The sequence below is a fragment of the Myxocyprinus asiaticus genome, chromosome 35 (assembly GCF_019703515.2).
Source record: "Myxocyprinus asiaticus isolate MX2 ecotype Aquarium Trade chromosome 35, UBuf_Myxa_2, whole genome shotgun sequence".
Lineage (NCBI taxonomy): Eukaryota > Metazoa > Chordata > Actinopteri > Cypriniformes > Catostomidae > Myxocyprinus > Myxocyprinus asiaticus.
The window spans coordinates 8,930,061-9,140,998 of record NC_059378.1 but is presented as its reverse complement, the minus strand read 5'-3'; the positions used below and the strand labels follow the sequence as shown (position 1 = coordinate 9,140,998).

At 37.6% G+C, this 210,938-nt stretch overlaps 2 protein-coding genes across 5 annotated transcripts; both read right to left on the bottom strand.

The window, feature by feature from the left end:
* Window positions 1-85,922: 85,922 nt before the first annotated feature.
* Window positions 85,923-118,923, bottom strand: LOC127426375 (matrix remodeling-associated protein 8-like). Of its 2 annotated transcripts, none has more exons than XM_051673159.1 (10): window positions 118,684-118,923; window positions 111,150-111,176; window positions 110,553-110,855; window positions 110,272-110,373; window positions 107,818-108,276; window positions 90,308-90,469; window positions 89,995-90,046; window positions 87,289-87,371; window positions 87,131-87,205; window positions 85,923-87,016 (listed from the first exon to the last, which is right to left on the bottom strand). In XM_051673159.1, exons 1-10 carry the CDS (start codon window positions 118,718-118,720, stop codon window positions 86,991-86,993), a joined length of 1,326 nt encoding a protein of 441 aa, XP_051529119.1. In that variant the 5' UTR covers window positions 118,721-118,923; the 3' UTR covers window positions 85,923-86,990. The 2 variants fall into 2 exon arrangements, with proteins under 2 accessions (XP_051529119.1, XP_051529118.1); XM_051673158.1 differs by having other exon boundaries at window positions 89,989-90,046; window positions 118,684-118,920.
* Window positions 118,924-124,956: 6,033 nt separating this feature from the next.
* LOC127426362 (pleckstrin homology domain-containing family G member 5-like) lies at window positions 124,957-202,424 on the bottom strand. 3 transcript variants are annotated; one of them, XM_051673129.1, is made up of 20 exons: window positions 202,282-202,424; window positions 188,398-188,477; window positions 167,334-167,475; window positions 166,739-166,838; window positions 162,451-162,511; window positions 160,295-160,386; window positions 160,012-160,148; window positions 158,352-158,533; window positions 143,229-143,420; window positions 139,781-139,942; window positions 136,828-136,923; window positions 136,213-136,413; window positions 135,114-135,224; window positions 134,704-134,853; window positions 133,323-133,460; window positions 132,994-133,113; window positions 132,088-132,336; window positions 131,310-131,434; window positions 128,874-129,866; window positions 124,957-126,961 (listed from the first exon to the last, which is right to left on the bottom strand). In XM_051673129.1, exons 1-20 carry the CDS (start codon window positions 202,334-202,336, stop codon window positions 126,952-126,954), a joined length of 3,396 nt encoding a protein of 1,131 aa, XP_051529089.1. In that variant the 5' UTR covers window positions 202,337-202,424; the 3' UTR covers window positions 124,957-126,951. The 3 variants fall into 3 exon arrangements, with proteins under 3 accessions (XP_051529089.1, XP_051529090.1, XP_051529087.1); XM_051673130.1 differs by lacking the exons at window positions 188,398-188,477; window positions 202,282-202,424 and adding an exon at window positions 170,251-170,383; XM_051673127.1 differs by lacking the exons at window positions 124,957-126,961; window positions 202,282-202,424 and adding an exon at window positions 194,978-195,172 and having other exon boundaries at window positions 128,870-129,866; window positions 158,352-158,512.
* Between the last annotated feature and the right edge of the window lie 8,514 nt (window positions 202,425-210,938).

Below are 210,938 nucleotides of genomic sequence, written 5' to 3'. Positions count from 1 at the left end.
TACCCCACGTGACTCTACCCTCCCTAGCAACCGGACCAATTTGGTTGCTTAGGAGACCTGGCTGGAGTCACTCAGCATGCCCTGGATTTGAACTCGCGACTCCAGGGGTGGTAGTCAGCGTCTTTACTCGCTGAGCTACCCAGGTCCCATGAAACTGTTCTTTTAATTATTTCAAATAAATCTCATAAAATAATATAAATTATTTATGAACTGGCCAAAGAATTTAAGGGGGCAGCGTTAACCCTCTGGGGTCGACGGACGTGCCGGCGGGTCCTGCAGGATGTTTTCCGCATAACAGCGGAAACAACTTAAAATACTTCGTCATTTTTGGGCATACAGATAAGTGTAAGACATCATTAGAAACTATAAAGTGTCTACTTTTATTTGTGTACACACAATAACAAACACTCACTTTATGTTATGTTGTCATCTGAAACATTGTCATCCGCATTCCCTATTTTTCCTTTTATGTGCAGTTTGAACCTGATACCATTCCTCTCCATCTACGTTTGAAGATTCATCTTCTCCATCCAAACTTCCCATCTCCATCCTCTTCAGTCAAAGCACAGGCGTCACCAACCCACCAAACCACCCAAAAAAAAAAAAAAGGCAGCCTTGCCTGTGTAACTGAAACAGAAAGAAAAGGTTCACATCCTTGATAGAGAATCAGACTGGAATTTTCAAGCTATTTCCCTGCGTAGTGCTGCTATCATGTGGAAGGAAGAAGTCATCCAATCTGCTTTTCACAATACAGTTCGTTTCAAAGCAGCTTTACAGACAATCAGTAACAGTAAGGTCTGTAATGTCTTAAGTGTCTTTAAGTCCCCCATTGAACAGAAGTCCTACATTGTTCCATTCTCTGCATACGTTCTGACTTACAAAAGTACGTACATTTTTATTATTTTTTTCAAATATCAAAAGGAATGAAAGAAAGAAAGAAAGAAAGATAATAAAAAGTAGGGTACAACCAAAGACCTTCCAGGGCCTCCATTCAACTGTTGAATGCAGAATGTGACTGTAATTAATCAGAAAATGGTTAACTCTTTTCTGAAGTGGTTATATTATGTCTTAATTTGTTACTCAAAAAAGCATCTTGCTTTCTCAAAAGTATTTGCCTTAATTGACAAATTTTACCCTATAAGTATTGTCCCCATTCCAGGATATCACTATAACCCCCCTGGGAGCATTTTTTTTTTTTCAATATTTATATACTTTGTGACCAGAAAAATAGCAAATTATTCTTAAGGTGTGCCTTTATCCCTGTTGTACCTTACTGCTTTGCAGCAGCAATGTTAAAGGAACAAACAGTTTAACCAAAAATAATTTTTAAAAAAAGATTTACATTCTAAACCTGTATGACTTTCTTTTCATCCATGGAACGTAAGGATGAGAGACGAGAGGGTTGTGATTGTGACTGTCCAATAGCATAAAGACATTAAAGTAGTCCATATCAATTGTGGGCTATACATCAAATTAGGATAGTTTTGTGTGAAAAAGAGATCTAAATTTGAGTCTTAATTCACTGACTATGATCCCCATTTAAAATTTGAATCCAGTTTACACACAAGTGCACCTGACACCATGAGAAAGCGGCAAGGAGAAATGATTGATTCTCGTGTGTATTGTCAATGTGGAAAATTTCTGCCAAAATACATGAGTAGATTAGTATAGGTCAGTCCCCTTACAGCACCTCCTCACTTTGAGAACCAATGCGCTTACAAAGTGTAAATACTGTGTTGATCTTTTGCACTTTCAAAACATTGCTCTCTGTTTGTTTGGGTGATGATAGTCAAACTCTAACTACATATTAACAAACCAAAATAGGCAGCTGTAAATGGAATCAAGAATAGGATGGACAATGTTTAAGAATACAATGTCACATGTAACTGTAAGACACTTAAAGTTTTAAAGTGTAACAAAATAACTATTTCCCCATAGTTTTTTAATAGCATGCAAATAAGTTGCAAGCGTGGACATTGAAAACACAACTGTATTCAGTTTGAAAAAGAATTTGGATTTGTGGGGCTCTAGGCAAGATCATAACAATGGGTCCCACTGGTATAAAAACTGTCATAATATTAAGACATTCATAGAACCACTGCAAAATATATTTGTGGTTTTGTTTTGTTTTTTTACACACCGGGTAATTGATAAAATAACGTGCCCATTCACTTTTTTTCCAACATCTAGATATTGGGCTCTATTTTCGTGAGTGCGCAATGTCTTATCCAGTTTTTGTGAGCACTAATTCTAAGTGCAATTTTCATGCCAGCGCAAAGTGCAAATGGGCATGGGTGGGAGTGTTTGAGCTACTGTGGGTGTATTGTATGTACAGTAAGTGAAGTGGCGCAAAGCGCAATTTGCTATTTTCCTAAGAATTTGGTTGATGCGCTAAGACGTTTCAATACCACGTCTTAACTCAGCGCAAAGTCCAAATTCAGTTCCTGCATTTGCAGTTTGGACATTCCTCCAGCAGGTGGTAATAAAGTTCATGTCCAAACTCTTATAGTGTCATAAGCTACACTATGCAACTTTTGGCCCTCTAGCGGTTAAAAAATAAAACTGCATGCGTCTTACAGAAGAACATTGTTTTTGTTGTGCTTCGGCTCTGCTCCTTTGCACAGATGAATGTAGTTTGAGGCACCGGTGTAAACATGGATACAGGACATCTTATCAGAGCAATGCACAAATAAATAACGGAAGAAAAGAAAAGATGGATATCCGAAAACATGTCATCTGAGCAGGTAAGTGCCATATCTTATGTTGTTTTGACTTATTAAAAATAAATGACATTAAACAAGTTAGGCAACGTGCGTTAATAGACATAATGATTGCTAGTATGATAAGGTCAAATGTTGTAAAGTTTTTATAACTGCAGGATATTCTGGCCAAATAGACCACAGTAGTAACTAATTTATATATTGTCTTTGTTACCAACCAGTGGTGAACTGTCAGGGTTCCGGCATCTGTGCTGGCTCATTCTGTTGTTTGTTTTTCTCCCTCTCTTGTGTTTCACAGATGGAGCCGGCACGCATGATCGTTCCCGGGGAGGCACTGATCATGCCAATGTTTTACCTGCTTGCTTCACCTGCTTCACTCTGATTGCACTCCCTACTTATTCCTTGTGTTTATCTCTTTCTTTGCCAGTTTATTGCTTGCACTGTCAAGTGTTAACCGTGCTCTCTTGTCTAGTTGGAGAACTCTCGTGTATCTGTTTGTTGCCTGTCTCTGCTTGCATATCGGGAAGTGTGATTACCTTCTAGTTCGCCTTCGCCTGTCTTCACCGCCCAGTATCCTTGGAGGAGGATTCCTCATCTCTGCCCGCATGTCGGGGGAAACATAAGCCTGGGCTTTGCTTTGCACCACACCAGCTTCAATGGACATCCTTTGGATTGCTCCTGATTTCCACAACCCATGCACTCATCCTACGAACACACTCCTTCCTTAGCCCACTGCGTGGCTTCTGCTCACTCATCTCACCACTGCAGCCGGTGCCAGATTCGCCAGTCATTGCTTGCTGAAAACCCTTTCTGTTGTTAATAATCTCACTGACTGTTTTCCTCTGCATTTGGGTCCCTTTGTCTCCCCTCACCCTCTTCACAGTCAACATCATTTCGTTTCCTTTGTGTGATTTGAATTTAGAAATATATTTGGTTTAATTTGTTGCTGTGTTCTGTATTTCTTCCCACAGGCTGTCAGACTCGGCCTGACTGCTCACACAAACATCCATACAGACCCATTGCACAATTTACCTTGTCATTGTACAGCATTTTGCACTAGCGGTTGTATAACTGCTTGTCTGTTGTTTGCATTTATATTGTCTGTTGCTTGTATTTAAATTGTCTATAGTCTGTATATACTGTCTCTCATGTCTGGACATACTGTCTCTCATGTCTATTTATTGTCTGTCTGTAACGTGGTGCTACTGTACTGCTGTAATTCTGCTAAATGTTGAATGTTTGCACCAAGGTTTCCTGGAGAACTGTATTTCATTTTTTTCTCTGCCCTGCAAAGTAAAAAATGAAATTAAACCTGACTTTGAATTTGACTTTAATTTGAAAATGTATTTATTTTTTCAAAAACGGTAGAAGTGCATTCCAATACAATCACTGTTAATACTAGCCATAATTTGTGTGTCAGTAGATGAAAATGATTAATAATACATACATACATTCTCTATAATTTACAGGAGCGTACATCCAAATTCGGACAACAAGTCGCATTTTCCATGCATAAAAAAGGAGCGTGTCACTGTCATGAATGTGCTGTCTTTGTTTAAATGTTGGTGCTGGAGGGAATGGACTATATAATAGGGCACAGATGCTGGAAGAAACGAAGAACCACAGAATTAAAATTACACTTGGTCCAGCCTTTTGTGCGTTGCACGCATGATTTTGCCAAACCCACGTGCGCTTAGACTTAGCGCATGCTTGCATGGAAATAACAAAAATTCACGGCCATGCCCATTGACTTTGTGCTTATGACTTAAGGCATTGCATTGCGCGTAATGCTTGCGATCTTAAAATAGGGCCCTTAATATTAAAATGTTTATGCATGTACAGTTGAAGTCAGAAGTTTACAAACACTTGAATTCATTAAAACCAATTTTTTAACCACTCCACAGATTTCATATTAGCAAACTATAGTTTTGGCAAGTTGCTTAGGACATCTACTTTGTGCATGACATGAGTTATTTTTCCAACAATTGTTTACAGACAGGTTGTTTCACTTTTAATTGACTATATCACAATTCTAGTGGGTCAGAACTTTACATACGCTAAGTTAACTGTGCCTTTAAGCAGCTTGGAAAATTCCAGAAAATGATGTCAAGCCTTTAGACAATTAACTTCTGATAGGCTAACTGGCTAATTGGAGTCAATTAGAGGTGTACCTGTGGATGTATTTTAAGGCCTACCTTCAAACTCAGTGCCTCTTAGCTTGACATCATGGGAAAATCAAAAGAAACCAGCCAAGACCTCATAAAAAAAACATTTGTGGACCTCCACAAGTCTGGATCATCCAGAGTTGGTAAAAGCATCACCATAGAACATGTTAAAAACAAAGTGACTTTGAAAAGTTCATCAAAAACACCCAGATGACCAACCGCTTGACAATGGATAAGCTTATCCTTGGTGATGGAGTAGTAGTTGTCCGCTACCACTCGCTTAGAGGTGCATCATCAAAACGATCATAGGCTATATGGAAAAGCACACACACTCTTTGTACTCCTCACTACTTGGTTTTTCTTTTAAAGCTGCATTAACCATCTTCATAACAACAGTAAGCAGCCAAATGTTATGATGCAAACTGTGTAATAGTAATGAGAGGTTTTAGTCAGTACACCTCCTTTGTTGATGTTGCTCCAAATTCATTCTTTTGTCATCTCGATTTGGTCTCATGATAAGGTCATAATAACTTTATGACTTTTCAGTAACTCTTTATCTGTGCAGGAGCTGACTGCATCATCCTCTGACACAAAATCTTATTGACAATATAGTGCATAAATCAAATCTGCTTTGCACAGGAAAAAAAAAAGCACAATAACAAATCTGATAAATTTAATTTTTCTGCAGCTTTATACATTTTTGGAGCCATGAACTACATAATAATACAATTTTATCTAATAGTCAGGTTTTCCTCAAATAAACTTTTTTACACATAGCCTTTAAATTTGTATATTGTAAGACTGAAAGTCTTGATAAGATTAAAATGGTAAAACAATAAAAATCTATACATTAGTGCTTTTAAAAATAACAAAAATGCCTGTGAATAATGAAGGCTTGGTTAAGAAAGTGGTTTTCATTCAAAAAGAAAAATGTTAGTTATCTGTAAGTTATAATAAAAATCCACCCTGACATTAAAGTGGCATGTAGTCTAAACGTAAAATACATTTTGACATTAGAGAGCTTTTTTATTTACCATTACAATTAAACAGCATTGGTGCTATGAATTTTAATCGGCCTTCGTGAACTTGTAGTTTTATTATGTTCCAAATTTAATTTACACGGGTATTACAGTTGACATAAAACATGTTTTAATTAAACTGTTAAAGCTTTAAACATTTTCTGAATTAATTAGCATAAACCAAAAAGTATTACGACTATCCCTAATCTCCCATGATTTAGAAGATGATTAAACAAATGTATTTTATTTTTGTTTTTGTTTTTTGTAGGAAAATCAGAATAAGATGAATTAGTGATGAGATCAGTCACAGACACATTATTCTTTATTCCACATACAGTACACGACTGTGACTGCGTCAACACAACCAAGATAGCGCCTTCTTAAATTACATTAGGGCATGACAGGACCATAGGCCTACACCACAAACAATAAATAAATATATAAATAAATAAACATGATAGCCTAGTTCGCATTGCTTATGACCTACTATTTCACACAGCTAATCGTCATGTATGTATTTTAATTTTTATTTGAACAGACAAGTCTAATAATAATAATAATAATAATAATAATAACGAAATGCATAAAATAATCTATATAAATGGATGAATAGATTAATTAGTAAACTAATAACGTTATTCGTGATTAGTTGGATTAGTTGGTAACAGAAAGTGGTGGCATGATTAATGCAGACAACTGTGTAAATTAAATTCAGAGAGAGAAGAAAAAAGTCAATAAAAAAAGTCAATATCCGCTGGTCATTGTCTCCTCTTCCTATCTGACACCCAAAGGCGCTCTCGCCAGCACTACAAGGTGTGTAGCACCGCACATGCAGCACTGCTTACTTCTTTTGGACTTCAGTTCGAATTCGATGCCAATGACGCACCTGCCTGAGTCATAAAGCTTTGTTACGTCACGCGGCGAAAGGGTATAAATAGCGCGTTTTCAGACCCACATCCACAAATTACACTTGGTTTGTGAACAGTTAAGGCATTATGAGTAACTCTACAAGCGAATCGTTCCTGTCCACTGGTTCGCTGATTCGGTGGCTGGCGGCCGAATGGGCAGGGGAGCGGAGTGCCTGGGAGCAGGTAAGTAATAATATTATAATAATTATATTAATTATAAATATAAATAAGTGCTTTCTGTCAATCGATTAAAATTGAATCAGTTAACATTTTAATCAAATGATATGCCGATTAATAAATACAATTAATCGCATATATGAATATTTGCTGAGAAAGGCCCTCAAATAACAATAATTCAATATATAATGATTAAATAATATAAATAATGATATTAAAATGGTTACACACACACACACACACACACACACACACACACACACACACACACACACACACACACACACACACACTGGTGGCCAAAAGTTTGGAATAATATACAGATTTTGCTCTTATGGAAAGTAATTGGTACTTTTATTCACCAAAGTGGCATTCAACTGATCACAATGTATAGTCAGGACATTAATAACGTGAAAAATTACTATTACAATTAGAATTATTTTTCAGAACTGTATTAAATTGAGGTCCAGTTGAATATGTTTGTACTACCATCTAGTGGCGATGTAACAGTATAAGATCCTTATAAGAATTTTTGATTAGGCAGTCAGGTGCTTACCTATAACTAGGACCTATCATATGCTAAGGACCCAATGGTGATGAGGCAGTTCTGTTGTACCTCATGTGCCATTGTTCTCGATACTGTTGATAATCCCAGTTCATCAAAGATGTTCTTTGCAAATATTGTTAATTGGTATCATGTGTGCGTGCATCAAATAAACCACACACCTACGTACCTTGAAACTACTCCACTGAATATCTACATTTAACTATCAACCTGTGAAGAATAAAGAAGGTTCATTTTTCTATAAAGAGTGGTCTGTGAGTGGTGCACTAAGGCCTTGTCCACACTAATACGTTTTCGTTTGAAAACACATATTTTTCTCTCCGGTTTGGCCTTCTGTCCACACTGAGACAGCGTTTTTGTCCACGAAAACTGAGCTTTTTGAAAACGCACTCCAAAGTGGATAAATTTGAAAACGCCGTTTTCGCGTTGTAGAGTGGAATGTGAAAATGGATGCTTTTGAAAACGATGATGCATTTTTAGTCATGTGACCCATTCAGTCCAAAACAAGATGGTGGACGACATTGTATCGCAGTTGTTTTGGCTACTCTCCAGTTTGATTGCGTTGTTAAAGATTATTGTCAGTTTGTACATACTTCAGCTTACGCTTCTTCAAAGGAGACGGGATGTTTACTCGCAGTTGTTGTTCAGCAGTGGATTGCGAGGACAGTTGCGTTTCAGACCGTACATTGCCGCAATGTTTCAAAGAGGCGGAAAGTAAATAAACGCCTGACGGAAATGACGCATGTCGAAGCATCTTACGTTTTACTCATGCGCAGTACAGGGACATAAGCGTTTTCAGACGTTTCAGTGTGGATGACCAACTTTTGGAAAACGCTTGAAAATGCTAGTGTGGACGGAGAGCGTTTTGAAACGAAAATGCCGTTTTCAAATGTATCCGGATTAATGTAGACGTAGTCTAATATATCTCCTCTTCAATCGGACATAAATAATTTGTTCTAACCGGACATTCTGGTGGTTGCATACTGATAGTAAGCACCTAAGTGCCTTTATAATATAGCTCAAACGCTACACTCTTTAACAAGAACTTCTTAAACTACTTCAAAGAGTTCTCATCAAAACATCCTCCACGTGCAGCAATGACAGCTTTGCAGATCCTTGACATTCTAGCTGTCAGTTTGTCCAGATTCTCGCTTCCTGTAGCACTTGCTATAAATGTGGCTGTCTTGTCGGGCACTTCTCATGCACCTTACAGTCTAGCTGATCCCACGAAAGTTCAATGGGGTTAAGATCCATAACACTCTTTTCCAATTATCTGTTGTCCAACGTCTGCATTTCTTTGTCTGTTTCTTTCCCCACTCTTAACATTTCCTTTTTGTTTTTCTGTTTCAAAATTGGCTTTTTCTTTGCAATTCTTCCCATAAGGCCTGCACCCCTGAGTCTTCTCTTTACTGTTTTACATGAAACTGGTGTTGAGCGGGTAGAATTCAATGAAGCTGTCAGCTGAGGATATGTGAGGCGTCTATTTTTCAAACTAGAGACTCTGGTGTACTTATCCTCTTGTTCAGTTGTACATCTGGCCTTCCACATCTCTTTCTGTCCTTGTTAGAGCCAGTTGTCCTTTCTCTTTGAAGGCTGTAGTGTACACCTTTGTATGAAATCTTCAAGCATTTTATAGCCTTCATTGATTGACTGACGAGTTTCTAGAGAAAGCTGTTTCTTTTTTGCCATTTTTGACCTAATATTGACCTTAAGATATGCCAGTCTATTGCATACTGTGGCAACAAAAACAAACACAAAGACAATGTTAAGCTTATTTAACAAACCAAATAGTTTTCAGCAGTGTTTGATTTAATGGCAAGTGATTTTCTAGCACCAAATTAGCAATTCAGCGTGATTACTCAAATTACTTCATGTGTTGGAGTGATGGCTGCTGGAAATGGGGCCTGTCTAGATTTGATCAAAAATGACTTTTTTTCAACTAGTGTTGGTGCTGTTTTTTACATCAATAATGTCCTGACTATACATTGTGATCAGTTGAATGCCAATTTGGTGAATTAAAGTACCAATTTCCTTCTGAAACAGCAAAATCTGTACATTATTCCAAACTTTTGGCCTCCAGTGTATGTATGTGTGTGTATATATATATATATATATATATATATATATATATATATATATATATATATATATATATATATATATATATATATATTTTTTTTTTTTTTTTTTTTCTTCACATTTTAGAATAATAGTAAAGCCATCAAAACTATGGAATAACATAAATGGAACTATGGGAATTATGTTGTGACTAAACAAAATCCAAAATAAATCAAAAGTGTGTTATATTTTAGCATCTTCAAAGTAGTCACACTTTGCCTAGAATTTGCAGAAATTTACTCCTGACATTTTCTCAACCAACTTCTTGAGTTATCATCCTGGGATGCTTTTTAAACAGTATTGAAGAAGTTCCCATCTATGTTTGGGCACTTATTGGCTGCTTTTCTTTATTATTTGGTCCAAGTCATCAATTTCAAAAACTTTTTTATATTTTAATTTTTTTATTAAATGTTAGTTTTATAATGAAATAAATTAATATGGTGGCACAATTATATTTTTGTCTACAAAACTAATTTCAAACATTTAAGCATATGCCTTCAGATCAAAAGATTTTAAGATCATGAGAAACATTTCAGTCAAGTGTTTCAAAACTTTTGACCGGCAGTGTATATATATATAATTCCAAAAAAGTTGGGACCGAATGAAAAATGCTAATAAAAACAAAAAGGAGTGATTTGTAAATTATATTTACCCTTTGCTATATTGAAAGCACTACAACTAAACATTATATGATGTTTTACCTTGTGAATTTCATTGTTTTTTTAATGTAAAGTAATTTAAAATCAGATGATTGCAACACGCTCCAAAAATGTTAAGACAGGGGCAATTTAAGATTAATAACAAGGAAATGTTAAACAGGAGATGTTAAACAGGTGAGGCAATCATGTCATAGTATATAAAAAGCCTCCAAAAACAGCCTAGTCCTTCAAGAGCAAGGATCATTTGAGACTTGTCAGTTTGGCAACAGATGCTTCAGCAAATAATCCAGCACTTTGAGAACAATGTTCCCCAAAGACAAATTGGAAGGATTTTGGGCTTTTCACCCTCTACAGTGCACAATATAGTTAAAAGATTCAGGGAATATGGTCAAATCTCGGTGCGTAAAGGGCAAGATGAAAACCACTTCTGAATGAACGTGATCTCTGATCCCTCAGACATCACGGTCTTAAAAAACATTGTTCATCTGTGATGGATATGAACATGGGCTTGGGATAACTTTAGTAAACCTTTGACAGTCAACACCATTTTCCGCTGTATCCACAGATGCAAGTTAAGACTTTGATATGCAAAGCAGAAGCCATACATCAACACTGTCCAGAAGTGCTGCCGACTTCTCTGGTCGCGGTCTCATCTTAGATGGAAAGTAGAACAGTGGAACCGTGTTTTTTGGTTCTATGAGTCCACATTTCAAATAGGTTTTGAAAAACACAGCCGTCGTGTTCTCTGGGCCAAAGAGGAAAAGGACCATCCAAGCTGTTATTAACGTCAGGTCCAAAAGCCAGTGTCTGTATGGGCCAGGGGTGTGTCAGTGCCCATGGCATGGGTAACTCGCACATCTGTGAGGGCACCATTAATGCAGACAGATATGTTCAAATTTTGGAGCAACATTTACTGCCATCCAGCACCATCTTTTCCAGGGACGTCCCGGAATTTTCAGCAGGACAACTTCAAACCACATACTGGCCGAATAAGCAGAGAGTGCAGGTGCTAGATTGGCCTGTCTGCAGTCCTGACCATCTCCAATTGAGAATATGTGGTGCATTATGAAGTGCACAATACGGCAACGAAGACCCCATACAATTGTGTAGCTGAAGAACTGCATAAAGGATGAATGGGGGCAAATTCCAGTTTTTTAACTTAACAAACTTGTGTCTTCAGTGCCTAAATGCTTAATAAGTGTTAGAAGAATTGGTGATGTTTCACAGTGGTAAACACTCGACTGTCCCCGCTTTTTTGGAGTGTGTTGCAATCATCTGATTTGAAATGACTGAACATAAAAAATAAAAAAATAAAAAATGAAATTCACAAGGTAAAACATCATATAATGTTTAGTTTTAGTGCTTTCAATATAGCAAAGGGTGAATATAATTTACAAATCACTCCATTTTTCATACTGTCACAACTTGAGGGGCAAAAATGAACAAAAATGAGGGGCATTTTGACCAAGAAAGTCAGTGCCGGTCCTCTCTATAGGCAAACTAAGCAAGTTCCAATCTGCCAGGGGGCCCCCAACACTGTCAAAGACATTATAATTAGTTTTACGAACATACTAACAGGGGTCCCCACACACATTTTTGCTTAGGGCCCCCAAAAGGCTAGGACTGGCACTGGGCTCAATTCACTCGCTCGTCGCTGCCTTCGCATGTGCGACAACCAAATGAAAGAGAGTTAAATCATTTGGATTAAAATAAAATAAATATCTGTAATTCAAGTAACAACAGAACAGAAACTATAACTGGACTGGTAATAAATGAAGTGTCATCCATTGCATTACTTCATAACAGGGAAAAGTAATCTGATTCTGATTATTGTGCTGCATTAGACCAACACTGCTCAGCAGCAGCATCTATACATATAGGGTACAATGGGGTTAAAGACACACCTTAAGGAAAATGTGCTTTTTCTGGTCACAAAGTGTATCAAGAATTAATTGAATATTGATGGAGCAACATAATTTGTGTGAAAATAAATAATAACGGAAGGTGGCGAGGGAGCCTTTTAGCCCACACTTTAGACATAACAAGCAATGATCTCATGGATCAAGAGCATTTCGCAGTGTATAGTGACACACAGGTTGTTTCTGTTTAGTGTTTTGGGAAAAAATACAATCAAAAGTGCCTTTTACCCTGAATGGCCTTTAGCCCCATTGTACCCTATGTGCTTTTCAGTGACAATGAATGGACATCAAAGATAAAGCTAAAATTTTATCACATAACCCAAGGGCAGAAGTGTATAAAACAAAGTGTTTTTATACAAAGTGTGTATAAAACTAACACATTAAGCATATAAAGGTGATGTTATGGTGGCAATCTAATAGCATTTAGGCCTTTTTTTAAATTAAAGTTATTACAACAATGTGGCCCGTGACTCCTAATTATTTTTCTGCATCTGGCCTCCAATAGAAAAAGTTTGGACATCCCTGCATTACAAAATCCTTCTATAAACCTGCCTCAATGGCCTTGCACCTCATTATCTATCAGCTACTGCAGCCTTACACACCAGTGCGTTCTCTCAGGCCCTCAGATTCTAAACTTTTTGCCGTCCCTAGATTCAGTCTTTACTCTAAGGCTGTAGATCATTAAGTGTCATGGCACCAAAATTATGTAGCAATTCATTTCTGCTTTCAAGTCCCAATAAAAATATATTTTTTCAAAGTACTTTTTCCCTATCTCTTAATGTGTGTGTGTTTTTTTTTTTTTTTTTTCTGAGATTAACTCTGTGTGGCTTTTCTGTTTTTTTCTATTGTTATGTTTCCCTTCTCATGTAAAGCAACCTTGATCTGTGGGAAAGGCACTTAATAAATAAAACTTATTATTATTTAATCTTTCTGTTCAAAACCAGGCTGACACTGCTATCAAAGATGAGATAAAGCAGCTGAAAGAACAGATCAGCGAGAGGGATTACACGATCTTGGCTTTGGAGGACCGTGTGAAGAAACTGGAAAGTGTTGTGAGGGAGTGTGCAGAAGTTTTGGCGGAGCAAAATGTCTTCATTAAAGAGTTGAAGATGCCACCAAAGAAAAGCAAAGCTGATCAAGATGCACAGGACCAGAGAGTCAAAGCTGAGCAAGAGGCAGACCACAAGAGAGTCAAAGCTGAGTTAAAGGCAGAGGACAAGAGAGTCAAAGCTGAGCTTAAGGCAGACATAAAGAGAGCGATGTCTGAGCGAAAGATAGAGGAAAAAATAGCTAAAGCCCAGCAAAAATTTGAGGAAATGAGAGCGAAAGCCGAGCAAAAGGGTGAGACAGAGAGAGCCAAAGCCTGGAAAAATGCAGAGAAAGAGAAAGCCAAAGCTCTGCAAAAGGAAGAGAAAGAGAGAGACGAAGCTCAGCTAATGCAAGAGAAAGAAAAAGCCAAAGCTCAGCTAAAGGCTGAAAAGAGGGCTAAAGCCCAAAAGGAAGGGGACAAGAGGGCCAAAGCCCAGAAAGAGGAAAAAGGTTGAGGAAAAGGGGCCAAGCCCGAGCAACAGTGTAAGAGAGCCAGTGGTTCAGAAGTTTTTAAATTCCAAGGCCGCTTTGAATCATGTGGAGATATCTCAAATTAAGTTGAATGTAAAATACAACAAAAACAGGAGCATTCAACTTCATTCAAAAAGAAGCTCGGCTCATTCAAAAAGCATACATATTATGCATCAAAATGACAATAGTGTGCTCAAACACATGTGCCAATTAATTTGAATGTAAAATACCACAAAAATTGGAGCATTCAACTTTGTCCAAAAAGAAGCTCATCTCATTTACAAAGAAAATATATTGTGCAATAAAAAGACAATAGTGTTCACTTGGACTGTATTTCATTGAACAAAAGAAAAACAGCATTTCTTTATTGGACATGCAGGGCCGGCCCTGCATACACATGCGTGGACGTTGTATTTGACTTCGCTATACGCAACCCATGATTCAAATTAATTTTTACCGACTAATCTCAGTTCAGGAGACTCTAAGCTGTCAGTAAAGGGTTAAACTTTCGACGCAGGGAGAAACGCCAACAAAACTACATCTGGTAAGAAACCTAATTAAGTTTTATATTGAAACCTGTTTAAGTCATCAGAGTCTCTAGTTTCATCTGATATGCCATTTTAAAAATTGAGTGATTTATCGATGTATACTAATGTGTACTTTTTCCTGAGAAATCCTATATGTACTGTGCATTATCACATTGAGAATCAATGCCTTCATTCGAAGGCTGAAATCATTTGCTTTCAAATGCTTTTTGTGGATTTAGTAAAATAAAGAGCATTTCGAATTGTTCTGAGACCAGTGCAGACAGACAGCACACTGGAGGTTAAGTCATTCACTAAATAGGGAGCAAGGAAGCATCATATCGCTCTCTATGCAGCTGAGTGCATTCAATCCAAACTTCCTATCAAAAGTTCAGATTCGGGCTGCAGATGATGTTTGAACAACTCAACATGTTTGGCAGATATGGGACAATGGTAATCAGTACACAGATTAAGAATTTATAATCTATCATTTTATTTGAACATGTTAGCCAGTGATTAGAAAATGCTGGCCAGTACTTTGAATCAGTATTAATTATGCTAACTTCTAATGTCTGTAACGTCTCAAAAACATGAATAACCAACACTCCTTGAAACATAATAAAATGTGATTTTAAAAAATCTGACTTTTTATAGCTTGTTATTATAAACATTTCACAACATAGACCCACTGTCCACCTACTGTATGTTGCCATACATTTTTAGGGAAACTATATGCTATGTTAATTAGGGGCTGCTAGTTACAAATAAAAAAGGCACAAAGCAGTCACGCTCGGGTCTAATATATTTGACGGGACTTATATTTTAATGAATAATACATTTAACTTAATTAGTTATTTAAAATGAAAATGTATGGGCCTACATTACAAGTGGACATGTCTCATTTTCACAACAGTCTTGCTCTCAATGGACAGCAAAGCCAGAGCTGGCAATCTCTCCTGAGACACAGAAGATCTTAAATAGGTTTAGATTAATTTCAGTTTGCTGAAAGAGCACACTGCACTGGCGCTGTGTTTGGGAAAGCAGACTTCATGTCTTTGTTGACCAAATACTGCAGTATTTCATATGGGGTATTGACTTCATTTGGCAACAAACAAGACATAAATCTACTTGCCAAGTCTTGCCAAGTCTTCTAGGTCTCCAACAAATTGTGCAAGTTCATCACAGGCTTCAGACAGTATACAGTATTTTTTTAAGTTCCACATAATGGCAAAAAGATAAAAGGAAAAATGTTCTTCTACCTCTCCTATGACAGTGCAGAGTAAAGCAACTTAATGCATGGGCATTATACATGCCCTGTTGCCCCCAAAACAGACCATTTTCACAGACTGTGATGACACGTTTCCGTCTTTATCAGCGTATATTTCGCACATTTTTTTTATATTATAAATGTTAAAATATTGAGTGTAAATTTATAACATTATGCTTTGTGTTATATTACCCTGGAATTGGTTTCAAAAAATGAATTACCACAGCTGTGAGGGGGTTTCTATTACTGCTGAGAGAGTGACAGTAAATTTGGCATCTTCTCCCATTTTACTGTCTTAATCCACTGCTCTCTATTTTTTCCTCTTCTGTCATTCAAATGTAATAGTGGATTTTTTATTTTGCTCTTGGAGCAAATAGGCAAGTTAAAATAAGGTTTGCTGTGGTCTCCCATTCACTCCCATTCACCACTGTCGAAGTTCATCCTGCAAACGTTTACTTCCGTGTTCCAAAACCCAGAGTGTACAATCATTGTCCAGTTCAGCCTGAGCATGGTTGTTGATTGAGTGTTAGTCAATATTAACTTTATCACATTATAAAGCATTATCTTCATGTGTTGAAGCGCTTATGACAGACGTCATTGCTTTCAGCTCAAAGTGACTGGCTGCTATCTGGCGTTTTTCGTTCCACATTTACATAAAGCTGAGGAATTTCAACATATTTGATGCTCTTGACTGCCCTCAACGCTTTCTCAGCACCGCTGTCAATCCCACAATCCACCTCGAGAGCGTGGTGCTAGACTTCCGTATGAATGAATTGAAAATGCTCACTCACCGTTGCTCACAACGCACCAGTGGAAACATACGGAGAGTGACAGTTACCACCGCTGATTTCTACCCGCATTTGACGGGTGGGCGGGTGTTCATGTCAAGCCCTGATTGCTAGCGAATATATTTTAAGGAATAGTTTACCCAAAAATGAAAATACACTCATCATTTACTCAACCTTATGCCATCCCAGATGTGGGTGACAAACAGATACATTTTTAGTCCATTTTTACTATAAATTCTACTCCTTGCTCAGTCACTCTCCACTTTTACTTTCACTTTCACTTTCTTCTTCTTGTGTTTTTGGTGATTCACATTCTTCAAACATACGCACCCTACTGGACAGGGGGAAGAATTTCTTACAAAAATGGACTTCAGTTTTGATCTGTTTCTCATCCACACCTCTTATATCACTTCTGAAGACATGGATTTAACCACTAGAGTCATATGGATTACTTTTATGCTGACCTATGTGATTTTTGCATCTTCAAAATTTTGTCACTTCTTGACTTGCATTGTACAGAGCTGAGATATTCTTCTAGTAATCTTCATTTGTGTTCTGCTGAAGAAAGAAAGGCATACACATCTGGGATGGCATGAGGGTGAGTAAATAATGAGAGAATTTTCATTTTTGGGTGAACTGTTCCTTTAACTCATCATTAGGCCAAAGTGGAAGGGGTAAATCCACCCCTTCAATTTAAATTTCTACCAGTGGTGTGACTACTGGCAGTGCAGGTGGATCTGCCGCATTGGAACCCGTGGTCCGGTGTGACTGTTGCGACCAAAATAAATATAAAAGCAAGCCATGATAATAAATATGTTGAAAGAATACACACTTTTCATTTTATACAAAGGTACTTACTATATATATACACAGTAGCTCTACCATATACTATACATTTTTTTAATGGACTGGTCCAGGGTGGTCCCTGCCTTTGGCCCGAGACAGCTGGGATAGGCTCCAGCACTACTCGTGACCCTGTTCAAGATAAGAGGCTAAAGAACTAAGCAGCTAACAGAACAAAACAACAACAACAACAAAATAATAATAAATAAAATATTATATTTACATGTATTTTAAGTTCATGGATAGATGGTGGTGACAGGGCCGCATAAAGTGTTTTTGCACTTGGGTCCATAAGTTATGCCACTGAATACTACCATTTTTTTTGTCTCATTTGTTTCCAGAAGGCAGCAAAACAAACTCTTTCTTTCTCTCTCTCAAACTGATGCACTGGTGCAGCTTTTAAGTCTTCCTCCGCCATCACTATAACAAGAGACAGGTGTTAGAGATAATTACAACCCAGGTGACGAGCCTTGCCACTCTCTCTCTCCCACAGACAGACACACGACAATGCCCCCATCACCACACACATATTTTTCGCTCTGTTACTCACACTAACGCATTGTTTGAAATAGGATACATTTTAAAGCATGTATTACAGAGCCACATAGATTTACACTCTTATTCCAGCACAATTAGCTTCTGCTGTAGCTCATCTGATAGAGTGTTGGACTTTGGAGACTGAGCCTCGTGCCCAGCCAAGAACACTCAAAACAAAAGTGTCATAGAAGTGCCTGTCATAGAAGCAACACAAAATGATGTGGTTGTTCCAGTAAATGTGCTTTTCATGTCGAATTTGCTTTTAAAGCACTAACGGTTAAGTTTGCACTTAGGTTAAGGGTAAGCATGTCTGTTTTGTTTCACATCTCATTTATCTTTATGAACACTATCGGTTAGGTTAAGGTGTTGGTTTAGGGTAAGGATGTCTGTTTGTTTCACCCCTCATTTATCATTTAAGACACTATTGGTTAGGTTTAGGTTAAAGTTTTAGGTTAGGGAGGTACATTTTACTTGTTAAAACATAATTTCACTCGATTTTGGCACCCCCCACTGGACATTTCACTGGGAAACTGCTGCCAAACGTGTAATGAAGCACGTAATTTTGGTTTGCAAAAGTGTTGCCATTGTTACATAAATTTCATGAGATCAGGCTGACAAAAACTGCTTCTGCAATTGCAGGACCAACACTGCAAAGGTGGTGGCAACATATGAGGAAAATAATAGCCAACAGGATAAGGGCCAAAATGAGAAGATTGGTCAGGATGTAGCCCAGCTGCTGCAGGAAGTGACTACTGTGCTCAGGCAAGATGACGTTTGACTCTCACCATGTTAAGCTCTACAGGAAAAGATGATCAAGAATATGTATTGAGGAGATTTGCCCTTGAACTTGGTCCTTTTCTTCTATCATTGTCAGTCACCACCAGAGGGAGCTTCAGGCTAATACAGAATCTGTTTTGAAATTATTCTGTCAGAAAAAACAACAACAACAAAAAAAAAACTATTGTTTATAGTCTTTATTATTAATTACCGGGTGTATCTGTAGGTAGTGAAGTAGCCTACAATTGCAGGAGAGATACAGATTTAGATTTAGTCTGAAACTGCAATATTTATTTTATTTATTTAAACTCACTGAACACTTTATTAGGAACACTGTGGTCCTAATAAAGTGTCCGATGTGGTCTTCTGCTGTTGTGGCTTATCCGCCTCAAGGTTCAATGTTTTGTGCATTCTGAGATGGTATTGTGCTCACTACAATTGTATAGAGTGGTTATCTGAGTTACTGCAGCCTTTCTGTCAGCTCGAAACAGTCTGGCCATTCTCTGTTGACCTCTCTCATCAACAAGGCATTTCCATCCACAGAACTGCCACTTACTGGATGTTTTTTGTTTTTGGCACCATTCTGAGTAAACTCTAGAGACTGTTGTGCGTGAAAATCCCAGGAGATCAGCAGTTACAGAAATACTCAACCCAGCCCATCTGGCACCAGCAATCATGCCACGGTTGAAATCACTGAGATCAGATTTTTTTCCTCATTCTGATGGTTGATGTGAACATTAACTGAAGCTCCTGGCCCAGATCTGCATGATTTTATACATTGCACTGCTGCCACAAGATTGGCTGACTAGATTATAGCATGAATAAATAGGTGTACAGGTGTTCCTAATAAAGTGCTAAGTGAGTGTATTTCACCATTACGCAATTTGATTTCCTTTTTTCTGTATTTTTTACATTGACTTAATAAACAATTTAGTTAGGGGGACTGGGTAGCTCAGCAAGGAAAGACACTGACTACCATACCTGGAGTCGCAAGTTCAAATCCAGGGCGTGCTGAGTGATTCCAGTCAGGCTTCCTTAGCAACCAATTGGCCCAGTTGCTAGGGTGGGTAGAGTCACGTTGGGATAACCTCCTCATGGTCACTATAATGTGGTTCCCACTCATGGGGCACGTGGTGAGTTGCGCTTGGATGCCATGGAGAATAGCGTGAGCCTCCACATGCACTAAGTCTAACAAGCCATGTGATAAGATGCACAGATTGACTGTCTCAGACGTGGAGGCAACTGAGATTTGTCTATGATTTTCTTTCTTCTATGGAATAAAAAGTCATGTTGGACAGAATGACAGCCCAGTCACCATTCGCTTTCATTGCATCTTTTTTCAATACAATGAAAGAGGATGGGGAGTGATTCTGTCCTTCTGCCCAAAATGACTTTTGTGCTCTGTCAGGATTTAGAACAACATGAAGGGGAGTAAATTATGACAGAATTTAGTAGTAAACAATGGAGTTAAATGATAAGAGTGGAATCAAAATATAAAAAATCATCCTAACATCCTCACTCTAGAATCCTCTCTTATCTGTTTAGTAATGATGGTTCACTTAGGAATTCAACATGACAAAAGCCTTAAGATAGGACATTTCTGTAATATGGAAGCTGATATGGTGACAGACCATTGCGATAAATGCAATGAGAAAAGTAAAACAGTGGACAGTGGAGAAAGATTGATTTTACAGTGCTCTCAAGGCAGAAATGTATATTCGTCAAGAGTTCTGGTTAGGGCTTTTTTTTTTCTGCTCTCTCTCCTTTTTTTTTTTAAAGCCTAAACTAAGTATTACATTTCTCCAACACACCACATAACAGACTCCATTCAAACATTATTTTGTTGATAATTCAGCCTTAGGTGTGTTTCTCTTTCTAGAAATTTAAGATAACACATTTTTAAATCTCCCATTGATTTATATGGAATGCATTCTTGATTCTGATTGAGTCTTTCGTTTAGTGTGAGAATGCGTGGCATCGCTTTGTTTGCCATTGCTATGTATTTTCTCGTCTTGCTTGTCGGTTGGCATGGGTGTATATTGGCCTCATTGTCTTGGCGATGTGTGCTCATGCTATTCGGATGTTTTGATGTCTTATGCAAGCACCTGGCTTTGTTTTGTTTCTGTATCGCCGCGTGTCTCTCTGTCTTACATCATACCCTGCATCCTTGTTTGCCCATTATTAGTTTATTAGTCACACTTGCCCTGTCTTGTTAACCTGATGATTTCTCTCCCTATTTTAGTCTCCTTGTGTTTGCTGTCCAGTGCCAGTTCATCTTGTTTTCCAGTTGGTCTTCTCTCTTCAAAAAAAAAATTTTTTTTCCTCTCTTCAAAAATATGCATGCGGTACCAATCTTGGCCCCCAGATGACACTATCAGTAAACATGTAATCTTATGCTTTTAATGCTTTCTCTGTTGCTATATAGCTGAATAATACATTATTTATTTAAGGGTTTGCAAACCTTAATCAAGACAAAATCAGGTTTAATATGTTTGATATGGCATTTGTTGTCTGTAAGAACTGGAGTTATTTTTTTTTGTTTGAAATTGCTGGTCTTTCTAAACCATCTATGCCGTTTGCTCAGTGTTACATGGTGGAAGCGAAGGAATGTATTGAGGGAAACATGGGGACATTATTATTATTGTCACCCCTTTTTGAAGTGTTAGGGGTACATCTGGTAATGTTAATATTGTTGTAAGTAATCTCATTTCTAAATGAAAAGATCATTTATAAATTAAATCCTCACGACTGAACGGGGATGTCATGTGCAGACTTTCATGGTGGAATTTAATTATAATAATATATTTTAATATAACAAGTTGTCTATGCTTTTTGAAACACACTGTCTACTGCAGAAGTCAATGTCAAATATCCAAATATTGTTGGTCTGTCTAAACATAAGCTAGACAGTTACGCTGATGTAAAATGCTCATCCCAAACAAATTGGTATCGCTCCCCGGGTTCCGCTGGGGGGATGAATAGTAGGCTACACACACCTCTTTTGTATTAGCAGTATGGGCGTGAAGCTATAAAAGTATAATGATTTCTATTGTTGGGGGCGTTTGGTACTGCTAATTGTTTTTTTTTTTTGTTTTTTTTTTTGCCGGAGCTGCCGTGCCGGGACGTGGGCTGGCTGTTATTTCGAAAACGCAGTGAGTAAATATGGAGGGGTTATTTGCGACTTCGGGGTAATCTTGAACTCGAGGTTTAGGCGGCCGCTGTTGATGTGTTCTACGAATGCTGTATCCCACGTCCGGTAGCGGGTGGCCAAGGTTGGTACCGCATGCATTTTTTTGAAGAGAGAATATATATATATATAATATATATATATAAAAATTTTTTATTTTATTTTTATTTTTTTTTTTTGAAGAGTGCGAGAGAGGGAAAAAAAAATTTAAAGAGAGGAAAAAAAAAAAATTCGGAAGAGAGAAAAAAATTTAAGACTTAGGCTCAGGAAGTAACTGAGACACTATTTTTTTTTTTTTTTTTAATTTTTTTTTTTAACTCTTATTTTTTTTTCCCCCCACCGTGCGGTTCAGAGCTTCCGTATGTCTGTATGTTGGTGGTGTTTAATTGGTCCTGTTTCATCCTTGTTCCTGTTCTTGGTCCGGTCGGTCCCGTTCCTGTTTCCATCTGCCCCAGCCCTGGATTGTTAGTTTTCCGCTATGGGGTTGTTTGTATTTTCCCCCCTTGTGGGAGTTTTATGTTGGATTTTGTGTTTTATTTTTGTATTAAATAAACCTTTATTTTTCACTCTGCGTTTGGGTCCTGAGCCTCTCTGAACCATGACAATATAAAACATTTATGACTATGACATTTTTCAGTACATAAGATGTGTTGAATATAATTAAAAATGCATCTTTTAATTGCAAAACAAAGTATATTTAATATGTAATGTTCTACAATGCAGAAACTACTGTATCTATTTTGCAAACACAGAAATATAAAACAGAGAAAATTTTACACAAAACTACAATGTTTCAGGATTATATACTTTTAAAGACTACACAAAGTCAACAAAAACATCATAAAAGTAATTAAAATTCCAAGTGTCTTTTCATTTTAGGATTTTCTAAATGTGTTACAGAAATGAAAGAGCATTAGACATTTCTTTTACAAGAATTCTTTCTTGAATGTTTATCAATTACTTTGAAATTCGGTTGCTATTAAACTATTCTTATGTGTGTATTTCCAGCTTTTTCACTAGCAACTGTTCTAATAGACAGATCCCAACTTTAAAAGTCCTACAAAGTCTACAGCTACTGTAAATATAAAGCATACATTTTAGCTAAGCATTTACCTAACTTTACAGTTTCAGCCATCTTTGGAATGATGCTATCAAAATAAGAAAAACTATGCAACTAAAGATGAAACTACATTCCATAAAATTTTAATTAAACTCTCCTGCAGGGTTGTGAGGGTTACTTTTGAAATGTATTCCACTACAGATTACAGAATACATGCTGTAAAATGTCATTTGTAATGTATTCTGTTAGATTACTCAAGGTCAGTAATGTATTCTAAATACTTTGGATTACTTCTTCAGCACTGGTAGATTTTTTCACTTGTTTTGACTATAAAAACTCTGCCAGTACAGTAAGACAAAATACACATGTTAAAAATACATTCTCTGAAAAACCTAAATATCTTATGCAGTTGTTTCTAAAACAAGATAAATCAAATTTATCTTGTTCTAAGGATTTTTAGATATTTTTACAGGAAAACAAATACAAAAATTATCAAGAATAAGATTTTTACCCTAATATCAAAGGTCTTACTAGAAAAAAGAAATTATGATCCAATGTGAATTTTCTTGATAAAAAAATATGATCGTGTCTGGTAACATGTGCATGTAAAATGGCTAGAAATAACATTTTAGCTTAGCGTAAAGCTGACAATTTACACAAGGTTTATTTCTATTTCTTGTGCTCCAAGCTTACTTCAAACGTACTTCTCTGTCTGCTCGTATGAATGTAACACATATAAGAAAGTGTTTCACCGCTGTTCAAATGCACTTTGGATCGCATCATTTATATGTATAAATGTTTTCCATCTGAAAGGACTAAATATTAAAAGAAACAAATGACAATAAAATACAAAGTAATCTCTTCAGTAATCAGAATACTTTTTGAATGTAGCTGTATTGTAATTACCAATGATTTAAATTGTAACTGTAGTGGAATACAGTTACTTATATTTTGTATTTTAAATACGTAATCCCGTTACATGTATTTCATTACTCCCCAACCCTGCTCTCCTGTTACTGTACTTAAGCAACTTTGGTGGTTTTCTTTAGCTCAATCATGGTTCCCATGCCTTTTTGACCAATTAATTTACTATGACATTTTAAGACCTTTCGGATTACATGATAATGATTTTTAAAATGATTTTTTTTTTTTTTATTGTACTCCGTGCGATTTCTAGCAAATGAAATGATTTAGAACTGCGAATAACTAGAAAAGTAATATTCACTAAAGAAATTTCCATTACATTCACATAACCTTTTAGAATTGAAGAATAATTTCCATGATTCTTCCCGGCCTGGAAATTTTAAAAATGGACCTAGGTATTTCCAAGTTTTTTCTGCATTTTTTCCAGTCACATCTGGAAACAGAGAAAGTCCCATTTTTCCTCACATGGCCTGGCCTCCCACTTCCCATTTGCTACAGAAAGAGCACCACAACGATAAGGAATGGGGCACTGCGGCTGTCCACCATCTGTCCAGTTCTCATACTCTAAACTATCCCCATACACCCAGAACCAACTGCCTGCTAGAAAGCGCAGCCCAATCCATACATAATCATTCTGGACATGTAGAATTTTCCTCTGGGCCACCTGCTGTTCATCAGATGACACCAAACTTGCCAAGTCCACATATGTGTCTCTGCAGTGCTCCAAGGCCTCCTCCCATGATTTGGGTTCAGATACCAGGATCATGGAGCGCACTGTGGCCAAACAAAAGAAAGGAAGTGGCTCTGTACAGGCCTCATCGAACCACACACCATCCATTGATGCTGCACAACTTCGGTAATCTTGTATGGGGTTGTTCCTGAAATCTTTATGATCAGGCTGCATGCTGTCCCAATTTTTTATTTTTGAGTTGCCATTTACCCAATACCAAGGGTCATTATACAACCCAATCCAAAAGTAAAGATCATCCACAAAGGATCCGTAGATTCCATGGATATACCCTACCAGTTCAGTTATTTCTTCTTGGGTTTTCACCATGACTAAGGTCATGTTCAACAGCTTGCAGTGGGTGTGAGCATCAGTCCAGTTTTCATTCTCATTGACCAGCTTAAATTCAGGGCTACTGCTTATTTTTCTGAAGCAAACAAACGGGTGCTTCTCAAAACAAACACGGTCATACCAGAAGCCTCTCCAATCCATCACAGCGCAAAAGAAGTGGGTGACCCAGTTAGAGTATGTGAGGGGCTCACCATTCACCCAACGCCAGGTATCTTTAAAAGGGTCTGCTGTAACTTTAGCTAGTCCAATCCAAACAAACCCACCTGGTATAACATCACTGACCATGGCATTGTCATTTACATTATGTATAATTTCAAGACCATCATGACTATCTCGACAGTGACTTTTAGCATTAAGCCAATTCTCACCATTTTCATGAACATTCCATCCTCCTGAATCTCGACATATAAAGGTTAATATATTGTCACATGACATGCTATACCACAATCCATACTTGTTTATTGAGACACAGTCCCCAGATGGATACAGGTTAAAATAAGAGGCTCTGGTGTCATCTACCCAATTCCACAATGAATCCGTCCTATAAAGTCCGATCCAAGACAGCTGTTTGGCAGAACCATAGAGACCCTTCAGATCATTCTTATCTGAAACGCTAAAGAGTTCATCATAATGATTGTTGCAATATGTCCATGCTTCATACCAAGACAAATTCTTCTCCACATGGATGAAGTCCTTCACTAATCCTGGTATATGTTCATCGGCAGATGTACAGAGCACCAGCAGAAGGAAACTAAGAAGCCCAAACTTCTCCATGTTAAGACAGTCTAGGTGTGTTACAAGATCATGTCATTTAAACTAGTCTTGAGATTCATTTGCATAGTATCCTAACGAGACCATGTCTAAACACATTCAAATGACTGTCATGCAATGAAGGTAGGTCTGCATCTTCAATCGGAACACCTGGTGATTTCTAATTTTACTACAATTGGCTAATTGAAGTGGTAAATAATGAAAAAAACTGCATGCGCAATTAGACCCCTGCAAATGATCCAGAATGCAGCAGCATGTCTGGTCTTTAATGAGCTAAAGAGAGCGCATGTTACACCACTGCTTGTCTATCTTCACTGGCTGTCGGTTGATGTATGCATATCAAATTCAAGGCTCTAATGCTGGCATACAGAACAGTCACTGGGTCTGCTCCATCACACCTATAATCATTTCTGCAGAGCTATGTTCCCACCAGAAGCCTGCGATCGGCTATGGAACGGCGCCTTGTTGTACAAACACAAAGAGGCACCAAAACACTTTCCCGGACTTTCAGTTTCATCGTACCACGTTGGTGGAATGACATTCCCAACTCCATCCGTGAAGTAGACTCACTCGCTGTCTTCAAAAAACGGCTAAAAACACATCTTTTCCATGAGCACTTAACCAGTCACTAAAAAAAATAAAAAAATATTTGTTGCACTTTAATTTGTCTTGAATACTACTATTCTGACGCTAGTGAAACTTTGTAATACAGCACAATAAGTACCACTGTCTCCTTAAGATGATTCACTTATAATATATTCCTCTTTTGTAAGTCACTTTGGATAAAAGCATCTGCCAAATGAATAAATGTAAATGTAAGTAAAATGAACTAAAATGAAAGCAAAATTATAAACAATGAAAAGAATTTAACACTCTTCAGGGGAAATATAAACTATTGCCTTGTTGGCTACACTGCAGCTAGAGTGTTTGAATAGAAAAGTGTGACCTTGGTAATGACAACAAGGTTATTCAACTTTCTGCCAAAGCAAATGGTATTCAAATGCATTCGTTCCTACCACACCAAACCAAATCATACCATACCAAAAAGACCTACAAGGTTTAAAAAACAATCACACAGTACATGCTTTATCATTTATGTTTTTATTCATAGACACTGCTATTTTCATAAGACAAAATTAGACATCTAACATTGGATGTTTTAACGCAAGAGCTAAGACCTTTCCTGAGTATCAAAACAAAACACAAAATAAAACATATTTAATTTCACACAATTTAAGATCTCAAATATCTATTCAGTAAACAGTTACCAGATAATACAAATCAAACATGTGTTTATGATTTTGCCAAATTTAAGTAATCTATTACACTATCATGTTTAAAAAAGAGGGTTTCAGAAAGAAGAAAAATATTAACCCCAGTCTGATGCACTGATAGTGAAGACATAATGAATAACAGAATCGGCCTACCACTTATAAAACAGTTTGTGAACTAATTAGGATCTAATGGTGCGTTGTGTTATGAATAGTCTAAGGCCACAGTCCTTGCAATTAATCTTTATCAAGATTTGAGTATATTGGTTTTAAGTGGTTAAATTCAAAGGTAATTAGGAGACTTCATTTGAGGAAACTCAAGTGGAGCTAAAATAAGATCAAAATAGCTCTTTTGAACTGGTGTTTAGACCACACTCAAATTATACAGCAAAAAGTATTACAAGGACAATGTCAGGATAACCTTAGTGAACAGACCAGCATGCGCATTTGCATAACAAATTTTCCGTAACAAATAAATGATTTACATCACAGATGTTGTCATTCTGAATGACAAGTGTTGAGGTGAAAAATGTCATTAATGTATTACAAGACCTTGACACATGTAATCCTTGAGGTTTGTGAAACAACATTTTGTAAACTAACAAAAGATAAAGTCAGAATATGGAATATTTTAGATATGAATGACATCTTTTGGCAATGTTAATGCATCTCTATTAGGGAGCACCAGCCAATGCAAAATATTCTTTATTCTTTATGCAACACTGGAGCTGAAATATCAATGGCAGCTTTAGATTAAATAGTCTTTTGGTTCATTCTATATTTTATTATTGCATGAATAGAATGGCAATGCACGAGAATATTCCATCAACAAAGCAGAAGTTTTGCTTTCTTCCGTTATACACAAAGGGCTTTGTTCTTACAGTACAATTATGTTTCTGTTTAAAGGAAAAGTTCACCCAATAATGAAACTTCTCTCATCATTTACTCACCATTACGCCATCCCGGATGCATATGACTTTCTTTCTTCAGCAGAACACAAATTAAGATTTTTAGAAGAATATCTCAGCTGTTTTGATCCATATAAGTGAATGGGTGCCAAAAATGTGAAGCTCTTAAAATCAAATCGAAGTCTGCATAAAAGTAATCCATATTACTCCAGTGGTTAAATCAATGTCTTCAGAGGTGATATGACAGGTGTGGCTGAGAAACAGAACAATATTTGAGTCAATTTTTACTATAAATTCTCCTCCCTGCTCAGTCTATCTCCACTTTAACTTTCACATTCTTCTTCTTGTGTTTTTGGTGATTCACATTCTTGATGCATATGCCCCCTACTGGGCAGGGAGAAGAATTTCTATCACAAATGGACTTAAATATTGATCTGTTTCTCACCCACACCTATCAAATCACTTCAGAAGATATGGATTTAACCACTGGAGTCTTATGGATTATTTTTATGCTGCCTTTACGTGCTTTTTGGAGCATCAAAATTTTGGCACCAATTCACTTGCATTGTATGGACCTACAGAGCTGAGATATTCTTCTAAAAATCTTAATTTGTGTTCTGCAGAACAAAGAAAGTCATACAAATCTGGGATGGCATGAGGGTGAATAAATGATACTCAATTTTGGGTGAACTATCCCTTTAATGTCTGGTTAACTTTTACACTTATTTGTAACATTTACCTTTTAGGTGGACACACATTCCTTGCATCCGAAATTGCATAATGTCAGAGTATGTACTGTAATTGATGAAGAACGCACTTCTTGGCCGGTAAAACAGTACGTTCTTTGGGTATGCATGCAAGTGTTATTTTAGAGCTCCTTGGTAGTATTAATAGATTTGTAGACCCGTCGTTCTGACATCTGTGGTCATGAAGTCATTTGAGAGACTGGATCCCCTTAAATTTGCTTATAAAGCAAACAGATCTGTGGATGATGCAGTTAACATGGATTTGCATCATATCCTGTAACATCTGGACAGACCAGAGACATATGCAAGGATCCTTTTTGTAGACTTCAGTTTGGCTTTAAACACTATCATCCCAGCTCTCTGTTCCCACATCTATCTGTCATTGGATCACCAGCTTTCTGATAGATAGACAGCAGCTAGTGAGACTGGGGAAATTCACCTCCAGCACATGTACGATCAGCACTGGTGCCCCTCAGGGATGTGTGCTCTCCCCACTACTCTTCTCCCTGTACACCAACAACTGCACTGCTAAGGACCCCTCTGTCAAGCTCCTCCAAGATGACGATGAGTCTGCATAAAGAAGGGAGTTTGAACAGCTGGCTCACTGGTGCAGTCATAAAAACCTGGAGCTAAACACACATTTAAAACAGTGGAGATGATTGTGGACTTTAGGAGGAACACCCCAGCATTGACCCCTCTCACCATTCTGAACAGCACTGTGGCAGCAGTGGAGTCATTCAGGTCCTTGGGCACTACCATCTCACAACACCTGAAGTAGGAGACCCACATTGACTCCATTGTGAAAAAGGCTCAGCAGTGGTTGTACTTCCTTCGCCAGCTAAGGAACTTCAACTTGACACAGGCGCTGCAAATCCAGTTCTACTCAGCAGTCACTGAGTCTGTCCTCTGCACTTCAATAACTGTCTGGTTTGGTTCAGCCACGAAATCAGACATCAGAAGACTACAAAGGACAGTTCGGACTGCTGAGCGATCATTGGTTGCACTCTGCCCTCCCCTTCAAGAACTATACACTTCCAGAGTGAGGAAAAGGGCTGGAAAAATCACTCTGGACCACACTTACCCTGCCCACTACCTTTTTGAACTGTTGCCTTCTGGCCAGCACTACAGATCACTAAACACCAGAACCGGCAGGCACAAGAACAGTTTTTACCCTCAGGTTATCCATCTCATGAACAGTTAAAACTGCCCCATTGAGCAATAATTATGTGCAATACACAGCTTAGTCAATTATATTTATTTAACATATCCTACCTCTTCTGCATTACATTCCCTTGCATCTGTATATAACAGATTTGTATTTGTACATACGTATATATATATATATATATATATATATATATATATATATATATATATATATATATACAGGTGCATCTCAATAAATTAGAATGTCGTGGAAAAGTTCATTTATTTCAGTAATTCAACTCAAATTGTGAAACTTGTGTATTAAATAAATTCAATGAACACAGACTGAAGTAGTTTAAGTCTTTGGTTCTTTTAATTGTGATGATTTTGGCTCACATTTAACAAAAACCCACCAATTCACTATCTCATAAAATTAGAATATGGTGACATGCCAATCAGCTAATCAACTCAAAACACCTGCAAAAGTTTCCTGAGCCTTCAAAATGGTCTCTCAGTTTGGTTCACTAGGCTACACAATCATGGGGAAGACTGCTGATCTGACAGTTGTCCAGAAGACAATCACTGACACCCTTCACAAGGAGGGTAAGCCACAAACATTCATTGCCAAAGAAGCTGGCTGTTCACAGAGTGCTGTATCCAAGCATGTTAACAGAAAGTTGAGTGGAAGGAAAAAGTGTGGAAGAAAAAGATGCACAACCAACCGAGAGAACCGCAGCCTTATGAGGATTGTCAAGCAAAATCGATTCAAGAATTTGGGTGAACTTCACAAGGAATGGACTGAGGCTGGGGTCAAGGCATCAAGAGCCACCACACACAGACGTGTCAAGGAATTTAGCTACAGTTGTTGTATTCCTCTTGTTAAGCCACTTCTGAACCACAGACAATGTCAGAGGCGTCTTACCTGGGCTAAGGAGAAGAACTGGACTGTTGCCCAGTGGTCCAAAGTCCTCTTTTCAGATGAGAGCAGGTTTTGTATTTCATTTGGAAACCAAGGTCCTAGAGTCTGGAGGAAGGGTGGAGAAGCTCATAGCCCAAGTTGCTTGAAGTCCAGTGTTAAGTTTCCACAGTCTGTGATGATTTGGGGTGCAATGTCATCTGCTGGTGTTGGTCCATTGTGTTTTTTGAAAACCAAAGTCACTGCACCCGTTTACCAAGAAATTTTGGAGCACTTCATGCTTCCTTCTGCTGACCAGCTTTTTAAAGATGCTGATTTCATTTTCCAGCAGGATTTGGCACTTGCCCACACTGCCCAAAAGCACCAAAAGTTGGTTAAATGACCATGGTGTTGGTGTGCTTGACTGGCCAGCAAACTCACCAGACCTGAACCCCATAGAGAATCTATGGGATATTGTCAAGAGGAAAATGAGAAACAAGAGACCAAAAAATGCAGATGAGCTGAAGGCCACTGTCAAAGAAACCTGGGCTTCCATACCACCTCAGCAGTGCCACAAACTGATCACCTCCATGCCACGCCGAATTGAGGCAGTAATTAAAGCAAAAGGAGCCCCTACCAAGTATTGAGTACATATACAGTAAATGAACATACTTTCCAGAAGACCAACAATTCACTAAAAATGTTTTTTTTATTGGTCTTATGATGTATTCTAATTTTTTGAGATAGTGAATTGGTGGGTTTTTGTTAAATGTGAGCCAAAATCATCACGATTAAAAGAACCAAAGACTTAAACTACTTCAGTCTGTGTGCACTGAATTTATTTAATACATGAGTTTCACAATTTGAGTTGAATTACTGAAATAAATGAACTTTTCCACGACATTCTAATTTATTGAGATGCACCTGTGTGTATATATATAATATTTTTTTTTTTTGTCTTATTGTGTATTTCTATAAACTTTTTTTTTTTCTATTTGCTTTTTTTAAAATCATTATTATTCTCTCTTGTCTTGTTGCTGTATTGTTTGTGCACTGGAAGCTTCTATCACCCAGAAAAATTCCTTGTATGTGTAAGCAAACTTGACAATAAAGCTCACTATGATTCTGATTCTGAATCTGAACATACTTCAACCGGGGACGTGGGTAATGCCCTGTGATCCGAATATATGACGAAATAACAACAACCGTGAAAATAAATGTACTTTGGTTTTGTTAAACAAGCACTATTTAAGCACAAGGAACAACTTTCTTTGTAAATATACCACGTAGAGTTGAAAAGAGCCATCCGAATCGTGGTTCACCACCATTCTATTAAATCCAGAGTTTTGAATGTGACGTCTCCTCAGCTCCCGATGGATTATGGGATCGTAAAGTTGAATCTAGCAGAATCTCTCAGAAAGTCAGCAGACTTTGCATTTCCATTTTGCAAAACAATGTGTAACATCAAGCAAGTCATTGTTACTATAAATAAGCCTCACCGAGCAAGTGTAAACCAAACGAAGTGCAACATAAGGGACCACCATCATTTTGACCATTTAATTGAAATCTTACATGTAACACAAGAATAATAACAAAAACGGATTATAACAAATTGTTTTATTGTTAAATCTGTGATGTACCTAAATTGTCATGCTGCAATAAAAATGGTCAAATGGTTGTTTGTTTTGATAATGTGAAAAGCAATATTACATTTATATTGCAACATTAATTTACACACACACACACACACACACTTTCTGAGAAATAATAATTAATTACATTTGAATCTGTTTATTTTGCTTAATTGAAGAGAATGTGCAGCTGTTTGAGCAGTCTAAAATGAAGCCTTTAAGATCCAGGGGAAGCCTCTGCCAGCTGGTTGCTTCTGCAGTGGGTGGAACTAACTCAAAAGCGGTAATCCCATTGGCTAACATTTACAGTCCACATTTTGATTCAGCAAATCAGTTCGAGTAAACGCAGACAACTTGATTAATATTACTGAGCCCAACAGTGCCAGTGGCAACAGATGCGATCTACCTGGGACAAGATGTGAGCAAACAGAGAAGTCATCTTTGACTAATGTAAGTTAATGTTGTTTAACAGATGAAAACATCTGACATTTTGGTAACATTCAGCAAGTTTTAAATCTCTGATATCTTTATTATTAGTCTTTTTTACTGAAACACTGAATGACTAATAATGTCTCATGCACAACCACCAGACAAAAAACTGAAGAGGACAGACATCTGGACATTTTCTTTCATAGAGTCATGTGTGTGACAACAATAATCTAATGTCACAGTATACATCTAAACAATGATAGGCTATTGTTCTTTTACTTTTCCATGTTTTTTGCTTGCCTATTATATTGAATTTAGAGTAATGGTGATGTTTGTTCTTTTAGAGAGACACTTTTGAGCAAATGCAGTTAGGACAGAAACTTTCAAAAGAAAAATATATAACTGCACACTCTCTTACAAATGTATTTTTATTACCAACGTTTCAGCAACAAGCCTTTGTCAAGGTACAATTTCCTCACAATGGAGAGTAGTATAAATAGAGTCAGTCATTACACACAGGTGAAAGCAGTGACATCACAATGGGCATTTAGTAATTAGCTAACAAGCCTGTCTTAACCAATTAAGACAATTGAGATATTAGGCTGATGTGTATGAAGAAACATTACTTAAGCACATTTAAAACCATGAGATACAATTAAATCCTAAAGAGCCAGCACATCATATCATAAGAGAGCCCTATACACAAACCTTATATATATACACACACACTTTACATAACATATACACATACACTCAGAGATAGATATATACACACACAACCACAAATTGATTTAGAGAACTCCCAACCTTCAATTCAGGATATGTACAAAACAGATTTCCTTTCCTCATTTATAAAACACAATTCAAAATCAACATTCAAACCATATGGCACCAAAGTTTTTAACCTGTGTATCCAAAAGGCTTCTTGTTTTAGTAAGAGTTGATCCAAATCTCCACCTCTTCTTGGTAGTGACACCTTCTCAGTTCCTATATAACGTAATGATGCAACTGTATGTTCTATAAAATGTGCTGCTAATGGGTAATTTATATATTCACATCTTATAGTACTACGATGTTCTGCAAATTCGTATTTTTAATTCCCTGCTTGTTTTTCCTACATATGATTTACCGCAAGGACACGTTATTAAGTAAATCACAGCTTTTGTTTTGCAGCTTATTATACCTTTTATTGGAACAGACTTTCCAGTGTGAGGATGTTTGACTGCCGTACAACGATATGTGTAGTTACATTGGTTACATGCACCACAATGACGGTAACCTTCTGGGAAAGGTGTCAACATTTCTTGTAATTTCACAGGTAGAGAAGGGATCAAGTCAGATTTAACCAAGCAGTCTCTTAAATGACACTCTTTTGAACAGTGCAAGTGGTGGGTCCTGAAAAACACCAAGTCTCTCATCTGATAGTAAAATATGCCAATGTTGATTTAAGATTTTCTTGATTTACTCTGAACATTTAGTATATTTCATGGTAAATACAACCAAGAAATGATTGTCATTTCTCTTTTTTTCTTGAATAGGTCTAAACGGGATTGCTTTTACAACCTGCAGAAGAACAAATTGAACTGTTTGGTATTAAAGCCTCTGCAATAAAAACATTTCTTCATACCATTCAAATTCCTATTAAAATCTTCTGGTCTACAACAATTGTTCAGGTAAGATCATATATACAATTTAGTTCTAATGATTAAAGTTCTATCCAACACACTCTCACAGCAAAATCATAAGGATTCCTACGACTTTTTTAAATTTGGCTAATTTGTATATGATTGTACGACTGACTTTCACTACAGCCAGTGACGGCGCTTATCATGAGATCAGGTTGGTTCTATAATAAAATATGCTTATGTGTCTTTCCACAGCTCGGGTGAATTCTGCACAAATCTTTACATTAAAGATCTGGACTATAGCTGCTGAGAAGTTTTCCAAGTATATTGCACATAACAATGACCAGGACTCTACCACCTTATCTTTTTTTTTTTTATTATTCCTGTAATTTATGTTTCATAATTCCTGTGACCCTGTTTGTTTCTGTGATATTATCTACCTAGTATGTATCTCATTGTAAAGAGACCGCAGGGTTAGGGAGGGAGGGAGGGAGGGTGGGTGGGTGAGGGAGGGTTGGGTTATTGAATTATCACATGTATTCATGTTCACAATCTGGCTTGTTTATTGTTAATTAATAATAATAAAAAATAATAATAATAATAAAAAAATGCTTATGTTTCTTAAAGGTGCACTCAGTAACTTTTGACACCTAGCGGCTTGGATGCAGCATCATTTAAAATGATGTCAGTTTCAGATGCCATTGTATAAATGCAGTAATCACAGTCAGCCATGATTACTTTAATCAGTGAGTAAAAGTTCCAAATAACAGGATGGTTACTGAGATTAAGCAAGTAGTATTTGGCTGGTCATGTGATTCTGACATGGCAGCCCTCATGTGTGGACCCTCTCCATGTAAAATAAAACAGTTTTTATAAGGTTACTGATGTGACTGGAGTCTTCATTTTAATGTGAGTGGTCATGATTTCCTACATATATTGCAATATTACAATTCATGTCTCCAGGAGTTAAACTTTGTTAATGAGGAAAAACTTACTGAGTGCACCTTTAAAAGTTTGTAAAAGGGGTAAAAAAACAAACTATTTGTTCCCTTGTTGGATTCCAATAGAATGGCCCCTTTTGAAGCTCTCTGCGTTGTTCTGTCTTTTCTGAGCGCTGAAGTAAAGCTATTATTGTTAATTTACACTTTACAAATTGATTCTGTTATTAATTTTTATCTGACTCCAATTTAAATTGAGCTCTAATTTAGATTACAGCTCTAATTAACTTCTAATCATTCTTTTAATTTGATCTTTTTAAGTTATTGATTACTCTAAATCCTCTTCTATTCATTGTCCTTTTGATCTTTGGAGTCTTACACCGGCCGTTATTAAATTACATAAACCTCCTGAAAAGATAGCCAGGTCTGCTCTTAGTCAGCGGTTGTAGGGTTAACTAATATCGTCTGGTTTGGCTTGTCTCATAACCAGACAATATTGACGCTTAGTCACGTACATATAACTTGCTAAGATGGGCGGTGAGCAGTGACAGAGTCTTTATATGGCTTTCTCCTACCTGGTTGTCCTGGGTGGTTTCTCCTATATTAAAGCTCCAGTATGGTCAACCCTGGTCTAATGAAATTCAGATCCTACCTGGTTGTCTTGGGTGGTATGATTCTAGAGAAATTGAGAATAAATCAAATAATAACAATTTATTTGCCAGATAGGATATAAAACATTGTTACAAGAATTCAATCAATCCCAGTTTCACATATGATCAGAATAAACAAACATTCCTAAATACATACTTGGCAAATAGAAACTACATACAGCGACAGTATGGGAGATCTGAATACAGACTCCCCGAGCTTCTTGCCAACTTTCCTTAAATACCCAGACAGAATAAACATTGGAATAATCAGATCTCCCAAATGGTATTATCCTTTGAACAATGAGAATTTGGGGGTGAATGGGTTCTTGACTTCCTGGGGTTTAACCTTGTTAACATACAGGAGATCATTTAAATTCTAGGTCAAGGAGGGGGATAGACCTCCAGAATTATGCAGTATTTGGCAAAGACCTTATAATTTTGTTACCATTAGTTTTATCAACATGGGAAAAAGACCATTATACCAGTCACACAGAGACCTCTTAAATGATATCAAACACATACAGTTGCATTCTTTGTTTTCATGGTATTTGTTATATTTTTACATAAAAATCTTGTGTCTTTGTATTGGTCTTGAGCTGTTGAAGGGGAGAGGGGGGAGAGAGAAGAAGGGGCAGCAAGGTGATTTGCAATTTATCACACTGGTGATATTCAGGTGAAGATTTCAGCTTTGTAAAACAATGCAAAGGCGATTTGCAATTTATCACACGTTGTGATATTCAGGTGTAGATTTCAGCTATTGTGAGAGAGTTCTATGACATTGATTCTCGCAGAGGTCTTTGACTTTTACTGGAAATGGCGTCTTTTGGGTGTAGACATCCTGGTGCCAGCCTTACAAGTTCATTTGATATGCTTTCCTTTAAATGATATCACATATCCACCCCATCAGGGATGACATAAGCTCGTTGGTAAGGTTACGCGTCATGTGGAGGAGTCAGGAAGCACGTCATTGCTTACATTGTTTTAATTATTATTATTTGGAAATGTTTTTATATATTATATTGTTTTGAAATTGTTTTGGACTGTTTTGGTTTGTGAACAGCACAAGTTTCTCTTGTAAACAATGATGCACTTCCTGACTCCCCCTCCACGTGACCTTAACGAGCTTATGTCATCCCTCTCATGAGCGCATGTCACAGAGATGTACGGAAGCGAACATTTGTAAAAAGTTAAAAAGTATATAAGTATTGTTTTGTTTCTAAAAATAATCAATCGTTTGTGTTCAGAAGAACTTTATTTGTCGAGTGGATTATTTTGATGCACCCTAAATATGCATTTTGGACCGTCAAAAAATGTAGAGCATTCACTTGCATTGTTTAGAGGAGGAGGCCTGAAATGAAATCCTAAAAGTCTTAAAGTCTGTTTTGATGAAGAAAGAAACTCAGATACATCTTGGATGGCCTGAGGGAGAGTAAATAATCAGCAAATTTTCATTTTTGGTTGAACTATTCCTTTAAGTCAAAGCTATTCTTAATAGTATTTCTGAGAAGTTTCAGAAGGCCCCAAGGCCAGGTCTATCCCAAGTCTAGAATTTCCATGTAATTTCCCTGCATTGTGCTTCCATCTTGTGGTAGAAAGAACTCATTCACTCTCACAAAAAATATAAGCTCGGTATTGCTACTACACATTGACTGATGTACATATTGTACAGAAACAATGTGAAATTAACACACTCTTATTTGGAAACTTTAAGGAATTTACAAGGGCAGTTATATAGCACATTTTTGTTTGAATTGGCACAACATTACTACTTACACTGCCTAGCCAAAAAAAAAAAAAAAAAAAAAAGAAAGTTGCATGCTCTAATATTTAATTGGACCGTCTTTAGCTTTGATTATGCTGCACATTTGTCGTGGCACTGTTTCAACAAAGGTCACAGCATTTATTTCCATCCAGAGCTGCATTAATGTTTGGCCGAGATCTTGTATTGATGACGGGAGAGTCGAACCACTCTGTAAAGTCTTCTCCAGCACATCCAAAAGACTTTCAATGGGGTTAAGGTCAGGACTCTGTGGTGGCCAATTCATGTGTGAAAATTAATCCTCGTGCTCCCTGAACCAGCCTTTCACAATTTGAGCCCGATGAATCTTGGCATTGTCGTCCTGAAATATGCCCGTGCCATCAGGGCAGAAAAAATCTATTGATGGGATAACCTGGTCACTCAGTACATTCAGATAGTCAGCTGAGTTCATTTTATTGCCGCATAACGTTGCTGAGCCTAGACCCGACCAACTGAAGCAACCCCAGATCATAACACTGCTTCCAGAGGCTTGTACAGTTGGCACTATGCATGATGGGTGCATCGCTTCATGCACTTCCCTTCTTACCCTGACGTGCCCATCGCTTTGGAGTAGGGTAAATCTGGACTCTTCAGACCACATGACCTTTTTCCATTGCTCCACAGTCCAATTTGTATGCTCCCTAGCATATTGAAGTCGTTTGTTTTAGCCTTACTAACAAGTGGCATTCTTGTGGCCACACATCTGTTTATTCCCAATCCTGTAAGTTCTTGTCGCATTGTGCATGTGTAAATGCTCTTACTTTCACTATTAAACACAGCCACGAGTTCTACTGTTGATTTTTTACGATGTGACTTCAAGCGTTTTAGTGATCTCAGATCACGACCATTCAAGATTTTTTTCTGACCACATTTCTTCCGCAAAGCTGACGGTTCACCACTATCCTTCCAGGTTTTAATAATGCGTTGGACAGTTCTTCACCCAATTCCAGTGATTTCAGCAATCTCCTTAGTTGTTTTCTTTGCTTGATGCAGGCCAATAATTTGCCCCTTCTGAAACACAGTAACATCTTTTCCATGACCACGGGATACATCTTCCAACATGGTTGTTTAAGAAATGAGAAGGTAAACACTGCATCAGTTAGGGTTATAAGAATTGTTGGCAGCTGAAACATATTAATCACTGCAATAATGATCCAATCATAAGCTCTTAAGTGTCTCCTTATTTAAAGCCAAATGGTGCCTTTTGTGGCCAGGCAATGTACCTTAATATGCCAATAAGATATTGCTGTACAAATTACAAAATAACAACAACGATTTAAAGCAAGCTACAGAAACAACATATGCTCACAGCTTTCATGTATGAAAACCATACACACCTGCATTATTTGGTCAATTAAAATAATTAGCATATTTTATATGTAGCTACCATATTTTCCGTGATGCACTTGGACTTTATTATTTGCAAATAGACTCAAAGCTGCTGACCTGCCTGTTAGCATAGAGCTATACTTCAAATACATTAAACTACTGAAATATTCAAATAAACAGTGACCAAGGCAATTAGTACAGTTTGTAAGGAAAGTAAACATGAAAATATTAACAAATAATAACATAAAATGTCCCAACACAGAGGATAATCCTTGATGGTAGGATAGAGAAGGTTAGGAAATGTAATGTATTATGGGAAATGTAGCCTTTTAGTGGTAATACGACCATTTAGTAATCGGGAACCATATGGACAGATATAACAATATCAGCATAATATCAAATCACTTTATTGTCCCTCAACCATATACACAAGTGGAACAGTGGGTGAAAATCTTGGGTGCAGTTCCAAGAAACATAGCAGTATGACAGTGATGAGACATATACCAATTTACAGTAAACATCAGATTTACACAACACAATTTACATATCTATTATACACATAATTACACAATACAATAATATTATACAATGTACAGTATACAATACACACAATATAGAATACACATACACACAACATAGAATACACAGTATACAATAAATATAGTATATATAAAATATGCAGTAAGGTTGTATTGTGCTGTATTGACATTCAGGCTGTCGGTTGATGGTCAGTTGCCAGTGTGTTGTTAAGAGAGAATATAATTTATGACAGTCTGGTGTGAGATAATAAGATTAATAAAGTGCAGTGCTGATGTATATTGATCGTTCAAAAGTCTGACTGCTTGGGGGAAGAAGCTGTCATGAAGTCGGCTGGTGCGGGTCCTGATGCTGCAATACCGCCTGCCTGATGGTAGCAGTGAGAGCAGCCCGTGGATCGGGTGGCTGGAGTCTCTGATGATCCTCCGAGCTTTTTTCACGCACCGCCTGGTATAGATATAATATACTTGAATTGGTATGATTTCATGAAGAACAAAAAAAGCACCATATAACTCTGCTCATATATTACAGTAAAGGTTATCAGGTGACTGCATAAGAGAACATGTATAACTGTATACAGTTTTACTAACTGAAGGAGAAAATAAAACAAATTAAAACACCAGAGGGTGTTACAACTCTGTAAACTGTTTCTTGCCTTTGTTAAACACTAGAAATGTATTAAGTAATTAAGTATTGTAGGAGAGATACAGATTTAGATTTAGTCAGAAACTTTTATTTGTATGTTATGTATTTGACATTATTATGAGTAGTATTTTTACTTATTTTTTTCTGTATTTTACTTTGAGTTAATGAAAAATTGAGTTTTTGATGTTTATAATTTTAAAGGAATAGTTAACCCAAAAATGAAAATCCCAGACAGAATAAAATCCACTGCACTGTTTTTTTTTACTTCTTGCACTAAATGGAGATAATCAAAAAGAGTAGGTGGAAAACAGCTTGAGGAATGGAGGAAAACGAGGCATTACTATGTGGTTTACTGTGTGTGACTTTGTCTTTTTATTTTAAAATGAAAAAGTAATCCTAAAATTAAAAGAAATAAACTAAAGCTGTATGTGAAAGCATAAAAATATAACTTTCGGGTATATGCATTTCTTTGTCCAGCCTTATGTTTTTGTAAAGTTTTTGGAGTTACCCGCGTGATGCCGAAAATAAAAAAACAAGCGATTGATAGAATGTACCATTGCTAATCACTGCTGGTTAGGACAAAAACTCTGATTACCATAGAAAATATACTTTAATCATGTGTTGTTTGCCATCAGGTTAGGACATGGTGTGACTGTGGCTGTCTTTAGCATCCTCTATGTTTCTGTTTGATTTCCGAGTACTACGTTAAAAAAATAAAGGCAGGGCATAGAAATGCATCAATTCTTTGACTACAAACTCTTCAGACATGTTTAGTAAGTTCTGTTCTCTGTTTTGTGTGCAGATGTGTTGTGTTCTGTTGTCACTTGAACGCCCCAATATCACGAGCAGGCAGCGTGAATTGTTGCTCTCGTGCCATGTCATGGCGTGCACAGGAGAACAACAGTCAGTGAACATTTACACAAAATAATACATTAGATGTCAGTTTGTTTCTTTTATTGTATGCTTTCATAACAATCATGAGTCTCATGGAATAATTTATTAGACTTCTGAATTATATTTTGCATTCTTTTGAAGCTTGAAGAGGTGGTCACCATAAACTGCCATTGTATGACATCACTGAGCACAATATTTTTTTAACATTTTCTCCCTTTGTGTTAAGAAAAATATAGAAAGTCATATAGGGTTATAACAACACAGGGGTGAGTAAACAATGACTGAATTTTCATTTTTGGGTGAACAAATCCTTTAAGTATTACATTTCTGCAACAAATCGCATAACAGGCTCCATTTATAAATTTCAGACTTATATATGTAGTAGGTCTGTTTATTTTTGGTTTTTGTAAACTTTATACTTGGGCTACAAGAAATTTAAAATTAAAAGTTTGAGTCTTACACTGAGATATTGTTTGCATACTTGACTCTGATTGAGTATTAAATTCTTATTATTGAGAATTTAATCATAAACACATTGCTTGTATAGATATGAATGGTGATGACATGGCAAAAAATTCACAACCACAAAGCATGGTAAACGAGATGGAGTTTAACGCAGTTCATAAATGGACAAAACACAAAATCGACTAGAGCAAATGTTTGAGCCAGGGCTCGACATTAAGCATTGTTATGTGCTTGTTGTCCGGACAAGTAAATTGGTCATTCACTTGTCCGAGTAAAAAAGTTACTTGTCCGGAGAGAATAAAGGACATTTAAGTTACATGCTCAAGTAACATGTCAAAGTTTATGTTGTATATATTTCTAAAATTATGACCGATGCCCAACCTAATAGTGTACCTGTGCAATCAACTCAGTTCTCTGTAACAGAAATTGCACTGGGTAGGGGAGGAGGCTATTGTCATATTTTAATTATTTTGTTACGTATGGTAGTCAAATAAAGAAAAACCTCCATCACCACCATTAACAGCAGGGATGGTCATAGTTCTATGGAAAGAGATCTATTTTTTCATCATATTATTGCAGCAAGGTCTGCCATGTACAGTAAAGGCTATACATGATCACAATACCACAATTTCAGTAGTCGGCCGTGAAATTTGACGATTCTCAATATCACAACAAATAATAACACTAACTAATATGTTAATTATGGAAGAATGGTTTGAAGTTCTTATGTAATTATTCAAGACTAATAAACAGTCAGTAATAAAATAACAATAAAAAACAGCAATGAATAGAAATAGATTAAAAGTAATAAAACAAAAGATACAAATTAAGAAAATTCTGTGCTTTTTTAACAGCTTTAAAAGTTTTTAACAGCAGTATTCAAGTAAACATTTAGAATGAAATGCAACTTAAAACTACTGGTCTTTACTGTATGATTACAATACATTAATAATTTAATTAAAGCTATTAAAGTTACTCAGTCAAGAGCAGTGAGTGTTATCTCGTTATGGTTGTTTGATTATTATAATGACACACTACACTAGACGGCAGCAGGTCTATTAGCTTACATTTATACTTACAAGTCCGACATTTTAATACAAATCCACCTTTTCCTCCGCTGTTTATGTTCACTTTAGACATCACTCTCTGTGTTTACATGAATACCTCACCAAGACGGATATTTTGGCGGAATTTTGAAATGTATTTGACTGACTGTGAGTGAGAGATGCTTTGCCAAAGCAACAGCACAAAACACAACGTTAGAGATCTTTTATGTTATTATAAGTGTAAAAAATATTTTTGGTTCATTATGAACCCACAGTCAAGGTCAGTAGTTCCCAACCTGGTGTCCGCGCCCTGAATCTCACATGCTTTGAGGCTCTCAAAGAGTCATAAATGCGTGATACCAGTAAGACAGCATGTCAGCATCCTTGCATAACGAAAGGACACAAAGGAGCAAAATCTCAACATAAAAAAACTGTCCAAAGACCTTGCCACCCTGGTAATGGTAGCAAAACTTCATGAAATGTCACTCTACCAACCAGAGCCTCTTTGCACAACTGCGTGAGATTGAAGCGCACCAAAAACTATTCTGCTTCTCAATGGAGGTGCGGCACGTCTGACTGTCACGTAGCCAAGTGCGTGTGAGTTTATTTTTCTTGGATCTAAAAAATTTATGGATTTCTGCGTCATTACTACGCACTGAAATAATGAAAAAACCTCTTTAAACAACATAACTTGTTGGTATGTTAACACTTTATTATGAGACCGTCAAGCAGCTACAGGGGGGCCCTTAAACCGCTAGAAATTTTAAACTGTTGTATCTATCGTGGTTATGCAAAATCCAACCACATGGCAGGGAATGTGCATTCCAAAAAATATTATATTATAATCATATTATTTTTATCAGTCTTTAAACTTCTGCATAATTGTAGCATTTCTCATGACCTTTGCGCTCTATCTCGCACGCACATGTGCACATGGTGAGAGAGAGACTGAACACACCTTTAGTTACTGTTGCTAACACCGTCGTCAAGCTTTCCTTTTAGCATTTGTTCTGCCACAAAGCACAGAGGGAGAAGCTATGGAGTAAATTACCTCAGAAATGATTAAATAACACATCTGTTAACCATTGTATTATATATAAATATAATATATGGGTCATTGACAAATAAGGTTGCCAGAGGTGATAAAAAAAAAAAAAAAAAAGAAGAAGAAAAAAAAGAAAAATCTGGTTTAAAACACGCTGACCGACCCAGTACGTGCACTAATGAGCACCTGTACTGAGGTAGGTGCTCCACATGTGCTGGTTCCCCATGTGATATCTTCCCGCAAAATTGTTTCCCTGACGGCAAACTGCATCTTCCTTGGGCAGAGGCCTCTCTGCCCCCGGTCGCCATGCTCTGTAGAAACTCCTTCCCCTTTGGGTAGGATGTACCATGGGACCTCTCCACATGACATACTTCCGACAAGACTCGGTAACACCCCCCGATGTAGGCACTTATGGCTCCCAGTCAATTAACAAATTCCACTCTTTTTGGGGAGAAAAGAGAGGGAAAAGAGGCCTCTGCTGGGCTAGCCTGTCCATTCGACACTCCTAAGAGCATTGGGGGAGGTTACGTGACGGCCTGGTGCGCTGGCTACGAGGCACACAGCAGTCTGCCCATCACACACCGCCAGTTCACACAACACAGTTCAGATAGTTGTGGTGTTTTGTATAGGGACCCCTAGTGTCACTACATTGACACAACATCGAGTGAGTGACAGATAGGGAACGTCCTGGTTACTTTCGTAACCTCCGTTCCCTGATGGAGGGAACGAGACTTTGTGCCCTCTTGCCACAGCGCTGAACAACCCGCTGAAATGGCCGGGACCTGGTCTCAGTTCCTCAGCACAAAACCTGAATGAGTGGTTGCATACCGGCTCCTTTTATACCCATATGTCCGGGGGAGTGGCATGCAAATTCCACTCACCGATTCTCATTGGCTTTTTTTAAAAAAAGCAGAGGTGTTTGGGGCTCCCAAGAGTGACCTCTAGTGTCACTACATCGACACAATGTCTCATTCCCTCCATCAGGGAACAGAGGTTACGAAAGTAACCAGGACGTTTTATTCCCTCCTTCACGATATATATAGGGTTGAGGAATCTATGAATATTCTTGCTTTAGTGATTTTGCATTGAAAATTAAAGTTATATAAAAAATGAAAAAACTTTAATCAAATTGCACTCCAAACGAAATGAAAAAGCAATTAAAATAAGGAAGTAATCAAAAAAATAATATTTATATAAGTAACCACATTTCCATTTACTGTCAGGCAAGTATCCATCTAAACATGCAGGCAGAAAATTACTTTATAAATTACATTATAAATGTAAAAATAAGAATTATTATGATGATAATAATCATTGAAATATAAATCAGAGTTGTGGTCCAACAAACTGCTCAGTGGAAATAAAGCGAACTGAACTCAAAGCACCTCCTGAGCTGAGATGTCTGAGGTCATTTGCAGCACTCATAGATGATACTGTTCTTGCAAAAAAAAAAAAAAATTATAATAATAATAAAATTCAGAACACAGAAACAAAGAAAGAGTGAAAACCTTTTACATGCGCGTTCCAAGAGACCGCACGCCTCCGTACAAATAGCGTTTCATACATACGCATAGATGGCTTTTTTGTCATCTGTTCTTAATAATATAATAAAATGTGTTTCTTCAAGCATGTGTCTGTGTGCCACAGGGCAAATTATTGTAATATTAATTTGATAATAATAATAATAATAATAATAATAATTTTAATACATTAATGGAAAACGAGCCAAATATGGTCTTGACATCATTAAAGGTATCAGCTATTGCCGATCACTCTGACCATCATCGATCCCCGAGATCATCATCTGTCAGCACAACCCTAAAGTGCATTTCTCTCTATAAATTAACAAAATGTTCAGACAGTCTTCTTGCTGATTTTTCAGACACATTTGGAAACATTACCGCTTTCGCCGGTGTTGCTGCGGCTCGCTTCGTGCGTGGGCTTGTAAACTTTATTTATTATTATGGTTTAGTGTTTCTCTGTAAAGTAGAACAGTGTTAGCAATGTTACTTATAACATTCTTTCTCAGCCCTGGAACTCAAACCATTTTCTGATGCCCACCAAAAAATATATATTAAAGTAATTAAATTAATACCATAAACGTGCAACAACTAGTCGACTAATGGTTTAAACTAACGACTACTAGTCGACTAGGAAAATCTTTATTCGGGGGCAGCCCTACTTAGGAGCAATTTCCAAATGCCTGAAGGTACCACGTTCATCTGTACAAACAATAGTATGCAAGTATAAACACCATGGGAACACCATGAGACGCATTCTGTCACCTAGAGATGAAGGTAGTTTGCTGCGAAAAGTGCAGCTCAATCCCAGAACAACAGCAAAGGACCTTGTGAAGATGCTGGAGGAAACAGGTAGACAAGTATCTATATCCACAGTAAAATGAGTCCTATATCGTCATAACCTGAAAGGCTGCTCAGCAAGGAAGAAGCCACTGCTCCAAAACCGCCATAAAAAAGCCAGACTACAGTCTGCAAGTGCACATGGGGACAAAGATCTTACTTTCTGGAGAAATGTCCTCTGGTCTGATGAAACAAAAATGTAACTGCCATAATGACCATCATTATGTTTGGAGGAAAAAGGGTGAGGCTTGCAACTGTGAAACATGGAGGAGGCAGCATCATGCTGTGGGGGTGCTTTGCTGCAGGAGGGACTGGTGCACTTCACAAAATAGATGGCATCATGAGGAACGAAAATTATGTGGATATACTGAAGCAACATCTCAAGACATCAGCCAGGAAGTTAAAGCTCGGTCGCAAATGGGTCTTCCAAATAGACAGTGACCCCAAATATACCTCCAAAGTTGTGGCAAAATGCTTAAGGACAACAAAGGCAAGGTACTGGAGTGGCCATCAGGAAGCCTTGACCTCAATTCGATAGAAAATTTGTGGGCAGAACTGAAAAAGCATGTGTGAGCAATAGGCCTGGGTAATAAAACGGTCTCGATATTTATTGCGATAAAAAAAAATTACGATATCGATGATAAGCTTTTGAGAAATGTTCGATATTTTGCCCATGTTCTACATCTAGACATTCAGGTGCATGTCGCTAAAAATGCAAGCAGTTCGGCTTTCTCAGACTGCATGAAGTTGCTAACGTTAGCTGCCTTGCTAATGATTAAGCTACACGCCGGTCACCGCGGTCGAGTGTATGCCCTGTCCCGCTCCGCATGTGTTACCTCTTTTCCACGCATGTGAGTAGACATGAGGCGCTGCTTAAGTTAACTTGGTACCAAATCGCCTATAGACCATAATGTTTTTTCCTTCTAAATTTAGCTTTATTAATCAGCATGTTATGAGCCTTTAATAATAAACAAATACATTTCTGTTCTAATTTTGTAAAAATTAATCACATATCATCATCTTTCTCACTTGAATGAAAATATAAAAACGGTTAATTCAGAATTTTTTTTGCAGGGGATACCCATGAACCCCCCTACAGTATAATTCCTCAGTCACAAGGGCTTCTATGCCCCCATACTTGGGTATTTGAATGTAAAGAAATATAAAAAAATATATAAATTGAAATGTACAAATATTCAAACAAATACTGGACTGCTGTCATTATGCTTCAAAATGAACAGATGATCTTTTAACATTCATATCCAACTGCACTCGATTGGTAAACACTATAAAAAATTGTCATATTTTGGTAGAAGATCCCTCAGACCCCGCTGATTTGGCTGTCTCTGGGCTCACAATGCAGTTTAGTAGAGACTATTTTGACTGTTTAGGATTTAACTTTTTTCTTTTCTTCTGCCAACTATTCAAAAAATTTGCAATATACAAATATGAATGTATATCATGATAAATATCGATATCGAACTATATGAAAAATAATATCATAAGAATATTTTTGGCCATGTCACCCAGCCCTAGCAAGCAAGGAGTCCTAAAAACCTGACTCAGTTACACCAGTTCTGTCTGGAGAAATGGGCCAAAATTCCAGCAACTTATTGTGAAAAACTTGTGAAAGGCTACCCAAAATGTTTGACCCAAGTTAAACAATTTAAAGGCAATGCTACCAAATACAAAGAAAGTGTATGTAAACTTCTTAACCACTGGGAGTGTGATGAAAGTTCCTAACTGACCTAAGACAGGGAATGTTTTCTACAAATAAATGTCAGGAATTGTGAAAAACTGAGTTTAAAATATATTTGGCTAAGGTGTATGTAAACTTCTGACTCATATATATATACATATACATACATTTCTAATAGTAATGGGGACTTTAAGGAAAAAAGGTTGGGAACCACTGGACTAGGTAATTAATGGGAAACACTAATTTACAGCTGCATTAACACTGAACAGTATATATGTGTTAATTCTTATGTGCAGCTGACAGAAAACTGTACCGAATGTCATGAAAACGGCAAAGTGGATCTGATGCAGCATTTCATTAATGCTGAACCAAAGATTAAAACCTAAGCTTACAGTTCCTAAACATTGTTCTATTGCTGCCTTGCAAGCTGCTGTCAGGCAAGGAAATACCAGCAATGAAAATGCAAATCTAGTTGCAATTTAAGTGTAAAAAGGCTGAATTAATTAAGTGTTCCCTGAAGTGCCTTGCTAAATGATTATAAAATTGTAACATTTTTGAATGTGAAACTGTGCAGAATATAAGATTTCCTGAATATAGTTCAAAGCATCTTGTAGAGAGTCGCGTGGCGCCATGCAAAGTTCGGACGTGTGAACGGCGAGCTCTGCACACTTTGCTAGTTTTAATACTTTTTATAAACCGGTGAGATTCGATACACCCTGATTCTTAACTGTTCTAGGAAGATAACATGTCAAAGAATTCAAAATCCTCAGGCTCTGGAGATATTAAAAGACACTTACGTGTTCAAGCTGAAGACCCTGAGCAGCAGGCCGCAAGCCCGGGAGTCGATTTGGACGGTGAAGTGCGGGAAATTTGGCGACAATTGATGAACGTGTCGGCAGTGCTGACGAAGGTTGTTGCTGACTTGGAGGATCTTGCTGTAATACGTTGATCGATCACTGCCATGGAGACGAAATTCACTGAGATGGTTATAAGAGTGTCTGGAGACATCGGAGCGGGAATTAGCTGCTAACGCGCTAGCATCCAAGGCGGACTTGTGACGCGTTTGGGAAAAGTTGGAAGACTTGGAGAATTGTAACTGGCAAACAACGTCCAAATTGTTGGAATTCCTGAGGACGAAGAAGGCCAAGATATGGAAAATTCCTAGAGGGGCTCTTCTCGAGTCTGCTCGACATAACAGGCCATAAGCTGGAAATCGAGCAAGCTCACAGAGTTCCGGCTCTGAGATCCACGGAGGGAGACAGGCCCCGATCAATTCTGGACAAATTTCTGAGATCATCCGATAAAGATCTCGTGTTACGCAAGGCAAGTAGTAAAGGAAGGCTTTCTTGGAAGAACCACAGCATTTTCTTGTTCCCAGACTTTGCGAATTCGATGAGAGGAACGTGATCGATTCAAGGAATGCAAGAAACTCTTACATCAACAGAAGGTTGCTTTTGCACTGATGTTCCCGGCCGAATTGAGAATAGATGCTAAGGATGGCCGTAAAACATTCACATGCCCACAGCAAGCGATGTCCTTCATAAACTCAATGACTTAATGTAATTTGTGGTTCTCATGTTGCAGCCAAGTGGGCCTGGCTCACTGAACAGTCACTTGACTGTCCGAGGAAGCTGAGCGCCCTTTTTGTTTCTTTTTGTGTTTGTTTTGTGGAATAACACTCCTTCTGGACAGTTTGTGGATGAATTTGCATGTTCTTTGTGCTTATGTCTCCTATTGGCTGGAGTTTGTATTGTGGAATATTTCTTGCAGGACATTGGAGTGATTAGGTCAGTTGCTGCACTCATGTAACAGCCGAGTGGGCCTGACTCACTGAACGTTCACTTGACTGTCCGAGGAAGCTGGGCACCATTTTTGTTTCTTTTTGAGCTGGTTCCGCCTAGCGGCTGGAGTTTGTTTTGTGGAATAACACTCCTACGGGACAGTTTGTGGATGAATCTACATGCTCTTGTGCTAATGCCTCCTATTGACTGGAGTTTGTTTTAGAGATTATTTTCTGTTGTGTAATTCTGCCTCACAAATTGTGTATAGAAGCACCAGACTTGAGCAATCCGATGGCAAGTTGTCATGGGGGCTCTCGTAGGTGTACATGGACTGTTTAAGTTTAGAGGGATGGGCGCCAGTTGGCGCTGTCGTGCGTAGGGTTAATGCACACGTTTTGTTTTTTTCTGTTTTTTTGTTCTGGAGAAAGTTCGGGGTTTGATTGTTGCACTAATGTTGGAATGTGGTTGTTATAATTTTATTTTTGACACACAATCTATTTTTTCTTATGTCAAAATGTCAACTATTAATATGAGCGGATTGTCTCTCTCCACGTGGAATGTGAATGGGTTGGGGCATCCCATAAAAAGAAGGAAGGTTATTTATTTTCTTAAACGTAAGAAATATGATCTAGTGTTTCTTCAAGAAACGCATCTTTCCCCGTGGGAAGCTGAAAAATTTGGGAAGATATGGGTTGGACATGTTTTCTTTAGTGCTGGCTCAAGTAAGAGCAGGGGAGTCATTACATTAATAAGTAAACATACAATTCAGATGTCTCAAACAGATTAAAGATAAATTACGAAGAGTCATTATTGTTTTAGCAGAAATTCAGGGGCAAAAGTTGATTTTGGCTAATATTTACGCACCTAACGCTGATGATCAGGGCTTTTTAATAGATCTTGAAGGGATGTTGCAAGCCACTGGCACCCCTCATGATATAATATTGGGAGGAGACTTTAATCTTTTGATGGACTCAGTCCTTGATCATAGTGAAGCAAAAGTGTGTAAGCCCCCTAGAGCAACAGTGACACTACACAGAATGTTTAAAAATCTTGGTCTGACATATATTTGGAGACCTCTGAACCCATATGGTAGAGACTATAAATTTTTTTCATCAGTCCATAAGATTTCTTCTAGAATAGATTTTTTTTTAAAAATTTTATATGCAAGTTTCATCTGTTGTTGTTTCATCTGAGCTGAAGCACTGAATGTTGTCTGATGGCCTCAGAGAATTGACCGAATTCAAATACAGATATAATACTATTTTGTCGTGGAAGGTGGAGTTTTGGCTATTCAGGGTAAGACATATTTTGAGATGGGAGACAAAGCAGGGAAGCTTTTGGCTAGATATAAAAAAGCAGAGAGAGTCTTTTTCCACCATTCCCTCAGTGAAATCTGCTGGTGGTGAAATATTTACCTCATTCACTGATATTAATAATGCTCAAAAAGAATTATTTCTTGATCTCTATAGTTCCATGTCTTTGTCTACTGATGAAGACATTAGAAACTTTGTGGAACCACAAAGAGAATGTGGCATGGGGGGTGTGGTCATGTGTCCGTCTGCGGGAGAGGGAGAGCGGTAAGGCTCGTCACCTGGCTCATAATTATTTCTAACACCTGTCTCTCATTATAGTGATAGCGGAGGAAGGCTTAAAAGGACGCCGAAGCATCAGAGAGGGTGTTCGTCAAGCACAACAGCCCGTACCCAGAGAGAGAGACATTATTTTTATGTTTAAAGTGTTTTCATTTATTTACGTTTTCTCTATTCTCTATTATTTGGAACCATCGATTGTGTGGTTCCAAATAAAAGGACTGACCTTGAACCTGCTTTGTTGTTTCCTGACTCCTCCATTGCCCCGAACTAAGAACTTGTTACAGAGATCTCCCTAAACTGACGAATGAGCATAGAAATTCTCTTTATTCTGAGATAACCTTGGAGGAGCTTGGCGAGGTAATTAAAGCCTTGCCTACAGGCAAGGCTCCAGGGCCAGATGGTTTTGCTGCTGAATTTTTTTAGATCTTATGCTACAGAAGTGGCTCCACCTTTGTTAGAAGTTTATACAAAATCATTAAAGAATGAAAAGCTTCCACCAACCATGACACAAGCCCGGATCAGTCTGATACTTAAAAAGGACAAAGATCCAAGCGAGTTAAGAGTTACCGTACAATTTCCCTGATCCAGCTAGATGTAAAAATATTGTCAAAAATTCTGGCTAACCGATTAAGTAAAGTTATGACATCTCTTATACATATAGATCAGGTGGGGTTTATTCGGGGCTGCAGCTCTTCTGATAACATTAGGCATTTCATCAATATTATGTGGTTAATGGCAAATGATCAGACTCCGGTCGCGGCCATCTCACTTGACACCGAAAAGGCGTTTGATATGGTAGAATGGGATTATCTTTTTAAGATTTTGGAAATGTACGGGTTCGGGAATACTTTTATTGGTTGGCTTAAATTACTTTATAGACACCCGGTAGCGGCAGTATAAACAAATGGATTAATTTTAGATTATTTTACTCTGGATAGGGTCACCAGGCAGGGTTGCCCTCTTTCCCCATTATTGTTCTGTCTTGCCCTGGAATCATTAGCAGCCACGATAAGAAGGGAAGATGATTTTCCAGGAGTGGTGGCGGGAGGTGTGGCACATAAGCTTTTGCTGTGCGCAGATGATATTTTATTATTCGTCACCGACCCCATTAGATCTACGCCTTGCCTTGCCTCCACAGAATTATTAATTCCTTTTCTAAGTTCTCAGGGTACAGAGTCAATTGGTCAAAATCTGAAGCTTTGGCTCTGACAGCGTACTGCCCAGTAACGGCTTTCCAGCTGGGCACCTTCCAGTGGCCCAAACAGGGCATTAAGTATTTGAGCATTTCATTCCCAGCAAATTTGTCTGATTTAGTTAGAGTTAATTTTGACCCCTTAAATAAAAAGGTTTTCAAGCTATGTAGGCAGGTGGGCTTCATTACATTTGTCTGTGATTGGGAAGGTTAATGTTATTAAAATTAATTGTTTTCCAAAATTTAACTACCTGCTACAATCTCTCCCTGTAGATGTCCCCCTCTCTTATTTCAAGCAATTTGATAGCATAGCGAAGTCCTTCATTTGGAATGGTAAGCGTCCTAGATTACATTTCAATAAATTACATAGGCCGATTGACAAAGGTGGGCTAGGCCTACCCAAGATTTTGTTTTATTATTATGCATTCAGACGCTCGAGGAGGGGCTGTGGAGAGAGTTGTTTAGTTTTAATTATACATGATTATTATATTTTGTTTTTTGTTTTCCTTTTTTTGTGTGTGTGTGTGTGTGTGTGTATTCCTAATTGTGGCCATAGGGATGTGCGTTGGGGGTCAGGGTGGGTTGGGTGATTGGGGAGGGGGAGGGGTAATAGTGGGGGTTAAATGTTAAATGTGATTCAATGTATATATGTTGTGTTTTTTCTTTTTGATATGTAATTTAATTGAAAAAGAAAATGCATCTTGTAATTGCATACATGATAATCTACAAATGTATTTATTATTAAATGTTTTACACTGAATCTACTGTATCTATTTTACAAACACAGAAATACTAAACAGCGAATAGTGTACACAAAACTACGTTTCAGGACTATACATTTTTAAAGACTAAACACCAGTCTACAATTTTTTTTAAATTAAATGCAAAGTGTGTTTTCATTTTAGGAATCATACAAATGTTTTTAGGAAAATTAAATGGTATTAGACATTTCTTCATTTCTTTTACAAGATATTCTTTCTTGGATGTTTATCTATGACTTTGAAATTCTCAGTCCATTATCCATTAGCGGCTGTAGAATAGTTTATTTCCTGATTTTCATTGGCAACTGTTCTTATTGACAGATCCCAAAAGGTCCGTGAAGGTCCAACAGAGCCTACAGCTATACATTTTAGTCAACCTTTAAATTTAACTTTACAGAGTTTCAGCCATCTTTGGAATGATGCTATCAAAATGATGCTATTTTCTTTACATCTGTCATGGTTCCAATACCCTTTGACCGGTTAATATTCCATGACTTTTTAAGTCCTTTATGATTGCTGCATAAGGATTTTAAAATTCATTTTATAGAGATTGCACTCACAAATTGTGATTTCTATCCAATTAAATAGTTTAGAGCTGTGCATAACTAGAAAATATTGACTAAAAACAATTCCATTACATTTCCATGACTTTTCCCAGCCTGGAAATCACCATTTTAAAATTGACCCTTTTCACGAAATGTAACGACACATTTCCACCTTTATTAGCAGCGTAAGTCTTGAAATGTTTTTTTTAAAACAACTTTTTTATATTGTAAATTATTTAGTGTACATTTATAACATTATTTTTTCATGTCATAAAAAAAGTTACCACTGCTGCAATGGGATTTCTTTTGCTGTTGGGGCAAATGGGAATGCAAAAATAATATTTGCTGTGCTCTCTTATTCACTGATATTGTTTTTTTCCCCACTATAGTGAATTAATGTGAAAAGGGTCCATTCCCTGGTTTTTGGGAACCCTGCATCTTTTCCATAACAGTCATTTCTGGAAGCAGAGAAAGTCCAGACTTTCCTCACATGGCCTGGCCTCCCAGTTCCCATTTGTTACATTAAGGGCACCACAACGATAATGAATGGGGCACTGTGGCTGTCCACCATCTGACCAGTTCTCATACTCTAAACTATCCCCATACACCCAGAACCAACTACCTGCAAGAAAGCGCAGTCCAATCCATACATAATCATTCTGGACATGTTCAATTTTCCTCTGGGCCACCTGCTGTTCTTCATCTGATACCAGACTTGCCAAGTCCACATATGTTTCTCTGCAGTGCTCCACGGCCTCCTCCCATGATTTGGGTTCTGATACCAGGATCATGGAGCGCACTGTGGCCAAACAAAAAAAAGGAAGTGGCTCTGTACAGTCCTCATCAAACCATTCACCATCCATTGATGCTACACAACTTTGGTAAGCTTGAATGGGGTTGTTCCTGAAATCTTTATGATCAGGCTGCATGCTGTCCCAATTTCGAATTTTTGAATTGCCGTTAACCCAATACCAAGGGTCATTATACAACCCAATCCAAAAGTAAAGATCATCCACAAAGGATCTGTAGATTCCATGGATATACACCACCAGTGCAGTGATTTCTTCTTGGGTTTTCACCATGACTAGTGTCATGTTATACAGCTTGCAGTGTATCTGAGATTCACTCCAGTTTTTATTCTCATTGACCAGCATGAATTCAAGGTTATTGTTGATTTTTCTGAAGCACACAAATGGCTGTTTCTCAAAACAGTTGTGGTCATACCAGAAGCCTCTCCAATCCATCACTGCACAAAATAAGGGTTTGTACCAGTTGGAGTATGTGAGGGGCTCACCATTCACCCATGTCCAGGTATTATTCAGAGGGCCTTCTGTAACTTTAGTCAGCCCAATCCAGGTAAAATCTTGTATCGAAGCACTTATGTTGGTGTTGTCATTTACATTTCGTATAATTGCAAAATCAGCATGAACTTGTTGACAGTGTGTTCTAGCATTAAGCCAGTTCTGATTAAGATAATGAAAATACCATCCTCCCCAAACTTCCAGACACACAAAGTTTAATAAATTGTCACACGAGCTGCTATACCACAATCCATTCGTGTTAATTGAAACACAGTCCCCAGATGTATACGAGTTTAAATAAGAGGCTCTGGTGTCATCTACCCAACTCCATAATGAATCCCCCTTATAAAGTCCAATCCAAGACAGCTGTCTGGCAGGACCGGAGAGATTCTTCAGGTCGTTTTCAACTGAAAAGCTAAAGAGTTTATCATAATGAATATTGCAATATGCCCTTGCTTCATACCAAGGCAAATTCTTCTTCACATAGATGAAGTCCTTCACTAATCCAGGTTTATCGGCAGATGCATGGAGCACCAGCAGCAGGAAGCTAAGAAATCCAAACTTCTCCATGGTTAGACTGTCTGGGTGACTGTTACAAGAACTGATGTCATGTTCAACTACCCTTGAGATTCATTTGCATGGCTTCTGAGAAGGAACCAGCCTAAACACCCAGCCGTCTATTCAAATGAGTGTCATGCAATGAAGGTACATCTTCAATTGGGCACCAGGTGATTTCAGTTTAGCACTTTATGAGCAAATATTTGCACTAATTAAAACAAACTCATTAAAATGAAAGCAAAATTATAACACACTGAAAAGAATTAAACATCTTTTGGGAGGAATGATGAAATTGTGGACTACTGTCTTGATGGCTACGCTTGGCAGCAAGTGTTTGAATAAAAAAATGTGACCTCCTTGGTAATGACAGCAAGGTTTTTCAACATTCTGCCAAAGCAAATTATATTCAAATGCACTTAGTCTTAGTTTTCCTACCAAACCAAATAAAAAAGCCCTACCAGGTATATATATAAACAAAACAAAACACACACACACACACACACATTACATTGCAATGTTTATCTTTCTTTTCGTTTGTTTGTTTTATCGTTTATTTTGTGTTTTTTTTATTTTTTATTTTTTTTATCATTTTCATTTTCCAGTGCTATTTTCACAAGACAAAATGAGACATCTAATATTCATTGGATGCTTTAATGCGAGATGCAAGTAAGATGGCTTACATGAGTATCATTATGAAATGCAATGCAACAGATTTAATTTTTTAAGATTTATGCAATTTCATACAATTTAACATCTGAAATATCTATTCATTTAACTATTACCATAACCAAACCAAATAATATCAATCAACCAGGTTTTTTAGATTTGGCCAAATTTGCCAATTCTTCTATCATCTTATCATGAATCTTTATCAAGATTGGAGTATGTTGGTTTTAAGTGGCTACATTCAAACGTAATTAAGGACTTAATTTTAGGAGACTCAAATGGAGCCCCAAAAAGATCAAAATAGGTGATGGTAAGACAATTTCAGGATAAACTACAGGCTAAACTCAGTGAACAGACCTACATGTGTATTTTCGTAACACGTTTTCCATAACAAATGAATGATTTACATCACAAATTTCTTTATTTTGAATGGCACAATGGTTGAGCAAAAAAGAAAAAAAAAAAAAAAATTCATTAGTAATCCCTGATGTTTGTAAAACAGCATTTAATAAACTAACAGAAGATAAAATCAGAAAATGGAGTCATTTTTCGGCAATGTTTATGTATAGGAGCAACAGCCAATGCAACAATATCCTTTATTCTTTATGCAACACTGTAGCTGAAATTTCAACAGCAGCTGGGCCGTGCATAGCCATTTTAAGTGGCAGTGGCCGAAACAATGAAAAGGGCACAAACGTGTGGCCATAATAAATGATGCAACTAGAACTGAATTGAATTGAACTAGAATTGTTTTATTTAGTTTTAGTTTTGTTCTTATACTAAAAGTTTTAGGTGTCATATTTCAGCTTATTTATTTCTTGCATTTTATTACATTGTTAAAAAAAAATTTTTATCAGTCATTTATTTGTCACATATCTTTTCCATAAGTATCAATCTGGTAATAAGAGTTAGATAATACTATAACCTCCTGAGACCAGAGCATGACTGCTGTGTGAATTTTGCATTTCCCTTTTTGATTTGTAACTAGTAGCACCTAAACATGCAAAAAAAAAAAAAATGTTTCTAGAGCAAATAGTTTTCCTAAAAATTGATGGCAACATATGTGGACAGCAGGACAAGGTTGTGAAATTTTAAATAATACCAAACTATAGAATATTTTTAATAAAATGTTTTATGTTTTCATAAGTTTTGGTTATTGATGTATTTGAGACAGTACAGACATTACACCAGAAATGAGCATAGATTATTCTAATTTAAGTAATGGCCAGCATCATCCCGTCACTGCCAATCAGGGACTAAAAACGGTTCAAGGAACGAAAATGAGAAATGAATACGAATTACATTTTTAGCAGAATGTAACCGAAAACCGGAACAGAGGATTTTCAATTATTCCGGAGTGAAAACCTTTTTTAAATGCTGGTAACATCCTGGTTGGAGGGAACGAGACATTGTGTCGATGTAGTGATACTAGGGGTCACTCTTGGGAGCCCGAAACACCTCTGGTCTTTGGTAAAAGGCCAATGAAAACTGGCAAGTGGTATTTGCATGCCACAACCCGGACATATGGGTATAAAAGGAGCTGGTATGCAACCACTCATTCAGGTTTTATGCTGAGGAGCCGAGACAAGGTCCGGCCATTTCAGCGGGTAGTTCAGCGTTGTGGCAGGAGGGACACAATGTCTCGTTCCCTCCATCAGGGACTGGAGGTTCCGCAAGTAACCAGGACGTTCCCTATCTGTCACTCACTCGATGTTGTGTCGATGTAGTGACACTAGGGGTTCCTTTACAAAACGCCGCAACTGGCTGAACTGTGTTACGTGAACTGGCGGTGTGTGACGGGCAGACCACTGTGTGCCTCGTAGCCAGCGCACCAGGCCGACACGTAACCTCCCCCAACATAGTTATGAGTGTCGAACGGCCCTTTGGGGACTAGTCAACTACCCAAGAGATAGAGACAGGCTAACCCAGTTGTGGCCTCTTTTCTCCTTCTTTTTTTACACTCCCTAAAAAAGAAGGGGGATTATCTGACTGGGCCGCCAGGTCTAGTCAGGGGGTGTCCCTCCCAAGGGGAGGACACCGCGGAGACCACACCTCACCCAAAGAGAGGGGGGGGATTTTTAAATGGAAAATACGTCACATGGTCTTGCCGACCACGTGGAGAGTCTCATGGTAGATCCTACCCAACGGGGGAGTTGCTACATGGAGACTGTGGCAGAGGGGGCTCTGCCCAAGGAAGACGCAGTTTTCCAAAAGGGAAACGAATCAGCAGAAGATATACATCGCATGGGGTTACCTTACAGGGAACCGCTACATGCAGAGCACCTACCCCAGAACAGGGCTCTTAGTTAGCACATGTACTGGGCTGGCAGCGAGTCTCTCTGAAAACTCGACTGCCACAGGGCTCGGAGGAAGTCAACCAGGGAACATAGTTTGTGAACACTACTGGGAATTAATGGCGCATGTCTTCAGCTCAGAGGAGGTGAAGGGCGCTATGTGCAAGCAATACACCCGGCCGGCTCTCCCGGGCTTAGCCGCTTGTATTGCGTGCCACTACCTGGGACGAAACCGGTTCCACCTGGAGGCTGTAGAGCCTTGCAAAGGTGTTGGGTGTTGCCCAGCCTGCTGCTCTGCAAATGTCTGTTAGGAGGCTGCTACACCCCTGGTAGAATGGGCTCGTAGCCCTACCGGGGGTGGCACATCCTGGGAGTGATATGCCATAGCTATGGCGTCAATGAGCCAGTAGGCGATCCTCTGCTTGGAGACAGCGCTTCCTTCCCGCTGTGCACCAAAGCAGACAAAGAGCTGCTCAGAGATCCTAAAGCTCTGCGTGCGATCCAAATAGATGTGTAAAGCACGCACCGGACACAGCAACGACAGGGCTGGGTCTGCCTCCTCCTGGGGCAGCGCTCCCAGGTTCACCACTTGGTCCCTAAAAGGGGTCATGGGAACCTTGGGCACATAGCCTGGTCGGGGTCTCAAGGTCACGTGAGAGTAGCCCGGACCGAACTCCAGGCACGTTTTGCTGACAGAGAATGCTTGCAGGTCTCCTACCCTCTTGATGGAAGTGAGCGCAGTCAGGAGGGCAGTCTTCAAGGAGAGTGCCTTAAGCTCAGCTGACTGCAAAGGCTCAGAGGGGGCTCTCTGTAGACCCTGAAGAACTACAGAGAGGTCTCATGATGGAACGAGGCGCGGTCTGGAGGGGTTCAGCCTCCTGGCACCTCTCAGGAACCTGATGATCAGGTCATGCTTCCCTAAGGACTTACCGTCCACTGTGTCATGGTGTGCTGCTATAGAAGCAACGTACACCTTCAAGGTGGAAGGGGACAGCCACCCTGTCGCGAGGGTGTGAGGTCTGAGAACCACCTCTGGGTGGGCCAGTAGGGTGCTACCAGGACGACCTGCTCCTCATCCTCCCTGACCTTGCACAGAGTCTGTGCAAGTAGGCTCACTGGGGAAACGCATATTTGCATAGGCCAGGAGGCCAGCTGTGTGCCAGCGCATCTATGCTGAGGGGTGCCTCGGTCAGGGCGTACCAGAGCGGGCAGTCAGAGGATTCTTGGGAGGCGAACAGGTCTACCTGCGCCTGTCCGAATCGACTCCAAATCAGCTGGACCACTTGAGGGTGGAGTCTCCACTCTCCCCTGAGGGTAACCTACCGTGACAGCGCGTCCGCTGTAGTGTTGAGGTCGCCCGGGATGTGAGTGGCTCGCAGCGACTTGAAGTGCTGCTGACTTCAGAGGAGGAGACGGCGGGCGAGTTGTGACATACAACGAGAGCGCAGACCGCCTTGGCGGTTGACATATGCTACCGTTGCCGTGTTGTCTGTCCGAATTAACATGTGCTTGCCCTGGATCAACAGCCAGAACCTCCGCAGGGCGAGCAGAATTGCAAACAACTCGAGGCAGTTGATGTGCCAATGCAGTCGCGGGCCCGTCCATAAGCCAGCGGCTGCGTGCCTGATGAAAATAGCCAATCATCGAGATAGTTGAGAATGCGAATGCCCACTTCCCTTAACGGGGCAAGGGCTACCTCTGCAACCTTCATGAGGGGACAAGGACAGGCCGAAAGGGAGGACCTTGTACTGATACGCCTGACCCTCGAATGCAAACCGCAGGAAGGGACTGTGTCGAGGTAGAATTGAGACGTGAAAGTACGCGTCTTGATGGCGGATGCTCACCAGAATGCGTTTTTACGTCAGCATCTTAAACGGGAGTCTGTGTAAAGCCCGGTTCAGTACTCGCAGGTCCAAGATTGGCCGCAACCCACCGCCTTATTTCGGTACGATGAAGTAGGGGCTGTAAAACCCCTTCTTCATCTCGGCCGGAGGAACAGGTTCTATCGCACCCTTCCGTAGGAGTGTAGCGATCTCCGTGCGCAAGGTAGCAGCATTTTCGTTCTTCACCAAGGTGAAATGGATACCGCTGAACCTGGGCGGACGTCTGGCGAACTGAATCATCTAGCCGAGTCGGACGGTCCGGACCAGCCATCGCGACGGATTGGAAAGCGCAAGCCATGCATCCAAGTTCCACGCAAGGGGGACCAAAGGGACAACGTCGTTGGACGTACCGGCAGGTGGGGCCTCGCAGCGGGGCAGAACTCGAGGTGCCACACCATGTCATGGCCGTTCTGAGTCTAGGGACTTACCTGGCTCCTTGTGACCACCCCCGGAACAGCCTGGGATGGGGAGGAAGAGGCATGTCCTTGCAACCCATGGAGACTGTCACATTGGGGGCAGATGTGTGCCACAGCTCGGCACGCAGGGGCGGGGAGACCGCCGCTGGAGCGCCAATCCTGCAAGGAAAAACCCATGGACGGTGGTCATGATGACGACCGTGCACACTGAGTATGTGACGCAGGGAAGGAGGAAACTGCTCTTTTGCTGAACTGCTGGGTACCGCAGCCACTTGGGCATGCGCCGAAATCAAATAAAAAGGCAACAAAAGATTTTCCACCCGGCCCTCCACCGGGGGATGGAGTGGTCTTACTACCAGCTCCAATGCAGTGGGTTTCGTCGACCCTGGGTTGCCCGTCTCAGGGGTGCTTTGACGACCTTCGTGGGTTCATAGCGGACGGCTGTGAGACGGGTGGCATCTGCTTCCTGCGGTGGGCTCCACGGCAGGGCCGGGCCGAAGGGGCGGGCTACGGCAGAGCCGGTGCAGTCACCGCAGGGGGACGCCCTTGGCGACGAGCAGACGGAGTGCGGGATCTTGAGCCGCGCCGGGGCAGGATATGCCGGATAGCCTCCGTCTGCTGCTTCACCATCGAAAACTGCTGGGCAAAGTTCTCGACGGTGTCGCAGAATAGGCCAGCTCGGGAGATGGGGGCAGCAAGGAACCGTGTCTTGTCGGCCTCACCCATCTCGACCAGGTTGAGCCACAGGTGGCGCTCCTGGACCACTAATGTGGACATTGTCCGCCCAAGAGTCTGCGCCGTGACATTCGTCACTCGGAGAGCGAGGTCGGTCACCGAGCACAGTTCCTGCATCAAATCTGGGGCAGAACTACCCTCGTGCAGTTCTTTTAGCGCCTTGGCTTGGTAGACCTGCAGGAGAGCCATGGCGTGCAGGGCAGAGGCGGCTTGTCCAGCAGTGCTGTAGGCTTTGGCCGTCATGGACGACGTGAACATACAGGGCTTGGACGGGAGCTTTGGGCGTCCACGCCAGGTGGCGGCGCTCTGCCGGCAGAAGTGCACCTCGAGCGCCTTATCCACCAGGGGAATCGTCGTATAGCCCCTGGCCACCCTGCCATCGAGGGTAGTGAGGGCGGGGGAACTGAGAAATCGGGACCGGGCAGTAAAAGGTGCCTCCCATGATTTCGTCAGCTCCTCATGCACTTCCGGGAAGAAAGGCACTGGAGCGGGGTGTGGCTGCTTTGAGCGGCGCCGCGAGCCCAGGAACCAATCATTGAGCCGCAAGGGTTTAGTGGAGAGCGGAGGGTTCCACTCTATCCCGACGCTTGCTGCTGCCCGGGAAAGCATGTCCGTCATCTCTGCATCAGCCTGTGACTGGGCAATCGACCCTGAAGGGAGGAGCCCAGCTGAGGCTTCTGCATCTGAATGGACAAGCCCGCTCTCCGATGCTGCGCTCGAGAGCTCATCAGCTTCGCGGACTCCGAACAAGAGGTCGAACTCACCATGAGACGAGCCGGCGGACTCATCCGGAAGCCCGATCAGGGCAGACGAGCGTGCTGGGGAATGGGAGGTCCGCGGGGGGATACCTGGCCAAGGCGATCCCATTGGAGTCCCCAAATCGCCCCCAGTGCTAGCCGCGCTGGCCTCAAACCCGTAGGTAGAAGGACCGATGCGGGGAGCCGCTGGGGTGGCTTGCTTTCTTACAAAACCGCAACGTTGCCATGGTCATGTTCTCGCAGTGAGAACATGAACCATCCACGAACGCTGCCTCCGTGTGGGTCATGCCCAGACACGAAAGACAGCGATTGTGACCATCTGAAGTTGAGAGGTAACGAACGCAACCAGGAATAACACACAAACGGAAAGGCATCTTTAAAAAGACACGTCTTTAAAAAGACGTTCCGTGTGTGCCGCTCTTTTAGAGAAATATACTCTTTCAGAAAAATATACTCTCTTTTTTCTGCCGAAGCACCCAGGGGCGTTCTCTGTAGTGCACAAGTGCAGAGGAGGGAGAAGCTGCTGAAATGCGCCGTCAGTTCCAGCAGAGGTGAATGAACAGTCGTGAGAATTCAGCTCAATGAGCATGACCGTTCGGCTCCGAAGATAAAATCTAAATGAGTGGTTGCATCCCAGCTCCTTTTATACCCATATGTCCGGGGGAGTGGCATGCAAATACCACTCGCCAATTTTCATTGGCCTTTTATCAAAGACCAGAGAAGTTTCGGGCTCCCAAGAGTGACCCCTAAAGTCACTACATTGACACAACGTCGAGTGAGTGACAGATAGGGAACTACTTTTATAAGGTTACTGATATGACTGGAGTCATCATCTCATGTGAGTGGTCATGAATTTATACACATTCATTTCTTTAGGAGTAAAACTTTTTTATTGAGGAAAAAATTACTGAGTGCACCTTTAAATTGTATTTGATGGATCAGTACATGTTAACTAAGGCAAGGTCTCTCCCATGCCTGGAAGTCATTGTCCAGCGTAGTGATGCCATCATTTGGTAGAAATAACTTGTGCACTCTCTCTCACACAGGATATATATACAGTACTGTAAGCTATCAGCCTACTATAAGATTGGTGCTGCTACTACTAGAATCACAATAATGAAGAGATGTATTTAAAACGGGTTGACTGACATACATTAGGATGTGCATTATCGAGAATCTATTTATGCAGCATCATGCATCATGATGAATTATTGCTGTCTACCCAGTAGATTCATCTTGCAATCACAGAATCAATGTAATATTAACACATTCTTATTTAAAGCCTTTGAGGAAATCACAAATGGATGGCACATTTTTATCATGATGGCCACAACATTACTTCTTAAATTAATAATCCAATAAGATATAGCAGTACAAATTAGAAAATATCAACAAACTTACTGCAGTTTGTAACACGAGAAAAGTAAACTTGAAAATATTAACAAATAATAACATAAAATGTTTATAACAAAGACGATAATCCTTGATGGTAGGACATAGGTTCTGATAGGAAATGTTATGTATTTTGGGAAATGTAGCTTTTAAGTGGCAATACCACCTGTTAGTAATCAGAAGCCATATGGACAGATATAAGAATATATAAACATAATATACTTCAATTGATTTCATGAAGGACAAAAGAAGCACCATATAATGCTGCTCATATAATACAGCATCATCAGGTGCCTGCATAAGAGAATATACATAACTGTATATACAGTAGTTTACCAATAGGAGGACAGAATAAAAAAAATAAAAAAACACCAGAGAAAATTTCAGCGTTATCCAGAACCTGCTTTGAATTTATACAATGTAAAACAACTGTGTAGTCAACTGCTGTTTGCCTTTATTAAACACTGGAAATATCTATATAAGTGAAGTAGTGCAGGAGAGATACAGATGTAGTCAGTAGAACCTGTTATTAACATTTTATTTCAACATCATTAAGCATATGTAATTTTATTTCCCTTTTTTACTATATTTTGATAATTTACTGTATATTTTGAGTTGATATAAAAGGGAGTCTTTGATGTTTATAACTTTGAAGGGATTGTTCACCCAATTGTTTTTTTGTTTTTTTGCCCCTAAACAATAAAAGTGACTGGCGCTGTAATTTTGCCTGACATCTCCGTTTGTGTTGAACTGAAGAAAGTAAGTCATAGGAGTTTGGAACAACATAACGGTGAGTAAACGATGATATAATTATAAATTTTTTGGTCAACTATCCCTTTAAAATGTCTTGAAACTAACTTGAAATCTTGCTCTTTCAATAAAAAATTTAACTTTAACAACTTTAAACTTAGGACACTAAAGAGACCTTTCTACTGACTCTGAAAAAAACAAAACAAAAGAAAGATGCCCAAGGTCCCTGCTCATCTGTGTGAACGTGCCTTAGGAATGCTGCATGGAGGCATGAGGACTACAGATGTGGCCAGTGCAATACTTGCAATGTCTGTACTGTGAGACGCCTAAGACAGCACTACAGGGAGACAGGAAGGACAGCTGATCGTCCTCGCAGTGGCAGACCACGTATAACAACACCTGCACAGGATCAGTACATCCGAATCACACACCTGTGTGACAGGAACAGGATGGCAACAACAACTGCCCGAGTTACACCAGGAACGCCCAATCCCTCCATCAGTGTTCAAACTGTCTGCAATAGGCTGAGAGAGGCTGGACTGAGGGCTTGTAGGCCTGTTGTAAGGCAGGTCCTTACTAGACATCACCGATGTCGTCTATGGGCACAAACCCACCTTCGCTGGACCAGACAGGACTGGCAAAAAGTGCTCTTCACTGACAAGTCACGGTTTTGTCTCACCAGGGGTGATGGTCGGACTTGCATTTATTGTCGAAGGAATGAACGTTATACCGAGGCCTGTAATCTGGAGTGGGATTGATTTGGAGGTGGAGGGTCCGTCATGGTCCGGGGCGGTGTCACAGCATCATCGGTGTCACAGCATCATCGGACTGAGCTTATTGTCACTGCAGGCAGTCTCAATGCTGTGCGTTACAGGGAAGACATCCTCCTCCCTCATGTGGTACCCTTCCTGCAGGCTCATCCTGACATGACTCTCCAGCATGACAATGCCACCGGCCATACTGCTCATTCTGTGCGTGATTTCCTGCAAGACAGGAATGTCAGTGTTCTGCCATGGCCAGCAAAGAGCCCAAATCTCAATCTCATTGAGCACGTCTGGGACCTGTTGGATCAAAGGGTGAGAGCTAGGGCCATTCCCCCAAGAAATATCCGGGAACTTGCAAGTGCCTTGGTGGAAGAGTGGGGTAACATCTCACAGCAAGAACTGGCAAATCTGGTGCAGTCCATGAGGAGGAGATGCACTGCAGCACTTAATGAAGCTGGTGGTCACACCAGATACTGACTGTTACTTTGGATTTTGACCCCCTCTCCTTTGTTCAGGGACACATTATTCCATTTATGTTAGTCACATGTCTGTGAAACTTTCAGAAACCATTTATGTCTTAGTTGTTGAATCTTTTTATGTTCATACAAATATTTACACATGTTAAGTTTGCTGAAAATAAAAGCAGTTGAAAGTGAGAGGACGTTTCTTTTTTTGCTGAGTTTATATATACAGGTATATATATATATATATACAGTTGTGCTCAAAAGTTTGCATACCCTGTCAAAAATTGTGGAATTTTGGCATTGATTTTGAAAATATGACTGATCATGCAAAAAAACTGTCTTTTATTTAAGGATAGTGATCATATGAATCCATTTATTATCACATAGTTGTTTGGCTCCTTTTTAAATCATAGTGATAACAGAAATCACCCAAATGGCCTTGATCAAAAGTTTACATACCCTTGAATGTTTGGCCTTGTTACAGACACACAAGGTGACACACACGTTTAAATGGTGGTTAATTTCCCACACCTGTGGCTTTTTAAATGACAATTAGTGTCTGTGTATAATTAGTCAATGAGTTTGTTAGCTCTCACGTGGATGCACTGAGCAGGCTAGATACTGAGCCATGGGGAGCAGAAAAGAACTGTCAAAAGACCTGCGTAACAAGGTAATGGAACTTTATAAAGATGGAAAAGGATATAAAAAGATCTCCAAAGCCTTGAAAATGCCAGTCAGTACAGTTCAATCACTTATTAAGAAGTGGAAAATTCGGGGATCTCTTGATACCAAGCCAAGGTCAGGTAGACCAAGAAAGATTTCAGCCACAACTGCCAGAAGAATTGTTTGGGATTCAAAGAAAAACCCACAGGTAGCCTCAGGAGAAATACAGGCTGCTCTGGAAAAAGACGGTGTGGTTGTTTCAAGGAGCACAATACAATGATACTTGAACAAAAATGAGCTGCGTGGTCGAGTTGCCAGAAAGAAGCCTTTACTGCGCCAATGCCGGTTACAATATGCCCGACAACACCTTGACACGCCTCACAGCTTTTGGCACACTGTAATTTGGAGTGACGAGACCAAAATAGATCTTTATTGTCACAACCATAAGCGCTATGTTTGGAGAGGGGTCAACAAGGCCTATAGTGAAAAGAATACCATCCCCACTGTGAAGCAGGTGAAGCACTGATGTTTTGGGGGGGTGTGAGCTCTAAAGCCACGGGGAATTTTGTGAAAACTGATGACAAGATGAATGCAGCATGTTATCAGAAAATACTGGCAGACAATTTGCATTCTTCTGCACGAAAGCTGCGCATGGAACACCCTTGGACTTTCCAGCATGACAATGACCCTAATCACAAGACCAAATTGACCCTCCAGTGGTTACAGCAGAAAAAGGTGAAGGTTCTGGAGTGGCCATCACAGTCTCCTGACCTTAACATCATCGAGCCACTCTGGGGAGATCTCAAACGTGGGGTTCATGCAAGACGACCAAAGACTTTGCATGACCTGGAGGCATTTTGCCAAGACAAATGGGCAGCTATACCAGCTGCAAGAATTTGGGGCCTCATAGACAACTATTACAAAAGACTGCACACTGTCATTGATGCTAAAGGGGGCAATACACAGTATTAAGAACTAAGGGTATGCAGACTTTTGAACAGGGGTCATTTCATTTTTTCTTTGTTGCCATGTTTTGTTTTATGATTGTGCCATTCTGTTATAACCTACAGTTGAATATGAATCCCATAAGAAATAAAATAAATGTGTTTTGCCTTCTCACTCAAGTTTTCTTTAAAAATGGTACATATATTACTAATTCTCCAAGGGTATGCAAACTTTTGAGCACAACTGTATATATATATATATATATATATATTGCATGTGGAGCAGAATTTATCTTCAAAAATAAAATGACACTAAAGCAACTATTATCCAGGCTGTTTTGAGTTTTTAATTATTATTAAACCATTAAGGTTCCCATACTCATTGAATCTGGATTCATGGGGATATCTACAGCATGCCTGTTCCATTTCCCTGGCCTTTACCTTCTGATCCCTCTGGCACTAAAACATGTACATGCAAGCAATAAGGCATGACCCTCTGTAGAAGAGCCAATGAAGCACTACAGATGAGGTGGGGGGAGATCTGTCATTGTTTTGGGATAAACGAATTTTGGAGGTGAGATAGTGCACTCAGCTGAGTGTCGTATTTTCTCCTGCTTTCATTTCAGCAGTGGAGTTTGTGCACCTGTTCATTTCCATTTTATTCAAAAATCTGCTAAGCAACTGGCTTGTGTTTTTCAGACAGAATGAGATCCACTGCTTTGTGTTTTTTCCTGACAGTAAAACATGGAGTTAAATAAAAACAGTAGCTGGAAAACACAGTGAGTAATGTAGGGAATTGGGAAAGTACTAAGTACTAACTATGAGTTAATTTGCCATTTTGCTTTAAAAGGAAAATGTAATCCTAAAATTATATATATATATATATATATATATATATATATATATATATATATATATATATATATGTACAGTACTGTGCAAAAGTTTTAGACACTTGTGAAAAATGTTGCATAGTGAGGATGTCTTCAAAAATAATGACATAAATAGTTTTCATTTATCAATTAACATCATACAAAGTCCAGTAAACATAAAAAATCTAAATCAATATTTGGTGTGGCCACCTTTGCCTTTAAAACAGCACCAATTCTCCTAGGTACACCTGGACACAGTTTTTCTTGGTTGTTGGCAGATAGGATGTACCAAGCTTCTTGGAGAATTCACCACAGTTATTCTACCTATTTAGGTTGTCTCAATTGCTTCTGTCTCTTCATGTAAAAGGGGGGGGGGGGTCTCTGTGGGGGCAATGCCATCTCTTGCAGATTGCCCTGTTCTTATATTCTAATCTTTTCTATTTGTAAAGGTAACATTTGGGAGTCTAAAATGTATTTTTCCTATTGATACACTAAAGATGAAGATATAAATAACCATCTTAAGACAAATGTTTTTTTGTGAAACATCTTTTGCACAGTACTGTGTGTGTGTGTGTGTGTATATATATATATATATATATATATATATATATATATATATATATATATATATATATATATATAAATTAAAGCTGTGTCGCAACATACTATACACTTTACACTTTACACTTCACATAACAAAGATAAGACAACAGGAGATGACAAAATATGGCATCATCCTAACTCTAGAATACTATCTTATAGTTTAGTTAGGATGGTGATTTCAGTTAGGATCTGAAGTGGACAAAACGTCTTAAGACAGAAAGTTTCTGTCTATGGCCCCTGATTCTGTGAAAAAGCAAAGCATTGTCATTAATATGCAGGGTTGGGGAGTAATGGAAAACATGTAACGGGATTATATATTTAAAATACAAAATATTAGTAACTGTATTCCACTACAGTTACAATTTAAATCATTGATAATTAGAGTACAGTTACATTCAAAGAGTATTTTGATTACTGAAGAGATTACATTGTATTTTATTGTCATTTGTTTCATTTAATATATAGTCTATTCAGTTGGAAAACATTTATACGTATAAATGATGCGATCCAAAGTGCATTTGAACAGCGGTGAAACACTTTCTTATGATGTGTTACATTCATACGAGCAGACAGAGAAGTAATTTTGAAGTAAGTCTGGAGCAGAAGAAATAGAAATAAACCTTGTGTAAATTGTCAGCTTTACGCTAAACTAAAATGTTATTTCTAGCCAATTTACATGCACGTGTTATCAGGCACAATCATATTTTTTTTTAATCAAGAAAATTCACGTTAGATCATAATTTCTTTTTTTCTAGTAAGACCTTTGATATTAGGGCAAAAATCATATTCTTGATAATAATTTTTGTATTGTTTTCCTGTAAAAATATTTTTTTTAAATCCTTAAAACAAGATCAGTTTGATTGATCTTGTTTTAGAAACAACACTGCATAAGATATTTCGGTTTTTCAGAGAATGTATTTTTAACATGTGCATTTTGTCTTACTGTACTGACAGAGTTTTTATAGTCAAAACAAGTGAAAAAATCTACCAGTACTGAAGAAGTAATCCAAAGTATTTAGAATACGTTACTGACCTTGAGTAATCTAACGGAATACATTACAAATTACATTTTACAGCATGTATTCTGTAATCTGTAGTGGAATACATTTCAAAAGTAACCAGCCCAACCCTGTTAATATGATGAAAACATATCATAAAAACAGATCCATTTTTTTCTGTATATTTTTGTTTTTTTGTCAATTTTATACTTTAGTAATTTCAGAATCAAGTTTAAAAATCTCCCATTGACTTGCATTGATAGAATGTTTGCCTTTCTAAATCTAACCCTGTTATCCATAATAAGTCGGATAAAATTGTAACATTGATGACTATACAATTGTTCATTATGTAAGATTTGCTTGATATAATTCAAAATGTATAGTGAAAATAATTGCATACATTTTACAAACAGAATGGCTTCAAATCCATAAGAGAAAATAGCCTACACAATTTATGTATTGCTATACACCTAGGGTTTTTAAACTGGGATCTGGAGACACCAAGTGGGATGCAAGGGGGTGCTAGAGGGTGTGAGGAAAATTTCAGAGAATAAAAAAGTTAATATTAACCAAATTTGTCATTATCAGTGCTGCTTGACATATTTGTTCTGCTTTCTAAAGATAAATGATAAGATTAACCACAATATTTTTTTATAGTGACAGTCAATGTTCCCTCTAAGCTTCAACATTGAGCTCTAAGCTGAAAGCGCTCTTATGATGTTGCTCCCGTGCTGACAGGAAAGAATCTGTGCAGGCAAAATCAAGAATCAGTGTGGTGGGAAAACCTAAAAATTACTTGAATTAAAGCTAAATGAATTATCAGTTTTCCAACTGGAGTCCATACAAATGTCTTTTTTTTTTTTTTAGGCAGCTGAAGAAATAATAATCTCCCAAATGCTCATAGTAATTATTAGGGATTTGTGTTACTAACCTAAACAAAACCCTGGTTATTTAAACTTAGATCTTTATTATGATTATTTACCTGAATAATAATAATAAGAAAAAAAAAAACATGAAGCAATGCCAACTTAATTCACAAACACTTGAAAGCAACATGCCACAGTTTTAATGTTACTATTTAAATTAATGTGTAACTTTTTTTAAATAAAGGTGTGTGTGTGTGTGTGTGTGTATATATATATATATATATATATATATATATATATATATATATATATATATATATATATATATACACGTGGTCCACCCAGTAGAAATAGGTTTTGCTCAGCAAGAACAAAAATTATAGGGAACATTGTTGACAGCCATATTGTTTACTTTCCCATTGCCTTTTTAATTTAGGAAGGGTGTCCATCACAAGGGGATCATAAAACCCCTGCTATATGCTGCAGAAACTACCTATCAGAAATACAAAACTGTAAATGAAAAGTGAGCATGCAAAACTACAATGTTTCAGGACTATACATTTTAAAGACAAAACACCAGTCTACAAAAACATCATACAAATTGATAAAATCATCCTTAGTGTATTTTAATTTTATATCTTCAGTATGTTACAAAAATTAAAGAGCATTGTATATTTATTTTACAAGACATTATATTAAATAGTTTATAACTAAGCATAACTAGAAAAACTATATTCACTAAAGAATGTTGTATTACTTTTTCATTACTTTTTAGAAATTAATTTATTTTTAATGAAAAAATGACCTTTTCAGGGTGATGATGCATTTCTGCCTTATTTAGCAGTGAAAATTTATCCTTAAATTATTTAATTATTTATCGTAAATGCATTACATTATTTTTAGTGTTGTATTAACCTGGCATTAATAATAATAATAATAATAAAATATTCAGCACTGCTGTGATGGGGTTTCAAAGGGACTAATAGTATATTTGGATTTTGAAAAAAAGAATTTTTTCTTTTTTTCTTTTTTTTTTCCATGAAAACATAATATTGGATTTTTACTTGCATTGTTGGAGCAAATGACAACACAAAAAGAATATCTGCTGTGCTCTCCCATTCACCGCTATCAAAGTTTACCCTACTATAGTTAACTGTGAAAAGTGTCCATTCCCTAATATTTTCTGGTTTTCCATGGCAGAAGAAACACGGCATCTTTTCCATAACAGTCACTTCTGGAAACAGATAAAGCTCACATGGTCTGACCTCCCACTTCCCATTTGCTACAGTAAAGGAACCACAGCGATAACGAATGGGGCACTGTGACTGTCCACCATCTATCCAATTCTCATACTCTAAACTATCCCCATACACCCAGAACCAACTACCTGCAAGAAAGCGCAGTCCAATCCATACATAATCAGTCTGGATATGTTTTTTCCTCAATTTTCCTCTAAGCCACCTGCTGTTCTTTATCTGATACCAGACTCGCCAAGTCCACATACTATGTGTCTCTGCAGTGCTCCAAGGACTCCTCCCATGATTTGGGTTCTGACACCAGGATCATGGAGCACACTATGGCCAAACAAAAGAAAGGAAGTGGCTCTGTACAAGATTCATCAAACCATTCACCATCCATTGGTGCTGCACAACTTTGGTAAGCTTGTATGGGGTTGTTCCTCAAATCTTGAGCATCAGGCTGCATGCTGTGCCAATTTTTCTATTTGTGAAGTGCCTTCAGACCAATGCCAGGGGTCATTATACAACCCAATCCAAAAGTAGAGATCATCCACAAAGGATCTATAGATTCCATGGATATACACCACCAGTGCATGTTCAACAGCTTGCAGTGGGTGTGAGCATCACTCCAGTTTTTATTCTCATTGACCAGCTTAAATTCAGGGCTACTGTTGATTTTTCTGAAGCAGACAAATGGGTGTTCCTCAAAACAAACATGGTCATACCAGAAACCCCTCAAATCATCACAGTGCAAAAGAAGGTGGTGTACCAGTTGGAGAATGTGAGGGGCTCACCATTCACCCATGTCCAGGTATCTTTCAAAGGGCCATTTGTAACTTTAATCAGCCCGATCCAGGCAAAACCACCTGGTATCAAAGCACTGATATTGGTGTTATTTACTGCACTACGTATAATCGCAAAACCATCATGCTGCGAATTACAAAGTTTTTTTTTTTTTTGCATCCAACCAAGTCTCATCATTGTAATGTAATTTCCATAGTCCCGTATCTAGATGGCACATAAAACTGAATGCTTCATTATATGACCTGTCATACCAAAATCCATTCCTGCTTATTGTGGCACAGTCTCCAGGTTTATACAAGTTGAAATAATTTGCTCTGGTTTTATCTACCCAATACCACACTGGATTCCCCCTTTAAAGTCCGATCCAAGAGAGCTGTTTGGCAGAACCAGATAGATTCTTCAGTTCGTTCTCATCCGAGACACTAAAGAGTTTATTAGAATGACTATTGCAATACTTCCTTGCATCATACCAAGACAAAATCTTCTCCACATAGATGAAGTCCTTCACTAATCCTGGAATAGTTTCATCAGCAGATGCATAGAGCACAAGCAGCAGGAAGCTAAGAAGTCCAAACTTCTCCATGGTGAGACAGTCTAGGTGACTATTACAAGAGCTGATGACGTTATACTAGTCTTGAGATTAATTCTGCATAGCGTCCAAGCAAGACCCTGTCTAACACCCAGCAGTCTATTCAAATGAGTTTCATGCTAATGGGAACATCTTCAGCCTGGTGATTTTACAGTTTATTACTTCATGCACAAAAAATGTGCTAATTAGCTCATTTAAACAAAAGAAATGAAAATTAAAGTTCAATTATAACTTTAGGGGGATGATGAAAAATGAGAAAAGTGTGACCTCATCGGTAATGACAACAAGGTCATCATGAGTATTGCAAATGGTATTAAAAAACATTCAGTCCACACCAAACCATACTGTTCAGTATATGACACTGCTATTGTCAGAAGACAAAGTGACTACATCTAACATTCATTGGATGTTTTAGAGAAAGATCTGTGACCTGAATATCAATGCGAATTACAAAGCAATACATTTATGTCATTTCACTTTTTAAGATACGCATATGTAATTTCAAACAATTTAGGATCTGAGATATCTGTCCAGTGAACCATTATCAAATAATTGTCAGAGTTAACTAGGTTTTTAAGATTTCAGAATTAATGCAACTTATTATTATGTTTGATAATAGGGTTTGACAGCGTTACTACAGGGGAATGCATTACTTCTGACCAGGGGCGTAGCAATCATTTCAAAAGACGATTAGCGCAAGATGAACATAAATATATAAGATATATATTTTAAGGCTCTCAATCGATTAAAAAAAAATATTGAATTAATTACATGATTGACCAGTGAATTTTAACTAATGCATTTACACATTTAGACATTTGCTGTATGAAAGACACAGCGTAAACACATTTGCCCTGTGAAAAAGTGCGAGGGACGAACTTTGGTTTTATTGAAAGTGAGAGGGACATGTCCCCTGCATCCCCCCCGTGAAGTGAGCTGCCAACCTATTTATGCAAGAGTTTTTGGACATCACAGGTGCAAAGATGCTGTCTATTACCATTAGGTAGCTCTATACATTTAAGAAGCTTTGGACCTGCCTCAAATATTGGTCCACTTATATTTTGTCTAAATTATGAGGACTACCAGAATAAACTATAACCTCAGTGAACAGACCTGAGTGCGTATTTGCGTAACTTGTTTTATGTAACAAATGAATGATTTACATCACAAATGTCCTTATTTTGAATGACATGTTGACAGTAGTATAGTCTACTCTAGGGCATTTGCAAGCATACAACCAATGCTGTTTTTCTAAGGATTTTGTGCATGCCTCATCTATAACGAGTAACAATAAACGTAACAAAGGTCTCCCGTAACTTGAGGTGATGTGGCAGCAAGGATGAGTTTGTTGTTTGTGATTTAGTTCCATGCCAGCTTCTGTTGCTATTTTCATGGTGAAAATATAAATCAAATCAAATTCAATAAAAGGTATAATGATTAAAAACCTATGTAAGGTTCAGGTTAATTCAGGCCTTTCTTTGTTAAAAACCTATAAAAAGTGTCCAGCACTGTTGAGTGAATTGTGGATTTATTATTTTATTTTAATTACTGTAGAGAGAAAACAATACATTACAATACAATAAAAACAATAAAGCTACCAGACTAAATTTCAAATGAGTCCTAGAATAGTAAGATAGACCAGAAGTGTATACAGTGGAAAAGATTTATTTAACAGTGCACACAAGGCAGCGTTGTACAGGTATTCCTCAAAATTCTGGTTAGGGCTTTTTCTTTTTTTTCGAAGTCCCCAATAGGTAGGTATCCCCATAGACTTCTGCAATTAATTCAGCCTAACGAACCGCATACTGTGACATACAGAATAAATCAGGAATAAAGTTTGAAAATCTTCATTAACTTACACTAACAGAATGTTTGCCATATAAAATCTAGCAAAGTTTATTTATTACGTAATGTTCTACACTCCAGAAACCACCTACACAGAAATACAAAACTATATATTCTTAAAGACTAAATGCAGTCTACAAAAACATCAAAATATTTTCTTAAATGTGTTTTCATTTTCAGATTTTCAGAAATGTGTTAAGGAAATGAAAGAGCTAAAGACATTTCTTTATTAAAATATTTTTCTTTTTGGATGTTTATCATATTCTTTGAAATTATTTTTTCTCTTTTGATTATCCATTTTAAAATAGTTTATTTCCTGCTTTTTCGCAAGAAACTGTTCTAATAGATCCAAACATTAAAGGTCCAACAAAGTCTACAGCTAAATATGTATGCATACATTTTAGTCAAGTTTTATATTTCTTAAACTTTATAGAGTTTCAGATATCTTTGGAAATATGATATCCAGAAATGAAACATCACCAGATAATAGAGAAATAAGGAAAGAAACTGCATTTAATAAACTGTCCTGTTACTGTACTTCAGTACAGTAGTAGTTGGTTTATTCTTTACCTTCATCACAGTTCCCACACTTTTCGACTGAATAATTTTTCTGATTTTTCAGGCTTTTACATTCCTTTCTGATTACTAGATAAGGATTTAAAAAAATAATTTAATAGAGAATGCACTCACAAATTGCAATTCCAAGTAAACAGATCATATTTACTAAAGACATTTCCATTACTTTTCCTTGACTGTTAAATATTTAACTAATATCTATGGCTTTTCCAGAGCAGGAATTCACACTTTTAAAATTGCCTGATATTTCCAGGTTTTTTGATGACAGTGGGTACCCTGCATTTTTTCTAGTCACTTCTGGAAACAGAGAAAGTCAAGTTTTTCCTCACATGGCCTGGCCTCCCAGTTCCCATTTGTTACATTAAGGGCACCACAACGATAAGGAATGGGGTACTGTTGCTGTCCACCATCTGTCCAGTTCTCATACTCTAAACTATCCCCATGCACCCAGAACCAACTACCTGCAAAAAAACGCAGTCCAATCCATACATAATCATTCTGGACATGTTCAATTTAACTCTGGGCCACCTGCTGTTCTTCATCTGATACCAGACTTGCCAAGTCCACATATGTTTCTCTGCAGTGCTCCACGGCCTCCTCCCATGATTTGGGTTCTGATACCAGGATCATGGAGCGCACTGTGGCCAAATAAAAGAAAGGAAGTGGCTCTGTACAGGGTTCATCAAACCATTCACCAACCACAGATGCTGCACAACTTGGGACGCCTTCCATGGCGTTGTTCCTGAAATCTTGAGCATCAGGTTGCATGCTGTGCCAATTTTGAATTTTTGAATTTCCGTTAACCCCATACCAGGGGTCATTATACAACCCAATCCAAAAGTAAAGATCATCCACAAAGGATCCGTAGATTCCATGGATATACACCACCAGTGCAGTGATTTCTTCTTGGGTTTTCACCATGACTAGGGTCATGTTCAAAAGCAGTGGGTCTGAGATTCACTCCAGGTTTTATTCTCATTCACCAGCATGAATTCAGGGCTACTATTGATTTTTCTGAAGCAGACAAATTGGTGTTCCTCAAAACAAACACGATCATACCAGAAGCCTCTCCAATCCATCACTGCACAAAAGAAGGTGGTGTAACAGTTGGAGTATGTGAGGGGCTCGCCATTCACCCATTGCCAGGTATCTTTCAAAGGGCCATCTGTAACTTTAGCCAGCCCAATCCAGGTAAAATCTTGTATCGAAGCACTTATGTCAGTGTTGTCATTTTCATTATCGTATAATTGGAAAACCATCAAAATTTTCTGTGTCTTTTAGCATTAGTCCAAGGCCATCCACCTATGAAAACAACCCACGATTCTGGAAATCTATGACACACTAAGTCCCTGCTTTTGTCACATGACATTTCATACCAAAATCGATTCCTGTTTATTGTGGCACAGTCCCCAGGTTTATACCAGTTGAAATAATTTGCTCTGGTGTCATCTACCCAGTTCCATAATGGATACCCGCTATAAAGTCCAATCCAAGACAGCTGTTTGGCAGAACCAGATAGATTCTTCAGATCAGTCTCATCTGAGACGCTAAAGAGTTCCCCATAAAGATTATTGCAATACATCCTTGCAAAATACCAAGACAAATTATTCTCCACATAGATTAAAGGGTTAGTTCACCCAAAAAAGAAAATTATCCCATAATTTACTCACCCTCAAGCCATGACGTAGGCGTAGCGTAAGCTCCGGTGAGAAGAGACTCTCTCGTGAACATGTGGACGGCTGTTACTGGAAGCCAGTGATTATAGTTTATAAAGTTATAAATATGGATATTTTTCTTACAAAAACGCATCGCTTCACTTCAGAAGGCCTTTATTAACCCCATGGAGCCGTATGGATTACTTTTATGATGGATGGATGCGCTTTTTTGGGCTTCAAAATCTAAGGTACCATTCACTCCCATTATAAAGCTTGGAAGAGCCAGGATATTTTTTAATATAACTCCGATTGTGTTTGGCTGAAAGAAGAAAGTCATATACACCTAGGATGGCTTGAGTGTGAGTAAATTATGGGATCATTTTCATTTTTGGATGAACTAACCCTTTAAGTCCTTCACTAATCCTGGTATGAGTTCATCAGCAGATGTATGGAGCATCAGTAGCAGGAGGCTGAGAAGCCCAAACTTCTCCATGATGAGACAGTCTAAGTGACTGTTACAAGATCATGTCATTTAAACTAGTCTTGAGATTCATTTGCATGGCTTCACAGTAAGACCCTGCCAAAACACGCAGCAGTCAAATGAGTTTCATGCAATAAAGGTATAGGCCTGCATCTTCAATCTGACACCTGGTTATTACATTTCATGTACAATTATTTGCACTAATTAGCTCCTGTAATTAAAGTAGAATAATTAAAATCAAAGCAAAATTATAACACACTGACAATAATTTTACATCTTTAAGGGACAGTGATGAAATTGTGGACTATTGTCTTGTTGGCTACACTTCACAGCTAGTGTGTTCACAAAAAAGAAAAGTGTGACCTTCTCGTACGGCAACGGCAACAAGGTTATTTAGCTGCCAACGCAAATGGTATTCAAATGTAGTTGTTCATAAGCATTCAGTCATAGTTTTTTACTACACCAAGCCAAACAATCCCAAAAAGATCTATCATGGTTAAAAAAATAAAATAAAATAACAATTATATACTGTATATATATATATATATATATATATATATATATATATATATATATATATATATATATATATATATTATATTGCTGTTTTATCATGTAGCTTTATCCCAATAATTGTGTTTGTGTAGTAGTCAAAATCCCATTCTGTGTTGTCATAATGTTTTTGTGGCATGTACAAATTACCAGTATGTCCATATTTTTCTATATGTATACTACCAAAACAATAATGGCTTGTTTTTCATAATTTCGATTTAATGCTTAAGTTAAAAATAGGAAATTGGAAAAATAGTCTCGGGACACTGTGCGTTTTGATTAATTGATTTCACTAATATATGGCTTGAATATTTGATTTACACATATGGGTGGACCTGAAACGCCCCTTTCTTCTGATTGGTCAACCTGCACCGTCGTCTTTCTCAGTGCTGTGAGACAGAATAAAAGTTCCCTGCTGTTTAATTGTTCAGATAAATTCGTCTCAGTTAATATTAAATTCTTTACCATTTATTCTCCAAAACTCGTCAAGTTTATTGCAGCCGAGCTCTCTCTCTCCTCAAGTAGCCAGATTTATCAGACAGCCCTACACATAAACCTGCTGTCTTTGACGTTGCTCCGGTTTGAAAAGGCATGGTTTTAAATGAGATGACTGAAATAACCATACATTCATAAGACTACTGAAGCACATGCCTACACTGTAAAGACATGGCTTACGTTTAACTGCGGGATAAATTTTGTTTTTAGATTCGATATTCGTTAAATATTCGCCTATGGTGCGTAAGGGACCGTCTGAAAACTTCACCCACAACTAAAACATCACTGGCGTCAGAGCAGTCATTTATTTGACCATCGACTTGCAGTTCTATCTAAAAAAAAAAAATAAAAAAAAAATCTTATTTAATAATAATAATAATAATAATAATAAACCTTTCACAGGTTTTAGTAGATCGCCAGAGTGACTGTTGTGCATATATACAGTATTCACTTAAATTATGGGAGAAAAACAAAAAAACTAAAATTAACGAAAACATTTGTTTTCATATTCCAAAGGTTGTAGTAAGTTCCCAGTGGGCAGACTGACTTACTACAGGTGAGGTGAGAGTCAGTCTATCCACTGGGAAGTTACTATAACCTTTGGAGTGTGAAAATAACATTTTCAGGAATTTGTACGATGTTTATTCTAAAATAACCTAATACTGTACTCATATTATTGGATTTACTGTAATAATCTCACCTGTCGTAAATCAGTCTATCTACTGGGAACCTTTGGAACATTTTGGTAAATTTTAGTTTTTGTTTTTTTTTTAGTTTTTTTTTTTATATCTAATACTGGGCTCATTATTGGACTTACTTTAAACAGCTTATCTGTAGTATGTCAGTCTATACACTGGGAATTTACTACAACCTTTGGAATGTGAAATAACATTTTGGTGAATTATTATTTATTTATTTATTTTAAATAATCTAACACTGTATTCATATTATTGGACTATCTGTAAAAATCTCACTTGCTCAGTCTATTAACTGGCACCCTACGGCAACAGTTGGAATGTAAAAGTGTACTTTTAATGTTTTATGTTTAACTTGCACGTCAACTGAATGAGTGACTGGACACCACCTGTGTTTAAAAAATGAGTGGAATTTTCAGACGGTCCCTTACGTACCCTAAGCAATGAAAGCGCATCGGAGCATTTTCAGACATAATTCTGCAGCCGCCACACCAAGTGACAGTTCTGAATGCAGTGTTTTATGTCTGTATATTATAGTTATATACCATAACAGTGTGTGCGTAATCTTTGCAAACTTGCCACCGGCAGAGAGCGCATGTACGAGAAACCGAATTTCAACAAATATCGAACCTAAATCTAACTTTACCCCGCTCTGGGAGCTTATGGTGTGAGGGACTTGTTCATCATGGAAATTATGCTAAAGGAAGTTCATGAATGCTCATCTCTCTAAAGCTCCACCAGTGAATTTAAAATCAGCATTTACACATAGCCCTCACATTTGTCCGATAATAAAAGGCACACAACCCTGCCGCGTATACGAGTAGGTAAAGGCCTATTTTTTTTCCAATGTCCTATTTTTAACTTGAGCATTAAATCGAAATGACGATAAACAAGTCATTATTTGTTTTTCAATATTGGGTTTGTAAACGAATAAAGAAATAAGTCGTTTTTTTTTATTTATTTTGAATTCCTAATTGAATATAAAATGAACGAATGATACACGGATTTAATAGCCCTGCATGTTGTAAGGCTGCCTTCATACCAAGGACATTTGTGACATATGCCGTGCGTAACGTTTTCCGTAACGAATGATTTACATCACAAATCATGGCCCTTTCTGAGTGACACGTGTTGAAGTGGAAGTGGGGATGGGGGGAATGTAATCAATATTACAACTCCTAGATACATTTGAGTTTGTGATGCAAGATTTAATGAGCTAATATAAAGTCAGAATAGGGAATAATTCAGAGATTAATGGTAAAGGTCACGCGCAACAACAAACAAGCATGTGTTCAGTTCAGTATGCAAATTAAATATATAGAAGGACAATTACTTACTACGTATATTACGGTCTATTCATTTGCTCCAAAGCTAAGTGCGACTTACCCAAAATCTTGATCCATAGATTTAAATAAGAATGTGCAGCTGTGACGGAGTGGTTGCTGAGTTTGGGCCCCATATTCAGCTGAAGCTGCTTTATTTCTCCATTTTATGCATTGTTCATTTTTCTGTCACTATGATTATTTTCCATAATTGTGAATCTGGTGATAAAGAATTAGATAATGCGTTACATTTTATTTTTATGATGGGTAAGTATCAGATTTATGAGGCGAGAGGTCTCAATTATTTATTTCCCTGTATATGCTGCCATCATGTGGTAGAAAGAAGTCACTCTCCCTAACACAAAACGAGCTATTATTAGTAGGATCAGTTCAATTACAACTATTGTGTACAATATAATATAATATAATAAAATCAAAACATGATAGATAGATAGATAGATAGATAGATTGATAGATAATCAAGATGTTTATTGTATTTATTTCATTTTGCTTTGAGTGAGAGAATATCAGCAGTGGAATGGAAAATTAGATAATCTATAACAAAAGTGGTTTAGGATGTGCATTATCAAGGATCATGCAGCATCATGCATCATTATGAAGAATTGTGGTCTTCCCAGCAGATTCATATTGTAACCTTTGAACCAATGTGATATTAACACATTCTTATTTGAGACAATTACAAGGGCAATTGGGTAGTACATTTTTATCATAATGGGCACAACATTACATCTTACCTTAATACTATGAAAGATATAGCTGTACAAATCACAGAATAACAACAGTGATTTTGAGCAAGCTAAACAACATATGTTTACTGCTTTTGTTTGTTAAAACACTTACAATAAGGTGAATAGGGCCAGTTTTTAGAGGGTTAGGAAGCAGAAATCTGAAGCTTGTAATTTTTTAAAAGCAGTAACATTAATTCTTCTGTTAAAATCTGTGTATTATTAGAGCTGTAAAGTTTTTTGAATCATCATTTTAATGGTCATTTTAGGATATACAGTGTTATGTTGTCATGGCAACAACATTTTAAAATTAGAAATAACTACACAGAAAAGGTTAGTAAGTGCTTTAATCACACTAAAATCATGTTCACGCATATCTTGTGGCTATACTTATGAAACTGAGTATTTTAACATTTACGAATTGGCCCCATTTACTTTTATTGTTAACGCCTCACACAGTAACCCAGATTTTTTTTTTTTTAAGAAAAGGAGGGACAAGTCTTAATTCATTTTTGTGGTGGTGGTCAACATTATGCCACAAATGCTGCTGACTGAGCTTAACTTTGTATTAAACCTGGAATATTTCTTTAAAAATTTCCCAATGGCCAAAAAGCAATAGTTCACCCAAAATGAAAATTCTTTCATCATTTACTCACCCTTATCAGAATCAGAATCAGCTTTATTGCCAATTATGCTTACACATACAAGGCATTCGTCTTGATGACAGGAGCTTCCAGTGTACAACAATACAAAAACAGCAGCAAGACATAGATAATAATAAAAAATAAAAAATACGTGCATACACACACATACATACATACAAACATACACATACGTAGTGCAATCTAATACAAATCTGTTATCTGTTATGTACAGTGTAGATACTGGTACAGATATAGGTACAGTGTTTTTGTTTGTTTTGTTTTTTCAGAGGAATGAAATGGCAGAAGAGGTGGGATGTGTTGGATAAATATATAAAAAAAGACTAAACTGTGTATTGCACATAGTTATTGCTCAATGGGGCAATTTAACTGTTCATGAGATGGATAGCCTGAGGGAAAAAACTGTTCCTGTGCCTGACGGTTCTGGTGCTCAGAGCTCTGAAGCGTCGGCCAGAAGACAACAGTTCAAAAAGGTAGTGGGCAGGGTGAGTGGGGTCCAGAGTGATTTTTCCAGCCATTTTCCTCACTCTGGAAGTGTATAGTTCTTGAAGGGGGGGCAGGGGGCAACCAATAATCCTCTCAGCAGTCCGAATTGTCCTTTGTAGTCTTCTGATGTCTGATTTCGTAGCTGAACCAAACCAGACAGTTATTGAAGTGCAGAGGACAGACTCAATGACTGCTGAGTAGAACTGTATCAGCAGCGACTGTGGCAGGTTGAATTTCCTCAGCTGGCGAAGGAAGTACAACCTCTGTTGGGCCTTTTTCACAATGGAGTCAATGTGTGTCTCCCACTTCAGGTGCTGTGAGATGGTAGTGCCCAGGAACCTGAATGACTCCACTACTGCCACAGTGCTGTTTAGAATGGTGAGGGGGGTCTCACCACCACAATCATCACCACCGTTTTGAGCGTGTTCAGCTCAAGGTTGTTTTGACTGCACCAGACAGATTGTACAGGTGCTGGAAGTGAGTTTCCCCTGTCTCACAAGCTGCTGCCTGTCCATCAGAAAGCTGGTAATCCACTGACAGATAGACATGGGAACAGAGAGTTGGTGTAATTTATTCTGGAGTATAGCTGGGATGATGGTGTTGAAAGCCGAACTGAAGTCCACAAAAAGGATTCTTTCATATGTCCCTGGTCTGTCCAGACGTTGCAGGATATGATGCAATCCCATGTTGACTGCATCATCCACAGATCTGTTTGCTCGATAAGCAAATTGAAGGGGCTCTAGAAAGGGTCCAGTGATGTTCTTCAGGTGGGCCAACACCAGTCTCTCAAATGACTTCATGACCACAGACGTCAGGGCGACAGGTCTGTAGACATTAAGTCCTGTGATTTTTGGTTTCTTTGGGACAGGAATAATGATTGAGCGTTTGAAGCAGCATGGGACTTCACACAGCACCAGTGATCTATTGAAGATCTGTGTGAAGATGGGGGCCGGCTGGTTAGCACAGGATCGAAGACACGCTGGTGAGACGCCATCTGGGCCTGAAGCTTTCCTCATCTTTTGTTTCCGAAAGCCACGGCTCACATCATCTTCACAGATCTTAAGTGCAGGTTGAGTAGCAGGAGGGGAGAGGAGGGGGGTTGCAGGAGGTGTTGGTGTTTGTGTCAAGTGAAGGTCAGAGTGGGTGTGGGGTGTGAGATTGGGCCTTTCAAATCTGCAGCCAGTTGTTGGTCCACCACAGGGTTGGGGGTAGGAGTCCTGTAATTTGTGAGTTGTTCCATGCCACTCCACACTGATGCAGGGTCGTTAGCTGAAAACTTGTTTATCAGCTTCTCAGAGTATCTTCTTTTAGCCACTCTGATTTCCTTGTTCAGTGTGTTCCTGGCCTGATTGTACAAGACTTTATCCCCACCCCTGTAAACATCCTCTTTGGCCTGACGAAGCTGCCTGAGCTCTGCTGTAAACCACGGTTTGTCGTTTTTGAACTTTAAATAAGTCCTAGTAGGAATGCACATATCCTCACAGAAACTGATATATGATGTAACAGTATCTGTGAGCTCGTCCAGGTCTGTGGCTGCAGCCTCAAAAACACTGCTTCATTGGTCCATCTCTTTACAGTCCTTACTACTGGCTTGGTTGATTTTAATTTCTGCCTGTAGGTTGGAAGAAGATGAACCAGACAGTGATCAGAGAGTCCCAAAGCTGCTCGAGGGACAGAGCGATATGCATCCTTTATCGTTGTGTAGCATTGATCCAGTATGTTCCTGTCTCTGGTGGGGCATGTGATGTGCTGTTTGTATTTGGGCAGTTCACATGGGAGATTTTCTTTGTTAAAATCCCCAAGAATAATAATAATTGAGTCCGGGATTTGTCTGTGATTTGATCAGCCAGCTGTTGCAGCGCCGCATTCAAACACGCGTTTGGCACGATATACACACTCACCAGAATAAACAGAAAGGCTTACAGTTAATAAAGAGTGCTTCCAAATTAGGACAGCACATCCTCTTTAACGTTGTTACATCTATACACCAACTTTCATTGATGTAAAAACATGTTCCACCGCCTCTCGTTTCCCTGTTAACTCTGCGATGCGATCCGCTCTGAACAGCTGGAATGGCTTCACTCAGCCAGGTTTCTGTGAAGCACAAGGCAGCAGAGGCTGAAAAATCCTTGTTTGTGTGTGTGAGGAGATGTAGTTCATCCGTTTTGTTAGGAAGAGAGCGGAGATTCGCAAGATGAATGCTCAGCAGCGTTGTTCGAAATTCCTGCGACATAGTTTGACCAGTGCACTGGCTCGTCTTCCTCACCTGCATCTCCTGAACAACAAGGCCAGGCCTCCAACTAAAATGTCTAGCAAAACGTCTGAATATTCAAAAACCGGGAAAAGACTGTCTGGTATAAGCTATCGAATGTTCAGCAGTTCATCTCTGTTCATCTTCTGCCATTTCATTCCTCTGGGAAAAAAAAAACAAAAAAACATTTGCACTGTACATAACAGATAACAGATTTGTATTAGATTGCACAACGTATGTGTATGTGTGTATGTATGTATGTGTGTGTCTGTACATATGTGTAGAACTATGTTTTATTATTATCTATGTCTTGCTGCTGTTTTTGTATTGTTTTTGTATTGTTGTACACTGGAAGCTCCTGTCACCAAGACAAATTCCTTGTATGTGTAAGCATACTTGCCAATAAAGCTGATTCTGATTCCGATGGCATGAGGGTGAGTAAATGATTCGAGAATTTTCATTTTTGGTTGAACTTTTGTTTGAAAGCTGCCGACCTGTCTGTTAGCATAGAGCTGTTTTCGTATGTAAGCAAATACATTTAACTAATAGACTATTCAAACAAACAATGACAAAGGCAATGTTCCAGTTTGTAACATGAGAAAACATGAAAATGTTAAATATATAATAACATATGTTCTGTTCATAACAGAGAAGAGTAGGATGGTAGAATAGAGAAAGTTCTGACAGGAAATTTTATATACAGTATTAAGGTGTATCAGTGATAATATAGTTACTAATCCTTAGAATATCAAACAATTGAAAGAACTTATTGATTTAAAAAAAGACTAGAATATTATTAAGTGCCTACAAAACCACATAGACAGATATAACAATATAAGCAAAATATACTTGCATTTGTATGATTTCAATAAGGAGAAACGTACACACAGTACCGGTACTAGTCGTTTGGGGGCCCTAAGCAAAACTTCATGTGGGAGCCCCCGTCAGTATGTTCGTAACTTTAATTACAATGTCTTTGACAGTCCCTGGTGGATCGGGGGCCCTAAGCAACTACCTTAGTTTGCTTATAGGGAGGAACGGCACTGTACACATATACATATCACACTGCTCATGTCATACAGAAAAGGTAATCAGGTGCCTGCATAAGAGATATTACATTTATTAATTGTAACTTTAATAAGCAGCTTAAACAATTCAGAAGTTAAAAATCACAAACATGAACATTAGAAATGCATTTGGTGATGTACAGTAGCAATAGCTTTGGCAATATTGTGACCATGCAACTGTGAATATTGTAATTACACTTGGGCATGAAATAACTTAAATCAGTTCAGATAACTGTTCTGCCTAAATGCGGAGAGAGACATAATTTGAATTTAGAGTGTTACAAAGTGTATAAAACATAAGCATAATGGTAAAGGTTAAAAGGTTGTTACTAAAATAGTACTCCACTCAAAAGACTAATTTTAACATTTATACATTTCAATTTCATAACACATTTCTATCTAATTGAATTGACTAACTTTAACAAAATTAATGAATGTATAAAACTTTTCAACAAATTCAACATTTATTTTATTTTATAATTGAATTTAGTTAAAGATTACTTCATTCAATTTAATAGAAATTTGTTATGAAATGCATAAATCAGCAATACGCTCAAACTGTTTTTTTGAGTGAAGACACTAAAGTTAAATGCAAGATTTAAAAACAAAAACACTTTTTTATATTGATTCCATGTACTTGATGAGTAAGAAGTTTCATCCTGCCATAATGCTTTCTGAGCTAACCATTTATTTATGTCACACAAAACCCAAACCTCGCATCAATATACATATTCTGACACTCAAAACACTTAAGTCTAGGTGTACTTACTTCCCACTCATAGAGTGAGTGGCATCATTTGGCAAAGAAAAAGCATATTACTATTATCTTTTATTTTTAAGCTTGTTGATATAGTTCTCTGAATAGAAATTATTTGCCATTAATCTGCTATATCTGTCTAAAATACTGACTCTGCTGTGTACTGCTGTGTCACTCAGTCACTGGTCAAAAAACCAAAAAAGATTGATCTTGAATAAGAAAAAACTGTACAACCATGCTACTCTCGCCTTCTTTTCTGTCATGTCCTTGCCATATTTCACCCATCTTTATTTTCATCTCTTTTCTTTTCCAAATTTGCCCCTGGACCAGCCAGTGACAATGTGCCTCCTATTTCCAAGACAGCTTCTCTATCTCTGCAGAGAGAAAAGAGAATAGAGAGTAGCACTCGTTAAGTCATATAATAGTTTTACAACAACTCAGGTAAGGAATCAAACAAACTAACAATTATTCTGTACAGCTATAGTTACCTCGGTCCAAATCAATGGCTTTTGGGGAGCACAGTTTGGACATTTCTGCTTCTTTCAGAAGATTGTTCTTGTAGTCTGAGAAAACAGAACAGAAACAGATTAATCTATCCACAGTGGTTTAGCATTATGGGAGGAAATACAGAACAAGGTAAACTTACCCAGCTTTGTCTCTTCCTGGTTGCTTGACTTCATCTCTGAGATGCTTCGCTCACATTCTTTCTTATCATATGATTTGTGGCCCCTAGTTGCATGATAGACAGACAGTTGATGCTTTACACATAACAGTTTAAAGGGGTGATGAAATGGAGAATCTAATTTTCCTTGATATTTAGATATACTGTATAAGAGGTAACTGTACTATAAAAACATACTGTAAATTTCAGAACTCAAAACTTCCTCCTCAGTCTAAACAGAGCATTTATATTTGCCACCCTGCTGAAACATCTAGTTTTGAAATCTGTCTGTTCGTAAACATTGCTCATTTGTATTTACACATCCCACAACATGCGTCATCGCACCCTTGGCCCCGCCCACTAGCGCGCATTTCGAGTCAAGATGGCAGGCCTTGCGTGGCTAACTATTTCTAACATAACACCAAAGTGGACCCATCTGGACTATTTTTAATTGTTTTGTATATAAGCATGAACTACACAGTCTCTTTGAACACTGCCATGTATCTCGATGCTTTTATAAAAACGCAGTGTCAAGTTACAAACCTGAAAGGGAATAGCAATACTCTTTCATTCAGCACTTTAGGCCATCTGCGCTTTTTTTTATGTTGGTGTATGTTAACATAGGACGTATTTGACGATGGATGTCTTTTTATTTTATTTATTTTTTTTGGGGGGGGGGGATTTTTCCCCTTTTTCTCCCAATTTGGAATGCCCAATTCCCAATGCGCTCTAAGTCCTCGTGGTCGCATAGTGATTCGCCTCAGTCCGGGTGGCGGAGGACGAATCCCAGTTGCCTCCGCGTCTGAGACAGTCAACCCGCGCATCTTATCACGTGGCTTGTTGAGCGCGTTGCCACGGAGACATAGCGCGTGTGGAGGCTTCACGCCATCCACCGCGGCAACCACGCTCAATTCACCATGCGCCCCACCAAGAACAAACCACATTATAGCGACCACGAGGAGGTTACCCCATGTGACTCTACCCTCCCTAGCAACCGGGCCAATTTGGTTGCTTAGGAGACCTGGCTGGAGTCACTCAGCATGCCATGGATTCGAACTCCAGGGGTGGTAGCCAGCGTATTTTACCACTGAGCTACCCAGGCCCCAGACGATGGATGTCTTTGACAATGGATGTCTTTGACCGTTTCGGTGTGTTTCTGGTGATGTGCACCTCAGTTCAGATGTTCACCTTTCTTTGGACTATGTGTTAGTTTTTTTTTCAGCTCATGTCAGCAAGCTTTGCAAAGGAAGTGTTATTGAAGAAGGGGGCAGTTAAAAACACTTCAGAAATTTAAGTAAAGCATTTAATTCATGAATATTTCAAATGTCATGACTGTTTGATAGTTTATGGTGCTGAGTGTTAACAGTTGTGCTTGAGATGAACAGTTTAAAATATTCAGATGCAATGTGTTGCATATGTGTTATGTGTAAACCCTGCAATTTTGTTTGATAATGCTGAGGTTTATTCACTTCCGATTGTATTTGCTGAATTTGAGGGGCTGAATGATGTTAGCCGATCATAACAGTGGGCGTTTATGTTGAAGTTTTAAGGAGGCGCTTAGGCCAAAACCGAGCGTTTCTGACAGAGGGCCAAAAACAGGGTGGAAAATTATCATATTTTACTAAATTGTGACTGATTTGGTGCAAAAACACTTTTATAACATTATCATAGGACCTCAGGGAAGATAATAAAATTATTAATAAAGCACTTCATGACCCCTTTAAAGGTCATGTAATTTTTTCTATGTTAAAGGAATATTCCAGGTTCAAAGTTAAGCAAGGAAGTGAATAGGGTCAATTTTTATTTTATCGAAATAATTTTCTCACACTAAAATTATATTAACATGCATACTGTTTACGTCTTATGGATATACTTTTGAAAAAAAGTAAAAACAATCTGAGTTCCAGTGAGGCACTTACAACGGAAGTGAATAGGGCCAATCCATAAATGTTAAAATATTCACTTTTTCAAAATTATAGCCATAAAAGATTATTTTAGTGTGATAAATTCACCTAGTAAACTTTTCTGTGTAAAGATATAGCCAATTGTACAACTTCGTTGCCATTGACCATGTAATGTCAACAAACCATAAAATCCTAAAACGACTGTAAACAGGAACATTTACACAATTTTACAGCTCAAATAATACATGAGTTTTAACAGAAAAATTAGTTGTAAGTGCTTTTATAAAATTATAAGCTTCACTTTTCTGCCTTTAAACCCTCCAAAATTTTGCCCCATTCACCTAGATTTTTTATTTTTGTAAAGAAAAGTAGGGACGAGTCAAAATTATCTTTTGTGGTAATCAATATTATGCCACAAATGCTGTCAATTGAGCTGAGCTTGTTTTGAACCCAGAATATTCCTTTAAAATACTTTCTCCTATTCCAACGTAATATGCAGAGACAACTATAAGTAAGGCATTCTGAGGTTGATTTTCCAGAAAGATTTAAATATTGTGGCTCTGTGGCACTTTGAAAACACTGGCTCAACCTATAATGTGACTGTGGGGTTGGACTATCTGTTTGTCCAACCAGTACCAGACAAGGGGAGTGTTAGTAGAAACTTGTCTGAACACAGTCATTGTTTTTGCAATTACATATACGGAACACTAGAAGAACAAAAATGTAACACTTCACCTTTAAAATTCATAGATGATACATTTTGACATCAGTCCATACTCACACATACTTCACCGCTGGCAGAGGTGGGCTTTCAATTTTCCGTGGATCAAACTCTTGGCCTACATTTAACAAACCATATTAGTTAGCTGTAAAGATGGAATCAAATACAGCATAATAATAATAATAATATTAATAATAATAATAATAATATTTGAGCACACAATGTCACACATGTCATAAAAAGTGACATGTATGTACTTGCAATTTAAAAGTGTAACAAAAAACTATTTTCTATTTTCACAAAGGTTACTTGTATTGTTATGCAAATACAATGCAAATTTGGACACTGAAAACACCAACAGAAGGACAGAATAAAAAACCTTGTCTTTTCCGGCGACGTGTGAGGAGAATGATAGCCAACACGATAAGGGCCAGAAGGAGAAGAGTGGCCAGGATGTAGCCCAGCTGCTGAAAGAAGAGACTTCTGTGCTCAGGCAAGATGACGTTAATGACATGTGGCGGCACTTCCACCATGTTGGTGTCTAGGAAAAGATTACCAAGAAAATGCATTGAAGAATTTTGACCTTGAACTTGGTCCTTTTCTTCTATCATTGTCAGTCACCACCAGAGGGAGCTTCGGGCTAATACAGAATCTGTTTTGAAATGATTCTGTGAAAAAACAACTGCACAGTCAACTGTTACTGGCCTTTATTAAACACCGGAAATATCTGTTGGTAGTGAAGCACCTTTCCAGGAGAGATACAGGTTTAGATTTAGACAGAATATGTGGTTTCCATTTTATTTATTTAGTTATTGTTATATAACCATTTTCAAAATATTACTTTGAGTTAGGTATGTGACGTATGTAACCTTAAAGGGACAGTTCACCCACAATTTTTTTTTTTTTTTTTTTTTTTTTTACTACTTTATGACTTTATTTCTTGAAATACAAAAGTGTTAGGTAGAAAGACAGCCTCAGTCACCATTCACTCTCACTGCATCTTTTTTTTATAATGAAAGTGAACTGTGACTGAGGCCAGTGGTGGATAGAGTACTGATTTTTTACCTAAGTAAAAGTACTGCTAATGAAGAAATAATTCACTTGAGTACAAGTAGAAGTACTGAGAATTATTATGACTCAAGTAAGAGTAAATAAATAGTTTGCCAAAAAAACTACTCAAGTAATTACATTACAAGTTACTTTATGAAAATTATATTATACTGTATATAGAATATATGCTTCCAAGACATTTTTGTTCTTGAAAGAAATTGATGCTCCCTTTCACCAAGGATGAATTAAATTGATAAAAAAAATACTGCCAAAATCATTAATTGCAAATTATTATTACGGTTTGCAATAACTGTTTTAAGTGGTATTTATTCCATTTTTTCTTTACCCGTGATGGCCAACATATACCTCACCTATTCCTTACAAAAGCATTCTAAAGTGCTCATTTGGTACTCAAGAAAATGTTTTGATTATTAGAACAACTGGAAATGGTTGCGCTACCATACAGAAATCACAAAACAGTGGGTGTTTTTCCCCATTTGCTGAGGTATTGAGGTCTTACAAGTTGCTTTACACTTGCAAGTCAAATGTTGGTTTTTAAAATAGGCAAAAAAAAAAAAAAAAAAAAAAAAAAAAAAAAGAATTTCTCCTGAAATTCTGTTTTCTCCTAAAGTGTATTGTTTTAGAGAGATGAAGGCTATTCCATGCATTACTGTTTTGAAAAAAGAATCTCTAACCAGGATAGAGAGGGATGGCCCAGATGCACAACAAAAAGACAAGTAAATCACAGTCTCTAGTTTGAAAAACAGACTCCTCACAGGTCCTAAACTAGCAGCTTCTAAATGCCAAATACCTGCATTGCTGCAAGAGGATGCTTGGGCAAACATAAAACATTTATTTAAATAGAAATAGCCATTTGTAACATTCTAAATGTCTCTAAATCATCTCTAAACTACATAATGTGCATTTGGACTGAAATACATTCCTATTTCAGGTTTATTCTCTTTCACGTATGTCCAAGTATTTTGTCTATTAAGTTAACATACTGTACAAAACTAATATAATGCAATATCACAGAGGAAATTTATCCTCTATGATATTGCAGCATTTATCCAGATATGAAATGACATTATTAAGCAAACTGTTATCAACTCCTACATGCCAACTGAATAAAATAAGGCAAAAATAAACATTTCACACAGTGTTTAGTGAGAGATATGATTATTTCAAACACTAAAAGTGGTTGTTCTGTATATGTATTATTGTATTACAGTTGTAATAATAAAGTCTTAATTAACATTATGGTTTTTTAACATATTGAGATATTATTATTAAGTAAATTGTAGCATTTGTTTACATTATGTTTTGTGATTTCTCATACCTTCTCTATATAACATCCATCCCTTGTGCACTTTTGGCCTCTAGCAGATGAGGCTTTTCAGACAGATAAACAGCAGCAAAGGGCAGGGAAGTACAGTACAGCTCCGTGAACGAGAGTATTATCCGCTAGGACAGTTTATTTTGAACAAGAGGGGCAAATGGTTACGGAATTTAACGCAGGAGTACAATACCAAACTGATGCGGATTGATAGAAGCGGAGAGCCCATCTGTGTGCGCGATGGTGCGAGGAACCGGATAGCGGGAAAAAAATAATGTTCAGTGAAAAGTCAAAAGAAGATCACAATGTATGTAAAAGTAACTATATCAGATATTATTAATAAAACAAGGGAACTCGTAGAGTGGGCATTTTTTGCCTCCATATTTTGAATTTTGGGGATATTTTTGTTAATATCAGTGGCATTTTTGCCCCGAGTCCCCGTTAATTTCCGACACTATTGGCATTGTATCTTTCAAAGGTATTTAAAAGTTTGTTTTAGACATATAGAAGGAAGTAAATAAGATAACCCCACATATATGTCAAACTGCATTGTGTTAATGTTTGACAGTTAAAACATTGCCTACCTTAAAAACAAGTGAAGTTTGATCAGTGGTTAAGCGTGTTCAGATCGTTCCCTCATACCTGAATATATGGCTCCTTAATCACAGTATTACAGTTCTTGTATAGTGACAGGGCAGAAAGCCTTGAAGAAGCTAGAGAAGAGAGGACACCGGTGGCAGTTTATGCAAGCTGCTGTGCTCATGATGCTGTGCCCTGTGGGCTTCCGTCATGCCTTGCACAGCGCATTTTAGTTTATAAACAGATTTAGCGCTTATAACTTTCTTCTTCCCAAAAATTCAGAAATATTACAGATTTTTTTGTACTTTGTAATTGTGGTGAAAAATAACTGTAGCGAAGCTGAATACTTCATTTTTAATCAACTCAAGTAAAAGTAAAAATACTATTACTTATTTGTACTTAAAAAAAAAAGTTGAAAATTTTTAAAAATGTACTCAAGTACTGTGACGAGAGTAGTTGTAATTCGTTACTTTCCACCTCTGACTGAGGCTAACGTTCTGCATAACATCTCCATTTGTGTTCCATGTAAGAAAGTCACACAGGTTTGAAACAATTTGAGGGTGAGATGGAACAAAATAATGAAAGAATATTCATTTTTAGGAGAATAATCCCTTTAACTTGAACTCCTGCTGTTCCAATTAAAATGTACTTACAAAACTTACAAAAAATAATCTGTGATTTTACTCCATGTGGAGCAGAAAAAATCCTCAAAGATAAAATTAAAGAATATAGGCTCCTTTGAGCTCCAAATCATTATAAAACCAATAAAGATTCAAAATATTAATTAAAGCTGGATTCATGGGGATATCTACAGCATGCCTGTTCTGTTTCCCTGGTCTTTACCTTCTGATCCATCAGGCACTTGTGAGCATGTAAAGGCATGGCCCTCACTTGAAAAGCTGATGAAGCACTACAGCTGAGGTGGAGAGAGATCTGTCACTGGTTTGGGATAAACAGATGTTGGAGGTGAGAGTGTGCACTCAGCTGTGTCATATTCTCTCCTGCCATATTTTCAGCAGTGGAGTTTGCGCACTTGTTTATTTTTTTATTCAAAAATCTACAGAGAGACTGGAAACTGGCTTTTTTTAATTTATTTTTAATTTACTTTTTTGGATCAGAATGAGATCCACTGCTCTGTTTTTTTTTCCTGGCGGTAAAACATGGAGTTAAACAAAAAAAAGTGGGTGGAAAAGTTGGAGAAATGGGGGTAAACTGGGAGGTACTATGTGGTTTTCTTAACTATGAGTATCTTTGCCCTTTTGCTTTTAAAGTAAAGTTTAATCCAAAATTGAAAGAAATAGCAAGACAAAGAGTGCCACGTCATCTACGCTATAGATGTAATAAAGACACAAAGCCATACATAACAACAGGACATGACAAAATATGACATCATAACTTAAAAATGAAAGTCGAAAAAAAAGGTGTTGTGGAAAAACACCCTCCTGTTTTCATTAGACATTGCAAAAGGCTGAAAAGTTTCACTTTTAAAGAGATATTCTTCCATCTTATTATTCTCATTGCAATAATTAGAAAGTGGAAGGGCCAAAAATTTATTTATTTTGCAGGGAAGAGGTCAACCAAATTTTTAAATCTGCTTTCCCTTGGAAACAACTTTCCTTTTCAGCTGATGTCAATAATGACTCTTATTTTTCAGCTGATGGATAAAATCAAGTCCCGCCCTAAATTTTTCATTTTACATTTTCTAGTTGAAAATTCTGTTTCACTTGAAATTACCAACCTAGTCTCATAGAATGAACGTTATTATATTATATAACACATTTTTTGCAAACTGACTTTTAAGTGCTGCTTTCTACATTTCACTGCAGTTTCCTTGTGAAATTAACAATATAGGCACAACAACAACTATGCGTTTTATTTACTTTCACACAAATCACTACTACAACGGCTGATAATGACTTTATAAACATTCATTTTTCACACTATAACTCACACACTGCTATGATATCGAAACACTTATACAATAACGCATCTTTTGAAAAACGACACATTTTAATGCTTGTATTACAGACCTACATTTACAGATTTATTCCAATGTGATTAGCTTTTTTGGTAGCTCAGCTGCTAGAGTTTTGAACTTTGGACTCTGAAGACTGAGGCTCGGGCCCAGCCAAGCACTCAAGCTGTCACGTCAGACTAAAGTGTCACAGAAGTGACACGAAATGACGTGGTTGCTTCAGAAAAGCTTTTCATGAAACATTTTCTTGAATAGAACACTATCGGTTAGGTTTAGGGGCTTGTTTAGGGTAAGGATGCCTGTTTGTTTACCTCTCAGTTGCTTTAAGACACTATTGGTTAGGTTTAGGTTAAAGTTTTAGGTTAGGGAGGTACGTTTTACTCATTAAAACCTCATCTAATATTCACCTTCAAAACATTGTCTGATTACGACACTATTTCACTTGCTTTTGGTGCCCCATCTTGACATTTCACTGGGAAACTGCAGCAAAATGTGTAATAAAGCACGTAATTTTGTTTGGCAAATATGTAGCCATGTAATGTTCATGAGATCAGGCAACACAACCACAGAAAATCTACATGTTGCTTCCGAAAGTTCCCTGAATCAAAGTGTACCCTGAAATCAGCTCATTCAGCCAAATTACTAGCAAGTGCCATTCACCATCAGACATTTCTGCATCAATTCATGCATGAATATATTTTCCTCTAGTGCTACTGAGAGCGTGTTGTGCGAGCAACCTCCAAAACAAAGGTTCTGGTCCCATGGAATATAAGAAAAAAGGCATACACATTTACTTTCTGCTCCAATTTAAAAAAAGAAAAAATGTACGAGTAACCATGTGATTCTAGTCCTGTAGGAAACAGGAAGTAGTCACGTTCCAATTAAAAATGGTTAGCGTGACTCAGAGGTTGCATTTTCCCTCTAAAATGAAAATTTTACTCCACTGAGAGTAATGTTTAAGGTTGGGGCTTGGGTTAGTGGGTAGAGTTAATAAAATGTGCATTCCTGTTGACTGTATAACATATACAACTACAGATACAACTTGCTTTTGACACCACTCTGTAGACATTTCACCGGGAAAATGAAGCTCACACATGTCCATGCATTCAACAACACTTCCAGCGTTGGCCACTGGGGGCAGTGATTAGAATTTTGGTAAGAACAGAGAGATTTCAGCAGCAAAAATTTCAAACTACTGTTGCCGAATTCATACCACCCTCTATGTGAGAACAAGTAAACTCAACATACTACTGGTTTAAAATATCCCCATTAAGTGATTGTTACCTGTGAAAAACTGTCTCTACCTTGTAATCTCAATCTAAACCACTTATTGTGCCTGTCTGATTCTGAACCCATGCACAGAGGGGAACACAAGCTAATATCTTTAGGGAGAGTATTGTAATTAGTGACAGCTGAAGGGTCTTCTACCCACATTTTTCAAAGGAGCCCGTAAAAGTCCGGATATGGCTGGTTACTGGCAGTCAGGAGCCTGTAAAGAGCAATATGGTGTATTCTGTCACCACATTGCTCTCTCGTGCTCTTATAACTTAGGTATTCAACTGCCAATTACCAATTGCTTAATTTTGCTTCTCTTGCCAACTCATGTCGTAAAAACTTCATTTTGCTCCAATGACGGTTAGGTTTAGGGTTGGGATTTGGGTAGAGTTAATAAAATATGCACTCCTGTTGACCATATTACATCATTTACAACTAATGTTCACTCTGTGAATATTTCACCTGGAAACTGAAGCTAACACGTGCCACTACGCTCAACAACACTTCTAGCTTTGGCCACTGGGGGCAGTGATTCAAATTTTGGTAAGCACAGACCGATTTCAGCAGCAAAAATGTCAACCTACTGATCACAATTAACAGTGTGATCAGTCTGAGTAAGGGTGCTTTCAACCTAGCACTTTAGGTGCACACCCAGGTTGTTTGACGTCAAATTTCACTTTGTTGGCTTGATGTGAATGCTGTTTTCCCAAATCAGGTGAACACCCACGAACCGCACTACCAGTATGTTTGAAAAGGTGGTCTGGGGTACACTTCATGTTCAAATGAAAAGTTATTTTGCTCAGAGGCATTCAGACATTATCCAAGGTCTTGAGAAGCAATCTTTACTATTTCCTGCTTCTTCTTGAATAGATGTATGTACTGTAACTGGTTTAGTTCCAGAGTTTGAGAAGAAAGCAGGATATTTATGGGCCAAATAATTCGGAACAAGGGTCCCACATGGAAAACATTGGACAGTCTTGTACTGTCCTGCTTTTAAGACTGAAGGAAAACATCAAAATCCTCAAACCTTAGAGAACAGTCATTGATCTACCAGATCCTCAGGAAAGCTTTGAGTTTGTGATTCACATGATTAATACCATCTGGTTTAAAATGGCTGAACTCTAATAGGATTAACAGAATTAAAAATAGGAAATAAAAGATTTTTTCAGTAATGGTTAAGCTGGATCCAAACAGTTGTCTTCTTCCTCATGCTTAAATAAGACAGTTCTGAAAGGATGGCCGAAGAAAGGGGTGAATGAAGGTTGAAGGGGGAATGAGGGGATGATGAGGGTGGGGTGACCTAAATCTAAAACAGTCTCCTCCAAATGGCTCACAGTCTTGCTCTAACAGCTGGCCAGATGCTTTATAGATGAAGCAAACTTCCCTTTTCCTGCAGATAAACAAAACACTCTCCAAAAAAACTCCTGAAGAGATGGAGGGTAAAAAAAGAGGGAATGGCCAAAAAAGAAAAAGAGAAAACTATGCAGGGGAGAGGGACGAGAGAGAAAGACACAAGCAAGAAATAGAGACAGAAAGATGGAAAATTAAATAAACAGAAGAAGGGAGAGGATCTGCACAAAGGAGGAGACAAAATCATGAAAGAAAGCTAGGAAAGAATAATAAGGGGGGGGGGAAATGGGCAGAAAAAAATATGTCAGTAGTCAGACATTCGTATGAAGAATAGTCTGCATATTATAAAACAAAGCAAAGCACAAAGAGTAGGTTTACCCAAAAAAGCATATTCTGTCACGTTTGGGGGAAAAAAAGATGAAAGTGAATGGTGACTGAGGATAACATTTTGCCTAAAATGTCCTTTTGTGTTCCACAGAAGAAAGTCATAAGGGTTTGGAAAAGTGGTCGATCGATATATATCGGAGAGGCTGATAAATCATCTGATATTTGGTATTTTAAAATTATCAGCATTGGCTGCTAAATTTTCCTGTTTGGACAATTAGCTTCTTAAAGGGTAGTTTGGAACAACATGAGGGTGAGAAATTAGAGAATATTCATTTTTGGGTGAACTACTGTATCCCTTTATGAGACAGTGTCTCGAGGAAATTTTATGCTTGAACACAAATATCCATAGAGTGCCAAAACACGCAATTCACAAATGAAAGACAGACATTGCAAATCAAAACGGTGTATACATAAAAAGAACAGTCGCTGCATATGTACAGAGTACTTTTTTTTTTTTTTTACAACAAAAAAAAAATATGGCCATGCAGAAATATTTCATTGACAATAATGAGTGCAGCAGCACAGAAATAAATTTCTTGCTTGCCCAAAATACTGTGTGATGTTATTCCACAAAATTCCACTGAGGTTTGTGTAGTCTAGGGTCCAGCAAATGCAGTATTTCAAAACCGTAGTAAATGACTTTCCCACATTCTCTTATTAGTGGTTTTGAAGCAGAATCCCCACACTCTCCTAAATACACAATATTTCTCCTTCTCCCACCACTGTCTTTGCCTCTCTAAAAATTATTAAAATTGATGTATCAATTCCTCTCCATCTCTCCTTCCTTATTTTTGTCTCTCCATTCTCCTTACCTACCTCCCTCTGTCATATGCAAATAATCACCCTCTTATCCTCATTTTCCACTGTCTGCCTGGCAGGACCTCAAAGGAAAACACACGGCTATCAAATGATCCGAACCAGAGCAGAATTTAAACTGAGAGAGTGAGTTCTTAAAGTAAGAGGGAGTGACAATGGAATGTGAGTGAAAAAATGAAGAGAGAAATAAGAAAGAAATGTGCATGAAGCAAAAAGGAGAATAAGCTTTAAAGAAGAACCGCTGCATTTCAATAAGTGCTAAACATGTCGACCTAAACAGCAGGTTACCAAGATCGTTACATTAAAGGGATAGTTCACCCAAAAATGAGAATTCTCTCATTATTCACTTACCCTGAAGCCATTCCAGCTGTGTATAACTTTCTTTCTTCAGCACAACACAAATGAAGATTTTTAGAAGAAGATAGAGCTCTGTCAGGTCCTTGTAATAGACATGGGTGCCAGCACTTTGACAGTCCAAAAGTAATATTTAGACAGCGAAAAAGTAATCCACACGACTCCAGTCGATCAATGAATGTCTTCTGAAGCAAATCGATAGGTTTATGTAAGAAACAAGTTGATAATTAAAACGTTTTAACTTTAAATCGGTGCTTCCATCCAGGGCTCTGATGCAATTTAAAACGGCCAAACTCTCGTGCAACGTTTGTTAGGGATCACTACAAATGTATCGATACTTTCGATACTGATGTGGTATCAAGAATATCGATCCTCACATAAAAATAAAGATTCTAAAATTGTTTTTTTTATTGTTTTTTTTGAAGAAGTGATCTTATTATTTAGATTTCATGAATATTAATGCATCTCATAAGCTTCAAAATGGAAAAAAATTATTATATGAGCGAATAGTTGCATGGCACCGGAACAATTTTTTCTTCCGCTCATCTTGATAGAAATGCTAAAATACACTAGCAGTCACAGACAGCACTCACCCTTTCAGTCACAGTGCTCATTCAAATAGGGAGCAGTGCTTTCCTGAGGTAATGACAGAAAAACAGCATCTGGAGTTATTCACACTAAGTAATGACAAACCTAGATGTGACATGTATTATAATGGGCTTGATTGACCATTTTTACAGGTTTATTTCAATTCAGAGCTGTTAAAACATTGATAATGATCTTTAATCCTCATTAATAAATGATACCCTTATGAAAACTTACCATGATTTACTGTAGTAATATTGTATTAACCATGACTGTATTAGCCATGACTGTAGTAACCATGTTTTTCTTTTTTTCTTTTTGGCAGTAACCAAGGTTTTGATACAATTAACCATGGTTTTACTACAGCATTACTGTATTATCCATATGGTAACATGGTTTTAGTAATAGTAACCATATAATAATATCTATGGTTAATTTTGAGGTTTTATATGTGGCTTATACTAACTAAGTTTTATAGGGTAAACAAAGCAGTCTAATAATTTCTTGTTTAGGCCTATAAATATGAAAAAATGTAAGTAATAATAAAGTTACTAATTTTATCCAAAGAATTCGTAAAAATTAAATTTAATAGAGGTATCGGTATTGGTATTGATATCGGTGATATTGGCCTAAAAGTACTTGGTATTGGATCGAAAAGAAAATAAGGTTCTATCGACCATCCCTAATGTTCGTTCTTCTGTTGCAAATAAGCGCAGCTTCCGAATTCTCCCTTGAACTTGCGGATGCGATTACGTCCCGCTTCACGTCAGCTGCTGGTGGGAAGCACTTTTTAAAAGTTAATAACGTTTTAATTATCGATTTATTTTTTACACAAACGTATCGATTTGCTTCAGAATACTTTCATTGATTGACTGAAGACGTGTGGATTACTTTATTGCTGCCTAAATATGACTTTTAGACTGTCAAAATGCTGGCACCTGTGTACATTCATTACAATGACCTGACAGAGCTCTATCTTCTTCTAAAAATCTTCATTTGTGTTCTGCTGAAGACAGTCATATACGACTGGGATGGCATCAGGGTAAGTGAATAATGAGAGAATTTTCATTTTTGGGTGAAGTATTCCTTTAACTGTGCATTTGAGTTACTGTGGCTGAACTGGTAGATCACGGTGCTAGTAACACCAAGGTCATGGGTTTGAGTCCCATGGAACACACAGAGTCGAATGATTGTCAATGTAAATATTTCCAGACTAACATCAGACTGTGAAGTGTTGGGTGATAATGGCTTGTGTTCATGCACTCTGTTTACATCCAGTCAATTTTTCTTTCTTTTTTTCATCCCTTTCTCACAAGTTTTGTCTTCAAACTTGAATAAATTTAGAAGTTAGACAAAGGAGGTAGATGTCATTCCTGGATGGTGGTACTAGAGTTATTTCTTTGGCTCAACAGATGCTGGCTATATTTGTTTGAATGTAATTGTGCGAAATTGTTCTGTAAAACAAGTTTAAACTAAACCAGGAACCAACCCTTCCCTCTTTCTCTTGTAAATATGGGCATTTAACAAACTTAATAACCTCCAAAGGGATTAAAAAAAAAAAAAAAAAAAAAAAAAAATGAAGAGGACTCCCAACTCCCTAGCCTAGGGCTTTCGAATGCGACATGATCACAAATGAAGTTGACATGCTGCTTCCGAATGTTCATTTACCCTCAAATCTGCCAAATTACTGAAAAGCACAATCCCCCATCAGACATTTTTGCTTCAATTAGAATGTGTTTACTTTTCCCTATGGTGCTACTGATAGCGTGTTGCGTGAGCAATCTCCGAGACACAGGTTGTGGTCCCATGGAAACCAGGAAGTAATCGAGTTCACATAATCAATGGTGAGTGCCATTTTTTTTATATATGTTTTATTTGTAAATTGTACAGCACTTTGGATCAACTTCTGTTGTTTATAAATGTGCTTTATAAATAAAGTTTGACTTGACTTGACACTTATTGAAGACACGTTCTGGCGTTCAAACACAGCTGGTAGCGCAACTCTAAATGCAGGGGTCTCAAATTTTCTACGTTTCAAACTACATTTTAGCTTGATGTCCTAAAAGCGCTGTGTTTATGACACGATGCAACCAAAATGAGACGCATTAAAAAACGTCTGTCTGATGCATGTGTGCATAGACACGTCCTTAGAAAAGCCCTTATAATAAGTCTTCCTCTGACAGTTGCAAAATGGATTTGCACCAATTGATAGGCTTATTTTCAATCATCAGGAAATAAACAATCACTGCCTGGCCAAAAAAAAAAAAAACGTTGCATACTGTAATATTTCATTGGACCACCTTTAGCTTTGATTACAGTGCACATTTGTCATGGCAATGTTTCGACAACCTTACGCAATGTCACAACATTTATTTCCATCCAGAGTTGCATACCTTTTTGGCCGAGATCTTGTATTTATGATGGGAGAGTCGAACCGCTCCGTAAAGTCTTCTCCCCACATATCCCAAAGACTTTCATTGGGGTTAAGGTCAGGACTCTGTGGTGGCCAATTCATGTGTGAAAATGGTTCCACATGCTCCCTGAACCAGTCTTCCACAATTTGAGCCTGATGAATCTTGGCATTGTTGTCCTGGAATATGCCAGTGCCATCAGGGAAGAAAAATCTATTGATAGGATAACCTGGTCATTCAGTACATTCAGGTGGTCAGCTGACTTAATTTTATTGCCGCATATCGTTGCTGAGCCTAGACCTGGCCAACTGATGCAACCCCAGATCATAACACTGCCTCCAGAGGCTTGTACATTGGGCACCATGCATGATGGGTGCATCGCTTCATGCACTTCCTTTCTTACCCTGACGCACCCATCGCTTTGGAATAGGGTAAATCTGGACTCAGACCACTGTTTTTTCCAATTAACCTCACTAACAAGTGGCTTTCTTGTAGCCACACAGCTGTTTAGTCCCAATCCTGTAAGTTTTTGTCGCATTGTTCGAGTAGAAATGGTCTTACTTTCACTATAAAACATAGCTGTGAGTTCTACTGCAGATTTTTTACGATGTGACTTCAAGCGTTTTAGTGATCTCCGATCACGATCATTCAAAAAAAATTTCCGACCACATTTCTTCCACGAAGCTGATGGTTCACCACTATCCTTCCAGGTTTTAATAATGCGCTGGACAGTTCTTAACTCAATTCCAGTGATTTCAGCAATCTCTTTAGTTGTTTTCTTTGCTTGATGCAGGCCAATAATTTGCCCCTTGTAAAACACAGTAACATCTTTTCCACAACCACAGGATACGTCTTCCAACATGGTTGTTTAAGAAATGAGAAGCTACACACTGCATCAGTTAGGGTTAAAAGAATAGTTGCCAGCTGAAACATATTAATCACTGCAATAATGATCCAATCATAGATTCTCTCTCTTCGGACAGAGATCTGGACACTGAAGTGGCCACTGATGGGTTTGGTGCGCCTTGACAGAGATGGCGGTGTGACTGGCATTTCGTAAGGTGGAGGGGTTTGCCTATACGTGAATCAAAAATATTGCTAAAATGTTCTTGTTAGAGAAAGACTGTGCACTAAAGATGCTGAACTGTTGTCCATGTCTCTGCTTCCCCCATATATGCCCCACGAGTTTCCCCAAATATTTGTCACAGTTGTATATATACACCTAAGAGCAAACAAGGATAAAGCCTCGGAGCCTATACTGCAAGTAACCCAAAGACTGCAATCTATATCTCCAATTTTAGTCCTTGCCCATTTTAATCACTGTTCTCTGGAAAAGATTTTGAGAGGCTTTCATCAGTATGTCACATGCCCGACCAGACACAACAAGATGCTGGACCTGTGTTAAAGGAGCGAACAAAGCTCTCCCCCTTCACCTGATGGGTGGGGCTGACCACAACTGCGTCCAGCTCATCCCATCTTATCGCACTGCCCTGAGGAAGGGAAAAACCCTTGTCAAATGGATTTAGGACTGATTCCATCCTGAGCCTACAGGGCTGTTATGACTGCACAGATTGGGGAATGTTTAAGGAGTCCTGTACAGACATTGATGATCTTACTGACTTTCTCAGCTGTTACGTTTCCTACTGTGTAGACTAGGGGTCAGCAACCTTTTTGACATGGAGTGCAATTTTTTATTTTCATGGTAAATGGCTGTGCGACATTTATGTGATTTTCCAAAGTTTGAGTCCACTTGTGAGAATGTTTCTATTTTGCATTTTTCTAATTTAATTGTTTATTTTTCATTACAAATGACATTATCAGCATAACAGTTTGAGTTCAAACATTTAGCAAAACCCGATGATTATGATGTAATCATGATCCTGCATGTGAATGTTCACAAAACATCTTGTGAAAGTGTTTTAATGAAAGAAAACCTGTACTTTTGTACAAAATGAGTTATCACAGTTAATGTCACAAATTTGCTTATTTGATTACTGATCACAAATTGTGTGGAATCTTAAATATTTCTTATATTAGGGGCCTGGGTAGCTCAGCAAGTAAACTCGCAAGTTTGAATCCAGGGTGTGCTGAGTGACTCCAGCCAGGCTTCCTAGGCAACCAACTGGCTCGGTTGCTAGGGTGGGTAGAGTCACATTGGGTTAACCTCCTTGTGGTCATTATAATGTGGTTCTCGCTCTCGGTGGGGCGCGTGGTGAGTTGTGCATGGATGCCGTGGAGAATAGCGTGAGCCTCCAAACGTGATAGGTTTTCGCGGTAACGCGCTCAACAAGCCACGTGATAAGATGCACAGATTGACTGTCTCAGACGCGGAGGCAATTGAGTCCTCTGCCATCCGGATTGAGGCAAGTCACCACGCCACCACGAGGACCTAGAGCGCATTGGGAATTGGGCATACCAAATTGGGGAGAAATCCCCCCCCCCCCCCCAAAAAAAATCTTATATTATGTAATTGTAATCATGTAATCACTAGCACGCAAGCAACAGCAAGAGAGAAGCAGGCTATTTTATTTATATGAAGTTTTTCGCATGTGCATTCCACTATACATCTTGTTGTAATCCATCCTCATGATCACGCAGCGTGCTTTCATCAGCTTAATGGGAGATTAAACACTATTAAAGTGTGATTCGCGCATCACAAGCCGATCAACTATTTAGCCCTTTTCAGTGAATTGCACCTGCAAAATCCTAAACATTTATTTCCAGGTTTAAGTTATATTTTGAATAGACTCTTATTTTTGAACCACACGATGTGGGATTATTTTTCCTCTTTTAATCATTTAATGTAATTTTGAGTGTGATCATGGTGTAAGGAGGGTGTACCTGTATGCTGGGTTGGAAATCTCAAGGATTAATATGATGTTTTCCTTATTACATCACGTGTTGTTCTTAAAGCAAAAAGAAACAAATGAAACAGAATGTAGGCCATCATCCGCGCAGACTGACCGAAGCAAAGCTGGCACGTTTACTCACGCAATTAATCGAAAGTGAAGTAGTGCTGGCTCGTGATGCGCAAATGGTTTGCACACGCAGCAAGAATCTGTTGGGTATACTGCAGCGTCATTTTTACTTTTTGTTTAGCCTCCCATTCAGCTCATGAAAACACACTACGTGATAATGAGGAAGGATTACATCAAGATGTAGATTGGAATGCAGGTGCGGAATTCATATAAATAAAATAAGTCTACTCCTCTCGCCGTTGCTGGCATGCCAGTGATTACTCCTCCTTGTGCCAATGCTGGCCACAGGTTGCTGACCCCAGTGTAGACAATGTAATCCCTGATAAGATTGTGAAGGTGTACCCAAATAGTAAGTCATGGGTGACTAAATCACTTAAGGTGTTGTTAATTAGAAAGAGGCGTGCATTTCGGGAGGGCAACCTCCCAGAATTTAACAGGTTGAAAAAGGAAGTGAAATTTGAAATAATGAAAGCAAAGCAGAGATACAAAAGGAAAGATTGAGAGGCAGCTTAGGAACAACAATCTGAGTTTTGCATGGGACAGTATGAAAACTATTGTTGGCATAAGGAGCAAAAGGAACTCTAAGGTGGCACTGGAAGGTTGCAGATGTGACAAACAGCTTGCGCAAGAGTTCAATAAGTTTTACCTTAGGTTTGACACCCACAATTTCAGGAATGTCATTCTAGAACAGAACACCAATCTATCTGACAGTGGTCCAACCCCTTTTGATGAACGTGATGCAGCCAATATGTTTGAACACTCTAGAGCCAGGAAAAGCCCTGGGCCTGACAATATAGGCAGCCACCTGCTCGTCTCCTGTGCATAGCAATTAGGTCCTATTTTTCATTACATTTTCCAGCTGTCCCTCAATCAACAGAGAGTGCTGAAAATTTGGAAACAGTCTACAGTTATCCCAGTGGCCAAACACAACCACCCCTAAGCGCTAAATGACTTCAGGCCAGTTGCCCTGACCTCCTTAGACATGAAGATAGTAGTGATGTTGTTTTTCTCTTTGGTGATGATAACAGTGACAATGATGCCGAGGATGTTTGTTATGACAATTTTTCATGATGCTGCCGACCTTGGTTACCTGTGTAGATTCTGGTTATGCTGTTTACATAAAGTCATTGAATTGTTTTATATATATATATATATATATATATATATATTGTATTAACTTTATGATTGGGAAAGTCTTTATGACTGGGAAGGTCAACTTAGGACCACTGCTGTGTCCCCCATCTCTCCCTCCTTGTGTGTAGTACCCTATGTATTTCATTGTCTTGTATTTTTGTATTTTCATTGTTCTGTATGTATGTCTTGCCGCAAAACCAATTGCCCTCCAGGGACAAATAAAGTTGAAAGTTAAGTAAAGTATCTGCTTATTTAAATCCAAACAGCCACTTTTTTGGCCAGACACTGTATATTGCTTTGATTGCACTTTTTGTATTGCCTAATCAATGCTGTACTTGTTGTCTACAATGTGATATATTTTCATTATCTAAATTATAGGCCTATTTCTTATGTATATTATATTCATAAGAATTTTAATATAATTATTTATAATTATTTAATCATTATATATTTTATTTATTTTATTTCTGGGCAAATTTGTATATATGCGATTAATTCAATTAATTACTTGGCATATCATGTAATTAATTTGATAAAATTTGAATCAATTGACAGCCCTACAAAATATGCATTCCTTTTGACTGTATTAAAGCATTTTCAACTAGAAATACAATTCACTTTTGGTGCCATTCTGTGGCCATTTTAACTCAACAACACCTCCAGCTTCGGCCACTGGGGGCAGTGATTAGAATTTCGATAAGCACAGATCGATTTCAGTAGCAGAAATGTTTACCTCCTGTAACTGAATTCAGTGTAATCAGTCTTTTTAAATGATCTGCTACTACATTCTACAACTTCACCAAAGGCAAATCTATGCACGTGGCAATCAACACATTTCTTCAAGAACACAATGAAGATGATTTAAGAAGGAACATCTATTGTCCATATGGCCTACATTTACTTTTAGAAGTCTGCACTGGCATCCAGCCTCATATAACTTGAATATCACACCAAGTCTACAGTCAACTATTTCAGACACATTGTACATTTTATGAACTGCAGACATGTATGCACCACAGATCCCAGTAAATATTTTGCAGAACAAGTTGTTACAAGCCAAAGCAACAAACAGGAACTCAAGACAGCAGTAACTATTATGTTTGGGACAATTTGGGAAAACACCACCAGTCAAGGGTCTGGACACACTTTACTGAAACATAACAACTTTTTGATCTAAAAGCTTATGCATAAATGCTAAAAATGTGGTTTGCATACAGATTTGTGCATGTCTACATATGAATTTCTTCACAAACCACAACTTTAATTTATCTCTATTTTTTTTTTTTATTGGATGGAGTTGGACTGAATGGTGAAAAACAATTAGCCAACAAGTACCCAGCATACACAAAAACTCCAATACATTTTAAAAAGCATCCCAGGTTTAATATCTTGTGAAGTTGGTTGAGAGAATGCACAGAAAGTGCAAATCTGTAATCTGCAACAGGAGGCTCCACTGAAGAATCAAAAATATAAAATAGCTCCAATTGTTTTTAAATTTTTTTTAACGTTTTTTAGTTTAATTTTTAACAATTCAATTTGTGTTATTTCTTAGTGAAACGTGGAAAATAGTAATAATAAAAAAATACGTAAGTGTATCCAAACTTTTGACTGGTGGTTTATACAACTTTCTTATGAAGTAAAAGAGGGTGCTTCTCTTACTTGGGTCTTCATTTGGAAGGTATTGTGGTTCATCGGTGGGTTCTTGAGGGACCGGAGGGGTCACGGTAAGTTGAAAGATGCGTCTTTCGTGCAGACCACAATAGTGATGGTGAAGATGGCAAGAGTATAGACCCTGATCAAGCTGCTGGATGTCTGATATGATGAGAGAGAAATCTCCTTGTGAGAATGCCATGGCAGAAATATTCATCTTTCGCTGAACGAATAGTGGCCCATAATGACGTCTCTCGCCGGAGGCATACAGGTCGATGAGACGATCGGCACGGTCATGTTGGACCCCTGGAGGTTGATGGTCCCAATGCACAACCTGCTGTTGGTCCTCCTGACTGTTACCTTCTGTCCATATTGGCCGGCGGTTAACACAAGGGAGAACCACCGTGCTGCCCACCAAAACCACATACACAGCCTTCTGACCATCCCAGAACCGTCTCTCCTTACGTGCTGAAAAAAAACAACAGCTGGATGAGTATGCACTGCTTCGTGTGATTTCATACTGTATAAATACAGTGGCATTTGGAAGCACTGATGCACCACACTCAAAAATGTATACATTTCACTGTATCAGACATCAAACCAAGTGGCATCTGCAAACAAATTATGCTAAATCTTTTCTCAGAACTAATTTCAATCTTTTGAGACATTAACCAACTGCTCCTAAAGATCATTTTTAGTGGATGCATGAAGTCAGTTCTCCTCAGGTTCACACAGGTGTCCTAGCAGAGTAACCACAGTTGTAGTTCATTAAATTAACTCTGGACATGTTCCAATAATAACTGACAACCAAAAGGTGTCCAAATACTATTTGTCTTCATTTTTAACAACCTAACAGACTTCTTTTTGTGAAATGGTTTGCTTGAAAGTATGCGTGTGTTATCTTTCTTTAAAAAAACAAAATCTGACTCGGTTTGATATTTTGTCATCTAATGCAATGATATTCAAATTTGGCTTGTGTCCAGATACATTTTGGGGCCACTGTATATCTCAAAAACTACTAAGTGTTATATACACTCACTGAAAACTTTATTAGGAACACCTGTACACCTACTTATACATGCGATAATCTAATCAGCCAATTGTGTGGCAACAGTGCAATGCATAAAATCATGCAGATATGGGTCAAGAGCTTTAGTTCATATTTACATCAACCATCAGAATGTGGAAAAAATTTGATTTCAGTGATTTCGACTGTGGCATGATTGTTGGTGCCAGACTGGCTGAGAATTTCTGTAACTGCTGATCTCCTGGAATATTCACACACACACAACAGTCTGTAGAGTTTACTCAGAATGGTGCCAAAAACAAAAAACATCCAGTGAGTGGCAGTTCTGCAGACGGAAATGCCTTGTTAATGAGAGAGGTCAACGGAGAATAGCCAGATTGGTTCGAGCTGACAGAAAGGCTACGGTAACTCAGATAACCACTCTGTACAATTGTAGTGAGCAGAACAGCATCTCAGAACACGTTGAACTTTGAGGCGGATGGGCTACAATAGCAGAATACCACATCAGGCACTTTATTAGGACCATAGTATTGCTAATAGAGTGCTCAGTGAGTGTATTTTCTTGGAGCACCATACAAAAAGGGATTAAAAATACTGTGATATAAAATAGCACATCAAATAGCAATAAAATAGCTATTTAAATAATGAAATAAAGGTTGGTGAACAGAGATTAAAAAAAGGAGTGCAAAAGTTTCTTCCCAATTGTCCTCACATTCTTTTCATTCTTTAGCTCACAGTAAGCTCCTTATTTGGCATGAACTCGAACAGTTTCATCATGAGTCTGGTTAAAAGCCAAGCATAGCACAAACCACCTCATGGAGGTGAATTTACTAACCTTTTTTCGGTAACACTTTACAATAAGGTTCCATTTGTTAACTTTAGTAAATGCATTAGGTATCATGAACAAACAATTAACAATATATTTATTACATCATTTATTAATCTTTGTAAATGTTAGTTAATAGAAGTGCAATTGTACATTGTTATCTCATGTTAGTTTATAGTGCATTAACTTATGTTATCTAATCCAACATTTGATTTTAAAGATGTATTAGTATATGTTGAAATTAAAATTAACTAAGATTAATAAATGCTTAATAAGAATTGTTCATTGTTAGTTCATGATAACTAATGTTGTTAACTAATGTTAACAAATGGAACCTTATTGTAAAGTGTTTCCCTTTTTCTTATTTTAACGCTTCACAACGCTTACAATAAAGTTCCATATGTTCAAATTAATGCATTAGGTATCATGAACTAACAATTAACAATATATATTTTTACAGCATTTATTGATCTATGTTAATGTGAGTTTACAAAAAATACAATTGTTTGTTTTTTGATTGTTAGTTCATAGTGCATTAACTAATGTTAACATATAAAACTTGTGGGGGAATGAGTGTCATGGTTTACCTTGTTTGAGCACATTTACAAACCTGACTTGGTGACATTAAGCTGCACTTTGATTGACTCATATAGGTGGCAGTAATGATGATGCAGATTACAGGAGTAGATTCCTTTGTCACTCATTGCAATGTCTGTTTGAAAGAGCAAAGACAAAATGTCTTAATTTAATTAGGTAGTACCAAAATGAAAGGGATCAGAATGAATAATTCTGAACATTTGAAGCTACTACAGTACTTGCACATAGCTAGAATTACAGTAAGAATCAAATCAAAGCATTTTTGTGTTTGTATTATTAGATTGCAACTCTCACCTTTAATAACTAATGAGAAGTTGCCATCTTTGAAAGCAGTCTTGGGCATACTAATGCGTCCCTGGTTGTAGCCATTGTAGATGCGCTGGTCTCCAGCAGAAAACATGTCAATGACACGCTCCATTGCATGACCTGGGCCACTACGAAGGAGATCCCAGTGTACTACACGTTGGCGGTCCTTAAGGCGGTCTTGGGTCCACACCATGCGCTGACTATGACACTGCAATACTGCTTGAGATCCCTGGGGGGCGCTCATGTTGTACATAGCCACCACCACTCCACTGCCATCGCTTTGGCCTAGCACTGAGACACAAAGGCCGGTTTCCCGGAGGCAAATTAAGTCTAATCGTATACCAAAAGTCACTATCAAGCATGAACACCCTAAGTAAATGGAGCAGTGCTGTTGTTTTAAACCATATGTTGTAGCAGTACCAATAAACTAGTGTTTGAAAAAGTTATGGCACTTTCTTATCTTAAATTTTTTTAGTATATTTGCAATTACGTATGTTGCCCTTGATACACCTTATTGTTCGAAGTTAAATAGTCCTAGCAAATGTTCAAAGTGTAGAGAAGCACAGTAATTAATGTGTTGCTTACCAGGGCTGAAGAGGAGTGAAGCCAGAACTGTAACAAAAGCAAACAGAGAACTTAGATAAAATTAAATACACACATAAAAACAATCAGCATTGAACTGGGCCTCTTCATGAATTCCATCCCAGTGGATTAAAGGGATACTGTAGTTCACCCAAAAATGAAAATTTATAGTAAAAAAGGACTTAAATATTGAACTATTTCTCTCCCACACTTATCATATAGCTTCTGGAGACATGGATTTAACCACTGGAGTCATAAGGATTACTTTTATGCTGCCTTTATATGCTGTTTGGACCTTTAAAGTTCTGACTACCATTCACTTGGCTGAGATATTCTTCTAAAAATCTTCGCTTATGTTCAGCAGAAGAGAGAAAATCATACACATTTGGGATGGCATGAGGGTGAGTAAATGATGAGATCATTTCATTTTTGGGTGAACTATCCCTTTAAAAAACAGAGATTTACTATATGGGTTTTATCACTGTGTTTTTCACTCTTTCGATTCGCTAACAAAAATTCACAGAAGCTTGAACAGCACTGTTACCTGTTTTGCAATATATCCTATTTAAATACAGTAATCCACTTTTCTTAAATGGTTAATGTGTAGTGGTTTTCTAGCTTGAAAATTTTCAAAGTATCATCAAGAACTTAAGTTAACTGACCAAGTCACACAGTAAGAGATAGGAGAATACAGCAATGTTCATTTTCTTATGTTTACATGGCAGTTCTTTGTAAGCTAATACTTTGGGAAAAGTGAGCAGCACCATTATTTTAACTTTCCATCTGAGAGGATTACGTCTGAAAGGTCTATTTATGGATCAGTGTTTGACTGACGTTGGGTTCTCAGAAATAAACACCTCTTCTCCTTATGTTTGCAAGAACAGTCAAAATACTCACATCTAATATAACACTCCTTTGTGATATCTGGAAACGTTCAAATTCGTCAGTAAATAGTTAACTGCATAACACATAAGCTTGAATTATTATTGGACAGCACTGAAATATTTAATTTTGCATAACTTAAATTCAAATGACAGGTATAGACAACACAAAAGTCAGCACTTTAAAACTTCATTTTAAATGACTGCTCAAAAAGAAAAGATTAGCATTTGGATCTATACAATTCACATTATAATTTTGCTTTCTACTCGACCAACCTACCACTCTGTACTTTATAATGTCATGCTCCTTTAAAAGAAAAAAGCACAAAGAATATTTTTTCGTTATGATTAAGGGAGTGGTTGGATAGACCCAGATCCTCTTGAATTACAGTAAGAGATTGTTTTGGTGTTACGAGAGATTTATCTACTGTAAAAATGGGTTGGTTTACTTTTTTATTACACTCACACAACCCAAATAATTGGAGATATGCAAACACTTAACTCTTATTTACAACCATAAATCTCCAACCATTTCCTGAAAATGCAGAAAAGTTTACTTCAGAGTCTTGCTTCTTCCACTGCTGTCTTATGCAGCTGTGACTACTATTCAAATGACTCAACAACTGGCACAGTAACTGGCCACTGTCTGTAGAAGTAGTTCAAAAAAGGCTCTTCTTCTGAAAGGGCAGAATCACAGCACAAAATATAATGCTTTTTACAGACTTCTAGAGGGCCATAAAGTTTCAATTCATTGTATGCTACTCAGTAATACGTCTATTTACCTGGCTTTCCATCTTTATCTTGTCTTTTAGGGTTGTTAAATGTCACTATGATTTTGTGTCAAATGGAAGAAAAGGAAATAGCTTTGTAAATGTACAGCAAACACTAAGAGCAATAGAAAGGTAATAAGCATGTGTTAGAAGCCAGAGAAACCACAAACATCACAGTGAAAATGAGGGAAGGAGCAGGGAGAGGGGTCAACAGTTTGGAATCTGCTGAGGAAGCACTCTGAAATGCAATGACTTGTCCGTACACTCATATACGTACTTCATTCACACACACACACACACACACACACACACGTTGGTGTGGCTATCCTTATGAGGAATCTCCATAGACATAATGACTTTTATACTGTACGACCTGTACTATAGATTCTATCCTCTAACCCTACCCCTAAACCTAACCCTCACAAAAACTTTCTGCATTTTTACATTTGCAAAAAAAAAAAAAAAAAAAAAACATTGTTTAGTATGTTTTTTAAGCGATTTGAATTATGGGGACACTAGAAGTGTTTTTACCACTACGCAAATCACGCAATTGCGTGGGGCCCTGGACGTCGGGGGGCCCCCCGCCCCGGTAGGAAAGCTCAATGAAAGTGCTCTTAGAGCGGTTCACGTAAGAGACAGGCCGGGTTCAGGTCAGTTTTTCAAGTAGGACTTTGGGTTCGGGTTTGTAATTTATGAAAAAATATACAGGTCTTCCGAACTTGTTTCGCCCATGAGTTAGGGGCCGTTCACACCAAACGAGTTTTTGCGTGCGTCTGCTCTGATTTTCCATTGTTTTTCTATGTAAACGTACTGGACGAACATCCTTGACTGCTGCATCGTGTCTCGCTGTTTCTTCAGTGTCTCACGCAGGACCGGCACATTTTTAGACACTGTGTCAAGTTAAAAATAACTTAGGTCTCAAAAACACACATTGAGACACCTGCATTCTGTTTCATTCGTTGCGCTGCGTCTAGACTGTTTTAGCGCAGGTGTCACAAAGGTTTAAGGTTTTCAAGAAGTTCAGGTTGCAAAGAGGTGACTGTTACAATGTTTAACATTATTCCAGATTATTCTGCACCAAGCAAAGTTTCAGCGTTTGATAAACGGCAATGTTTTTTTTTCTTCCTTCTGCTCTGTGCTGAGGGGCTGCCGTGCCTTGTTTGTTTACTGTGGCTGGTTACTGTTATGAATGTTGCCTACAATGCTTACATAAAATACAGCCTTTTGCAACATGGTGAACAATTCACTGCAGCGTCAGAAAATAAGCTCCAGGTGAAAGTAAAGTAAATAAGACAGAAATATATTACTATTGTATACAACAAATCCTCAAAGTAATAATAATACTGTATCATTCTGTATTATAATGAAAAACTGGACAACAATTAATAATTGTTAGGTTATAATAATAATAATAATAATAATAATAATAACAACTGATTTCCAAAATGTTAGTGAGTGAAGTAGTAGTTTTTGCACACCCTGTTCATAAAAAAAGTGTTTTGTAAAAATACACTAGGTAAATATTGCTTTTTTTAATCACTGTATTGTCGAAAAAACTGGAAAACATGCATTAATTATCTTGAACTAGAATTGTATTTAATTAAACATTTTGAATGTACTTGGCTACAATGGCTGATAGAATGAATTTAAAATTATGATTTAAAATAAATTTGAAAGTAACATTTTCAAAATGAGGCCCCAGGTTGGTCAGTTGCTTGGGGCCTCAGAAATCGTTAACCCGCCCTGGCTCGTAAACCACCCAATCCCGCCCACACACACACACGCACACACACACACACACACACATACTCACACTAACCTGCTAAGGGCAAAGCTACACCTGCACATGAGACTGTGAACCCACACATGTACGTTTCTTTCTTTATATATCTTTCTTTCTTTATTTTCTTCCTTTGTTCAAATTAAGTCTAGTGCAGATAGGGATAAATATGTTATGCATTATTTGGCCAATTATATATATTATAGGGGTTAGCCATAATTTGAGGATTTCAAGGAGAGTCTAAACCAGTAAAATGTGTAATATCTATGTCAATAACCTTTGAAAAAATGGGTAAGGATTTTTTCCCCTGTAGGTCTCACTCTCTCTTTCTCAAAGCAACAGTTCTGCTTTCTTTTTTAAAGGAACAGTTCACCCAAAAATGAAAATTTTCTCGTCATTTACTCACCCTCATTCCATTCCAGATGTGTATGACTTTCTTTCTTCTGCTGAACACAAACAAATATTTTTAGACGATCTCAGCTCTGTAGGTCCATACAATGCAAATAAATGGTGGCCAGAACTTTAAAGGTTAAAAGACAGCATAAAATAATCCATATGACTCCAATGGTTCAATCCATATTTTCAGAAGTTATATTATTGGTGTGGGTGAGAAACAAATCAACATTTAAATCCTTTTTACTATAAATCTTTACTTTCACTTTCATCTTCTTTTGTTTTTGGCAATTTGCAGTCTTTGTGCATATCACCACCTACTGGGGAGGGAGGAGAATTTACAGGAAAAAAGGACTTAAATATTGAACTGTTTCTCACACGAACCTATCATATTGCTTCTGAAGACATGGATTTAACCACTGGAGTCCTATGGATTACTTATATGCTGCCTTTTTATGTTTTTTGGACCTACAAAGTTCTGGCCACCATTCACTTGCATTGTATGGACCTACAGAACTGAGATATTCTTCTAAATATATTTGTTTGTGTTCAGCAAAAGAAAAAATCTGGGATGGCATGAGGGTAAGTAAATGATGACACAATTTAAATTTTGGGTGAACTATTCCTTTAAGTCTGAAGCTAGGGCTCAGATGTTTTTTTAACCTAATGCTTTCATATTTCAGTGGAATTTATCCTTACTTCAAAGGAACTGAATATAACTGAGTGTTTTGAAGATGCAAATGACTTCATAAATAGTTCTACATCTGAAATGAGCCAGGGTTCAACCTCTTGCTCCAGCAGAGAAAAACGTTGAGCATAGCTAAGTTTTGTACGTCTGTACCTAGACCTGCTGAGTGTGCAGAATCATAATGTTATGTACTGTAAATAAAAATTATAACAACATGATAGTATGTCTAGTGTCTTACTTTAAGCTGAATGGTGTCAGGCAAGTGCAGGCATAAAGTGTATTTGCCCCAAGATATAAGTAAAGAAAGTCTTTTACGTAAGTAATGCAGGGTACAGAGCTACAGGCTGGCAGCTGCCTTAAGAAACTGAGGTAAGGAACCCTTTAAGAAGCTGAAATTGACTCAAGTTCCAATTCAAAAAGGATTTCTGGTTTAGTTTACAGTGACACATCAATCTCTAATAGAAGAATGAACCAAAATAATCTAGTCATAGTTTTAAAATAATGATTCAGCCTCTGAAAAGATGAGTAGGTCTGAATAATAATACATACTCACTAGTTTTGAAATAAAACCTTATGTCTTTATTGATTTTGTCAGTTGAGTCACCATGAGTCACTCTTGGATTTTGCTGAAAGAGCAAATTCATGTCTAATGTGCTAAGTTAGGGGAATTGTCTTGGTTCATTCTGTTCCATTAGTCCAAGAAAAATGAGCTTGCATTCAGCATGCACTGTGTTTGCACAGCCTTTCATTGTATTAGACACATCACTTAAAGGGATAGTTTACCCAAAAATGAAAATTCACTCATTATTTACTCACCCTCATGCCATCCCAGATGTGTATGACTTTTTTACTCTGCTGTACACAAACAATGAGTTTTAGAAGAATATTTCAGCTCCAAAATGTTGAAGCTCTGATATGCACATCAATTTATCATAAAAGTAATAAAAGTAATGGTTAAATCTTTATCTTTAGAAGCAATCAATATTCAGATCAATATGTAAGTCCTTTTTTTTACTAAATTCTTTTTTTTTTACCATAAATTCTACTTCCTGCCAGTAGCTGGCGATATGCACGACGAATGCAAATTGCCAAAAACAAAAGAAGAAGAATATGAAAGTGAAAGTGGAGATCCACAGTAAAAAAGGACTTAAATATTTATCTGTTTCTCACCCACACTTATCACATCTGAAGATATGGATTTAACCACTGGAGTTGTAGTCATTATTTTATGCTGCCTTTATGTCCTTTTGGAGCATCAAAATTTTGGTACCCATTTACAGTAACTGCATTGTGACGATCTGCAGAGCTGAAATATTCATCAAAAAATGTTTGTTTGTGTTCAGCAGAAGAAAGTCATACACATCTGGGATGGCATGAGGGTGAGTAAATCATGAGAGAATTTCATTTTTGGTTGAACTATCCCTTTAAATGTGCACTCAGGGATGTTTTTGTTAATTGTATTTTCTGACAATATGTACAACATTATGTACACTCACATGAGATGAAGACTCGTCTTATCAGTCTTAGAGAAAAAAGCCGCTTTAATCTACACATGGTGCTGGGCCCACATTTATGAGAGCATCGTGTGACCATCAGAATATTACTGTCCTTATAACAATAATCCCTTGTAATTGATATTTTCACTGCTGAGTAAATTAATCATGGCTGACTGGGAATGGCACAGTGGCAGCAGTAACTAAGAACTTACTCTAGTGTGATGCTGCATCTTCACCTTTAGGTGTCAGATTGATATATTGTAATCTTTTTCTTGCTTGTTTCTCATTCATCAGCACTGACGCGCACAATAGCTCCAGCCTCATCGTAAGCAAAGTCCGTGATGCCGGTTATGGAGTAACGTGGTCAGTTCGATCATTGTTCGGTTCTCAAGTCAGTGGAAAAGTGTTTGGACTCATTATTGAGATCGCTTCTCATTTCCCCTAGCTGTACACTGGCTTTGGCATGAAAAGTAAAAAAACTTGTGATGTAAACTAAAGCCTATTGGCTATTTTTTAAAAGGTTTGACCTGTTTGATAAGTCCCACCCCAACTTCATGTTTCAGTAGGAAATACGTCTACAAGTCAAAGAAAACTGCCCTCGTCAAGGCACTTCACGGGGACGTTTAAGAACAGAAACTCCCAAGTGATATGGGCAAAAAAAAAAAAAAGTAGGTAAAAAAAATCATTTTGAAGGTTAAACAGAGAGACAGACAGATAGTTAGATAGATAGAGGGATTGAGGGATTCTCAACTGTGTATTAAATGAAAACAGTAAATCCAATCAGTTAGAAACATAATAGTGAGTGAGAACAGTCTGTAGGTCTGTGCAAAGTTTAGTGGATGTAGCTTGAAAGCTCTAGGGGGATTTACAATTGATAATTTTGGTCTTGGTTTAGGGATTTTGGAAAAACCCTAAACCATGTCTGTAGAGTAATAGTATGTTGGCTTTGTCCAGCCAACATAACTACAGTACATCCAGATATTTAATACATCTGGAATTAATTCATGCGAATGTCTACAAAAATGTGCTTAATCTAATCTCACGTTTTAGTACATAAAATATAGCCCATTTGCTGTTTTCCTTTGTGTGCCTTAAATGTTGATGGCTATGTCAAGCTGGACAAGAGTAAAAACTTTTCTTTGGTTCTTTCCAAACAAAGGCATGTTTTCTGCAGTAGCTGGTTTTGACATCTGGGTTTGGGTCACAACGGTGCAAAATACAGACTGAAAAGCCATTAAATTACTTTATAAAATGTCATAAAAAGAAGTGAAGATTTATCATGAATTACATATTACGACTGTTTCAGGCACAATCATCTGCAATTAGCCTACACTATAGTGAAACAAACACACTTTAACCAGTTTTACTCCAAAATAATACATTTTAAAGTTGTATCATTTTATGTAAATATAAGAGAAACAAATACTAACATGTAAAAATAACAATAATACTTGAAGAATAAATTATAACATCAGTTAGCCTAATTATGAGTGACTTTGGTTGGATTAACAGGTAAATCACAAACTCACGTTGAAAAAAGAAAAGCGCTCGAGTCAAGTTCTTCATGTCCGATATCCTCTTGGGTTGTTCTTCCTAAAAGGACGCGTTGAAGAGTGTGTAAAGTCGAATTTGAGCAGTGCTTGATAACCTTGACAAACATCTACCACGAAGGCAAAGACTTGCTGTTTGTCGTCCAGCGACATCAGCGGCAGTCTGTGCCACTGATCCACCTTCAGTTTTCAGACCATCTCCGCCCGGCCTGCCCCCCTTCACGTGAACTACAAACACTTCAGCTGTGTTTACTCTGAAGACTCTGTCTTTGTTTCATTTCTGGGGTTCTGTAATCGATGATGAATATAAAACATTAATGATAATGCGTACTTTTCCTTGAACTAACGACTCGCTTTTTGTCAGCAAATGTAAGCGTCAAAAACTAATAGCAGTGAAAAATAATGTTCTGATGTCAAATACACAAAACATATATAGTTTTCTGGTTTTAAAGTAAGTTTGCTTTTTTCTGGGGCCTAAAGGAATATTCGCGAATCAATCGACAGCATTTGTGGTATAATGTTGATTACCAAAAAAAAAAAAAAAAAAAAAAAAAAGTAGCCTATTTGAAAATGGCAAAAATCGAGGTTACAGCGGCAAAAGTGAGTGGGGCCAATTTTTGAAGGGTTTAAAGGCAGAAATATGAAGCTTATAATTTTATAAAAGCACTTACGTTAATGCTTCTGTTACAACTTGTGTAATATTTGAGCTGTTAAAGTTGTTAAATCATTTTTACAGTCGTTTTAGGGTTTACGGCGTGACGTCATCATAGCAACGAAGTTGTAAAATTTGATATAATTTTACACAGAAAAGGGCAGTAAGCTATTTTATCACACTAAAATAATGTCAGCACGTTAGTTAGTTTACGTCTTGTGGCTATACTTTTGAAACAGTGAGTATTTTAACGTTTATAGATTGGCTCCATTCACTTCCAAGGAGTGGCGAGTCGAAATAAATTTTTGTGGTAATCAACATTATTTCACAAATGCTGTCGATTTAGCTTAACTTGTATTAAACGCAGTATATCCTTAAAAAAAAAAAAAAAAAAAAAAAAGTGGTGTACCCCTGCAGAGACAGAAAAAATAAAATAAAAGTCTCATGAAATTATGAAAAAAAAAAAATAAAAATAATAATTTTTTTTTTTTTTGGCACAAGTAGTTCGGAATAATATTATATTATTATTTCTTTAAAAAAAAAGTGAAACAATTTTGTTTTATAATAGCTTATTATTAATAATGAAAAACCTTTTTTAAGGTAGACATTCTGTTGTCATGTGACAGAAAGCAAAGCAAAAACCATATAACAGAGAGGACCCCTTTACACCCTCATGACTGTGTGTGAAATAATATAAATAAATAAATAAGTTTTGACATTTATATGAAAAAGCATTTTGTTCAGGTCAAATGGAGTAACCCCAAGAAAATTACTTGATATTCGTGACTCAAAAATTCATGATATTTGTAAAATAAAAAATAAAATAAATAAATAAAATATGTTTGAATTTTTTTTTTTTTTTTTTTTTTAAACTAATGATTAGGTTGTGTACATTTATTCAAGGTGCAAGCAAAGGAATTGAAATACTTTTTACTTGATGGTTACACCACTTGACATTTTTGAAGTTATTAAATCATACATTGTTGAAAATGATCTAAATGCTTTTTTCATGAATGACAACATGGACACAAAGATTACACTTTTGTTTTAAGATAGATTTTTAAAAATATTTCCCATTTTTTATAATCTCTGGCAATTTTATTTGTCACAACATGTCATAAAATCTGTTAATTCTGATAGTTTAAATAAATATTTATATTAACACTTTATGATTAGGTCTAATTTAATGACAGGGTGTTGTTGAATAACAGGGACATAGTGTAACAACTGGTTATAATTACTAAAGGTTGCTCCAGCCCATGTATCTTCAGGGTGTTGGTGGAGCAGTATGTTTACAGGCTTTGCTCACAGCATGGTTATAAGCCACAGTGCAGACTCAGCTCCTGCAATGACCAATAAAACTCTGGGGGAACAAACAATCATGAGCCTTTAGACAGACACATTAACCAAACATCCAAAAGGGTTCTGCTATTAGACAAAGAGAGATTCCAACTGTATTTCTACAGTTACTTTATAAAAATGAAAGCAAACGAAATACAAAGATTCATGCTCAAACAATCTGACAAGAAGCTGTTAACACTAAAATGTCCAAGGGAAACTTGGCAGAAAGCCAACATATTTTATCAATAAATGTACAAAGTTGATTCAAATTATGATTGTGATTATTGATTAAATTGCAAATATATGATATCATAGGACAGACAATATCCGATATGATAATCATCTCTAGCTAGCATATTTGTTCAATGATCAGACAACACTTAAAGTGCTGTAGTGGATTTTACTTCCTGACAGAATTATATTTGAGTTCACTCAAGTTAGAAGTTATTGTTGGAAAATTACTTGCATGACCTCAAGTCTTCCCATCAGCTGCATAAACAAAAGCCAATGAGTTAAAAAAAAAAAAAAAAAAAAAAAAAAAGCAGGTCTTTGCTGCCACCTTATGGATTAGAAGTATGTTGCAATTTTATCTTTGGCAGGTCGGCTGCTGGTAAGTAGTAACTGTGCACTGTGTTCTAAAAATATGTTGCATATAAAAGTTACACAAAGAAAGATAGAAAATGAAGGAAAAACCTTCATGCACATATTGTAGGCTAAACTGTACATGCTGTTCATGATCAAGGTAAGGCAAGGAACATTTGGAAGTGCTCAGTGTAAGCAGTGTTAAGTGTTTGAATTAGTCAGTGTAGACTAGTCATACTCTTGGCCACTTTTTTGTTTTATATACAAACACACACAATGGACACATTTTGGCAGTGTGGTTGGCATTTGAATTTTAATTACACATTTGCGTGTTGTGCTCTCTTTTCTTTGGGACCATTTGCATATTTGTAAACTGTAAATATGTAAGCTATATACAGTATGTAAACTGATCCTGGGATAAGACATGGATTGAGCCCTTATTTTATAAAAGACAAATTCTAAACAAATGCTAAACTTTGAAACAGTGCTTACCATTCAGATAGCAAAATGAGACAACAATCAAAAGGTATCAACAATATATTTTCTATAAAACAAAGCAGGCTCAATAAATACCATATTTACAAAACTCTAAGAAAGAACAAAACAGCAAATGCATGTAAGTTGATTATTGTGGCGCTCGAAGGAAAAATAGTCCACAGTCGTTCTTTTTGATTATTCTTACAAAAGTGATTTAAAGCTAAAGTATGTAACTTATTAGAAAATGAAGATTCTCTCATCATTTACTCATCCTCATGCCATCCCAGATGTGTATGACTTTTTCTTCTGCAGAACACAAATTAAGATTTTTTTGAAGAATATTTAAGCTCTGTAGCTCCATACAATGAAAGTGAATGAGTACCAACATTTGGAAGAGTCAAAAAGAACATTAATGCCACATAAAAGTAATCCATACGACTTCAGTAGTTAAATCCATATCTTCAGAAGCTATATGATAAGTGTGGGTGAGAAACAGATGAATATTTAAATCCTTTTTTATGATCAATCCCTACTTTCACTTTCACATTCTTCTTTTGTTTTTGAGGATTCACATTTTGTTCGTGCATATCGCCACCTACTAGGCAAGGAGGAAAATGTATAGTAAACAAAAGACTTAAATATTGATCTGTTTCTCAACCAAACTTATCATATCGCTTCTGAAGACATGGATTTAACCACTGGAGTCCAATTTATTATTTTTATGCTGCCTTTATGTGCTTTTTGGAGTTTCAAAATTTGGTACCCATTCACTTGCATTGTGAGGACCTACAGAGCTGAAATATTCTTCTACAAATCTTCATTTATGTTCAGCAGGAGAAAGAAAGTCATACACATCTGGGATGGCATGAGGGTGAGTAAATGATGAGAGAATTTTCATTTTTGGGTGAACTATCCCTTTAAAGTACTTAAATACACTGATGGCCAAAAGTTTGGAATAATGTACAGATTTTGCTCTTATGGAAAGAAATTGGTACTTTTATTCACCAAAGTGGCACTCAACTGATCACAATGTATAGTCAGGACATTAATAATGTGAAAAATTACTACAATTATTATTTACAGAACTTCTTAAACTACTTCAAAGAGTTCTCATCAAAAAATCCTCCACGTGCAGCAATGACAGCTTTGCAGATCCTTGGCATTCTAGCTGTCAGTTTGTCCAGATACTCTGGTGACATTTCACTCCACACTTCCTGTAGCACTTGCCATAGATGTGGCTGTCTTGTCAGGCACTTCTCACACACCTTACAGTCTAGCTGATTCCACAAAAGCTCAATGGGGTTAAGATCCATAACACTCTTTTCCAATTATCTGTTGTCCAATGTCTGTGTCTCTTTGCCCACTCCAACCTTTTCTTTTTGTTTTTCTGTTTCAAAAGTGGCTTTTTCTTTGCAATTCTTCCCATAAGGCCTGCACCCCTGAGTCTTCTCTTTACTGTTGTACATGAAACTGGTGTTGAGCGGGTAGAATTCAATGAAGCTGTCAGCTGAGGACATGTGAGGCATCTATTTCTCAAACTAGAGCCTCTGTTGTACTTATGCTCTTGTTTAGTTGTACATCTGGCCTTCCACATCTCTTTCTGTCCTTGTTAGAGCCAGTTGTCCTTTGTCTTTGAAGACTGTAGTGTACACCTTTGTATGAAATCTTCAATTTTTTGGCAATTTCAAGCATTGTATAGCCTTCATTCCTCAAAACAATGATTGACTGATGAGTTTCTAGAGAAAGCTGTTTCTTTATTTGCTATTTTTGACCTAATATTGACCTTAAGACATGCCAGTCTATTACATACTGTGGCAACTCAAAAACAAACACAAAGACAATGTTAAGCTTCATTTAATGAACCAAATAGCTTTCAGCAGTGTTTGATATAATGGCAAGTGATTTTCTAGTACCAAATTAGCAGTTGAGCATGATTACTCAAGGATAAGGTGTTGGAGTGATGGCTGCTGTCTAGATTTGATCAAAAATGACTTTTTTCAAATAGTGATGGTGCTGTTTTTTACATCAGTAATGTCCTGACTATACTTTGTGATCAGTTGAATGCCACTTTGGTGAATTAGAGTGCCAATTTCCTTCTGAAACAGCAAAATCTGTACATTATTCCAAACTTTTGGCAACCAGTGTACATTTTCATATCCAAGCTTAATATGCAGGGACAGCTATAAGTAAGCCATTTGTTGATTGATTTAAAAAACTGTAAAATCTAGCGCTGTAAAAATATTGCTCGTTTGTCTGAGCGTCCCAACCGCCCGACATAGACTCAACCAATGGCGTGAGTGAGGGGCGGGACTATCTGCTTGTTCGACCAATGGCAGATTGAGGAAAGCTATTTAGCTATTAGCTATTTATTAACTATTAATAGCTATTAAAGACTCATTATATTTTGCGTCTCAGGTGCACAAGTGTCTGTTTGCTATTATCAGTTTAAGAAAGGAGACATCCAGAAAGTAAAAAAAGAGCTGTGCTTGTTTGTCATAAACCTGATTACCAAAATGGACCAATTTTTGGTATTCAAAACAGTGACAATTATTCACCTTATTCACAGTAGCGGCATCTTTGATTTTTGACGGAAATAAAAATGAGGCTGAGAGGGATAGACTTACCGTCACTTCAATGACATACACTGTATAAAGCTATCAAAAGGCTGCTAGATCACATCTAATGGTTTATTGAAATTGCTTGGAAACTTATTTTTTTCAATGTTTCAAGAGCGGAACGATCCAAAAACACTTTAAACAACAGTACAGCCCACTGAAGAGACTGTGCGTCTAGCCCTCACAGCCTCGTTGTCATTCCCGTCAAAAATTAAAGAAGGCGTTGCTGTGAATCAGGCCTGTAGAATGTTTGACAAACTACTCAGTGGTGTTGACTTCAACACAGCCTTCACTTTCAGAAAGATATGCATCATTTGATGCTGATGTGAAAGTATTAAACAGTAAAGTAAAGATTACAATAAATTCTATTCCGTCCCTTTTACTTTGCAAAAGTCCTGACTGGTGTGAAGTAAAATGAAGCTGCTGTAAATGATTTCAGCTGGTTTTACTCACTGAATTAAACTTCAACCAATTTATTCTTCAAAACCCCACCCACCATGGACATTTCATCCACCTAAACATGTAAAAGCCAGAGGAAAAGAGCGTTTCTGATTGGCTAAAAAACCCAGGCTGCTCCCCCAACTCTTTTCTTTTCTTTTTTTTTTTTTTTTTTTTTTTTTTTTGCTGTTTACAGAACCTAGGGCTGTCACATAGACAGTGTGATTTCTTAGAACATCTAGAGTATTTCACTGATACAGCTGAAGTCAAAAGTTTACGTACACCTTAGCCAAATACATTTAAACTCAGTTTTTCATAATTCCTGAGAATTATTTATTTCGCCTTTTATTTCTTTCATCACATTCCCAGTGGGTCAGAAGTTTACATACACTTTGTTAGTATTTGGTAGCATTGCCTTTAAATTTTTTAACTTGGGTCAAACCTGAGTAGCCTTTCACAAGCTTCTCACAATAAGTTGCTGGAATTTTGGCCCATTACTCCAGACAGAACTGGTGTAACTGAGTCAGGTTTGTAGGCCTCCTGGCTTGCACAAGCTTTTTCAGTTCTGCTTACAAATTTTCTATCGGATTGAGGTCAGGGCTTTGTGATGGCCACTCCAATACCTTGACTTTCTTGTCCTTAAGCCATTTTGCCACAACTTTGGAGGTATGCTTGGGGTCATTGTCCATTTGGAAGACCCATTTGTGACCAAGCTTTAACTTCCTGGCTGATGTCTTGAGATGTTGCTTCAATATAGCCACATAATTTTCCTTCCTCATCTTGCCATCTATTTTGTGAAGTGCACCATTCACTCATGCAGCAAAGCCCCCCCCACAATATGATGCTGCCACCCCCATGCTTCACGGTTGGGATGGTGTTCTTCGGCTTGCAAGCGTCACCCTCTCTTCTTCAAACATAACGATGGTCATTATTGCCAAACAGTTACATTTTTGTTTCATTAGACCAGAGGGCATTTTTCCAAAAAGTAAGATCCTTGTCACCATGTGCACTTGCAAACTGTAGTCTGGCTTTTTTATGGTGGTTTTGGAGCAGTTGCTTCTTCCTTGCTGAGCAGCCTTTCAGGTTATGTCGATATAGGACATGTTTTACTGTGGATATAGATACTACCTGTTTCCTCCAGCATCTTCACAAAGTCCTTTGCTGTTGTTCTGGGATTGATTTGCACTTTTTGCACCAAACTACATTCATCTCTAGGAGACAGAATGTATCTCCTTCATGAGTGGTATAATAGCTTGCATACTATTGTTTGTACAGATGAATGTGGTACCTTCAGTCTTTTGCAAATTGCTCCCAAGGATGAACCAGACTTGTGGAGGTTCACAATTGTTTTTCTGAGGTCTTGGCTGATTTCTTTTGATTTTCCCATGATGTCAAGCAAAGAGGCACTGAGTTTCAAGGTAGTCCTTAAAATACATCGACAGGTACACTTCCAATTCAGTACACCTCCTGTCAGAAGCTAATTAGCTAATTGTCTAAAGGTTTGACATCATTTTCTGGAATTTTCCAAGCTACTCAAAGGCACAGTTAACTTAGTGTATGTAAACTTCTGACCCACTGGAATTGTTATACAGTCAGTTAAAAGTGAAACAATCTGTTTGCAAACAATTGTTGGAAAAATTACTTGTCATGCACAAAGTAGATGTCCTAAATGACTTGCCAAAACTATAGTTTGCTAATATTAAATCTGTGGAGTGGTTAAAAACCTCAACCTAAGTGTATGTAAACTTCTTCAACTGTATCTATCAGATAGTAGGGACAAAAATAAAAAAACAAAAAAAACTTACAGCACTTTTAACTCAAGTCTCTTTTTTCAATGGCAGACATAAGACATAATGTAAGTCTTTGTATGGATGATCCGTATAAAACAATATTGACTTTATTGTCAACATTAGTTTATTATTAAGGTATGGTCATGGCTGTTTACTAAGAATTTCACAGGGTTCTCCCTGGATCTTCCCGTGTTTATATTTGAGTCAGTGAGTTGCGTCTCCCTTTGTGGGTAGAAGTCAACCTTCTGGGAGCCCAGTTGTTGATACAGGTAGTGACTTCTTTTCATATGTAGTCCTGGACATGGGCCCACCAATAGACCAGCTAATGGCATCAGCTTCTTTTACTCTGACACTACACCTCCCTAGAGGAAAAAAAGAGGAGAAAAAAGGTCAACATAAATAGCAAATAATTTATAAATCTGTCATGTTTTCCTCTTTTTCATCTATTTTATGATCCAACTATTTAATAGTATTCAACTATTCTTTTCACAGAAGAATGGTAGCATTTCAAAGAAATTGCATATTTATGAAAACAAATCATTCACTAAACAATTAAAGTCCACAACAGATCCTACTCTAGACAAAAATAGATATAATACATGGAAAAAGTAGAAAACTGTACTCCATGTCCCAGATCCAGGCATTCTCTCTGAAGGTCTCTCTAAACTACAGTTCCCTAATAAATTTGGGTGGCGATAGAGATTAATAGATAAAGATACTGGGGACAAAAGATGTGGATGTTGAAATGCCAGCTTCCCACAGACTGCTAGACAATGGGGCCTGGCTATCTTGAGCCACACTGTCTCACCCTATTAAAAGTTATATCAGACGAGCACATTGTCATCTAATGGGAGTTCACAGTACTAAACACGGACTGCTAATGAATTGTTGCCATACTCTTAGGAGAACATTAACAATGAGGGGTCACATTGTGTGGGCATGTCTGGGCAATACAGGAGAGCTTTGATGTAACAATGTGCAGGAACAATCTGTCAGCAAGCTGTTAGTTAGACTGGTTTAGGTGGGTGCATCCTAATGCTTCGTGTTGACATCTCTTTATTGCTACTAAATTACAGATTTTATGACAGATAGAAAAAGATATGGGTGGCATATTTTTTAATTGCATGTGCTTGCCTGTGTATACACGGGGTGAATCACACCTGAATGTCTGGGTCATATGTGACTTAAAAAATATTTAAGGAAAATGATTGAAAAAAAAATGGTATTAGTAACATTTTTTATGATAATTAAGCACATTTCCCTCACAAATGTAATTACATTAATGCAAAAAAAGCATTTTTTTCATTTTTGACATGAAAAAAAAAATTACAGTATGATTTCCATTACTGTAATGATTTTCTTTTTCATGTCACAAAATGATAAGATGTTTTATTTTGCATTATATTATATTGCGTTTTTTATATCATTATTTTTGCAAAATCTTTCTATTGCCAGGAATAATTTTTTTGAGTGGCTGGTAAATTATATATATAATTTGTATTTATTTTTTACAAGCCACTCAAAAAAATTATTCCTGGCAATAGAAAGATTTTAACAATTAGATAAAATTTGATTTATTTAAATATAATTCACTTTGCTAAGTATAAAATTAGTTCAATTAATACCAAAGCAAAAATAATAGCTTTGGCATTTATCAAACTATATTGTTTTCAAATGTTTTAATTTTGTTTACTAAGTTCATACCCCTCATTAAATTTAATTAAATACTTTACATTTATTTTGAATTCATAATGTTTACATTATTTAAAGATTACTTATATAATTACAATCTGATTTGTCAAACAATTTAAATGCATAAATCTTAAAAATAGATTTAAATATTTTTGAGTGTACATTTAATTCAGTACAACATATTTACACCATATACTAAAATGATGTATGTGTACAATTAAACAGATTATCTTAATTATCTGTAGCCTACAGTAATATGATAAAATCTTATTCTCATTACTCCATATATATACTGTATAGTTACTATTACAGTAGTCTACAGATAACTGGGGGGATGTGTTTTATTGTCACAATGCAAAAGCATCCTCTAATGGTCCTAAAGTGGTAGGAAAAGTAGTCAAAAGGGGTCCAAAAAATAGGCTTTCAGTATCTTTTGTGAGATTTACCCACACTTAGTGAAGTGGCATCACCACTTTTTAACTGACTAATATGATGAGCCTAATAATTAACAGTAATGTTAATGTTGGTTAAAACTGTATTGTCAAACCAAAAGAAGCAGACTAAGTTTGTGTGTAAACTTACGAAGCAGTTAGTGTTGAGTTGAGCACCATGGTGGCACGTATTCTGTGCAACTGAGCCACTGTAAGCTTCTTATGCTGATGATGAGAGTGCTGGGTAAGCGCAAAGTCACTCTTTTCCTCCATTCCACTAGGGGGCAGTATCTCAATTTCTGTAAGCTCACAATTTGCCTGACCATTGGGGCAGCTCAGGGTCCTTTGCACATGCCTGGCCTCTGCTCGCTTAAGACTGTCTGTCACTTTTCTTGAAATGTTTTCTATGACGTCCTGCTGATGGTGTTCCACGTCTGTCTGTAATAGCTCTGAGCTGTGCCACGTTTGTTTGGCGAGGTGTGTCAGGCTTTTGCTGATATTTCTCCTGTCCAAATTGTGGACAGGGCCATTGAGGTGTTGAAGAAGGTCATCCTCAGAGCGTGACCTGTGGGTAAAGTGCTGCAGGTAGTCCGGGCGAGGCTGGACAGGTGAACGGCGCCGCAATATTTGGGAGCGGCAATCCGTGTCCTGAGACATTCCAGCAAATTCATTCTTCTTGCCAGGCTCCTGATTGGTTGACCAGTCATCCAAAATGTAGGACTCATTTACAGTAATCTGAGAGCCATTCCAGGTGATTGAATCCTCAACATCTTCACCATCCTCAAATGCCTCCTCTTCCTCTCCAGCGTCGTCTCCCTCACTCTGGCCTAGCCCTCCCTTTAAGTCCAGCTCTGTGATCAGGGACTCCGGTGAGAGAGTTCCATATGCACTGTCTATTGAAAGACAGCGACTTTCTGCATCCAGGTCTGTGGTCACCAAATCAACCAGGCTTTCCAGAGTTCTGCTGGCATCAGTCGATAGGGAATCCCGCAGGCTTAAAGAGTCAGAGAGGAGCGAACTTCTCAAGGATGCAGTCTGCACTATCTTCCCAGTCGACGAAGACTCAACCTCATCCACATCCTCCATTGCAGCCACAGAAAGGGTTTCAGTTGAACCATCAGAGTGACTTGGTGAAAGGGAGAGGCTTCAGACAAGAAAATGTATATTTATTACACTGATTGATTTGTACTTTGATCTTTCACTAAATGTGTTGTCTCATTTAAGGGTTGTTCATGCTTAGAGCCACTCTAATAGCAACTGGGTTTCCATCCACACATTTTTATGCGAATTTTGGGATATTGTGTTAAATTTGCTGGATAGAAACACCAAGCTGCAAATAAAATCTCCCAAATGTGCATAAAAAACATAAGCTCACTTGAGGTTTTCTATTCTATAAAAAAAAAAAAAAAACATGTGCATAATCTATGATGGAAACATATTTACAGAATACATTCCTATAGAATGTATATAGTAATAGAGATGTGCATCAAAAAAGTAATGAGACTTTGCCTCAACAAGCCATGTGAATACATAATTGGCTCAGAGAATATCATCAATATCATCACTTATTAAACAGGTCTCTGGAATACTCGATTCTAATTGGTCAGTGGTGCCATCAAGTGGTTTGATATTTCTGAGTAACAACCGCACATCTGGGGATTAAGTCATATCAGACTGGTCATCCGAGAATTGCGAGTCATCCTTACTACTCATATCACTCTGCAATCTCTACAAGTACACTAATAAAATAATTCTGCTCATATCAGTGTTTCATGTTCATTTATTTATTTATTCGGTAAGCAGTCTTGTAATAACCTGGATAATGAGCAGTCAGTGAGTCATTTTCGCTAAATAAACACCACGAGAACTTCGACACAAACCAGAGGTGTAAATCAGCTGTTCAGCGATTATTTCTCACATAATAACATAATTTCAATGCAAATCAATGTTTCATGCCCATTTATGTATTGATTTGGTTAGTAGCCTTGTAATAAGCAGGATATTACATGGCTTCGCTTCGAGGTCATGATCAACCTGTTGGGGTGTATTTTACAATAACGACTGACTGTACATTATCCCTTACATAGCATCTCCAGTGTTGCTCTGGTTATTCTGAAATGCTAACACCTGTCATAAAAATTATTCATGATTTTACTTTCCTGAACTGTCTGACAACTTTCGCTCCTAGACATAAGGCATCTGCCTCAGAACAATAATGAACATGAAGTTCCTCAAAGTGTTTTGTCTGCGCACTCCAAACGGGGAAATATTTATTACATTTAATACAAGAGCCACGGTGACTTCAACTTTAATTTTCATCTCTATTTTGCACCAGTTTCCCCAGAAGTGACAATTTTGTTCTCTTAAACACATGGGATGGAAACGCTGCTCTGTTCGCAGATTGTTTTTGCAATATTCCGATATTTCGCACAATCTGAATTGATAACTTGACCAGTGACTGCACTTATTCACTAATGTTTATTCATACAAATTTTAATCTACAAGGTTCTGTTCAGAGTGTACAAGCAAATTGTTATTATTTATGCAATGCAAGATTAATTTTTAATAGTCCATTTATAATGCTTACCTCTTGCCTAGTGGCTCTCTGTACTGAAGTGATGGAGAGCTGGATGTGGACATGCTGCTTTCCGTCTCAACCTCCTCTCTGTCATCCGTGTCATCTCGCTGGGACTCTGAACGAAGTCTCAGGAGCTGATTCGGAATGGAGTAACACTTCATTTTACAATCAACAATTAAGTCTAACTGTTAAAGATCTGTGTTGTTCCATTATCATATAGGAATAGTTCACTAGTGTCTTTTTTAGTTATGCACTTGTCATTTCAGACCAATTTGCTGTTATTTGTTTCGTAGAACACAAAAGGATAATTTTTAAAAAGCCTTCAAGCAGCTCTTTTGCATACAATGACAGTTCATAGTGACCACATTTCTTAAGTCCCAAAAAGAACAAAAAACTTAATAGAAGTACCGTAAAAGTAGCCCTTAACTATGAACTGTCATGTATGCATGAATGGTACAATTCCTTCTTTAAAATTGCTTCATTTGTGTGCCACAGAAACAACAACAGCATATGGGTTTGGCATGACATGAGGTCATGTGACAAGAATGTAGCATACTACTGTTTGAGACGTTTGTTGTTACATAATGTCTATTGTGCTGAGTAAATAATTACATAATTTTCCTTTAACATGGTGATGTCACATGAAAGTTGCAAACAAATTTCACTCTCCCTGGTTGTGTGACAATGAATAAAGATTCAATTCTAAACCGTCCATGTTTGAAAAAGGTTTCAAGTGGCTTATTCTTTGTTTATGAATAAGGTCAATACAGGGTACACTATACTATACCTGTGCATTGTAGATGGCCTCCATCCAGCTGCGGCCCTGAGTGCCACTGTTGGCCTGAAAGCAGTAGGAGGCCACGGCGCAACGAAATTCATTGAGGTAGATGAGGAGGAAGCTTCCTGGGTCCTTCAGTTCTCGGCACACAATGTTATGGATGACTAGAGGCTGCCGAATCACCTTAACCTTTTCCACTCGCTTCACCGGCTTAGTAATCAACAGAACGTCAGTGAACAGGAAACAGTACACATCCATCTGTCGGAGACAAACTTTGAGACAACTATTGGCTGTTTGTTGAAACAATTTGTTTCCATAGAGGAATAGTTCACCCAAAATTTTTTCATTTGGCCATTATTTACGCACCCTTATTTAGATCCAAACCCGTATGTTTTTCTTGCTTCCGTAGAACTCAGAAGGTGAATTATGGAAGAATATCCTGGCCACTCTTTTCCATATAATGAAAGTGAAAGATGACTGTCCAAAATGACAAAAAGCACCATAAATGTATCATTAAAGTGGTCCACATGACTTGTGCACTATATTCCAAGTCCAAGTCATATGATTGCTTTATGTGAGGAACGTAATGACAAAATGACAAAGCACCATAAATGTATAATGAGTGGAAAAGTAGGCCATTCAAGTTGTACACTACATTTGAAGTCTTAGTTATATGATAGCATTCTGTGAGGAACAGGGTGACTGGAGCTTGATAGCACCAGTCCTCATTCACTTTAGTTATGTGGAGAAAAAAAGTGGCCAAGATTTTCTTCAAAAATTCACCTTTTGTGTTCCACAGAAGAAAGACATACTGGTTTGAAAAGACATGATGTTGAACAAATAATGACAGAATTTTCCCAATTTTGGGGGAATGAACTATTATTTTAATATCTCAGCACAGAAAACACAATGTACCCTGCTTTCTTTCCCCTCCTTCATCTTCAGAGCTCCCTCTAAGAGCAGCTGACGGGTCTCATCTGGTGGGGCGCCCATCACTGGAGCGGTCAGGTCAAAGTTATTATATTCCCTGAGGATCTGAAGGACCAATGCACAGAAGAATGGACGATTACATACACTCACATCAAGGAGTGATAGGTCTTGGAAGTATGATCACATAAAAGTTTTATAGGTATTACATGTTTTTTTTTTTTTTTTTTTTTCTGTAAATGACAAAAAAACTCCAAGATCTCATATCAACAAGCATTCTGAAACCAAGACAGTGACTCATAGTCTATGATTCTCACCCTCTCCACTTCCTCACTGGCCCCCTCCACGGCCTCATATGCCTCTATACGACCAGCAATGGCAGCCAGCTTCTGTTTTTCCTCCCTTTGTCTCATTTGAGAGTCCACACTGTTAATGAAGCATTCAACAGCAGCCACCTGACAGAAAAAATATAATTTATACAGTGTGTGTATATATATACACACACACACACACACACATTTGTGGCCAAAAATATTGCACCCTTAGTAAATATGAGCAAAGAAGGCTGTGAAAAAAAATCTGCATTGTTTATCCTTTTGATCTTTCATTCAAAAAAATTCACAAAGATCTAATCTTTAAGTAAAACTTAGGGGAGATATCTCATAAAATAAATATTTTTCTCCAAAACATGTTGACCACAATTATTGGAACTAGAAATTCTTATCAGTAAAATATATCTGAAGTATATTTCCATTCATATTTAAAAAAATTTTGTGCACCTGGGTGACTAGGAACATGAAGTTGTTCAGCCATGACTTCCTGTTTTACAGGGGTATAAGTATGAGGTAACACACAGGCCAAATTCCCTTAATCATCAATAACAGTGATTTAGACTAAAGAATATAGTTCTGATGTGCGGCAAAAGGTTGTTGAGCTTCACAAAATGGGAAGTGGCTATAAGAAGATAGCCAAAGCATTGAAAATGCCCATTTCCACCATCAGGGCAATAAATAACAAGTTCCAATCAACTGGAGATGTTAAGAATGGGCCTGGAAAAGGACATGTGTCTATATTGTCTCCACGCATGGTGAGGAGGATGGTTCAAGTGGCCAAAGAATCTCCAAGGATCACAGATCACAGCTGGAGAATTGCAGAAATTAGTTGGGTCTTGGGGTCAGAAAGTCTAAGAAAAAAATTATCAGACATCACCTACATCACCACAAGTTGTTTGGGAGGGTTTCAAGAAAAAAAGACTCTGCTCTCTTCCAACAATAAACTCAAGCATCTTCAGTTTGCCAGACACTTCAGTTTCCTTCTTTGCTCATATTTAACAAGGGTGCCAACATCTTTGGCCTCAACTCTATGCATGTCATGTAAAGCAATTCGATTGTATTTAAGAAAGACTAAAAATCTAATTTGAATGATTTTAATAAATTAAGGGGTCAGTGTGTTTTGATTTTTTTTTTTTAATTTGTAAATAAATTTGCTGTTAAGGCCTTTCTCCGTCAGTGGCTTTAATATAGTTACATTACTGTATAATGTTACATTACAGTATAATGTACAATATAGTTATTAGATTACCTATAATAAATTCCAGGAAACATACAGTAGTTATTTATATGTACTATACTTCTGTGCATATACTGAATGTGTGGATGCGCCTCAATTCCTTTGAGGATTTAAAGACATTGTGTTTACCATTCTGTTGATGGCCTCTCGAGTTGATGGGTCATCAGTCTTTTTCAGCACGCTCTTAAGCAGCAGTGGGTATTTAGTGAGTCTCTGATGAGGCTTTACCAACATATCTGTCAGTTTAAGCCGGTTACACTGTTTATGAGTCTCAGCCCACTGCAGGGAAGAAAACTTTGGTGAACAATCATAAACATACACTCACAGCACAAGCAGACTATGAAAGAGACCCTGAGTCATAATGAGGAGTGCTTTTACAATAGAGATACTGCTAGTCATGCTAAATACCTCTCATATCTCATCTCTCTCATATATAATAAACCTCTAGAAAAGCTTTTATATTTCCAGACAGTCTAAATTCATCAAAGGTTAATGTGTCTGGTTGAAGATTGACTGGATGGATGGTAATAATTACTCACAGTTACATATATTCTGAAGAGCTCATTGTCTTTCAGTAAAGTGCGCATGTACTCCATACAGCCCTCTTCCTCCATGCAGTAATGGATGTAGGGCTTGAATCTGAAACCAAACTGCACACCAAAAATGGTAATACTTTAGAATCAGGTTGTATTTGTTACATTATTTAAAGGGATAGTTCATCCAAAAATAACAATTATCTCATCATTTACTCACCCTCATGCCATCCCATATGTGTATGACTTACTTTCTTCTGTTGAACACAGACAAAGATTTTTAGAAGAATATATTAGCTCTGAAGGTCCACATAATGCAAGTGAATGGGTAGCAACATTTTGAAGCTCAAATAAGCAAATGCAGTGTAAAAGTAATCCATATGACTCCTGTGGAAAATCCATGTCTTCAGAAGCAATATGATAGGTGTGGGTGAGAAACAGGTCAATATTTAAGTCCTTTTTAACTATAAATTCTCTTCCCTGCCCAATATGTGGTGATATGCATGAAGCATGTGAATTGGCAAAAAAAAAAAAAAAAGAAGAATGTGGAAGTGAAAGTAAAAAAAATATTAAATTTTTTTCTCACCTACACTTATCCTATTGCTTCTGAATGCATGGATTTAACCACTGGAGTCTTATGGATTTCTTTTACGCTGCCTTTACATGCTTTTTGGTCTTTGGAGTTTTCAGTACCCATTCACTTACATTGTATGGCCCTACAGAGCTGAGATATTATTAAAAAAATCTTAGTTTGTGTTCAGCAGAAGAAAGAAAGTAAGTGATACACATCGGGGATGGCATGAGGGTGAGTAAATGATATTTTTAGGTGTACTATTTTACATAAGTTAACTTGAACTTATGTACAATACTTGAATGAACAAAATCAAAAAAGAATTTGGGCATAAATTTAAACATTTTAAATGTGACTTATGTTTCCAATCTTTTAATAAACCTTTGAATATGGATGCACTGAATATGGATGTTTCTTTATGGTCACCACTTGCCAAGTGTTTTCTCTTCGAAAGGTTTGAGACTGCTGGTTGTCAAAAATGAGTGACACAACTGTGTTTATCTGGGCTGGTGTTTCCTGTGTGCACAAACTCACAGTGCTGAAGCCCTGATGCAGGTCATTGGGGTCGAGCAGTGTTCGTTTTTGTCTGGCTATCTCCAGTGCAGGCAACATGACCTCGGCCCACAGGGATGTATGCAGCTGCACAATGTCCTGAATGTTACTGAAGAGGCGCACAGGTTCCACTTCACTCAGTAAACCACTCTCCTGCAAGTTCAGCAGTCCACATAGAAACAGCTTGTGACAGAGAGAGAGAAAGATAGTGGGTAAATATGTAATATTTGGAGCCTAATAAGGTGTGACTACTCCATTCACTGCATTCATGCACCTTTTAGGAACTATTTCTACTGATGTAAAAAATTAACTAACAGGCCATTCTGTATTTTGTCTAAAATATACAGTAATTACAGTACTGTAAGAGTACAATATTGCACCCTTGCTCGTGTAATATTGCTCAAAGTAAACGCATTAATAAATCAGTTAGAATATGATTACAAATTATATGAGACCTCTTCCGGTGGTGTTAAGGATTTTGTGTGAATATCCTTCAATGTAAAATTATTCATAACCGAATATGAAACTCGTATGTTAATTCCGATAGCACGTGAAGGCAGCAATAATATCAGCTGTTTTGCTGCAGCTGGCTCTTACATCGGTTATGACGTGCAGTTTCTTGATGTAGTCTGACTCTGTCTGCAGCAATTCCCATATTGACTCCTGCTGATGGCACTGGCGCCTGGTTAACATCTACAAAAACAAGTAAAAACAATATTTTTTATTCATATTTTCATATACAGTGGTGGTGGCGTAGTGGGCTAAAGCACAGAACTGGTAAACAAAAGGTTGCCAGTTTGATCCCCACAGCCACCACCATGTGTCCTTGAGCAAGGCACTTAACTCCAGGTTGCTCTGGGGGGATTGTCCCTGTAATAAGTGCACTGTATGTCACTTTGGATAAAACCACCTGCCAAATGCATACAAATGTTAAAAATGTAATGTAAATGTACTACTTACTCGAGTGTGTAGTGTACACTTTTCTTAATATTTCCAAAAATGTGTACTGTTTTTGATTAATTTAGTTACTCCTAAGGCTGGTACACACTGCACTGTAAAAAAATAGTACTGTCAGGTAAGCTAAAAAATGTACTTCATGTGGTAACATCTAAATTAACTAGTTTAATTCAAGTCATAAACATTATTGAATATTTTAGTAATAATCAACTTGAATACATTAGGTTACAGCAGCAAAAAAAAAAAAAAAAAAAAAAAAAATATATATATATATATATATATATATATATATATATATATATAAGGGTCAAATCAAGTGCAGTAATAACTTATAGGAATAGATCACCCAAAGCAAGTAAATGGGTACCAAAAGTTTGAAGCTCCAAAAGGACATAGAGGTAGCATAAAAGTAATCCATTCAACTCCAGTGATTAAATCCATATCTTCAGAAGCGATAAGATAGGTGTGTGTGGTTGAGAAACAGATCAATATTTACGTCCTTTTTTACTATAAATCTCCACTTTCGCATTCTTCATACATAATGCCACCTACTGGGTAGGCAGGAGAATTTACATTAAAAAAAGGACTTAAATATTGATCTGTTTCTCACCTACACCTATTATATTGCTTCTGAAGATATAGATTTAACCACTGTAGTCTTATGGACAGGGTTAGGGAGTAATGAAATACATGTAACGGGATTACGTATTTAAAATACAAAATATGAGTAACTGTATTCCACTACAGTTACCATTTAAATGGTTGGAAATCAGAATACAGTTACATTCAAATAGTATTTTAATTACTAAAGAGCTTACTTTGCATTTTATTTTTAGTTTATTCAGCTGTAAAACATTTATCCATATAAATGATGCGATCCGAGGAGCGTTTGAACAGCGGTGAAACACTTTCTTATGGCGTGTTACATTCATACGAACTGACAGAGGGTGCTTTCACGTGGTTATTATGAGTGAAAGGTGGATATGATGTCAATGAGGAACTTTCCTTTGGTAGTTTAACAGAGAGAATTCACATACAATCATAAAAAGATGTTGTTGTGTTCATTCTGTGGGGTTTTGAAGTAAGTAAAGTAAGCTAGGAGCAGTAGAAAAAGTTAACCTTGTGTAAATGTTCATGTGAACAATTAGCATTTTGCTAAGCTTAAATGCTATTTCTAGACCTTTTACATGCACCTGTTATCAGGCGTGATATATATAAAAAAAAAATATCAAGAAAATCCATGTTAGATCATACATTTTTTATTTTGTTCCTCTAGTAAGACCTTTGATATTAGTGCAAAGATGTACTGCAAAAATCTTGTTCTTGATGGGAATTTTTGTATTATTTTTCTGTAAAAATGTCTGAAAAATCCTTAAAACAAGATACATTTACTTTGTCTTGTTTTAGAAGCAACACTAAAAATGTATTTTTAATATATTTGTATTTTGTCTTACTGTACTGGCAGATTTTATTCACTTATTATTACCTTGTTTATTGTCAAAACAAGTGAAAATAAATCTGTGCTAAAGAAGTAATCCAAAGTATTTAGAATACATTACTGACCTTGAGTAATCTAACAGAATATGTTACAAATGACTTTTTACAGCATGTATTCTGTAATCTGTAGTGGAATACATTTTAAAAGTAATCCTCCAAAACCTGCTTATAGATTACTTTTATGCTGCCTTTATATGCATTTTGGAGCTTCGATATTTTGATATCCATTCACATGCATTGTATGGATCTACAGAGCTGAGATATTCTTCTAAAAATCTTTGTTTGTCTTCAGAAGAAAGAAAGTCATACACATCTGGGATGGCATGAGGATGAGTAATGATGAGAGAATTTTCATTTTTGGTTGAATTATCCCTTTAAGGTTACTGCATGTTACCACTTTTACAGTGCAACACATGCCAACAAACAGCAACATTTCAAACATCCTAATGTTGCCTGTTGAATTTGTAAGGGATGATGTAAAGCCAGCTGGTCATTATCACAAAATAAACACAGAAAGAGTGTTACTGATGCAAAGCAAAGATTCGGTACAACAACATTATTTCGTGTTATATTGCTTAACTGTTGGTGTGTGTTAGGGCAGTGTGAACTAGTCTTTGCATTACAGATCACAACAAGAGCAATAAAACAGCCTATGTTAGCACAGCCCACACACAAAAACATCAATATAAAAACAGAAGTAATTTTTTTTTTTATTACACAAGAAGTCCAATAGCTTTCATCCTCAATTTATTATATGTTGTAACATCCTATTGAAACAATATTAAAATATAGTTTCGCTTAGAGTTTGTATTAACCCTTAAAGACACAGCATAGGAGAATTTTAATGTTTGTTTACAGCAATTAAATAACTATTTCTTTATTAAAAATTTAAAAATAAAAAATAAAATATACATAACAGTAGCTTACCACAACAACAGTTTTGGTGGGGAAAAATTGCATTGTCACCTCAACAAAATGTGCTTAAAAATCAAGATTTTAATAATCAGTGGCTTCCTAAAAACACAATCAAGGAGGGGAAAAAATATCCCATTAATCTCTATGCTAAGGTTTCAGAGTGTTAAGGAGAGTGTTATACCTCAGGGTTCTCCAGTAGCTGCTTCCAGCTCTCCTCTAGCTCCAGGTTAGGCTCTTCTTCCCATGAGTCCCTGTGGAATGAGAGCTGCTGTGGCATCTTTGGTAATCCGAACATAGTGTAGGAGTACAGCTTACTCTGCAACTGGTCCACACGATCACACTCCTGAGGAGAAGAGATACATTTTTAAAAATAACAACAAATGAAAAATAGGTCGTTGATGCATAACATGTCATTGCATGGACTTTTTTAATCAACATTAAGATTTTAGGTTAAAGTCGATGTGAATTTTACTTCCATAATGTGATATATTTCTGAGTGAAACGGAATATTCAAAGAGGGGGAAAAAACAACAACAACAACAGGAAATGTGGGTGTTACATAACCAGGGTTGGGAGGGTTACTTTTGAAATGTATTCCTCTACAGATTACAGAATACATGCTGTAAAATGTAATTTGTAACGTATTCCGTTAGATTACTCAAGGTCAGTAACGTATTCTAAATACTTTGGATTACTTCTTCAGCACTGGTAGATTTTTTTCACTTGTTTTGACTATAAAAACTCTGCCAGTACAGTAAGACAAAATACACATGTTAAAAATACATTCTCTGAAAAACCTAAATATCTTATGCAGTGTTGTTTCTAAAACAAGATCAATCAAATTGATCTAACTGATCTTTTTCAAATTGAGGATTTTTAGATATTTTTACAGGAAAACAATACAAAAATGATTATCAAGAATACGATTTTTGCCCTAATATCAAAGGTCTTACTAGAAAAATAGAAATTATGATCCAACGTGAATTTTCTTGATAAACAGATATGATCGTGCCTTGTAACGTGCATGTAAAATACCTAGAAATAGCATTTTAGCTTAGCATAAAGCTGACAATTTACACAAGGTTTATTTCTATTTCTTCTGCTCCAAACTTACTTCAAACGTACTTCTCTGTCTGCTCGTATGAAAGTAACACATCATAAGAAAGTGTTTTACCGCTGTTTAAATGCACTTTGGATCGCATCATTTATACGTATAAATGTTTTCCAACTGAATAGACTATATATTAAATGAAACAAATGACAATAAAATGCAAAGTAATCTCTTCAGTAATCAAAATACTCTTTGAATGTAACTGTACTCTAATTACCAATGATTTAAACTGTAACTGTAGTGGAATACAGTTACTTATATTTTGTATTTTACAAACGTAATCCCGTTACATGTATTTCATTACTCCCCAACCCTGTACGTACCAGGGTGGAGCCAGATGAGTTTGCTAAATAAATGCTTAAATAGGTTTTAGCCTATTGGTTGAGATTATCCAATAGCCTAAGTGATGTTAGGGAAAAAGGAAAGTTATTTCAGAGGTGGAGCCTCAGAGTATTTTTGTCTTATTTTTCAGTAAAAATTTTGTAGCATCCTTAAAACAAGAAAAACTGAAAAGATAATAAGTCTTGTTTTCTGAGTAATCTAACAAAATTTAATGGGGTTTATGCTTAAAACGAGAAATAACGATTTGCCAATGGGGTCATAAAAATACATAAACGCCACTAAATTGAAAAAAAAAAAAAAAAAAACACCATATGAAATTTATCTTGTTTAAGATTGTTCAGATATTTTTACTGGAAAACAAGATTTTTTGCAGAAATTATGAAGAGAATTGCTTTTTCTTTGGAATAACACACGGCAATAAATTGTTCAGACTAAGATTAGGCACAAGTAATATTCAATTTTGTCAATTTTATTCAAAAAAGTCCATTTTGATTTCATGTTGACTTACACCGATGAGCCAAAATATTACGACCACTCACAGGTGAAGTGAATAATGTTGATCATCTCCTAACAAGGCAACATGTCAAGGTCTGGGTAGATTAGATGGTAAGCAAAAAATCAGTTCTCATAGTCAACGTGTTGAATGCAGGAGAAATGGGCAGGAGTAAAGACCTAAGCAACTTTGACAAGGGCCAAATTTTTATGGCCAGACAACTGGGTCAGAGCATCTCTGAAACGGCAAGGTTTGTGGGGTGCTCCCGGTCATCAATGGGCACGCGAGCATTGGAACTGGGCCTTGGAGCTGTGGAAGAAGTTTGCCTGGTCCGATGAGTCCTGTTTTATTTTACATCATGTGGATGGCCATGTACGTGTGCACTGTTTACCTGGGGAAGTGATGGCACCAGGATGCACTGTGGGAAGATGACGAGCCGGTGGAGGGAGTGTGATGCTCTGGACAATGTTCTGCTGGGAAACTCTGGGTCCAGCCATTCATGTATACATCAGTTTGACACGTGCCACCTATCTAAACATTGCTGCAGACCAGGTACACCCCTTCATGGCAATGGTATTCCCTGATGGCAGTGGCCTCTTTCAGCAAGATAATACACCCTGCCACACTGCACACATTGTTCGTAATGGTTTGAGGAACATGATGAAGAGTTCAAGGTGTTGCCCTGGCCTCCAAATTCCCCAGATCTAAATCTGATTGAGCATCTGTGGGATGTGCTGGACCAACAAGTCTGATCCATGGTGACTCCACCTCACAACTTCCAGGATTTAAAGAGTCTGCTGCTAATGTCTTGGTGCCAGATACCACAGGACACCTTCAGGGGTCTTGTAAAGTCCAGGCCTGGGCAGGTAGGCGCTGTTTTGGTGGCACGTGGAGGACCAATAGCATATTAGGCAGGTGGTCATAATGTTTTGGCTCATCAGTGTATAAATATATAAGAATTCACTTTTTTTGCCCTTCACTAGTTCATTTCAAATGGTCTTGTGGTGTGAGAAATACATTTTTAAAAGCACAAATATTCCATGCAGTCTCTAATTAATTTGAGGTCATAAAAGCATAATGCATAATATAAATGTAAAATAAAAAATAATATGATTACCCATATTATATATAAATACCATAGTGTATTGTTTGCAGGATGGGGTTAATCCAATGGCACTTTTAATGATCTCATAAGTCCTGATCACCACCAAGAATGCACTGTTGTCCATACCGCACCAACGTTATACTATTTTGAGATTCTTTACAATAGTCACATTGAGAGGAAATGGACCCGGCCTGTGCTCTGACCCCGGGTTTACACTCCTGGGACCAGGCAGAATGTGTAAACCAACCTAAATCATTAGGGCTTGTTGCAAAAAAAGTCACCAAAGGTCGCTGCACGTGTGAGGTGTAAAAAAGAGTGTGCAACCATACAAAGCCATTCGTATATATCCTGCACACAGTCACTTAAAGGAAAAGTCTACTTGTATTTGTTCCTGTTTTTGGTTGGACAAGTCCAGTGTTAAGTGGGGGTTAACAATTTGGTTTCTCTTCCTTACCGGTTTTGCAGCAGCTCAAGTGTGAAATGCAAAAAGCTTGCCAAGAATAGGCAAGTACTTTTTTGCATTTGAGAAACTGCTTTGCGCATGTAAATCTAAAACTGGGATGCTTACAGATGCTGACCTTGCCAAGAGAGCCATTTCCTGAGTTGGAACTAAAGAGGCCGCTGAAGCGGCTGGTGGCACGGTTCCTCCAACGGTCTGTACCCATTACAGAGCCTGAGAGAGAACCGCTCAACTGGGATACAGAGTCTTGGGTGGGGACGCTGGAATCGCCCAGAAACTCCGGCATGTTCTTTCGCCGACGCGCTTGACTCTGTGACAAAGAGAGAGAGAAGACAAATAAACAGAGGTGTTACATACTGTATGTTTATTACTAAGTGTTTATGTACACACCAATACACTGATAATTACCAAAAATCAGCTTTTTTGAAAAATCCGACAACCCAATAAAACCGCGTTTACATGAGACTAGAAATCATCGGCTTGTTCTCTGCTTTTGACATCAAAACATAAACAGGTACAGTATGTGCACATTGGATAAGTCGGGAAGAAGGCTGGTAAAGTTGTTTACAAGCAGAGAAAAATCGGGGAAGCGGGCATGAGTCGATCTTTTTTTACGGATTTTTTTATGACCATAAAACCCGATAAAAGAACGCCATTTAAGGCGTTTACATGACCTTATACACTGTCGGCTTAAGCATAATTGATGAAAGAACGTGCATGTAAACATGCTCAGTGTTAAACCTATTTTGTTTTGATGTTTTACTTTTAGCCCAGCAAAAAAGGCACAGACCAGCTAAATAGAATAATGTAACCAGGATCCAAACAGTGAGAAGCAAATATCTGCAGGCAGAGAAACTTTGTCATACTTAAATTGAGAATTGTTTTTAGCCATAAAAAATATTTTGCATTATTTTTAGTGAAAAACATATTTTTGTACCTACTGTATCACTGTGTGATTTTTTTAAATTCTGCATATTTGTGGCAAACAGCATAGGTAATTGTCCCACTCGCAGTATCATCTAAGCCAATCTCTCTCTCAGTAAAATTGCACCATCAAGGCCCATCGTTATTTTGTTCCTCATATTTTCATTTTGGTGTCTTAATCTGAGGAATATTCCACATATGAGTCACCACATGAAGTTATAAGTTATGTAAAAATAACCTAGATAAACTTCAGACTGCAAATTTTCCATTGAGGTAAACGTTGTTTCAAGACATGCAAGTCTTCTAACAGATCACGACAGATTTTCTTAAGCAGACAGTTTGTATTTCGTTGAATTTCACTTTGAATTTGAATGTCACTTAAATCACTGTGGTTCAGATTATTGTCCTTAGAATTTTAATTAAACCATGTTGCAGCTGGTAATAAAGTTACCGGCAAACTAGCAATTAACTCAGTTTTGCTAATTTGCCAAATCCAATTTGTTACTCTTATGTGGCACTTGGCGAGATTTAATTTTGGACCCTGGGTGTAATGATAGCACTCCTGTTTCCTAAAGGAAATGCTCCTGTCATGCAAAGTTTGACAACAGGTCAAAGCAGCCACCTTTTTGTACTCTATAAGAGTATAAAGTCATCAGGCTGGGCTGTGGAATTTGAAGTGGCAGACATAGTCTGGCGCTGACAGGTAAGGAAAAGCACATACAAAACATTCAGGACATTAACACACAAACAAAGACAGGCTTGTTCTCAGACCATCTTTGTACATGCAGGGACATTTTTCACCTGAGGATGGGGTGGCACATGTGCGTAGACAAACTCTATTGACCTTAGGGAGCACATTCTGCTGTTAACAGGTGAAAAGGTCATTTGGATTTTGCCAACATTCTCAACACAGAAAGGTTAAAGCATCAGAGGCCTGACTGACAAGAGTGAGTGAACCCTATGACCTGAGCGAGCGAGAGGAACCCTTCAACAACAACAGGAAAAGAGGCAAGGCAAGTCTATGAAAACAGGGGAAAAGCTTTTCCCTGCACACGACAATGGTGAGAATTGTAGAAAGCAGAGAGTGTAGTGGGGAAAGCCACTCAATGTCCTTTGGGACGTATTACTTTGACATTATGTTCTGATGACGCCCTTCTTTTCAGTGGAAAATGCAAATACAATGGGTTAAAAACAAACTTGGCATTTTTCTTCAGAGGGTTGATTTATTGGTCAATGTTCTGAGACAGTGTCAGTGCTTCTGAAGAGACAGAATTGTCAGTGTTCTTGGTGACCAAGATGGTCCTCATGATGAAGATAAAAGCCATTTTATTGCTACTTAACCAGATAAACATTTCTGGATCAACTTAATAAACAAGATATTATGGAGAACATCTGAACCTCACAAATGACCATTTGCACAGATTAATGTATGATATATGAAGTGCCTGAAAATCAATGGTCCCCTACTTTCTGCATTTGACAGATCACCAGGGTTTCGGAAAACTCATTGAAGTCATCGTTCAAGAAAGACAAACTGATATTGTCTTGGTCTATGTCCATCCGGAGAACCTGTATGACTCATTTGTTTGGCCAGTTACTCTCTGAGAAACACAAAGTGAACATTGTGTCTAGACCTAACTAACCAAAAAGGCTGATTTTGGTTTATTTGTTAATAAATTAAACAACATTCCCTTTTGTTTCCCTTTAAAAACGAACCTACATGCTTTGTGTTATAGCTATTAGAAGATATATGTGATATATTATGGCATTAAAAACTTTTGGGAAGTTGAAATGTCCTGCAGCGTGACATGCTATAGCACTCCACCTAAAACCATTTTAAACAGCATTTTGCTCATTATTTTAGAATAATTATGCATGCAGCTTTTATGAGCTTATATTCATATTCATTCGTTCATTTGTCACACTGCAGGACCCTTTAAAATCAACTAGAAGGCAAAATGGTATTAAAATGGCTGATAAAGAAATATTGGCCAGTTACAGGCCCAAATATATACACTTTCCTTTATACATTCAAATACATTTTAACTTAATATCTTGATGTTGATTAAAATAAAATCCATGGACACATTATGCAACTATATCAACTACACTCATACCAACACAGCAATACAGATTGTAAATAAATGCACCACCAAATTCCGAGATATTTCTTTTTTAAACACCTTTGAACACTCATATTTGATAAAAATAAAATAAAATAAATAAATACATAAAAAAAGCTTACAAAAAATACAAACAAAAGCCTCATAAGTGTAAAACAGAGAAGACAAGCGGTTTTCAGCTCACCGTAGATGTGAGAGGCATTTCCAAAGCTGTACACATTGCACGGCATCAAAAGAGAGCCAGGTCCATGCTGCTCCCAAAATGAAGCTCCTGCAACCTACTTCCCTCCTGCACTCTCTAAGACCTTACAAAAGCTACATTGATGCTGCACACCCTTGAAGGAGAACAAATGGTGTAGTGCATTCAAATCCACCTCTAGAGGCTTGTCGGCTTGCATGTATATGTGCGTGTGAGTAAACCTGAAGGAGGCTGAGAGCACTAAACAGCAGACCGCTGCATTGCTGAGGAGGGCTGGCCGGGTGTCATAGTAACTGCAGAATCCTGCCCTCCTATTGTGTGAGCAGGAAGAGAGGGGAAAGGAACAAGGTGGAGGGGCTCGTTTTGCTACCTCAGCTACCTCAAACAACGGATCCTAGAGAAGCTCTTTCAGTGGCTTGAAAATTAACAGCTCTCAACGAGAGACATGAGCTGACTGCAGAACAGTGTTTAATGCACATCTGCTGTGAAGGCAGATGCTGAGATGAGAGCGAAAATGTATGTGACATTCTAGAGTGAGAGATACTGAGTGCTCCTACTGTAAAAGCAACAGAGCTTTGATACTGTAGATTTTTCCCCAACTGTAAGTGAGTAAGGCAAAGCCTGCATGCTGTTTGTGAAACAGTATGCACTGTTTGGAGTGGGAAAATAAACACAAACATAGCAATACTTACTGTTAAATGTTGGATTTGTTAGGGCATGAATGCAACTATTATTTGATTGAATATTGATTTTACACTCTTTAGACCTTGGTCAGGGTAGACGGCCATGTCAGAAATGAACTTTTACATTAAGGGGCAATATTTGCCCCCGGATTTGATTTTCAGGGGCATTTTTTACCTTTATGAGGGCCTATTTTTTTTCTAATCATTTAAAACAAACTGTCATCCATTTATGTAAAATACTTAAATTTAATAGTATCGTTGATATAAATTCTAAAGATTGAGAATATATTTCCTCTTACCCAAAGATTTGTTTTTTTACATTAATTCATATTTTATGCCATATGTATAACAGACTATAATATAAAGTTAATAACTATATACAGTGGCAAGAAAAAGTATGTGAACTCTTCGGAATTAGCTGGTTTTCTACATTAATTGGTCATAAAATGTGATCTCATCTTCATTAAATTCACAAGTATAGACAAAGCACAATGTGCTTAAGCTGTTAAACATTAACAGTGCTGTAGAAAAGTAAGTGAATCCCTAGGCTAAAGACGACAAAAAAAGCTAATTAGCATCCAATTAATGAAACGAGATTGGAGGTGTGGGTTAGAGCTACTTTGACTAATAAAAACCACTCAAACATTTTGAGTTTGCTATTCGCAAAAAGCATCTGCTGAAGAGGACCATGCCTCACAAAAAAAAAAAAAGAGATTTCAGAAGACCTACGATCAGGAATTGTTGTTTTGCATAAAGCTGGAAAGGGTTACAAAGTTATCTTGAAGAGCTTAGATCTGTCCACAGTTAGACAAAATGTCTATAAATGGAGATGATTTAATGCTGTGGCTACTCTCCCTAGAAGTGGCTGTCCAACCAAGAATACTCAAAGGGCACACCGCATAATGCTCAGTGAGGTAAAAAAGAACCCTATAGTGGCAGCTAAAGACTTAAAGGAATCATTGGAACTTGTTAACACCTCTGTTCAGGAGTCATCTATATGGAAAACATTAAACAGGTATGGTGTCCATGGCAGAACACCATATCTGTTTAATGTTTTCCATATAGAACACGCAGCACTACGCATTGTGTGAAAAGGGTACCGTATTCCAACATGAAATCATCATCCCAGCGGTGAAGTACGGTGGAGAGAGCATCATTATTTGGGGCTCCTTTGCTGCTTCAGGGCCTGGACCGCTTGCTACCATCAAAGAGAAAATTAATTCCCATGTATATCAAGATATCCTACAGGGTAATGTCAGGGTTGCTGTGCACGTGCTGAAGCTCAGTAGAAGTTGAGTGATGCAGCAGGACAATGACCCTAAACATCAAAATAAATCCACTACAGCATGGCTTCAAAAAAAGAAAATCCACCTTTTGGAGTGGCCCAGTCAAAGCCCAGACCTTAACTCAATAGAGATGCTGTGGAATGACCTTAAGTGAACCATATACACCAGACATCCTAAGAATATGACTGAGCTAAAGAAGTTCAGTAAGGAAGAATGGTCCAAAATTCCTTGTGAACATTGTACAGGTCTAATCCGCAGCTACCGTAAACGCTTGGTTGAGGTTATTTCTGCCAAATGAGGATTGACCAGTTATTCAACCCTAGGGTTCACTTACTTTTTCCACAGTACTGTGAATGTTTAATGACATGTGTTCAATAAAGACATGAAAGATTGTAATTGTTTGTGTGTTGTTAGCTTAAGCACATTGTGTTTGTCTATACTTGACTTTGATGAAGATGAGATCATATTTTATGACCAATTAATGCAGAAAACCAGCTAATTCCAAAGGGTTCACATACTTTTTCTTGCCACTGTAAAATGTAAAAAAAAAAAAAAGAAACAAATTTTCCCCAAAATTTCAGGGGCATTTTCAGTGGCATTTTTGCCCCAAGCCCCCCTAAATTTCTGACCCTGATAGATGCCATATTTAATTCTGAATGAATGAAAACGAAGCTGGGAATGATAAAAGTACAGTCCATTCAATTAGCTGAACTGCCTTAACATCCTAATCTAATATGTCACGTCTTATTTTAACCACCCAAAATGAACTATGCCATCTGCCCTGAATAAGGACCTTTTTTAATGCTTTAAAATGTAATAAACGCCGTATAATCTCATACTGGGAATATAAACATTTGGTGTCCTGTTTTTTTAGGCACAGCACAAAGATCACTTTGTGACAAACCCAAAAGTAACTTTAGTGACTGTGACTAATTAGGTGCTTGCACAATTTACATAACAGCCTAATTTGCATTTTGAAGAGCGGGTCTCTCTAAACTGTCCAAAAACAACATGGAGCTGGTTTCCATGTTGTTTTTGGACAGTTTAGAGAGACCCGCTCTTCAAAATGCAAATTAGGCTGTCAGACAGGTCAGACTGGTAAATACAGGTCTGTTGAGCTCCCCATCATTGTGTCAAATATTACTGAGATACAATATGCTGAAGGATATGGTGGTTTTAGATTTAAAAATTTTAGGGCTTAGTCACATTGTACCACAACAAATGAAAATGACGCTGTAAAAAGTGGATAAGTGCAGTTATAAACTCAGCAAAAAAAGGAAACGTCCTCTCATTTTCAACTGCTTTTATTTTCAGTAAACTTAACGTGTAAATATTTGTATGAACATAAAAAGATTCAACAACTAAGACAAACTGAACCAGATTCACAGACATGTGACTAACAGAAATGCAATAATGTGTCCCTGAACAAGGGGTGGGGGGGGCGTCAAAAGTAACAGTCAGTATCTGGTGTGGCAACAGCTGCATTAAGTACTGCAGTGCATCTCCTCCTCATGGACTGCACCAGATTTGCCAGTTCTTGCTGTGAGATGTTACCCCACACTTCTACCTAGGCACTTGCAAGTTAACGGACATTTCTGGGGGGAATGGCCCTAGCCCTCACCCTTCGATCCAACAGGTCCAAGACATGCCCAATGGGATTGAGATCCGGGCTCTTCGCTGGCCATGGCGGAACTCTGGCATTCCTGTCTTGCAGGAAATCACGCACAGAATGAGCAGTATGGCTGGTGGCATTGTCATGCTGGAGGGTCATGTCAGGATGAGCCTGCAGGAAGGGTACCACATGAGGGTGGAGGATGTCTTCCCTGTAATGCACAGCGTTGAGATTGCCTGCAATGACAACAAGCTCAGTCCGATGATGCTGTGACACACCGCCCCAGACCATGACGGACCCTCCACCTCCAAATCGATCCCGTTCCAGAGTACAGCCTCGGTGTAACGCTCATTCCTTCGACGATAAACGCAAGTCCGACCATCACCCCTGGTGAGACAAAACCGCAACTCGTCAGTGAAGAGCACTTTTTGCCAGTCCTGTCTGGTCCAGCGAAGGTGAGTTTGAGCCCATAGGTGACATTGTTGCCGGTGATGTCTAGTAAGGACCTGCCTTACAACAGGCCTACAAGCCCTCAGTCCAGCCTCTCTCAGCCTACTGCGGACAGTCTGAGCACTGATGGAGGGATTGTGCGTTCCTGGTGTAACTCGGGCAGTTATTGTTGCCATTCTGTACCTATTCGGATGTACTGATCCTGTGCAGGTGTTGTTAAACGTGGTCTGCCACTGCAAGGACAATCAGCTGTCCTTCCTTTCACCCTTTAGTGCTGTCTTAGGCATTTCACAGTACAGACATTGCACTTTATAGACCTGGCCACATCTGCAGTCCTCATGCCTCCATGCAGCATGCCTAAGGCATGTTCACAAAGATGAGCATGGACCCTGGGCATCTATCTTTTGGTGTTTTTCAGAGTCAGTACAAAGGTCTCTTTAGTGTCCTAAGTTTTTATAACTGTGTCCTTAATTGCCTTCCGTCTGTAAGCTGTTAGTGTCTTAACGACCGTTCCACAGGTGCATGTTCATTAATTGTTTATGGTTCATTGAACAAGCATGGAAACATTGTTTAAACCCTGTAAAATAAAGATCTGTAAAGTTATTTGGATTTTTACAAAATTATCTTTAAAATACAGTGTCCTGAAAAAGGGATGTTTCTTTTTTTTTGCTGAGTTTACTTTAAAGGTCTATTTTCTGCCTGATTTAACCTTTCAAAACTACTTTCATTGGTGTAACCTATTACAGTCAGGTTTATTTAGTCATATACAGTATAAAGAATATATTAATATATCTGTGATCTGACCACTTCATTTAGATGTTCTTCAAAATGTTTTTCAATATTGCACTGTAAAAAGTGGTAACATTGAATTGTTAACTTATGGATCTATTTCTACTTGATTTAACACCTAAAAAACAACTTTTGTTGGTGTAACATTATAAGGTCAGGTTGATTTAGTCATATTAAATACTATTTTTGACTTTAATAAACCTGTTAATTTAGATTGTTCCATATAAAGCACTTTTTTTTAGGTTACCTCATAAAAATTCTATTATAGGGCATTTTGCTGGTTTCTGGGAACATACACGATGTGACCACATCAATAAAAAGGTTAAAGGTGGTGAAGATGAGGCACATTTCACACGTAAAGAAATAAGGAAACACTTAGGCCAGCAAAAGTGCTGAAATTTCTAGTTGCTTCTGTACTGTAAGTAGTTACACATTAACCCAGAATTCCCTGGTAACACACCTTTAATCATATGATACTACATACAGATAACAAGAGATACATTTTTTTTCTTCTTTTTTCTCCCCTTTTCTCCCCAGTTTGGAATGCCCAATTGCCAATACACTCCAAGTCCTCGTAGTGGCGTAGTGACTCGCCTTAATCTGGGACAGTCAATCTGCGCATTTTATCACGTGGCTTGTTGAGCATGTTACCGTGGAGACGTAGTGCGTGTGGAGGCTTCACGATATTCTCCACGGCATCCACGCACAACTCACCCCACCGAGAGCGAGAACCACACAATAAAGTGACCACGAGGAGGTTACCCCATGTGACTCTACCCTCCCTAGCAACCAGGCCAATTTGGTTGCTTTGGAGACCTGGCTGGAGTCACTCAGCACACCCTGGATTCGAACTCACGACTCAAGGTGTGGTAGTCAATACAAACAGCTACCCAGGCCCCGACAACACAAGAGATAATTTAATTTTCAGTTTCCCACATAAGAGAACCTAACTACAATAGTAGTATTGGGGGGAAAAGTCAAACTGTAAACAAAAATCATATTAGCTCCAAATAAAAAAATAACCAATAATCAACAAATAAACAATGAAAATAACAGGATATTTGTGAGGATAAAGAATCAAGTGTAATTTGCAATACAGTCATAACAGAAATTCCTCTATAATTGACAACTTATTGCTTTTGTATTAACATGCGTTATAAAAATGTTATGATAAAACAGATAGATCCAACTCTAAATTATATTTAGATGAGCAGTGTTTGAAGCCACTGTAAAATGACTATAAACATACTTGTGATCACACATTATATATTAATGTGCCAAGTTGCTACATTGCTTGGCAACAGTATACAGCCTGCTGTTAGGCTTATGAACTACATTACACGGCAGAAGAATTGCTTTCTCTTTTAATTAATAATATATTTAACAGTTTATTGAACATTGGTGTCTTTTATCACAGTGCTGTTGCCACGTTAAATAAAAGCAATAAGCCACTAGAGTCTGCTTCACCTTGTTCCTCACAACACCAATTACCTGTTATAAAATCACCATAACGCACGGACTCTCTTGGCTTATTGCTTTAATTTATAAAGCTATCATACGGATTGATAATCCAGCAAGTAAGAAAATGAAAGCAAACTTATCCTGAACTCAAAGGATGCGAGATTGATATTAGACTTGTTCAATGCAGCACTACCTTGATCCCTCGTTTTGTATCTTCAGGTGAATACAAGGGGCTATTAGGAGGGGTTGGTGTATCCACAGGCGTAGGTCTGGGAGGCGGTGTACTCTCAGCTTCAAAGCGCTGCACACGGGCAGCCACCAGTCCTGTGGCATGAGACCTGTGGGCTTGAATCTGAGGAAGCTCATTTAGAGGACTGTAGTGGATCAGCATTCCAGCAGGCACCTCGAGCAAAGGTGACATGCTGGGCACATTCCACGTCTTCTGACGGAAATTCAGCATTTCCACGCTGGCGTGGGTTTTTCTACCATGCAAGAGAATGTAAGACTTAATGGTCCAGATTAAATAGTTCCAGTAGCTGTTCTGGATGTTGAAGATCAAACAATTCAAAGGATCAAAGATCCTCTCACAGAACGTCTCCGCATCAACAAAGCAGCCCAGGTAGAAACCCACAACTGGGAACTTTTATATTGTCTCTTTTGAATTAAAAGATTGTAAAAAGCTCAAACATATTTAGTCCTTTTTTTTTTTTTGCATGGTTGAAGAGTTATCCCTTCTGAAAAAACACAATGAATGATGACTGTAGTCTTCCGTATCTACCTTACAATCCCCCAAAATCTGATTTTTTTCTTCTTTTTCCTTCTTTGTCTGTGTAGTTCCTCACTTGTCTCTCTCCAGTTATCCTGTATTCTTCTGCTTGTACAGTATTATGCCCATTTGATCCTGGTGCCCGGGTTGATAAGAGGTGGAGCAACAAACTCATGCCATTATTCCTGCCCTCTCTGTCCCAGTTTGTGCCACATTTCACTAAAATGACACCCACTATTGTCTTCCAGAAGGCCCTAACAGACTGCAGGACACAATCTCATCTCTCCTGTATGACTTGACAATCACTTTAATGGCCAGTTATGTAACCAGGTTGGTTATGGTTCAGCACACATCTGACCTTCTTACACAGTACAATATAAGCAACATAATGTATAACACTACAGTACAGAGACAACATTGCTGCCTTATATCTTCTTTGCGAATTGCACCTGTCATTGTTAGTTAAACATCACATCAGTCCTATCTGAACCAGGATTAGCATACATGATGATTGAACGTGCACAAATATTTCTTTTTCGAACACCAGAAGCCAAGTCTTTATTTTCTGTGGTTAATTTACGCTGTAAAAAAATGTTTTGTCAGGTAACATAAAAATGTGCTTCATGCGGTAACATCTAATAAAATTTTTTTTTTTTTTTTTTTTATGTAATTCAAAATGTTATTTAATCTGAATAAATTTACCTGAAAAAATTAGGTTACACCAATAAAAGTAATTTTTATGGGTTAAATAAAGTAGAAATAAAAAGGTAAAAATGGCAGGTTACCACTTTTTTCATGTAATTCTCCATGAACAGAATTCCCACACTTTAAATTTTCAAGACTTTTCCAGTTGTTTGTGATTAAACAAAGTTTTTTTTTATTTTCTTTTTTTTTTTTTTATCATTTTACAGAGATTGCTGGGTGGATTTCCATTTGTACAATAAAAAATTAAAATTAAAAAACTTTTTGAATTTTTCAAAAATTGAAACAAAAATTTGTCAGGAACATAAATTTGTTTCATGCAGTAACTTGGTGGTTTTATTCAAATCAAAAATTTGATTTAATAACTAAATCAACCTGACTATATTAGGTTACACTATAGCGAAAGTCATTTTTATGGGTTAAATCAAGTAGAAATACATCCTTAAAGGAATAGTTCACACAAAAATTTAAATTCTCTCATCTTCCTCTTGCCATCCCATATGTGTATGACTTTCTTTCTTATGCTAACCACAAACAAAGACTTTTAGAAGAATATCTTATCTCTATAGGTCCTTACAATGCAAGTCAACAGGGTCCAAAACTTTGAAGCTCAAAAAAGCACAAAGGCAGCATAAAAATAATCCATACAACTCCAGTGGTTAAATCCATGACTTCAGAAGCAATATGATAGGTGTGGGTGAAAAACAGATCAATATTTAAAGTCCTTATTTACCATTCTCCTCATTGCCCAGTAGGTGGCAATATGCATGAAGAATGTGAATCACCAAAAACAAAAGAACTCTTCCTAGGAAAGAAGAACACTTAGGAGGGCTGTTTGAAAGTGAATATTTATAGTAAAAAAGGACTTATATATTGAACAGTTTCTCACCCACACCTATCATATCGCTTGGATTTAACCACTGGAGTCATTTGGATTACTTTTATGCTGCTTTTTGAGCTTCAAAGTTTTGGACCCTGTTGACTTGCCCTACAGAGCCAGAAATATTCTTCTAAAAACATTTGTTTGTGGTCAGCAGAAGAAAGTCATACACATCTGGGATGGCATGGGGGTGATAAAATGAAAAGATAATTTTCATTTTTGGATGAACTATTCCTTTAAGGTAACCAACAATTGCAACAAGTTCCCACAGTGTATGTCAATAAACAATCTTTGGAATTCATAATTTAAATGATTATACTTACTGTTTCAGTGTTCAAATTTCTCTAATAAGACCCTGAACGGACAGGCTGATGTTTCACTGGTAAGCAAGTTTTAATTTACACAAACACTCACAAAATGCAATATCTAAACGATGAAATGTTTTAAAGAAGAGCAAAACTAGAACATTTTAAGTCTACTACAGAATTTTCCATGACTTTAAATCACAATTTGAAATGATATTTCCAGATTTCCATAACCGTGGGAACCCTTTAGTGTATTTTTGTGTGTTTCTGTGTATTTGTCATGAAAAATCAATAGTAAAAAAAAGCTTTTTACAAAAACAGAAACCAATTCCACATGATTTTCCGTGAGACACATCCCGGGTGAAGTCGGTTAACCTTGTTCTCCACTGAACTGCTGATGAAGCACAACGAACTGTCGGACAGAGTCACAAGGAAATAAAATCTCATGAGCACTGAACTTCGCTCCTGTTTGATACCATATGCAAATGCTCCATAATATGTGGCTCTTTGCTAAATACAGACTAGGCTTAAATACTGAAAGCACACATTCTGGATTTTCATCAAAAAGCTACAGCAAAATAATTTTGTGTTTACTTAAGAGGGAAGGTTTCTTTCTTTGATTTTGAACTCAAATACTCAAGCTGGCACATGCTGCTTAAATGGAAGTTGAGTCATCTGGCAGGGCGATCAGGACTTCCGAGACACATCACTGTATTCAAACAAACTCAACCCTGTACGTGTCTCTGATATGATACGAAAATGTCCTTAGAAGGAGAAAAGGGCAAGATGGTTAAGAGGCCTTGTGGTTTTAAGTGAGTTATATCAGGAATACATAGTGACAGGTGGCTACACATGCTCCAACAACATGGAAAATTATTCTGGGCAAATGTGAACTAAAAAAAAAGAGGAGGAGGAGGAGGAGGAAGAAGAAGAAAGAATGGAGTGACTATTTGCACCAGGTGTAAATGGCAACAAAAAGCTGCTAAAGGTGTTAAGTGGTGTTAGATGCAATTTGCACCTCTAATTAAATACTAACATACCATATAGGGGCACCACTGCAGCGTGTTTGTGTTTATTTAGAGTCCCAGACACCCTTCACCAACCCCTACCCCTAAACCTAACCCTTACCTAAAATAAATTAACTATGGATTTACTGCATAGTATCACCCTGGTATTTTGTAGTAAAATCATAGTAACCACAAAATTAAACATGGTTACGATACTAACACTATATTACTGCAGTAACTCCATGGTGATTTGCATTAAAACTATGGCTTCCACCAAAAAACATGGTTACTGCAATATTACTATAGTAAAATCATGGTAAGTTTTACCCAGATCAAAGCTTTCTCTCAAGTACTTAAACTTCACCGTGACCAATCAACCTTTATATTCATTTTTATATATTATTGATAGTAGTATTAAAGGTAATATTAAGAGTCGATATAGAAAACAGGATGCAAAAAAGTGGGACAAAAGGTGAAATAGAACCCGGGTCATCTGCATGAAAAAGGTACATCCACTCCGTCGTTACACCCCATGCCACTAGGGGCGCAGTTTGTCTACAATTTGTCTGTTTCTACCAGACTATTGGAGTGCAAATGGCTACTGTGTGACAGGTGCTATTTACACTTAGTGTAAATGACAAATATAGTCATCTATTGCTATTTTGCACTTAGTGCAAATAACCTTTGCCAAAAAAGAATGATTCAATGATTCTGTTCAATGTTACGGGTCACAAATTCACAGGGCTTATGGTAAGTAGTAAAAAAAACAATGACTGTGGAAGAATGCTGCATTGCAATTATGTGTGGGAAACACTCTTGCACAAGGAGTGAAATTGCTGGGTTTCGAAAGATAGCAATCATATGAACTCCTACAAGGACAGTAAAACAGAGATGCAGAGCAGGAAACTGGACATAAGAGTAGATATACCCGCTGAAAAGATCAGCTTATGAATTTCCATCCTGGTCCACATGGACTAATTGTTGCAGATTTGTGGTGGTCTGGAGCTGGTCTAGCTGGTGGACCAGCAGAATTCAGCTAGTAAAGCTGGTCGACCAGCATGTTCATTCTGGTAAAGCTGGTTGACAAAGATAGTCTTATAAATAGCATCCCATACTGGTGACCACCAACCAAAAACACAACATACTGTTTACTGGTGAGCATTGTTCTCCTTTATAAAGATTTGCATAGAATGATCCTAAATGTGAATGCACGATAACTTCTCAAATGTTCCTATAAATGATAAAATAAAAATAAAAACTGGTACACATGAAAAATTGTCCCTAAATGCATTTCACTTTACAAATAGCAAATCATCTTAAAATCATACATATGCCACCTACAACATGCCCACGAGTATGGTTAGACATAATGCAATTACAGCTCATGAGCAAGTTATTCATTCATTATGTAAAGTTGGCAAGCTCCTCTAAGAAAGCAAGTGCAGACATGCTAGGCGCATTTCCATTTCTTACTATTTTCCTGTATTCAATTCATTAAACTAATAAGTGATTCATTTTCATTATCAATAATAAATTCATTAATAGGCTACAATTACTTAACATTACGTCAGTTTCAGTCTATTAAATCCCAATATGTTCCTCACCTTTAAATGAATAGTTTGCCCAAAACTTTAAATTCTGCCATCATTTAGTCACCCTCATGTTATTCCAAACCTGTATGACTTTCTGCCTTCCGAGGAACACAAAATGAGACTTAAACCAGAATGACAGCCTTAGTCACATTCATTTTTATTGCATACATTTTCAATACAATGAAGGTGAATGGATGGTGACTGAGGTTGTCAGTCCCAAACATTCTGCCTAACATCTCCAAGGCAGAAGGAAAGAGAGTCAAAGAGGTAAGAAACAACATCAGGGTGAGTAAATGATGACAGTTTTAATTTTTAGGCAAACTATCCTTTTAACATTGGATCAATTCCATTGAATTTTGGATCTGATCGTGCATGTGTCTTATAAATAAGGCCCCTGATATGCTGGTCTTGCAACAGGGTATATTGAAAGAAAGAAAGAAAGAACGCAAGAGCTTGACCTACCAGGCCAACTAGCATTTCTGCCGCCTCTCTGCGCCCAAGAGAGCCGTGCTCCACTCGCTCAGTAGAGGAGCTATGAGCGCTGGACGACCTCATGGTAGGTAGACTGAGAGAACGAGGGTCCTTCACACATCGCTCCACCCTCAGCTCCTCTCCTGGTCGAGCTACACACACACACACACACACTATTGGCATGAATGCTTGAGTGGTTATGTCACATCTATTCTCTTTTAAACATTTCTGATAAATTCTCCTTTCTTAATTCGATTTAGTTTCAAAACTGAATAAATAGTTGATAAATACAAATGTCGATAAATAGTTAAACAATTAATCTACAGAAACATTCAACGCTGTATATTAGCCTCTGAATTACTAGCATTACTTGTTCGGAAAGCTGTATACTCTCAAAATACAACTCAGACTGAGGCTATATAGCGCTACGATTTTCATTTAGTAATTTAGGGTGAAGGGTGTTGCAATAAAAACAAGAAACTGAAGGAAGAACCGAAATTTAGTTATTTTTTTTAGAGTGCCAATGAATGTACGACAACCTATTTATAGTAAAATGTCCAATGCCTTTTCCTTCACTGTTTCTAGCTAGAGCAGAAAAAGCAAAGGTGCTATATCCGTTTATACAGTATCTACAGCCGCGCCTCTACATTAGGGGCAAGAGGGGTGGCGCTGTTTTAAGAAATAATATATTTTCCGCAACTTAAGTGTTTTATGTCCATTATACAAGAAAAAAGTATATATTCTTTTGAGAAATTCTATTATTAAGGTATGTTGCATAAAAGCCATTTAATCATTCTCATTTGCTGTGCGTGGGGCTAGCCTTTCATCCTCAATGTTAATGAACGGAGATCTGGAGAACGTCATGCGCATATGCAATGAGCATTCAACGATGGCCTGAGGGGCTAGTTCACCTTTGCCCCTGAGCCAATCAAAAGCTTTGATCATATTTACGTCAGCTGCTGACATGAGCATCAGAAGTTACCGCTCTTGGCTGCAGACCTGCGTAGTGAACTTCATTGGTAAGTTTTAAAAGCTAATTTTTTGCACTTATTAAATGCATGCATAATTGGCTGAAATGATGCTCTGCTTTTTTGGGTTTTCTTTTTGTTATTATGCAGTTTGCGCTTTATTATCATACATTAACACACTGAAGTATTGATTGATGTATGCAGTCATGAAATCAGATACCCTCAACTCAAAATCTAAACACAAAAGAGACACACAACACCATGTGTAAACGATGATGGTGCCTGTTAATACGCATCTAATACGCCTATTAATACCAGGGAATAAACAGGGCACATGCACAGCAGGAATATGAGGGACAAAGAGTGAAGTCAAAACTGATGCACAAGGTTAAAATGTTTTTCTTTTTTCTTTTTCATCTGTCAAAATGACAGACAGAATTTGGAATTATTCATCAATGTTTCAAAGATCGGTCAAATAATTGATTGTTAAGTGATTGATTGTGCCCCACACTAAATAATGACCCTGAGATGCCACTGAGTATGGATAAAATAAGTGGAAGATATCTCATGTTCTAATAATTATGTTAAACTAAGTTGATAATTTTATGCCAAATTTGATTAACAGACCAAATATTGATTATTGGAGTTCAAACTATAACACGTGGAAGACTGTAGCTCATTACCTCGTACTCTGAGGTAGTGGCCACCAAAGCGGTAGGCTTCAAATCCCAGTGAAAGTGGGGTGTTGGACTGATCTAGAAACAGGTTGACACGTGATAGCTCAATTCCTTTTCTCTCAAACACGGCTCCCAGGACTTCTCTGAAACACAAAGCAGCTAACTGGTTATTAATGCACTTTTATACGTTTAATGGATGGTTTAAATTTTTTGTTTGGTTGAGAACGTCCACAAATGCTTGTTTCTAAACACAACCGATTTGGGGTTCCCAGAAGACCACAAAAACCACCTTAAAGTTTTCTTCTTCACAGCTGGGACAATCTCCATGCTGACGTCAATATTTAGGTCAAACTTCAGAGTGAAGCACTCCTTGCTGGGGTCCTACAAGAGTAACAAATACTATCACCTTATGTTTTAAAGCAAACAGGTTACAGCAAATCTTTCAAGCCAAATGCATGACAATACATCCGTTAACTCAAATGCAGACTATGGGTATGTTCCAAAAATGAGCTGCCTCCAGAGGCAACATTTTAAGGCATCATTGGCATGCGCTCCTGACGAGAAGGCTGCCACAAAAGGTTGGTATCTTAATTATGCTTCCTCCTAAATATCTCATTTTGGCCAAGTTCCAAGGAAGCATTATATGTATCCTTCCCCGGGTAGGCAATCCCACAATCTGGTACAGATTTCAAATAAAATGACAAAAATTGCAGTCGATAACAATCTCTTGGATTATATTTTTAAAGTAATCTAATCTGATTGCTTTTGGAATACTTCTGACCTACTTCTTGTTTATTTTTAGTAACGTCAGATGGATTTGAGTAGGATAAACTTGAATCATTTTGACATAATGCTGTGAAAATATAAAGTAAAAAAGAAAACTTAATTAATGGATCAAAATATGAGAATTGTTATTGTTGTGTGTATGGTTTACTTGCTATTTTTGTCTGTTTCTGAGTGAAATAAAAAAGGCACTTAAAAATCATCAGTGTGTGGTAACAGATCAGACCAATTATATTTGTGAACCAATGTCATGCGATCAAAGAAATGGAATCACTGCGCTCTACCAGTTCAGGGTGCGTAGATCCACAAAAAATGTTTAACAGTCTCAAAAACAAGATGATCCGCACTCCTTTTTCTCAACTTCTTTATATTTTATTAATATCTCACAGCAGAGGAGAACACTGACGTTTCGGCCTCATGGCCTTCTTCAGTGTGTAATTTTGTTATACAACTGCACAAAGTTTTTAAATGAAGTCTGATGGTTTCCCTGGTGTGGGCATTAACTTCTAATCACAGGTAATTGAAGCACTCAACAAACATGATTCTCTCATTAATTACTTAACAAGTTTGTTAATTAGACAGGACATCTTAGTGCATGTGTGAAGTGATCCAATATGTCAAGCAACTAGTGCCTTTCATAGGTCCATATCACCACCTATAATCACATAAAGAGTTCACCAGATATGACTAAGTACACATTAATACAATCATATAAGATGTAAACATACAATCCATTTTATCACAGTATATGAGCCACAATATAATCATGACCACATCGTCAACACATATTTGACAAAAATAAATGGCGATCTGACACATCAAGCAACAAATGCCATTCATAAATCCATATCACCACCTGTAGTCACGTGAAAAATTTTATCAATAGCAAAGTGAAATACAAAATAACAGTACAACAGCGATCACGAAAAAAGCCTCAGAAGTCTAAAAAAAACTAATTTTTCATTGTAATTATGGCTGGTGGCTAGTGTCAGGTTTGTTTGTGCTGTAGGCTTATTTAGAATGAAAAATTTACAATATTTAAAAGGACGAATTAGAGGGATCAATAAATTATTAATAATTTACTGCCATTGCCTGATTAAAACTGTATGTAATCATGTAATCCATAAAAAGTAAGTAATCAGATTATGAGCATTTTAAAATGTATTTAATCTAATTACAAGTACTTGCTTTTTGTAATTTGATTACATAATCCATATTACAAGTAATCCCCTACAACCCAGCACTTAATGTGTGTGTGCTATGTATATTTATGCTCATTAGATTATTGCATCGTTCCTTGCCCATCACCTGTATGTAAATCAGTTGCGAGTCGAGTCTCCGGTGCGCAGCGCATGAGGAGCACTATTAGAATGACTTGTGAAGTTGCAGGCTATGAAAAGCGTTAAAAATCAATTTCTTATGAGGCTCCAATTTAGTTAGGATGCTGCCATAGTAGACAGCTGCCTATGTAGGCAGAAGACAGAGAGGCAGCTCACTAGTTTTGGAACAGACACTATGATTAATTCCTCACAAAAAGACATGGGTCAATACCTCTAACTCAGAGGTCTTATACACGTGTCTCTCCATCAAAAATAAATCATTGGACAGGCACAAACAGAAACGCAGAGTTAACAAAAATCAGAAAACAAATTATTTTCTTACATCTGTGTGTCGCCGTCTGGTCTTCTTCTTTACCTGTCTCATTCCTCCACTCTTGCGATCCCTGAGAAACAAAACCAAGACAAGAATTGCTTGAATCAAAAGGTACAGTACATTTACACATTTGGCAGATGCTTTTTATCCAAAGTGATTTACTATAACACTTATTACAGGGACAATCCCCCTGGAGCAACCTGGAGTTAAGTGCCTTGCTCAAGGACACAATGGTGATGGCTGTGGGGATTGAATCAGCAACCATCTGATGACCAGTTATGTGCTTTAGCCCACTACACAACCACCATGGGGCAAATTCAATAAACATTTGCGCCACTTTTGCACACGGTAAAAATGTCAGTCTTATTCACAATTACAAATTGCATGCAGCACAACTTTTTACCATTAACCGGTTTGCATAATTTCCCTTAGTGAATAAAATTTTTACGACGCAATCAGCGAGTGCAATTCATTCTTAGTGAATATCTCCCCATATCCTTAATGAGCAAATGTCAGACTATGTCGTAAGCTAAAGCTAATCAGTCTTTCAAATTCAATTAATTTCTTAATTCACAATGTTTCAGACAGCTGGCCAAAACACAGTTTGTACCAATTCACTTACACAGTTTGTACCAATTCACTTACAAGGGTGCCAACTTGTTCAAGCAAGAGCTTGTTCAGATTTATACTCTGTTTTATTCCATATCCTAAAGCAGTTTGGTGGTTAAAAGCAACAGACTGTCACATCCCAGATGTTCTCCTGCAGATGACGCCACTGGAAAGTACACAGACTTCCTCTGTCATTATAACAGACATTAGCAAATCCCAAATGTGTACCCTGTAAGAAAGCGAGACAAAGAGACCCAAGACCAGAGGAACAGTTCAAAGGATTTATTAACAATAAATTGTAACTTCAACTGGGCTGGTGAAGAGTGGAGAACCCGGCACCGGCTGCAGTAAGCAGGAGATAGGTGTTTGTTGATGTGTGCGCGCCGTGGCCATGCAGTGAGCAGATCCGTGAGGAATCCTCCGTGAAGAGTGTGTTTGTAGGCGAGAACATGTGTCGTGGTAGTCAGTTGCAGATCCGTGAGGAATCCTCTGTTGAAAAGCGCTGTGAATAAGCGTACAGCAGACTGGAAGGTAACCACACTCCCGACACGCAGGCAGAGATGAGGAATCCTCCGTTGAAAAGTAGCGAGTGCAGAGAATAAGCGTACAGCAAACTGGAAGGTAACCACACTCCCGATGCGTGGGCAGAGACGGGCAACCAAACAGATACATGAGACAGGACCAACTAGGCAGAGAGCGCGAGGTAAGTTACTTCACACCAAACAGCTTTCTATAATGATAACACACAACAAACTACAACAAACTGCATTCATTCAACAGTCCAGCAAAGACACTGACACAGAGTGAGGTTAAAGTAAGCAGGCAACAAACAAGGGACAGGTGCCGCCCGCCAGCTGAAAGTTGGCATGATCAGCGTTCCAATGGAAAAAATCAGGGTACCCATGGAAATGCTGATTCCGAGTGCCAGCGGCACCTGAAACACTTGAGGGAGAAAATGTCAACACAATTGGAACAAAACAAACAGTACATGGAGCATGAGTGTCCAGATCCAGACACCGACAGAAACCGAACCAGACAGGAAGTCAGCATCCAGACACCATGCCCTGGACACGAACAAGACCGACCGAAGAGGTAACTCACACACCCAAACCATGCGCTCACACAAAGAACGTACATGAAACACAAGACAGAACATGGGACGATGATGTCATGGCCCCGTCAGACCAAAACCCAGCCTGACAGATTGACAGGACCGTGACATTACCGAAGAGCACACGGCGGTGACTTATAACCAGACCCGTGCTCACACAAAGACAGCACACGAAACACAGACATGGGATGATGATGTCATGGTCCCGTCAGAAAAAATCCAACCTGACAGAGTGACAGGACCATGACATTACCCCCCCACCAAAGTGATGCCTCCTAGCGTCCCAAAAGGGGAACATCAAACAAAACACTAAGACAGACAAAATGAGCACTAACAAAGAACAGAAAACACAACAGAAAGGGAGGGAAGGGAGGGACACTAGGGATTTGGTGGGCTCTGGGGGCCTGGGAGGCAGCCTCAGGGCACAGGCATCTGCCACTGGACAGGAGATAACGGACTGGGTGGTGGACCCTGGACAGGGTTCAGGAGGGAGTGGCTCAGTGGGCGGAGCACTGGCTGCTGCAACTGGGGAGCGGCCTCCATGTTCGTGGGCACTGACAGAGACTGGGGAACGGCCTCCATGGTCGTGAGGACCGACATGGACTGGGGAACAGCCTCCGTGGCTGTGAGCACAAGCAGTGACAGGGGAACAACCTCCGTGGTCGTGGGCACTGGCAGGGGAACGACCTCCTTGGTCATGAGCACAGGCAGTGACAGGGGAACAGCCTCCTTGGCTGTGAAGACCGAAATGGACTGGGGAACAGCCTCCATGGCTGTGAAGACCGACATGGACTGGGGAACAGCCTCCGTGGCTGTGAGCACAGGCAGTGACAGGGGAACGACCTCCATGGCCGTGGCCACTGACACTGGCAGGGGAACGGCCTCTGTGGCTGTGGACATTGTCAGCGACTGAAGAGCAGTCACCTGGCTCCTCCTCCGCCTCCTCCGGGCGGTGATAGGTTCGTCTAACCATAGGAACTTGCCACTTGGAAGCCATGTCAATGTTCATAAAGTTCTATTCAGCTCCGGAATCCATCAATGTGGGAACAGTGTGACAGGCTGATCCACACTGCAACAGGGCTGGATTGAACACTCGGCAGAGCTCCGTGGCAAATGCTAGGAATTAAGTACAACAGGGACATCCGTTGTCCCACATGGCAGTTCCCCAATCAATGGCCCTTCCGGTGAGGACCGTGATGACATATGCCACCTTCATTGTCTCCGAAGGGAAAGCAGAGGAGAGGGCTACAATGAGAAGTACGAGGAACATTGTGCAAGGAAGGTGTAACAAGAGTCCACCTCACCTGAGAACAGGACTGGAGGATTGGGTCAGGGCTTGGAGCATCCAGAGACGTGGGGAATCGCCGGAGCTAGCAAGGGTGCTTTCTGGGTGAGTCCAGCATCGGGAGACTGGTGGGATGTTAGATGACTAAGGTGAGCTCAGCAAGCTGTGATGCCATCACCTCCAGAGCCTGGTTATTAGCGGAGATTTGATCCTGCTGACATCCCAGTAAAGCCCCCTGCTGAGACAGGGTGGAGCGAAGAGTAGATTGCTCCACTGGGTCCATACTGGCTGTATTGTTCTGTCAGAAAGTGAGACAAAGAGACCCAAGAGCAGAGGAACAGTTCAAAGGATTTATTAACAATAAATTGTAACTTCAACTGGGCTGGCGAAGAGTGGAGAACCAGGCACCAACTGCAGAAAGCAGGAGATAGTCCGTGAGGAATCCTCCGTGAAGAGTGTGTTCGTAGGCGAGTGTATGCATCGTGGTAGTCAGGAGCAGATCTGTGAGGAATCCTCTGTTGAAGAGTTGTGGATGCAGAAAACAAGCGCACAGCAGACTGGAAGGTAACCACACACCCGACACGCAGAGATGAGGAATCCTCTGTTGAAAAGTCGTGAGTACTGAGAATAAGCGTACAGCAAACTGGAAGGTAACTGTACACACTCCCTACATTCGGGCAGATATGAGCAACCAAACAGATACACGAGACAGGACCAACTAGGCAGAAAGTAAGTTACTTCACACCAAACAGCTTTCTATAATGATAACACACAACAAACTACATTAATTCAACAATCCAGCAAAGACACTGACACAAAGTGGGGTTAAAATAAGCGGGCAACAAACAAGGGACAGGTACCGCCCGCCAGCTGAAAGTTGGCATGATCAGCGTTCCCATGGAAGCAATCAGGGTTCCCATGGAAACACTGATTCCGCATGCCAGCGGCACCTGAAACACATGAGGGAGAAAATGTCACACTATTGGAACAAAACAAACAGAACATGGAGCATGAATGTCTGGATCCTGACACCAACCAAAACCAAACCAGACAGAAAGTCAGGATCCAGACACCATGCTCCAAACATGAACAAGAACGTCCGAAGAGCGCACGGCAGTAACTCACACACCCGGACCCGTGCACTCAACACAAAGACAGGACACGAAACACAGACATGGGATGATGATGTCACGGTCCCTTCAGACAAAAACCTAACCTGACAGAGTGACAGGACCGTGACATATCCATAATGAATGGAAGAATGTAGGGGTAAATGTAAAAAAAAAACTGACCCTAGGTCAGAGCACCCCTCCTCTCCGTCCACCACGTCAGAGGGGGGACCGGTGCGAGGTGGACAGGAACGAGTGGACACGTTCCGGGCCAGGATGGAACCTGTGGAGGAGAGGAAGTGAGGCAACACTTACATTCTGCCAGAAGCTGGTAATAGTAAATAAACACCACACATTCAGTGCTGAGTGTCACCCTTTCCTCAAGGATGGCTGAATTTGAAATTAGCATTTAAATTAATTGTATTTGTACACTTTTTGGTTGTCAAATTTGTTAAGGTGTCCATAGTTAATGTGATGAACTACACTTATTGAGTGAACTTAAGGGGAACTGATTTCATACATGCACTAAAAATCACCTTGACACCTGTTAGTAAAAGAAATTAAAAAAATGGCAGTTAGTTTGGTATATACTGTATTTAGTTTGCCGATGCCACGTAATTACAGATTTTATCTATGCAATGACAATCATACATTTTGAAGTGCGACTTAAGTGTCCAATACTTTGTAGTGACAGTGTGCAACTGCATTACAATTGTTTGACTGAATACCAGCAATTTTGTCAGAGAACAGAAAGAGATAATAATTGGGGCTTATTAACCTTGTGGCTGAAGGTCAAATCGTGGGTGCCTGTCAAACATCATGCCATCACGGGTGACAGGGTGGCAGTTTGAGTCACATGACTCGCAGAGGTGAAGTGGACTGCCGTCTCTAAGATCCTGACACGAGGGGTGGTGACAAACCTGGAGAATAATTTATAAACAAATTGTAAAATTGAAAATGCATTGCTGTGTAAAATCCATTTGCTGCATCAACAGCAAGAGCCGGTTGTACCGGTAGTTCAAATGGTAGCGCATGGCACTAGCACCTAGTCATGGGTTAGATTCCCAGGGAAAGCACAAAGTAATAAAACAAATACCTTGAATGCACTGCAAGTCACTTTGGATAAAGGTAAATTTGCTAAATGCATAAATGTAAACTGAAATCCAACTGTTTGCATCAATCAGTTTTCTTCATGTAACATTGCTATGCAATTATATGCAAGGCCAGCAGCAGAAGGCAAAAGTTTGGAAAGAGAGAAAAAGGGATTAAGGCCTCCTACTTGCGTGCTTCCTGCTATTGTTCTCTTGATATGCTGTACAACTGAAGCAGCTAACTCTCAGACAGAGCACCATGAAAGTGAGCCGCAATATGAAAGGTTAAAAAGTAAGATTCCATCAAAGTACTGTTGACAAAGATTAAAAGAATGTTCATGGGACACAATCATGACAAAAAAGTGAGATAATCAGAGACTTGATTTAGAACTCAGTCTACAAGGAGGAGAAATATATCAAGCCCAGGATCTGTTTCGCTCAAAATATCTCCTCCACTCACACACAAGCACACATACACAATTACAAGCCAAAACCTCTCAACGTGCCAAAATAAATGCATCTCCTGGATGCCAATAGAGTGATGAAGTGGCAGAACCTCAAGAAGTAAGTAAGACAATGGGGAAACAAGCAAACGAAAAATTTTTAGAAAAGCAACAGTAAAATGGTCAGATTTCATAGAGATTATATAATCACAAATTGAAAAATAATCACAATAATTGAAAATGTGAAGACTTAACTTCGTGATCGATTATATAATTTTCCCAATATAGCTTCCAGCTGTCTGAAAAGTGAAAAGAACAAAGCCAGACTGTTGCTCATAAGATATATTTCAAGATAAATAAGTCCAAGAGAAACTAATGCAAAGTCAAACTGTTAGTTTATCCTACTTGGAATATATTTTATTCTATTTTCCATTTGTCTTGTTACTTGAAATGCATTTGCAATGAGTTACTGTAAGGACAAACTCATTTCAAATCCAGGAGATACAATGCAATTGGTTCCTTTCTTCGAAATGAATGCATACAGTTTTGAGATGAAGTCAAGAAGACTAAAACAAACCTGGCAGCCATTGTTACTCAATAAGGGATATAAAATTGTTTTAGGTATGAGTCCAAAACCAGGTGGAATGGGGTGAGGAAAAGTAACCCAGCTTGGCCTCCTATCAACAGCCATGTGAATATATTTCTATAGGGCCATACATACGTATCTGTGTAAAATGGAATGTTTTGTTCATTTAATCAAAAGGAGTTCTATTTTGGTCTGTTCTCACCTAAAACCAATTAGATCACTTCAGAAGACATGGATTAAACAACTGGAGTCTTATGGATTACTTGAATGCTGCCTTTATGTGCTTTTGGAGCTTCAAAGTTTTGGACCTCATTCACTTAGATATTCTTCTAAAAACGTCTGAGATGACATGAGGATGAGTAAATGATGAGAATTTTCATTTTTGGGTGAACTATTCAGACCTTTAACCTCTCATCCATATTCAATCTAACCACATAAATATCTGTGAACACTAATTAGTGGTTGACCAATACATGTTTTTCAGTGTCGGAAGCTAATATGTAGAGAACAGGCAGAACAATGGCCAACATATTGTCATAATTCATATTATATAAAAACTTAAAATTTAATTAAAAGTAAATGAGACCTGCATTTGAAATTAAATGAAAATTTTCCAAAATATTTACCAAAAATTCACTCAAATCACAAACACCAACATCTTACATTAGAATGTTTTGTCTTAGCTATTTGCAATCATTAGCTGCAAGGGTTAACAAGGCCTTGTGAGAGCAAAATGGCTCTCTAATTTTGCCCCACATGACCTCCAAAAGAGTATGTAGAGCGACATTAATAACTGCAGCTTGTGATTGCCTTGTGGCATCACTTAAAATGGGTCTAAAGAAAAAAAGTCCATCATTGTTCTCTCCTCGCTGTTATAAGGACCTCACCAGAACTCAAACAATCTCACACCAGTGCACACCCACATTTAAAGGTCATTTTAGAGCATTTACCCAAGAAACATGATTAAAAGGGCCATAGTGTGCAATATCTACCAAGTACTATAGATTGTAGTAGCAAAGTGCAAAGCAAACTCTAACTCTGAACAAAAAAAAACATTGAAGGAATGCAGCTATACTTTATGGTAAAATTTAAAGGGATAATACACCCAAAATTACTTTCTTTAATGCAGAACACAAAATGAGATGTGCAGAATGAAAGTTCAGTCACCACTCACTTTCATTGTATGGAAAAAAGATGCAATGAAAGTAAACTGTGACTGAGACTAACATACTGCCAAATGTCTCCTTTTGTGTTCCACAGATTAAATAAGGTCATACGGGTTTAAAACAACATGAAGGGAATAAGAAATTTAGCAAATTAGCATTTTTGGTGAACTTTCCCTTTAAAAGAACTACAGAAAGAGGAGTTAGTGTGAGAGGAGAGAGAGACAGAGAGAGAGAGAGAGCGCGAGAGAGCGCTAAACCTATCATCAGCTTGGCTATGCCTCGTTTCTCTGAGAACTTTCAGACATCTGTGGAGAAAAGCGCACCACTTCACATAGCTCAGAGACTTTTCAATAACAATCATAAAACCACCATAGCTCCCGCCCTGCAATAATACATTCAAGACACACACCTGATGCTGGTATCACACGCATATGTGTGCCCGTCTCTCTTCCCACTGAAGTGTCGACTTCTCTCTGGTCCACGCTAGAATGGCAAAGAACAGTGTAGCGTCCCGGGACAACACCAGCCTTCGACCGTGCAATACTCCCCCCTTTCTTGCTCTCCCTCTCTCCCCTCTTTCACTTCCCCTGCTTCCTTCCTCTCTTACTAGCTGCTTCTGAATGCTGACCTGGCTCAGAGTCTGTCTGTGTATCTGGTTAAGGTGATTCAGACAGACAGCAGCTGTGTGTACAGACTTCCAGGTTGAAAAGAAGGTTTAATGAGTATCAGAGCTGTGGTTTTCCTGCCACACCCAGATCCCACTGATTTTGCTGTGAGCAAAACCAACCTTAAAAAAGGATTTCCATCACTTAAAATCTCTTGTCGCTTTCTTTTGCTCCCTGTACTATTTTTAAATTGTGTAATTTAACATACAGTATATAGTGACTAAACACGTAAACCCTAGTATTTAGACAAATTTACGCATGAAAAATAGCGATAGACTGTATATATACTGTATATGTTTACTGTATCAGCTAGTGCTGTTAATCGATTAAAATTTGTAATAGAAAATAACCGCATCATTTTTTGTAGTTAATCGCGATTAATCGCAGATTTTGGAAATGCTACAATTTATTCCTGTCAAAATGCATTTATTATATATCTTAGGAAAGAAAACAAACAATACGTTTCAGTATAATGCTTTATTAACATTTTCCAAACAAAACTTTCCACAGTATAAGATAAAAATGCACTAAAATAGTACCAATTCAAGTAACATTAATCCTTTCCCAAAGGCTAAAGGCCAATTCACACTTCCCCAACAATGCCAACAAAAGCCAACAAACAAGTTTGTTCGGATTATTGTGTTTACCCTGTTGGCATTTGTTGGCATTCGTTGGCATCTGTTTTCACAGATTCAGCATGTTCATTTGGCGTTTGTCAGGTCTTGGAAAGTCTGGTATGATTTTCCAACTTACTCCAACCGACTCTGACGTAATGTGACTTCAGCGCGAACCATTGCCATGACAATGAGGTAAGTATCCCTGTCAGCTCATAGAAAATAAATATGCGCAGCTGCAGCTGTATTGATAGATCAGGAGAAACGCAGTCATTCACGATTAATAACATTTATAATGTTATTATAACAACTTTATAATAACATTACATTCAAAATAACTTGTTCAAGCATTCTGTTCCCTTCTAAATAAAAATGCAAAAAGGTCTGCACTCTAAAAATAATTTATTAGATTCAAGCAGGAGATAAAAAAAAAATAGTTCAAATATTTCGGCTGTCTGCCTTATAAATAAAAGAAAACATAATGATATGGGTTCAGCAGTTTGTGTGGATGACACTCCTGAGGAAATATGTACAAATAGGCAAGACACAGTGTCCGGGTCTCAGACAGAGATTCATAGATTTGTGCTGTATGGGTAGAATATAGTATCAAAATTATTCACAAATGCGTAAACACTGTGTAATTTATTATTAAAGGAATGTGCAGCTATTTGTACAAATAGAGACATGTTTGTGAATATAAATGTTCCCTTTTGTACAAATAAATCACATTTTGTGTATGTAACCAAATGGAGATGTTCCAAATAAAACACAAAATTGTCTTGTGAAATATCGAATGTGCATTTGTGGATCAAGTGACATGCGTGCATTCATTGACATCTTTTTGTGTGTTTTCTGTTCCATCCATTTGCATTTTGAGACTTCCTTTCAGCTGGTTTTGCCTTGCACAATCCACATGTAACTTTGTGTAATAGAAGCAACTACCACTAGATGGCGGTCTCATTTTACAGATGTACAATCAGGCGGGGCGTGGTTTATTCACAAGGGGTCGGTTGCACCAGCTATACATAAGTTACAACTTAGCCTAGTTGTGGCATAAATGGGCACTAAGTCACAGTTTTGCACAGTTGCACAAAAGCACTGCAGCTGTGTCCATATTTTTGTGATGCAGAGACCTGAGAAGCTGAGGCATGCACTGTGTACACGCGCGTCATAAACAGGGCTCTCATCCAATAACGTGAGACCACACCTTTTAATGCAAAAGTATATTATTCCTCCTCCTGTGTTTGACTTGTTTTGGAGTCGTCCTGCATTCTGTTTGTTCATCTATCTCCATGTTTGTTTGTTCGTCTCTCTCACTAACAGTCTCACCTTCAGCCAAGTGGAGCATTGCATGCATAAATATTTGCATATCACGATATAGACGATATAGAAACATTTCTACCAATCGACACTTTATTCCGTCACCATGATATATATCGCCATTCCTCCCAGCCCTATTGGATACCGCAATATTAAGAACTGTACTCATGCTTTGTCTACACAAACAGATATTTCCCAATGTATAGACAGGAATTTCAGTCTAGAAACTTATTTAAGTTTGAAGTAGCAGGCTTTAAAGGCCCAAACATACTCTATGCAAGTACGTGAACGCAGACACACCTTGCTACGCAAATTCGATTTCACGCATCATTGCGTTGTGAAATGTGTCAGCAATCAATTCATAACACAACACAGGTATGCACTGCATTCTCAGTTTTGCCGCAAGGGGCGCTAGAGCAGATTTTCTTCTTTCAATTAACAACTGTCATGGTGAACTCGGGCAGCAATTTGAGTTAAATCTTCTAGAAAAATATATATGACTTTTTGTCCATTCAAACGAACTTGTGTCTCTACCCACTCCTCAACTATTGACTCACCACTACATCCGAGCTACATCTTAAAACATAGGCAGCTGACTACTTAATGGCTTAACTGACAGCTGTTTTAAATGAATGGAACTCTTAAGGAAACTGGTCTCCGAACAGTTTGAAAAGCACCTTATTTTCATCCTGCCTCCGTATACAGCCTCCGAAGGCAGCATTTTCCTGGTTTCGTACACAGCACCGGTTTTGTGGTCACACCTAAAAAATCTATTGCCCTCTTGTGGTCTGAGGTTTGTAAATGCCAGAGCAACGGAAGAGCGCACGTAATGTATGTACCATGGGACCACGCGTTGGCCATGCTTTGGCCAAGCGCTCGCGTCTGCGTACTTGCGTGAAGTATGTTTTAGCCTTAACGCTGTCCTGGAACAAAGACCAGGTGTTGTAATCCTATTAACTAGAAAGCTACTGACATGTAACACAAATGTAGTCACCAGGACTTACACTCTAAAATGGGCTTTTTTCACCTTTTACAATGTAACAGGACATTATCCTTGGTTGTATATGACAAAAATTGACTGATCTCAGATGCTGTTTGATTGAAGAGGCGCTTGTAAACCACACCCCGCCTGATTGTACAGCTGTAAAATGCTTTTATTACACAAAGTTATGTGGGGATCATGCAAGGCAAAACCAGCGGAAAGAAAGTCTCAAAATTTAAATGAATGTAGCAGAAAACACACAAAATGTCACTTGATCCACAAATGCACATTCGATACATCCCAAGACCATTTTATGCTTCATTTGGAACATCTTCATTTGGTTACATAGATAAACTGTGATTTATTTGTACAAAAGGGAACATCTATATTCATAAATATGTCTCTATTTGTACAAATAGCTGAACATTCATTAAATAATAAATTACACAGACACAAGTATAAAAACATTTGTATAAGGCTAATAACACGCATTTGAGAAGTTTTCCCAAATTGATGAGAAGATGTAACCACACTTATGGATGAATCTAGGACTTATTCATTGGTAGTTGTTTGTGTGTGGGACAGCCATAGTGAAAACAGCTAAACAAAAATCTCAAAATTCAAATAAATAAGACAGAATATACACACACACACACACACACACACACACACACACACAACAAAACATGTCAATGAATGCACGTGTGTCATTTGATCCACAAATGCACGTTCAATGCTTCACAAGGCCATTTTGTGTTTAATTTGGAACATCTTCATTTGGTTAGACACGCAATGTGAATTGGCCTTAAGTGGGATGTTGACTAATTAAAATAATTAGTCTACTTAGGTTGCATATTCATTGCAATGGGCATTAAATCTCTTAAACTCTCATCCTCCAGAATATTTATCTGCCGGTGGACTGTGGCTATCCGCTTTTCTACAGCAACCGTAAAGCTACATTTAGTGTCAGAGTGTCAACACCAGCTTTGAACTCCACATGAGTAGCGATTGCAAACACAAACGTCTCATTCTGCGTTTTGGTGATAGTTAAAGGTGCACTCAGTAATTTTTTCCTCATTAAAAAATGTTAACTCCTAAAGACATGAATTGTAATTTTGAAATATATGTAGGAAACCATGACCACTCACATTAAAATGAAGACTCCAGTCATATCAGTGACCTAATAAAAGCTGTTTTATTCATCATGGAGAGGGTCTGCACATGGGGGCTGCCATGCTAGAATCACACGACTAGCCAAATAGTAATCGCTTAATCTCAGTAACCGTCCTGTTATTTGACACTTTCACTCAATGATTAAAATAATCATGGCTGACTGTGAATACTATATTTCTACAATGGCATCTGAAACTGAAAACTATTGATTTTAAGTGATGCTGCATCCAAGCCGCTAGGTGTCAGTGTAAGTCCAAGATAATTAAAATGTGCCTTACATTGTTTTGTTTTTTTTTCATCAAATAGCGCTAAGAGGTCCTTTCTCCATCATTTTATCACTGACAGGGAAGCGCTGGTATGTGTGTTGTAATGTTTGCGTCAGTGTAATGACTCCGAGCGGACACATTACAAAGTTTTTGCTTTCCCAACAAGTGCTTATGCTGGTTTAAGCAGTGTCAATGGATAATGCGTTAATCGTGATTAAGAAAAATTAATGCGTTAAACTTTTTAAATTATTAATTGCATGCATTAATGCATTAATTTTGACAGCTCTAATATCAATTAATCAAGTGATCTCAACATGCCAGCCATCATGTGGCGACCTGCTTCATGTAGAATTTAAGCATTTTGCATGAGTAGGCCTATCATTGCACACTATAACCACTGGTTACAGTGACAATAGTTGATGTTTATTGTTACTTCCTGTCATCACCACTGGTACACTAAATTGCAGTTAAACCTCCAAATACATATTTAGTGTAGAGCAGAACTGACTTTATATTTACCAGATAATTGTATTTAATTATCAAAAATTAACTAAGGAACCATATCATATAATATCATATGTTTCATTCTTATGGGCCTAAAAATATATTATTATTATTATTATTATTATTATTATTATTATTATATTGTTTTTATTAATATCACAATAAGCTCAAAATGATAAAATAAAGGTCATAAATAAAGTTATAAATAGCCATTAATGACCTCAGTAAAAACAAATCTATAAAAAAATTAAACAAACCAGCAAAGGATGTGACAGGTCATGTAAAAAATGCCCCAGGGAGGCCATTATCTCAGAAAACTAGAGGGACAGCGGTGTCAACATGAAGGATGTTTCCAACAGTTAGGCGTCATTCTTGTATTCATTTCCTGTTTTTACCGAACTCTGAATCCACAACAACTTCCTGTATCTATATATTAGGGCATTCCATTATGAATACTGGGATGCATTAGAGGACTACAAGTGTGTGAGATCATTGTTTGTCCCTCAGTGAAAGATGGGAAACACTTAAACATTTGAAAAATATCCTACATCAATCAGGGTGTCTAATTGTACTTTTAAAGGTGAGTAATTACATTTAAAGGAATATTCCATGTTCAATACAAGTTAAGCTCAATCGACAGCATTTGAGACATAATGTTGATTACGAAAAAAATTTATTTAGACTCGTCCCTCCTTTTCCTAAAAAAAAAAAAACTAAACAAAAAAAAAAAAAAACACCTGGGTTACAGACAGGGTTGGGGAGTAACGAAATACATGTAACGGGATTACGTATTTAAAATACAAAATATAAGTAACTGTATTCCACTACAGTTACAATTTAAATCATTGGTATTTAGAATACAGTTACATTCAAAAAGTATTTTGATTACTGAAGAGATTACTTTGTATTTTATTGTCATTTGTTTCATTTAATATTTAGTCCTTTCAGATGGAAAACATTTATACATATAAATGATGCAATCCAAAGTGCATTTGAACAGCGGTAAAACATTTTCTTATATGTGTTACATTCATACGAGCAGACAGAGAAGTAAGTTTGAAGTAAGATTGGATCAGAAGAAATAGAAATAAACCTTGTGTGAATTGTCAGCTTTACGCTAAACTAAAATGCTATTTCTAGCCATTTTACATGCACATGTTATCAGACACGATCATATTTTTTATCAAGAAAATTCACGTTGGATCATAATTTCTTTTTTCTAATAAGACCTTTCATATTAGGGCAAAAATCATATTCTTGATAAGAATTTTTGTATTGTTTTCCTGTAAAAATATCTAAAAATCCTTAAAACAAGATCAATTTGATTGATCTTGTTTTAGAAACAACACTGCATAAGATATTTAGGTTTTTCAGAGAATGTATTTTTAACATGTGTATTTTGTCTTACTGTACTGACAGAGTTTTTATAGTCAAAACAAGTGAAAAATCTACCAGTGTTGAAGAAGTAATCCAAAGTATTTAGAATACATTACTGACCTTGAGTAATCTAACGGAATACGTTACAAATTACAGTTTACATTATATATTCTGTAATCTGTAGTGGAATACATTTCAAAGGTAAACCTACCAACCCTGGTTACAAATAAGTCAATGGGGCCAGTCCATAAACTTTAAAGTACTCACTCTTTCAAAAGTACAGCCACAAGATGTAACAACATGTGTGTTAACATGATTTTAATGCAATAAAATTGCTTACTAACCTTTTCTGTGTAAAGTTATATCCAATTTTACAACTTCGTTACCATGATGACATAACACTGTAACCCTAAACAACTTTAAACTCAAATAATTCACAAGAATTAGCAAAGGACTTAATGTAAGTGTTTTTATAAAATTATAAGCTTCACATTTCTGCCTTTAAACCCTCAAAAAACTTTCCCTATTTACTTCTATTGTAAGTGCCTCACAGTAACCTCGCTTTCTGCGTCAAAATTGTTTTTTTCAGCATTATGCCACAAATGCAGTCGACCGAGCTTTATTTGTATTGAATATTCCTTTAATATACAAAGGCAGAGTTAAGTAATCCATTTGTAGGTTGATTTCCCTGAAAAGTGTAACACTGTGGCTCTGTAGTGCATTGATCTGTTTGTTTATGCATTGTAACCAGCCCAACAAAGCAACACTGGCTCAACCAATGGCGTGCGTTCAGGGTGGGACTGTCTGTTTTGTAGACTAATGGAAGACGTGGGGAGTGTTCGGAAATCCTGTTTGAAAACAAATTGTCATTTTTGCTATTTAAATTTGGTGTCGCTAAAGGCACTTAAGGCACTTAAACATCTATTAACACTTTCAATATTTATGAGCTGTACAGTGTGTACAGTTGTGGCCAAAAATGTTGGCACCCTTGGTGAATATGAGCAAAGAAGGCTGTAAAAAATATGTCTTTATTGTTAATCTTTTTGATCTTTCATTCAAAATGTTCACAAAAATATATCATTTAATGGATTTAAACAATTGCAAACACAGCAAGTTTTATCAAGAAACAAATATTTTTGTCAAATATACACTGGCGGCCAAAGGTTTGGAATAATGTACAGATTTTGCACTTATGGAAAGAAATTGGTACTTTTATTCACCAAAGTGGCATTCAACTGATCACAATGTATAGTCAGGACATTAATAATGTGAAAAATTACTACAATTATTATTTTCAGAACTTCTTAAACTACTTCAAAGAGTTCTCATCAAAAAATCCTCCACGTGCAGCAATGACAGCTTAGCAGATCCTTGGCATTCTAGCTGTCAGTTTGTCCAGATACTCAGGTGACATTTCACCACACGCTTCCTGTAGCACTTGCCATAGATGTGGCTGTCTTGTCAGGCACTTCTTACACACCTTACAGTCTAGCTGATCCCACAAAAGCTCAATGGGGTTAAGATCCATAACACTCTTTTCAAATTATCTGTTGTCCAATGTCTGTGTTTCTTTGCCCACTCCAACCTTTTCTTTTTGTTTTTCTGTTTCAAAAGTGGCTTTTTCTTTGCAATTCTTCCCATAAAGTCTGCACCCCTGAGTCTTCTCTTTACTGTTGTACATGAAACTGGTGTTGAGCGGGTAGAATTCAATGAAGCTGTCAGCTGAGGACATATGAGACTCTGATGTACTTATCCTCTTGTTTAATTGTACATCTGGCCTTCAACATCTCTATCTGCACTTGTTAGAGCCAGTTGTCCTTTCTCTTTGAAGACTGTAGGGCACACCTTTGTATGAAATCTTCAGTTTTTTGGCAATTTCAAGCATTGTAAAGCCTTCATTCCTCAAAACAATGATTGACTGACAAGTTTCTAGAGAAAGCTGTTTCTTTTTTGCCATTTTTGAGCTAATATTGACCTTAAGACATGCCAGTCTATTGCATACTGTGGCATCTCAAAAACAAACACAAAGACAATGTTAAGCTTCATTTAACAAACCAAATAGCTTTTATCAGTGTTTTTATATAATGGCAAGTGATTTTCTAGTACCAAATTAGCAGTTGAGCATGATTACTCAAGGATAAGGTGTTGGAGTGATGGCTGATGGAAATGGGGCCTGTCTAGATCTGATCAAAAATAACTTTTTTCAAATAGTGATGGTGCTGTTTTTTTACATCAGCAATGTCCTCTCTATACTTTGTGATCAGTTGAATGCCACTTTGGTGAATTAAAGTACCAATTTCCTTCCGAAACAGCAAAATCTGTACATTATTCCAAACTTTTGACCGCCAGTGTACGTGTGGCACAATTATTGGCTCCCTTTTATTCAATACTTTGTGCAACCTCCCTTTGCCAAGATAACAGCTCTGAATTTTCTCCTATAATACCTAATGAGGTTGGAGAACACATGGCAAGGGATCTGAGACCATTACTCCATACAGAATCTTTCCAGATCCTTCAAATGCCGAGGTCAATGCTGGTGGACTCTCCTCTTCAGTTCACCCTACAGATTTTCTATAAGGGTTCAGGTCTGGGGAGTAGGATGATTGATTTTGTGGTCAGTGAACCATTTTTGTGTTGATTTTGTTGTGTGTTTTGGATCATTGTCCTGCTGGAAGATCCAACCAGGGCGCATTTTAAGGTTTCTGGCAGAGGCAGTCATGTTTTGATTTTTTATCTGTTGGTATTTGATATATATTGACATAAAAACAGCCCCACAACATTAAAGATTCACAACCATATTTAACCGTGGGCATGAGGTACTTTTCCGTATGGCCACCTCTCTGTGTGTCCCAAACCCATCTCTGGTGTTTGCTGCCAAAAAGCTCTATTTTTTTTTTACCTGACCATAGAAACCAGTCCTAATTGAAGTTCCAGTAGTGTCTGGCAAACTGAAGACGCTTGAGTTTGTTGTTGGATGAGAGCAGAGGCTTTTTTAAACCCTCCCAAACAACTTGTTGTGATGTAGGTGACGTCTGATTGTAGTTTTGGAGACTTTCTGACCCCAAGACCCAACTAATTTCTGCAGTTCTCCAGATGTGATCCTTGGAGAATTTTTGGCCACTTGAACCATCCTCCACACCGTGTATGGAGACAATATAGACACACGTCCTCTTCCAGGCCCATTCTTAACATCTCCAGTTGATTGGAACTTCTTAATTATTGCCCTGATGGTGGAAATGGGCTTTTTTAATGCTTAAGCTATTTTCTTATAGCCACTTCCAATTTTTTGAAGCTCGTTGATACCATGCTCTCATTAAAATGGATGACAACAAAGATTTGGCTTCACTTTGAAGCATGTCGTTACATGTACATATGCTTCAGGCAAGGGAGGTTCCAATATCTGATGCAGGGCTAAAAATTATTGTAACTTTACACCTCAGGGGTCATGCATTTCAAACTCTTTGTTCATCTACAGAGTCATAATTCCTGCCAGGTGACATCACAGTTCTCCTTTAAAGGAGTGAATGAACGAGCAAAGAGCTGTACTGTATTTGGCAATACAGGCCACTATTTGGCGAGACAGAGCAAACAAAAAAGAGAAGAAAAAGTGAATCAGTGATCTTCATGTTGATAGCTGTTAATGTGGTCAAATGTGGCAATGTAGGTTGTTGTCACACTTGTTTCGATTGCTTGGTTCGAACCGGAGTTCAATAAACAAGAAGGAAATTATACCACACAGAAAATCTGCTTTGATGAAAAAGAGTATATATGCTCACCTGAGACAAATTCTATGTATGTAATTCCTACAGAAACAATTCAGTTATTGCTTTCATTTCAAGAGTTAAAAATCTCTATTTTCACTTTCCATTAGGCTTTCTAACCACCACACAGGATGACATATTAATTAAAAAATTAATTCTTTGAGTAGTGTTGCTCTATCTGGTGGTAAACTGAGGTATTGAGTTTTGCTAATCCAAAGCATTCCATGAAAAACTGATTTATCAAACATTTTTCCTACATTTTGTCCTTAAAATATTTCAGGGAGCTCACTGAATTTTGATTCAGTGTGTCTCCTGAGACTGTTGTGCTACAGGTGTGAGCTTACTCAGTCTGTTCTCACACTCTGCGACACAGAGTGACAAAGGAGACAAAGCATAGATATGCTGTGCTTTAAATCTTGAAATAGAGTTTAAATAATCCCCTCAATCATGGTAACGACTGAGAAAAAGTTCAGAAACCTGATTCATGCATTTTCAAAATAGTGACACAAACAGAACAAGCATCTATTCACTTACATAAAAAAAAAAAAAACTATATTCAGTAATGAGCTATTTTTATGGTGTATGCAATTTCATGCTTGTGAGGTCTGAAAAACTATGTCTGAAAAATGACTTTTTACATTGCAATGGGATGCCAGGTTAACCCCAAGCCAACAGTTTAAATATACAGCACTAGAGCACTGAAAAGCAATTACCCTACTTTTCTCACTGAAATCAAATCTTGGAAGCCAAAATATTGGCAACGCTTTGACAGGGTGACAGTCTGGTGTTTTAGTTAAGAAAGTGTCTGAAACACTGCAATCATCATTATCTGCAAACCAATAATACTATGCCTTGCTCTAGGACTCCAGTGAAATGAGTAATGGATCGTATTAATCTTTCACAACACAAATTACAGTCGGCAATTAATGTCTGTGTTTATTACAGAACAGTCACTGTTTAGTCTCAGTGTGTGTGTAAGAGATGAAAATGGCCTGTCTGTTTAGCAATTTTTGGTCACACACACATACATTTCCATAGGCACACAAGCATCAAAATGCACACACAACCCAACACACATACATTTTGCATGCTTACTGTACAGATATGCACAAAAACACAAATGCAAACAAACGTTTGATTTTAAAATATTATAGCTCCTGTCTCGTGCTTTTTTTTTTTTTTTGGTATGGAATTGTACTGTAATGGATACAGTTTTCACACATACATATGCATGTTTAGGGGTAGGCAATATTTAAAAAAAAATGTATTTACACTGGCAGCCAAAAGTTTGGAAAAATGTACAGATTTTGCTGTTTTGGATGGAAATTGGTGCTTTAATTCACCAAAGTGGCATTCAGCTGATCACAAAGCATAGTCAGGACATTACTGATGTAAAAAAAAAACAGCACCATCACTATTTGAAAAAAGCCATTTTTGATCAAATCTAGACAGGCCCCATTTCCAGCAGCCATCATTCCAACACCTTATCCTTGAGTAATCATGCTAAATTGCTAATTTGGTACTAGAAAATCACTTGCCATTATATCAAACACTGCTGAAAGCTCTTTGGTTTGTTAAATGAAGCTTAACATTGTCTTTGTGTTTGTTTTGAGTTGCCACAGTATGCAATAGACTGGCATGTCTTAAGGTCAATATTAGCTCAAAAATGGCAAAAAAGAAACAGCTTTCTCTAGAAACTCATCAGTCAATCATTGTTTTGAGGAATGAAGGCAATAAAATGCTTGAAATTGCCAAAAAAAAAAAACTGAAGATTTCATACAAAGGTGTACACTACAGTCTTCAAAGACAAAGGACAACTGGCTCTAACAAGGACAGATAGAGATGTTGAAGGCCAGATGTACAACTCAACAAGAGGATAAGTAAATCATCTAGTTTGAGACAGACATCTCACATGTCCTCAGCTGACAGCTTCATTGAATTCTACCCGCTCAACACCAGTTTCATGTACAACAGTAAAGAGAAGACTCAGGGGTGCAGGCCTTATGGGAAGAATTGCAAAGAAAAAGCCACTTTTGAAACAGAAAGACAAAAAGAAAAGGTTAGAGTGGGCAAAGAAACACAGACATTGGACAACAGATAATTGGAAAAGGGTGTTATGGATCTTAACCCCATTGAGCTTTTGTGGGATCAGCTAGACTGTAAGGTGTGTGAGAAGTGCCCGACAAGACAGCCGCATCTATGGCAAGTGCTACAGGAAGTGTGGGGTGAAATGTCACCTGAGTATCTGGACAAACTGACAGCTAGAATGTCAAGGATCTGCAAAGCTGTCATTGCTGCATGTGGAGGATTTTTTTTATGAGAACTCTTTGAAGTAGTTTAAGAAGTTCTGAAAATAATAATTGTAATGTTTTCACATTATTAATATCCTGACTATACATTGTGATCAGTTGAATGCCACTTTGGTGAATAAAAGTACCAATTTCTTTCCATAAGAGCAAAATCTGTACATTATTCCAAACTTTTGACCGCCAGTGTATATATTTATATTTTCCATTTTTTGTCATTAACAATCTATCTATATATATTAAAATATACACATTTTTATTAAAACATTATTAAAATAGTTTAATAATTAAAAATACTGAAAAATAAGGTAATTTTAACTAAAATTTTTGCAAATCTTACACTCTAAATATACAGTTCTATAATATATAGTACTAATAGTTATATCAAAAATTTTAAAGAAATTGTTAACTTAAGCTTACATTTTTACTATCCTTATTGTAGTCATGTTACCATTACACTGTAACCCCTTAAAGTTTTAATTAATAAAAACAATTAAGTGGTCCTAATTAAACATGACTTGAAATGTCACGTTTCGGTCAACTAATTAGATTTTACAGTGTCATGAAACAATTTTTATTATTTTTATTTTAGGGCTTTCTGCCTTTAATACAGTAGAGGCAGACAGGAAAGTTGTTGAGATAGAGGGGGGAACTGGACTGGGACATAACACAAGCCTGAGCCTTAACACTTATAAATATATATATATATATATATATATATATATATATATATATATATATATATATATATATATATATTTCTACAATGGCACTGGTAACAAAACTTATTGGGTTTGAATGCTATTGCCTCCACACCACTAGGTCCAAGACGACAAATTAAAAAAATTACTGAGTGCACCTTTATTTTCACAATTTGTTGTAGCCTTGCATTGCATATAGAAACCTTTTTGGAGACTAGATACAATTATTACTGCACATATGCACAGTTAAACCAGATATAATTTGCTAATTCTCTAAATTCGATCATTTTGCACTCCATGTTTGCCAGCAGCAGAGCAAGTGTTATGTAGTAGGAAAGTGTGACAGAGATAGCATTGTGTTATGGTGCTAGCATACTATTTTGCATAAGCACAATAAAAACTCGAAACTTTTAATCGGCTAACAAAATTCTACCTTGTTTTGTCTTTGTTTGTTTGTTTGTTTCAACTGTGCATCAACCACTCCCACACATTTATACACAAATAACTGACAGTCCACTTTAAATGTTAGCTAACAGGATGAGCAGTAAGACGTTGAAAATCATCAGTGCTGGTCCTAGCTTTCGCAAAACTTTGTGTGGGGGCCCCAGTCAGTGTGTTCATAACCCTTAAAACAATCCCCCCACCCCTTAAGTCTTTCTCGCAGAGCATTTTTCAAAGTAAAACAACATACGGTCAGTCAATATTAAGGAACTTTAGTTTTTATTACTTTTTATACTGACTATAAGCCAAGGTGTCAAGGTGCCAAATTTCTATAAATAAAAGGAAAAGGAACATAAGGCCAGTTTACAAGGTCAGTTGGCAGGACACTTGCTGGCTGTACATTACCGGGGTCTGTGCTGTTGCTGCTGGTCTTACAGATGAACTTGGGAATTGTCCCTGAGGGCAGATAAAACATTTTTTTTTTTAAATCTTCTTATTCTTCATTTAAAATGGCCTAACACAGTGCTAAGTAATGATATCATCTAATACGTATACGCTTCTTTACTACATTCTAAAACAAATTTGTCGTGTTTTGATTTTGCATGCTTTGATCTGTACTCTAGATAAAAATTAAGAAATTACTTTCGATGTGGCATTGTAATATCGAAGCTGGCACACCCTGAGTATGAGCTTTGCAATAATTATGTAAAGATTAAAGCTGCCTTCACGTGATGTTGAAATTATCATAAAAATATGAGTTTCTTACTCAGAAGTTGTACAGGAACGACCCCTTAAGCCGTAATTACGACTGGAACACTTTGAGATCATTTTGATACCCGAGTTTCCAAGTTGGGAGGAGATGTCAACTTTCAACATGGCAGAGGAGAGTATGGTTTCTATAGAGAATGTCAGGTTTTATTCATTTTTCTAAACAAAGCTATTTGTTAGCGCTTGCCATTTCGGTCATAAACATTTACATGCTGTACATCAGCAACCATTTGAGGCATAGTGTAAATTTTTAAACCAAGAAAATAGCATGTATTCGCCCAAAATACCATTATCATCAGCAAGCGAACTAAGTAATAGGCAGGGCCGTGGCTAATGGGGTGAAAGGTGGTGATGGTTCTAGTCATATCAAATTCAAATTGTTTTTTTATAATACAATAATAATAATTTTAATAATTTAGCAGACACTTTTATCTAAAGCAGTTTACAAAATGAAGAAGGATACAACATAAGGAAAATTCATCTTAAGGAAACAGTAACACGAAAAGTGCTGCTTTACAAAGTTTCAATTGCATTAGAAAAGTATTAGCCAAGACAGAGATTAGAGTGCAACAATAATTTTTTTATTATTATTTTTTCAAGTGTAGCAGTTTAACTGAAAAAACTTTATTGAAAATCATGTTTTAAAATTGATTAAATTTGCCTTAAAAGTAGTACATACCTTCATGTTCTCTCATTTCACATTCCTGGTGCATTTTTCTCCTTTTTTTTTTTTTTTTCAGGTAGCGTCGCTTCGAAGCCATAGCCATATCTACTTTTATGTAATGTATCATGTTCTGGGCTAATTTGACAGCATGGGGGCCCCCTGGCGGTTTGGGTGCCCTATGCAACTTGTGTAGTTTGTGTATAGGAAGGACCAGCACTGATCTTCATAACCCCTGTGAGGATTTTTACCTCTTGACTCCTTGCCAGAGACGGAAAGAACAAACCTGAAACTTGTAGCCCACAAGTGAACAAACCACAAGTACCTCATAACATATACATGTGGCTGCACACTTTGAAAACTCCCCCTCTCGTTTTCAGCAGAAACCTTTGACAATAGTCCAGTAAGGGGTCTGGGTAGCTCAGCGAGTATTGACGCTGACTACTACCCCTGGAGTCGCGAGTTCTAATCCAGCCAGGTCTCCTAAGCAACCAAATTGGTCCAGTTGCTAGGGAGGTTAGAGTCACATGGTGTAACCTCCTCGATTAGTGGTTCTCCCTCTCAATGGGGCGCGTGGTTATTTGTGCGTGGATTGCGGAGGGTAGCATGAGCCTACACATGCTGGGAGTCTCCGCGGTGTCATACACAATGAGCCATGTGATAAAATGCGCGGATTGACGGTCTCAGAAGCGGAGGCAACTGAGACTTGTCCTCCACCACCTGTATTGAGGTGAGTAACCGCGCCACCATGAGGACCTACTAAGTAGTGGGAAATGGGCATTCCAAATTGGGGAGAAAAGGGGCTAAAAAAAAACAACAACAAAAAAAACAAAAAAAATGTCATACTGTACAAATAAAGATATAAGTGCGTGCCTGGTTTGGATAAAAACATTGGGTACATTAAGTCAAGTCTGACTTCGATCAGAAGTGACCAGAAACATAAGTGTTTACCAAGAGTCTCTTTTGAAAAGTGCACTAAAGTTCAGAGGACACAGTTGTGCTGACAAGATACGTATGTAGGATTCCAAAAAAAAAGCAACAATCACATGGCCTACAATGAATCACACATGCCCAGCAAAATAATGGGGCAGCATTCTGATTCAGATTTTAAAGGTGAAGGGAACACCTGTTAAAATAAAAAAGTGGAAAGTGTTGGTAATGAATAGGAACCCGGTTTGCCGGTGAGAGGAAAATGGGAGTGACTGATTTTAAAAGAATAAGAGATACTGGCAGGAATTCACTGGCTCTTTAGTCAAACCAGTTTGGCAATGGACCAATGACAACAAAACTGAATCAAAAAAGTGTCACACCAGGCTGTATGTTTAATGCTTAAACAGACAAAAGAGAGAGAGAGACAGAGAAAGAGAGAGTGTATGCTAAAAGAGAGAGAGACAGGAAGGGAGACACATGTTGTGATTTGTGTTTAAGTGTGTTTATGTGTTAACAGGCTCATATACTGTATGTTCAGGCCGTAATCTCACTTTTCCACCCCTGTATCCCCAGACTCCCAGAAGAAAGCTGCCGAAATGGTGGCTATAACATCACATCCGTCCTCTCGCCCCAGAACATTCAACCACATAAAGATAAACAAAACTTTTGGTTTTCCTGTCTGCTCCCCAAGCGCACGCGTTGACAAATGATTATTGTGCCAGAATAGTCCATGTGATTAATGCAAGAGGCATACTTTGCATTTTTTGGCCATAAGTGTCCATGAAAACACAAAGAGGTGAAACTTTTCTGTAGTACCAGTTTGTTTTGCCTCTGCAGGGCTTTCCCCCACCACAAGACACATTCTAACAGTACCTGTCTACTGGCGTTAAATTATCGGACATTTTCAATTCAGTTCAATTGCTGGAAGCTAAAGGCTATAATGAGTGTTTCAAAGCATTTCTGGTGCATTACTGAAATTGTTACATATTACTATATTTAGTAGGGCTGTCGATTTAATGCATTAATTCAGTGTGACTAATTATATAAAAAATATAATTAAAAGGGGCAGTAAGCGAAACTCCGGCTGTATTGGCAACGTGCAGCTTATACAGAGAACAAACCACACTCATCGACAGCAGACAGCACAAGATGAGGACGGATGCATTCTTGCATTCAAACACAGCTTGATGGAGAGCAAATCCATAAGCGGGGATCTCAAGACATGCTTTTCTAAGTTTCAAACTATGTTTAACTTGAAACTACGAACTAAAAATGGTATGTTTACAACACGACACAACCAAAATGAGACATCCCAAAAACATCTGTCTGACGCATGTGTACATTGACGCATCCTTAGACAAGCCCTTATAATAAATCTCGGACTGATTGACGAATTAAATTGCAAAATGGATTGCTGTGAACTGTTGGCCAATGATAGGCCTATGTTCAATAACATGGAAATATATTGGTTTATAAAGCCACTTTTTTGTATTGTCTTATCAATGCTTTACTCGTCTACCACAATAATGTAATGCATTTTAATAATCTTAATTATTATATCATTTTTTTTATCATATATATATATATATATATATATATATTATTTATTTATTTATTATTTAAATATAGCTATTTATAATTATTTCATCATTATATAATGAATTATTGTTATTTGAGGGGCTAATATCAGCTAATATTTATATATGTGTTTAATTGCGATTTATTTGTTTAATTAATCGGCATGCCATGTAATTAATTCAATTAAACATTTTAATTGATTGACAGCCCTACTATTTGGTTAAGATTTCAAATGCGCTTTCATTGTGGCTAAGCTGTGGCTGGGTTAACAAAAGACTATTAAATTAACATTGTATGTACAGTATAATTTGTGCATTTGGAAATGTTGTTTGCATTTTTTTCAATATAAGATGACTTTATGTATGTATTAAAAGCAGTCATAAATCAGACACTGAAGACACTTGCTGTGTACTATAAAGACACACACCCCAAAGGGGCAGTCCTCAGGTGTTCGGGGTGGTATTGAGAGGATTTCTTCCACGCCAATGGACACGTACGGCAGGGCTCACCTTGCAAGCAAGCCGGCGCTCAGAGCAGTTTGGATGCTGACACAAGATGCCTGTCTTCTCCTCCTGCACAGGCTTCTCACCTTAAACAACACACAAACAGAGGTCAAAGGTCAACCATAGTATATGTCAGAAGGTTATCTGGAAGTATCAGGAAATCAGAAGTATTATATAGGATGAATAGAGATCAGCTGATATTGTTTTTTATGATGATACCAATTGTTGATAACTGATATACAGAACCAGTTTTTGCTTTTTGATACAATGTTAGCTAAATCATCATTAGACTACAAAAAATGAAATATATGCATTAGTAATATTTAATTAATCATTATTTATTATTGATGACATACAAAGTCAATTATGATGAAGCAGAATGTGTTTGGTAGACAATTTATCAGTAATTTATCAGTTTTAAAAAAATGATAACCATAAAATAAGGATAAAACGTAAAAATATTGGAAAAAAATATTGGTCAAACCAATTATTAGTCAATTTTTAAGTGAGACATTTTGTACTAAGGTACCGTGGAGGGACTCTTGCAAGCACAATGAGCCTGTGGGATATATGTCCTTGGGCATGAGCCAAAAGACATAACAAAAGTATGGCAAGAGATGAGGCAGCTGGGGGGGATATAAGGGAGAGAGCAAGAGAACCAAAAACTGAGAGCCAAAATGAACAAGCTGTGGAGCTGGCTGGAGGGAAGCAGGCATGTCACACTAGGGGTGGGATTTAAGAACAAAACTTATATCACGAGATGAGTCATTTTATATCCCAGTAACGATACATCACAGTATAGTTATTTTTATTGGAAATTCAATCATTAAATGCTTTACAAATGAAGGGAATTTCATCTCATTTGATTATTTTCTCTTTTTATTTGGAACTTGACAAACACAAACCAAAAGATATGATTATTTATAACCAGTGTTGGGTAAGTTTCTTAAAAATAGTAATCCACTACAAATTACTAATTATTTCCTCTAAAATTGTATTCAGATTACTTTATTAATTGCTTCATTGGAAAAGTAATCACATTACTAATTACTTTACTTTTAAGTTACTTTCTAAAACACTTTTCTGCTCAACAAATTAAAAATAATGTCAATATTTATTTCTTGTTCATTGCTGCACAAGTCATACACTCAGCACCTCACATTTCTCCTTCACATTGACTCATTACAGGTCCATAATTCATGTATTCTACATCAATTATATATTAGAAATAAGCATTACCCTATAATGTACTTAAAAGTAATTAAATTAATTGAAAGTCAGTAACTGTAAGAATTTAAAATGTAATGCATTACACTACTTTATTATATTACAGTAACTAATTACTTTGTAATTGGATTACACCCAACACTGTTCATAACAACTGAGTGATAAAACAGCAGCTTCACATTATAAAACAACAAAATACTCAAAAAATAAATAAGATTGGATGAGCCAAATTACCCGAGCAAAATAGGAGGTATGCAAACCTGTGATGGTACGACTGCACATTAGTTGGATTCCACATTAATGTGGCAAGTTGTGATGGTGCATGGCAACCATTAACAACCTACAGCTACACCGTATCTACACAGGACACAAGCATCGAGTTGCATCAAAACTAATTCACTTCCATTATAATCAATAAGGCTGTCTAAACTGAAAGCATAGTCCAAATCAACTCCATGAACCTTTCATTTTTAAAGCCAAGGCAACATTCAGTTAATTCTCAGTCATCATGTCAAGCAAAATAGAGTCAAGAAAGACAAAAATCTACCAGAGTACTAGAACATATAAAAAAAAATGGATAAAGTTTTGAAGAAGGGACTGGCTGAGAGGAAATTTAAAGTAATGACAGTAACACAGAAAGGGAAAAAAAAGAGGAAAAGGAGAGAGAGAATAAGTTGGTGGAAATCTAAGATTTCCAGACATTACAAGTTTGCTGGAAGGCGGGCTGATTTTCCTTTCAGCCAGAGCCGTGATTCTTCTTACCCAGAAAACCCACAGGTCTTATGAGAAAAGAGCATATGAAAGATTTTTGCAAGATCTCTCACCCATTCTCCTTCCTACAGTAACAGTGCTGCTATCTTAAAACTGGGTGAACTGAAGCCACTGATCTTTAGACTACTGCAAACTTAGAGAAGAGAGAGCAAATATGATCTTGGAATATGTAATACTGTAAATAGCAGACATTATAAAGGGTTGACGGGGCTAGTTGTCACACTTTTTACTCTAGTGAATATTTCTCAGTCCAGTTTTTGAATATCAGTTTCTGCATAGCTACACATCTTAAAGTATACAAAGCTATCGTTATTCCCATGATATTTTTTCTGTTATTCCCAAAGGAAAATAGAGATACAGTTCACTGCTCTGTAGCTAATGCACTACAGAGGTCAAATGGCCATCTGTTATTGCCGTCTATAGTGGCATTTTCATGTATTGATACAGGCGAGTTTAAACGTTTAAAATTTTGCTGCAACAAAAACGTATCTAAGAAATTTTTTTAGTTCGTTTCAGAGCCATGAAAATGTAATTTAGTTTAGTTTAAATTTTTCCAACTATGTTAATATTTATTTATATTTCAGTTTACGGAAATGTTTTTTACATTTTGTTTTCATCTTCCTTTATAATAATAACCTTGCACTGAACACATGTTGACCTCCAGTCATCCCACCATCACAACCAATAAAACAATATCTACCATACATCTCTCTTCAAATTAACACCTATTATAGGCTTTTCAGCAACATTTAAAAGTGAAACAATTATGAGGAACAAAACCATTCATGAAGCTACAAAAAATTAGATGGTAAGGTACAGAAATATCAAAACACTGATTTGGTCAACACATTTTGTAACTGATAAATTGTATACATTTATATGTACTTTATAGCACATGAGACAGCCATGACAGATCAGCATGAAGATTTGCTTTGGAGGGTACAATTCACAAAAATATTCTAATTTAAGAGGGTTTTGAACTTGGTGTTTACAAACCAAACACAAATTCTGTGCTAGCGAAAACAAACTTTATTGTAACTGGACTTTTGATTCCAAATCTTATAGTAACTGAGCTATAGCCCTTGAGACAACTTCCCAGTGTGACAACTAGCCCTGGTCTTCCCTATTACTATGTGAGAGCAATTTCAGATGTCCCACAGGCCTATGGGTTGATTTAAAAAAAAAAAAGTACTGTGGCAGTACCATGGTACAGTGATGGTATCAGATAGTATTATCATGATACTAACTGATTACCACATTCACATATACAGGGGTCTTTAACTACTCTTCAAGTATACCAAGGTACAGTACTTCAAAGAACAGCCTGGTACTATGATAGTACAAACAAACAAATAATAATAATAATAATAATAATAATAATAATAATAAAAATAAAACATGGCATTGTCATTGTACATGTTCTTTTTGGTATCTTATGAAAGTGAGCCTCAGGCACTCCCCTAGCAGGGCTGCATATTTTCCAACATCCTGAAAACAGACCACCACAACACAGCCCGAACCAGACTACAGATATTCTGCTCAATACTGCTCACATTCCATCACCAAACTTGCTTCAATCTCACAATAAAGAATATTCCATTTCTCCTTCTTTAGTCAGAGAGGCAGAGGGCACCTCCTAAAAAATTCTCTATGTAAGGAATGTGCAGAATGCCAGGATCTGTTTTTCATGCCCTTCTGTTTACCCAGTCGTTTGCAGAAGTTCCTGTGGAGCTGAATATTTAGCACATCCACTGTCTCAAGCGCAAGTCCAGAAATATTTTATGTAATACTCTTTTCCTTTGACTCCATTGGAGGAACACCGAGCTGATGCCATGTATGCCAGTATATGTTTTGAAAGGTTGAGAATGTCAAAACATTACCAGCTGGAAGTCTAGAAGTGTAGCTGTCATTGGTTATTTAGTTTTGGCTAACTAATCCTCTTGCTTTTAAGGCTTAAATGAGATTACTTAGGTGATGGGAGGGTTGGGTTGTCATTAAGAAGTAGTGTCTAGACATTTAAAGGTAAACTGCATGTATATAGAAATACGTGATAATGCTTCAGAGAATGAAGGGAAAATGAATAACCTTAAAGAAAATATGTAATTTTTTCAGATGTTAAAATACTTTATCTTATCCAAGTTTAATTTAGCCACCTTTAAGTAAGCCTTTTTGCTTGAGCGGTCCAACAGAGCAATATTTGTTCAATGGCATGAGTTTGGGGCAGGACTATCTGTTTTGTATAACCAATGGAAGATGGGCAAGGTGTTTGGGAAACCTGTTTGAAAACAATCATTATTTTGCTATTCCATTTGGTGCCACAGATATTACACACTTTACCTTTAAACTGTAATCATACAGATGACACATTTTTTTTATCAAGCTTTTTTCTCAACATTTAGATCATAAGAGCCATTTGCTTGACTGCACTGAGAAAGAGGATTGGAGAAAGAGCTTCGACAGAAAAAAATCCTACCAGTGGTAAAGGCCATTATTAGTGGGTCCTAACTGGGGCATTAGCGCACAGATTAAAGAGGAAGGGTAAAGTGGACAAGCTAAAACTAACACTCCCTCTCTGTTCTGTCACAGTTGTCTCTAAAACCTTCTGACTACTTACTGGAAACCAAATATGTGGTTCTCCACACAAGGCCAAAAACCCCCCCAAAAATCATAAACAGGATGGGATAAAGACATCAACATCCCTTTATGTCAGCTATTGTATTTTATTCCAATACATTAAAGGTTAAGGTCTTAACACAAGGGTTCAGAGCTTGGATCTGACCCTCTGAGAACAATACTATGGTCTGATATAAGGCCAGTTCCAACCGAAAGTGAGCATCCTGATGCACTACTGGGAAGGGTGCACTGTTTCATCAGTGTAATAAGACTTACTTCAAGTCTCAAAATGAATCACGCGAACAGCCAGGATCACACAACCGTAAATGACAAAATTACTTCCTCAAAGTGATCATCCCATTTACCTTTCACTAACAGCCTGAATTAGTTCAGTTGCACACTTTTGTTTGGAACGACCCTTCAAATGCCATTCTCTTCATGCAGTACCCTTCAAGGGTGCACAAAAATTAACTTTGCACATTGTTGTACCAGTCATTCAATAAAAAATTTATTTGGTGTGAGGAAACATGCAGGTCAACAACAATAAGGATGGCCCACTGGCCCGGTAGCATTGTCACTACATTATACATTTGTTTAATGCCTTGAAAAACATTTAAAAAAAAAAATAAAATAAAAATTGTGTGATGTTTTTAATGTGTTGATATGAATTCTGATTTAAAAGTCACCAACGTAACGCTAGCTAGCTGCCTAACAAACATGAGGTTTTGTCTAAAAAGAATGATTTATGATAGTCCTGAAAGAATCAGTTTGACAGGTTGAAAATAAATCACAGTATTCCATTGATTTCCAGCTAATCGTGTCATGGAGTTACAATACAACTGTGTAATTTACACTCACTGAACACTTTATTAGGAACACTACGGTCCTAAAAAGTGCCGATGTCAGGGCCACATTAAGGTTGTCCTGGGCCCCGGGGCTTATCGTTATCGTATTTAAGGAGAAGAGACAGCAGCAGACGGGAGAGAGATGCACGTAGCTTGTCCGCGTTCTTGTGTGTGTTTTATGATTTGACGTAGCTGGCTGAAAAGCAGTGTGTGTTTTTGTTTCTTTATACACAGTGTATAAAGAAACAAAAACATTTCGCCACTTATCTTCCCGGCCTCGCTCTGCCCAGATGCCGCTTGGCTCTGCCCTGCTCACCACAGGCACCATTCTGAGTAAACTCTAGAGACTGCTGTGTGTGAAAATCCCAGGAGATCAGCAGTTACAGAAATACTCAAACCAGCACGTCTGACCCCAACAATCATGCCATGGTCCAAATCACTGAGATCAAATTCTTTCCCTAATCTGATGGTTGATGTGAACATGAACTTATGCTCCTGACCCATATCTGCATGATTTTATGCATTGCACTGCTGCCACATGATTTGCTGATTAGATAATCACACGAATAAGTAGGTGTATAGGTGTGCCTAATAAAGTGCTAAAGGTGCAGCATTAATTTAATTTTTTCTTTTTCTTTTTTTTAGGTGAGATCAGTGAAAATGATAACAGGGCAAGTAAAAATCCGAACGACTGGCCCGACTTAGCCAGAAGAAAAATAGTTTTTTGTTGAGGCTTGACATGTCAATATAAATATGACATTAAAGGAATATTCCGTGTTCAATGCAAGTTAAGCTCAATCGACAGCATCTCATTGTATTATACATACTTATTATGTATAATCATGTTGTTGCATTGTACTTACATTTAATGTACCTGCATTTAATTGCATCTGTAGTTACACTGTTAATCTTACCCCTAACCCTAAACCTAACTCCACCCCAAACCTTACCCTTAACCCTAACCCCTAACCCTGACCCTACTCATAAACCTACCCTTACCATCAACCTCAGCAGCAGCAAATGTGAATCTTGTGAGAATTTTGCAAAACAGCATGTAGTTACATGTTAAGTACATTGTATTGTATGTATTTAAAGACACCTAATATAAGGTGGGACCAAAATTCCCTTACCACAAGATGTCTGGGTGATGTCCATGAGGGAGGTCCAGGTGAACTTCTCCATCCCCAGCTCATTCTGTGTGCACGGCAGAGTTTCCAGTTCATAAGACCCATGTCGTCGCCAATAGAACATTGTACCTCACAATCCAAACGCAACCAATAATTCTAACGCCGTATTGACATCTCACTCGTCAATATATGGAGGAGATAAAGATGTTCTTCGCAACCCAAATCAAAGCATTAATCTTCAAAATAATAACTGCTCTTTGTGTCTTCTAAACTAAAGAATGTATTCAAAATTGAGTGAGTTCTCTTGTGAAGAAATGATCTCAGAAAACTGGTTACTCCAAAGTTTCCAGGCAGGGAGCTTTGGAGTTTGTGAGACAGTATGTGAAGGGGGGGCAGAGGGGGGCTTGACCCACACAACACGACAGACAAGCGATGCATTCATCCACATGTGAAGTGCATGCTGGGATGTGAGGGAGATTTGGACCTGTGACTTTTTAGAAAGAGATACAAAGATGCCTTTTCAAAAGTCCACCTACTTAAAGCCCACAAACTCCATGTATTTTAGAGTTACTGTATCATATAGAGCAATGAAGCAGAAATCATACGGATTACAGACACTCAATTCACAGATAGGGATAAAGTGACTAATGGGAGATGAAAAAACTCTAATTTCCTGCTTTCATGTAAAAAGTGAGAAAGGGTTAAGATAAAGATTAAGAGAAGAGCTACAAGACAAAACCCCCCCACACAACTTCTTATTTTGCTCTGAAAATTAGAGAGTAACATGGGAGAGTCATAGCTGCTGGGATCCAGCCTTTTCCAGGCATATGGTAGTGATTTGGAGCAGGGTGACGTGCAGGGGTTAGTTTTAATGACCAGGCTTCTAGTGGCAGTGAAGCCAATGCGCCGCAGTCTCAAATTGTCAGCTTAATCTTTTGCTGGGACATAATATAAACAACAAAGCTCTTTTCATCTCCTTATAGACATTTTCTTCTGCCAGCTGGAGTATGAGTGTGTATTTTATATTTACAGCTTGTTTCATCTAACTTTTATTACAAAATGATTGAATTTTATCATTGAGACATCTAAGTGCTCTTTTGTGTTACTAGTTCAAACTAAATAATAACATAAAGGATTGTGAAGATTGTTTGACTATTTGTTTTGATTTTGGTGTGTTGTTGTGTTCATCCATGATTCTGAGCATGCATAAGAGTTTAAATAAAATCAAGAGTGTTTTACTACACATACACAGTCTATCTGAATTGAATAACTGCTGAGCAGCCAATTAATCTTATTAATAAAAATAAAGTGTGTAATTTTTTTTAATGTTAAAGGAGTAGTTCACCCATAAACGTAACTTCTGTCATAATTTATTAACCCTCATGTCATTCCAAATCTGTATGACTTTCTTTCTTATGCGGAACACACTATACAAGGAGATTGTGGCAGGGCGGAGGGCGGGGCCAGGTCATGATTCCGCACACCCGGCCCCTAATTAGGCTGATTAAGCCTGAGAGGGATAAGGCCGACCGGAGATGGCAGTGTGAGAGAGAAAGAGATTTATGGACAGCTGTCCGACACCTGCGTGTGTGTTTCTCTGGTGTTGAAATCCAGGAAGGAGGAGGGATGCGGCGTAGTAGAATCCTCGCTACTACCATCCACCCCAACGGAGCAGCCGCGGCCATCCGCCGGGTGACGGAGGAGCCAGGCCGCCTGAGAGTGGAAGAACGGCCACCGACCGTGAGGGGAGGCTCCTAACCGACTGCCTGGAGCGGTCAGGGCCACTGCCAGGGGTGGAGGAGACCCCTACCAGCCACTGAAACGCGGCGGGGCGTTCCGTCCTCCAGGGGCCGGAAGACTGCCTCCGATCCACCCGGGGAGGCACGGCTGTCGTCCACTAGAGGGTGGAGGAGTGGCCGAGGACCAGGCTACGGCATATCGGAGAACCAGCGAGTAAGTTTTTTTTTCTCTCTCTCTCTCTCCTCAACACTCTCCCACTGCCGCTCCGCGTTGGCCTTTCCCTATCTTTTTAAATATTAGTGTTCATTTGGAGTAACGCATTTTTTTTTTTTTTTTTCCTCCCCTTGTCCCCTCCCAGATCCAGGAAGGCAGGGATGACCTGCCGGCAGACGGGGCGGAAGGCACGCCCTGCCACATGTACGTCATGCCGGGGGCTCCCCGGCCTGAAAGAACGAGGGAGGAATGTGGCAGAGCGGAGGGCGGGGCCGGGTCATGAGTCGATAATATATATATATATATATATATATATATATATATATATATATATATATATATATATATATATATATATATATATATATATTTTTTTTTTTTTTTTTTTTTTTCTTTCTATTCATTTATTTATTTATTATATAAAGTTAGAAGACTAGCTGATTTTACTGAACTGGGATTTTTTTTTTTTTTCAGGGCACTATGAAATGTCAATAGTAAAAGTTGAAATAAATATTCTACCTGTCTAAAGGTTGTTCTTTAAAGCTTGGTAACACTTTACAATAAGGTTACATTTGTTAACATTAGTTAATGCATTAGGTATCATGAACTAACAATGAACAATATATTTTTTTTACAGAATTTATTAATCTTTGTTAATGTTAGTTAATAAAAATACAATTGTTCAATAGTTCATGTTAGTTCATAGTGCATTAACTATTATTATAATTTGAAATTACATTAAACAAGATTAATAAATGCTGTAAAAGTATTGTTCATTGTAATATCATGTTAAAAAAATGTGTTAACCAATGTTAATAAATGAAAACTTACCTAAAAAAGTGTTACCTAAAGCTTTCCTTCCAGTGCACTGTATGAAATACGCCCATTTATGTTATTATTACTGTTTTACATATACTCTATTTGATCTTTTATAGTAACTAGTGTTTTTTCCAACAAGATCATTATTTTATAAAGATACAATAGTTTGACAACCTTATAAAATAATAGTTTGACAGTGGAAACAGTGTGACTCTTCCAACCAAAAGAAATTCCTCTGATGTTCTGTCTGTGAGGTCTAGGCCCATAGTTATTAAATTCAAACTTCAAACAAACAAATTAGACTTTTATGAAGTTCACAGTTTATCATTTAAGCACTTGAGTGGTATTTCTTACAATAATGTCAAATATAGTCTAACTTTCTGAATTTATGATGAATAACACCAGAAATAAAGACCTGTTTACCTGATTTCGATTTGGGTCTGGGTTAAGGAACTGTCTAGGCAGTTAGAGAACTGTCACTTGGCTGACTTATTTTCCATCTAGCCTCCAAACCAAGCCCATTACTGGTTTTAGATCGACTTGCTTGTTCTTTGTTTGCCTGACTACCCTAATGCAAGTGTTTATTTAAAGATAAACATAATGTCTGGAAATCACAGATCAGAGGATTAGTCTAGTTACTATAATTGATTTTACTTGCTGTCACACAGTGTTCTTTTATGTGTGGCCAACATGCTGGCGGTAACATATGCTTTTTTTTCCCCCAAACTAAATGCAATCTCCCCTTGCAGCTGTTGAAACAGAGCTGTTGACTGTTGTTACAGAGTGAAGCACATTTCCTTAGGATAAGCAGTAACAAGGTATAGCAAAGAGCTCCCTGTCCACCTGTACCAGTGAAAACACGATTACATCCAAATTAGCAAATTGTCAAACAATTGGAATATTTAACCTAATTGTGAGGGATGAGAAAAGTCAATGCCAAAGAGAGACAGGAAATCTGGGCTTAAATAGCCAAAAAAAGGAAATAGTGGCAGGCAGTCATTATAACGAGTGACACATAATTACAGACAAATAGTTTTGAGTACCTGTGTGTCAGGTATCAAACTCACAGTCCAGAAGCCAGTATGAATGTGTACTGATTCTAAAGCCAGTACTGTAAAAAAAAAAAAAAAAAAAATCAATGCAATATGATGCCGTTAGATTTTTGAGTTCTCTCAACAACTGTCTTAATAATTGTCCTCAGTAACATTTCTTTGTTTAGACAATGTGATTTTGTTTGTTACTAAATGCCAAAATTATTGTTGAGAGAAGTACAAATTTTTTGTTCAGCCAACGATCAATTTGCAACTTGTTTTGTCACCATTTCAATAATTTTTACATGAAGTTAACTGCAAAAAGAGAGGTATGTGCAAGACAAGGTAGTACATACAATTAATCAAAAGAAACACAATCAGAGGCAAACCCCAACCCCCCCCCCCCCCATATTTGTACCATGATCAATGGAAACATGTAAATTCTCCACACTGTAACCCCCTAAATGTTCAAGCCAAATCTACGCCCTTGCACACAATAGATCTCAAATCTTAACACACAAAACTCAGTGACAGTGACAATCAGCAAACTTCATTAAGTTCAAAGATGAGCTCCAAACATTACCACACAACAACTGACTACCAGTGGCAGAGGTGGGTAGTAACGCACTACATTTACTCCGTTACATTTACTTGAGTAACTTTTTGAAAAAAATAAAAAATACTTTTAGAGTAGGTTTAAAAGTGGGTACTTTTTACTCTCACTCAAGTAAATTTCGAATGAAATGTTTTTACTTTTACTTCTTTACAATGGGCGGCGTTCCTGTCGTTACTGTACTGGGTTTAATTTTAGTTAATGTGTAATTTATTGAGAGATTATTGAATGGGATTTTTACGAAAGCAGAAGTTCACACAGCTGCGCGCGCTGCTGACACAGACTGTCACTCAAGTCATCAATGCTGCAGCATCAAACTCTTCAAAGTGAAACACTTCTTCGCTCCGCACAGTGAAAAAAAATTATAGTTTCATCATGCAATGCCTTCATTTAACACCAAAACAAGCTAATATTTCAAGACTAAAATCTCTGCTTCAATTTAAGGCAGCACGCTGAGGTAAGTTTTGGCTCTAATGCTAACACAGGCTTTTCTGTGTGAATGTGATGGTCATTTTCAGGGTGATAATGTAACTGGGCTCTTATGACATCAGTTTTTAAGTGTACATTTTTAAATCAGTGCAGCAATATATCAGTGCGCTTTGTCCCGTGTCCCGCATGTCATGAGCAGTATTTACGCATTTACTGGAAACTATTGCAGCTACTTTGGGCGGATTAAAACTTTTAAGTTAAGTGTAAATGCCTTTTGCTCTGCCGTTCGTGTGATGGACAAATGGAGCGTGAACAGAGAGCATTTCTGCGCGTGCAAACCGAGGGGCAGCAGGCACACGCGTGAGAGATGTGCGGGCGTGAGGCGATCATATGGCGAAGAGAGTGGCTGTGTCCGAAATTGTTCACTCATTCACTACTTCCTATATAGTGAATGGCAGTGAGTGCACTATATATCAGCAGGGAGTGAACGAAATGAGTGAGTGAGTGAATTCGGATGCTGACGTATATACCGAGTGTCGGAGCTCTGGGGCTGTCGCAGAAACAACATCACATATGAACTTTTAAAATACTTGGGCCTTACTTGTTATTCTTATTTAATAATATATTAATACAATAAATCTTTATTCTGTTTGTAATTTTTATATCTACTGTATGTTAATATAAAGAGTAAACACATTTGATCAAATAAAGAGTACATTTTAAAATGTATATCTATGTTTTGCCTCTCTATATGTTATTGTTATTTTAATCAAGAAATTATTTGTCAAAAAGTAATTTAATACATTCAGCATGAAATAAAACTTTGCAGGAGTGAAGGAAGCAGTAATCTCCCAGCTGGTACGTCTTCCACGTGGTGGATTCTGGGCAATTAACCATCATCGAGTGTGGGTAAGAATGAGTGAACAAAAGTAGGGAACGAGTGGCTCACTCAGAATTCAGACACTCCTACAAAATGGCGGACACTCGAAATAGTGCACTATATAGTGGATAGGGGGCGGTTTCAGACACAGTGAGTGTTCCATGACCGGGGTTGGTGCCCTACGTATTGCTGTACAGAACTAATGATCTAAATTCTTTCGACACTGAAATAAGAATCCACGCAGGACTTTAAAAGCTATGAAATAGCGAAAGTAGGCATTAATAAAGCATGATCTTGCTTTGGTTTATATTTCAGCATTATACATAATGTCCTTGTGGGACATTTTTACATTTTCACCGTAATAATTACCAGAAGTGTTTCCAAACCTCTCTTCTTATTGACAAATTCATCCAGATCTGACAAAAGCCCTTAAAGGGATAGTTCATATTATTTACTCACACTCATGCCACCCCAGATGTGTATGACTTTCTTTCATCTGCTGAACTCACATAAGTCAGCATAAAAGTAATCCTCCAGTGGTTAAATCCATATCTTCGGAAGCGATGTGATAGGTGTGGATGAGAAACACTTTCACTTTCAAAATATGGAGAAAAATACATTCACTGAAAGTAAATAGTGACTCAGGCAAACATTCTGTCTAATATCTCCTTATTGTGTTGCATGGTAGAAAGAAAGTCATACGGGTTTGGAACAACATGATGGTGAATGATGACAGAATTTCCATTAATAATAATAATAATTCTGTAATACATGTTAAATGTGTATTATGTAATGGAATATAGGGGAGTTAACGTCCATTATGTCATTTGTGAAAGTAACGTATTACTCACTACTTGAGTACTCTTTTAATTTGATACTTTCTTACTCTTACTCAAGTAATTATTTATGTTAGTACTTTTACTTCTACTTGAGTAATTTTTTTTTAAGTAAATGTATTGTTACTTGAGTACAGTTTTGACTACTCTTCCCACCTCTGATCAGTGGCAAAAAAAAAAAAAAAAACAACAACAATAACAGCATAAATAAAGTCAATAAACAGCAAAAGAATAAGCCTATAACACTAACCGCATAATTTATTCATGTTGCAATGCATGCTGGGAACTCGCAAATCAGCTAATTTGTTTAACGTGAAATTGTTCGTTCAAACAACTATGTTAGAACATTCAGTTTTATGCAGATGAAAGTAATACATTTATTTATTTTTTTTTTTTAAACATAGGCTGGATATAATGCAATTTTCATTTTTTACAGTGGTGATTTAAAAATCACACCTGCAGCCCAAGAGAAAACTCTCCTGTAAGAAAATGCAACTAATTTGGGAAGGATTGCATATTAATCTCATTATTATTAACTCATAATTAAAATACAAGGACTAACAGTAAGCTCCAAATAGTGATAAATCATATCTGATAATCAGAAATTAGCCTACTTGTTAAAGTAACAACTTTTTACAAATATACATTTTAAGTCGAGTTTAAAGGTGTATTTAAGCTAACATTGCATCAATCAATCAAAAAATTTGAATCGGGTCAGTAACCGTGGAAGACAAAATTACACTCACTCAGTCGCAGACGAAAACCAAGCCAGCTCTTGGGTGGCGATCCGTATCGATGCATTATGTGCCATTAACCATGTGGGTAATTATCCAAATTCAGTTCATTCATGTGTTCTTCTCAGTGATGAGAGATCCGACCATTTGTGCACTGAGTGTCAGCAGAAGTGCAGACATTGGCACTTACGCTTTACTGGAAATGTTCCAACAGAGAGAGTAACTAAAGTTGCTAATACGTATAATTTATATTACATGGACAGCATAACGACTATTAGTATTATGTTACAAAGCAATTCGAGTGCACCAATTTATTTAAATTCTCTCATCTGTGCACTTGAGTGACTTCCAAAGCGCTTCACCATGTGTGTGTGCTGAGGAGACACAAAAGGACTTGTTGAATGTGACGCACAAAGTTTTTGTCCTCTTTCTGGCCTCAAGGTTTGCTGAAACTTATTGAATTGTGTTGCAAGAGCATAGCATATCCCATTTCAAAGTCAATATGACATCTTTTTAGCACACACAGCTTTATGGCCAGGATAAAAAAAAAAAAAATAAAAAAAACAAAACAGCAGGTTGCCAGGTTGCTCCAAAAAAAAAAAAAGAAGAAAAAAAAAAAAAAACACTTCTGTCTTCTTAGTGACCTAGAGAGGCTACCATCAACATAGACTGCAGTGTGTCTCATTTAATTTAACATGCAAGCATCTCCCTAACCAACTACCTCCCCTCCCCATTTCTCCCTCACTCTTTTCTTAAATAACAATCTGATTTAATTTCACGTTTCAAACAGTATATCTGAAGGCAAAAGTGTTGACGTACACTATATTAGGCCATCCTGTCCCATAACTGCCAATGAGTATGTCATCTACTCAATGAACTGTTCTACAATTGATACAACAGCATCAAGACTTGAGCATTTAGCCACTCTGTGTGTTACTTGGCAATTTCACAAACTCCTGTAAACATAATATAATTAAAGGTATGTTACAGGTTCAATATAAGTTAAAGAAATATTTCGGGTTGAAAAAAGTTAAGCTCAATCGACAGCATTAGTCATTAAGGATGTCATAAGTGGAGTCATAAGTAATTTCGACTCGTCCCTCCTTTCCTTAAAAAAAAAAAAAAGAAGTTAGGCATGTACAATGGAAGTGAATGGGGCCAATTTTTGGAGGGTATAAAGGTGCACTCAGTAATTGTTTCCTCAAAAAGTTTAAATCCTAAAGACATGAATTGTAATTTTTCAACATATGTAAGAAAATCATGACCACTCACATTAAAATGAAGACTCCAGTCATATCAATAACCATATAAAAGCTGTTTTATTCATCATGGAGAGGGTCCACACATGGGGGCTGCCATGCTAGAATCACACGACTAGCCAAATAGTAATCGCTTAATCTCAGTAACCGTCCTGTTATTTGACACTTTCACTAATTGATTAAAGTAATCATGGCTGACTGTGAATACTACATTTCTACAATGGCATCTGAAACTGAAAACTGTTGATTTTAAATGATGCTGCATCCAAGCCACTAGGTGTCAGTGTAAGTCCAAGAAGACCCAAAGACAAAAGTTACTGAGTGCACCTTTAAAGGCAGAAATGTAAAGCTTATAATTTTATAAAAGCACTTACATTAATTCTTCTAATAAAACGGTTGTGTATTATTTGAGCTGTGAAGTTGTTTAAATCATTGTTTTTGTGGTCGTTTTAGGGTTTTACGGCGTAACGTTGTCATGACAACAAAGTTATCAAATTGTATATAACTTTACAAAGAAAATATTAGTAAGTACGGTGGCGCAATGCTGCCACGTACTTATTATTTTTTCTCTCAGTTGTCGTAAAAACGACATCTTTTCTCGTAATAAAGGAATAATATGGCGTAAAAAAACGACATACGAACAACAAACAACGTTTTTATGACATAATATCTCGTTATTACAAGAAAAGATGTTGTTTTTACAACAACTGAGGGGAAACAATAATAATGGCAGCTTTGCACCACTGTAAAGTAAGTGATTGTATCACACTAAAATCATGTTAAAAGGCATATTATTTACTACTTGTGACTATGCTTTTGAAACAGGAAGTATCTAACCGTTTACGGATTGGCCCCTGTAAAATCAATTGTAAGTGCCTCACTGTAATCCAGATTTGCATTTTTTTATTTGTTTTTTTTTTAAGGAAAGGTGGGACTATACAAAATATTTTTTTTTGGAAATCAATATTATGCCACAAATGCTGTCGATTGAGCTTAACTTGAATTGAACCTGGAATATTTCTTTAAGCTCTATCGACAGCATTTGTGGCATAGTGTTAATTCCCACCAAAAAAAAAATAATAATAATAATTTAGACTTGTCCCTTGTTTATTTAAAATAAAGTGACATTAATGCACCTACAATGGAAGTGAATGGGGCAGTCCATAAACATAAAAAGTATAGCCACAAGATGTTCACATTATATGTATTAACATGATTTTAGTGTAATAAAATAAGGCATTTACCAGATTACAGGGTTTACCGGTGTTACGTTGTCATGTGATATTAGATATAACTTTACACAGATAAGGTTAGGAAGCAGTTTCATCACACTAAAATCATGTTAACATGCATAATGTTAACATCTTGTGGCTATAGTTTTAAAACAGTGTGTATTTTAATGTTTTTTGACTGGCCCCATTCACTTCCATTGTAAGTGCCTGACTGTAACCGCTATTCTTTTTTTTAAATTATTTTTTTTACATTTTTGAAATAAAGTTTTCAATTCTGAAACCTACTCTTTCAGTTATTTACTGCAACTCTTCAGACATGCTTACTCTCTTCCAATGGTTTCTAAAATATGACTTGTTTGTTTTTTTAAAATATGAATGTTAAAAATGCTGTTGACGGCATGCAAGCACTGTTGCTTTCTGTCTTCTCCTGATTTATGGGGACATCTATTGTCATCTCTTTAAAGTACAAGCAACCCTGCTCCTGGCTTGCCAGGCAGGCCATATGGGGAATATTAACCCTCTGCTCTCTTCTCCCCCAATGCTTCTCTCACCGCCTCCCCTACATTAAACACCTTGTGCAGAAATCACAGTTGTTCGGCCAGCTTGCAAAACAGATGAGACTGCCTTGCTATTCTGTGGTAGCACACAAAAGATGGCTATTTTGGGCTCTTTATAGCTTTTCCTGAAACACTATGTCTTGGAGAAGACTAATTTGTTCTTGTTATAGACAATGAATCAGGTGTATGGAATGTGAAGATGTCTGGGCCTTCGAGTTATGGACACAGCGTTCCCTATTGCCAAAGGGGAGTTGTCAGGATTTGTGCCCATGTTTGTTAAAACAGAGTGCCAGAGCAGCATGCCAGACCTGGATGATCTATACCTGGGTCGTGTTGGATCAGATCCCTTCACCCTAGAGGATCTCTCTTATCAGGTGTGACAAATCCCTAATCTTACAACAACCATGCTTTTGTTAACCACACATTTTGTAGGGACAAATCTCTTTTTACTTAGACATAAGACTATAATCCAAGACAGATTATAAACTTTGTCACAACTATTGCCTCATCTTTGATTAAATATGCACAAATATGTGTAAGAAAAATATACCTAGGCTCTCCTTTCCACTTGTGAAAACACACTTGTATGAGTTCACAATTCTCATCCATGGTAGTGAACTTGATCCTTAATGATGAGTCTCACAATATACTCATCATTATCAATGGTCAATATCATCCGAACCGCACATATGCTGCATATTGTGGCTTTTGTGAACCGAGCATGTGTCTGATCAGAGGCATGGCAAATTGTCTCTACAGGCTCCTCTAAAGCTGATTAGCAGCTTGGCAGATTAATTAATTAGTTTGCTGGTAGAATGAATATATTTAGGCCATTCTACATTTCTAGTACTATAAGATTTAAATATACATTTTTGGAATGTCAGGTTGGAATGTCAACTCTCTGCAGCATATGGCCAAAGTTTGCAGTAGGAGAGGGTTAAATGAAAGAGAAAGAGAATGAGAAAGACACCCTGAGGTCTTGATCAGATGGTTTTTAATTAGTTCCTTTCCTCCACTCAACAATCTTGACCTTTCTTTCTCATTTTTTTCCCCCTTAGTTTCTCATACTTTTGTCTACAACCAGTTTTTGTCCTTTCCCTGCCAATACTGAGAAGTAATAAACTACAAGAAGCATTAAAGTAATTCAGCTATTTTCAAAATAGAGTATCTATTCTTTTTCTGACAATATTTTTAATGTCCCGTTATTTTAGAAATGCAGTGTGATTTATTCAAACCACAATGGTTCATGTAAATAAAAAAAAAAAAGAATCGATTTTGTGTCTCTCTGCAGCATTTTACTGAAGGCAAATTATTTATTAAAATTCTGTTTTCTTACATAAGTTGAATTAGTTTTTTGTGCTTAAATGATAAATTAAATCATCCGATATATATATATTAAAAAAGTGCCACCTTAAATAGCTTCGAAGTAATTACCAAAATTTTTAGTAGCTTAGCTTGTTGTTTAACTTTCTATTTCAAGAGTAGTTTGCAGTTTTACCCTTAAATGCATGGGTGTATTGCCAAACATTATTGCATAAAGACCTGGCACATTTATCTATCACAACTGGATCTACAAAAGGCCCAGATAGTGTCAAAATTTCAAAATATTTTCAAGATAATTAGAAAATAATAGAATACTTTAGAAAATGTTCTGATATATTTTGATGTTTTATTTTTTCATATATCAAAGAGGTGATACAACACAAATAGAACAGGATTCATTACTTTCACACTTCCACATACTGAGCTACACATAACACAAAATCGACACATAAACTTAAAAAAAGCGACACACAAGCTAAACATATGTATTTTCTCAGGCACTTTTTGAGTCTAAATAAATACACAACTTAAATAATTTCAGTAGTACACCCAAATGACAATAGCCAAATCACACTGTTCATGTGTTACACTTGCTATAGTTTACTTCCACATTGCTTCTTCATCAAATGTAAATCAAGTCAATCACTGACACATCAGTGCCACCTTGAGTAAGAAATAGCATGTACACACATATGGAATACTGATAATACTGATTGTCACACAGAAAATCAATGTGATATAGTAGTCATTTGTATGAATATAGTACTTATTTGTCTTGTAATAAACAAAGAAATATATACCCTGTCATAGTAAACTTATATAGATTTTAAATAATCATTAAGCAGTTTTATATATATAACTTAGCATACTGCTTAACGATTATTTAATATCTATATAAGTTTACTATGACAGGGTATATATTTCTTTGTTTATTATTTATTTATACATACATATATATATATATATATAATCTGGCAATTTTTTTATACACCATTCAGAAGAGAAAAGTGTAGGAATACTAAAGAGGTGTGGGCATAAATCCAAAAAATGGATGTGATACAGGGGGTAGAATGGGGTCCCAGGTCACTAGCGCACACAGTATTTTTATTTTTATGCTGCTCCGCCGCTGACCCCTAGCTGTGTAGATACAGCATGATACAAACACTGAAGTTCCCAGTTTCCAATGTCATTGTAAAAAAGTGCTATATGCAATCAATTTATTCTGTGAGTGAAAGCGTCCTATTCCAGCGTCCATTGTTGCGATAAAGCGAGCAAAATTCATCTGGTCAGTATTCATCATCTCAACGTGGTGGCTCCGATGAATGCCACACAGCACCACAGAATAAAGCAGCTTTTTGTCCTAGACAGAAAACTAATTTGATTATTTATTGTCTAAAAGTTTAGCAAAAGAGAAAAACAACAACAACAAAAAAAAAAACACTTAGCGCACCTTTAACTACATTCAGTTATGAGTATCTTGAATCTTAGGCAGCTAGTTTCAAAGTAGGTTCCCAAGACTGTTCCCTACTCCTTTTCCTCATAAATCTATTATAATGATATCAGATGCTTCATGACTGTGATTCATGTTAACATTTGTTTGTTTTTTCAACTGTACTATGATCTTTTTTTGTCATCTGATTTTTGGTACTTGTGTGTTTACTGCTCCTTGGTGGTGAAACACAGTAAATATAGGGCTCTCTTGCAGACATCAAATTCTGAGAGAGGCTGTATGTTCTAGTCACCTGGGACTTTTCGCTTTGTCTCTGCTGACAGGAGCTGTTAACACTTGCGTGTGAGAGTGAGTGTGCTGCTAGATGTCCCTCTGGGCTCATGCTGTCAGATTTCATTCCCTCAGGCACAAATATACTTAGTTTTTCAGTGTATCAAGCCTGCAGGCTATCATCAACGGAGAAAGCATAGTTGGTTTGAAGTTAGCCAGTTGCAGCTGCATTTCAGGTTCATGCTTTTTTATGTAACTACAGTTGATATTGGGTGTGTTTGATTAATTACTCTATTTGAAAGGCATCCAAAACCCTATTAGTTGTTACCATTTCTAGTACTTTTCATGCAGAAATTTGGCAAGTGTTCGTATTTTATGTACTGTAAAAACATAGCATCTTTTGCAAACAGCGTAAGATAGCCCACATAGCAGCTCTCAAATTAAAAACCAAATGAATTAAGAGTATACTGGCATAATATACTTGTACTGCACTGCATAACCGAAGTTACAATGTATAATGTGACCGGTCAATTAAACATTGCATTAAATGTCTCATTTGTACAGCAGCTGTGGCACTCACTAAGCATCTGCCCTTACATCTGACGGGGGTGATGGGTTAATACGGAAGTATAAATGTGACTCACTGAGCACATTAACATGCACATTCTGATACTGATTATACTTAATAAAAACAATTCTTGTGTTGTCGGTTTTTTTAATAGGCGGATTTTTGGTAGTTATCAGCTTCTTGGTGTGCATGTAAACCTGCTCACTGAGTGCGTTTACATGCACGTTCTTATACTGATTATGATTATTAAACCGACAACATGTGTAGTCATGTAAATGCCAAAAAAGTTTTCGTTTATGGTAGTGAGATCATAAATGGTTTAAGCAAAAAACGATCGACACACTGATTTTTGCCCAGTACACCGATTTTGCATTGCTTGTAAACACTTTTAGCGGGTTATGCAATGTGCGCAAGTGTTGTACACATGCCGATTTACATTTTGACATCAAAAGCAGCCAATAATCAGAAGATTTCAAGTCTCACGTATTATTATTTTTTTTTACATTGTCGGATTTTTTGAATAAACTGATTTTTGGTAGTTATCAGCCTCTTGGTGTGCATGTAAACATGATCAATGAGAGCGTTTACATGCACGTTCTTATATCGATTATTTTTTATTTATTTATTTTTTTCTCCCTTTTTCTCCCCAATTTGGAATGCCCAATTCCCAATGCCCTCTAAGTCCTCGTGGTGGCATAGTGACTCACCCCAATCCGGGTGGCGGAGGACGAATCTCAGTTGCCTCCGCGTCTGAGACATCAGCCCGCGCATCTTATCCCGTGACTTGAGCATGTTACCGCAGAGACATAGCACATGTGGAGGCTTCACGCCATCCACCACGGCATCCACGCACAACTCACCATGCTCCCCACCGAGAGCGAACCACATTATAGTGACCATGAGGAGGTTACCCCATGTGACTCTACCCTCCCTAGCAACCGGGCCAATTTGGTTGCTTAGGAGACCTGGCTGGAGTCACTCAGCACGCCCTGGGTTTCTAACTCATGAACTCCAGGTGTGGTAGACAGCTTCTTTACTCGCTGAGCTACCCAGGCCCCACATTGATTATTCTTAATTAACCGACAACTAGTGAGGTCATGTAAATGCTGAAAACAGTTTTCCTTCGTAGCGAGGTCATAATCAGTTTAAGCAAAAACAGATCGGCCCATTACCCCGATTTCATGCTGCTTGTAAACACTTTTACTGGCGTTCTTACCAGGTTATCCAACACACTCTCACAGCAAAATCGTAAGGATTTGTACGACTTTTCTAAATTTGGCTAATTCGTGTGATATCGTATGACTGCACTCCTATGAATTTGTATGAGTTTCACTACAGCCAATGGCGTCGCTGGACATCGTTTCTATCTAATAAGCGATAAGTATTTGCTTCTGTCACCCACAACATCTTTCTATCATGTTTACACACTCTACTGATTGGTTAGGTTTAGATAAGGGGTTTGGGTAAGGGCATAATATTAATAAGCAATGTGCATAAGTGTAGTACACATGCCTGAATAATCTGATGATTTCAAGTCTCACGTAAACACGTTTGTTTGAATAAACTAGTTTTTGGTAGTTATCAGCGTGTGTTAACACACTCATTAAGTAAATGAAATGGTTACAGGGGATTGATTAGGACATTGAGCAACCGAGCATTGTTACTGTAACAAGTAGGCTAAACATCTTATATCACTTAACAACTAAAAATAGCCTCCCACTTACTTGAATTTGTTATGCGTGAATTCCAAATGCTGTTTTCTAGTTAAACGTAAAGCATGCATGTACCATCCATCCGCCCACACTCAAATACACACACGAATGCATAAACACACACCGTTCACATAATTGCACCTTGGTGTATTCTTTGAAAAGCTGCTGTATGTTTAATTTTAGCACAATTCTCTGTCCATTTTCCATGTTATCACTTCTATAACACATCTTCAGCATTAATTGCTCAAGCTTTTATTAATGTCAAGTCTTGCAGCCACCAGTTTGAAACTTCTTCTGG

What these genes read in the sequence shown, in the direction of transcription:
- LOC127426375 (XM_051673158.1), bottom strand. Translation starts at nt 118,720, where the DNA reads ATGAAGAACTTGACTCGAGCGCTTTTCTTTTTTCAAC. An exon ending in GCTTAATGTCACCAAGTCAG is followed by an intron (nt 108,277 to 110,271) that starts GTTTGTAAATGT and finishes GTTTTTTTTCAG; the next exon opens with CACGTAAGGAGAGACGGTTC. An exon ending in ACGTCGCCGGAAAAGACAAG is followed by an intron (nt 90,047 to 90,307) that starts GTTTTTTATTCT and finishes TGTTAAATGTAG; the next exon opens with GCCAAGAGTTTGATCCACGG.
- LOC127426362 (XM_051673127.1), bottom strand. Translation starts at nt 195,098, where the DNA reads ATGTTCTATTGGCGACGACATGGGTCTTATGAACTGGAAACTCTGCCG. An exon ending in AACTGCACGTCATAACCGAT is followed by an intron (nt 136,414 to 136,827) that starts GTAAGAGCCAGC and finishes CTCTGTCACAAG; the next exon opens with CTGTTTCTATGTGGACTGCT. An exon ending in CCAGTGAGGAAGTGGAGAGG is followed by an intron (nt 133,114 to 133,322) that starts GTGAGAATCATA and finishes TTGGTCCTTCAG; the next exon opens with ATCCTCAGGGAATATAATAA.